This window comes from Tamandua tetradactyla, chromosome 7, assembly GCF_023851605.1.
Source record: "Tamandua tetradactyla isolate mTamTet1 chromosome 7, mTamTet1.pri, whole genome shotgun sequence".
Taxonomy (NCBI): Eukaryota; Metazoa; Chordata; class Mammalia; order Pilosa; family Myrmecophagidae; genus Tamandua; species Tamandua tetradactyla.
Window position 1 is genome coordinate 6,248,655 of NC_135333.1, and position 288,358 is coordinate 6,537,012.

At 40.9% G+C, this 288,358-nt stretch overlaps 2 protein-coding genes and 1 long non-coding RNA gene across 9 annotated transcripts in view; 1 reads left to right on the forward strand and 2 right to left on the reverse strand.

The window, feature by feature from the left end:
- LYST (lysosomal trafficking regulator) overlaps positions 1 to 41,087 on the reverse strand; it is a 248,660-nt gene extending 207,573 nt beyond the window's left edge. For 4 of the 7 annotated variants that reach the window (XM_077168415.1, XM_077168417.1, XM_077168414.1 and 1 more), the window contains exons 1-3: positions 27,454 to 27,606; positions 6,094 to 6,181; positions 3,732 to 3,930 (exon numbers count right to left, since the gene is read on the reverse strand). In XM_077168415.1, coding sequence (XP_077024530.1) covers positions 3,732 to 3,923 — 192 coding nt within the window. In that variant the 5' untranslated portion in view covers positions 3,924 to 3,930; positions 6,094 to 6,181; positions 27,454 to 27,606. Of the gene's footprint in view, positions 1 to 3,731; positions 3,931 to 6,093; positions 6,182 to 27,453; positions 27,629 to 40,672 lie in introns of those variants that run through there. The other 3 variants (XM_077168413.1, XM_077168412.1, XM_077168411.1) reach the window with 3 other exon arrangements.
- Positions 41,088 to 129,434: 88,347 nt separating this feature from the next.
- On the forward strand, positions 129,435 to 170,170 carry LOC143690788 (uncharacterized). Its single transcript, XR_013179181.1, has 4 exons — positions 129,435 to 129,471; positions 136,031 to 136,229; positions 158,846 to 158,987; positions 169,609 to 170,170. It is a non-coding gene; the product is annotated as an uncharacterized LOC143690788 (long non-coding RNA).
- NID1 (nidogen 1) lies at positions 159,716 to 242,556 on the reverse strand. Its single transcript, XM_077168418.1, has 20 exons — positions 242,072 to 242,556; positions 221,330 to 221,629; positions 218,972 to 219,198; positions 216,869 to 217,248; positions 214,479 to 214,628; positions 209,775 to 210,026; positions 208,636 to 208,836; positions 206,339 to 206,584; positions 205,142 to 205,285; positions 200,344 to 200,469; positions 184,753 to 184,902; positions 183,624 to 183,746; positions 174,355 to 174,582; positions 173,013 to 173,185; positions 169,828 to 169,954; positions 166,072 to 166,243; positions 165,061 to 165,218; positions 163,647 to 163,770; positions 162,848 to 162,960; positions 159,716 to 161,822 (listed from the first exon to the last, which is right to left on the reverse strand). The coding sequence occupies exons 1-20, from the start codon at positions 242,294 to 242,296 to the stop codon at positions 161,701 to 161,703; spliced, it is 3,741 nt and encodes a 1,246-aa protein (XP_077024533.1). The 5' UTR covers positions 242,297 to 242,556; the 3' UTR covers positions 159,716 to 161,700.
- Between the last annotated feature and the right edge of the window lie 45,802 nt (positions 242,557 to 288,358).

Genomic DNA, 288,358 nt, shown 5'->3' on the forward strand with positions numbered 1-288,358 from the left:
CATTAATGAAGAAACATTGAACACTTTCCCCCTAAGTGTACTAGGCAAGGATAGACACTCGCACCACTTTTCAACTTTGTACTAGAAATTCAAGCTAGTGCATCAGGCAAGGAAACTTAAAAAAGGGCATAAACATTAGTAAAGAAATTAAATTATCATTTGCAAATAACATGAACTGTTTACACAGAAAATCCTAAAGAATCTACAAAAAATTTTTAAGATCTAATAAATTAATTTAGTAAAGACACAGTATACAAGGTCAATGTACAAAAATCAACTGGTGTTTTCTTTTCTCAACAAACCAGAAAATAAAAATTTTAAATGCCATTTGCAAAAGCATCAGAAAAATAAAATATATAGAATTAAATTTAACTAAAAATGTTCAAGTCTTCTACACTGAAAATTACAAAATATTTCAAAGAAAGTAGAGAAAACCCAAATAAACAGAGAGATATGCCATATTCATGGACTGGAAACTCAATATTGTTGTCAGTTCTCTCCACATTGATTGATGGATTCAACACCAACCCAAATGAAATCCTACTTAAGCTGATCCAAAAATGTATATGGAAATGCACAGGACCTAGATTAGACAAAACATTTTTGAAAAAGAAGAACAAAATTGGAGAACTTACACCACTTGAATCCAGACTTACTACAGAAGCTACAGCAATCAAGACAGTGTGGAACAGACAAAAAACAGTACAACAGAATAGAGAGTTCAGAAAGAAACCTATAAATATATAATCAACTGATTTTCAACAAATATGCCAAGTTATTAAATGGGGAAAGAACAATCTTTTAAGAGGAAATGTTGCTGGAACAACTGGATAACTATACGGAAAAAGAAAGGAACAACACTCCTACTTCATACTAACCACAAATATTAATTCACAATAAATCAAAAACCTAAAGTTAAAATTTAAAAGACTTCTAGAAAAAAAAACATAGGAGATTATCTTTGCAATCTTGGGGATAGACAATGATTTCTTTAACAGAACACAAAAAGCACTAGTCACAAAAGAAAAATTTCTGGTCTTCTAAAGATACTCTTAAGAAAAATGAAAAGTTAAAGAAAATATTCACAATACATACATTCACCAAAAGACCGGAATCCAGAATATATAAGGAACTATTACAACTCGATAATAAAGAAACAATTAACCCAAGTTTAAAAATGGGCACAAAACTTAAACAGACCTTCACGAGAAGATATACAAATGGTCAATAAGTACATGAAAATGGCGCTCAACATCATTAGTTGTCAAAGCAATGCAAATTAAAATTGCAATGAGAAACTTCACATTCACTTAAAATGGCTAATTCTAAAAAGGCTAGCAAATATCAAATTTTGGAGAGGATGTAGAACACCTAGAATTCTCATACACTTTGAGTGAGAATGCAAAATGGTATAACTACTTTGGAAAAGACTCTGGCAGTTTTTTATAAAATTAAAAAAACATTCTACCCTTTGATCCAGCAATTGCACATTCATTTACTCTGGAGAAATGAAAACATACCCACACAACAACCTGTTTAGGAATGTTCACAGAAGTTTTATACATCATAGCCAAATGGAAACAATCCAAGTGGTTTAACACCAGATGAATTGCTAAATAAACTGGTATATCCATACTAATGAATAATAAAAACTAGTGAACTACTAATTCACAAAACCACAGGGATGAATCCAAGAGACACAAGAGTACACACTGCTTGATTCCATTTATATGAAGTTCTAGAATAAACTAAATAAATTGTAGTGCTAGAAATCAGCACCTGTGGTTGTCTTACAGCAGAGAAAGGGGGTTTTACTGGAAAGGGGGATGATAAAACTTTCTAGGGGGATGGAAAAGTTCTAAACATTGATCTGGGTGGTGGTTACAGAGGTATACATATTTGTTAAAATTCAGCTAACTATACACTTAAAATCTGTACACTTTTTTATATATAAATTATATCTCAAGAAAAAGTCAAATTATTTATATTAAATATCTACTAATAGAGCAAAAGGACTGACTCTAGAGGAAGGGCAATGGTTTAAATTGCCTTTTCCATTGAGTACCCAAGAAGTGCTCCTAATTCAGGAGAAGTACAGACATAAAAGCTAAAATTCCTTCTGAATGGATAGCTCTGTACCTAATGCTATAGTTCCATCTTAAATGATAAAATCCTGTTCAGTTAAATCCCCCCCTAAAAATGCAAATGAACTGTCTCCATTTTCCGGTTTAAACAATTAAATATATAGAGAGAAAGATGAACTTATTTTAAAAATAGCTACTTAGTTTTACTCCAAAGACAGCTTATACATTTCTACTATGCTACAGATATTACAAAAAGTAAAGAGTGTGGAGTGTGGGGGCACAGGGAATTAATAAATATTACCATAGAATAATAATTATTAAATGTATAACTTGAATTATCTCAGTCATTTAGTAATATAATAAAAGATATTTCAAGACTTAAAAGAAAAAGCACTGAATTTTTAAAGGTGGGGTAAGAAGGGGAGCAGAGCACGGTATGTATATTAGATAATCAAAATTTTCAAATAAAAAATCACCACAGGTAGTCTAACAAATAATTTCTTCTAATTTTAAAATTTATTTATAGAAAAGTCATACAAATACATAAAAATTAAATTACACGTAGTCACACATTTAACAAATCACATTGGTCAAAAGAATAAAGATACATGAAACTGAAACTTTTCTGGAAAATTCCACAATAGATGGACAGCACAGTAAACAAATGCTACCTGATTTATATTTGTTAGGTTCCTCAGCTGACAATGAAAATACCGTTTTATTGTAGTCTCTGTATTTACCTAATACATATATTTATAAGGAAAATGCTTTCATAGCAAAGAAAAATTATTAATGATGGTCATGCTTATATCTAAAGACAGTAACATTTAAAGCATCAATATCCATCATATTGGTACTACAAAATATTTACCTTTTCAATTCAAGTTAACTGAAATATTATCTAACCACATTCATTGGATCCCTGAAAGCTAATTGTAGAGTTCTTCTTTTATAAACTAAATATTTGTTTTCTTCTAAAATGATATAAAGAAATAAATCTTCAAGTTAACCTCATCTGAGTTACTTAGTGTTTATGGATATCAGTTTTCCCATCTACAAAGTGAGGTTGAATGAAAACAGCTTTCTAGTTTAGTCCCAACTAGTTCTAAAATTCTTATAATTCTATAATAAACAGCAAAATTCCATATGGTTATACTATACTTTAAGCAAATACAATTACATACAAAAAATTAGATGTATACAAGCTAAAGGACCAGTAATTATTACTTTATATGAAAGGATTCTCTGCTTTCCCTCCAGATTCAGCAAGTTCCTTGAATACACTTTATACTAATATACTATGTTTTCAAAAATATAACTAATGTTGATAGAAAGTATAAATTCATTATATTTCTGAATCATAATCTTGTATCTCTACTAATAATCATAGTTATCTCACACTGATATTAGGATAAAAATATACCATATATAAAGCCATTTTAGAAGGAAAACCATTTATAATTCTAAGATATTTCAGACACTTTGAAAAGTATCCAAATAAACAATATGTTCATAAATGGGGCTATTTTTCTTTGCTGGGGTAATAAGATAGAGAGAACATTATCTCAAAGAGGCTCTCAGAAATTGCATATCTATAATTAACTATAATATTCTGATGAGAAGAATTATTTGATAGGAAAATATTACCTGATCAATGATAGAATTTAGCTTGGTAAGTAATAGAAATCCTCGCCCATGAACAAGATACTGTCCAAGGGTCGCCATGTGTGTCTCCTCTTCCTCTTCTTCCCTGGCTTCTGACCTCTGGACCACTGCATTGCAAAGCCGGTTGACGTCAGTCAGAAACTCACGTGCCAATGAGTTACTGTCAGTGCTCATGACCGAGCTATAAAATAAATATTAAAAAAGAGAAGATTAAAAAAACTATTAAAATTTACATTCTAAAACTATATATTTTTGTTGTTGTTAAGATCATGGAAATTAACAAGAATTTTTAGGTAGGAAAATTAATGAGGAAATATTTCAGTCCCACTTACTAAAACCATAAGATACCATGTCAATAGAAAGTATTATAATAAATGCAGAAATACATGTTTTTCCTGGCTTAAAAATGTACATAAAATATATACATATTTACATGAAATATAAATGGTCTATTCCTATTTCATTTCTGCATGTTGGACATCTTTTCACAGGAGTTCTCTGTTATTCTTTTCAACAGCTGCATAGTATTTCCATTGCATGTACATATTACACACATTTCATCAAGTAGGTGTACTATATAACTATGAAGCCAATCTCTTTCTTTCTTTTTTTAACATGGGCAGGCACTAGGAATCGAACCCAGGTCTCCAACAGGGCAGGCGAGAACTCTGCCAATGAGCCACTGTTGTTCACCCCAATTGTTTATTGTTGAAGATTTAGGTTATTTCTAGTTTTTCATTACCATAAAGAAAGCTGCAATGAACACCCTAACACTGTTTGTACCTGTGTTAGTTAGATTCAGTTGTCAACTTGGCCAGGTGAGCATAGCTAGTCTTGTTGCTGTGACCATAAGTCAATGGTACGTGAACCTCATCTGTTGCCAATTACATCTGCATTCAGCTAGGAGGCGTGTCTGCTGCAATGAGTGACGTTTGACTTAATTGGCTGGTGCTTAAATGAGAGAGCGCAACGTAGCACAGCCTAAGCAGCTCGGCATTCCTCATCTCAGCACTCGCAGCTCAGCCCAGGTCTTTGGAGATGCAGAAAGAAGTCACCCCAGGGAAAGTTGTTGGAACCCAGGGGCCTGGAGAGAAGGCCAGCAGAGACCATCCTGTGCCTTCCACGTAAGAAGGAACCTCAGTGGAAAGTTAGCTGCCTTTCCTCTGAAGAACCAACAAAATAAATCCCCTTTTATTAAAAGCCAATCCGTCTCTGGTGTGTTGCATTCTGGCAGCTAGCAAACTAGAACAGTACCTTTATCCTACTGTTTCCTTATGATAAAATTCTTGAAGTAGGAATTATTACTTGGTTTTACACATTTCTTGTCAGATTTATTCCAAGCTGTTTTATAGTTTTTGTGGTTAAACTGAATGGGATTTGCTATCTATTATATATTCTAACTGGGATAGAAAATTGGTATATATCTATATTGGGATAGAAAGTAGATTTATTTTGATATAGTAATCATATATCCCAACTTCTTAGCTAAACTCTCTTATTGGTTTTCTTGCATTTTCTAGATAAAAAAATCCCATCATCCATAAACAATGGAAATTCTGAACGCTCCTATCCAATATTTACTTCCCCTTCTGTCAAGTTGTACTGGTTAGCACTACAAGAACATTGCTAGGAATGACAGGGGACAATTTTGCTTTGTACCTTAAGGAAATATTAATTTCTTCCTATTCATCTGATGGGACTGTTGTATTTCACTGGCTGTCTTTTAGACATTCTGAATGTCAACTGAAAAGATGACTCCATGGTATTTTTCTTTAAAATTTGTCTAAACATTTCAAATACTCCAGAGTAGGACAAAAAATATATATAACACAGGATTAAAGCCACCATCCAGGTCTAGCAAATATTGAAATTTTGCTACTTTTAGGTGAGTTCATACATAGGTGTATATATGCATATGTGTGTATTTTGTGAGTGCATGTGTAAAGATATGAACCCTTTCAGTAAGGAAAACCTATCCCCCTCCTTTGTTGTTGTTTATCATTTCTGTACATGGTTTTATGTTTTTTTACATGTTTATAGTCATTAAAATATCCAGTTTTGCTTTAAATAATTTTTTAAATTTATATAAATAGCATACTATACTTACCATTTAAATCTTTGCTTTTCACTTTCAATATTACGCTAATTCCTTTTAACCATCGTGTAATAAGCCACTGTATGAGGAAACCACAGTTTATACTTACATCTCTACTAATGGGAAGTTTAGATGTTTTTACTTTGGAGTTTAATTAATGTCACAAAACTATGCTGTTTCAAAAATTCAGAACAAGTATTGGTCTGCTATTATTCCTGTATCACAGAATATGTTACATTAAACACTTACCAGTATTTCAACACTTCTGTAACATTTAATCTATATAATCTGAGCTCGTATATTACGCAAAGCAAATCTTCTTAGAATAAAACATCACCTATAAAAAAAGGGCAAACACACATTAATAGTAATAGTAAACCACAAATTATTTCAACAAATAAAAATCAGCGGGAAAAAAATCAGTGGCTAGCCATCATATGTGATGTATGAATCAGGCAACAAATTTAAAATTTTCAAAAGCACACTAAAAGAAAATACTTAGCTTAAAGAATTGAGTCTTGAAAGAGAATTTTGGAGGACAGTGACTTATACAAGGACTCTGATTATAGTTCTCTACCCTTCCACTCCCAACTTCTGATTTACAATCTCCAGGTGAATGATAAATTAATTATGAAGGAAGAATAAGACCTGTATCAATCATCAAAATATTACTGAGGAAAAAAAGGTCTTTAATCCCCAAATCCTATGGACAGCCAAGTTATTATTCTTCTGTCAGAGTGGAAGAAAGATACTGAGGATATATGAGAACTCAGAAAATATTAACACCAAACAACGAATAAAACACCACCAAATTTCATATCCTTCTTGAATTTTTTTTTCCTTCCTGAATTTTTTAAATGAATTAATCTGTCAAGTACCATACAATTATGGCTATTTCTAGAATACCAGAGATTAAATTCCTACTTCTTGGGTAGCAACAAGTTACTCTTCAGTTATCTGTTCTCCCCTTCCCTGTATTTTTCACCTGAGAGAAACATGGAAAATGTTTCCTTGTTATAGTCACAAGGCCAACAAGAAAGTTTATTTTGAGTCACAAGATCTTAATCAAACTCTCTTGGGTTCCTTTCTGCTTGACAATTTTTGTACCATACTCTATTCTAGGTACTTGAGGATAAAGATGGCAGGAAATAAGATAGAGCTGCTGTCAGACTATACAAAGCTTTGTGAGAATTAGAGAGAGAAAAACAAACAAAACATCTATCTCTTCCTGGGCAGATGCAGTCCTATACCAGGGCACACAGCTATCAAAGCACAGGCTAGATTTTATTCCCACTCAGCCACTCAGTCTGCTATGTACCAGTATGCAGTGCATCAACTGCTCAACCAAATGCCAGCAGTCCTTGAATAGAGACCTCATACATCTTCCATACCTGCTCCTGCTGCCTCCTCAGCTAACCAAAATTATCTATCTATCTATCTATCTATCTATCTATCTATCTATCTATATCTATCTATCTATCTATATATATATATATATATATATATATATATATATATATATTTGGTATGGGCAGGCACTGGGAATTGAATCCAGGTCTCGGGCATGGCAGGAACTCTGCCTGCTGAGCCACCGTGGCCCGCCCTATCCATATATCTTTAACTCTAAAATTATAGAAGGGTTAATTACTAAAGTATGAGCCTAAAGACAGTATTGCGTTAATCATTCTATTAGCACCCCTTAGCTTTGACTATGTGGCGCCATCTGTCTTGCAATGCTAAAATCATGCCAGCCAAGTCACCAAGCCATTAAAAGTAAGACAATAGGATCTGTTTCCATCTCTTCAGTGAAATTTTCTAGGCCAAGCTGAGGGATATCTCTAATGCTTTTAAAGGAGCACAGCTTCATTATCTATTTTATAAAGTCCACCTGGATGTCCTTGAAGATTAATCCTATCTGAGACCATAATTCTGACTGCCAGCACAGTCAGCTTTACCCTTCTTTACTCAGCATCACTCTTTATACACAGCTGTATTATAATTTTCATTACTATATTACACTGGACGACAATAATAGACTTAAGATGTCCTAAGGGCATTATATATATATTTGCCCGTTTTCAAACATTATGAGGTATGCTGATTTGAAAGGGTTTACATACCCTAGAAAAGCCATGTTTTAATCTCAATCCAATCCTGTGGGAACAACATTTCTCTTAATCCCTAGTCAATAATGTAAATTGGAAATTTATTAGATTATATCCACAGAGATGTGACTCACCCAACTGTGTGTATGAACTTTAGAGTAGAGGGAGATGTGACTCCACCCATTCCAGGTGAGTCTTGATTAATTTACTGGAATCTTTTAAAAGAAGAAGCATTTTGGGAAAGGCTTGAGATTCTGAGAGACAGAGCCTGTGCAGACAGAGACCTTTGGAGATGAAGAAGGAAACGCCCCCAGGGGAGCTTCATGAAACTAGAAGCCTGGAGAGAAAGTCAGCAGACATCACCACGTTCGCATGTGCCTTTCCAGTACAGAGAGAAACCCTGAACTTCATCAGCCTTTCTTGAGTGAAGGTAACCTCCTGTTGGTGCCTTAAAATTTGGACATTTCTATAGACTTGCTTTCATTTGGACATTCTCAAGGCCTTAAAACTGTAAACTAGCAACTTAATAATTCCCCCTTTTAAAACCCACTCCGTTTCTGATATATCGCATTCTGGCAGCTAGCAAACTAGATCATGAGGGTCTGGTAGTTACTTACCTACAACCCTATCTTATTTCCTGGGTCACAAGTTCGTTAAGGCCAGAGATCCTGTCTGGATCTTTTTGCATCTTATAGCTATTGTACCAAAATTTAAATTTAACATAATTATAATTTTCAACATCTAATAAAATTATTATTTTAATACCATAATAAATAAAACTTACTCTGAACATATTACTATAGTTTTTATATTCTTATAATTACCATAAATGAAAAGCATAATAACAATGCTTATAATTATATAAATGACTTCTCAGAAAAGTAGTAGGTTCCACTTTCTCTGAGACAGTGACTGGTAAAATATAAAATACGAACAGCCAAAAAAATTGACTTACTGTATTAGTTACACCTCCTCATTTCATATCATTAGATAATCTCATCAATATGCCACTTGATTCAACAAATGTTTACTGAACATTTACTACATGCCAGTCAGTGTTTTAGGCACTAATATCCAGCAAAAACAAAATCCCTATCCCATGGATTCTAGTGGGAGAGAGATAGACAAAAAGAAAACATATATTATAATGTCAGATAATGTTACTAATAACACCTTGTCGAGATTGGTATCAGTGGCATGGGAAAAAGTGGTGAGGAAATGGAGAGAGGGATTTAAGACAGCTCTTTTGAGAAGTTTTGCTATAAAGGGTGAGAAGGAAATGGGTGGTAGCTTTAGGGGAACATGAGAAGGGATAGTTTAAAAAAAAACACAAGAGATACTATAGTATATTTATAAGTTGTGGAAAACAATCAAATAGAGAAAGGAAAACAAGAATGAGAGGAGACTTCCAAAAATAATGAGTGGGCAAAATGAAGGGGATCTGATGTACAAGTAGAGGCAAAAGTGGCAGCTCATTTAATGGAAAAAGAAGGATGCAGATTACACAACTATAAACGCAGGAAGATGAGCATATTTGGTGTTGGGAGAATGAACAAGCTCTCTTCAGAGGCTTCTATTTTCTCAGCTAAATAAATCAGCAAAGTTACCAGGTAAGAGTGAGATGTGAGGATGAGTTGTTTAAACTAATGAGTGAAACAGTCAAAAACAGCATCCCATAATGAACTTCATGAGGCTGCCAATGAGTAACCATATTAAAAGTGAGTTCTATTGTTCAATAACTGCACTTGTACTAAAATCCAATTCTCCACCATGTCCCCAAGGATAGAACGAGAGATTGTCAAAAACCTTAAAGGAATCTACAGATATAGTAGGGCAGCATTCCTCTTACATGGAAGTGCAGTATCCGTGGGTTACTTGGAATGAATTATTCTTACTGCTCATTTTTTACTTCTGTCAATATTTGCCTATCTTTTAAAGTGTATTGATAAAAGCCATAACCAATTTGGGTGGTCAGTGAAGCTTTATGAAGGAGGTAATCTTTGAGCTAAAGAATAAGTTGAAGTATAACAAGGAAAGGGAGAAAAGGAAGGTAGAAAAGAATCAAACACAGAGGAGGAACTCAAGCCAAGTCACTGAAGGAGTTTGGGACTGAGGGGTAAGGAATTTAAACAATCACTGGAAGAACAGTCATATGGGACAGAGTACTGACTAAGAGCAAATAAAAGTATTTATAAGTCAAGGGAAATTATCAAATGGAAAGGAAAACAAGAATGAGAGGAGACTTCCAAAAATAATGAGTAGGCAAAAAGAAGAGGATCTGATGTACAAGTAGAGGTAACAATGGCAGATCATCTAACGGACAAAGAAGGATGACAGAGTATACAGGTATAAACACAGAGAGATGAATATATGGGCTGAAAGCCCAGCTGAGGCTTGGAACCATGACTTTCTAATGGTATCAATTTCCTCAAATATTTGAGACTCTCTACAGGATCCAGCTGTTTAGGTCTAAGAGTAGAGAATACACATTGTATCACTGATCTAGAAATTGGAGTTTTGGTGGGTGGAGGCAGTAGAAGCTTGAGTAAAAGGGAATCAAGAGTATATGTGAGAAAACAGTTCATATGATCAAAAATAGGCTATGAACTTGGCATGTAAACTCACTGCCCTCCCCACTACATGGGACATGACTCCCAGGGTTGTAAATCCCCCTGGCAACATGGGACCTGACTCCCAGGGATCAGCCAGGACCCGGTATTAAGAGACTGAGAAAGTCTTCTTGACCAAAAGTGAGAAGAGAGAAATGAGACAAAATAAAGTTTCAGTGGCTAAGAGATTTCAAACAGAGTCAAGAGGTTATCCTGGAGGTTATTCTTATGCATTATATACATATCTGTTTTTAGTTTATGGTATATTGGAGTGGCTAGAGGGAAGTAGCTTAAACAGTTGAACTGTGTTCCAGTAGCCTTGATTCTTGAAGAAGACTGTATAACTATACAGCTTTTATAATGTGACTTTGTGATTTGCGAAAAACCTGTCGCTCCTTTTATCAAGGGATAAAAAACCAAGAAGGATAAATATATAATAGGAGGAGATAAAAGGTAAAAATTTGGGTTGATTGAAATACTGTAGGTCTATGAGACAGAGGGGTCTCATTGACCTACAGTATTTCTGTGGTCTCATTTTTTTTTTCTTTTTCTGGAGTGATTTAAATTTTCTAAAAATGATCATGGTAAAGAATACACAACTATGTGATGATATTATGAGCCACTGATTATATAATATGGTTGGACTGTATGTGTGTGGATATTTCTCAATAAAAATTTTTTTTTAATGAGCTATGGATTGGGTAGAGAAGGTGGCCAAATAAATGTTGATATACAAGGAGAAAATGTAGGAAGCACCAAGATCCCCAAGGAAGCACAAATCTCTATGAGACTGAAGAACAAACAATGTGTAAATGAAGGATATTGGAATTTTTTTTATTTCTAAAACAAGCAACTCCAAATCATGACAACATCCAGACTGTGGCCCTACAAGCTGTCTAAAGTGAAGTGAAAGTTAAGGTTACTGCAGTTAAGTAACCAGAGCTTAGTCTATTGGACAACAAATCACTGTAAGCTTTTAAAATGAAAGCTTCTTAAAGCAGGGATTTTGTCTGTTGTGTTTACTGCTAAATCCCCAGCATCTAGAACTACACCTGACACATGGTTGACATTCAATTCAACTCATTTACCGAATACATGGCATGGTCTTTTTCTTGGGGTTCCCATTAGATTCACCTTTCTAATTAAGCCCTGTCATAGTGGTTCAAAATTAGGCTCAAATTATCTCATTGCCAATGATGTTGCTGCTGCTGCTTATGGTGATTTTCATTGCCTCCTGGAAATGAAATGGTCAATAAAGAAAGTCAAGAGTGCCTCTACCTTTATTGAATGAGGCTTCCTGAAGACATTCGGATAGCAGACTCATATTTTGGCTCCACTTGGTTGGATCATTAATTTCCACAATTTATTATTTACCTAGATGATCACTGAATTGGTGATCACTCTCAGTCCTGCGGATTTTCATAAACTTATCTTGACATGGAGAATTATTCCACATGCTCCCTACACAAGTCATGACTATCTCTATTCTTCTTTTTCAGGGATGTCCTTCATACACTGGCATTTTTAAATAACTTGTCCTTTCTGTGTTCCAGTTGTTAATACCAAAGGCATTACATTTACCACCGAAAATAAAATCTCAAACTCAAACCCGTAGGGCAATAAGTGCTCCCTAAGCCACCAAGTTTCCAAGAACTATCAAATGGCCAGGTGTCATAGAGATAAGAAGGGGAAAGGGTCCTTTGTGTTACAGTTGCCTTTATCTTAATTCATTGATCTCACCAATATTTATTGCTTATCCAATAACTATTAATCTTCTTACTCATTCTTCTATTTTTTCTAGTATCTGAATGAATATGTTCTGAACGGTCAAATATACAGTTAGCATTGTGATCTTGGTAAAAACAAACGATCCAGAGGCAGCAGATTAGGAATCCAACAGTGATTAGCCAACTAGAGAGAACTGTGTGAAGTTTGGCATCACCTTCCATAAAATGTCAACCCCATAGAGTTGTTTTGTGGATCCTATGAAATTCTATAATACCAGTAAAATTTCTTGGTAAATTTTATAGTACTAGTTAAATGCTCAGCATTATGACCACATCATAACAGAATGCCATCTGGAGGAAGAACAAGATCATTGCAACCTTTCTTCACCGAACAGTTGGTGAGGAAAACTGTTGATGCTATTTGTAGTTCTACGTTATGGTGTAGAGTCCAAGGAAGCACTGAAAATATAAGCCAGAGTACCTTTGTTTTTCATTTTTTCCCAGAAAAAAAAAAGTAAAAGGAAAAGACAAGAAAAAAAAAGGTTATAATAAAGAACTTTATTCCTATAACCTGCTTAGAAAGCATAATTTCTCTTCATCAAACTAGCATAACACTAGTTATACTCAATTTCCAGTCTATCACCAAATGCCAAAAATCTCTGCAAACTTCATTTTAAAATGACACTGTAGGCGTGCTTAAATTTCTTATTTACAAATATCATTCGAAAAATTAGCATTGGAAAGAGTATTTTTCAGAAACATATGTGCCCAAAAGAAGGAGAATGCCATAAATCACAGGGTAATTATGAGGACCAAAAAAGTTGTGTATAGAATAGTAAGTGCTCGATATATTCTGCTGAGTCAGAATATGCCACTATGTTAAGTAGCCTTCTTGAAAATAAAGGTGATTGATATAGAGCCTTAAATACGCTAAATTCCATCTCCCCAGAATTATATATATATGTATATAAATCTGATTAGTGAATTTCCCAAAGATCTCATAGTTTTTACAACATATCGCTAAAAATCAAAAGACTTAGGCAAAAACAAATGTTGACACCATTTAAGCCATTTCATAAGTGATGTAAATAAAGGAATGAACATGAATAACTTAAGAGTCACACATTTTCACAATGGCAGAAACTTCAGACATCATATTCTCTAATTGCACATTACAGGTGACAAAAATGAAGCACACAGTACAATGTCACAGGACTGGTTAGGCCTCTTGACTCCTACTCCAATTGTTTTAGAGTTATATATTTTTGGAGCTAATTAAGTATAACAAAATAACCAAGTTTAGAAGACTTGGTCTTTCTTCTTCTATCAGGTCAATTAAAAATCAGACAATGAGGGGGTGCAAGGGTAGCCCAGTGATAGAATTCTCACCTACCATGCGGGAGACCTGGGTTCGATTGCCGGTCCATGCGCTTCCCAAAAACAAACAAAAAGCAAACAAACAAACAAACTCAACAAATGGTGCTGCAATAACGGGATACTCACATGGAAAAATAATGAACTGTAACCCCACCATACAGCGTAAAAAAAAAAAAAATTAGAGAATGATCAAAGAAGTTTCTTTAATACTAAATACTATCTATAAATGTTATCCAGAGCCTTTACTCAAGTCCATTAGACTGAAATTTGTATACTTAGAAACAAGATTAAAAGACCTCTCTCTATTAACTTATATAACTACAACAGAGAGCTGTATGTTTGAAATGCAAAAGGGGGGAGGGAAGTGAGAGTAGGGGTCTGGACTATGAATTGACTTTGTTCAGAGTTATAGAATTCTCTTTAAAGAATAAGCTATTTAAGGCATATGAGTTGAATTAAATACAATATTTAAACAAGCACAACCTGTTCATCTAAGCCTTATTGTATAAATTTTTGGTCAGTACTACATGTGTTAAGCAATAACCATCAGAATAATTCCCAGTTATAGACTTAAAACAAAAGTTTACTAGGAATATTAGGTACATATTATATTGCTTTTTTAGTAATACAAGCATCTGTACAATCTAAATTATAGTGGATAATAAATATTCTCTTGAGAAAACTGAAGTAAAATTTAGTAGTCACTGATAAAGATTAAAATGGACTTTAATGGACTTTGTTTTATAAAATTTTTCTTGGAATTTAAAAATACAGATTGGAAAAGGATATGAAACCTTGAAGTTTCAAATTAAATAATTGAATGAGAGAATTCATAAAAACCACTTAAGTAATAAGATAAATGATTCCACAAACTGAAATCCTTCTACAAGACAAATTATAATCCCTTAATTACTGGCAATTCATCATACCCCCATACTTGGGAGCATGTTCAACTTACATTGAACCAAATTTATTTCAAAAGAAATTATAGCAGCTCTTTAGAGTTCAGGCCCTTCTTGATAAACACGGGAATTTGTTTCTCTGAATTCTGCATTATAGACTGTTTAATGGAAGTCAGTATGTCCTAAATCCTTATGTAGTTTGGACTGCTGTCTCTAACTCCTTGGATGGAATAGCTTTAGGTAGGAAATGTTGCTAAGGCACTGAACTATAAATTCTACTCAATTTGAGTAACAAACTATGCCTTCCTGCAAAAAATGAACCAGAATTCCAACCAGAAATGCTAGCAACACATTCAGCCCCACCCTCCCGCTAGCATCTTCTCTATCAGGTGCTAAGCCACATGTAGTGTGGCTCCAATCATCTGGGAAAGGGCTCCAAAAGTAGAGCAGCAGTGTCTGCGGTAGGAGTAGGCCAGTTAAGCTTCATAATGAAATCTTAGCTTTTCCCCAAACTTTCTTCCCAGGGGTCTCACGCAATGACATAATCAGGTATATTATAGTTTAAATGGACTGAGAAGAGGTGCTCTATGGGTATAAACACCGCATGTAAAACTCATTGTATAAATGCAAATCCATTAAACAACCATCTTAGAAATGAACTTTTAGAACACAATTGCATGGTATAGCTGCCATCCTAAAAAAAAATTCTTTCCAACTGAGACCTGAGTAAGTAATAGCTTGCCTGCCAACAAAAGAAAACTGCCAGGGATTTTGCATTTAAAGAATTATTTTTGAATGAGAATCTATTTTAGAATCAAGACTTAGACAGTTAAATGACTTTAGGACCATTCCTCAAAATTTCACAGATAAAAACACTAAGTCAGGTGAAGGTTAAGAGATTTAACAAAAATCATAGGACTTAGTTAACGGCAGCTAGGTCTATAGATTCCTATCCAATGTTTCTTCCTCATGTTGCATGAAATTTTTGAGAGACTTCCCTCAGCCAAACTATGTTTTTCAGACATAACTGCATTTTAATGATTAGGTTTGGCACTCAATAAAGCTGTAATTAGGCAGAAATTCTGCCTCCCTGTCTTCTGCTGCCTTCACCTCTTGGACAATATATCCTGCCACTCTAAACTGCTGCTCCTCCTATTAATCTTTAAATAAGAAGTTACACCTTCAGCTCTAACTGGCATTTCAACATCAGATGGGTAAAGTTGCCTCTGACCTAAATACGCCACATTAAAAATGTGGGAATGAATGTGGAAATAAGCAATTATGCTGTTCCTACATTTATTCTATATTATGTATTTAGACTAAGTCAAAATAGAAAAACTTTAATGAAATCGTTTCAATTTATGTAGAATTGGGCGGGCCACGGTGGCACAGTGGCAGAGTTCTTGCCTGCCATGCTGGAGACCTGGGTTCGATACCCAGGCAATGGGTAGTGTGCTGGTTTGAATCTGTTATATAACCCCAGAAAAGACTAGGTTTTTTAATCCATTATTGCGGGTGCAGCCCTATTGTGGGTTGTTTTTTCGATTAGGTTGTTTCCATGGAGATGTGACCTACCCAATTCAAGGTGGTTCTTAATCCTTTTACTGGGGTCCTTTATGAAGAGAATAAAAGACAGAAAACAGAGAGAGAGACATACAGAGAGCAGAGATGAAACCAAGTGAAGAACGTAGAGAGATATACCCAAGAGATGCCAACAGAAGACCCTCAAGACACAGAGAGCTCAAAGAGGTGTCCCTGGAGAAGCAAGCAAGGACACCCAGAACTTAAAAGTAACAGAATCTGAGAGAAAAAGACCCAGCAGATATGCCTTCCCATGTGACAGAGGAACCTCAGATGCCATCGGCCTTTCTTCATTGAAGGTATCCTCTTGTTGATGCCTTTATTTGAACATTTCCATGGCCCGAGGATTGTTATTCGTAACTTAAATCACCATGTTAAAAGCCAACCCATTTCTGGTACACTGCATTTCGGCAGCTTTAGCAAACCAAAACAGGTAGTAGGGAAGAATTTTAAAGGAAATTCAGTAGTCACACCAAAATGTATAAACTTAGGTCCTTCAACAAGCAATTCATTTTGCCTAAAACAGACAAATTAGGCAACCAGATATCTCAGAAAGAAATTGTATACGACCCTGAGTACCATAAAAGAATGGAAATTCTGAGACATAGTGATTTACAGCATTGCTGCACTGAAAGGCACTATGACGGTCCATCCAGGTAAATCATCTCCCCAGTTTTACATCCCTGTTAGAAGGGATGTGCTAAAAGTTTTAAACTTACTAGGTCATTGCTCCTCAAAACAGACCTTTGCATTTTTACAGAATAATGATAATAATAGTTAACATCTATAATTATTACTACCCACTAGGCATTATTGTAAGCACTCTACACATAGTGATTGAGTACTCTTATTATTCCTGTTTGTTACATGTTGCAAATCAAAGTACAATGAAATTAGGTAATGGCTCAAGGTCATAGACGCACTAAGTGTCAGAGCCAGGATTCAGACCCAGGCAATCTCTGTGTATTCGGTATACAAATTTCTATTCTCCAAAACAAACACTGACTTCTCCTTCCAAAAAACCAGCTCTTCCTTCCTCATTTCTCTTTCAGTTAATGACCTCTACGCAGTCACTCATGTGAGAAACCAGAATAGTACTCATCCAATCAGTTGCGGGACCCAGCCAATTCTCCCCTTTGGTAAATTTGATGGCTACACCTCTGCATCTGCTCCTTACTAACTCCATGACCTGGCATACTTTACTTCCTCTTTTTAAGCCTCAGTTTCTTTTCCACACAACCAAGTTCATAAAAGCACCTACAGTTGTATTAAAATTAAATGAGATTGGGAGCCATTGCTGGTATATCTGGATGGATTATAAGGTATGTGAATATATCTCAAAAAAACTGCATTTAAAAATCAAATGAGATAATTCATGCAAAATGTACAATACAGTGGCAGATTGTAGAAAGAGCAATGATAATTATCTATTATCATCATCCCTTTGAATCTAGTCCTTCCCCTCTAACCTTACACCTCAAATTTCCAGGTCTCATCTCTCTCACTGAAATAAAACCACCTAACTGGTCACCTCTGGTCTATTTTCCATTCAATCTAAACCCTAAAACTGCTAAAAATGTCACTCAGATTCCTTAAAAGCATCTGTGGCATGCCAATTTCTAAGGAATAAGATCCAATTCCTACTTATCGTGGCATGCAATACTCTTCATCACCTAACTTCCAATCTTCCAGTACTTCTCATTAACACATCCTATACCAGCCACACTATACTACTCACAATTCCTCCAAAGGGTATATACAATTTAGCAACACTATTTCAACAATTTTTATTTATCATGCTGCTCCTTCTGCAGAAACTCCTCATTCCAGATAAAATTTATTACTTTTGTAAATGCCTCTATCTTAGCACTTGCCACCCTGTATTGTGGGATTGAATTGTGTCTTTCCCAGCAAGATTGTATTTTCCTTAAGAAGGTAAACTGGGTCTTATTTGCTCAAAAAAATAGACTAGTGCCTAGCACAGTGCCACAAATAGCAAGAGTTCAAAAAATAAATCTCCCCACAGATACAACTATGAGTAATAAATATGCATATTTATAAAAGTCTTTATATTCCACAGTAAGTATTTAAGATACTGAGGAAAGTGTTACAGAAAAACCTAAAAAAACTTACCAAATTTTTTTTTAGGTTAAAGACAAAAAACTTTAGTAATAAAATTTTGACTATTCACTCTACTATGTTCAAGATAATTTAAAGTTTGCAATTTAACTCTAAATTCAATTGCAGGTTGTCCATATTTCCTAAAGAAACACTAAAAACACAGCCCTAAATGAGAAATGAAAATCACAGGAGTAATTTATATAGCAACACCATAACAATTCAGTAGTTTTTTATATATATTTTACATAAGGTGAAAGATTCTGTAGAATAAGTTTTAGAAATATAGAACACTGATATTTATTTTTAGCTTTAAGGTAACTGGCAAGTACAAAGAGTGCTAGTTTCCCTTTTACTCTCTCATAATTCTTACATAAACAATGAAAACTAGACTTCTAAAGAAAGAAAAAATTTAGTTGAGGCAGTCAATTATAGAAAAATGTGTTTACTGTTAAGAAACATTTTACACTGGTAACTCTAACAATATCAAATTGATATCAGGTGCTGAATCGATTACTCTAGTTATCCATGAAGATGGATAGATAGTGGGAGAGGAGGACACAGAGGTTGGGAATGATGGAGAACAGAAATAAAGAAGAATACATACAAACACTTTATGAACAAATAAATGCATTTCAAATGCAACCTACACTTAATGGTTTTTTCCAACCACACTGCGTATCATCACAATGAGTTTCTACCATTATTGTCTAAATGTAGACATATACAAAGAAAAAGAATTAAAGTTATATGTCAATTACATATTGGAAATCAAATACTATATGCTTCTAAGGTACACAGGGCATCTTTTGGCTATGAGATTACTGTCTTAAACTGCATTAAAATGTTTGGGAAGTGGTACAGTAGAAAGAAAACTAGACTGCAATTCAAAAGACTTCTGGTTTCCTGTTTTTTTGCCTCAAACTCTCTTCAGGAATTTAAGCAAGGTGTTTAACCATTCTGACCCACAATCTCCCTACATATTAAAAAAACAAAACAAAACAATAAAACCTAAATGATCACTAGTTGTCTCTTTGGGTTCTGAACTTTTATGACAGCATGACATTAAGGAAAATGCAGTGAATATTAAGATTAAGTCAGGATTAAGATAACAAATTTTAAATGTTTCCTTAAAACATACATAAACGGTTTCTGTCAAAGCTACCTTCCTGGGATTTTATTTTTAGAAAATCAAGTGTAGACAAAATAAACATATTTCAGTTCAGTGAAATATATAACTTCATAAATATATGACTTTAGAACTACTCTCCAAAACACTTTTTAAAAACTTCAAGAACAATTAATAGTATTATTGTTTTCAAAAACATCATTAAGAGGAAATTCAGAAAATGGCAAAGGATTTAAATCTTTTAAAAACTCTTCAGGGACAAGTCATAATGCAGTAAAGATTCAATACAGTCTAGACAAGCAAATATGAAAAGTAAGATAAGAGTGAGCAGTTATAACAGTAAAACCTCCTTTTGCCATTGAATAAGATATCACTGAATTTTGCACTTCAATGACTGAATACCCAGAAGCAGTAACAATGAATGCCTTTTATAGACTGATAAATGTTTTGTTGCCCTTTCAAATAACCCACATTACTATGATAAAGAGGAAGTCATTCTTATATCATTGTTTTAATTTCATACTCCTTCAAACACAGTGTAGTAATTATGTTGCTGAAACATAAAAAACGAAATAGTCATAAGAATTCAACTATGACTAGTATTCTTCCATCTAAGGAACTAAGATAAGGGAACTAATAAGAATTCCATTATAACAAATAACATTTCAATAAGATCAGTTTTTTTTTTTAACATGGGCAGGTACCAGGCATTGAACCAGGGTCTCTGGCATGGCAGGCGAGAATTCTACCACTAAGTCACCATTGCACCACCCTCAATATGATCAGTTTTAAAGAGAAGAGAAAGGAAAAAATTGAAATGTTATTGTTGCTATTCAAAAGTTTCTAATATTAAACTGAGCGTATTAAATTTGATTTCACTTGTGATAAACAAAAATTACTAAAAACAGTGAACTCTACCAAGAATCAAATGATACCACAAGAGAAACCAGAAAATACTTCCAATGTAGAAAGACACAGTTAATTTTAAAACATAAGTAAGTACAAGAAAAAATCCCTAGAAAAATAGCAAACCCATCCTAACAACAATCTTGGGAGTTAGATCAAGATTAGAAGAGCTACCACCTTGGAAAGGGGTTGTGGATATTGAGAATGAATTAATTGAGCCCTAAATTAGTGGGGCATGACAAATATGTTTTGGTTACCCAAATGGTTATACCATTTGGAACAACAGTCTTAAACACAGGGAAGAAACAAAAGAAATCTAGAGCTGGCCTGCACCTCAGACATCACTTACCAATATTTAGAATTCTATCTTCAATAAAGACTTACTACCTATTCCAATTTTTGAAAAGTTTCAGTTATTAGGAAGTTTGTCTTGATTTAAAATGCATCATCCTCTTACTCTGACCCTTCCTATTACAACAAAATTACTGACTAACCATTATTAGGAGGCATTAGTTCTACTTCCAGCTCCTCCTAGTTTTGACCCTTCATCTCCACTGGTTTCTTCACAGACTAAATTTAGAAAAAAGGATCCTGTCAATACTCTCCTAAGATCACTCAGGAGGAGTATGTACTGGAAGAAGTCTTCTCACCTCACCTTATCTCACCTCTCTGTGCTCTGCAGTCTGGCTTCTGCCTATATGTCTCTCCCAAAACTACTCTGGCAAAGATCAACAATAACCTTCTTATCACCAAATCCAATCTAATGGACACTTTTCAGTCCTGATCTTATTTGATCTCTCTAAGGAACACGAAGCATGTATGCCTGCGAACCATTTCTCTCAACTAGTGATACACAATTCTCAGTTTTCCTCCTATCCCTCTGACCATTCTTTCTCAGTTTACTAAGCTGCATTCTTCTTTGCCAGCTTCTTAATGTTGATGAGCCTCCAGATTCTCTTCTCTTCACTTCCTGTTCTTTGTGCTCTCACTTAATGATTTCATATATTTGCAAGGTTTCAAGGAGCACCTATATGTTAAGAGCTTCCAAATCTTCATCTCTGGGCCAGAACTTTCCTCACATTTCCAGATCCTTATATAACAAGTTGTGCCCAAACCATTTCAGAGCTGTATCACCTTACTTAAGAGAATAATCGTAGGCTCATAAGCTCCATTCACACCCCACTAATTTGGGGCTCAATTCATTCATTCTCAATATCCACAACCCCTTTCCAAGGTGATAGCTCTTCTGGCTAATTATCACTGATGGGTACTAAACATCTAAACATCTTGATTTGCCCAAGACAGTACTGGTTTATGCCTGTTATTCCAGAAAAATTATTAATGACAATCTTTCACCCTCAAAATAGTGACTATTTGATTGATAAATACTATGATCACTCCATGTACCCACCCTGATTTTTCATTTCCAACAGATGAGTCCTCCTCCTTCTCTGGATTCTTTCCTCCCTAACTTTAGGTATTCTATAGTTCTATTGCTAAGAAACTTCCCTGTATACTTGACCTTTCCTCCTCTTAATATATCATTCTCTCATATACACACTTGAATCTAGGCCAGGAAGACAAGTCAGTAATTTCTTATTTCCCAAGGTGACTTGTGGACCAACATTATCCAATTTTATCCACTTTTTAAGTCTATTCTATAGCTTTATTTATAGTTGTCACCTACTGACCTTTGAGTCATTCACATGTACAGAGAACTCTGGTATATGACTCCTGTCTTCCTCTCCATACAAGATCTGTTATTCTGGGGGCTTCACTATCCATAAGGACAAGTAATCCCAACACGCTAAACATGGAGCTTTTTGACTTCCTCTTCTTCAAAGACCCCTAGCTTAGTAGAAGCCCAGCATGGTTTAGCAGTTGGGCCTAAAGGCTTTGGAGCTAGAAAGACTCAGGTACTTCCTAGCTGGATGGCTGGATAAATCACTTAACATCACTGAGCCCCTGTTTCCTCATTTGTAAAATGGAGATATGATATGTACCTTACAGGATAGTGTAAAAAATAAGTATGATAATCTAGGGAAAGTATTTAATATAGTGACTAGTATATAGCATTCAATAAATAAATGTTAGCTTTTATTAGTATTATCATTGTTGTAATCAGCACTGTTAATTTTGACCATCCATTATGGTATGTCATACTTTGTATGACATATGCCATCACTTCCAATTCCAGAACCTTAAATTTAGGACTCTCATATTACATGTACCTATTTTTCCATCTCTAGTACTCCTTTACTTCCATTAATCCTGTCCCTTATTCAATAAGCTTCTTCACCCTTGTCCACATTTCTCAGCCCCTCCTCCCCCATTTGGCTTCCTTCCTCAGTCAAGCAGGATCCCTAAGGTTCTGCCCTTTAGTTAGCAAGAGCACTGCCACCCTCAATTCCTTGACCTCCCCCACTCTCCAACCCCTTCTCCACCCCTACCAAGTCTTCTATCATATCTTCCCTTTCCATTCCCATCCAGGTTCAGTTTAACCATTTATTTCCTCCTCATTTATGGGGTGGGGGTGGGGGGATGGAAGTTAGGGTGGACACAACTGAAGAAAAATGCTCAATCATTCTCATTGGCCTCTTTATATATTTGTGATTTCCAGGCTCAGGAAGGTGTACATCAGTATTCAGCAATTAGGTCATTTGTCCCCATTCAAGTCCCTTTTCCAGTCACAAGTGTGATTATTCTCCTTCCCTGATCATACACCAACCTATGTTCATCTTTCTCATTCTCAACAGGGAATCTTGATTCACAGAGAAAAGAGATGTCATCCAGGATATTTATCTATATCTAATCCCTATTTTCCTTCCTTTTTTAAAAAGGAAGACGTATCACCACTCTTCTTCAAGGTAACCCCTTCACCTGTACTCTTGTTCTCATTCCTTTCACTTCCTCTGAGATTATGCTTGATTCTTTTCTTTCTCTTTTAACTTCTTTTTCCTTCCTCTTCAAATGGCTTATTTCCCTCAGTCCACTAAAGTGTCCTTGACTCCTTAATCCTTAAAGAAAAATAAACAAAACTTCCCACTGATCACATTTCCCCATTGAAGCATCTACCTACTGTTCTTCCTCATTAACAAAAGTATTTGAAAGAATAGTTTATATTTACTGCATGAAGAAGTTTTTTCTTTGGTTCAGATGTCTCCTGATCTCCAGACTTACATACATATTTTTAAAATTTAATTATATCCTATTCAGTTCCAACAGAAAAAATAAAACAGCTAATTCCATCAAACTGAAATTAACTGATGAATTTCATGCCTCCAATTCTACTCCTCTAGCCATTCTTTTAAAATTAAGATGTACTATCAGTATGACTATTCATTCAGATGATCTAAATTCTCAAGGCCCACTTTGATTCCTCCCTCTCCTGTACCCCATATCCAAGTAAGTTTTTTCTAAAATCTCTCATATTTGCCCCCTTCTTGCCTTCCCCAGGACTGCCTCATCTTACACTATTCCACAGAGCCGTTGTAAGGGTTAAATGAACACATAAATGGAAACACACTCTGTTAGTGGCGAAGTACTATACAAAGATTGTTTGATATTTTTCTACCTTTGGCAAAGTGTTAAGAAGTTAGTCTGATATGACGTGGTCTGAGAAGAACAACTGAAAGTCTCAGTAATCAGTGCTCTCTTAATATTCACGAATCATCTGTTTGGTAATCTGGTCTATAATATTTCTAGGAATTAGGCAATGTCAAGATTTTCAATGCATAGTTACTGGGCTTCACTCACTCCTGGTACCCCCACCCCACCCACATCCTTTTTAGCCAAATATGCAAATCATCAGATTTCTGACAAAATAATTTTTCTTCTATCCTCTTTACTTTTACTACAAGTGGTAGCAGTTCTATAAACATTTCTAAGTATGTGTATTACCCTCCCTATCATTAATCTATTTCTGAAATCTTCCACTCAAAGTGGTTAGCAGTATCTCCTCACCCATCTTGGGTTTTAATTTTTCAAAGAATCACATTTGAATGGAATAATGACTGGCCTTTTGGAAAATTATTTCTGATTCCTTTATTGATTGATTAAAATGATCACATTTTGAACATTACTCTTTCATGTTATTAGGAAAGATGTTTCCGTTTTATCCCCCCTCCCAATTGTTACACCTGGAAAGTATTCAAAATTTCCAAATGTATCAGACCTCTCTCAATTACCAGAAAACAAGGCCAGGGGAGTTAAGAGATATAAGGACAAACCCTGGTGAGGAGTAGCAATGAAAGAAAGTAACATCAAAGAGAATATAGAATCCCCATCAATATCAAGATCAGTATATAATGAGTTATTAACCGGACAAATTTTTATATAATTTCAGGATATATTTAGGTTGAAATTTCATCTTAAAATATTAGCTCATTACCTGGTTTCTTAATGTATAGGGTAGACTTTAAATTCCAGGACCCAGATATATATATATATATATATATTGGCACAGGCAGGCTCCAGGAATTGAACCTGGGTCTCTGGCATGGGAGGTGAGAATTCTGCCACTGAGCCACTGTTGTACCACCCCGAGATATACAGATAGATAGACAGATTTTTTTTTTTGGCATGGCAGGCACCAGGAATTGAACCTGGATCTCCAGCACACAGGCGAGAACTCTGCCTGCTGAGCCACCGTGGCCCTCCCCCCAGATGTATTTTTGATCCAAGTTTTAAGGGTCAAATTCTATTGTTCCAAATATTGTATAATTTGATTAAAAATATTTCCAACATGAGATGGTCCATTTATTTCAAGTCATCTTTAGTGAAACAAAAGAATTAGGATAATCCCTGTGTATTATTGACTTAAAAGCATTAAAAATGCAGGACATTTCCATTGCAATCTTGCAAATGGCACATATGATAACAACAAGATTTCTGAGGATTAAAAAAATTATTGAACTTAAGACAGGCATCTAAACATAACCCAGAAAAAGATTAATCATATGAAGGTGTTCAAATTAAATACAGCAACAGACTAAAAACATACTCTGATATTCTGGATAATTTGACTCTCTCCCCAACTGAAACTAACAAACAAGTTCTGAGAGCAAGCAAATAAAAAATTTAAAACTACATTGGGGAAAAGAATAACAGCTGGTTCAAAAGAGATAAAAAGAAAATGAACAGAGAAAGCAAAAGACAACAACAAAAAAAAACTTGGCAGTTTATGCATGAAAACATTAAGCCCATGGTGCAGTGAGGGTAATATAAAAAATTCTTCAATACATAGTCTACTATTAAAAATCTCCACTTGGATATCTAATTTCTTTAACTTCTAACTCCTTATCAAATGTGCGCCTTTCACAAACCTCACTTTAGCAAATCTCTACCCCATCTTTCTACTTGCTCAGGATAAAAATCTTGGTGTGCTTTCTATCTCCTGTTGACTCTATCCTCAACTTTTCCAGAAATAAAACATCTCTCACACCTCCATCAATATCACTCTGGATCCAAGTTACATCATCTCTGGCCTGGATTACTGCAAGAGACCCTTAACTGTTATCCCTTCTTCTGCTGTTGCCTAACCTCCACACCCCCAAAAACAAAATCTATTCTCCATCCAGCCACCAGTAACCTTCTTTTTTAAAAGTGTGATTATATCACTTCTCTATTAGAAACTTTCTAATTGCTCCCCTTCTCACTCTAGAAGCCCATGTCCTTACAAAGGCCTAAAAGGCCTTACACAATCTGATCCCCACCTACCCACTACTTTTTCCTTTACAGACCTTTAACCATCTGACAGAGTACATATGTTATTTTTTGTTTATTATCTGAAGTCATTCACTGGAATGCATGCTCCAAGGAGAAGAGGATATTTATCTTACTAGAAAAGTATCTGACACACAATGGGTGCTCAATAAATATGTATTAAATTAGTGAGCATACACATAATTCTATAGTTTTCAAAGTAATTTACTTTCTTATAAACTAAATTATAGTAATTCATTTTCTTCTTATGACCCCTCTTCTCCAAATGTCCAATCTTTACAGTAATACTATGGATGACAGCAATCAGTTAGAGAAAAAGTTGGTGGCTACAGACAAAGCTCTTTAAAATAGATAACTTCTATTAACTGACTACAACCATAAAAGGAAAGCTTAGAGTCAACATCTTTATTAGCTTAAGGTTTCAGGGTGTGGAAGTTTAAAGTAACCGAGCAGAATGGCCACAAATCATCAGGAAGAAAAGCCCATTTCAGTGTATCCTATCAACCTGTTCAACACACCCTGAGGAAAATGTGAAATGAATTCAATCAAGGAAACACTGGCCCAAATTCAACATGATCGTATTCAACGCAAAAGTCACCTTCCTTTAAATCTCCTATCTGCTTAAAGCAATTCCCACCAACTATCAAGCGTCACAGGGCGTTTTTGGTCTGCTGATCCCATAGGTTAACCTGGCATGAATCAGGGCTGGGAAGCGTTTCTAAAAGCAGATTTTATCAGGCTCCATTAGGAGCTTATCCCTTCAACCACTTAACAACTTCTTGGCATTCACTCTGGTACTGGGGTCTTTCTGGGTCATTTTCTATATAGTTTAATCCCACCAGAGGCCAAGGGGGCATTTCAGCCAATGCTCTAATGATGCCAGGACAGACAGCAGATGTCCCAGGGGATCCCTTGGAGACAGTCTTTCGCCCAGGCAAAGGGTGGCCCCAAGCAGGAGGAACATAAAGCGCGAAGGCGAAGGGAGGAGATGACAACTGGGCGAGCATTGCGGGGCAAGGGCGCCGGGAGCGACCCGCAGGGTGGTGGCGCGGAAACTGTCAACTCCGGTCTTCAACCTCCCAGTCTGGGCCCAGCCAGGGATGGAGGGAGTGCGCGGCTCCGGCTCAACCCCCACCCAAAGCACGGAATATATAATATAAAGATAGCTAATCGCCGCCAGCCTGCTCAACCTCCTCCCACCGCGCGCCAGGAAATAAAGTTAGTGCCCGGGTGGCGGCGCGTGGCCAAAGCAATCGTCCGGAGGGAACCGGGGCGGAGCTCCCGCAAGCTGCCCAGCTGCTGTCAAAGGCAGCTCCAAAGCCGCGGGAGAGGAAGCCCCAGGCCGGAGCGTCGGACTGGATCCTCCCGTCTCCCTCAGCCCAGCGGCCCCGACCCCCATCCCGGGCTGACAGCCACCACCTCCCAAACTACCTTCCCTCCAGGCCACACATAGGGTCCGGAACCTGAAGCCTCGTACAGGCATCGCCAGCGTCCAGATGCCGCCTCTACCTGCTCCGCAGCAGCCGTAGCCGCTGCCTCACGCTCCTTCACCGAGGGAATCAGTCGTCGCCGCTGTTGCCGCCGCCGCCGCCGCCGCCGCCGCCGCCGCGCGCTCCCCTCCCCCGCCCCCTCCGGTAACCCGGGAAACCGGGAACACCACCTACTCCCTCCCCTCGATCGGACCCAAACCCACTCGCCCGCGCGTGCGCGCCTGGCCCCGCCTCTCGCGTCCCTCGCCCCGCCCTCTCGCTGGGAGGGCTGGGCCGCCGTCGCAGGCGTGACGCATGGAGTCGCCGAGCCAATGGGGAAGGGAGGAGGGCCGGCAGAGACTTCTCAGCACCCGGAGACGCGTCGGGTGTTCTCCGCGCTCGAGAGAGGTGTGTCCCGCATCCTGACGAATTCTCGGTCCTCGACGTAGTGAGCTGCGTCAGTCCCGGGGAAGAGCGAGCCCCAGTTTGGAAGGCATTAAAAACATGCTCAAAACCAATGCAAATTGTTGTGCTGTTCTACTGATGTAGAACGAGAGAATGAGGGTAGAAGAAATATGGGAAGGGGTCGAGAGGAAGGGCATGGGTTACCCACAAAGAATACCAAGCCTACTTCTGGGGCCTGGAAAAAGTCATACTGAGAAGGCCATGGTAGACCTCTTTAAAGAAATGTAAAAGAGGTCTGCAAAGCTACTGTGGAATTAATTCCGTGCAGGTCTGTTTTCTGACTTAGCGCACTTCAAATATTTGTGTACAAAGTGCATTGTCAGTTTTACATGCCTCTTCAGAGGGTGACGCCGTAGCTTAAATACAGTATGTTTTAGCTGCATCACAAACAGCTGGGTCCTGCTGCTGCAGGCAGTTGGCATTTTAAGTAACACCCCTCCTCAACGCCGTCACTGTGACAGGCCTCGCGAAGAAAGGTCAGCAGGAGTGGGAAAGGAGCTTGACTTTGAGGTCTGAGGGTCGAGATTCAAGTCCCACTGAACAGCAAAAACTGTAAGCAAATAGTTTACAAATTGACAGGAATTGCTTTAGAATCAATAACTCCCTAATTCTGGTAAAGGGATCGAGAAATAGAAATAATTCAGAATATTATGTCCTTAAACTAATTAAATGCAACTCTAATCCCTCAGACTTCCAACTGATCAAGTGATAAGCAAAATAAACAGTTGTCCATTAATGTGGTTTGAAGGAGCTGGGGCTGGGGGGGCAGTTTTCGCACTTAAAAATAGCTCCCCATTGGCCTCTGAAGTTCAGCCATTAGTACTTCATAACTTCGGGCAGAGGTTGCTCACTTCTGCTGGCAATCTTTTAAATACTCCGAGGATGGGTATCATATTAAGTTCCTAACATTTTAAGTAAAGAGGAAACTCACTCATTTAACATATAATGAACACCTATTATGTGGGGAACGCTGTGCTAGAGGCTGGAAATACTTTGGTAAACTTCTTGAACTCAGAAAGGAAGAGGAAACCAAACTGGACTTGTTTCACAATTTTCCCTAAAGCTGAAACTACTCTTATTTATTTATCAACTTTCTCAAAATGACCTCCCTTTTTTTAAATGTAAAAAGGAAATCACACGGTGCAATAGGACTAGATACAAAAACTCAAAAATGGACAGTACAATAATACCTAATTGTAAAGTAATCATGTTAAAATACTGAACGAAGCTGCATCCGAGCTATAGGTTTTTGTTTTGTTTTGTTATGTTTGTTTTGTTCTTATTATTATTACTTTTATTTTTTTTCTCTATATTAACATTCTATATCTTTTTCTGTTATAATGCTAGTTCTTCTAAACCGATGCAAATGTACTAAGAAACGATGATCATGCATCTATGTGATGATGTTAAGAATTACTGATTGCATATGTAGAATGGTATGACGTCAAAAAAAAAAAAAATGGTCAGCACAATACTGCCTAATTGTAATGTAATTATCTTGGAACGCTGAATGAAGCTGCATCTGATCTATAGTTTTTTGTTTGTTTGTTTGTTTTGTTTTTTTTTCTCTTATATATTTTTGTACTTTTTATTTTTATTTGTGTTTTCTCTCTGTGTTATCACTTTATTTCTTTTTCTGTTGTAGTGCTATTTCTTTCTCTAAATCGATGCATATGTACTGAGAAATGATGACCATACACCTATGTGATGATATTAAGAATTACTGATTGCATATGTAGAATGGATTGATTTCTATTGTTGTGTTAGTTAATTTTTTTAATTAAAAAAAAAAAAGTAGAAAAAAAAAAAAAAAAAAAAGGAAATCACAGAAATGTTAATCAACAAGCCAGTTTCTGTTTACCTTGAATGGAAGATAATGGATGATCATGATTTCATTAAAACAAAAGAGAATGAGACTGACTTAATATAACAATGGTACATAATTAGCCCTCAAAATATGATTTATTTGTAAAAGGCACAAAGTGAAGTTATTTGTAAATATTCTTTTCTCTATATAACTGAGTCTTAAAGTATTTTAATAAGTATTTTAACCAAACTACTACAGTAATGACCTTGTTCAAGAGTTTCTTAGAACAGAAGTATTAAATATACATATTAGATAAAACTTTGTTTAAAAGATGTCAAATGAACACACACAAAAAGAATGTGTAAACGAGAACACATTAGAGGAAAGAATAAAGAGAAAGTGTAGGTACATAGAAGGAGGCCCTGCTTGTGTATATATCACTCACTGAAAACTTTGTAAATGGGAAATTCTCCAGATAATTTGACTATAAAATTAAACTCTGAAATGAGGTTTTTAAATATATATATAAAGACACACATAATGTAAATGTACACAATTTCTCATTTAATTTTCCTCAAAATACCTTAAAATAATCATCTCATGACTATATGCATATGTAAATCAGGTCATGTCACACCATTGCTCAAAATCCTGAAATGGCTCCACTTTTCACTCAGTAAAAGCCGAAGTCCTTATAATGGCCCACAAAGCTCTATACCATCTGCCTTTAATTAAGTCTTATGACTTGTATTGTACTTACTTTTAAGTACAAAAGCAGTACTCTTTGTTCAGGATGTATCCTGAGTGTTCAAAGTGTGCCTGGCACGTAGTAAGCACTCAGTTTAAATGTTTGTTGAATGAATGGTTAAATTAAGAAAATTTTGTTTAAAAGTCATATAAAAATCCAAATAGTAAGTTCATCGTAATTGTGAAAACTCTGTTGCCTACTGCAATGCAGAAAGAATTGGATTTGTGAAGAAGTGGTTGAAGGAATATAGACAGGACTATGATTTCAATAACAGTAATGTGATTAAACTTACATTCATGCTTCACATTTGACTACAGACCAAGTAATTGCTGTACTAAAAAATTATAGGTGTATACATTTAGTTTTGGAGGGATTTACTTTTTTTTATTAGAATATATATATGTATCTTTTAAAAATGTGCTTTTAAATAGGCACCTTGAAACTCTGAGGCAGTCAAATCATAATTAATTCTCCATTACATCCACTTTTTTACAAAATTCATCAGATTAGGTTTTAATAAGGTTCTATTATCTAATTTTCTTAATCACCGATGTCATTTTTTATCCAAAAAAAAAGTATAATTCACTCAAAAACTCTTGTCATTGCACTAAAAGACTTGTAAACATCAAAAATTATTATATGAGATGATCTTTCAACCAACTAAAAGTGTCAAAATGACTCAGATATCCCCTCTTTGGTGTGGAAACTCATGCTGAGTGTGTCTTAGTGACCTACTTTTACAAACAGGGAAGATTGTACTTGTGGGCAACTGTCATTAATTCTCATAGTTTCTTTTTTCTTTTTAAATTTTGAATAATGTTGCTGCTTAGTACAGAACATATATGCTGTAGTAATGAAAACATTAGACAAATAAACAGAGAATGAAAGTCATCTATTATCTCATCCCAGAGATAATAGTAACTATTATTATCTTGATGTTTGATGTTTTAGTGTATTTATGTATATAAAGTTACAGTTGTTTTTATCACCATCACCATAACTGAGCAAAGACAGATTTAGTTCATTGTCATGCATAGTTCTTAGCCAAGTGCCTTATTGCCATTTCTCCTTATTTTAGTAGTTAATATTTGTCTGTCTTAATTTCTGATATATTTCTATGGTCAACAAGTTTCTGATTAACTTTTGGCCGTAAAAAACACATTTGCTATTTATTTTGGAAGAGCAAGCTAAGTCTCTCTTACACAATAGACCCGCTAAGAAGTGAAAGGAAAGTAGGAAACGTTATGGTAAAAAAATGCAGGTTTGCTATCCATTCCTGTTTACAAAGCCAAAAGCCCAGGGGACCAGAACAGATTAAAAATTACAACCTTCTAAAGCTCACAGTAGCTTATTCAAGAGACAAGAAAAACCAAGTGGGTTCAAACTGACAGCAGGTTCATAGAACAGAATATCACTTAACAAGTTCAAAGCAAGAATTGGAAAGAGCTAGTTAGCTTCAAGCAGAGGAACAGCTTATTATGTGTTTTACTTTATATTCACAGATAAGTATTTCACTACCATTAAAAAAAACTTATATAAAAAGATTGAGATCTATAATTTCTCTTTAATTTCATATACACAACAATTTTTTGCCATTTCATAAAAAATGTCTCTACCTCTGCCTAATACCATACACAGAAGCCACTGGTAAGATTGATTGACTCATTATTTCAGGCCTTTCATATAATACTGAGTATTTTCTGTGTACCTGGTAATGGTCTAGAATTTGGGATCCAAAGGTAGGTGAAAGATATTCCAGGTCTACTGGGACTCCAGACGGGGCAATAGGCAATGACAGTAGAGGGTCACAATAGTTGCAGCAGCATTTTGCACAGCATTCTCCAGAGCACTGTGGTGACCTCCAACCCACAGGCTGGTATCAGAAAAGGCTTTTGGGAAATCTGACTCTGGACTTGAGACTTAAAGACTCAGAAGGCTTTGGATTTCTAATTCTTCCTAAATGTTTTTGGTGTCCACAGTCTTGGACAAATTTTAAGAAATAAGATCAAAGTTGTGAGTTTTTCACAAAGCTTAGTTTATTCAATGCAAAAGACTATCCTTTATTCTTAAACTATGTCCTCTGTCCATGTTTGGAATTTAAATAACCTTCTTTTTGTGATAGAGCAATAATAACCATGCATGTGTTCAGTGTCCTTCCTTGAGCGATTAATTGGCAATAAAGGGTTGGTCCCTGAAAGGGTTTGTTCTATTGTTGATGTTTGATGTGGTTTTTCGGTGTTTTATTTGTTTTGATTTTTACTTTTTTTAAAGAGGTTTATAAAATCCTGGATCCAGGAACTACTGACAGCTAGACCAGAATGGGCTGGGAAGGGTATCCTGAGCGCACGCTCCTCCAGGTGTGGGCCACTGCGACAGTATCAGAGTCACCCGGGAGCTTATGAGAACTGCAGAATCTCAGGGCACGCCCCAAATTTACTGAATCAGACTCGGCATTTTAACAAGATCCCTAGGTGATTTACATATACACTAAAGTTATCAGGCTCTGCTCAAGGAGGGGGAAGTAAAGAAGGGTGAGAGAATCATGGCGGCTTGAAGAGCCTTTCCAAAGTAGAGTAAAGGCAGTATGTCAGGGTGGGAGAGAGTAGCCTCTGAAAGGAAGGCAGGAGGGTGGATAAAGATAACATGTTCTTATTTCATAACTTTAATAACAGCTTTACTGACTCTCCAGAGTGACTGGTGGATAGTCTGTTTTAACAAGAACCAGAACACCAAAAGACAAAATCTACTCTGAACTAGAGTTGCTGCCACTTCTCATCCACTGAAGGAACCCTGTCCCACTCAACTGTTTTGATGTCTCAGGTATCTACCTGCTGCACCTTAATAAGAACTACACTTAATGTACAAAAGGCACAGTTTTGTCTGATGAAAACTTGGCTGATCTTTCCCTGGTCCCTTGGGGATAGCCTCTGAATCTTTGGAATTTCCTGTGATAGGAGTATCTTTTGTTATTTATAGTGGGCCCAAGAGCACAGTTGAATAATTTATACTAACAAGTTGACACAAGGTTGGGGTTTTAAGCCACATCATATCAGTCAAACCTCCCCAACATCTGGGGAAGGGTGGGAATGGAACTGGAGGGTGAGTTCAACCATAAGCACATTGATTCCATCAATTATGCCTAAATGATGAAACCCCATAAATAATAAGGTCATCCAAAGCAAGGAGAGATTCAATGATTGATAACATATAATTATTGAATATCAAAATGCATCCTGGAAGGGTGACATGTGGAAAGGAGATGAAAGCTTCCCATTTCAGATCTTCCCAGACCGCGCCCCACTATGTGTCTTGCTTTTGTCATCTTCTGATTTATATCCTTTTCTGCCATGGTAAAACTATAATAATAAGTATAATGCTTTCCTGAGTTCTGCGAATCTTTCTAGCAAATTATCAAACCTGAGGGGGTGGTGGGAGCCTCCTGAATTTATACTAGTTGGTCAGAAGTGAGGGTGACACTGGGAACCCTCAGACTTGCAGCTGGTGCCAGAAGGACAGTGTTGCAGTAGAGAGAGCTCTCAACCTGAGGAGTCTGGCGTAACTCCGGTGTAATGGATTGAATCACGTGTCACACAAAGACAGGATCAAGTCCTAAACCCTCAGTCCTGGGGCCATGAACCCAATTGCAAACAGGATCATTGAAGGTGTTACTAAGGTGGGGCCAACCTGTATCAGGGTGGTCCTTAATGTTCAATATGGCCGGAGTCTTTGTAAGTAGAGGAAATTTGGATACAGTAAGGGGAATAGAGAGAAGAAGACAGAAGGCCATATGACAGAAGTAGAGAGTTATGGATTGCCAGGAAGCCACCATCAGAATGCTACAGATTTCAGAAAAAGCATGATCCTGCCAACATCTCAATTTTGAACTTCTAGCCTCTAAATCGGTGAGACAATGAATTCCTGTTGTTTCAGTCAACCGGTCTGTGATATTTGTTACAGCAGCTCTGGCAGACAAAGACATTGAGGTAGAGTCAGAACCATATTATAGTTGAAGTTACTGAAGTCACAACAGGTATTTATGAATTAGGATTTAAGTAAAATAAGCTTTTTTTTTTCTTTTATCTACAATTATGGAGTAAATTGTATCCCCTCAAATAGACATGTTCAAATCTTAATCCCTGGTCCTGTGACTAGATCCTTTTAAATTGCATCTTTGACAATGTTATTAGTTAAAATGAGGCCAAACTGGATTAAACTATGGGTCCTAATCCAGTAAGACTGGTGGTTTTATAAGGAGAAGAATTTGAGCACAGACAGAGAGAGAGCAAAGGAGGGAGAGAAGGCTATGTGATTGAGTTATGCCACCATAAGCCAAAGAACACCACGGATTGCTGGCCGCCCACTAGAAGCCAAGAGAGAGGCGTGAATCATCAGGGCCATGATTCTTCCCTGTAAGAGGGAGCGTGGCCCTGATGACACCTTGATTTGGGGCTTTTAGCCTACAGAATCTCAAGACAATAAATTTCCATTGTTTAAGCCAGCTAGCTAGTCTGGGGTAATTTGTTATAGCTGCCCTGGCAAACTGAGACATTTGCTAAAAGAGAAAGAATATCCCAACTAAGTGGGGCAGACAAGCCAGAGCACAATCTAGGATAGTCTTTCCTAACTTTCCCGTATCCTATGGTATTATTATTCTTTTTTTATTTGTGCCCCCAAATACACTGCAAATTTATTCAATTTTGGGAACCGTATTTCCTCTTTTTGTGTTTCCAGGTACCTGAGGTAGTAGCTGCTCAGTAAATGTTTTGAAAACACTGAGGAAGAAGATACAGAAGAATACACGTAGCTGAATGACTTCACTAGGACCTAGTTACGTGGCCAACAGTTGTTAGAGGACATGTGCCTCCTTACACTTTTGGAGATTTTATTTAATTCCTGTTTTTTGTTGGATGGATCAGAATATTTCATTTCTGTGTGTATTATGAAGTGGCATCCTGTTTGTTAGTAAAGTGCAATTTCATGTAAAGACAATTTTTTATGTAAAAATTATATAATAAGGGGGTGCAAGGGTAGTTCAGCGGTAGAATTCTTGCCTGCCATGCGGAATACCTGGGTTTGATTCCCGGTCCATGCATTTCCCCCAAAACAAACATAAGCAAAACACACAAAGGGAAAAATAAACAAACAACAAAATTTAACAAACCGTGCTTCAATAACAGGATACTCACATGGAAAAAGAATGAAATGTGATCCCACCATATAGCATACAAAAAAAAGTTATATAATGGTTTTCCTGGCTCACTGTGTAAACTATTTTAAAAGGTATAGAACTGACATATATTTGCTTAAGCTATGCTTACCTCTGCAATTCAGATGGTCAGAGCTGCTAGGGTCCTGGCTGGGCAGCCACTCCAAGAATAGACTTACCCAAGTGACTGAAGAGCCATCTTAGGAAAGCTCTCATTCTAAGGTACCCTGACACTTGGGTTGTGGACAGGGAGGAGTGATTGTGAGTACTACATGGTGCCTGTCATTCAGACTACCTCCCTGCCACCTTCCTAGATACTTCTAAGTAATGGGCAAAGGAATCTAAGAGTAAAAACTGAAAGGTCTATTTTCACTAAAATTTCGGTGGGATCTCTGGTCCCAAGAGGCACTGCCTTGGTATGCATATAACCAAGTGGCCCCCCCAGACAAAACAGGGTGGTGTTCCTTCCTCTTGAGTGGGGAAGTGGCTGAGTTCTGCTATGCGGCCGGGGGTGGGGAGTGCAGGAAGTGGGGGTAGAAGGCAGGGGGAGGCACTGTAGCCCCCCAACCTTGCTGGAGAGAGAAGACACTCATTTCATCAGATGTTTGCCTCGACCTTAGAGTGAAGTAAAAACCCTTCTCCCTGCCCAGCTTCTTGCTGTCATTCTAGCAATCCAGAAAATATGAGAATCCATGCAAACATGGAATTCATCTGGTAAACTATTTATCTATGATCAACTTGTGGGGTTTTTTTCAAATACAGTTATTCCATGAGTAAAATTCTGAGCCAGTTTTATCATTTAGCAATATAGATTCAGCCAGACGTGTGTCTTACATAGAATAAAATGCACAGTCTGTTTGGAAGTAACAATATCAGACATGGAAGAGAGGTCCAAATATTGGACTAGTAATATTGGAACAAATGCAGATATTAACTAGGAAAACCTATCACTGAAATATAAAATATGGAAGATGGTGAGATACATGTAATGAAGTACAAGTATGGAAATCTAACTGAAGTAAACAGTTGTTCTAGGTAAGATATTTTAAAATAACTTTGTAAATTATAAAAAGCCTTAAGTAAGTAAGGTACGTAAAATATATGTACCTTTTAACAACTTAATCACCTGGAATTTTATCCATATATATATTTGTATAAATCACAAGTTACGGTAGTTTATTTAGGAAAACCCCAAGACAAACATCCTGGGAGCAGGTGAGCTCCTCCTTCAACTGGATGAGGACAACGGGCCAGGAGACTATTTTGGCAAAATGCCTTCCATCCCAAGGCAAAAAGGTAGTGGTGTTCTTTTCCAGAAATTAAAAACATCAGCCAAGAGTTTGAGGTCACCAAATCAAAGTAATAGAAGGCCAGGAAATGTATTAGAAAGCACAGTCATGGCACCTCTCACCCCTCAGGATAACCTTTCCTGACTTGTTTCCTGCCAAACCTATAGCTCCATTTCTGGAACTCAGCTGTTGATTCATAATCAGGTCTCATAAGAGAGCACGAGTTTCCTGATGGGATGCAGGCAACACTATTTATGGGCAGCTGTGCCTGTGTTAATTGTTGGAAACCCTGAGTCTCCACACAGGACTCTGTCTAGGTGGCAGCTTGCCACTTAGCTTTGCATCTCTACTGAATTGAGTGCTTCACATGGGGAAGGCTGCTAGCAGGTTGGGTCTTCCACCCACCATGGCTAGTTCGTACTAAAGAAAAATGGTATTAGAGCATTCCTCACTGGGTGATAATGCATTTAAGGTTATGTGCATGTTTCCCGAAATCCGATAAATTCAAATGAGGCATAATAAATGTTCTTTGAAAAGAAGACATCCTTTTTCAGTCACTGGGGACTGTTCAGCAATGGAGAAACATATGGTGGGAAACAGATGAGTGTCAACAATTATTTACCTCAAGTGCTGCTGAGTGGCACCCCAGGTGCCACCTCTGATTACTGGCTCCTTAGCCAGAAGCCTGAGAATAAGAAAGACGTCATTGAAAGGGAAAGAGAACAGAGGAAAAACGTTTTCCTCCAAATGGATAGCCCGTTGTTTTAACACAATTCATCTTATTCATCTTTTCCCCTCCAATTAGAAATGCCATGTTTCTTACATATGGAATACATTTCTATTTTCCAGGCTGTTTCTGAACTCTCTAGAATACAGAAACACAGATTCATAAATTACAACCCTGAAAATGTATCTTAATTTTCAAAAGAGGAAACCACTCTCTCAATATTTTAAGATGTCAACTGTTAAAGGTATAGAACTGTGCCTTCTCTATCTGGTATTTACAAGTGATTGGTCGTATCACCTAAATTCTATATGTCTTCCAAACATGATTTTTCCCCCAACCACGTCCTCAATTTTAGGGAGAAAAGAAGGAGGAATGAAGGAAGAAGAATACATACCACTCAATATTAATTTATCAGCTTATGTGGGAAAAAACACCCAGTAGGCTTGCCTTCCCTTCTGGGGAATCAATAGCACAGCTATTTTGAAAATGTAACATGTAAAGGTAATTTTACTGATTGGTCAGTTCTTCTACGTCAAGGAAGCCATGTTGATTTATTCCTCAATAAACATGTTATAATTCGGCACCAGCAGCTTTGAGTTCCCTCTTAATCAACAACTACTCTAAACACATCTTTGCCACACCCAAAACATTCTGCAGTCAGAACTAATCATGGCAAGTAGGTTTGAGTATTTATTGTTCCTACAGGTTTTCATTAAAACTCACGTCAAGATTTAACATCTCTTCTCACCAAGGATATCTTTTCTCTTCTTGGCTCAGGGTTTTCTTTCTCTGTGCCTATTCCTTATTTATGAAAAACTGTCTCTTCAACTGTCACCAATTTTTAAATCCCACCAGCAACCTTCAAATGTCCCTAGTATTCTGCCTCGTCCTCAAAGATTTTCTCACTCAAATGGGAATGATCAAGTATTGCTGCATTTAATCCTTTAAGGAGTCCCATTACCTTCTTCTGAAAGAATCCAATTTACTGACATTTAGGTCTACAAAAGGGCCCTGGCATGGCATGGGGCGCTGGTCATTATGATAATTCAGATGAGACCTTTATCTGAGGCTATAGAATGTCTTTATTTGGATTATTTTATTCTCCTGAATGTTGGGAGATTTGTGTTATTTTACTGATGATAAGACTAGGGCCTAGGCAATTAAGTTACTTACTGTAAATAATGAGCAGGGCAGGGCTGGAACTTGGATTTCTTAACTCCAAATTCCGAAGTAGATCAGAACAAGATGATAATTACAAAGCAAAACTGCCCAATTTGATTTCTTGAAAGGATTTTATTCTTTGAAGCATTTTACCAGAGTCTAATTTTAAAGTGTTATAGTGCTGTCACGTTTCAACTGGTTTGCAACTTCTTCTATATAGAAAACATGGTTTTATGCAAGGAGGAGTCAAATGTTCTTTGCAGAGTCTTTGCTATGCTTTAATTATCTAACATTACTCTAAGAGAATTTGTATATGGCTACTTTGCCTCATTACAGATGCATGTTTAACATGCACAATTGCCTTTGAGGCAAAAGAATTGGAGACAGAACAATTAACTTTGCTTTAGGAGTAGGGAAATCAGGAAGGCTTGGGGAAAGGGAATCAGGAAGGCTTCCCAGAGGAGAAAGCTTGGTTTTGGAAGATGAGGAGGGGTTTGATAGGCAGGACAAGAGAAAAGGGTATACTGAGCTGAGAGAATAGCATAAGAAGGCAAGAAGACAATTACAAGGTCTGTAATATTCAAGGAACAGCAAATAATTTGGGTGGCTATGGCACTGGGTGCTTACAGGTAAAATGACAGGAAATAAAGTACAATGGCAGAGGGGCAGAACTTGGAGGCTCCTCTGTGCCATACAAGAAGTTTGTGCTTTTTTCTGTAGGCACTAGGAAGACACTGAAGTCCTTTAAGCTGAGGACATAACCAGACCTGTAATTTAGAAAGAGAATTTTGGCAGTTGTGTGAAGAATGGATAGGAGGAGAAAGAGATGAGAGGGGAGGGACACTGGTATGGTGACTATTGTGATAGCCCAAGGGAGAGATGATGAGTTAAGAGAAAATGAGAATGGAGAGAGGTGTTTAGGATGATAGCCAACAAGAGGTGGGAAGAATGCTCTTTGGCTTGGGTCTGGAAGGATAGAGGTATCCTTTCATACTCTCCTGGGTCTCCCAGCCAGGCCAAACCACCCAAGCTTTCCAGTCTTACTGTCCACATGAAGATTGCTCAAGATCTTTCTCCATACCTTGACCTTTCTTGGGCTTGTTCTTATCTCCCTGACTTCCATACTGTTCTCAGCACCAGCACAACCCTCATTTGTCAGGCATTCTGACTCCTAGCTTTCTGGAACTTGAATCTAGTCCAGTTTTTCCCTTCTTCTTCTTCTCCTCCAGTCATTTTCATAGTCATCCCTTCAACTCCTGTCCCCAGGTTGGTGCTTCCTCCCTCTACCTCCTTGGCCAGTCTTTACCCTCCAAGATAGGGGAAAGCAGAGACTGCAGATGATCTTTACCAAAGATCAGGAATATAGCAGTGGCTGAAGTGTTAGGGAGGGCTAGCAGTGAGAGGTGAAAGAGAGAGAATGAATGAGCGCATTTTGGATAAGCTGAGTTGTGCCTTGTCTAATAACATCCCACATAAGCCCTAGGCAGACAATCTCATTTTACTGACATCCAAGAATCAAATAAGGGTCTTTGGCTCACCCTGTTCCAGAGGAGTATCACCATTGTCCTTTTGCAAATATCCTCACCTAAGGTTTCTCCATTGTACATGACCACTATCTGAAGAGGTGCTGCAGGAGCCAGCTCCTGAGTACCCCAGAGCCGCCAGCAATCCATCTTTCTCAGTGCTTCTCAGGCTCTCAGCCTCTAACAAGCCTGTGCACCGATGTTCCCCACACTCTCTACTGGCACTGGGAAGTAACAAAAAACTCTTTGACGTACCTACACTGTGATTCCCTCTCCCGGTGAGCAAGAAAGTCTTCCCTTTGGTAGCCACTCTGTGGGCATCTTCATGCAGGCTATTTAGCAATCATCTGCCCAGTTAGCTGCAATGAAACTGGTATCTTCCATGCTGTTAGGTAAGCTTGATCATTTGTTTGCTGTTAACTCCTGGCTTGTGTTCAGCAGACTTTGGGTCGGATTAGTCTTCTGGCAGTGCAGAAACATGCACAGGTGAGTCAAGCAGCCTGAAACCTCATTGAATAGCAAAGGCTAATTCTGCTGCACTTTCTGATGTCACCAGAGAATGAGACAGGAGCAGATGGTGAAAGCAATAGCTTCATGCACTGCAAGAACCTCAGAACAAATCTTTCCCATGTAAAAATGGATAACCTGCTGAGAGAAGCAAACACATCAATCTCTGGCATGCCAACTGCTCTTATCAAAACCAAATAGTCATTGGAAAACGGCTTCTTACAAGCCCTATGCTGCTTTTTCACTCAGTGATAGAGTTAGGCAATCTCTGTGTCACCAGAAAAAGTGAGTGACCATCTCTCCCTCTGGCTCTTTGGAAGGTTGCCATGCTTTGCTCACACGGGAAATTTGGCAAAACAAGTCCAATTCCTTTGCAGAATAAGCTGCAGCAAGGACTTTCAGTTAGTGATTTCCTGGTGGATCCTGAGTCATAGCTCCCTGACTGTTCCGCAGAGAGGGGAGGGCCTAAGTTTGTCCCTGTGAGGATCAGCATTACTCTTGATTTCAGAGTTCTGCAGTCCTTACAGGACAACTGAACTAGAAACCAGAATGTGAGTCCTGAGGCTCACCATTGCCACCAACCATCGGGCAGCAAATCTTCACCAAACTCAGAGGGCAGTTTTTTGCCCTTTCTTTGTGCTGAAGTCTGCCTCTCTCTCCTTTTTTCTGCTCTTGTTTCTTTTTTTAATATTTGGTTTTAAAATGCTGTCTTCTTTTTAATTCCATACCTATTATGGATTTCTGACTTAAAATTTTATTGACAAATTCATGTGTACGTATAAAAGTAATAAAAAGCTACTTTTGTGATGAAAATGTTTTGGCGATAGTGGTGATGGTTGTACAACATATAGTTAATGCAACTGAACTGAACCATTATAAATAGTCAAAATGTCAAATTTTATGTCGTATACATTTTACCACAGTAAAATTTAACACACACACACATACAGAGAAATTGGAAAGATTTTTTAAAGTTACTTTTTATTGAGCATTTATGCCATACCCTACACTAGCACTTTGCAAATATTACTGTATTTGACCCTAACGAATTCTGGCAGATAGATATTTTTATTCCCATTTTACAGATAATGAATCTGAGACTTGCCCACAGTCACACTGCAGATAATGGTGGACTCTGTGCTTCAACCCAGACCCATTTAAATCCCAATTTCAAGCTCTTAACTATTCAGGTTGATTGTGTGTGTGTACACATGTGTGCATAAAACATTTATGTATGTGTACAAATAGAGTACATAGAAGGTGACCAGTAAATATTTGTTTAATGACTATTATATATATATTGCTCAGAACATTCGGGGTTATTACAGGACTTAGAAATTGATGCTAATCATGTTATATTCTGGGCACAGATTATAGTTAAAAAGATTCAGGCTGTAACATTATGCTGGAGCCTAGAACAATGGCTATTTTAGTGAACACTAGTGAATGGCGATCGTAATGAGAATATACTACCTCACTGTAATGGGTCTCGGTTTCTATGTCTGGTTCAACTCTAAGGGACCTAGCACAGTCTTTATCAGTTAGTTCTTCAAAAAAAAATAAATACATTAGCATATATTATGTACATGGATATATTAGGCTCTCATAAATATGTTTTGAATAAGTGGTGATTGCAAGCCTTGCTTGTACTATCACTATTTGCCGTATCTCTAACTCTCCCAGCCACATCAGTGAAATGAGCGCATGTTTAACTGTATTTACTGCCTTCCTATCAGCCATAGTGTAACTTAGTGACACACACCCAAAGGTTGCAAGGGTCAAAAGTACCGAGAGAAAGTTCTTTATCATTCCAACATGAAAACTGGCAGAACGTTGTGGATAATAAAACCACTGTCAATGTATACCTCTAGGGAGGGGGAGAAAAGCTCTTTATTTTGAAATGTTAATTAGTTGTTTCACATTGTAACACATGAAAAAGTCCCTGATGTATTTTTAAAGCCTGTGAAGATGTAACATCACCAAGTGCTACTTGTACTTACCATGATGCTGTCTGCCTCACTTGGTTTTACCACAGTCAGATCACTTATGGTAGCTAGATGCACTGAATTTAATATTTTCCTTCTAAAAGCTTTTTAGGGGGAAACATACTGTGAACCTATTATGAACTTAGAGACCCTTGTTAGTCAATAAGATGCAAATGACTCGTTTGGAAGAGAATACCTTTTATGGGCTGTTATCTGTAGTAATTTGAAACTGTATACACTCCAGAAAATCAAGTTTTTAAAGCGAATCCACTCCTGCGGGTGTGGACCTATCGTAAGTAGGACCGTTTGATGAAGTTACTTCAGTTACGGTGTGGCCCAGAGTAGCGCTTAACCTCTCGCTAGAGTGCTTTCTAAGAGAATGAAATTTAGACAAAAAGAGAAAAAGCCACAGAAGCAAGAAGTTGAAAGCAAAGAAACAGGGAAGAGGAGGGAGAGACTAGCAGACGCTGCCACGTGCCTTTTCATGTGACTGCAGGCAGCCTGTCTTTCAGAAGTATCAGCCAATGATACCTTGATTTGGATATTTTTCTCAGCCTAAAAACTGTAAGCTTGTAAACTAACAAATTTCCATTGTTAAAGTCAACACATTTTATAGTTTCTGTTTTTAGCAGCTTAGTAAACTAAAACACTATCATTCAGTTAAACATTCTTCTAACAGAGTGGTACCAAGTGGCTTGAAAAAGTTGATCCAGGTTCCTAAATGCTTGATTTACATTCTCAAACTAGAAGAATCAATGTGACAGTGCACCTCTCTTAGAGGTCTTCATTTACCAGTCTGTTATGATAAATACCACACAGTAGATTAGCTTAAATAATGGGAATTTATTATCTTCCAGTTCTGAGGCTAGAGGAAATCCAAAATCAAGGTATCAGCAAGGCTTGCTTTCTCCTGGAGTTTAGCATTCTGGTGCTGGCTGCTGGTAATCCTTGGGGTTCCTTGGCTTGAATGCCTGCTTCTAGTCACATGGCTACATCCTTTCCTTTATCTTGTGGGTTCTTGCTGACTTCTGGATTCTCCTTCCAGCTTTCTCTGACTACGTCTGAATTTTTCCTGCTCATACAGGACCCCAGCAATCTGCATTAAGGACCAACCTCATTTAGTTGAAGCTCACCTTAACGAAAATTACATCTTCAGGAGATCTTATTTACAGTGGGTCCGTATCCACAGGAATGAAGATTAAGATTGTTCAAGAACATGTCTAAATTAGGGTTCATAGTTCAATCTACCATGAGGACTTTGGAAAATCAGTAGCCTTCCTGATTTTACCACATAAACAGACTATTTAGTACAACACACAATAAACTAAATTTTCCCTGAAATACTTCCAACTCAAAAACTCTGTGTAATTCAATTATTCTATAACCGTAATGTTCTAAATAGGGCTCAGGTTTTTGTGAAAGAGTTAATTAACTTCCTAAAGGTGTGGTACTCTTCTAGTTTAGAATCTATATCCTTCCTACTTCTGAAAGAGCATGAGATAGTCTTCAAAATTAAACATAATTTTAAAAAATAGGGTAATTTAAGATTTAAGCCATAATAGGGATTCTGTTAAATGGAGTCAATATAACTAATTACCTGAGGTGAGCTGATTATTATAGCTCATTTTCTAGCTCCAGAATTGGCCTAGATTCCTCACAACCAAGGCAAGAATAATGGGTAATATTGTTTGGAATAAAAGAAGTATGTTTTTATTTTTCATCTAATTAAAAACAATGATAAATTTGCCCAAATTTTATTTGGCATTAAATTCAAGGAGGAAAAAACCACTTGTACTCTAAAGAGTTATTGTATTTCTTTAAAAATGTCAATGTATAAACATAAAACAGATGAAATACGATGCTCTGTTTTTAGGTTATCTACTATTATTAAAGGTGAAAGGATGTAGATATCTTCCCAAGGCTTCAGTTTATTTCCATGCTGTTATGTGTTGAGAGATTAGTTGGATCTGAAAGACGTAATTGCTACCCTGCCAAGGTGGCCTGTATTGCACTGATTTTATTAGCCTCCCTCACACTAAGGAACGTTTACAAGCTGAGGTATGAGGTTGGGAGACACCCAAACTGAACACACTGAATGGCAGGGTAAGGACCCAGAAAAATCCTGAAGGGTCAAAGAGATAAGATGATTCTAACACAGCGAAATTTCATAGAGAGAAACAGAAGGCCCTGCAGTTGAGTCCAAAATATCAATAAGTTGAGTCAAGAATAGGAGAAAGATGTTTTTCAGCATCCATGGAAACATTGTTCAGGGTTTTGTGTGATCATTGGGGTTTTCATCCACCCTCCTTCCACCTGCCAAAAAAAGAGAAGAAACAGGGGACTTGCGTGTTTATCCTTGGGGTGAATCCTCTGCGGGGGGTTGTGGCTATTATTAATTGTGAGCACAGGCCACCTGGTTTCCATTTAGCCTCAGGCTTTATCACTTTTGACTGTCTCACTAGAGACCTGGTTTACTCATGTGCATTACCTGCCCTGCCCATGCAGCCTTTTGAATTGCTGTGATTTGTTATAATGGTGGTGCTAGACCCTCTGTAGGCCATGCGGTCTGGACATTAGGGAGGGTACTTCATTGATTCCAGGACACCACTCTTTTAAGTATTCACAGAAATAAACTCAATTCAGAGAAGGCCCCAGGTAAAGAGTCTCAATATCCCATTTAGAGGAACAGTTAAACGCAGTGGACCACCTTCTCTGAAAGATAAGAGGATAGATGGGGACAAGGAAATGCCCTTCAAAGGTCAGACGACTTTCACACAACAGAGGAATTCCAGTTACGTGTGTGGCCGCAAGAGGGAAAGTCCAACCGGGGAGACTTTCCTGGGAGTGTTTCAGTACTGGGGGGTAAAGCTACACACTGCTAATGCAGAGGGGAGCAGAAGGCATCAGAGGAGTGGCTATGGTAGGACTCACTTTCAGATTCCACCAACTTTGAGGTTCTAAAGAATGTCTTTCCAAGGAGTCCTGGTTTCAGATTTGTGAAACCACCATCCTTCCTCCCCAGCCCCTGGAATCCTTTCTTACTATAAAAAGTGGGACACGGTTACTCAGTGTCCAAACATGAACACTGAGCTGTGGCATTGTCCCAGTTGTGTTCCAGATAGTAAGTATGGTAGAATTTTTAGGTTAGCCCTGGGGATGGAAAGTTCTTCCAGGTCCTTCCATGCCTTTACAGTTATTTGTATCTATTTATTTATGTATTTTTGCATGTGCAGGCACCAGAAATGTAACCCGGGTGTCCGGCATGGCAAGCAAGAACTCTGCCTGCTGAGCCACCACGACCCTACCCGCTCCCCCCCACCCCACCCCCACACAAGCCTTTAGAAAGAACTGTACAGTGAGCTTTTTCTTTGCACATTGAACCATGTGTCTGTGCCCCTCTGCTCTGTGCTAGGAGCCCTTCCATCTTCCCATCACTGCTAGAACGTTGCCCTGGAAACCCCAATTCCAACAAATTCCACACCCCCATTCTGATGTCAAGCCACTCACTAAGTTGCTAAAGTTGCTGCTTCACCATTCAACTTGTTTTCCCTCCTCCTTGGTTACTTCCTTCCTTCATACTGAAAACACTTTAATCCTGCATGGGCTACTTGGTGGAGTCCATTGTTGGAAAGGTTCAGAAGTAAGTACAATGTGGTATGGTAAGTTTTGTAATGAATGTGCAGAGGAGAAAAAAAGATTATAATGTCCTGTTAAGAGGGGAGTCCAGAAAAGCTCAAAGCAGCCAGTATTTATTTATGGCTAATTAAAAAAAATTATTGTGAAATATTGTGTATGTAATTAGTGATAATAGCTAATGTATATTGAGCACTATCCCACTTGGTTTGCATGAATTAATGCATTTAAGCCTCAGGATGAGCCTAAGAGGCAGATACTATTAGCACCCCTATGTTTGTGATGAGAACATTTAGGCATGGAGAAGTTAAGTAACTGTCATTTCACACAGTTGTAGAAGGGTAGAGCCAGAATTTGAACCTGTCTCCAGGACCTCCTTCATAACCCTACACTATACTTTCTCTTGTAAATGGCCAGGAAGTTATTGCCAGGGAGTTAAATCAAATCTTAATATGTTGCCATAATTTCTTCAGACTTTAGGAAAATAAAACATCATGGATATGCTAAATGCAACATGGTATCAGATCCTGGGAAAGAAAAACGAGAAAAGACAATTGGGAAAGAATTGGTGAAATCTGAATAAAATCTATCATTGAGTTAGTTGTGTTGGAACAAGGTTAACTTCCTAGAGTTGATAATTGTGCAACGGCTACGTCGGCTGTTAACATTAGGGAAAGTGGGTGAAGAGTGTATAGCAATTCTCTGTACTATCCTTGCAATTTTTTCCTGCAAATCTCAAAGTATTCGAAATGAAAAGTTTATTTAAAAAACCAGCAACAACTTTATGGATATAAAATCACTTCAATATCTTTCTCTGGGCCCCTTCCCCGGAGGTAATCATCATCCTGAGTGTGATGGTTGCCATTCAAAGGGCCTGACACACCATCAGTATATTAAAGAGTTAGCCAACCATCTCACAAAGAACATCAACCAGTGGCATCCCCGTACCCCATAATGTCGACGCCCCTTCTCAACATGAAGAAGTTAGAATGGTCATTATCCAAATATTCCTAAAGATTGGGAAAAGGATCAAATGAGAGGGAAGAGTTGTAACAGCGGAGATAGGACTTAACAAATGATTGCGACTACTAAATCCCTATATTGATATTTTTTGTTACTCTTTAGTATATTAGAACAGCTAGAAGAAAATAACTGAAACTGGCGAACTGTAACCCATACCATATCTTGAAATTTGCTCTATAATTACTTTTTAACTATACTTTGATATCTGCACGTTATATTTCACAATAAAAAAATATTAGCCAAGAGTAACATCATTCAAAAGAGGACTTCTTAAGGCCTTTGGGGCTTCAGTGAGAGTCAGGTGTGGGGGCTTCCTGGAAACTCTGCCCCTTCTTTGGGTAGCTTGAAGCCCTCCCCTTGCTTGGCCCACTTTCACCTTCAGCCACAGGCTTGGTCCCACTGCCAACTTCATCAAAGAGGCCACCTGTAAGCCACTGCCAACCCCCCTCTGTAGCTCCCTTCATTCAACCCTCCCTCCTGTGAAGAACTGGCACCACATTCCTCTGAGCTCAAAGACAAAGACCTCTGACGGTTCCAGTCTCTCTTATAGTCTGAGGCTCAGCTATTTAGATATTTTCTATGGGAGAGATAACATGGCATGTCTTCAGTGGTAGAGCGCCCATGGAAAGCCCAGTAAGCTCTAAAGGTACTCAGCACTCAAGCTGTGTCTCTAGTATGAAACCCCACCTGCAGGACCCTGCACTGGACGAGCTGAGAGTTTCTTTTCTACTTCAGAGGACTGAGGTGTTTCTCAATGTCTAAATGTCACCAGAAGGGTGACAGCTCTGAGACCTTACTCACTGCTTATCTAAAGACCACCCCACCCCATCCTCCAGTGTTCACTTATAAAAAGGCAACTGTGAGGATAGAGGTTCTCAAAGAGGACGCACAGAAAGCCTAGCAGGGAGGCTGGGGGGGAAAGTCTGGGATGCCGAAGGCAGGCTCAGCAAGGCTGACCCAACCCACAGAAAGAGCAAGAAAGGGGCGGTGCCCTTGAGTATGTCCTGCCAGAGTTTCTGGGAAAATTAATAGGCTTATCTTTCATCCATTGACCTGCAGATGCATTTCTTTTCTAAGGAAAATCAGATCCTCCAGGTTTTGGATTCTTGAGGGGTAGGCGTGAGAAAGCAAACCCTGAATTTCCATTGTGCAGCACAGCAACTGCCAGATTTGGAGCGTGAGAGACACTAGATGTGAACATGTTTTTTTTCTAAAATTAACAACAACAAAAAAGGGGAATAAACACAGAAAGGGAAGTAGGAAGGAGGAGGGGAGGGATAGTTCAGACTGGGCCCTACTGTTACCTTCCCTCAGCTTTTAGAGTCACCCAACTCAAACCTGTAAGACAAGCATACTTGTGTTAGTGCTAAAGTAAACATTTGAAGTGATATGTTCTTGTTTTCTGTAATTCCCCTAATTTCTTTAGACATTACTATGAGGTGTACTGGGTTGTGAAATTTATTTCATAATACAGACACCTAGAATTACCATATTTTAAAGAAGGAAGGATTTTTATAGATCTTTTACTGAAACATCATGACTATATAATATATAAAGCTAAATTCTACTTTCCTGAAAGAAAACTCACAGTTTTGTTAACAATTCTGACCATCGTTGTTTATGTCTCCAGGTAAGAAGAAATTCCTTTCTCACTTAGGCAGCGATGTGTGGTCAAAAGAGTCATGGATTGGAAGGCAGAAGACCTCAGTTCTACCCCGTCCTGCTGCTAACCAGTTAGTTGACAGTAAACCTCAATTTCCTCATCCTTGAAATGAGAAGTGAAACTCCTGTGTATGATGGCTGAGAGGCTGTCATCAATGATAACCAAGCCAGGGAGAAAAGTGGAGATATGCAATTATAAAACCCACATTACAGTATTCACACACATATACTGCATATACAAGGTAACAGTGAAGGCCTCATAATCAATAGGGCTAAATGAGATGTCAATACCACAGATCATTAGCAGCAGAAATTCCCCATGGAGATGACAAATATTGAAACTCGTTGAATAATTTAATTATGGAACATTCATCTTCCCGGGTAGAAGGGTTTCCGTGCTGTGTTCTGAAAGATTTTCAGGAATTTAAACAACTTTCCTTGGCAATTTGTCTCAATGTTTAATGAGATTTATGGTGAGCAAATTATTCCCTTCATTTAATCCATAGCCACCTTTACCCTTAATCCCGTGAGGTGGGGCAAAAAAGCATGGATTTAAATATAAACAAGTCCTGGCTTTCCTGCCTACTGGTTTCACGTGTGAACTGGAGCAGGGTAAATGAATCTCTGATACCAAACTTCTATTAAGTTTGGATAATAATGATGCTTAGAGCTCATGTACAGGAAAAGTGCTTTGCAAGACCACAAAACGATAATATACATCCTCTATCGTCATACTTCTCAAAGATGCTCTAAGGTTTTTAAAAAATTAATTTACTACAATTAAATGCAACACCATGGAAGAATCACACAAACATAATGTTCAGTGAAAGAAGCCAGGGAAAACTAAAACAAAACCAAGTCGATTCTGTACGAGTTTACAAAGGGGACATCTAAGAGGCTGGAAATATTCTATTAATTGGTCAGTGTGATATATATATATATATATATAGCACATATATATTCACTATATATGTGTAAATGTGCAACTTGTCTATTCATCAACTTGGAAATAAGACATGTGTCCTTTTCTGTACGTATGCTATACTGCCATAAAAAGTTAAAGTTTTTTAATTTTGAAAAAATTAGACATGATACATTTAAAAAAAACATCAGCAGCAACAACAAAAATCACCAGATATCCCATCCTCCAAAGACAGCCACTGTTAATATTTTGGGTGATCATTCCAGAATTTTTTCTATACATATAAGTATACATTTTCTGAAAAAAATGGAATCATACTCTACATCTTTTGGTAGCACAATTGTCTCACTTGACAATATATTATGAAGTTATTTGTTCTAAGCCAATAAATTATAATCATTACTAATTGAGTATTAGGAGTTCTGAAGTCTGTTGTATTAATGTCTTATATTGTTATTCTGTTATGAATATTGATTAAAAAGACTTGTTCAAACATCTCTGCTAAGTAAATTACTTTTTTTTGTTGGCTTCCTAAAACTGAACTGGGGACTCTAGTGATATACACATCTTGAAGGTATTGGATTTCCCTCTAGAATGACTGCCAATTTACATTTCCATCGACACTGGGTAAGAATCCCCTTTAACTTGCTTCCTTGCCAAAAACTGATATTATCATTCTTTTTTTATCTTTACCAATCTGCGGGGTGTATGTAGCTGAGTATGAGTCATTGAAGAGGCAGTAGTGGTTTCAGTTCTGACTCTGAAATACAACAGACTTGGGTCCTCATTCCAGCTCAGGACCTCAGCTCTCTCAGCTATAAGATGGAGTAAACAATAATATTTCCTAACGAGAAGAATTTAATACCTTAAACCAGTCCCAACCACCTCCTGGCTATTCTCCCTTCTTCTGCTCAAATTCCATTCCCTGCTTGTCTCCACCCAGCAGTGTAGGGTTGCCTTATTAATGTAAATCAAAGCGCATCATTCCCTTTCCTAAACTCTCTCTTAGCCATTGTTCTTAGGACAAACTCAAAACCCCTTATTCTGGCTCACTTGTGCCCTCCTGGTTAGTTTTGCCTGCCTCCCTAGCTAATCTTGTCAAGCCTCGCTTTCCTTCACCCACTCTTCTGAGGCCGCACTGACCTCTTTCAGTTTCTTGGATAGGGCAGCCCTTAGGCCCGTTTCCTGGACTACTCCTCCTCTAGTTCCTTCCTGTCTGTTCCTGCTTCAGCTTCAAAACCACATCCTTCAGGGGTAGAATGCTCGCCTGCCATGCAGAAGATGAGGGTTCAATTCCGGTCCATGCCCCAACCCCCCACTGAAGAAAAAACCCCACCACATCTCTCTGAGAGATCTTCCTTCCCCTCCCCTGCTATTTTCCCTCACAGGATCTTGTTTAGCTCCTACACAGTTCTTTTCACTATATATAGTTATATATTTCTTTGCTTTTTATTTATGTATTTTCCATCTCCACACTACCCATTCGGCCTTAGTTGATCAGAGACGATGTCTTTTTGGTTTATTTCTCTTTAGTAGGTGCTCAATAAGTACGTGTTGGGAGAGGGAATAACCATTTTACTTTTCCTCTGATTTGGTAGCCTGTGATATAGTGGGGTGGCTGTCAATTCTTTGTGACCTGCCCCGAGCTGCTCATATCCTCATGTGAGCCGGTTGTATCACCTTCTGCAGCTCTTAAATATATGCCATCTTGCACTGTTCTTCCATTGTTTTAAATGCCTCCCTGCATCTTGAAGAGCTAGCTTCTCCAAATGGACCCCGCCTCAAGGGGATATTCAATAAGTATTCATTCATTCAATATCCATTTACTAAGTTCCTGACACTATATTAATTGCAAAATTATGAAGCAGGTGCAATGATTTGTGCATGAAGGGCAAAGTCAGCAAAGCGAGGGAAGTATATCTCACCCAGTTTGAGAGACAGGAGATCAGGGCATGCTTCCTGGAGGAAGTGTCATCTGATCTGAGTTAGCCAGATAAAGAGGGGGAAGATGTTACAACCCAGGTATGGACTGAAAATCAAAATTCTGTGGACAGAGCAATAGTCAGCAGTTTAGCATTACCAGAAAATAAAATGCAAGCCAGAAAGTGTTGAGAAATAAATGAGGGAGGTGTGCTGGCGCCTGATCAGGGATGGCTCTGGAAATCAAGTTTGGAAACTTGAACTTCTTATGTGAGAAGGGGTTACTGAAAGCTTTAATCAGAGGGGAGGTGGTGGATTTGAGGAGGCTGCAGGGGGATCAGGTAACATATGATGAGGATCTGAGCCCGGGCAGTGGTAGCAGAGAGGGAGAGTCCAGGACAGGTTCAAGAGGGCTTTTAAGAGGTAAAAATTGGTAGGAATGAATGTGGGGCAGGAGGGCAGGAAGGTTGCTGAGAGAGAGTGAAGAGTCAATAGATAGGATGATGCAGTTATGATGGAATACCATCAACAAAGACAAAACTAGGGAAGCAGATTTGGCGAGGTGGGGCAGGTGGATAATGGTATGTTGGGTATGCTGAGTCTGAAGTGCTTGTGGGAACGCAGGAGAAAGAGGCCCAGAGATCAGGGCTGGAACTCCAGGTTTGGGAGCCATCAGCATGGAAGTGGTACTTGAAACTAGATGAAAGAGTAAGTCCAGATATTACAATGAGCAGCTGGCCAAGGATGGAGTCCTGAAGAACCCCAACATTTGTACTTAGCTGGAGTGAGAAAAAGAGGGAGGTACTTAGTGTCCCCTCTAGTGTTCCATTTTTCCACACTTGTTAATCTTGTACCCAATTGTGTTCAGACCGTCCCTAGGCTTGGGTAACCAATCTCTAATAATTAATGATAGCTGTCATTTATTGAGCAGTTACTGTGTGTTAGATACAATCTAAATGCTTTGTCTCAACTGATTTCTTTAATCCCCTTCAAAAGTCTCACAAGAAAGATACTGTTGTTCTCTCCGTTTTTTCAGATGAAGAAGCTGAAGCATAGAAAAGTAACTTACTTGCTCAAGGTCAAGCTGTTAATAACTGGAGAGAGCCATGCCATGTGGGCAATTCCTTCTGTAGGAGTCAGGGCTGCCTCAGCTGTCTGGTCCTTCATGAATCAGTTGCAAAGTACTTCCTTAAATTCTCCCTGTCTTTCTCTTAGAAATAAAAAGGCACACCCCCAGAGAATCTCTTTTGTTGCTCAGATGTGGCCTCTCTCTCTAAGCCAATTTAGCATATGAACTCACTGCCTTCCCTCTTATGTAGGACATTACTCCCAGGGATGTAAATCTCCCTGGCAACACGGAACAGAAAGCCGGGATAAGTCAGGACCTGGCATCAAGAGATTGAGAAAGCCTTCTTGACCAACAGAGGAAAGAGAAAAATGAGATGAAATACAGTTTCAGTGGCTGAGAGATTTCAAACCGAGTCAAGAGGTTATCCTGATGGTTATTCTTACACATTATATAGATATCCCTTTTTAGTTTACAGTGCATTGGAGTGGCTAGTGGGAAGTACCTGAAACTGTTGGGCTGTGTTCCAGTAGCCTAGATTCATGAAGACAATTGTATAAAGATATAACGTTTATAATATGATTATGAGTACCTTGGTCTAGTGCTCTTTATATCCAGGGTATGGACAGATGGATAAAAATAAATATATAGATAATATGGGGATAAAGGGTAAAATAAATTGGGTAGATGGAAAACTAGTAGTCAATGAGAGAGAGGAGTAAAGTGTATGCTGTGTATGAGTTTTTTCTTTTCATTTCTTTTCCTGGAGTGATGCAAATGTTCTAAAAAATGATCATGGTAATGAACACACAACTATGTGATGATAATGTGAGCCACTGATTGTGCACCATGTATAGAAAGTGTGTGTGTGAAGATTTCTCAATAAAAAAATAAAAAAATAAAAGGCAGCTACAACATATCTTGTTGACTTTTCAGGAATCTGAGAAATTACTAAAAGGAGAAAACTTTTTAATGAGGTTTAGATTCTAATTATCTTTATCACAAATTAATGTTGGTTTCTCTCCCTATATATGAATGTTTATAATGGAACAAATGTTGCTGAATGGGGCAGGGTGTCATCATTCTGGTGAGTACACAATTTCTATAAATATCCAAGGTGTTAGAATGAGAATATTAGTGAGAAGACGAAACAAACCATGTTACTAAAGATGGTACTCTCACATATGTCATAGATACTCTGGTTGAACTCTGCGGGTGAACTGTGAGAGCATTTCCCACATCCTTTGTGATTCCCAAGATTGAACAGTATATTATAAAACACTGGCATATAAAAGAACTTATTATGCACCTTTATTATGTAGCTCTGGGGATACATCAAAGGCTCATACTGTAGGCTAGTCATTTTATTGAGAGCTTTTTCTGCAAATTTTAGAGAATGTTATATTTTCTGAAGGTGGATAATCACAGCCTGTTACACAGCATTCGGAGAAAAACATATACAATGCTACATTTTATTGACGTAAAGGAATGGAACTATTTTAGAGACAATTTTATACACTTGCGGGTAAAAGTGTGTTACCAAGAGTTCTGTCTTAAATGAGATATTAAAACTTTATTTACAAAACAGGTGGCTGATATTGAAGGTGAATATGATTGAAAGGAGTTGTACAGAGTTTTGTATCCCATCAATTAGCACTACAAATATAAATCAGTTCTTGCATAAACTACTTAAAAGGTATGGCTCTCACACAAAGAGTCAATATTAGAGGGGTTCATGAGGAGAACTACTATTTCATGCTATGGCCTACAGTTAAAAGGAAGACATCAATAGTAGGACAGCATACCAAGGGTAAATAACTGGGGGGAGGGACAAGCGTTAAGAGGAAATTTTCCCCATTTGGAGAATTTCTGACATTCTCACAAGTAGTGGGGACAACCAAATCAATAGACCAAGACTTCAATCTTGGGATTTGACCCTATAAAACTTATTCCTGAAAAGGATAAGCTAAGCCTACTTAAAATTATGCCTAAGAGCCACCCCCAGAGAACCTCTTTTGTTGTTCAAATGTGGCCTCTCTCTCTAAGCCAACTTGGCAGGTGAACTCACTCCCCTCCCCAGTACATGGGACATGACTCCCAGGGTGTAAAGCCCTGTGGCAACATGGGACAGAAATCCCAGGATAAGCTGGGACCCAGCATCATGGGATTGAGAAAGCCTTCTGGACCAAAAGGGGTGTATTAGTTAGGGTTCTCTAGAGAAACAGAATCAACAGGGAACATTTGAAAATATACTATTTATAAAAGTATCTCACGTGACCGCAGGAACGCAGAGTCCAAAATCCACAGGGCAGGCTGTGAAGCCGACGACTCTAATGGATGGTCTGGATGAACTCCACAGGAGAGGCTCACCAACCGAAGCAGGAATGGAACCTGTCTCCTCTGAGTCCTCCTTAAAAGGCTTCCAGTGATTAGATTAAGCATCACTCATTGTAGAAGACACTCCCCTTGGCTGATTACAAATGGAATCAGCTGTGGATGCAGCTGACATGATCATGATCTAATTCTATTAAATGTCCTCATTGCAACAGACAGGGCAGCACTTGCCCAACCAGATAAACAGATACCACAACTTGGTCAAGTTGACACCTGTCCCTGACTATGACAAGGGGGAAGAGAGAAATGAGACAAAATATAGTTCCAGTGGCTGAGAGATTTCAAACAGTTACCCTGGAGGTTATTCTTATGCATTATATAGATATCCCTTGTTAGTTTATGGTGCACTGGAGTGGCTAGAGGGAAGTACCTGAAACTGTTGAGCTGTGTTTCAGTAGCCTTGATTCTTGAAGAAAATTGCATCAAGTTGTAACTTTTACAAACAGTATGGTACTGGTGTAAGGACAAACAAATAAACCAGTGGTATATAATTGAGAATTCAAAAACAAACCCATACGACTATAGATAATTATTATGTTTTTAAAAAACAATTGTACTTTTTTTTGAAAAATCTTTACACATATACATTCTATACATGATGTACAATCAATTGCTCACAACATCATCACATTGTTGTGTGTTCATTATCATGATTATTTTTTAGAATCTTTGCATCACTCCAGAAAAAAATATATAAAGAAAAAAGAAAAAACTCATATATACCATACACCTTATACTTATCATTGATTGCTAGTGTTCCCATCTACCCAATTTATTTTACCCTTGGTCCCACCCTTTATTTATTTATTTATTTATTTATTTATTATCCATATTCTTTACTCATCTGTCCATACCCTAGATATAAGGAGCATCAGACACAGGTTTTCACAATCACACTGTCACATTATAAATGTTATATCTTTACATAATCGTCTTCAAGAATCTAGGTTATTGACCATGTTTCTTGAAGATGACTGAATAATGCTATAGCTTTCACAATGTGACTGTGTGATTGTGAAAACTTTGTGTCTGATGCTCCTTTTATCTACCGTATCAACAGATGAGTAAAACACATGGAATAAAAATAAATAATAGGGGGAACAAATGTTAAAATAAATTTAGATTGAAATGTTAATGATCAATGAAAGGGAGAGGTAAGGGGTATGGTATGTATGAATTTTTTCCTGTTGTCTTTTTATTTCTTTTTCTGAGTTGATGCAAATGTTCTAAGAAATGATCATAATGATGAATATGCAACTATGTGATGATATTGTGAATTACTGATTATATATGTAGAATGGAATGATCATAAGTTAAGAATGTTTGTGTTTGTTAGTTACATTTTTAAAAAAAAATTTTTAATTAATAAAAAAAGAAAGAAAAAGAATCTAGGCTACTGGAACACAGCTCAACATAAGGGGAGGCTTTGGCTTGCTATTTGATAAGGGTGTGTTTATCTGTTGTTTTTCTCTTTGAAGCAAAGAACATTGTCTAAAATTTAGAGTGTTGATAAGTGTACAACTAAGTGAGGATATTGAGAGACAAAGACTTTATTGTGGACATTATCCATGTGCCCAATGGATGGAGATAGCCTAAGAGTACATTGACTAGAAGCAGAAAGGTGAACTGTGGTGAATACATATGATGGAATATTGTGTGCCTGTAGAAAGGAATGAAGTCATAAGGCATGCAACGAGATAAATGAACCTTGGTGCCATTATGTTGTGAAAAGTAAGCCAGAAACAAAAGAGCAAATATTGTATGGTCTCTTTTAGAGAATACTTATAAGAAAATTGGGCCTAGATTGTAAGCTCTTTTGCAGTCACATTTAGTCTGGAGTTGTGTTTTTTCTAGAATCTGAGATGCTGTGTATAACCCAGTATTTCCCTGGAACTTTGGGTACCTGTATGACACCTGTGCTGGTTCGAAAGTATGTATGTACTCTAGAAAAGCCATGTTTTAATCCTAATCCAATTTTGTAAAGGCAGCCGATTCTTCTAATCCCTATTCAGTACTCTGTTTGAAACTGCAATTAGATCATCTCCATGTGACTGACTCAAGAGTGGTTGTTAAAATGGATTAGGTGACGACGTGTCTCCACCCATTTGGGTGGGTCTTGATTGGTTTACTGGAGTCCTATAAAAGAGAAAAGATTTTGCAGAATGAGAGATTTGGAGAGAGCAGAGAATCCTGCAGCACCACGAAGCAGAGAGTCCATGAGCCGGCAGAGAGTCTTCTTTCTTGGAGATGAAGAAAGAAAATGCCTTCTGGGGAGCTTCATGAAACCAGAAGCCAGGACAGAAAGCTAGCAGATGATGCCATGTTCACCATGTGCCTTCCCAGATGAGAGAGAAGCCCTGACTGTGTTCGCCATGTACCTTCTCACTTGAGAGAGAAACCCTGAACTTCATTGGCCTTCTTGAACCAAGGTATCTTTCCCTGGATGGGATGTCTTTAATAGGACATTTCTATAGACTTGTTTTAATTGGGACATTTTCTTGGCCTTAGAACTTTAAATAGCAACTTACTAAATTCCCCTTTTTTAAAGCCATTCTGTTTCTGGTACATTGCATTCTGGCAGCTAGCAAACTAGAACTATCTAAGACTCAGAGTTGGAGTTCTACAGCTCTGAAAGTTATCAGTGCTACCTACAACAACTACTAAAGAAACAAAAAAGAGATCAGACTTTAATTAGAGATAAAAACAAAGCCAATTTGGTTAGGACCAAGGTAAATCTGAATAAATGACCAAGAAGACATTGTCTGTATTTTTGAACTTCATCTGCTATATGAGATCAAAGGAAGAGATGTGTATTTTGTCCAAAACCTAAACTTTCTGTAGCACACAATTTAACTCAACCTGCCTGGATAATTCATTCAAAGATCCCAAACACATGGAGCCCAGAATGGGAACGAGGGCTTGTAATTCTATATAACTTAATGTAATACCCGGGTACATCCCTATGATGGCCAAGTTCACGTGCCCACTTGTCCAGGTGATGGTGCCTAGTTGTCTGGTCAAGTAAGCACTGGCCTATCTGTTGCTGTGAGGACACTTTGTAGACTTAAATCATGAGCACGTTGGCTGCATCCGTGCTGATTACATCTGCAGTCAGTTAATTAAAGCTAGTGTCTTCTGCAATGAGTGACACTTAATCTAATCCCAAAGGCATTTAAGGAGAAAAGAGAATCTCTTTCTGCTCCAACTAGCCAGTTTCTCTTAGGGGGTTCATTGAGGACGTTCATTGGAGCTGCCAGCTCGTGGTCTGCCCTACAGATTTTGGACTCTTGCATATCCATGGTTGTGTGAGACACTTTATAAATCTCATATTTACAGATACCTCCTGTGGGTTCTGTTTCTCTAGAAAACCCTGACTAATGTAATTCCAAAGTATGTTAGGTAGATTGCTAAAAAGTATTGGCATAGTCCTTTGAGGGAACTGGAGAAAAAATATGGACCTATTAACTTTACCACCAGAGAAACCCCTAATACTCTCTCAAACATTAGGGACTCCCAAGTTGATAAGCCAAGCACTTGATCTTGAGCCTTGCTCTTATGAAACTTATTTCTGTAGCAAAGAAGCTAAGCCTACCTATAATTATGCCTAAGAGTTACTTCCAAAAAAACTTCCTTTGTCGCTCAGATACAGCCTCACTATCTCTCTTTCTAAGCCCAATTCTGCAAGGAAAATCATGACCCCCCCCCCCCCCCATGTGGGACATGACATCCAGGGGTGAAAGTCTCCCTGGCAATATGTGGGGCATGACTCCCAGGGATGAGTCTGGCCCTGGCACTGTGGGATCGACAATACCTTCTCGACCAAACGAGGGAAAAGAAATGTAAGAAAATAAGGTATCAGTGGCTAAGAGAGTTCAAATAGAGTTGAGAGTTGAGAGACAATTCTGGAGGCTACTCTCATGCAGTTAGATATTACCAATTGCCATGGTTTGCCAAATCACAATCTAGATCAATCCTGCTAACCCTGAAGAACACCTAGGAGTCTATCTGAGATTCTACAAATGTTTCATGCACAAAGTTTACTTTCTAGAAATCTATAACTTCCAGATGGTTCCTAGGCCAGATAAGTATGGAAACTGAGAGAGGCCAGCCTCTCCAAGAACATCAACTAGTTCCATCCCCCTATCCCATAATGCTGAGATCTCTTTTCAACATGAAAAAGTTAGAATGGGCATAGCCCAAATATCTATGCCCAAAGATTGGAAAAAGGATCAAAGGAGAAGGAGGAGTTTTTACAGAGAAGATAGGATTTAGCAAATGACTGCTGAATCAGTATATTGATATTTCTTTAGGCTCCAGTGTCTTGGAGCAACTAAAAGGAAAAACCTGAAATTGTGGAACAGCAACCCATACCAAACTATGAAATCTGTTCTAAACCGTTTGTTAAAATGCTCTTTGAAATTTATTGCTTTTTTGTATTTATATTTCACAATAAAAAATGTTAAATCAAAAACAACAAAAAAAAACAGGTGGCTGGTACATGATGTATACTTTGCCAATTTGATTTTTTAAATATGGCATTAAAATATTATTTATCTCGATATCTCAGTTTTTTGAGAGCCCCCATATAGGTATATATATACATATATTTTTAGGTTGCATAGTCCAGGAATCAAATTCGGGTCTCCTGCATGGGAGGTAAGCATTCTACCACTGAACCACCTGTGCACCCTTCCCTTATATTTTAAACCTGAGGCTAGTAACAATTCACCCACCCTAGTCCCAGCCCTGGAAATTGAAGCCACCACGAAGCACTATTACGTATCCTATAATTTGAGGTATTAAATTCCTAAATTTCACCACTCTAGTTTATGACTTTATGATCATTATTGTTCCATCTCTCTTGCACACACACATATATCAACCCTCATGCAAACACACACTTTCTCTCTCTCTATATATATATATGGCCCTTTATTAAAATATAAACATTGGGCGGGCCAGGGTGGCTCAGCAGGTAAGAGTGCTTGCCTGCCATGCCCAAGGACCCGGGTTCGATTCCCGGTGCCTGCCCATGTAAAATATAAACATTGCCAGTCTTAGTAGCTCAAATTCGTCAATAATAGCTAACATTCGTTGAACATCTACTTAATACACTATACCTTGTAATCCATGGAGCAAGCCTGTATGGCAGGTATTTTTAGTCCTACTTTACAGTGAGGAAACTGAAGTCTGAAGAAGTTAAGAAGTAAAGTGCAGCCTCTGGAGACAGACGGGTCTCAAAGTGTTTTTGTCACACTTTCTGTGACCTTGGCTACTGCCCTGAGCTTCAGGTTCTTTATGAATAAAATGTGAATGCTAATTGTCTACACCTCATAGGGTTTATACAGGGATTATACAAGATAATATATTTAAAATATTTAACTCAGCATCTGGCACAAAGCAAGTGCTCAATAAATGTTCATCATCATCATCATCATCATCATTATTACTGGTATTAAGTAATTGGCCAAAGGCCAACAGCTACTATGGGGCTATGTTATGCTGCCACTAAACTCCTAGAATTCTTTCCTTCAGAAGCAGGGCCGAAATCTAGGTATATAGGGGGTTCAAGAGTAAAGGGCATATGGGCAGGCCATGGTGGCTAGGTAGGCAGAGTTCTTGCCTACCATGCCAGAGACCCGGGTTCAATTCCCGGTGCCTGCTGATACCAAACAAAAAAAAAAAAGAGTAAAGGGCATATGTACATCCTGCTTATTAAATAGGACAGATTTTGAAACACCAAAGGTATCATTCTCAAAACTTGTAATTGCCTTGACCTTTCCCATGGGCTGAGCTCATCATCAGGAACAGCTCCCTGAGTCATCTAGAGAAATGACCCCAGGGAGCCCTGGCTACTGAGGCCTACTTAGTACTTGGTAGAACATTCCAGTTCCATCTTCTGGCTGGGTCTGGCAAACAATGATATTTGCCTCGCTTCCCTTAAATGGCTATTTCACAACCACGAACCACATAAATTTCCCCTGACACTCTTCTACCCTGGCCCAGCATCCCAACACACCCATTTTTTTCCAATCTGGCATCCATCTGCATTAATTGTTAAGCAGTAAACTTTTTTTTCTTATATTGCCTTTGCTCAAATTCTGTTAAATTAATTGGGAGCACAAGAAATTAAACATCAGCTTTTCTCCCCACCTCACTCTCAACCTTTCCCCTTGTTACTCTGAATAAAGGAGACTTACTCCTTGTTTTAGTTTGCTAGCTGCAGGAATGCAATATACCAGAAACAGAATGGCTTCTAAAAAGGGGGATTTAATAGGTTGCTAGTTTACAGTTCTAAGGCTGAGAAAATGCCCAGTTAAAGCAAGTCTATAGAAATGTCCAATCTAAGGCATCCAGGAAAAGATACCTTGATTCAAGAAGGCCAATGAAGTTCAGGGTTTCCTTCTCAAGTGAGAGGTACATGGCAAAAACAATCAGAGTTTCTCTCTCTTTTGGAAAGGTACATGGTGAACACAGTCAGGGTTCCTTTCTCATCTGGAAGGGCACATAGTGAACAGGGCATCATCTCTCCTGGCTTTCAATTTTATGAAGCTCCCCGGGAGGCATTTTCTTTCTTCATCTCCAAAGGTCACTGGCTCATGACTCTCTGCTTCGTGATGCTGCAGCATTCTTTGCTCTCTCCAAATCTCCCATTCTCCAAAATATTTCCTCTTTTATAAGACTTCAGAAACTAATCAAGACCCACCCAAATGGGTGGAGACATGTCATCATCGAAACCAGCTTAATAACCACTCTTGATTAAATCACAACTCCAGGGAGATGATCTGATTACAGTTTCAAACATACGGTATTGAATAGGGATTATTCTGCCTTTATGAAATGGGATTTAGATTAAAATATGGCTTTTCTAGGGGACATACATTCTTTCAAACCAGCACACTCCTTGACTTTCCTCCCTCATTTATCCCCTCTCCAGTAGCATCCATTTCTCTCTCTATCAGTTTTATTGGCATACAAATTAGTTTGAGCGTTCTATCTTAAAAATAAAAATCTCCTTTGATCCCATATTTCCTTCCAGCTACTGCTCCATTTCTTAGCTCCCCTTCCCAGGAAAGGTTTTGTCTGTAATCTGAGTCCTTATCCATATCTTGCATTCTTTCTTCAATCTATTCCAATCTGACCCTGGCCCACCTTTCCATAAAAGTACCCACATCGAGGTCAGGGGTCATCAATGACAACCATGTTGCCATATACAAGAATTATCTCTCTTTCCTCATTTTCCTTGACTTCTCAACAGCATCTGACATGGCTAACCATGACCTTCTGAAGCAATTTCTTTCCTTGGTATCTGGGATATTACCTTCACCAATCCTCACTGGACATTTCACTGGCTCCCCCTCACCTGCTGCATCTCTGAGTTTTGCTGGGCCTCCGTCCTGGGTCTTGTTTCTGTCACTTTCTAGATGATCTTTAGCTCTTACATGTGGTCGGTGTGCCATGCCTTCCAATTCTATACCCAGCCCTGATTTCCGACTAGAACGCTAGACTAATTTTCAAAGTATGGTCCCAGGACCAGCAGCAGCAGCACAACCTAGGAATTTGCCAGAGATGCAAATTCTCAGCCTCACTCTAGACCTATTGTATTATACCTGGATGAGGGAGACCCAGCAATCTGTGCTTTAACAAGCCTTCCAGGTGATTCTGATGCAGGCTAGTTTTAAGACTCTTCAGGCTCATCCATTCGAAATATCGACTTCGGCAGTTCTATTTGGAAATACAAGACGTACCTTAAACATGAACTCCTGACTCCCTCATCCTATCCTGACCTGCTGCACTTCCTCAAACCATTTCACTCCTCCCCATCCTTACCTTAGCAAATGGCACCATCATATCAAAGATGGGGGAATATTTCAGTTAAAAAAAGAAAAGAAAACGGATTAAGGATGAGCTTGGTATGTGTTCACACCAACGTGTCTGGCTGCAGCATAGGACTCCGTGGTGCAATTTGGGGTTTTCAGAGCTTCTCGGAGGCATCAGCCTGATGCTAGGCTCCTGCTGAGACCATGTCCTTGTCTGGATTTTCCTCCTGCCCTGGCCTGCTCCCCTCACTCCCCTTCTCTTGAGAGCACTCTAGGGATGAATCATTTGCATAAGAATCTCCATGAATCTTGGATTATCACCTGAGACAGACGGGAAGGTTCAGGAGAATTGGAAAATTGAGAGTTGGTTATCTGCAGGTCTCAAACCCACAGAAGTAAAGAGAGTACTAAAGATGAGTTCTTCACCTCTGGACAGAGGCTGGTGGTGATATTGATGATAGTAGGGTCATGTAGGGCACTTGTGTTATAATTATTCAATTTGTTAAACCATGATCTTAAATCTCTGCATCCAAAGCATCTATTGAGCTGTCTAGTTGTTGACTATTAAGAGTCCTAAGATGTGGAAAAAATGCTTTTTCCAGAACACCATGTTGCCCCTCTCTTTTTTTCCCCCCTTCAAATTTGAAAATAATAGTACTGAAGGCAGATGCTCTTTTGTGATTGAGATTAACCTGAGTATCACTCCCAGATTGGATGGTGATCCTCCCATATACTCTTGTACCATCCTTTTCTTCTATGAAGTAGCACTTACCCTACAGTGTTGTCAGCAGAATTGCCCATTTATAACCTAGAAAACCAAAGAATACTCAAGATCTCCTAACATAATTCAGAGCTGATATGGCCTGTACCTTTTTTTTTTAAGTTTTTTTAAAATTTTATTTATTTATTTATTAAATTAAAAAAAATTAACAACAAATGAACAAAAACACTCTTAACATATGATCATTCCATTCTACATACATAATCAGTAATTCACAATATCATCACACAGCTGCATATTCATCATTATGATCATTTCTTAGAACATTTGCATCAATTCAGAAAAGAAATAAAAAGACAACAGAAAAAGAAATAAAACAAAAACAGAAGAAAAAAAAAAAAGAGATTATACATATCATACCCCTTACCCCTCCCTTTCATCGGTCACTAGCATTTCAAACTAAATTTACTTTAACATTTGTTCCCCCTATTATTTATTTTTATTCCATATGTTCTACTCGTCTGTTGACAAGGTAGGTAAAAGGAGCATCAGACACAAGGTTTTCACAATCACACATCACACTGTGAAAGCTATATCATTATTCAATCATCATCAAGAAACATGGCTACTGGAACACAGCTCTACATTTTCAGGCAGTTCCCTCCAGCCTCTCCATTACATCTTGAATAACAAGGTGATATCTACTTAATGCATAAGAATAACCTCCAGGATAACATCTCAACTCTGTTTGGAATCTCTCAGCCATTGACACTTAGTCTCATTTCACTCTTCCCCCTTTTGATGATCTGTTCCCTTTTGTCTAATAGAAGGAGCTAACAAAACATTTATTGAATGATAAAAAGGAAAGCTTAACTAAATGAATGGTTAATATTGCTTAATTGCTTGAGTTCCATGTAAATGTAAATTTGTTTTCACTTGGTATGTATGTTTGTGTTTTTTGTCAGTTCTCCCTGTTTCCTCCAAAGGATGGTAAGGACTCTGTCATCTATTTCCCTTTTACCCCTGCAAGTAATTGTATAGCTAGCATTTGATTGAATGATTAATGAATCCAGTCAGTCAGCATTTATTGAGTGTGAACTATTTTAAGGGTATTTTAAAGATGGGAATTTGATGTCTTCAAGGAGCTCTTGGTGAGCTGAATTGATATAATTTTGTTCCTTCAAAAAAGAGCAATTTGTTAAATGAATCCCTGAAGTGTGATTTAATATTTGTCCTTTGCAATACTTTTCACAGGAATAAATTCACAAATCATTACTATTATTATTATTATTTGCAGACCATGAGTCCTAATTTATCAGTAAATTGATTGAAATACCAATCAGGTGCTGGCTGTTGAGGTACAATTAATACATGCAGTTTGGTTAGAAAAATAAGGTTGCTTGTTCAAGTCCTACTGTGTCTAGATTCCCTGAGTGGGTCATATTTGACTCTGGATCCAAAATTGTAGGGCAGCCAGGCTTGCTTTAGACAGTAGTGCACTTTAAAGTTCTGCCACTAGATCCCCTGCTCCAGGCTTTGAAGTGAAATCAAAGCCTGCTTTGTCCCTGGCTTTAGCTTTAGCTTGAGCTTAATAATAGTCTAATATGTATGTCTACAGCAGCTTTCTAATTTAACTTTTCCCCTTTAATGATGGGAACAAGAAGTCTTTGAATTTCTTGGCATCCATGAGGTGAGTCATCCACTTTATAGATGTAGAAATTGAAGGAGGAATGACTTGCATAAGATGGGATAGCAGGTCCAAAAATCCAGTGGATCCACTGTCATGGAGTGTCACAGAGCTACTTAACCTGCCACCCCTCTCCTCCTCCCTCTACCACACCAGGTGTAAACATCAGTACAGAAAAAAAAATATGGCCCATCGAGAAGAAATCAGTTATAAATCAAGGGCCCACAACATTTGAAAAGGTGAAAGTAGATCCAGGTTGCATCCCTGGTCTGTCAAGCTGGGGTAAGGTAGTGGACTTCTCACCTTCTCCTGTTCTACTTACCTCTGAAATTCAGACAGCATGTCTGAATCTATTTATTCAGCAATGTATAATAGGTTCTAAGCAAAACAATATTATATCAAAAAATGAAAAGATGAGCCATGGCATTGAGTCTGACTACCCCCACAGAGTATTTCTTTGTCTCTAACCTAAAAGACATGCAATCTTGAACTTCCTACTAGAGATGGGTACATTTTACTTGGTCACTCATGCAAATTCTCTGACTTTCTTGGAACAGTGGGTATTAGCAAAAGTATCCACCATCTATTGAACCCCTATTATGAGCCAGGTATAATTGGGGATTTTATATGGTTTCGTTTAATCCTAATGACAATGAGTATTTATTGAGCAACTATCATGTGCCAAACACTGTTGGGCACAAGAGAAACAAAAATAAATTGTATATGTTTGTATACAAAAAAAAATTGTTCACGGTCTCTGTTCTCCAAAATTGTACAGTCTAGTGAGGAAGAAATAGTCATCATCAAGTCATTACACTGCAGAGTGATAAAGACTATAGTAAGGGGTGAGCTCAGATGGATTTGAGGGCATATTGGAGGAGACCATAACTCAGTTTGGGGTGCTAAGGAAGTCTTCTTGAAGGAAGTGATATCTAAGCACTGTCAGATAATCATTATCCTTAGAATTATTATCTCTGAGCCTTATAGAGTTTGTGGTAGACAGAATATTGGCTCCCCAAAGATACTTATATCCTAATCCCTAGAACCTGTGAACATGTTATCTTACATGGCAAAAGGGACTTTGCTGGTGTGATTAAGTTAAAGATATGGTTTCAGTTTGCTATAGCTGCTGGGATGCAATATACCAGATCAGATATGGATCGGCTTTTAGAAAGAGGATTTATTAAGTGAACAAGTATATAGTTCTAAGGCCTTTAAAATGTCAAATTAAGGCATCCAGAGAAAAATACCTTCTCTGAAGAAAGACCAATGTCTGTCACAGGAGAAGGCATGTGGATGGTGTCTCTTCATTCTTTACTCCCAGGTTGTGCTGAGTTCAGCTTCTGATTCTACCAGCCTTCTATGTTGGCTTTCCAAGCAACTCCAAAGCATCTGTGTCTGAGCTTTCTTTTTTTGTTTCCCTGTGTCAGCTCTTTTAAGGACTCCAGTACACTAATTGAGACTCACCTTGAATGGGAGGGGGCACATCCCTAGCTAATCAAAACATCTCCCTGCAATTGGATGGGTCACATCTCCATGGAAACAACCTGATCAAAAGATTCCATAGGGCAGCCCCCCACAAGATTGGATCAGGATTAAAGGGACGTGGCTTTTCTGGGGTACATAACAGTTTCAAATAAGCACCGATATCGAGATAGAAAGATTATCCTGGATTTTCTGAGTGGGTCCAATGTAATCACAAGAGCCCTTATCAGAGGGCGGCAAGAACATCAAATCAGTAGTGGGAGCTGTGACTCTGTCAGAGGGAGGCTGGGTTGATATGAGGAAGGGGCCATGAGCCAAGGAATGAGGACAGCCTCTGGAAGTTGGAAAAGCAAGGAAATGGATTCTTCCTTACAGTCTGCAGAAGGAACCAGCCCTGCCAACACCTTGATTTTAGTCCATAAGACTCATTTCAGACTTCCATGTCTGTGATTATTTGTTACAGCAGCAATAGAAAACTAATAAAGGGGTTTAAGTTGTAACTTGCCCAATGTCACAAATTAGGATGAAGCTAGGATTTAAGCAAAGAGTGAGTAATTCCCAAGCTCAGGTGGTCTTTTTCTGAAGCTTATGTTACTACTTAAGAAACATCTTGAGTACTTGAGCGATGTGCTTTGAAAAGCATGTCTACTAGTCTACCTCCCTCCTCTTTTGCCTAAGGCACAAATTTATGCTGCTTGAGATACTAAGTGGTATTAGACACATTAGAATGTTTATCGCACAAACATTCATGGGTCAATGAATTGTTTTTTGGTTTTGTTTTTAGAATAGTATAGTGGAAAGAGAATTGGATTAAATTAGGAGAGCTAGGTTCTAATCCCCTAGTATTAGCTCTGAGACTTGAGCAAAGCTTTTCACATTTCTGGGCCTCGTTTTGCTTATCTGTAAAAGGAAGGCTTGAGCTAGATGGGTTTCGATGTTTCTCTCATTTTGACACTCCTCAAGACTACCCACGTGTCCTGCCTCTCCTCCCCTCCCCTCCACACACACTTTGAGGCCTCATCATTTAAGACCTTAATGGGACTTCTCTTGGCAACTTGGATACCAGTTCTTTTATTTATTATTTAAACCAAGGAAGAAAGAAACGTCTCCACTTCCAAAGGGACCAGCATTAAACAGAGATCACCTTAAATTCTCTGAGTCTCAGAACCTCTGCGGGTCAATTGCAGAGGCTACTTTGCGGCTGGTAAAGTCAAAGAGAATGATCTCTGTTTGTAATTCTCTCATCATTTATAAAGAATTATTTGAATGGTTCTAGATTAAAAAGAGTTCTAACTAGTTCTGGAAATGGCCATACTCCATATCATCTGTTCCTGAGCCTGTAAGGAGAGCTTGAAATAAGAACTGAATCATTGGCAAATGATCTTAGGAGGTCATAGTGGCCTGTCTCGATGATGTGTTCAAGCTAATTTCAGTTTGTTAACCTAAAGAGATTCTGAGGTTTTAACTCTAGACAGAGTTATGCCCTGTGGGTTTCAAGCAGCCTTAGTGCATTTTCAAAGCATGGAAACCACAGCACAAATTTTCCTCTACTGTACAAGTGCTGATCCTCAGCATGATTCTACAAATGCTGCTATGTTACTCAAATTGCTTCCTTTGCATTTCTCTGCTGTCTACACTGCAGACACCTACCTGGTAACAGTGAAGAAAACATATTGATTACTAACCCAATCAACGAACAAATAAGAAACAATCCTATGGTCTTAAGTACTTTTCCTTCTTGGCTTCCCTAAATACCATTTCACACTATCATCATTCTCTTCTAGAACATGTTTCACCTTCTATACTGTCTTATCTACCTCCCGCCCCAACCCACCCTCCTTCTCTGCTCCTGCTTGGTCTCTACCTCTGACTTCTCTTCTTCCTTTTGCCTGCTAAATCTTAGTCTGCCGTTTCTATTCTTGGTTCTCAACTCTTTCCTTTCCACATTATCTCCCTTGATAACCTCATCCAATCCCAGTGCTTTAATTAACATTCTAATGTGAATAACTCTGAAACCTATAGTGAACCTGGAGGCTCTCTCAAGCATTAGTTCCTCATACTGGAGGCAAAGGGTCACAGATTCCTGGGTTGAATCCCATGTCTATCTCTGAGAAGAAGTGTATTATGGTGGATAAGTTCCTTAAGCCTCAGTTCCCTCACCTATAAATTGGGAAGAATAATAGAATCTCCCCCTATAGTCTTGTAGTGAGCATTAAAGAAGTTACTCACATAAAGTGCTTGGCACATAGTAATCATTTAGTAAATGTTTGCTATAATTCTTATTTGAAATATTAAGCTTTAGAACTTGGCTACTCTATCAGCATATCCAATACACACTCTCCCCTTTCCTCACTCCATCCTACCCCTCCACCCACACCCTGCAAGGCCAGCACAAAACCAGAACCTCATTGAACATCTCAAATGGTTTTTGTTAGCAACATCATCTCCTTTCCCATTATTCACACCCAAAATTTTGAAATCAGAGTTGAGCCTCTCTCTTGCCCTTAAATCTGGACACTGCAGCCTTAGTGAATCTTCAAAGCATGGAAACCACAGTACAAAATTTCCTCTACTGTACAAGTGCTGATCCTCAGCATGACTCTACAAAAGATCTACAAAACATCACTGCTATAGGGACTACTACAATGACTGCTGTAGCACTGAAAAGGTTTATTAGTGACAGAGTGGAGACATACAATTGATTATTTCCCACATTGAAGGCTGAAGATGTGGTCTGCCCAACCCTCAATCTGGACAGTTGCCAAGTCCTACCTCTCAGTTCAAATCTACCCCCCCCCCATTTCCTATCCCTAGTAGTCCAATTTACATTGATTATTGCCATGATTTCCTAACCAATCTTCTTAGGATTTTCTTGATGCCAATTTATCCTGTACCTCACACTGCAATGTTTATCTTAGCACATAGTTATTATCATGTACTCCTCTTGACCTAAACAAATTTCCACCGACTCTCCCTTCTTTTGAGGAAACGGCAAAATTTCTCAATGTAATGTTCAAGTTTACACGGTATGGTTGAGGCTTGGCTCAGAGTGTATGTGTGTGTTGGGTGGGGTGGGGTGGGGGAGTGCCCTCCAGATGGCATGGGTGAGCTTGGGATGGGAGAAACTAAAAGCCACTTGGTTATTCTGAGTAAGTGGCAGAGAGTATAATGGCAAAAAATACCAAAAATCATATGAATACGATTACTATGCAACCACAAATATTTATCAAGCATCAGCTATGTACCAGGCAGTGTATTGGGCTCCCTTACAGTCTGGTAAGGGATAGAGATAGACCCACAGGCCATTCTCACACAGCCTGATAACTGCTAAACACTTCTGTGGGAATATGCAGATGTGGCACGAACACCTGGGGGACACAGGAGTTGGGAGACCCATGAAATCTTTTGGTAGGAAATGACATCTTGGCTGAGATAGAAGCCTGACAGTTGGCCAGGCAAAGGCCGAGATGTAGGGTTAGGAGGGCGTGTTTCCGACCAAGGAGACCACATTGGCAGGAGACGGGAGAGAGCTTGGTCTGTGAGTACAATGTGGCCGAGGCTTGGCTGGGATGCAGAGGTGATGTGTGTTGACAGATAAGGCTAATGAGATTATGAGGGACTTTTCTTACCAGGTCAAAGGATTGGCTTTTAATTGAGGGTAAAAGGGAGCCTCTGACAAGCTGTAAGCAGGGGAATATTCTCAATAGATATTTTTATTCCCTGACGCCAAAACTTTAGTTGAGAAGAGGCTAGCTACACCGGTAATTAGAACTCACTCGATTTCACTTAGTGACAAGACACTTAATTGTATTTGATTCCTTACCCCCTGGTACTTGCAGTTTATAAACAGTAAGGGAAGTCAATGTATATATTGTTGTTAAATAAATATCTATTACAGTCATAATTATAGGATGTCAGAGTTGGGAAGGGTCTCAGACTGTGTCTGCTTTAATATAAATGCACTGGTGTATGGAATGGTGGGTGCTTGTTTTGTTCCAGTTGGTCCCCTTTAAGCACATGCATCATCTAGTGCCCCTGAGTGACCAAATGTAAGATGACTCAAGAGGGAGGCATCAGGGTGCATGGGTGGTTCAGTGAGTAGACTGCTCTCCTGTCGTGCAGGAGACCCAGGTTCAATTCCTGGTCCATGCATCATCCCACCACCCCATGAAAAGAGAGGGAGGCATCAAGTGTAGGAGGGCACTGAAGGGGACTTGATCCTGACCAACCCAACACTCTTCCCTTCTCCAGATGACCTGGTCATGATGTGCTCTCCACAAGTTGCTTGAAGCAAGTCTACGAGGGAAGAAATGAGCATGGGCTGGAGACATCAGGCATCCCAGAAGGAGGTGAAATAAGCCCAGTTTTGAAAGACAGTGATACAATCTCCTTTCCAGGTCCAGACTCAAAGGCTGGCTTAATAGCATTTGGCCTGCCAAAAATAAATTATTAGGAAAAAAAAAATCTATCTTGATAGCTGAATCATTACAGTGATTCTACTACTACTGTAGCACTGGAAAGGTTTATTAGCCACAGAGTGGAGACATAGATTTGATTATTTCCCACACTGAAGGCTGAAGAAATGGTCTGCCCAACCCTCAAGTATTTTTTTAGGTCATTGACAATTTCAATATATTACCATTATCCTACAAAAACTGGTGTCACTAATCTAGGGGCATCTCTGACCTTTAAGTTAACACTACAGAATGTGCTCATATTTCAGAAAGCAAATTTTTAAAAAATTTCATTTTTGCTGTAGTCAGATTTCATGGGAAAATAGTATCATATCATGCAGGCTCTTGGGAGAGACCAGCCTGGATTCATAATCTGGAACTGTTATTTATCAGCTATTTGATTTTGAGCAAATTACTCAACCTCTCTGTCCTCTGGCTCCTCATCTCTAAGATGGAGAATAATATCTACTTTATAGATACATTATGGGATTAAAGAGATAATTCACATAAAGTGCTTAGCACAGTCAATACGTTTCAGAAAGCAACTGTTTTCATTTATAGATTTCTGTTGCTCTATTGGGAGGAATCTGGGTTTGAAGTCACCACACCAGGCAAAAGGTGTTGCAAGGAATCAACAATGCCAATACATGTTAGCTATTATCATTATGCCACGCAGCCCACAATTGCAAACAATCTTGTTCATTTGTCCCATGACCAACAGGTCAGTTAGACACTGTCTCAGTGACTGATGTCAACTAAATATTTTACCTCTTCCAGGGAGTTTGTGTTTCTTCTGTGTTTACCTGGTCCTCTTGTCATTTTTCCACATCTCAATTTGAGGTGGTTCACCTTTTCCTATTAATCTCTATTGAAATCTACCTGCACACACATTTATATGGCAGCAAAGTCAAAGATCTTAGATGAAGCATCCCTGGCCATCTTCTGTACTGACACCAAGAAGGCTTTTTAGGCCCCCTTGCAGTTTGTTCATCCTAGTTTCACTTGCTTTTCCTTTACAGGAAAGTTCTTTCATAAGAACACTTGACTATTCTTTTCCTTCTTCTTAATTCTTTAGTCATTTCCTATTTTCCCTAAATATTTAGTCTTCCCTTCCTACTAAGGAGACATTGACCAGGAGATTTTGTACATAAACCATCATGGATCCCAGAGGAAAGACTGATAATGGCAGGAGAAATTACACTCCAATTACTTCAGCATGTTCTACTACTACTCAGTTGCAAATTGAATTTATTGTCAAACATCTCCCATCTATTCAGTGCTCATGGGTGCCAGGCAATGTGCCATCACCTGTCCAAAGATGTAAAGCCATGTAGGTAGCTTCAAGGAACTCAGACCAAACCAAGGATCCTAAGCTAAGACGGATTCTATATTTCATGAAATGGCTGCAGTGTATATATCTCATGTATAGATATATGAGATTTACCATAGGAATTGGCTCTTGTGACCATGGAGTCTGACTTCCCTAGGGCAGGCCACAAGTTGGAAACTTGGCGAAGATGTTGTTAAATTCCCCAGGAGAAGCTGGCTGGCTGAAGTACAGATGGAAATTCTTCTTTCTGACAGCTGAAATCTTCAATTCTACCTTTAACTGATTACATGAGGAAACTTCTCTCATTGCTGAAGCCAGTCTCCTTTGTTGATTGTACATGTAAAAGCCATAGATGAACCCAGCTGACCAATGCTTTAAATTAATCTATGAAATACCCTTATGGTGACAATCAGACCAGTGCTTGCTTGAGCAGACAACTGGCTACCATAGCCTAGGTAAGCTGACACATGAACTTAATTATCATATACTTTATATGAGTTATCTTTGAAAATGCTAATGATAGATCTATAAGGTGACTATTACCCCCATTTTGGAGATGAGGAGTTAGGCAACAGAGAGGTTGAGTAACTTGCTCAAGTCACACAGCTGATAAATGGTTACAAAGACAGTCAGGTGTCTCACAAGAGTCCGCACTAAATGATATTGCTTGCCCATGAAATAGCACTATTATAAAGATAAAATGAAAAAAAGAAATTATTTCGATTGGCAAAGATGAGAAAACTGAATGTTCTCCAGGGTGAGGAAGGCCTGGGAAAGGGGGTACTTGGCTCCCCTGTGTACACTATGTGACAGACATCCATTCTTACTCACTAATTGTGCTGATTTGAAAGGATTATATGCTCTAGAAAAGCCATGGTTTGAGATCCAAGATGGCGTCTTAGTAAGGTACATGCGTCTTAGTTCCTCCGACTCCAAATCAACTAATAGGTGAACAGAAACAGTACAGAACAGCTCCCGGGGCTACAGCAGGGAATGGACACACAGCGTAACCCAGTCTGGGCTGGTTAGTCTGACTGTGAAACTCGGCTGCGGTGAGTGAGATCCCTGAGCGGCGGGCGATTTCCCGAGCAGCCGCAGCTGCGGCGGTCCGAGCTAATCCCTCCCTCCTTCCCGGGCTGGCTGAGAGACGCGGAGAGACAAGCTTCCCAGCCAAGGCGGCCGGCGCCACACTTTTGCGGGCGGCTTCGAGTCTCGGCTTCGAGTCCGCGACTACGAGTCTCGGATCAGAGGGCTATCCAAAGTCTGGGCTGGCAAGTCTGACTGCGAGACTTGGCTGCGGCGAGACCCCCGAGCGGCCGCAGCTGCGGCGGTCCGAGCTAATCCCTCCCTCCTTCCCGGGCTGGCTGAGAGACTCGGAGAGACAAGCTTCCCAGCCAAGGCGGCCGGCGCCACACTTTTGCGGGCGGCTTCGAGTCTCGGCTTCGAGTCCGCAGCTACGAGTCTCAGATCAGAGGGCTATCCAAAGTCTGGGCTGGCAAGTCTGACTGCGACTCTTGGCTGCGGCGAGACCCCCGAGCAGCGCGCGATATGCCGAGCAGCCGCAGCTGCGGCGGTCCGAGCTAATCCCTCCCTCCTTCCCGGGCCGGCTGAGAGTATCGGAGAAGCAAGTTTCCCAAGCCGAGGCAGGCGGCGCCCTTCTTTTGCGGGCGGCTTCGAGTCTCGGCTTTGAGTCCGCGGCTACGAATCTCAGATCAGAGGGCTATCCAAAGTCTGGGCTGGCTAGACTGATTGCGAGACTCGGCTGCGGTGAGACCCCTGAGCGGCACGCGATTTCCCGATCAGCGGCAGCTGCGGCGATCTGAGCTACTCCCTCCCTCCTTTCCGGGCCGGCTGAGAGTATTGGAGAAGCAAGTTTCCCAAGCCGAGGCAGGCGGCACCCCTCTTTTGCGGGCGGCTTCGAGTCTCTGCTTCGAGTCCGTGGGTACGAGTCTCGGATAGGAGGGCTATCCAAGCCGCGGTAGCACCCCCCCCCCACGGGAGGCTTCCTGGTCCGGTGGGGAATCCCCCAGGCCCGCTGCGGCCCGCAACCAGCCACAGGGTCCCCTCAAGCCGCGGCAGCTGACGCCCCCACCACGCGCGGCCCCTGAACCAACGGAGAGAATTGGATCCGAAATCCCCAGGCCACGGAGATCGGTGACTGGGGGAGACCCATTCCAAACACTTGAGACAAACGTGTGCCACGTGCGCCACGTACTGGGCAAGATAAGAAAAACAGATCCCAGAGATTTCACAGAAAAATCTTACAACCTTGCTGGGTCCAACACCCAGAGAAATCTGAATAAATGCCCAGACGCCAGCAGCAGAAGATAACTGTCCATGCTCAAAAGATTGAGAATATAGCTCAGTCAAAGGAACAAACCAATAGCTCAAATGAGACACAAGAGCTGAGACAACTAATGCTGAATATACGAACAGAAATGGAAAACCTCTTCAAAAATGAAATCGATAAATTGAGGGAGGACATGAAGAAGACATGGGCTGAACATAAAGAAGAAATAGAAAATCTGAAAAAACAAATCACAGAACTTATGGGAGTGAAGGACAAAGAAGAAAAAATGGAAAAAACAATGGATACCTACAATGGTAGATCTAAAGAGACAGAAGCTACAATTAGTGAACTGGAGGATGGAAAATCTGAATTCCAAAAAGAAACAGAAACTATAGGGAAAAGAATGGAAAAACTTGAGCAGGGGATCAGGGAACTGAATGACAATATGAAGCGTACAAATATACGTGTTGTGGGTGTCCCAGAAGGAGAAGAGAAGGGAAAAGGAGGAGAAAAACTAATGGAAGAAATTATCACTGAAAATTTCCCAACTCTTATGAAAGACCTAAAATTACAGATCCAAGAAGTGCAGCACACCCCAAAGAGATTAGACCCAAATAGGCGTTCTCCAAGACACTTACTAGTTAGAATGTCAGAGGTCAAAGAGAAAGAGAGGATCTTGAAAGCAGCAAGAGAAAAACAATCCATTACATACAAGGGAAACCCAATAAGACTATGTGTAGATTTCTCAGCAGAAACCATGGAAGCTAGAAGACAGTGGGATGATATATTTAAAATACTAAAAGAGAAAAACTGCCAACCAAGACTCCTATATCCAGCAAAATTATCCTTCAAAAATGAGGGAGAAATTAAAACATTCTCAGACAAAAAATCACTGAAAGAATTTGTGACCAAGAGACCAGCTCTGCAAGAAATACTAAAGGGAGCACTAGAGTCAGATACAAAAAGACAGAAGAGAGAGATATGGAAAAGAGTGTAGAAAGAAGGAAAATCAGATATGATATATATAATACAAAAGGCAAAATGTTAGAGGAAAATATTATCCAAACAGTAATAACACTAAATGTCAATGGACTGAATTCCCCAATCAAAAGACATAGATTGGCAGAATGGATTAAAAAACAGGATCCTTCTATATGCTGTCTACAGGAAACACATCTTAGACCCAAAGATAAACATAGGTTGAAAGTGAAAGGTTGGGAAAAGATATTTCATGCAAATAACAACCAGAAAAGAGCAGGAGTGGCTATACTAATATCCAACAAATTAGACTTCAAATGTAAAACAGTTAAAAGAGACAAAGAAGGACACTACATACTAATAAAAGGAACAATTAAACAAGAAGACATAACAATCATAAATATTTATGCACCGAACCAGAATGCCCCAAAATATGTGAGGAATACACTGCAAACACTGAAAAGGGAAATAGACTCATATACCATAATAGTTGGAGACTTCAACTCACCACTCTCATCAATGGACAGAACATCTAGACAGAGGATCAACAAAGAAATAGAGAATCTGAATATTTCTATAATGAACTAGACTTAATAGACATTTATAGGACATTACATCCCACAACAGCAGGATACACCTTTTTCTCAAGTGCTCATGGATCATTCTCAAAGATAGACCATATGCTGGGTCACAAAGCAAGTCTTAACAAATTTAAAAAGATTGAAATCTTACACAACACTTTCTCGGACCATAAAGGAATGATGTTGGAAATCAATAATAGGCAGAGTGCCAGAAAATTCACAAATACGTGGAGGCTCAACAACACACTCCTAAACAACAAGTGGGTCAAAGAAGAAATTGCTAGAGAAATTAGCAAATACCTCGAGGTGAATGAAAATGAAAACACAACATATCAAAACTTATGGGACACAGCAAAGGCAGTGCTAAGAGGGAAATTTATTGCTCTAAATGCCTATATCAGAAAAGAAGAAAAGGCAAAAATGCAGGAATTAACTATCCATTTGGAAGAACTGGAGAAAGAACAGCAAGCTAACCCCAAAGTAAGCAAAAGGAAAGAAATAACAAAGATTAGAGCACAAATAAATGAAATTGAAAACATGAAAACAATAGAGAAAATCAATAAGGCCAGAAGTTGGTTCTATGAGAAAATCAATAAGATTGATGGGCCCTTAGCAAGATTGACAAAAAGAAGAAGAGAGAGGATGCAAATAAATAAGATCAGAAATGGAAGAGGAGACATAACTACTGACCTCACAGAAATAAAGGAGGTAATAACAGGTTACTATGAACAACTTTACGCTAATAAATACAACAATTTAGATGAAATGGACGGGTTCCTGGTAAGACATGAACAACCAACTTTGACTCAAGAAGAGATAGATGACCTCAACAAACCAATCACAAGTAAAGAAATTGAGGCAGTCATTCAAAAGCTTCCTAAAAAGAAAAGTCCAGGACCAGACGGCTTCACATGTGAATTCTATCAAACATTCCAGAAAGAATTAGTAGCAACTCTCCTCAAACTCTTTAAAAAAATCGAAGTGGAGGGAAAACTACCTAATTCATTCTATGACGCCAACATTACCCTCATACCAAAACCAGGCAAAGATATTACAAGAAAAGAAAACTACAGGCCGATCTCTCTAATGAATATAGATGCAAAAATCCTCAATAAAATTCTAGCAAATCGTATCCAACAACACATTAAAAGAATTATTCATCATGACCAAGTAGGATTCATCCCAGGTATGCAAGGATGGTTCAACATAAGAAAATCAATTAATGTAATACACCATATCAACAAATCAAAGCAGAAAAATCACATGATCATCTCAATTGATGCAGAGAAGGCATTTGACAAGATTCAACATCCTTTCCTGTTGAAAACACTTCAAAGGATAGGAATACAAGGGAACTTCCTTAAAATGATAGAGGGAATATATGAAAAACCCACAGCTAATATCATCCTTAATGGGGAAAAATTGAAAACGTTCCCCCTAAGATCAGGAACAAGACAAGGATGTCCACTATCACCACTATTATTCAACATTGTGTTGGAGGTTCTAGCCAGAGCAATTAGACAAGAAAAAGAAATACAAGGCATCAAAATTGGAAAGGAAGAAGTAAAACTATCACTGTTTGCAGACGATATGATAATATACATTGAAAACCCGGAAAAATCCACAACAAAACTACTAGAGCTAATAAATGAGTACAGCAAAGTAGCAGGTTACAAGATCAACATTCAAAAATCTGTAGCATTTCTATACACTAGCAATGAACAAGCGGAGGGGGAAATCAAGAAACGAATCCCATTTACAATTGCAACTAAAAGAATAAAATACCTAGGAATAAATTTAACTAAAGAGACAAAAAACCTATATAAAGAAAACTACAAAAAACTGCTAAAAGAAATCACAGAAGACCTAAACAGATGGAAGGGCATACCGTGTTCATGGATTGGAAGACTAAATATAGTTAAGATGTCAATCCTACCTAAATTGATTTACAGATTCAATGCAATACCAATCAAAATCCCAACAACTTATTTTTCAGAAATAGAAAAACCAATAAGCAAATTTATCTGGAAGGGCAGGGTGCCCCGAATTGCTAAAAACATCTTGAGGAAAAAAAACGAAGCTGGAGGTCTTGCACTGCCTGACTTTAAGGCATATTATGAAGCCACAGTGGTCAAAACAGCATGGTATTGGCATAAAGATAGATATATCAACCAATGGAATCGAATAGAGTGCTCAGATATAGACCCTCTCATCTATGGACATTTGATCTTTGATAAGGCAGTCAAGCCAACTCACCTGGGACAGAACAGTCTCTTCAATAAATGGTGTCTAGAGAACTGGATATCCATATGCAAAAGAATGAAAGAAGACCCATATCTCACACCCTACACAAAAGTTAACTCAAAATGGATCAAAGATCTAAACATTAGGTCTAAGACCATAGAACAGTTAGAGGAAAATGTAGGGAGATATCTTATGAATCTTACAATTGGAGGCGGTTTTATGGACCTTACACCTAAAGCAAGAGCACTGAAGAAGGAAATAAATAAACGGGAACTCCTCAAAATTAAACACTTTTGTGCATCAAAGAACTTCATCAAGAAAGTAGAAAGACAGCCTACACAATGGGTGACAATATTTGGAAACGACATATCAGATAAAGGTCTAGTATCCAGAATTTATAAGGAGACTGTTCAACTCAACAACAAAAAGATAGCCAACCCAATTACAAAATGGGAAAAAGACTTGAATAGACACCTCTCAGAGGAGGAAATACAAATGGCCAAAAGACACATGAAGAGATGCTCAATGTCCCTGGCCATTAGAGAAATGCAAATCAAAACCACAATGAGATATCATCTCACACCCACCAGAATGGCCATTATCAACAAAACAGAAAATGACAAGTGCTGGAGAGGATGCGGTGAAAGAGGCACACTTATCCACTGTTGGTGGGAATGTCAAATGGTGCAACCACTGTGGAAAGCAGTTTGGCGGTTCCTCAAAAAGCTGAATATAAAATTGCCATACGACCCAGCAATACCATTGCTGGGAATCTACTCAAAGGAATTAAAGGCAAAAACTCAAACAGACATTTGCACACCAATGTTTATAGCAGCGTTATTTACAATTGCAAAGAGATGGAAACAGCCAAAATGTCCATCAACAGACGAGTGGCTAAACAAACTGTGGTATATACATATGATGGAATATTATGCAGCTTTAAGGCAGGATAAACTTATGAAGCATGTAATAACATGGATGGACCTAGAGAACATTATGCTGAGTGAGTCTAGCCAAAAACTAAAAGACAAATACTGTATGGTCCCAATGATGTGAATCGACACTCGAGAATAAACTTGGAATATGTCATTGGTAACAGAGTTCAGCAGGAGTTAGAAACAGGGTAAGATAATGGGTAATTGGAGCTGATGGAATACAGACTGTGCAATAGGACTAGATACAAAAACTCAAAAATGGACAACACAATAATACCTAATTGTAAAGTAATCATGTTAAAATACTGAATGAAGCTGCATCCGAGCTATAGGTTCTTGTTTTGTTTTGTTTTGTTTGTTTTGTTCTTATTATTATTACTTTTATTTTTTTTCTCTATATTAACATTCTATATATTTTTTCTGTTATACTGCTAGTTCTTCTAAACCGATGCAAATGTACTAAGAAACGATGATCATGCATCTATGTGATGATGTTAAGAATTACTGATTGCATATGTAGAATGGTATGATGTCTAAAAAAAAAATGGTCAGCACAATACTGCCTAATTGTAATGTAATTATGTTGGAACGCTGAATGAAGCTGCATCTGATCTATAGTTTTTTTTGCTTTTTTTTCTTTTTCTTATATATTTTTGTACTTTTTATTTTTATTTGTGTTTTCTCTGTGTTATCACTTTATTTCTTTTTCTGTTGTCATGCTATTTCTTTCTCTAAATCGATGCATATGTACTGAGAAATGATGACCATACACCTATGTGATGATATTAAGAATTACTGATTGCATATGTAGAATGGATTGATTTCTAATGTTGTGTTAGTTAATTTTTTTTAATTAATAAAAAAAAAAAAAAAAAAAAGAAAAGCCATGGTTTAATCCTAATCCAATTTTGTGAGAGCAACCATTTCTCTTAATCCCTATTCAGAACTATAGGTTGGAAACTTGATTAGATGATCTCCACGGAGATGTGACATGCCCAGTTGTGGGTATTAACCTTTGATTAGAGGGAGGTGTGACTCCACCCATTCCAGGTGGGTCTTGATTAGTTCACTGGAATTCTTTGAAAGAGGAAACATTTTAGAAAAAAAAAAGAGGAAATATTTGCTTGACAGCAACAGAGCCATGAGAACCACGAGAGCCCACGCAGCCAGAAATCTTTGGAGATCAAGGAAAATGCACCCGGGGAAGCTTCATGAAACAAGAAGCCTGGAGAGGAAGCTAGCAGGTGTCCCCATGTTTGCCACAACGTGCCCTTCCAGCTGAGAGAGAAACCCTGAACTTCATCGGCCTTTCTTGAGTGAGGGTAACCTCTTATTGATGCTTTCATTTGGACATTTCTATATCCTTGCTTTAATTGGGACATTTTCATGGTCTTGGAACTGTAAACTTATCAACTTATTAAATTCCCCCTTTTAAAAGCCATTCCATTTCTAGTATATTGCATTCTGGCAGCTAGCAAACTAGAACACTCACCAAGGCAGAATTTTTTCAGAAAACCACCTATCCCCAGCTCCAGAGAGGAACCACGTTATTTTAAGCCAGTGTTTTTAAAACTAGGTCGTGATCCATTAGTGAGTCATGAAGTCAATCTGATGGGTCACAGCCAGTTTTTTCTTAACAAATGAAATAGAACAGAATAGAGTAATAATAGAATATAGAACCTTTCATTTGGAGTTCTGGTTTATGTGAGAAAATAAATGTCTTTATTATTTAAGCAAATTTGGGTTGGGATTGTTGTTCCTTTGTAGCTGGAAGCTTCCTGTCTGACTCACTAGAAGGGTGAACTGTGTAATGTTTCTGGAGGGCTCTCTGACTACATTTGTCAAAAAGCTAGTTAAACATACTCAGTAATACCACTTCTAGGAATATATCTCACAGAAGGAAATAATTATATGGGTAGTGTACAAGGTAAAAAGAAACAACCTAAATAATTGTCAATAAAGACTAAATAAGATGTGTTGCACTCTACATTCGATATGGTGGAACACTATGCAGCCATTAAAAGGATGAGTTATTGACATGGAAATCAGTCCACATGACATAAAAATTGCTTTTAAAATCACAGAACACTTTACATATTAAATCCTGCTTACATGTGCATGAAGCAGCCTGGTAAAGTCTGCTTCCAGCTTTGAACACTGGTTATCTCTAAGGATAGGCTTCATGGCAGAACTTTCACATTTTGCTTTCTACACTGATGTATTATTTGCCTTTTATGATGTTTATATATTAGCCCCAATTTTTTCTATTAAAAAGTGACCAGTAGGGTGGGCCACGGTGACTCAGCGGCAGAGTTCTCGCCTGCCTTGCCAGAGACCCGGGTTCAATTCCTGGTGCCTGCCCACTTAAAAAAAAAAAAAAAAAAAGCAACCAGCAGATATTTGTAAGAACTTTCTACTTAATATTTTGACAGCTGATCAAATGGTATCTAAGTTAGTGTTTAACACTTAGAATTTAAGAATTTTGCTATCTGAATATGTAGATTTTTGCCTCATTGCCTCAATTTTAAATCGGTTTATGAGGCTTACTGCAAAATATAAAATTTAAAAACTTACTGCAAAAAAGTATATGGATACTTTATTTAAATATGCCTATGGTTAAGCTAACAAAGATACCCATTTTTTGGTGGTTCTAAGTGTATTGCTTGTTTTCTTAAATAGAACTTATTAATTAAAATAATTAACAATTAATTAATTAATTAAAATAATTAAACTGACCCTGGACAGAGCAGTTGGTCAGAAGTGAAATTGGGGTTTAAATAGGGTTTAGCCATCCACAAGCATTACAGCGCTTGCTATGCATTTCTCTCCCTCCTTCCAGACCTTGAGCCAGAGGTGTTCCCTCTTCATCAAGGGTGTCCTGTCCAGGGCTCTTCCTCACCCTCTTCCTTCTCTTTCCTCCCCAATCCTCCTCCACCCTCCTGTCTCCTCGCTCACCCCTCAGCTCCCCAGTCTGTCAATCTTGTGAGCAGTAACGTCCACAGGACTCGTCTGCTTCTGGGAGACTCGCCTATTCAAAAAGTTTCCTCTGAATCCAGAGGAATGACTATTGACCAGATCATCCCTAAAGTCTCTCTCAGCTCTAGTGGTTGCAGGTTTTGTGAGTCTGATGGTAGGAGTTCAATCAGTGTGACAGCCAGGCCAGCAGAACTATTTTCAAATCCCACCACATAGGTTTGGGGGCTTGAACTGTATTGTATGTTTATAAAAGAAATAGACTTAGCATCGAGTCAAGTTGCAATGTCCAAAATCTGATTCCCATAAATTCACTATATAGTTTTACACTAGGTCGGGTAAGGGAAGAAAAGGCAGAAAGAAACAGGACTTTCTCCCCGGTCTGAGATAGATAGCCTCATTCATTCAGTCCACAGACATCTGTGGAGCCCCTGCTATATCAGAAACTCTTCTAAGATCTAGGAATACATCAATGAGCAAAAGAGTCAAAAGTCCCTGCTTTCACAGAGGTTGCTTTCCAGTGGGCGTGACAGACTGTAAGTAAAATATATATTAAATAGTACGCTGGAAGATGATAAATGGCTTGGCAGGCACTTGGGGAGTGGGAGGGTATTGTACTTTAAAAGTGGTTGGGTGGGGCAGCCTCGCTTGAAAGGTGAAGGGATGGGCCAGACAAACATGAAGGGGAAGGTAGGATAGGAGAGAGTAGGGTGTGTGAGGTGGCACCTGGCCTGTGCCAGGACCAGAGAGGAGACCAGTGAACCTGTAGGCCAGTGTAGAAAGGGGATGGAGGGGGTGCGGTCAGAGGGGTAACAGTGTGAGGATGCAAACCGAAGAGGGCCTTGTAGGGCATTTTGAAGACTTTGGCTTTTCCCTCTAGCCTCCTATATTCTGGAGCAGTTAGAAGAAAAAATCTGAGAGGATCGTATGGTAGCCCATGACAAACTCTGGGATCTGTCTTGTAACCACTTGTTGAAGAGTGCTTTGAAAACTATTGCTTTTTTATTTCTTTGCTTTGTATATATGTTGTACTATACAATGAAAAAAGTTAAAAAAAAAAAAAAAGACTTTGGCTTTTTAGTCTGAGGATTTTGTGCAGAACAGTGACATGGTCAATCATATTTCACAAAGTTCTCTCTGGATTTCTTGACTCAAGAAGTACGAGGACTGGGGGGACGAGCTTTCTTTCCCATGAGGGTGAGCTGTTTCATTGCTCTTGACATCACAGCTGACTGCCATCTTCTACTTGTAGCCGTAAACTTGGGGAAAACTTACTCAGGGGCCAGAAAAATCTAGAAACAATTATACTCAATATTTTCAAAGTTTTTTTTACAGTGTGCACCACTCTCGCTTTGATATCCTTTGTTTCGTCTTCTTGAACATAGCTGGTTGTTTTCAATATAACGTTTGAGACTTGCTGACTTTAAAACTTATTATAAAGCCACAGCGGTCAAAACAGTTTAGTACTGGCACAAAGAAGTATTGACCAATGGAATTGAATTGAGAGCACAGAAACAGACCACCAAATCTATGGTCAATTGATCTTCAACAAGACCCCCAAATCCAGTGAACTGGGACAAAATACTCTTTTCAATAAATGGGCATGGAAGAACTGGGTATCAATAGCCAAAAGAATGAAAGAGGGCCCTTACCTTACACCCTATGCAAAAATTAACTCAAAGTGGATCAAACACCTAAATATAAGAACAAGTACTGTAAAGCTCCTAGAAGAAAACACAGGGAAATATCTTCAAGACCTAGTAATAGGAGGTAGCTTCCTAAATTTTACATCCAAAGCACAAGCAACAAAAGAAAAATTGATAAATGGGAACTCCTCAAAATCCAATGCTCTTTGCCTCAAAAGACTTTGCCAAAAAGGTGCAGAGGAATTTTCTACCAATTCAATGGGAGAAAATATTTGGAAATCACACATTGGATAAAGGTTTGATATCCTGTATACATAAAGAAACATATAACTCAACAACAAAATATATATATAGCCAACTATAAAATGGGCCAAAGACATGAACAGGCATTTTTCTGAAGAGCAAATACCAATGGCTCAAAAGCACACAGAAAGATACTCATTTTCACTGGCTATAAGGGAAATGCAGATCATGACTACAATAAGATACCATCTCACACCCATAAGAACGGCTGCTATTAAACAAACAGGAAGACAGTTTGGGTGTTCCTTAGGAAAGTAAATATCAAGTTGTCCTATGACCCAGCAATACCACTACTCAGTGTATGCCCAGAAGAGCTTAAAGCAGTGATACAAGCAGACACTTGCACACCTATGTCCATAGCAGCACTATTCACAATCGCCAAAAGATGGAAGCAATCCAAGTGCCCATCAAAAGACAAGTGGATTAACAAAATGTGGTCTATACATACAATGGAATATTATGCAGCCAGTAAGACAAAATGATGTCCTGAAGCACATGACAGGATGGATGAGCCTTGAGGATATAATGCTGAGTGAAGTTAGCCAGACACAAAAGGATAGATACTGTAGGATTCCACCTTTATGACCAGCATAAAGGTATCATCAGAGACTTATAATACAGAATATAGGGGACTTAGAGATACATGGAGGTTAGAGATGAATCATCAGTTAACTGATGAGGTTGAACATAAATGAAAGGGAATAGACAGAACTGAAGGCGGTTCACTAGTGGGTCTGTAGTATTACCATATTGAAGGTGCACATGTTTGAAAGGGGTTGTATGGACCCGTGTATCCCACTGATTAACACTACAAATATAAATAAGTTCTTGCATGAACAAAGGTATGAATCTTGAACAGAGTATGCAAGTTCGGAGTATAGGGGGAAAATTGCTATTGCATGCTATGGACTATGTTTAACAGGAAACCATCAGCACTACCACAGCAACACCAGGAGAAAATAATGGGGGAAGAGGCAAGAGTTAAGGGGAGGTGTAGATTTCCTATTTGGTGAGGGTGTATTTATTGGAAACAATGAAATTATCTAAACTTGAGAGTGTTGATGGACTGTGGACTTTGGACATTATACATGATGCCTAATGAATGCAAGTGGCTGAAGGATGCACTGACTGAGAAGTAGGTTGACGAATGGTGGTATATACATAGGATCAAATATTGTGCTTCTACAAAAAAGAATGAAGTCGTGAGTCATGCCACATTGTGAACAAACCTGTGGGGCATTTGGTGAGGCAAAATAAACCAGAAGCAAAAGAGCAGATATTATACAGTCTCATTTAGAAAATATTTATAAGAAAACGGGGGACTAGATTGCAAGCTCTTATAGCAGCCACATTTAGTCCAGAGTGGTAATCGCTATTTCTGGATTTCGAGAGCCTATTTTATATAAGTATAACCTGGTATTTAGAACAAAGTTGATCAGGTCAGGATTAAGGTAATTCAGAATAAAGGGGTAAGGAAGACATTGTCTATATTTTAGAACCTCATCTACTCTTTGAGATCAAACAAAGAAAGGTTTATTTTGTCCAGAACCTAAATTTTCTGTAGCACATAATCTAACTCAACCTATCTGGAGAGCTCATTTAAACAATCAAAACACAGAGAGCCCAGAAAAAGAATGAGGGCCTTTAATCCCATAGAGCTTAATGCAATGCCTGCCTACATCCCAGAGTATATTAAGCAGATAATCAAAAATAGTGGCAAAGTCCCTTGAGGGATAGGAGAAGATATATGGAATTATTAAACTTACCACTGGGAAAACTCCTGGTGCTGTGTCAAACATTAGGGACACCCAAATCAACAGGCCAAGCCCTTGATCTTGAGGCTTGCTCTTGTGGAGCTTATGTATGTAGCAGAGAAGGAAGCTTAGCCTACCTATAGGCATGCCTAAGAGTTACTTCTGGAGGACCTCTGTTGTTGCTCAGATGTGGCCTCTCTCTCTCTGATCCCAATTCTGCGAGTGAAATCACTGCCCTTCCCACTCTGTGGGACATGACATCCAGGGGTGAAAGTCTCCATGGCAGCGTGGGAGCTGACTCCCAGGGATGAATCTGGCCCTGGCACCATGGGATCAACAAGGCCATCCTGACCAAAATGGGGGAAAGAAGTGTAGCTAATAAGGTATCAGCGGCTGATAAAGTTCAAATAGAATCGAGAGGCTACTCAGGAGGTCACTCTTATGCAAGTTTCAGTTAGACATTGCTACTACCATAACTTGCCAAACCCTAACCAAAACCATTCCTGCCAATCCTAAAGAACACCTAGGACAGGATATAAGAGTCTATAAAAGTTCCATGCACTAGGGTAACTTTCCAGAAACCTACAACATCCAGATGGGTCCCCAGACCAGGTAAGTCCTGAAATGCAGAGGGGCCAGCCTCTCCAGAACATCAACTAGTTCCATCCCCCTATCCCACATTACTGACATGAAAAAGTTAGAACGGGCATAGCCCAAATACCCCTAAAGAGTGGGAGAAAGATCAAAAATGATGGTGGAGTTATACAGAGAAGGTAGGGTTTAACAAATGAATGTGGTTGCTTAATCATTACATTTATATTTCTTTTAGTCTCTAGTATCTTAGAGCAGAAGTAAAAACCTAAAATGGTGGAATTGTAACCCATACCAAACTCTGAAATCTGGTCTACAGCTTATTGTTGTGATGTGCTTTGAAATTTATAGCTTTTTTGTATACATATTATTTTTCACAAAATGTCAATTGTGATGATAAATGCAGAGCTATATGATGGTATTGTGAACCACTGATTGTACACTTTGGATGATTACATGGCATGGGAATATATAATATATATCAATAAAAAACAAATAATTAAAAGAAAAATGAAATCCTGTTGAAGGACAGGAAGCCAGATCTCAGGGAAGTTAAGTGACTTGTCCCAGGGCCCACCACCGGGCAGGGTTTGCAGGTTCCTGCACCTGGTTTTTCTCCCTTCTCTACACTGAGAGAGAACCCAAAAGATTTAGGAAAAATCAAGCAGGTCTGGTGGAGCACACTAAATGTGAAAGAAAAAAAAGAGGTAAAATCATGGACAAAGGAGAAAAGGCTCAGGGTGCGATGCAGCAAGGCGAGGGGACATTTTCACGTTCCCCCTGTGTGCTGTAGCTTGCCCTTTTTTTGTCACCCTCTTTCTTCCTGCAGAATTTCCTGGCCCCAGTTGTGCCAGCCGCTTCGACTGTGAACTCACCTTTGGGCTCGTTGACCCTCTTCTTAGTGCTTGTGGATCCTGAGCTCCCTGTGCTTTTTGAATTGTTCTCTTGAGCCAAGAAGAGAAGGTTGGATTGGGAGTGATGGGCCAGAGAAGCCAAACCACAGGAATCATTTGCATCCTGCCTTTCTGGAGCGCATGAATGAGCCCCGGGCCGGCGCCTGCGGTTGGGCTCCGGCCCTCTCCGCCCTGCCTGGCTCAGGTCATGGCTAATTGCTGCCCCGTGGATCTGACTGCAGTCTCGAAAGCCGAACGAAAGAATGACACAAAACAGAGTGAAAGCTCTTTGCAACCAGGAGTTGGGGAACAGGCTTAGCAGTCCCCCTGGATTCTATTCGTTGTCTTTATGGAGTAGGCATCTCTGAATTAATGAGCCATCAAAGTAAATATATGAGAATGCAGGGCTGCTGATCTGATGGTCACCAGCTGTGTCCACTACTTTTCAGAGAAAACGTCAGACCTAAGGGATTTGGGGCACTTCCCCTCACGGACCTGGACTTTGGGGGGGGGGGTGTCTCAGGGCTCAGGGGGTACTCATTGTCCTGGTCAGTGACCCACACCTCCAGCAGGTGATGGCAGGAAAGGAATAAAGTGAGGAGAGAAACTTTGTTCTCTCTTCAATGCCTAAGAAGCAAACTAGTGGGGTGGTCGTGTGGACCCCAGAACTAGACTCTGTGGGGTGGAATTGTGGCTTCTCTTCTCGCTCGCTCTTTGACCTTAGATAACCTCTTTGTTCTTCAGTTTCCTTGTCTGTACAACAAGCTATCAACAGCACCTGCGTACAGTGTATTTTTGCAGGTATTGTTAATCTGATCCTTCAAAAAAGCTGTGGAGGTAGAGGCAGCATGTGTTTTATCCTGATTTTATAGTTAAAAACATTTATTCAGTGCCTAACCATATGCCAGGCATAGTACATGCATTATCTCTTTTAATTTCCACCAGAACTCCATAGGTAGATATAGTCGCTCCCAGATGCTAAATTCTGAGGCTTGGGGAGATTAGGGGACTCTGCCCAGATCCCAGAGCTAGCAAGCAGTAATGCTGAGATTTGAATCCTACTCTGTCCAGCTCTAAGGCCTGAGGTCTTTACTCAGTTTGCATACTGTGTGTTATTCCTATCTTACACATGTAGAAACAGAAACCCAGAGATGTTAACCAAGGGGTACAGTGTCACACAGCTACTAAGAGGCAAAGCCAGAATTAAAGCCCAGGACTTGCACCTCCTCTTCGAGGTGCTCTTTCTTCACAGCCCCCTGAGCCACAACTGGCCAGGTCACATGCTCCCAAAAAAGACCCTGGAATGCGGGGCCATCGACCGCTCCAGTGTGGTGGTTCATGTGCTAACAAGTCTCAGTGTCAGAGCCCTCAGGACAGGAAATTAGTCACATTGTTGGAGCAGAGCCAAGGAAAGGCCTAGCAGTTCAGAGGAGGTCTGTTTGGGGAGACGCTTTGTGAAAATAAAAGCACAATCGCATTGACTGAATCAGTTGATGCCCTGATTAAGAGGCATGAGTTACCACCCCATGTGACTGGCTGTAAGCTCCAGCCCTGGAGATGGGACCTGGCACAGATGTGATTGGACCAGGCAGAGAGGATTCATGCAGGATTACCGTTTCCGGGGGGAAAAGCAGGTCAGCAACCAGGCTGTGATGTTTTAAAAACTGAATACTCTTCTAGTTTTCATTTATTTAATTATTAGATTAAAAGACCATGTGCCTTGCTGAAAGCCTTAGGCTTGAGAACAATGAAGTCACTTATCAAAATACTCAAATAAGAAGGAAACAGCAATAATAACCGGGATCTGAGGGAACTGTGAGTTTTGCATGGGAGCCTAACAGTCTCAGTGCAGGAATCTTCTAAAGGGAGTTCTATGGTCTAGCTCCTTTCAGCGACGAGCACTTTCTCCTCTCATGTGCATCGAGAAGGGAACTCGAGCAAGGATCTACCTGGTGGTTATAAAGCTAAGAAAGTGGCCCATTGAGCATTAATTTTGAGACATGAAGCACTGCCTACTTGCCAGAAAGAGCTAAGTGGCTGTCAGTGTTGATATCAGAGTCCCATGGTAATCGGCTGCCATCTGGATCCGCCCTGGAACAGCATGGAAACTTCCATATGGCCTCTGAGGGAGCATCTGTGTATTGTGTAGCCTGAATTGCCACAAGACCCTGACTCTGGGGGTGGCAAGGCTTATACTAGGAGACACAATAGTCCCTTTTCAAATAACTTCTCATTTGAGATTCTGTAATGACTGTTGACCTAGACCCTGAATCCAGGATTCATCAGAGTTAGTTCTGAGGTTTAGTCAGAGATCTGGGAAGCAGCCATCAGTTAAAGGTGCTGTCAGTGGTGCTGGCTGGAGACCACCAGTAAACACTGAACACCTGGAGGTGGTCCCGGGAATGTAAGTCCAGGGAAACAGCCAAGATCAGTAATTTGGGTCTGACTTGTGAATTAATGAATTCTCCAGTACTCCATTCTCATCCCAAATGGATTCTGTTAGGCTGTCAATCCTGCCTGAGGCCTCCACCCAAACATGATACTAGAGCTGCAAACCTCAGCAGCAAAAGATTTATGCTGACAACCTTCCAAATACATTCTGTAGACTGGCCAACCAGCGCTTCTCTGATGCCCAGCTTGAATCTCTATCTATTCTCTTTTAATCCAAATCTTCAGCATAGGGAAAAATGATCTGCACAGTGAAAGTGAAAAGGGGTCCATACACATGGGCTGGTGCGCCTGCCACCCAGAATAGCTCAAATTGTCCCTTATACCCCACATACCCACTGAACCCTGAGGTGGTTATCCAGATCCCAGGGCTGAAAGAAATCTGTGTGGCTCAACCTCAGAGCAGACTCTTCTGAGCTGGAGGCACTTGATGGAGAGAATGTCAGAGGGGCCTCTGCCAATCAACCCGAACTTAATGCTGGCTCCACATCTTGTGCCTTGCGGTATCAAAGACTGCTGCTAGTCAAAAGCAAATGGCAGTGCTGTCAACCCTCCAAGGAGATGGGTGCGCAGTCTAATTGGAGTAACACTCTGTTCTATTTCACTGATGAAATGGTCAACACTATCCTTTAAGCATAAGAAAATTCACAGCAGACATCATATTATTGCCTCCTCTTCTCTTTCTTCTATTCTTCCTCCCTCCCTCCCCCATACCACCCCTTACCCTGTCTCTATTTTGCAGCCAACAAAACAAAACAATTTGTGCATCATAAAATGCTGAGTCTCCCAAGGACACTTAAAAGAATCATTGTTTCATAACAGTGATTCCCAAAACAGCCGTAGTAAAAGGCGAGACTAAAACAAACAGCCCCCCGCTGTTTCTACAACTTAACCTTGGAGTGCAGGAACAAGATTCTCTCTCCTGTGCCTTTTTTTTTTTAATTTTTAAATTTTTCTTAAATACCAAAAAACACCAAACAAATGCAAACATTCGTAACTTTTGATCATTCCATTCTATATATAATTAGCAATTCAAACTATCATCACATAGTTGCATATTCATCATCATGATCATTTCTTGGAACATTTGCATCTATTCAGAAAAAGAAATAAAAAGAAAACAGAAAAAAATTCATACATACCATAACCCCACCCTTCCCCCATCACCAGCATTTCACTCTAAATTCATTTTAACATTTGTTCCCCCTATTATTCATCTTTATCCCATATGTCTTACTCATCTGTTGATAAGGTAGATAAAAGGAGCATCAGACACAAGGTTTTCACAATCACACAGTCACATTGTGAAAGCTATAGCATTATACAATCATCTTCAAGAAACATGGCTACTGGAATACAGCTCCACATTTTCAGGCAGTTCCCTCCAGCCTCTCTACTACATCTTGACTAACAAGTGATATCTATTTAATGTGTTAAGAATAACCTCCAGGATAACCGTTCGACTCTGTTTGGAATCTCTCAGCCATTGACACTTTATTTTGTCTCATTTCACTCTTCCCCCTTTTGCTCGAGAAGGTTCTCTCAGTCTCTTGATTTTAATTCTCAGCTCATCCTAGGATTTTTCTCAGTCCTTTGACGCTGAGTCTCAGCTCATTCCAGGATTTCTGTCCCACATTGCCAGGAAGGTCCACACCCCTGGGAGTCATGTCCCACGCACACAGGGGGAGGGTGGTAAGTTTGCTTATTGTGTTGGCTGGAGAGAGAGGCCACAACTGAGCAACAAAAGAGGTTCTCTTGGGGGTGACTCTTAGGCCTAATTTTAAGTAGGCGTGACCTATCCTTTGTGGGGTTAAGTTTCATACGAACAAACCCCAAGATTGGGGGCTCAGCCTATAGCCCTGTGTCTTTTTAAAGAGAAAAGACTGCACTGAAGTTGTTCAGCCCCTGTGCTGTACCCCGGTCAGCAGCCCCTCTCCACAGTTTCATCTGGCCAGTGAGTAGTCCACACTGCCAGACACCCACTGAGCACAGAGCACCAGACTCTCCACCTGGGAGCGAGACATGTGGCAAAAGACATCAGAGGTAGCTCAACTTATTATAATGTAGACAATTGGCAACCAAAAGGCAAAGGAATGGAATTTTAGAGCTGGAAAGGTCTTTGAGATCCCAAGACTCAAAGTCGGGCATGAGGTTGAAGCTGAGGAGACAGGCCCCTGGCCCCAGTGACTTAAACCCAGCGAGTCAGCAGTGGGGGAGACAAAGATGAGATATCCTGTCCCTTGGAATTAGGCCAGTGCTCTTCCACCAGGCCGGTGTTCCCACATTTGTCCAACAAAGCTCACCTGAGGGGATTGTTACATTGCAGACCCTTCAACCTCAGCCCAGACCAACCCAACCTGAAACTCTGGGGAGAGAATCTGTGCTTTAAATGTGTCTGACCAGACAAATTTGGGAAACATGTAACAAACTGTTACAAACATGTAACAAACTTTGTTGCTAATTAAAAGCAACAAAGATATCTAGTTTTTTTTTTATTTTGGTGCATTTGAGTGAACATTTTAAGTCAGCATTTTGGGGGTGACCATGTTTATTTGATATCAAGTTTCTTTTAGAGATTGTCTTAGAATCTGGTGATTTGGACAGTCACAGTCCATGGTTGAGAGAGAGTGAGAGAGAGAGAGAGAGAGCCAGAGAAAGAAAGAGAGAGAGAGGTCAGAGAGTTGCCCCACCTTTTAAAACTCAGATCGTAGCAACTGAATTACAGTGAGGTTCTGTACCTTGCTTTGCTTTCTTTAAAAAAATTTTGTATACCTTATCTGATAGGATGATACTGATTTTTTTTTTTTTTGGTGCACGGTCCAGGAATCGAACCCGGGTCTCCTGCATGGAAGGCGACCATTCTATCACTGAACCACCCATGTACCCAATAATGATTTTTTTAAAAGCCTGTGCATGAGATGTTTTTAAAATTTCTACTTCACAGATGAGGAAACTGAGATTCTATGAGGTTAAGTAGATCACTCAAAGTCATGAAATCACTTAATAGTCAAACTGAGAATCAAACCTGGGTTTGTTCACCTCTGAGTTCAGAGCATATTTCACACCCACCTCGACCATCTTGAGGAGCCTAGAGTGTAGCCGGGGGGCAGACAGGTGGGCAGTCATGCAGATGACTGCATGACAGTATCATGACAGATCTGCACAAAAGACTGTGAGGCACGGGGGTCAGGGCGTGTGTGTGTGTGTGTGTGTGTGTGTGCATGCTGGGACTAGAGGACTTCAGAGGAGGCTTCAGGCAAGTGGTGCCCAGGTGTGCCCTGAGATCTCATGACCGTAACCAGGTTTATGATCTAAAATGTAATCCAGCAAGCATGCATCTAGAGCTCACTGATCTCGCCATGCACACATGTCTGAGCCGTATCCTGGACACTGCTGTCTTAGGAGGCAGTTGTGTTGAGTCCTGGCCCTGTTCTATCTCTTGGGCAAGTCACATAGTCTCCTGGAGTCCTGGTTCTTTTAGCTAGAAATCTGAGATAATAATTCCCACTTCCCTTACTGCAGGGTGTTGGACCAGATGCCCTCTTAAGATTGATTTATTAGGCTTATGTATGGTAAAGTGTGGTTTGCTGTTCCCACACTTGGTTCGGCCTTGGGGAGTTTCTGAAAAATCCAGCTTCCAGGGGCCATTTCCCAGAGATTATGATTCAGTAGATCTGAAGTGGCACCATAGGATCTACCCTGAAAACAAACAAACAAATGCTTCCTTGCTGTTCTGCCAGGTTTGGGAGCCATGTAGTTAAAACATAACTGCTGTGTAAACAGAGCCAACCAAGGGCTAGGGTTCAAATATAAGATGGAGTTTGGCGATGCTGAGCTTTGACCCTTAGAGTATGGAGCTAGAGTTGATATCAAAATACAAATGTCCATTAGTCATTGGGTAAATGAAAATCAAAACCACAGTGAGATAGCGCTTCATACCAACTCCAATGGCTATTATTTCAAAAAACGGAAAATAAATGTTGGCAAGGATGTGTAGAAATAGAAACCGTCATACATTATTGGTGGGGACATAAAATGGTGTAGGCTGCTGTGGAAAAGAGTTTGGTGGTTCTGTAGAATGTTGAACTTAGAATTACCATATGACCTGGAAATCCCACTTCTAGGTATATACCCAAAAGAATTGAAAGCAGGGACTCCAATGGATGCTCGCACACTGATGTTCATAGCAGCATTACAGTAGCCAAAAGGTAGAAGCAGCCCTAGTGTCCATTAGTAGATAAATGGATAAACAAAATATGGTATGTACATGTAATGGAATAGTGTTCAGATGAAGGAAAGGAACGAAGTTCTGATACCTGAAACAACATGGGTAAGTGTGATGCAGATATCATGTTAAGGGAAATAAGCCAGACACAAAAAGACAAATGCTGCATGATGTCACTTGTATGAAATACCTAGAATACGCTAATTTATAGACACATGAAGTAGAATACAGGGCTGGGGTGGGGGATGAGGAGGGACAGGGAGTTATTGCTTAAAGGGTGCAGAGTTTCTGCTTAGGGTGATGGGAAGTTTTTGTAATGGATGGTGCTGATGACAGCATAGCATGGTGAAGGCAATGAATATCACTGAACTGAACACTTGAAGGTGGTGAAAATGGGAAATTTTGAGTTATATATACATTATCACAATAAAAAAGTTAAGAAACAAAACATGTTAACCTCTGGTGAAGAGGTTAGATATCTGATGCTCATTTGAGGTCAAATAAGATCCAGTAGATTCTACCTGGCAATTCTTCTCCAAGAGATTTCTCTCATGGTTTATGAGAGATTGTGCACAGGGTGGCCACTGTGGTGTTGTTTACGAGGAGCTGGAGGCCAGGATGGGGGTAAACTGAGGGAGGAATTCGGACTTGTGCATCCCCATAGTGGCGTGAGACACTTTTATGAAATCTCACGCTTGCAGATGTCTCCAGGGAATCCTGCACGGCTGTCAGGGACCACAGAGCAGGTGTGCACAGAGTGGCATGTGGATCTTAAGGCATAAACAATGAGTGAGAAAAGAAACCAAGCCAGCACCAAGTGCGTGCGTAAATTTCAAAAGGCACAGAAAGAGATCCAGGTCGAGAGAAGTCAGGATAAGGGTCACCTTTGGGGAGGGGCAACTGGGCGGGACACGCAGGGGCTCCTGGGGCTGTAAATGTTGTTTCTGGTCCCAAGGGCAGGTTACATGGGTGTGTCCTTCTCATGAAAACCCAGTGAGCCAGGTGCATATGGCGTGTACTTTTCTGTGGCTAGGCCACATGAAACATCAAAAAATAGGAAAATGAAAACTCAAAGGAATACAAATCAGGTATGTAGAGAGGTGTGAGACTAGCTCTTCAAGATGAAATGACCATTCTTAAGCATGTGCTTATTGTGCACACACATGCACACCAATGTGTCCAGTCAAGAGTTTTGTACCAAGGGAGTCTGGGAATAACCATGAGTTATCCTTGACTGGGAGATGGTCAGCAAATGAGAGAATTTCTGGGAGTGGCTGAAGTTCTGCTTGAGGAAGGGGAGGGGACTGCTGTAATTGCATGTCACTCAGCCAGAGCACTGGAAAAATAAACCTCGCTGTACAAGAACTGGAAAGAACTCGAGGCACAGGGGATGCTGGTAGAATGAAGGGAAACCGGACAAGGAAGCTGGTCCAAAAGAAGAATCCAGAGAAAGTACACTTTCAGGAAGACTTTCCATCACCATGAAACGGCATGGCAGGCCCAGTGGGTTATAAAAGAGGAATCATGTGTGGTCAGAGAAGAGGGTCAGACAAAAGAGACATGGGCCAGCCCATCTGAAAGGAAGCCAGTGATGATGGGGTGAGCAGGGAAGTTGGGTGCTGAGGGACGGTCAGATGGAGGGTGCTGACCTGCGAGTCTGGGGCTCGGCTGGTTGTGATAGGGATGCATGAAGAACGACTTGAACAATCATTCCGATGTTTCCGTGGGGTGTTTATTATGGTCAATTGTAACCAACATACTGTAGTAGTCAAGGTTCTCCAGGGAAACAGAACCAACAGGAGGTATCTATAAATGCGAGTGTGCTGGTTTGAAAGGATATATGCCCCCTAAGAAAAGCCATGTTTTGATATAAATCCCATTTCTTAAAGGTAGAATAATCCTTATTCAATACTGTATATATGAAACTGTAATGAGATCATCTCCCTGGTTGATGTGATTTAGTCAAGAATAGTTGTTAAACTGGATTAGGGGATGACATGTCTCCACCCATTTGAGTGGGTCTTGATTAGTTTCTGAAATCCTATAAAAGAGGAAACATTTTGGAGAGGGAGACTCAGAGAGAGCAGAGAATGTTGCAGCACCACGAAGCAGAGAATCCACCAGTCAGTGACCTTTGGAGATGAAGGAAAATGCCTCTCGAGGAGCTTCATGAAATAGGAAGCCAAGAGAGAAAGCTAGCAGATGACACTGTATTCACCATGTGCCCTTCCAGCTGAGAGAGAAGCCCTGACTGTGTTCGCCATGTGCCTTCTCACTTGAGAGAGAAACCCTGAACTTCATCGGCCTTCTTGATCCAAGGTATCTTTCCCTAGATGCCTTTGATTGGACATTTCTTTAGACTTGTTTTAATTGGGACATTTTCTCGGCCTTAGAACTGTAAACTAGCAACTCATTAAATCCCCCTTTTTAAAAGCCATTCTGTTTCTGGTATATTGCATCCCAGCAGCTAGCAAACTAGAACAGCGAGATTTCATAAAAGTGTCTCGCGCAACTATGGGGAGGCAGAAGTCCAAATTCTGAAGGGCACGCTGCAAGCTGGCACTCCAATAAAGGTCTTAGATGAACTTTCCAGGAGAGGTTGGCTGGCTGATGTAGAGAAGAAAGTTCTGTCCTCTGACTGCTGAAGTCATTGCCTCTCCCTTAAAAGCCTTCAACTGATTGAATTAAACATCCCTCATTATGGAACACACTGCCCTTAGCTGATCATAGATGTAATCAGCCATGGAAGCAATCAACTGACTGATGATTTGAGTCCATGAAATGACCTCTCTGTAATGGTCAGGTCAGCGCTTGCTTTACCAGACAACTGGGCACCTTCGCTTGGCCAAGTTGACACTGCATCTGATCATCTCACACATGCCTTATTTCAGTAAATTAATTTTTGCATTAGCTTCTACTTTCTGCCTCAATAACTAGCAATCTATCACATTTACTGGGTAATGTGTATGAGTTATAGGAAGCAGATTTTTGGCTCAATATAAAGAACTTTTAACAAAAGTCCCAAATAATTCTCTATAAATAGAATCAGCTGACTAATCTCTTAGGGCTGGAGCTGGCAGTCCTAGAAACTGTCTGGGTTTGGAGATCTGGGGACCAGAGGCAGCATGGGCATGTGAATTTACCCCAATGAGTCACAAGTGGGTAAAACCAAGAGGCAAATAGAGCCTGGGGCCTTTGGAGCATTGGACCTTTAAGGGTCAAACTAGGGAAGCAGGGTTCATACTTGAAGTCCAAAGCGTCAAGGCAAGGCAAGTGTAAGCAGGGCTGGGGCCAGGTGGGAATGCTCAGACTGGGAAACTGGTTTGACTCTGAAGCAGAGCGGAAAGCAAGAACAGGGGCAGGAACCAAGGGAGAGGGTCGTAGAGGATGGCTGAACATTTGTGCAGAAGATGTTTTGGGTGGTTGATGGGTAAGAGTAGCTTAAATGTGCTGGAAGGACTGGCTACATAATTTGGGGGGCCCAGTGCAAAATGAAAATGTAGGACCCCATGTTCAAAATTTATTAAGAATGTCAAGATGACAGCAGCAGAGTATTACCTCAGGTGCGGGGCCCTTCTGTGCGTGGGTCTCTTCGTGGGGACCAGTCCTGTGTGCCTGTGTGCCCAGCTGGGGGGAAGGGAAGGCAGTGAACCCTTTGCTGTATGTTTTGGGGCAGAGGCTGCTGGGGGACACTGCAGTGGGAATGCCAGCACTGGCCAGAAAAGCCCAATGAATCCCCTCTAAAGTCCGTCCCGATGCCAACATTCATTCATTTTGCCAGCTAGAAATTGCCTTGGGATTTTGTAGATGCTGTAACGTGGCCCAGACCAAGCCAGCCAAAAATACAAGACAAAGGTCCCTGCTGGCTCATGTATAACAACCCAATTACAGTGACTTCACCTGTATCATATTCTGCAGGAGGCAAAGACTATTGTTCTGTTGTAATTTAAACAGGGAACAAGTACAGTCGCAACCACACAAAGGGTATGAGGTGGGTGAGGCTCAGCTCACTGTATTAATTAATTTTGAAGGTTTCCAGTACGTTCTTGGAGCCAGAGCTCACAGGCCCTTCCTCTATTTCAAAGGGTCTATTTCCTTTCTGTTGCATCCAACCAGGCTGACAGGTGAGGACAAGAAGAGTGGCAACTCGGTAATTGGATTCACGCTCCAATTATATAACGCTTCTGCCTGAGGACAGACTGCACTGGAAAAAATCCATTATTTAGTTAAACTCAAGAACCTAAGCAAACAGTTTTTTTTTACCCCTTCTTCTTCCAGAGGGAAAAGAAAATGTTCTGAAATGTTGAGGTTAGCAGCCTGTATGTATATGTTGAAAACACTGATAATAGTTACCATGGCTACGAAGTCAGTTTCAGTCAGTAAGTGTCTATTTGGGGGAAAAATAAAGTCATCCTATAAACCTAGGTCTGAAAAGCCTCTGTATGAGGAAACATTGCTCCCTGCATGTCTGACCCTGTGTCAGGAGATTTTAAATCATCTCTGTGCAGATCATGAGTTCATTTCTCTTCCCCAGATTTACCAAGTCATGTAGCTCATAAAGCTAGTTTCTCCCTCATGCAGAACCAGAGGGATGTTAGAACCAGTTGGGAAGTTAGAAGACTGACAGGTAGGTGTGCTGATAGGGAGACAGCACTTTTTCCCTGACAAGTTTAACTTAGCAGTTAAAAGCCTCTTTTGGTGAAAAAAAAACCTCCTAAAAGAACGATTGATTCCAAATTGTCTGCACCTGAATTGACAGAGTCATAATCAAATGTCATGTATACAACCTAGGGGGACGTGTCTCCAACATAAGGACCAGGGAGTCCTCAGATTCCATTTTCTGTATACCTGTGACAATGCCTAGGGCAGAAAAATGGGTTACTGAGAAAACAGTTGAAGAATGTGAAAGGTATCAGCTAGTTCTTAGTCTTGAATTAAACAGAATGTTTTAAAAAATATAGGAAACAACATATTAATGATTCATAGAGATATAACCTCAGAATTATTTGCACCAGTATTATTATACTTTAAAAAATATAGAAAAGAAAAGATGCTCAACATCATTATCCATTAGGGAAATGCAAATCAAACGCCAGAGTGAGATAGCATTTCATAACCACTAGCATGCAAGTACTTAAAAAGCAAAATGACAAGGGTTGGCAAGGAAGTGGAGAAATTGGAACTCTTGTAGGTACCTTGTTGGTGGAGATATAGAATATGGCGTAAATGCTGGGGAAAACAGTTTTGCAGTTCCTCCAAAAGATAAAGATAGAATTACCACATGTCCTTGCAATTCCACTCGTAGGCATATACATATATATATATATATATATATACACACACCAAAATTGGAAACAGGGACTCAGACAAATACTTGTGCACCAATGCTCATAGCAGCATTACTCATAATAGACCAGAGGTGGAAACAGCTCAAGTGCCCACTGACAGATCAATGGATAAACAAAATGTGGTCTATTCATACAATGGTATATCATGTGCCTTGAAAACATGATGCTAAGTGAAATGTCGGGCACAAAAGGGCAAATATGATGTGATTCCAATTCTATAAAATATCTAGAATAAGCAAGTTCACAGAGACAGAAAGTAGATTAGAAGTCACCAGGGGCTGGGCTAGGGAAAGGGTGGAATGGGGAGTTATTGCTCAGTGGATACAGAGTTTCTGTTTCGGGTAATGGATGGTGGTGATGGTAGCTCAACATTGTAGATGTAATGAATGCCATTGAATTGTACACTTGAAATGGTTAAAATGGGAAATTTTGTTATATATGTCACCACAATAAAAATGTAATATATATGTATATATGAAAGATATTTATGTGCATGAAAAAAGAATGAGAAAACTGTATGCACATTTGTTATAGTTATGCCATCTGGACGTCTTTTGATTTGGTTCATGTGGTCACAGTCTAAGGTTGTCATTTTCCACCAAAAAAGAAGTAATTCAGTTATAGCTACTTCAGAAGAAAATAATTAGGTTTTTTTATTAGTCTTAAAAAACAAAACCTAAAAGTCATACGTATACCTACATATTTAAAATGATGATGGAATACAAGAGAAACTCAAGCAAGAAAAAGTATTAGGATAAATTAAACATAGCTGTAGTTTTTTTCTAAAAAACAACTTAGTGTTTTTAATTGCTTTCTTTGACTCTGAACTCCATGAAGGCAGGGTTGTTTCCATGGTTATTAAGTGGTGACTTGCTTACAAGGGGGCGCTGCCTGCTAACAACTTGCATCTTAACATAGATAGCCATCAAAGGGATGAAAGTATAAATGAATGATGGTGTGACGCAAGGCTTTTGGAACTTGCAGTGGTGATGGTTGTACAACACTGTGAATGTATTGGATGCCACTGAACTCTACACTTTAAAGTGGTGACAATGGTAAATGTGGATTTGACCACAATAAAATAGTAAATCAGTGAATGTCCACCAGACCCTGATTCAGAAATGGCAATGAAAAGAGAATCAAACTCTCAAGGTTGCCAAAGCCCATTATCCCATGACTTAATACTACCGTTTGTAGTCATGCAAATGTTACAGTCAAAATCACATCTACTCAAGGGAAATAAGCAACTGGAAAAAATGACATACCCCCTGGTATGATGGTTGGGTTCTGGTGTCAACTTGGACAAGTGATGATGCCCAGTTGTCTGGTCAGGCAAGCACTGGTCATTGCTGCAAGGATATTTCGTGGCTGGTTACATCTGCGATCAACTAAGGAGTATCTCCCACAATGAGATAATCTAATCAGCTGAAGGCTTTTAAGGGAAAAGAGAGTCTCTTTCACTGCTTCATCAGTCAGCAGGCCTCTCCGAGACCCTTCATGGGAGCTGCCAGCTTCACAGCCTGCCCTGCAGATTTTGGACTCTTCCATTCCCATGGTTGTGTGAGACACTTTTATACATGTCATATTTACAGATCTCTCCTGTTGGTTCTGTTTCTCTAGAGAATGCTGACTAATACACGTGGTTATCCTATAAGGCTAGTGTTTAGTCTGATATCAAATTACAATAAGACTAAATAACACAGACTAGAGATCTTCAAAAGGAAATTCTCTAGACCAGAATAGGAGTCTGCAAACCATAGGCCACAGGCCAAATTCAGCCTGATGCCTGTTTCTATGTGGCCTGTGAGCTGAGAATGGTTTTTACATTTTTAAATGATTGGGAAAATAATTACGAGAATGACTTTTTGTGACATGTGAAAATTATACAAAATTCAAATATTAGGGCCCTTAAATAAGCTTTTATTGGAATGTAGCTCCACGCATTCATTGTGTGGATGGAGGCTGCTTTTGTGCTACAAAGGCTGAGTTGAATAATAGTGGCAGATGAAATGTATGGCCTGCAAAAGTGAATATTTACTATATGGCCTTTAAGAAGAAAATTACACCTCTGCTCTGGACAGTGCTTCAGGAGGAAGGTGACCACCTCAGAGCCTCAGAGTCTACTGGGGACCATCTTCTTGATACACTCACCCTAAAGAAAGGTTGATGATTGGGACTTCAAAAGTAGTCTCCTGCTCCGCCAGGCTGCAGAGGCGAGGAGGCATACTGCTGGTGGATGCCAGAAAGGAATCTGGAAGGGAGATCTACTTGGTGGGGCTCCTGTCGGTTACAAGTCCTGCCCCTGCCATGGGTTCTAGTGCACCCTCGCCCACATTACCTGCTTTTTATTGTGTGACATTTCTTTCCTTTCAAATCTTCTGTAGAGCCTCATGATAACAAATTGTTCTAGGTGTACAAAAGTTAGGAGGGGGAGAGAGAGACGCATTACTGAGAACCTAGTATGTGCCTGATATTGAAATGTTAACTTTTTTTTCAATTTTCCCAACAATTTTCCAAGAGGTAAGTATGATTAGCTCCTACTTTGCAAATAATTTGAGCTATCTATTTTTTTGAGTGCTTGCCACAGTTCCTGGCTTTACAGAGATTAACGCATTCAATCCTCATTGAATTATATCTATTCTACAGGTAGATACATGCAATAGCCTCATCTTACCATTGAGATCATTGAGGCCAACGTGTATTAAGGCACTTTCCCAAGGTTGCTGAGAAGAAACACCAAGCCAGGATTTGAACCTAGGTATGTTGGCAAAGCCAGGGCCTTCACTGCTTGGCCAGCCCTCCTGCTACTGCAGCCAGAGCAGAAGAATTCTAGAATGTGCTAAGATTTCAAACCAATGATATCTGACTTCAAATTCCATGTTCTCTGCACTCCCCCCTGCTGCCCCTTAGTTGATGCATCCTCCAAGGCATGGGATACCAATAAGTAGTCTTCATTTATCAAGGAACCGCTGAATTTTTTCATTCTTAATTTCATCTGTTGATACCTAGCAAGGAGGACAGCTATCTTTGTCCAGTTGTCTAAGCAGAACTTTGGTGAAAAAGTGAAACATTTGGGCTTCTTTGATTGTCACAATGGAAATGCTTCCTAGCAATCTGTGCTGGTTTGAAAGGAAGCATGCCCCCTAGAAAAGCCATGTTTTAATCTAAATCCTATTTCATAAAGGCAAAATAATCCCTATTCAATACTGTATGCTTGAAACTGTAATCAGATCATCTCCCTGGTGATGTGATTTAATCAAGAGTGGTTGTTAAACTGGATTAGGTGATGACATGTCTCCACCCATTTGGGTGGGTCTTGATAAGTTTCTGGAGTCCTATAAAAGAGGGAAGATTTGGAGAGAGCAGAAAATGCTGCAGCACCATGAAGCAGAGAGTCCATCAGCCAGCACTTTGGAGATGAAGAAGGAAAATGCCTCCTGGGGAGCTTCATGAAACAGGAAGCCAAGAGAAGAAGTTAGCAGATGACACCATGTTCACCATGCACCCTTCTAGATAAGAGAGGAACCCTGACCGTGTTCCCCGTGTGCCTTTTCAGATGTGAGAGAAACTCTGACTGTGTTTCCCTTGTGCCTTCTCACTTGAGAGAGAAACTGTGAACTTCATCAGCCTTCTTGAACCGAGGTATCTTTTCCTGGATGCCTTAGATAGGACATTTGTATAGACTTGTTGTAATTGGGACATTTTCTTGGCCTTAGAACTGTAAACTAGCAACTTATTACATTCCCCTTTTTAAAAGCCATTCTAAGGGTGGGCCACGGTGGCTCAGCAGGTAAGAGTGCTTGCCTGCCATGCCCGAGGACCCGGGTTTGATTCCCGGTGCCTGCCCACGTAAAAAAATAAAAAATAAAAGCCATTCTGTTTGTGGTATATTGCATTCCGGCAGCTAGCAAATTAGAACACAATCATAGAAACATATTCTTCTTTTTCTGTTGAGACTGATCTTCTGGATCTGAATTAGAATTATGACTGAAAAGAACTGAGATCAATTTCCTAAAAGGGAAAAAAAAGCAGCATTTAACTCAGTTGCAACTGTATATCAAGAAAAATGACTAAAAGAACTTTCTCTGAAAGATTCAGTTTATCCAAAGAGAAAAGGGTAGGGTTGGGCTGGGAGGTGGGGAGAGATGGCTCTAAACTGCATAAGAAAGTGGGGGAGAGGCAGTCTTTGAGGAAAATTATCCATGTGTAATAACATATTTGTAATAATATCTGGGTTGCAAAGACATGTTTATTCTAAAAAAGACATGTTCACTGTAAACAGCTTACAGTGCGTGCTTATGGGCGTCAGCATCTAACTCAGTTTGAAGAGCTTGGCAGGCAGGTAAGGCTCAGCACTTTGGGATCATGAGACATGGATCTGCCTGAAATAGATGGCAGCTCGTCAACAGCTTCTTGGAAGAACAAGATGCACTGAAATGAGTTGGAGGACCCGATGTGAATGCCTACCAGAGAAAGCAGAAGCAACTTCCATTTCTTCAGCTTTGGGGGGGTCTGACTCAGCAGGTTAAGGTGGGTCCAGAGAGACAGACCTAGACACTCTCAAGATGGAGAGGATCCAGTGACTTTGCTTTTGGGAGTGACAAGAGTTGTAAATCATCAGAGGCATTTTGTGACTGTTTAATTGCTACACTGATGTGAACAGGAACATAGTGCTAAGCTGATAAGAAAGTCTGTGTGAATAACATCCAGGAAGACCTTGCAGTCTGCATTCCTAAACAAACAAAAGAGATGTTAGAAGCCAATAAGGAGGCAGTAAAATATCATATGTGCATAAGATCCAGTATTTGTTTTAGTTGGCTGCCCTACAAAAAGATGTGATAGTTACTTGTATTTCTTTGACCCTTGATTCTATTTTACAAAAATTTATTGGACAGCTACTTTAGACCAGGCCCTGGGCCAGCTTCTGGAAGAACAAGATAAAATATGCACGGTTCCTGCCCTCAAGGAGATTATAATTTAGCACATTCTGCAGACCTCTGAAGGAGGTAAACTCCAGGTTTTACCCTTGCTTGCTTTTTCTTTTCGGGATAGAAATGCAGTGTGCTGGGCCTGACAGCTGCCTGTCCCCATTCTTCCCACTCCTTTCTCTCCTCCGTTCCCACCAGATGGAGGGTGGAGCAGTTTTGACTAGTCTCTGCAATCACAGTCCCGAAGAGCTGTTCCACCCTTTGTCCTGAGTGGGTGTCCTGCAATTATTGTCATGCTGAAACGTGGTGCCATCTGAGAAGTATAGCTTTCAAAACAGTGCCCATAATTCCTGCTGTTTTAGTTTGCTAATTCTGTCGTAAATGCAATATCCCAGAAATGGGTTGGCTTTTATAAAGGGAATTTATTAAACTACAAACTTACAGTTCTAGGGCCATAAAATGTCCAAACTAAGGCATCCAGAGAGATATCTTGACTAAGGAAAGGGACACTGACATTTGGGGTTTCTCTGTCAGCTGGGAAGGCACATGCTGATGCCTGCCAGCTTTCTCTCCCGGCTTCCTGTTTCAAACAGCACCCCCGGCGGCATTTTCTTTCTGCATCTCCAAACATCTGGGTCTCTTATCAGCTCTGCAGCTTTTTCCAAAATGGTTCCTTCTTAAAGAACTCCAGTAAGTGACCCACCTTGAACGGTTGGAGACACATCTCCATGGAAACCACTTAATCAAAAGGTTGTACCCACAATTGGGTGTGTCACATCTCCATGAAACACCTTAATTAAAAAGATCCCACCCAACAATATTGACTCAGGATCAAAGAACATGGCTTTTCTGGGGCGCACAACAGTTTCTAGCTGACACACCTGCTAAAGCGATCCTGCCAACTTCAGGCTCAGTCACCAATGGTTCTAACTCAGCCTCAGCTGAAGGTTGAGTGCAGGGGCCATAGAATGAAAACCGAAGACATGAACTCAGCAACCACTTAGAATAAGGTCTCACACACACTCCTATAAGCAAACACACACACATACACACACTCACACGCCTTCTTCGTGGTGCTTTGACTCAATTGCTTATGTGATTCCATCCCAAACTTCTGGAAAAAAGAAACCATCTTAAGTATAGTGCATTGAAAAATAAATGAGAGCAATTCAATAGCTTACCAGAGAGGAGACTGATAGGGCAGTGTTGGGTTTCCTCTTGTTCCTACATGGGAACGTGTGGAGATGAAGTTCATACAAAGCATTCTTCAGCCCCTGACCTTGGGAGAAGCTGACTGCAGTCGTGTCATTCTGACAGATGTCACGGGTACCCTGCCCCGAGGATAATTCCACCATGTTCTAAGATGCAGAGAGAGGTGCTGGCACTAAGTTTGTTCGGCAATCCTTTTAGGGCATCAGAAGACATGAATGCTAATGTCTAGGAATTGCCCAGGATGCACTAAGGTCCAGGCTCTGTGTGAGGGCTTTACGTGTATTAGCTCAGGAAATCCTCACAGACCCCTCTGAAGCATTCGCTGTCATCATTTCCATTTCAGTCAAAGAAACCGAGTATTAGAGAGGTGAAGCAATCGGCCCCCAAATCACCACTCTAGCAGCTATTGGAGATGGAAAGTGAGTAAAATCTCCACAACTGAGTGAAGATGGTCACAGGCTGGCAGGGGCTCCCTGCCTTTTCCTTTCCCATCTCCTCTTTTTTGTGGGGAAAGGATGGCAGGATAATTTCTACCTTTTGGCTACTGTGAATAATGCTGTTATAAATATTGGTGTACGAGTATCTATTTGAGTTCCTACTTTAAATTCTTTGGGGTATATACTTAGAAATGGAATTGCCAGGTCTTATGGTAATTCCATGTTTAACTTTTTGTGGTACTTTTTGTGTAACTACCAAAGCTTGCATCCCCAGCAGCAATGCGTGAGGGTTTATTCCTCATTTGTCCTTATGACTGTGCAAAGTATTCCATCCCTGCCCTTTTCACTCCAGCCCTTTTCCTCTCTCTCCCACTTGTTATACTTTTAGTATTTATAGTTCTTATGACCCTCCTGGTGTGTTTGCAGGTGTGTGTCGTTAGCACTCACTAAACCGTATTTTACATGAGAGCAGGGACTTTGTTTTCTGTATCTATAGTTCTTACTATAATGCCAACCCTTCTTTTTTCTTTTTTTTTATTGTGAAAAATAGCATATATGCAAAAAAGCAATACATTTCAAAGCACTCCACAACAATTCATTATATAAAAGATTTGAGAGTTTGGTATGAGTTATAGTACCACAATTTTCAGTTTTTCCTTTTAGCTGTTCCAAGATACTGGAGATTAAAAGAAATATCAATTTGTATAATGATTCAGGAGTCATACTCATTTGTTAAATCCTATCTTCTCTGCTATAACTACACCTCTTTGATTTTCTCCCAGTATTTAGGGGTATTTGGGCTATGCCTATTCTAACTTTTTCACGTTGAAAAGGGCTATCAATATGGGATAGGGGGATACAACTAGTTGATGTTCTGGAGGAGCTGGCCCCTTTGGGTTATAGTACTTATTTAGCCTAGGAACACATCTGGAGGTTGTGGGTCACTGGAAGGTAATTATAGTGCATATAACCTTTGTAGAATCTTAGACAGAGCCCTAGGTGTTCTTTAGGGCTGGCAAGAATGGTTTAGTTTGGAGTTTGGAAAACCATCATAAATAGTAACATTAGCTGAAGCTTCTATAAGAGAAGCCTCCAGAGTAGTCTCTTGAATCTGCTTGAATTCTCTCAGCCATTGATACCTCATTTCTTACAATCTTTTCCACCCTTTTCGTCAGGAAGGTGTCTTCAATCCTACATTACCAGGGCCAGGCTGTTCCCAGAAGTCATACCCAACGTTGCCAGGGAGACTCTCACCCCTGGAGTTCATGTCCCACATAGCAGGGAGGGCAATGACTTTACCTGTAGAATTGGGCTTAGAGAGAGAGAGAGGCCACATTTGAGCAACAAAAGAGGTCCTCTGGAAACTACTCTTAGGCATAACTGTAGGTAGGCTTAGCTTCTCAGCTTCATAAGTAAACTTAACCAGAGCAAGTCTCAAGATTTAGGGCATCCCTAATGTTTGAGACAGCAGCAGAGGTTTCCTTGGTGATAAAATTTAGTAGTTCCATATTTTTTCTCCAATCCCTCAAGGGACTTTGCCAATACTTTTTAATTATCTGCTCAACATACTCTGGAATGTATCCGGGCATTACATTAAGCTATGCAGAATTATAGGCCCTCATTCCCATTCTGGGCTCCCTGTGTTTGGGTTGTTTAAATGATCTGTCCAGACTGGTTGAGTTAGATTACGTGCTACAGAAAACTTAGTTTTGGACAAAATAAACCTTTCTTCCTTAGGTCTCATAGAGTAGGTAGAGTTCTAAAATACAGATAATGTCCTCCTTACCCCAGTATTCTGATTTACCTTAGTCCCAACCCAATCGACTTCATTCTTATCTCTAATTGAAGCCTGATCTCTTTTTCAATTTCTTTAGCGGTTGTTGTATGTGGTGATGCCGACCTTCAGAACTGCAGAACTCCTACTCTGAGCTTTAGGTGACATACAGGTACCCAAAGTTCCAGGAAAATAACCCAAAGTTCCAGGAAAATAACAGGTTTTATATATTTATAAATAAATATAAAAATTTATTTTTTAATAAATTTTATTTTATAAATATATATATTTATAAATAAATAAATAAATATGTATATATTTATAAAATAAATACATATATCATAGCCTCTCAAAATCTATAAATAACAATTACAGCTCTGGGCTAAATATGACTGCTCTAAAAGCTTGCAATCCATGCCCCAATTTTCTTATAAGTATTTTCTAAATGAGACCATGCAATATTGACTCTTTTGTTTCTGATTTATTTTACATCACATAATGTCCCCCAGATTCATTCACCTCGTTGCATGTCTCACAGCTTTGTTCCTTTCCGTAGCAGGACAATATTCGATCATATGTATACCCCACAGTTTGCCATCCTTCTTCTCAGCATATCCTTTGGCCACCTGCATCCACACAATGGGTTCTTACTAGACGTTTGTTGAATAAATGAGTGATTATGCATCCACCACATTTTACTTACCTATTTTCTACAATGAGGAACAACTAGGTGGCCTTTTACATCCTGCTACCATAAACACCCTTTATAGTGGAGTTGTTGGGTTGTAAGATATATTCATATTTAATTTCACTAAATACTGCCAGATTGCTCTTCAGAATGTCTGCACCAGGGAAACATGAGTGGTCCTTTATTTTCCACATCATCAGCAGCACTTGGTTTTATTCATCTGTTTTAGTTTGCTAATGCTGTTGGAATGCAACATACCAGAAATAGGTTGGCTTTTATAAAGGGGGTTTATTTACAGTTCTAAGGCTATTAAAACCAAGGCATCCAGAGAAAGATACCTTGACTTAAGAAAGGCCAATGGCATCTGGAACACCTCTGTCAGCTGGGAAGGTACTTGGTTGGCACCTGCTGGTCCTTTGACATCTGGTTTCTGGTTCCTTTTGCATCTCCAAATGTCTGGGTCTGTGTCAGCTTTCAAGCTGTTTCCAAAATGGTTCCCCTTAAAGCACTCCAGTAAGCCACCCACCTTGAATGGGTGAAGAAATATCTCCATGGAAACCACCTAATCAAAAGGTCCCACACACATCTGGGTGAATCACATTTCCATGGAAACAACGTAATAAAAAAGATCTCACCCAACCAATAAACCTGCCCCCACAAGATTGGACTAGGAGAGGAATGTGGCTTTTATGTGATATACAACAGCCTCAAACCAGCACATCCACCCTTCGGGCTTCTGAAAGACATGTCTTTTCCATATACAAAATATATTCATTTCATCATAATATCACAAAAGCCTTAAACCATTTCAGTAACAATATAAATACAATACAAAGTCAAAACCAGTACAAAATCTCATCAAGTCAGTTATAGGCATGGTCTGTCCTAAGGCAAAAATTCTCCTCTGGCTCTGGATCTATAAAAGTCAGAACAAGTTATCTGTTGCCCATATATAAAGGAGGGACAGTCATAGGACAAATGTTCCATTTCTATAGGGAGAAATTGGAAGGAACTCAGGGTCATAGGACCCAAACAGTTCCAGAAACCTGCAGGGCAAACCCCATTAGATTTCAAAGCCTGAGAGTCATTTATCCTGAGGGCAGTCCTATGCTCTCTAAGGGCTTAAGGGGCAGCCCTATTCTCTCCAAACACTGGAGTGAGGGTTGCAACCTTGGGGAACTTTGGGGAGACCACCTTTTTCTTGGCTCCACCATCTCTAAGCATGGGGCAGCACCCAAGCTCTCTGTCATCTCCAGGGCACACACTAAACATTTTCATTAGTGTCAAGCAGCAACAAGTCTCTCCCCAATCCCCAAGAAATGTGCTCCACCCTCTCTAAGGCCTGGGGCACCGAGACTTTTCCTGAACATTGAGTTGGAAGGTCCACCCTCTGCCTTCGGGGCAAGCTCACCTTCTCCAAGGGCATGGGTGGTTCTGCTCTCTTGGCTTGAGATTTCTTAGCTTCAGCCCTTGCCTTCCATGATTCTGTCTTTGACGTAATTTTTCCTTCAATTCATCTCTTCATTGTCCATTTTACCCAGACTGGGAGTCTGGGAGTCGCTTTTACACAGGTCTTGAAAGAAATTTGTCAGTTTTCACACCCACCAGACAATAGGACCTTCCATAAATCCTTTCTGGAAAACTCCACTTTCAATCCTGGCTTTTTCTGAGATGGCTGACTGGTGCCATGTTTTGTTAAATCCTCACGTGGGGCATTATTTTGGGGGATCTCCCTTTCTGGAAGCCCAGAATTTTCCAGACCATCAATTTCTGGTTTCTTTACACCTGAGAGTTCAATTCAAAGCCTATCTCTTTGTGTCACATTTACTACAAGCTGCAAGGAGCAGTCAGGCTGCATTTTCCACATTTAGTTTGGAAATCTAAACTGCTGAATATCCAAGTTTATCACTTTCAAATTCTGTCTTCCATCCAATACCAGGACTTAATTTTGCCAAATTCTCTGCCACTTTAAAACAAGCATCACCTTCTTCCCAGTTTGCAATGACACAAATGCATAATTTTCAGAAGTATCTTTAGAATCCATATCTCTATCAACAGTATATTCAAAGCAATCCCAGCCTTTCCTATTCACCGCCTCACAATTCTTCCAGAATCTTCCCTTCATCCATTAAAAAGCCATTCCAACAGTTTGGTATTTGCAAACTGCACACCCCACTGCTCTGGCACCAAATTCTGTTTTAGTTTGCTAATGCTGCCAGAACTCAATATACCAGAAATGGGTTGGCTTTTGTAAAGGATATTTGTTAAGCTACAAATTTATAGTTCTAAGGCCATAAAAATGTCCAAACTAAGGCATCCAGAAAAAGATACCTCAACTCAAGAAAGGCCGACAGCATCCAGAACATCTCTGTCAGCTGGGAAGACACTTGACTGGTTCTTTGGCTTCCGATTTCAAACTCCTTTCCTGGGGACATTTCATTATGCATCTCCAAATGTCTCTACCTGTGTCAGCTCTCATGCTTTTTCCAAGATGGTTCATTCTTAAAGGACTTCAGTGCGTGAGCCACCTTGAATGGATTAAGACACAGCTCTATGGAAACCACCTAATCAAAGGGTCCCACCTGCAATTGGATGGATCACATCTTCATGGAAACACCTCAATCAAAAAGATCCTGCCCAACCAATGAGTCTACCCTACAAGATTGGACTAGGAAAAAGAACATGACTTTTCTAGGGTATGTAGGGTATGTTGGTTTGAGAACCAACATACAACCTTTCTAAGCTCTGCCAATCTGATAGAAAAGAATACGTCAAAGCAAGAAACATTTTGGTCAAGGAGTATGTGATATGAAGAATAGAAATAGAAGGTACGCATATTATCATGTCATAGATAAAGCAAAGGAAGTCAGGAGGAAATACAAAACTGAAATGAGACTTGTGCAATGGATAAAAGAAGAAAGGGAAAAGAGTAAGTAAAAATACGGGCCAGTTACAATTGGAGCCACATCTTTTTATTATTATTAACACAGGCTTGACTTGGGTTTTTTTCTCTTTAACATTTTTTCCTTGTATGCTGTGTAGTGGGGGTCACTTTTCATTCTTTTCCATGGGAATATCACGTTATCACAGCACCATTTGTTGAATATTTTTGTTTTTGCTTTTGAGTGCATGGGCTGGGAATCTAACCCAAGTCTCCTGTACAGCAGGTGAGAATTCTACCACTGAATTACGTGTTCTTAACTTTTGGGGGGGTTGGGGGGTGGGGGTGGTGATGCACTGTCCAGGAATCAAACCTGGGTCTCCCACATGGAAGGAGAGCATTGTACCACTGAACCACCAGTGCACCCCCTGTCTTTAACTTTTCATTGTGGAAAATTTCAAATGTGCATTAAAACAAACGTTAATGTAACGAATCCCTATGTAACCATCACCCAACAGTTACTAGCTTATGCCAATCTTGTTTCATCCATATCTTTAACCACTGCTTGCTCCAGATATATAATTTCATCATTAAATAGTTAAATATCTCTAATACAATATCATTATCACATCTAAAACTCAACAATAATTTCTTAATATCAAATATCCAGTCAGTATCCAAATGTCCAATTGTGTCATAAATGTCATAGTTTTAAAAAACACTTTGTGGGGAAAAATTGAAAACTTTCCCCCTAAGATCAGGAACAAGACAAGGATGTCCACTATCACCACTATTATTCAACATTGTGTTGGAGGTTCTAGCCAGAGCAATTAGACAAGAAAAAGAAATACAAGGCATCAAAATTGGAAAGGAAGAAGTAAAACTATCACTGTTTGCAGACGATATGATACTATACATCGAAAACCCGGAAAAATCCACAACAAAACTACTAGAGCTAATAAATGAGTACAGCAAAGTAGCAGGTTACAAGATCAACATTCAAAAATCTGTAGCATTTCTATACACTAGTAATGAACAAGCTGAGGGGGAAATCAAGAAACGAATCCCATTTACAATTGCACCTAAAAGAATAAAATACCTAGGAATAAATTTAACTAAAGAGACAAAAAACCTATATAAAGAAAACTACAAAAAACTGCTAAAAGAAATCACAGAAGACCTAAATAGATGGAAGGGCATACCGTGTTCATGGATTGGAAGACTAAATATAGTTAAGATGTCAATCCTACCTAAATTGATTTACAGATTCAATGCAATACCAATCAAAATCCCAACAACTTATTTTTCAGAAATAGAAAAACCAATAAGCAAATTTATCTGGAAGGGCAGGGTGCCCCGAATTGCTAAAAACATCTTGAGGAAAAAAAACGAAGCTGGAGGTCTCGCGCTGCCTGACTTTAAGGCATATTATGAAGCCACAGTGGTCAAAACAGCATGGTATTGGCATAAAGATAGATATATCGACCAATGGAATCGAATAGAGTGCTCAGATATAGACCCTCTCATCTATGGACATTTGATCTTTGATAAGGCAGTCAAGCCAACTCACCTGGGACAGAGCAGTCTCTTCAATAAATGGTGCCTAGAGAACTGGATATCCATATGCAAAAGAATGAAAGAAGACCCATCTCTCACACCCTATACAAAAGTTAACTCAAAATGGATCAAAGATCTAAACATTAGGTCTAAGACCATAAAACAGTTAGAGGAAAATGTAGGGAGATATCTTATGGATCTTACAACTGGAGGCGGTTTTATGGACCTTAATCCTAAAGCAAGAACACTGAAGAAGGAAATAAATAAATGGGAACTCCTCAAAATTAAACACTTTTGTGCATCAAAGAACTTCATCAAGAAAGTAGAAAGACAGCCTTCACAATGGGAGACAATATTTGGAAATGATATATCAGATAAAGGTCTAGTATCCAGAATTTATAAAGAGATTGTTCATCTCAACAACAAAAAGACAGCCAACCCAATTACAAAATGGGAAAAAGACTTGAACAGACACCTCTCAGAAGAGGAAATACGGATGGCCAAGAGGCACATGAAGAGATGCTCAATGTCCCTGGCCATTAGAGAAATGCAAATCAAAACCACAATGAGATATCATCTCACACCCACCAGAATGGCCATTATCAACAAAACAGAAAATGACAAGTGCTGGAGAGGATGCGGAGAAAGAGGCACACTTATCCACTGTTGGTGGGAATGTCAAATGGTGCAACCACTGTGGAAAGCAGTTTGGCGGTTCCTCAAAAAGCTGAATATAGAATTGCCATATGACCCAGCAATACCATTGCTAGGTATCTACTCAAAGGACTTAAGGGCAAAGACACAAACGGACATTTGCACACCAATGTTTATAGCAGCGTTATTTACAATTGCAAAGAGTTGGAAACAGCCAAAATCTCCATCAACAGAAGAGTGGCTAAACAAACTGTGGTATATACATACGATGGAATATTATGCAGCTTTAAGACAAGATAAACTTATGAACCATGTAATAACATGGATGGACCTAGAGAATATTATGCTGAGTGAATCCAGCCAAAAACTAAAGGACAAATACTGTATGGTCCCACTGATGTGAACGGACATTCGAGAATAAACTTGAAATATGTCATTGGTAACAGAGTTCAGCAGGAGTTAGAAACAGGGTAAGACAATGGGTAATTGAAGCTGAAGGGATACAGACTGTGCAACAGGACTAGATACAAAAACTCAAAAATGGACAGCACAATAATACCTAATTGTAAAGTAATCATGTTAAAACACTGAATGAAGCTGCATCTGAGCTATAGGTTTTTGTTTTGTTATGTTTTGTTTTGTTTTGATTTTACTATTATTACTTTTATTTTTTTTCTCTATATTAACATTCTGTATCTTTTTCGGTTATGTTGCTAGTTCTTCTAAACCAATGCAAATGTACTAAGAAATGATGATCATGCATCTATGTGATGATGTTAAGAATTAATGCTTGCATGTGTAGAATGGTATGATCTCTAAATGTTGGGTTAATTTCTTTTTTTCCGTTAATTAAAAAAAAAAAAAAGAGAAAGGATAATTGGAGCTGAAGGGATACAGACTGTACAACGGGACTGGATATAAAAACTCAGAAATGGACAGCACAATACTACCCAATTGTAATGCAATTATGTTAAAACACTGAATGAAGCTGCATGTGAGGTATAGGTTTTTTGTTTTTGTTTTTTTTGTTTTTTTTCTTTCTATTATTGTTTTAATTCTTATTCTGTTGTCTTTTTATTTCTTTTTCTAAATCGATGCAAATGTACTAAGAAATGATGAATATGCAACTATGTGATGTTATTAAGAATTACTGATTGTACATGTAGATTGGAATGATTTCTAATTGTTTTGTTAATTCTTTTTTTAATTAATTAAAAAAAAAAAGTAAAAAAAAAAAAAACACTTTGATTCAGGATCCAAATAAGATTTCCTCCACCTTATTTTCTCCCTCCCTTATACTAGGTAAACATTACTAAAAATAACAACACACACACACACAAAAAAAAAAACTCCACAAACTTCCACTGGGTTTTTTTTTTTTAAATCTCTTTAAAAAACATATAATCAAGTGTATATGTATATTTGTATTCCCCTTTCGTATATCATTTGTAGCATATTTTTAAATACAACTTTTCCCACCTCGACTAGACTTTATAAATTTCTACTCCTCTCGTCTGACTTTCAGGAAAAAAATCAAGTAACAGAAAATTATGTATTCTCTAAATTAGAACTTCCTCATATAACGGGAGTGGGAGATTCTGGTGCCCCGTGCAGGCCTCCAGGCAGCCTGAGACCCCGGTCACCTTCTCCTTTGATGTCACTGCACTGCGAGAACATGCTGTGGTGTGGAGAAGGTCGGAAGTCTCTGCTCTGCTCTCCCTTTTGTCCTTTCCCTTGAATCTTCTTTTCTTTCCTCCAGACTCAGGGAACAGAATCAAAATAATTCCCTGGGCAGAGCAGACATTTTGAGATAATATTGAGTAGGAAGAATCTACAGGGTTTTTCATCAGAACCACATTTTCCAATGTGCTTCAGCAAAACGTGGTCCTCCCCAGGGCCTTTAAGAGAAAGAGATGTCCCAGGGAAGGCAATTGCATGGATGTGTTGTCCTCTCATCAGTCCCAATAGAAAGGGGCAACTTAAGAGCAAAACAAAACTTGTAAGAGGCTAGGATAAGCTTAGATAGCTGGATATCTAAAGAATATCTGTGCTCATTGGGGCCCTACCCCAATTAGCAAGAATGGAATCCTACCCAAAGGCTCTGATGTCGGGGCCGTATTTTCCTGAGAAGAAGCCCAGCGCCTCAGATCATATACTTTTCATGTATTTCTATTTGCCAAGTTTTATGAAGCCTGTGTGCTGTGTAAACCTCTGTGATAGGCAGAGGAAGCGACAAGGGAGGGTGATATACGAAGGCCTGAGAAGCAGACCCCGCCCTGCAGGTGGGGAGCAGAGGGGGAGATGTAGCAAGGAGAAGAAGCAGGCGTGAAGGTTGTGGTTGGCCAACCTCCAGGTGCACTCTGGGAGAGCTGCAACGTGGACTGCACTGCTTTCAGACCCGCTCTAGAAAGCACTGGGTACAGGTGTGAGAACAGGATTGGCGCTAACATCATTCTCCTCTGGGTGTGCTACCCTGAGAGACACCACCTAAGCAGCATTGGTGCCAAAAGTGCCTAACCTGATGAGGAACAGAGTCAAAAGCCAAATGAGGGGCATTCTACAAACAACTGCATACTCTCCAAAAAGGAACACAGCATGAAAGTCTAAGCAAGGTTGAGGCACCATCCCAGAAAGGAGATGAATGTGACACAACCACTAAAAGCATTGAATGATTCTGGATCATATCCTGGAACAGGAAAAAACAATTTCTCTAAAAGGCACGATTGTATTCATTGGTGAAATTTGAAAATGGACCTGTACATTAGACAATAGTATTGTATCGGTATTCAATTTCCTGAATATGATAGTTGTTTTGTGGTTATATAAGAGAATGTCCTTGTTTTTAGGAATAAAAGGTCAAGATGCCTGCAACTTATCTCTCCCTTTCCTCCTTCCTTCTCTTCCCTCCCTCCTTCTTTCTTTTTCCTTCTTTCCTTCCTTCCTTCCTTCTTCCCTCTCTCCCTCCCTTCCTTCAAGGGACTTTTAGTCTGAGACCTGAATCCCCCACAGGAATCATTGTATATAACCCTATTTAATACAATGGCACTCTGCCTGGCCATGCTAGCTACTTACCATTCTGAAAAGCTGTTTTTGGGGGAAGGTACAGTTTCCACAAGACCCTATAACAACCATGCCAGAAGAGAGAACAGGAATTCTGCTGTTAAAAGGACCACAATTTGTTGATTCTTTAGGAAGTTGGAATTTATTTGTGTGTGTGTGTGTGTGTGTGTGTGTGTGAGAGAGAGAGAGAGAGAGAGAGAGAGAGAGAGAAAGAGAATGAGAGTGTGACAGAAAGAAAATTGCAACCTGGAAATGAAAGCTTTTTGAGAAAATGATGACCAAGAAGTGCAAGAAATGGTTGGGAAATCTGAAAACAGCTCCTGCAGCCCAACAATCAAAACTAATCCAGACCTAGCAAGGGTCAGGTCAGAGGAAAATGAATGCAAAGAATTGGGCTTCTTTGATGCAATCAGTTTAGCTGACTAGGAATGTTTCTTGCTTCTCTTCAGAGACTGGGGGCGGGGGGGCGTGAGTCACCCAGTGTCCAGCTGCAGCTGCTGGGTGTGGCGTGAAGCCCTCTGGGTGACCAGGTTGGGGCGGGACAGGGGCTCAGAGAGCTCTCAGAGGAGACGAAACTTGAAAAGGGATGCTTCAGGTAATGAAAGCATCCAAACGCCTTCATGAGTGTTTAAATTATTTTTAGGTGACAACCAGTGAAATGGGAAATGTGTTCTGGGACTGAGGTCACAGCAGTTTAAATCTAACAATATATCCTTAGCTGCCCCCTGCCCCCACTGCCCGTGAACTGTGACCCATTCCAGATTCTTAAGAATATTAAAGTGGGCAAGCAAACCAGGTGAGCACACCCTCCAGAGCGAATAACCACAGATCCGGCTTCCTGCTCAAGGTGCATTTATATGTTTATGTTAAATGTGCAATCACAAGCCCTGTGTGTTATTGGACCTCCTGTGTTGAAAGAGAAGGCTTTGTTGAGGAAGCTGAGTACCCTAGAAGGAAGTTGCTCAATCTAAGTGGAAACCAAACCCTAGCTTTGGTTTTCTTGGGAAATTTTTCAGTAACTGCTTCTCTGTAATAGTCTAGACATGGACAGAGCCTTGTTCGGATGTAAACTGCGCCCAAGCCCAGGGTCAGCAAACTGGTCATCTCAGCCATCCTAGAACTGGGGAGGTGTTGGAGTCTTGGAAGTTTACTTTCAAAGGAACCACCCCGTCTGGGAGTTGTCAAACCTTTCCTGCATCTACTGTAAATGGAAAATGGGAGGAGGTTGTGGAGTGGGTTCTGGCAGCTTCACTTTTATCTGTTGCCTATGAACAGGTCCACATTTGAATGGTGGGTTCATTGATGATCAAAGGTGAAGAGAACTTAAAAACCACAGATTCATCTAACTTTGCCATTTTACCCATGAGGAAATGAAAATCCAGAGGTGTAAAGTGACTTGCCTGATGTCACAAGTTCCTGGCACATCCGTTAATAACACTGATGACAGTGGAGCCACAGGTGCTACAAAACCCCTAACTGATAGATTGACAATCAATCAATCATTTGTTGAGTCCTATTATGCAGGGAGCATTATGCTCGCCTTTGTGAGGGATAGAAAAAAGTTGAAACCATGCTTTCTCTCCCACAGAGAGCTCACTCCGTATTTCAAAAGATGTGACACAGGCTCAAAACATGAAAATAGTGCAAAACAGATGTCACAGAGTGTCAAAGTAAATGCCATGGGAATCAGAAGAGGGAGAGCTCTTCCTGAGGGATCTTGGTGAGGAGGAGCTTCAAGGAGGAGCTGAACCTGAAGCTGAGACTTGAAGGATGTAGTCTGTTCACACATCGGGAGAGAGGCCGGCCAGAGATGGACCCTGTGAAACCAAGGTGTCAACTGCAGAAATGGAAGGATCAATGAGGAGATAGAAGAGACGTATCCTGTGGGACGGGGTTATGGTCCTACCAGGACATTTTGAGAGAGATGCTTGAAAAAGAGGGTGGCCCTAGATTGCATTGGCAAGAAGAAGAGTTTCACTTCTAGTTGATAATTCCTGCAAGGCTATGGCGAGTTATTGAAGAAAGAACCGTGATTGGATGAGGGAGTGTCTGGGGAAGGTTACTGGGGTGGGAGGGTGTTGGATATGGCATTGAAAATGTAAGAATCAAGCTAAGTTTAGCTTTCAGCCAAGGTGACACAGGCAGGGAAAGGGGAGGGCCTCTGATGCAAGCCTAGGACTGTCACCAAACCCTCAATGGCCGTGGTCATTAAAATGTAAAGCATAATCAAAGAGGGGATCTTCGGTGGGAAGTTCAAATGAGTTAGTTATGCGGATTGGCTGTAACCTCTGGAGTATCTCATCAGCGGAGAAACAGGGAAGGAGGTTGCGGGCTAGGGGTAGGTATCATTGTTGTGGCGTTCTACTGTTTGTCATGCCAGCTACCATTTCGTGTTTGGCTAGGCGCCCACTCTTGCAAGATCATGAATAAATTCTTTTCTTCTCCACTATCGGATGAGTGTTTGCTCTCCTTCACTGTTCTAGTTTGCTAGCTGCTGGAATGCAACACACCAGAGATGGATTGGCTTTTAATAAAAGGGGATTTATTTTGTTGGTTCTTCAGAGGAAAGGCAGCTAACTTTCCACTGAGGTTCTTTCTTACGTGGAAGGCACAGGATGGTCTCTGCTGGCCTTCTCTCCAGGCCTCTGGGTTCCAACAACTTTCCCCGGGGTGACTTCTTTCTGCATCTCCAAAGGCCTGGGCTGAGCTGCGAGTGCTGAGATGAGAAATGCCGAGCTGCTTAGGCTTTGCTACTTGGCGTTCTCTCATTTAAGCACCAGCCAATTAAGTCAAACGTCACTCATTGCAGCAGACATGCCTCCTAGCTGACTGCAGATCTAATTAGCAACGGATGAGGTTCACATACCGTTGGCTTATGTCTGCAGCAACAGGACTATGTATGCTCACCTGGCCAAGTTGACAACTGAATCTAACTAACGCATTCACATAAGGCGTTCTTTCTAACAACTTAGAGCCAAAAGCCAGGGAATTGATCAACACCCAGAGCTTGGTGCTGGTGGAGGAAAGATGAGGGGAGATGGCTGGCTAGGGACTGATGGATCCTTGGCTGCTTGGCTTTCCCACCCCCACCCTCCCATCCAACTGATCTGCAAGTCATACAGACTCAATGGGTACAGTTCATACCGGAAATGTCTTTTCAATCTACTCCCCATCTCCATGCCCACTGCTGGGTCCTCTGATCACTCTCCTCACTGCTCTTCTGACCCCCTGGTCCTGCCACCCTACTCTACTCTCAGCCCCTAGACTCCTCTTGCTGGAAAACCCTTCTGAGCAGGCCTTGCTCTGCCTTAAGACTCTTAGATCCTGCAGGATAATCACATCCTCTTAGCACAGCAGACCAGGCCCTTCAAAGTCTGACCACAACCTTCTTCATTTGCCCCGCCCCTCTTGCACCTGTGGCTCCCCGCTGGCTGACATCCTCATAGCCCCTTCCTTTAAATAACATGCACTACCCTTCATGCCTTCTGAAACCTCCACACCTTTCTTGTTCTGTTCTTTTGCAAACATAGTTTCTTCTTTGCTGAAAGTCTTTGCCTACTTCTCTTCCTGACTTTTTTTGAGACTCACCTCATATACGTCATCTCCTCCGCGAAGCCTTCCTGCCTTGATGCTCAGCGTTTCCAGAGCTCCAATAGCCCATGGTTCCTGTTTAACTGTAAATCTGCTCTGCAAGCTACAGCCTAAAACCTAGGTCTTGGCACTCATTCTGGTGTATTCCCAGGGCCTTGCATGGCTCATTGTTCATACAAGGGGGCTTTAGAAATATTTGATGAATGAGTGAAAGACCTTAAGGAGGAGGGAAAAACAAAGCCCAGTTTTCAGGCTTCTTGGGGCAAATGAGCAGAACACACCGTGGACAAATGTGGTGCCACAGACAGGCCAGCTCTGCCCCAAGCCTGGCTCGGGTCTGCTTTGCAATTCATTCTTTGGGAATGAGACCCACTCACAATCCTCTGAGGTGGAAATGAGGGTTCTAGGAAAGGCATCTCTATCCCAGGCTGACTGCTGGGATCATACCAGCGGAGGATTAACTCTCTGAAGAGCTATTTTGCTATAAAAAGCAAAAAGGAACATTATAGATACTGAGGAAGAGAGAAAGCAAGTAGCCATAATCCCACAAGCCCAATACAATGACTTTTCTTTCAAGTTCCCTCCACATCTTTTTCCTTATTTTTAAGGTTGCAATTATGGTTCTTTCATGTAACATCAAAGCAGGATTTTATTTTCTCCTCGTGATCTGCATACAATGAGTGCTCATTTGAGGTGGGCCTATGTGTACTCACACTAAAAGCTTTAATTCAAGGCAATGTCTCTGCCACAGCGACCCCTGAGGAAAGAAGTGGGAAACAACACCTCTCCTATCATCTTCAGACCTCTCTTTCCTGCCTTGAAATCGTATTTTATCATTCATTCAATTGGTTTTTCATTTAACACACATATACTGAGTGCAAACTACGGAGAGGGCCCTGTACTCGCCTCCTGAGGTGTTCACAGCTGGCAGCCTGTCACTTCCACCCTCATGAGAACTGTTCTAGTTTGCTAGCTGCTGGAATGCAACACACCAGAGACGGATTGGCTCTCAATAAAAGGGAATCTATTTAGTTAGCATATAGTTCTTCAGAGGAAAGGAAGCTGTCAACTGAGGTTCTTTCTCACGTGGGAAGGCACAGGGTGATCTCTGCTGACCTTCTCTCCAGTTTTCTTTCTGCATCTCCAAAGGCCTAGGCTGAGCTGCGAGTGCTGAGATGAGGTATGCTGAGCTGCTTGGGCTGTACTATGTTGTCTCTCATTTAAGCACCAGCCAATTAAGTCAAACATCATTCATTGCAACAGGCACGCCTCCTAGCTGACTGCAGATACAATCAGCACCAGATGAGGTTCACATGCCATGGGCTCATGTCCACAGTAATATAACTAGGCACCTTCACCTGGCCAAGTTGACACCTGAATCTCACTACCATAAGAACTTGCAGCTCCTTAGCCACTGTCGCTCAGGGCTCATCAGCCCAAACTAAAACTCTGTGTGCACCTCGCCCCCTTCTATTGTGCTTGCTGCGCCTAGAAGCAAAATAAGTCTGTCTTATTTTGAGAACAGCCAGCAGTTGAGATTGTGTCAGTCTTTGTTCTGTTCCTGTAAAGGATAGCCTATTAAGTAATAAATCCATTCCAAATGGAAAACATGCCTTTTAGAGGCCCTGAAATAGCCTATTGCTACATCCCCCTACAAACCCACAAACAGTTCTTTCACTACAAAAGAACGGGCCTAACTAGAAAAAGTCTCGAAAATATCTTTCCTAGCTTTTAAAAATGGAGAATCATTTTTTAAGGGACACAGAAAGGATCATAATGTGAGAGGAGGGCTAAAAATGAATTCGGTCAAGCCGGAGGGGGCCAATGAGAACAAAACTGGCATCGCCCTTGGATGAGAGCCAGATTTCTTAAATTGTTTTTCTTCAGGTCAGGGAACCTCGGTGAGGGTGGCCTTGTAAAGGCAGCGTTGCCACATGATGGCACTCAGAGGGACCGACAGCCGGGGTGGAGGCTGGACACTGTGTGGACTCGGGAGAGGAATTTGTCTCAAATCCTGAGACCCACGAATCATCTCAACCTGCCAGATGATGCAGCTTTTCAGCCTCTTCATAAATCTTCACAAACCAGGAAGTAAGCAGGAAGGAAAGTTAGATTTCTTACAGGCTAGGCAGCCTATCAAGAGTTGTCTGGAATTGCTGGGTTTCCTGCAGGGCACCCCCTTTCTGCTCCATGGCCCATGCACATGCGCATACACACACATGTGCAAGCTATGCACACACACACACACACACACACACACACACACATGCATGCATGCTTCTGGTGGGCTCTTATGGCTCAAGTCCTCACTGAGGCCAGTTCTCTTCCTGTGCACAGACTCGGTTTGCTCTCTTTGAAGCTCGTTCCTATTGCTGGACCTTGTGGTCACCTCCTCTGGCTCTGGGCCAGGGGTCTCACCTCTCACATGCTGACGTTCTCGCTGGGTGCCTGGCTCTCGGACTCCCATCCCCCACTTTGGGTCTCCCGATCTTGGCCTGGAACAGGAACTGGGAAACTTAGACTCTATTAACCTTGGGCCAGTAGCCTGCCACTCTGAACCTCAGTATTCTCATCTGTAAGGTGAGTATTTTAAAGTAGCACAGGGATTCTCAAAGTGTGGTTCCCTGACCAGCAGCCATCAGCATCACCTGAGGATGTGTTAGAAATGCAAATTCCCTGGGGCCCATCCCAGAACAACTGAAGCAGTACCTCTGGGAAGGAGAGCCCAGAAATCCTTCTGGTGATTCTGAGGCAGGCTAAAGTTTGAGACACAGCAGGCAATCTTTGAAATTTCTACCAGGGGATCAACTTTCTAGGTTAGCTGAAAGGCTAAATGTTGTAATTAGGATAGATATTATTTATGAAATATCTTCATTGTGCCTGGCCCTTTCCATCCATTAAAGGCACTTTCCAGATGAGGAAAATGAGGCCCAGAGAGGTTAAATAGATTGCCTGGGGACACACAGCTAGAGAAGAACAGAAAGAGGGTTTGAACTGGGGCCATTCTTCTACCCAGGCCAGCATAGTAACAAGTGCCTGGTATTGTCAGCAGCACTGGATGAAGGACATTTTCTGGTGAGTCCATGACCTTTGGGTATCTCTTCCCACCTTAACCAATCTTCCCAGTCTCCCATCCTTGGCCCACCTCATTTGCAGGCCCTTCCAGCTCTTCCCCTGATGCACTTCTTCAGGAAGTACATCAGGGTTTTTTGTGTGTGGACTAGACTTTCACCCTAGGCGATACTAGGTTTAGGGTTCCATTTTCTCTCTGAAGAGAAGTCTCTTAATAGCTTTTTGTTTGGGGGAAGTTACACACATGTGCCTTGCACAAGAGTTCATTGCAACATGACCAGACCATGGGACTCCACACCTTCCATGACCTGGTTAAGAAAGAATCCTTTTGCCACAAACTTGGCCTTTTCATTTCGATGGATCATCTGGTAATTCCATGACCCAGGATACGGCAATTGACAGAATGGGCTCAACTCACCTTCTGTTTTTATACTGCTCACTGTATTCATTTGAAAGGGCTGCACCCTGTGTCTGGTAACTTTGGACTACTTCCAGTTTTGAATAGGTGTGTCTCTACTGCCTTCTAGAACCAGGTGATGGTTACTGGGAGAAATTCCTAAACAAAAGGGTATTGGAACTTACTTCAAGCAGGTAGTAGAAAAATACTATTTGTCGGCTACTTTCCAATGATAACCATCTGCATGAGCTTGATAAAGTGGACATTTATTAAGGGCATAACATATGCCCAACACCCTGTTAGCTGCTTTTCCATGGGAATGCCCATCAGTGTTTTGGTTCCCCATTTCCAGAATGGCTGAGTGATACAGCTGGTTAATAGGTAAAGTCAGGGCTCAAACCTATGTCTTCTGACCCCAGATCCTGTGTTGCTTTTACTGTTCTATACTAGTCAGTGTTCTCTAGAAAAATAGAGCCAGAGAAACACACATACACCTATATAGATGAAGTAATTCATTATAAGGAAATGGCTCACATGCTCCTTGGTGCTGATAAGTCCAAATGCCGACGAGTAGGCTGTGAACTGGAAATTCCCATATAGGTAATGTTGAAATCCTTAGTCCAGATTCCCCAGTGGAAGTTGGCTGGCTGGAAATCCTGACAAGAGTCAGTGTTGAAATTGAGGGAGAAATTCTTCTGACAGCTGAAACCCTGGTTTTTAAGACTCCGTCAATGGGATGAGGAAGTTACCCACATTGCTGAAGGCAATCTCCTTTGTTGATTGCAGATGCAATCCACTGACCGTAGATGCAAATCCCCTCTGAAATACTCTTACAGCAACAAACAGGCCAGTGCTTGACCAAACAAGTGGACACCATAAACTTGCCAAGTTGCCACATGAGATTAACCATCACATATTCCATGAAGCCTAGTTATAAGCAAAATTTATAGTTGCTGTACAAACTGCCTCATTGGAATTCACTTATCAAGAAGTGAAATTGTCCCAGCAATAGTTTTTACTCAGTATTAGCAGAAGCCAAGTGATCAGTAGAACCCATCTGTGCGATAAGCCTTCCTGTTTGTGTTATGTTTCCTGCTGAGCAGTGTGTTTGATGCCAGCTGAGGCTCCCCACTAATTGGCCTATATAAAACTATACAGAGAGCAAAATTGTAGATGTCAGGTTCCTCCTATTCAGCATAGCCAGAGCATGTGGGTGCTTTCTCATATTCTTGAACTGTTAGTAATGGATTTTAAGGGGATTTGATAACCATGAAAGCTTGTCCGTAATGCATAATCATTGGGTGGATCTTTAAGTAGTAAAGGAGTAAAATAAGATGGTAAAAAGAATCTAATCACTAATTAAGTCCATGCTAAAATTCCTAATTCCCTTATGTTGTTCTTCTGTGCTTTCAAAGGACGTGTTAACAATGAGCTGATGACACCCTGCTCCAGGAGAGGAGGTCAGTTTCTTCTTTGCTAACACTCCAGATTTGAAAAACAACATCTTGCTTTTAAAAATATAGGGAAGAGTAGTTCAGTGGTAGAATTCTCACCTACCATTCTGGAGACCCAGGTTCAATTCTGGGTTCATACACTTCCTAAAAAACATGCAAATAAGCAAAACAAACAAAAATTCAATAAATGGTGCTGCAATAACAGGCTACTCACACGGAAAAATAATGAACTGTGACCCCGCCATACAGTATACAAAATATATATATATATAGGGATAATTCCACAGTAGTGTCCCCAGGGGATATCCAATGGCAGAAGAGTTTAGGAAATCAAAATATTTAAGGATTAAGCTTGTAGCTGGCTGATCTGAAAACCTGACTACATACTTCGTAAAAATGGATTCCAAATAGGATGACCAGCCTCTGGCCTTTGAGGGGGGAATTCAGTGATCTGCTCTTCGCCCAAGAGCCACAGGGTCACTGGGGAGAGATGCCCGATGTGGTCCTTTCTCTCCCCACTCTTCAGACACCCCAAGTTCACTCTGGTGCAGTTTGCTTTGCTTCAGTGGTTTCATTTCATTTTTTACCACTTTCCCTTTCAGGCTAGGGTCAAGGGCACCTAATGTGAAAATGATCACAAAGCCTTTCGAAGAAAGTCCTATATTCCAGAACATAGGACTCCTCACCCTATGAATGTCAGTTTTCCCTAAGAGAGCAGCTATCTCAATTTCTTTTTGCGAAAGAGGAGAGGTATGAAATATTTATATTCATTGAACTGAATACTTTGTCTTGAAATAACAAAAATTGATTTACCTCTGGGCAAAATATTTCATTTGCAGATGAACAGAACCATCTGTTTCTGCCGAGGGCACAAGCATCTGCCCCAGAAACAAAAGAAACCCCAGCAAATAGGTAGGAGCCACATAGTAAGTTCCCAAATCCCAAGGGCCAACCAGGGCTTCCTCGTAGGTGTTCTGTTTCATCTATTGTATTTATCTCCCTTCCATGATAAGGTGTATGGGTGCAGCTGGACCTGTGGCCTCATTTGTTTTCCATTTATGGAGTCCCTGTAGAAAGTGGTAAGGAGAGCCTGGGAGGCAACCATGTCCTAGCAGAGGTCTTGCCTCCAGCCCCTGGGTCCCCACACCCTCCCTGAGCAGTCATGCATCTGGGGAAGGCCCAAGCTGCCAAGGGCTGTCTTCGTCTGCAATGCCCAAAATGCGTGGACGGGGGTCTTCTCAGCCACCCTCACCCATCACCAGTCCTTACAAGACCAAAGTGGCCTCTTCTAACCATGGTCCTTGATGGCACATGTTGATCCCGAAGGTCACACTTTAACCCATTCCACTTGTACAACCAAGGAAATCATTGCATTAGAATATTCCAACAACACCCATCAGTGAGCAATCCAATTAACCACGTCAAAACCACTTATTTACAATGATCAAACCCATTACCAGCCTCCCTAAAGCCATCACTGGGAGAAGCTTTCTGAGTGTTCTGCCAGGGACACTTGCATCACTGGAGGACTGTCCACTTGCCCCGAGCCACCCACCCCTGGCTCCAGCTGCCCAGAGTAGCCGTGACCCTCCCCGAGCTTCACTCCCACCCCCTCTCAGGCCCTGTTAATTAGATCAGTAAGACAGAGGATCCAAGGGAACGGGTGGAAGCTTGGTAGGGCAGAAACCACGGGTGAGCGGTTGAAAGAGAGGAGAATGGAGAACTGAGTGGCGAGAGGCAGAGGGTGCTCCACAGGAAGCCAGGAGCTGTCTGCGCCCATCAGTCCTGAGTGCTGCTGTCCGAATTTTCTTTGAGCCTCTGTATTGCTTCTTCTGAGGTCACTGGAGTCTCTCGGTGTGCCTTGCCTCTCCCAGAACAGTGGAGACTTGGCAGTTTCTTCTCTGTTAGAGCCTCTCCTGCTGGCTGGTGGATGCTTCCATGTGGGTCTTTGCCCCAGGGGCCCTTTGGATCAGCACAACCCTACATCCATCCCCAAAATGGAACCTTTGATTTTGTGTTTTATTTTACTCTGACTTAAACATTTAAGCCAAGCAATATACGTGCCTAGTTTTAAAAGCCCATTAATACAGAAAGGTTTATACTCAAAAGGTAACAGTTCCCTGCATCATACCTCCCCAGTCCCAGCCCCGCTATCCAAAGGCAAAGGATTGCCCAAGTTCACAGGTTTGGCCCTTCAGGTGCTGGCAAATTTTAGCACAGGCCAAGGTCTGGGCAGAGCAGAGTCTTGTTCTCTGTCCCAAGAGCCAGCCCACTAAAGAGTATCCCTTGAAAATCCCAGAGACAGTGAAAGCAGAAGTTTACATGGGGAAGCAGGAACAGCTGTAAATAGCTACCCTCATTTGCTAAAGAGATGCAAGTATTTTAGAACGCAGCTTGCTAGAGTTCACAGGCTTCCTGTGGCCTCCTAGTCACGGTACAATGACAGGACATAGAGCAGGTTGACTTGTTGCACTTCTATGCCCTGAGTCCCCAGTAGGAAGTCTGGCCCAGAGAAGACATTTGCCTGGCAAATATTTGATGGTAGCTATGATAGAGGAAGGTTATGCTTGCTGCTCTGTGCCTTCCATGTGCCAGATAGAGTTCGAGGGGCCCTGCTCTCCTCTCAGGACAGGTGTTTGGTGTCTCACATGTGTGCTTGTGTGTGTACGTGTTCCTAGAGGTGCGACTGGGATATGCCTTGTTCTTCTCACACCCACTGGGCAGCCGGCTGATGTGTGGAGCCATGCTTAGGCAATGGAGGAGAGTTTAAGCTAGAGGGACACTTCTTTTGGGTGGAAATATCTCAGCTTCCATTGCATGAGTTGAATCCATCCATCCACCCATCCACCCCCCGCCCCCCCATCCAACCCCCGCCCCCCATCCACCCATCCATCCACCCATCCACCCCCCGCCCCCCCATCCAACCCCCGCCCCCCATCCACCCATCCATCCACCCATCCACCCCCTGCCCCCCCATCCACCGATCCATCCACCCACCCACCCATCCATCCACCCACCCACCCATCCATCCATCCATCCACCCACCCACCCATCCATCCAATATTCATGGAGTTCCTACTATGCACCATACGTGATACTAGGCATTAGGAAAGCAAAGATGAATTTACTCCTTCAAAACACTCACAGGCCAGTTTGGGAAATGGACAAAGAAATAGAGCATTTCAATGGTGCATGAGAAATGGTCTGCTAAAGAATAGGGCAGGGTGCAGCAGGGTGTGGAGAAGGTGTAGGGTTACAGCAGATGGGAGAAGGAGGAGTCAGAGTGCTCACTTACTCCCTGGGCCCCAAGGACCCCTGAGGCACTGTTAGGGGTATTTCCTGTCCTGCTGAGGCATTTTCATGGGTGCATTCCGTCCCTAGATGGGGGGCAGATGGCCCTCCCCACACCCCACTCTTACTGTCACAACCACAGCTTCCTCTTTGTCACTTTCGCATTGTATCTTTGTCCCCAAACGGGAACTACTACTGCAAGGCCTTCAGCAAGCATGGGTGAAGTGGCCCGGAGATGAGGTAAGGTGCCTGTGACCCTAGAGGGACAATTACAGCCTAATCTTGGGAGGTGGCAGCTATGGCTACCGCACTCCATCAGCCTAGCAGATGGGACCCTGGGGCATGACAGGCAGAGGCTTGGTCCCTGAGCCGTGTGGGGTGTGCATCTGCCTCCCCACCCCCACCCCTGCAAGTGGAGCACACCACAGGGATTCTACCCGGAGGCTGCGATTACTCCACAGTCACCGCAATTGTGAAGGGGGACGGGGAACTTCCCGTATTCAAGGTTCTGCAATAGGGGGAAGGTCTTTCCCCATCTCTCTGTCCACTAGAAATTCTTTTAATTGTAAAAGTAGTGCATGCTTACAGTAAAACATTCCCATGACAGTAAAAAGCAGGTTCTCGCTAACCCCACCGCCATCACCATCATCACCCTCCCCAGATAGAACCACTGTTAAGCACTTCTTGTGTCTACACCTTCCTTCTGTGCCGATACACATCTTTGGTATACAAAATAGGTGGCAGAAGACATACAGTTATGCGACTTCTTCGTTTTTAGCAATTCTTCATGTCTTTCCTAAGACAACTGGTTATCCCCATGAAATGCCCTCTGCGTGGGGTACTGCCAGCTACCTTACCAGTGAAAAGGGGCAAAAGAGTGAAATGGAAACAGCATTTGACAGATCAAACCTGGAGTCCCAACATACTGGCTGTGTTGTCTTTTTTTTTTTTGTATGTTGTATGGCGGGATCATATTTCATTATTTTTTCCATGTGAGTATCCTGTTATTGCAGCACCATTTGTTGAATTTTGTTTGTGTGCTTTTTGGGGAAGTGCATGGACCGGGAATCTAACCTGGGTCTCCCACATGGCAGGTGAGAATTCTACCACTGAACTACCCCTGCACCCCTAGCTGTTTTGTCTTGATAGGTTGCTTAACGTTTCTGGACTCAGAGGCCACATAAGTCAAATGCGTATGATACCTGATTTAGGTTAAAGGCCAGACTGCAATAGCTGTTCAAGAATTGTAGCTTTTCTTCAATAGGTGGGGACACACTCCATGTCCCTGGAATGGCAGACTCACTGTTTTTAAGATGGAATTCTCTCCAAGTGATCTATAGAGGCAGTGTGGCCCCAAACCAAATCTCAGCAGGCTTTTAACTTTTTTTATTTTTAGCAGAAATTGACAAGCTGATCTAAAATGTATACGAAAAGGCAAAGGACCCCAAATAGCCAAAACAATCTTTAAAAAGAAGAAAAAAGTTGGAAGATTTACATTTCCCAATTTCAGATCTTACTGGAAAGCTACAGTAATCAAGACAGTGTGTTAGAAGCGCCAGGATAGGCATATAGATCAACGGAACAGAGCTGAGAGTCCAGGAATAAACCCACAATCTATGGTCAATTGATTTTTGACAAAGGTGCCAAGGGAAAAAGATATCTTTTTTATAATGGTGCTGAGACATTGGAAATCCGCATGCAAAAAAGATGAATCTGTACTTCTACCTCACACCACACACTAGAAGGAACTCAAAATGGATCATAGACCTAAATGTAAGAACTGAAACCAAAAAACTTTTAGAAGGAAGCACAGGGGAAGATCATTGTGATCTTGGGTTAGGCAAAGTCTTAGATACAGCACTCGAAGCACGATCCTTAAAAGAATAAAATTGACAAATTGGACTTCACAAAAATTTGAAAAAACGTTTGCACTTCAAAAGACATCACATGCCTCTGTATCTAACAGCATACACTGCAGAAATTAGGAGTCTGAATTTAGGAGTTGGATAGACCTGGATTCAAATAATGACTCTTGTGACCTGTGTTCAAACACATGTGCCTCAGTCTCCTCATCTTTAAAATGGGGATAATAGTACAGGGTTCCTATTTGGAATAATGGAAATGTTTTGGTATTGGATAGTGGTGATGCTAGCCCAACATCGTGAACGCAATTTACTGCACTGAAATATATTATCTGAATGTGATTAAAAGGGGAAATGTTAGATTGTATATATGAAAACAGACATCAGAAAAAAAATCCGTGGAAACTGCACTACACAAGCAGTGAACCCTAAGTTAAACCATGGACTATGGTTAATAGCACAATTATAAAAATGTGCTTTTATCAATTGTAACAAATGTCCCACACCAATACAAGGTATTAACAATGGGGTGGCATATGGGAATCATGTATTTTGTGCATGATTGTTCTGCAAACCTACAACTTCTCTAATAAAGACAAAAATGGGAGTAAGAATAATAAAAGCGACTTCCCTTGCACTTTAGATCTTGCAGAGCTTGTTGGCCTGTGCATGCTGAGCTACCCAAATGTGCATTTGAGGTCGCTGCTCTAAAACAGCGGTTCTCAACCTTGCTACACAATGGAAGCCACAAAAAGGACACGGATACCTGAAGCCAGCCTCAGAAGCTCTGATTTAAAGCAGGGCTAGCACTGCTGAGATCGCAGGGCAAAGATGCATTCTGGATGAGCTAGAGAACGTGGAGGTTGCCAGTCCAGAGCCCTGAACATTTGCAGCAAATGTTGGTTTCTTTTCTCTAAGCCCACATGCCCCTTTACTTTCAGAACCTCGAATATTAGTAAGAATTGAATGAAAACGCCTAAAGACATCTCTGTAGTGCACCAAATAGCAATTGTTCTTCTCCCATGTACGGCGCTGTGTGTGTGGAGAACCTCACCTCGTTTAGCTGACTGCCCCGGGAACTGTCCCTCTCAAGAGGAAAATGAAGCTCAGTAAGTTAGGGGGAGCTGCTCAGCATCTTGGGGCTGCCATACAGCATACAAAAATAAATATAGAGATGAATAAATAAATAAAATTATTTAAAAAAAGAAAGAAAGAAACCCTACTGCTTGAAAGTGGAAGCTGCTACTTTACCCTGAGGCTTCAAAACCTTTCTTGCTTAGCATTTCTGTATGTCCAGTGAAGGCTGAAAACCCAAGACAGAGGAAAGAAAAAAATCTTTAATTCATTAATTATCTCCAATTTGATGTTCAAACAAAAGCACTAATTATTTTGCCTAATAGGTATACTTTACTTTCGTGGACTCTGGTGGTCGAAAGTGTTAGAATTTCCAGGTATGGTGTTTCTTTATATGCAATTTCTTTAAAATTTATAGGCCAAGATTTAAACTCAGAAGAGTAATGCAAGCAAAATTATAATTCATTAGTTAGTCTATTGCTTTTCCTCATTGCAGAAATGAGGTATATGCTTTAAAGTCACACTGTGCTTTCATTTCACTCTGTCTTCACATTTTTGAGAAGCCTCTTTGCCTTTCCCTTCCTCTTCATAATAGTAACTGACATTTTTATATTCTTTGAGCATTTTTAAAGTGCTTTGATGTGGTCCCCTGAAGAGGGTGTCAATTAGGACAGAAGTGGGGACGTGGAGTGATCGTGACACATCTTTCTTAAGGGTCAATTATAATTGGATGATAAAGGAGTTAAAATGGTGTTTTGCATTTAAGAATGGATATATTACAGAGCTGAATGCAAGATTCACGTAGATCATCTGAAGCATCCTGGGACTATGTAGCTTCTGGGGAACCCTCTCCTTCCACATACACCCTCCTAGGCTTCCTCCCCCAAGCCCCTCCCCCGCGCCATGCAATTCAGCCCTTTTATCCTAAAGAGCATTTTGATGGGAAAGCCTGAGACCTCCTCACAGGTGGGGCTACCAGGCAAGGAAACCAAGGGTGGGAGAAGGGACCAGACAGTAGCTACCCCATACTGGGTCCTACTAGGGACCTGTTTTGCTTGGTCAAAGCAATAAACAGAATGCGGCTCTAGGTTTCTAAGAGTTTATTACATTTGGAATTATTAAAATCCCTGCCCCACCATGCCATACCTACCCACCCCATCAAATATTAATGCAAGTGACATCAAAGGCCCATGACCCATTTATCTGTTTGATGCTTAGCCCAGCTGCATTATTCAAAAAATGTGAACAGTCATTGTTACCAGATGCCATCAAATGAATCCTTGTGCCATGTCCCCAAAGTCTGTTCTGCAATTGTGTCCCTTTGTTTCAGTTTGCTAAAGTCGCCGAAATGCAATATACCAGAAACGGGCTGGCTTTAAACAATGAGGATGTATTAACTTACAAGTTTACAATTCTGAGGCTATGGCAAGATACAAATCAATGCATCAACAGAGATACCTTCTTCCTGAAGTCCTGGAGAAAGGCTGCTGAGATCTGGGGTTCCTCTCTCTCGGCAAGGCACACGGCAGCATCTGCTAGTCCTTCTCTCCCAGGTGTCATTGCTTTCAGCTTCTGGCTGCTCCATCTGTGGCTTTCTGTCTAAGCTTCTGTGTGTTTCTCTAAATTTCATCTCTTATAGAGGACTTCAGTAAGAGGATTAAGACTCACCTGTGGCATGTCTCAAGTGAAAGAACCTAATCAAAAGGTCCCATCCACCATAAGTCTACACCCACAGCAATGGACTAGCTTCAAGAACATGATCCTTTCTTGAGTCGGTACCAGCGTTAAACTATCACACCCTTGCACATCTCAGCAGATTTGTTCATTAGGAGAGAGAGTGCCAGCATGGCCTGGGCTGGTTGGCACTGCTTGTTTTGTTTATAATCACAGTGGATTATTTAGATGAAACTTTATTGCTAATGAGCAATTTCCCTCTAAAATTCTTGTTTGTCATCAATGCATGTGGTGTCTGCTTTGGGAAAATTCACTGAGTTGTACCCTTATCTTTTGTGCATTTTTCAGTATGTATTTTATTCTTCAAGAAATAACTTTACTTAAGAAACAACTTTATAAAAGATAGCTGTTATACTGCAATTATCACTGAAGATCAAGGATAGTCATTACTTTAGCCTGGTGGGGTTAGTGGTGAATGTTTTTCTTTTGTCTATTTTCCAAATATTCTGTAATATCCTGAGATAACTTTCATTAAAGCTTTGGAACCACTTAACCTAGATAGAAATACCTATTATTGTCTATAGCTTGTCACAGATGGGTGCATGCATTTGGATATCAGACAGAATGTTTTACTTTAGGAACCTATTTAATGATGAGTCAATTCTTCTACTTAAATTGGTTCATGACATGATTCTATGTTCCAAGATTTCCAATGGCTTAAGAAAAATGATGTGTTTTCTTTTATCTTCCATGAACCCTTGCTTCTCTAGCATGTAGCTTTCAGCTCATATCTATGAGAATCACTCTAGGAACTCTTGAGTCTCTATTTTTAGTCTTCAAAAAAAGGTTCTGGGTTCCTTGATGGTAATTGGGTGGTGATACATTTCAGAACTTGCCGGTTACTTCTGTTTTCTGGGATCACAAGGTAGCAAGCAGGCCACTTACCTGGGATGGGCATCAGAAAAGAAGTGGGGGTGGAGGGAGTGAGGGAGGGGTGACCCCAGATAGTCAGCAGAAGCTACTGGCTGCACACTGAGACTGGCTTAGAGCTGTGCCCTCTGAGGGTTAGAGAGGATGAGATTTAGAGCCGCAACTAGTTACCAGCCATTCTGGGAGGGAGTGACAGGCCAGTCCTTTGCCCTCTTGCCTTCCTGAAGCATAAGCAAGAATATAACACTTATTCAAGACCTCAGGAATGGAGTTCTAGGATTCCCCTCTCACCTACTCCCAAGTCCTCCCTTAAAGAAGGAGCTATCCGTACCTGAGATTCCTTACGCAGTATCTCTAGATATTTGCATATGTGATCCCCTGTTTGCAATGCCTGTTCTCCTTTGAACTGCCTGCCAAACTCCTATTTTCTCTTCAGGACTCAGCTTAGGCATGGCCTTCCCTATTTATTGCCACATTCTGTTTCTAGCCCAACATCTGGCACATAGTATGTGCTTAACTAATGTGTAGGACATGAATGTACTTTCAGCAGAGATGATATGGTTTATAGAAACAGCACGGGCTCTGGCACAAGTGAAATGTTGGTTTGAATCCCAAATCTGCAATTGCTTGTGAGACCTTGAGCAAGCTGCTTAACTCCCCTATGCCACGGTATATGCCATTCCTGAAATGAGAATAACAATATTTGCTTTTCCCGAAGACTTAATAAAGGTGAAAGCATTTTGTGACTTTCAAGTTCTATAAAATGGAAGAAATAACAAACATTGACTATATTGTCACTAAATGCCAGGCGCTTTCACTTGTTATTACCTCCTTATTTCCCCAATTCTGCTAGATGGCAATTAATAACCACTCCAGGTCTAATGCTCATTCGGCACAAAAGTATAACCCATGATGCAATGACTCCAAAAGCTTATCTCCAGTTGGCTGTAACTAAAGGGCTGGCAAGCAAAATCCTCACTTAGACTTATTCAGGACTTAGCTCCACTGAACCTCTAATTGCACCAAATGTCGCTTTTTATCTTAAACACCACAAATAAATTTTTCTTCCTCTCCTAAAAGATCTCACTTGTGTCTCAATGCTATAAATGTGTTTTCTGCTCAGATTAGGCTCTTTCTGATAGGACTGCGAGAACCAGGGCAGGAGGCAGTTTCTAATCTGATCTCTTGCTAGCTGTGTTCCGAGATTGAGTAGAGACCAATCCACTGTTTGTCTCCTTCTTCTTGTTTTTCCTGTTGAGTGGCTGGATCCAAAGTCATTTCTCAAGAGAGAGGAGGCCCTGAGCTGCTTGCAGGTTGTATGAAGACCCGCCCTCGCACTTGCCAGTCATACGCAGCAGGAGACAAAGATGACAAGTGCCAAGGCCATGACATGTTGCCTGGAGAAGGATCCTGTGTGCTTTGTCATTCTCGTTTTCCAAAGAAGAAAACTGAGCTAAGGTTAGCAAAGCGTTGGGTTTCTGGGTTTTTTATATCAGTTCTCCCCAGCAAAGGCCAGATACATGTTGCCAGATATAACAACCATCATTTTATTATTATCTCTCACGGTCCTGGGGGTTGATGAGAATCTCCAGGCCTGTTCTCACTTGGGTTGCTGTCAGACAGTGACTTGGGCTGGAGCATATCTGTGGTCAATGCTGGCGTAGGCTGGGACTCAGCCCTAACACCCAGAGGTGGCATCTCTGTGTGGCCTGAGCTCCCTTACATCCAGCAGGCAGGTTCTATGAGAGAGCGTCCCACCAGGACCAGGGGGAAGTCGTTTCACTTTTTATGGCCTCGCCTCAGAAGTTGCATAAATCACTTCTGCCATGGTCACAGACACATCCAAATTCAAGGTGAAGGAGCGTAGTTTCTACTTCTTGATGGGGGGAATGTCAACAGCACACTGTAAGAAAACGTGTAGAGTGGAAGATCGTGTTGAAGCCATCTTGGCAAATACCATCTCCCATAGTGGTAGAGCCTTGACAAACTTGGCCTCGTGATTTCGAGGCCAGTGGTTTTATTCTAGTTTGTGCTGCTTTGAGATGCATGTAGCAGAAATTGACTGCATGTACATTAAAACCTCTGTATGGCACCTCCCCACCCCCCATTTTTTTTATTTTTTAAGAAATATGAACTAAGTAAAAAGACAAGAACCCTCCCCACAAAATCTGTGAAATACTATTTGCAATACATATATATATATAGAGAGAGAGGCTACTTAGCTTTAAAATGTAAAGGGCTCATACAACTCAATCAGATTGTTCCAATTAAAATAAAGAATGAAGGATGTGAGGAGGTAATTAAGAAATGAAATTAAAATGGTTAATACACATTTTAAAAGTTTAACCCAACTAAAACAATGTCAGTTTTAACAACCAAACAAATCTCTTCCTTATGCTTACCTATCTGATGGCAAAGGTGAAAAACTATCCAAAGTTAAAAGTGTAGGGGAATGAGTGCCCTCAAACACTGCTGCTGGTGGAAGTATAAATTGATGCAAATTTTCTGAAGGGCCATTAGGAAGTATCTAAAAAGAGCCCTAAAATTTTGAATATTGAGTTGGAATTTATCCTAAAGAAAATACCCTAAATACAGGGTATGTAAGTGTTATTTACCATAACAAAAAACAAAGTGAAACAAACAAAAAACCCAAAATGATTCAAACAAACAAAAAAATCCCAGAAGCACCCTAAATCCTCATCAATAAAAAAGTGTTTCTCAAGCAAGAGGATGCCATATGTTGATGGCCTCCTTTCTGGTGGATATTTTATATTATATTTTATGATCCATTCATATAATAGAATAGAATACTATATAGTCATTAAAAGTGACACTTATATGCACATTCATTTATGTGAAAAACAAAAATACCAAAAGGTTTATTTAAGATCCCATTTTTTGTTACACATATTTTGTGAAATACATGTAACAAGATTGTACGTATATGAGTATCTGTGTAGTTACAACATTTCTAGGATAAGATTCTAATGTGTTAATAAGATTATTTCTGAATGATGAGATTACTAATGATTCTTTTTCTTGCAGCTATTTTCCAATCTCCTACAATGGAAATATGTTAAATACAAAGAAATAATACAGTAAGATAACATAAAATAAATTTTATTTAAAAATATTTTTGAAAGAGGGACATGAGGAAGGATGTTTTAAACATGGGCTTTAGAGAAAACCAGATCTGGACTGGCTCCTGCCTTGATATATGCTGTGTGACCTTTTTCCAAGGGACTTCAATTCTTGGAGCCTCAGTTTCCTGATAAGGAGTACAAAAAATCCTACTTGACAAGCTTACTGTGAGGAGAGTACCCCATTTCCCATTTATGTTCCGCAAATGAAAGCTTCACAGTCAGTGATCCCAGACCCCTACTGAGCGCTCCCCCTTCTCTGATCTCCAAGGGTCTTTATTATTTCAACCCAGCTCCCCGTGTTAATATGTACTTAGCAACTAGATGCGCAGGCTTTCTGGGCGAGGACCATGTCTTGTTTATAAAGGTCTGCACGGACTAAATTATCTTGAAAGTCTCTGTCATTCTCCACTTAGATGCACTCGGAATCTAGTCCCCAAGGAGATGTATACACTTCTAAGTGCACTTAAGAAGACTTCTGTGTATTTTTCTCAGCACCGAACACATTGCTGCAGACACAGTGTGATAGGTATCTGTAGATGTTCATTGCGCAGAGAGAGAGAGAGAGAGAGAGAGAGAGAGAGAGGAGAGCGAAAAGTGCTGGGCTATCTGGAGGAAATCTGCATTAAAACGAAGAGACTTGAACACATTTGGAAAACGGTAACATTTAGACATCCTTTGGTAAAAGGTTAGGCAATTGCCCCATATGAAGAAAGTTCTTGAACAGAACGACGGGAAAGCCTGAACGCAGCTTCTTCGGGGCAAGTTAGGAGGGCGCCGCACCCTCCACCCCCGCCTCTGTGGGCGTCCAGAGACTTATACTGCCCTCCAGTGGGGTCTTCAGGAACTGCCCGTGAGAGGAACCGCCCAGAGTGACACACTCCAGGCCGATCCCCACCGGTGCCTTCAGCAACCAGCAAGCCACTCTTAGAGCCTGTTTTCCAAGCCCCCGCAGGCCCTGTCATCTCCTAATTTCTGGTTAGGGGTCATTCTCGGTCACGACGGTAATCCTTAGGGCGGTGTCCCTGCAGGCTGGCCTGCGAGGGAAAGGGGAGCCGTCAGTGCTGGACTTGGCACCTGGGCAGCGAGGGTCCTGCGAGGGGAGCCCTGGATCTGTGTCCCACCCCACCCCCCGTGAGACCCGTGGTCTGCCAAAGTTTGCTTCTGTACCCCCTAAAGGAACTCTGCTCAGCTGGGTATCTCCTCACATTTTTACCATCTTTCAAGCATTTTTTTTATCAGAGAGATGTAACTTCCAGTGTCTTGTAAACATTGGCATTTAAAAACACATGTAACGGTTACATCACTTTTACAGATTAATCCAGCAGAATCCAAACATAATCGTTATTTGATCTCCGCCATTATCTGTTTAAAGGAAACTCAAATTATTAAAACTTTAAAGGTCCTTCCTCTCTTTGGGCGTGTGCTCCCACTCCACTTTCCCCACGAAATGCTATGGTAAAGTGATAAGCTTTTGTCCTGGAAAGTCTCTTTTTGATCACCCTGCACTGAAGGGGTAAGACTGGAGGGCAAGGAAGGGCAGGAGGTGCTGCCGAATCAGCAGGAGATACCCGTAGGTACAAAGTTTATAAAAGTGTCTCATGCACCGGTGGGAATGCAGAGTCCAAGGTCTGTAGGGCAGGCTGTGAGCTGGCAGCTCTGGTGAAGGTCCACAATGAACTCTCAGGAGAGGCTGGCTGGCTGAAGCAGGAAGAGCGACTGTCTCTGAGCCCTCCTTAAAAACCTTTAGGCAAATTAGATTAAGCATCACTCATTGCAGAAGACACTCCCCTCAGCTGATTGCAAATGTAGTCAGCTGTGAATGCAGCTGACGTGATCATGATCTAATTCTATGAAACGTCCTCATAGCAACAGACAGGCCAGCACTTGCCCAAGCAGATGACCGGGCACCACCACCTGGCCAAGTTGACACACGAACCTGACCATGACACTGTGCTCCTGTCCTCTCCTGGGAGGCCCCTGAGGACGGAGACAGCAGTGTGGAGCTGAGGGGTTATGCTGTGCTTGTCTGCATCAGGAGCAAGGATGCTGGTGGCCCCATGGAGAAGGCAGGGAGACGCGTGGAACAGGCAGGAAGGTGCGAGCACTGCACAGGACCAGCAGGCTGTGCCAGCTTATTACAGACGGGAGACAATTCTCCCCATACACACACGTGTTCACGAGGAGGCGGCAAAACCCACCCCTCGGGGCTGTATTCCTTTCACACTGTATAGCCCAGCAGCAGGGACAGTATTAGGCACCTGGTGTGGGCCCCACCTCCGCCCCAACAGGGCACCTGGTTCTAGAGGTGCTTGGCCACTGTCTGGTGAGTGAACAAGAATGAACTTCCTGAACAGAGTCTTCTCATCCGTAAAATGAAGATTCGCTCTTATCTCTAGCATCATCTGCTGTTCTTCCATCTTTTGGGTGGCATCTACTGCCTCCTGCTTACACATTCATTTTCTTTTACAGTCCCCAAATTATCCCGGCTTCACACCTACTCTCTCATTCTTAGAAGGGGTAAATATTAGAGGAGTCATTTCATGCCTCTTGTAGTGTCAAAATTCTGAACATAACGTTTCCCTCAGCACCATATGTTACATAGCAGATAGTCAATGCATTTAAAATAAATCAATCAGTGAGTGGATGAATGAAAGGATGGAAGCCCCAGTGGGCATAATCATCAGAGTCTAAAACCTTTACTCTTCAGGTAAGGAAGTTAAGTTCCTGTTAGTATTAATGAAAAGTGGCTTAAGTGATAGAGAATAAGATCCATTTGGCTTTAGGACTACTGATCCAAAGGCATTGTGTTTGCAAAGTGTCATGTCTCACTCATGGTGCTTTAAGACCCAATGTCTCATCCCCTCCAAACTTTTTTGTATCAGTCCTGCCTTCATTATGTCTTTGCTAGACAATTTGTGTGTGTGTGTGTGTGTGTGTGTGTGTGTGTGTGTGCTGGGTAAATTACTCATTTGAGGCATCTACCTATGGAGTGTCCTTTCTCTCTATACCCAAATCTGCCTTTGAAATCACAGGACTGAGGGCTCCATGTGCCCCCAGGAAGGTTGTTGTTCAGATATCGGTGTGAGACAGAAAAGGTTGTCAAAGCCATGCCTGCAGCAGGAAGAGGAGGCGTCCGCCCCTCCCTCACGGTCCCCAAAAGAGCTCAGAGGAGAGTAGGAGGATAGAAGAGAAAAAGGAGGAACGAAGTGAGAATGCAAGAGAAAGATATGGTATGTAAGAGAGTTTCTGTGGAGCCTGTGGGCGCAGTGGACCTCTGCAGGGGGCAGCCTTGAGGATAGGGTGGCAAGGGAGTTAAATGGTCCCAGTCTGCCCTGGTGGAGTAAGGACAGCTGAACCTTACTTACCCTGTCTGCAAAAGGGGTGGGTTCTTGGCCACCATGCAGGAGACCCAGATTCGATTCCCGGCCCAGGCACTCCAAAAAACAAAAACAAAACCTTCAAATGCAGCTGTGATAACAGAATAGTCACATGAAAAGAATGAAATGTGACCCCCGCTGCAGAGCACACACAAGAAAAGAGGGAGGCGTGGGGAAGGGTCCGAGTCTAAATAAGCCAGGCGGAGGCTAGAGGGAGACTTGGGAGGAGTCAGGAGATCTGGGTGGACACGGTGCCACCGGCGGGCCCGCCCCACCCCGGCAGGACGATTGGAGTGGAAGGTCAGCTGGGTCAAGCTGGGCTCAGAAGGGGTGTCCCGAGTAGTAAGCTCTGGGGCGTTTAGGTCTGAGACTAGGGGAGAGCGCTGAGAAGGGACAGGGTGACGACAATCTTGAATACACTGAGACTGCACCCGGGATGACTGTCCTGAACTGAGAAGTCCCCCGGGGTGATCGGACTAAGTGGTTTACCATCAGGGGCTCAGAGTCCGAATGAAAGTCAAAATGAGCCGTAGAAGGAAGGACTGCTACATTTTGGTACATTTTTGCAGAAGTGTATAATTCATGTCTGTCGGTTATACTGTAGCCACCATGTAGCACAATCAGGCGCAATTACTGAAGTATGACTAGAAGCTAGCATTTTGATTTTTTTAAAAATCTAAAGTACAGAACGTTTTCAAACATACACCAAAGTAGAGGTCATAGAGTTTTTCCCTCAACAAAAAGCAGGTGTAGTTCAATCAGGATAATTTGCGTGAGGCTACAAGTTACCATTGGACGTGGGAAGCTTAAGAAGAAGAGAGCAGCTGGGGAGCGTCCAGGATGCCGGCTTAGCGACGTGTGGGATTTAATTCATCCTCCAGAGCAGCTAATAAAAACTAGGAACACTACAGAACAGCTCCTGAGGCCCCGTCAGTGACCAGACACACAGCGTCCACCGGTCTGGACCAGCTGGACCAGCTGCGAGCACCCCCAGAACCGTGAGTTCCCCAAGCCGTGGTGGCCGGCACCCCTCCCCCACAGGCTGCTTCCCAGAGGGGAAAGGAAAGAGACTTAACCAGCAGCAAGGACTGAGTACAACAAGACTCCAAATGCGGAATTAATTCACAAATTCTGACTACTAAAAATAGGCCCCCAGCTCAGAAGAACCTTGAGTAAAAGCTGAGGTTGCTGGGTTTTGCCCAGGCACAGAGGGGGCAGGGCTGACAGAAAAAGGAAAAAAAAACAACACAGAGGTTTTTTTTGGGATCAGATAGCACAAAATACTTGAAAGGGTCTGGGCCCTGAAGGAACGGAGGGAGCACACAGGACCTGGAGATACACAGAGCAACGTACCAACTTGAGCTCCTGATTGGCAAACCTGTGAAACGGGGGTCATGCTGTGAAAAGGATTTTTTTTTTCTTTTTTGTGGCTGTGTTTCTACAACTATACTACTCTTTGGATACAGCGGCAACTCTCAGGCGCCAACTGCCCCAGGCATGGGCAGAATTAAGCTTGTTTGAGAATTTGTCTGAAGGCTGTGCCTTCCCCAGGAGAAGGTGGAACCCAGCTCAGGTGGAATCCCTCCCTCAAAGAATTCAGACACCAGGGCTTGGTAATTTGGAGCCATTAAAACCAGCCTACAACCTCTCCTCTGTCTCCACCATGCCCCCAGCAGGGAGAGTCTGCCAAAGTTAAAGGTACCACATCATCTTACGCTGGTGGGACCTGCAGGCAGACAAGCGCCACATACTGGGCAGGATAAGAAAAAGAGTCCAGAGACTTCACAGGAAAGTCTTTCAACCTATTGGGTCTCACCCTCAGGGAAAACTAACACAGGTGACTCTTTCCTCCTGACAGGAGGCCAGTTTGGTCTGGGAAAATCTGGTAATACCTAAGTAGATCCTCCTGTGGGGGAGGGGGGGGGCGGGCAGGGAGGCACCATATAGACAGAGCAAGAGACAAGAAAACAAAACCTAAGCTAGAAGTCTAGAATAAGCTGAACTGAATGTCAAAGAACAGATAGACAACAAAGTCATCCAGCAAGAAAATCCTAGGCAAAAAAGTGAAATCTCCAGAATTAACTAATTAAGAAAATTAAACTCCTAGATGCCAGCAAAAAATGATAAATCATACTAGGAAAATTGAAGATATGGTCCAGTCAAAGGAACAAATGAACAATTCAAATGAGTTACAGGTGTTGAAACAATTAATTTGTAATGTTCAAACAGACATGGAAAACCTCATTAAAAATAAAATCAATGAATTGAGGGAAGATCTAAAGAAGGCAAGGAATGAGCAAAAAGAAGAAATTGAAAGTCTGAAAAACAAATCACAGACCTTATGGGAATGAAAGGCATAGTAAAAGAGATGAAAAAAACAATGGAAACCTACAATGTTAGATTTTAAGAAGCAGACGATAGGATTAGTGAACTGGAAGATGGGACATCTGAAATCAAACAAGCAAAAGAAAATATAGGGAAAGAATGGAAAAATATGAGCAAGGAATTGAATGACAATATGAAGCACATGAATATACGTGTTGTGGGTGTCCCAGAAGGAGAAGATAAGGGAAAAGGAGGAGAAAAACTAATGGAGAAAATTATCACTGAAAATTTCCCAACTCTTATGAAGGACTTAAAATTACAGATCCAAGAAGTGCAGCGTACCCCAAACAGAATGGATCCAAATAGACATACTCCAAGACACTTATGAATCAGAATATCAGCTGTCAAAGAGAATGAGAGACTCTTGAAAGCAGCAAGAGAAAAGCAACCCATCACATACAAGGGAAGCCCAATAAGACTGTGTGTAGATTTCTCAGCAGAAACCATGGAGTGAGAAGACAGTGGTATGATATATTTAAGATACTGAAAGAGAAAAACTGCCAACCAAGAATTCTATATCCAGCAAAACAGTCCTTCAAAAATGAGGGGGAAATTAAAACGTTTTCAGGCCAAAAAATCACTGACAGAATGTGTGACAAAGACACTGGCTCTTCAAGAAATACTAAAGAGAGCACTTAGAGACAGATAGGAAAAGTCAGAAGAGAGAGGTGTGGAGAATAGTGTAGAAAGGAAAACTATCAGTAAAAGTAAAAAAGAAGAAAAATTAGATATGACATATAAAGTCCAATAGGCAAAATGGTAGAAGAAAGTACTGCCTGTACAGTAATAATGCAAAATGTTAATGGATTAAACTCCCCAATCAAAAGACATAGTCTTGGGTGGGCCATGGTGGCTCAACAGGCAGATTTCTCACCTGACATGCCAGAGACCCGGGTTTGATTCCCAGGCCCTGCCCATGCAAAAAAAAAAAGAAGACATAGATGGCAGAGTGAATTGAAAAACAGGACCCATCTGTACGCTGTCTACAGGAGACACATCTTAGAACCAAGGATAAACACAGGTCAAAAGTGAAAGGTTGGGAAAAGAAAATTCATGCAAATGGCAATCAGAAAAGAGCAGGAGTAGCTCTACTAATAACCAACAAATTAGACGTCAAATGTAAAACAATTAAAAGAGACAAAGAAGGATGCTACATGTTAATAAAAGGAACAATTCAGCAAGAAGACATAACAATCCTAAATATTTATGCACCTAGCCAGAGTGCTCCAAAATACGTAAGGCAAACACTGAAAACAGTGAAAAGAGAAATAGACACATCTACCATAATAGTTGGAGACTTCAATTCCCCACTCTCATCAATGGACAGAACATCTAGACAGAGGATCAATAAAGAAACAGAGAACTTGAATAATATGATAAATGAGCTAGACTTAACAGAACATTACACCCCACAACAGCAGGATCCACTTCTTTCTCGAGTGCTCATGGGTCGTTCTCAAGGATAGACCATATGCTGGGTCACAACGCAAGTCTCAATAAATTTAAAAAGATTGAAATCATACAAAACACTTTCTCAGATCATAAAGGAATGAAGTTGGAAATCAGTAACAGGCAGACAGCCAGAAAATTCGCAAATATGGAGGCTCAATAACACAGTCATTTTTTTAATTAAAAAATTTTTTTAAATATGAAAAAACACCAAACACAAACATTTGTAGCTTTTGATCATTCCATTCTAAGTATATAATCAGTAATTCACAATATCATCACATAGTTGCATATTCATCACCATGATCATTTCTTGGAACATTTGCATCTATTCAGAAAAAGAAATAAAAAGAAAACAGAAAAGAATCCATACATACCATAACCCCCACCTCTCCCCCTCACTGATCACCAGCATTTCACTCTAAATTTAGTTTAACATTTCAACAACGCACTCTGAAACAAGCAGTGGATCAAGGAAGAAATTACAAGAGAAATCACTAAATATCTCAAGGCAAGTGAAGATGAAAACACAGGATATCAAAATTTATGGGATACAGCAAAAACAGTGCCAAGAGGGAAATTTATTGCCCTAAATGCCTATATCAAAAAAGAAGAAAGAGCAAAAATTGAGGAATTAACTGTTCACTTTGAAGAACTAGAGAAAGAACAGTGAAGTAACCCAAAAGCAAGTAAAAGGGTAAAAGGAAAGAAATAATGTAGATTAGAGCAGAAATAAATGAAATTGAGAACATGAAAACAATCAAGAAAATGAACAAAATCAGAAGTTGGTTCTATGACAAAATCAATAAGATTGATGGGCCCTTAGCAAGGTTGACAATAATAAGAAGAGAGAGGAAGTAAATAAATAAAATCAGAAATGGAAGAGGAGACATAACCACTGACCCCACAGAAACAAAGGAGGCAATGAGAGGATACTATAAACAACTTTATGCTAATAAACTAGACAACATAGATGAAATGGAAAGCATCCAAGAAAGGCAGAAACAACCAACATTGACTCAAAAAGAAATAGATAACCTCAACAAACTAATAACAAGTAAAGAAATTGAATTAGTCATTAATAAGCTCCCCCCTCCCCCCAAAAAAAGTCCAGGACCAGATGGCTTCACATGTGAATTCTACCAAACATTCAAGAAAGAATTAGTACCACTCCTGCTCAAACTCTTCAAAAACATTGAAGAGGAGGGAAGGCTACCCAACCTCTATGAAGCCAACATCACCCTCATACCAAAGCCAGACAAAGAGACTACAAGAAAAGAAAATTATAGACCAATCTCTCTTATGAATATAGATGCAAAAATCCTCAAAAAAATTCTTGCAAATCGAATCCCAGCAGGACATTAAAAGAATATACACCATGACCAAGTAGGATTCATCCCAGGTATGCAAGGATGGTTCAACATAAGAAAATCAATTAATGTAATATACCATATCGACAAATCAAAGCAGAAAAATCACATGGTCATCTCGATTGATGCAGAAATGGTATTAGGCAAAATTCAACATCCTTTCTGGTCGAAAACACTTCAAAGGATAGGAATAGAAAGGAACTTCCTCAACATGATAAAGGGAATATATGAAAAACCCACACCTAACATCATCCTCAATGGGGAAAAACTGAAAACTTTCCTCCTAAAATCAGGAACAAGAAAAGGATGTCCACTATCACCATTGTTATTCGACATTGTGTTGGAAGTTCTAGCCAAAGCAATTAGACAAGAAAAAGAAATAACAAGGCATCAAAATTGGAAAGAAAGAAGAAAACTCTCACAGTTTGCAGATGATATGATACTATATGCTGAAGACTGCTGCTTTGAAATGATGTATGTACCCTAGAAAAGCCATGTTTTAATCCTAATCTGATTTTATAAAGGCAGCCATTTCTTCTAATCCCTATTCATTATTGAATGTTTGAAACTGTAATTAGATCATCTCCCTGGAGATGTGATTTAATCAAGAGTGGTTGTTAAACTGGATTAGCTGGAGGCATGTCTCTACTCACTTGGGTGGGTCTTGATTTGTTTCTGAATTCTTATAAAAGAGGAAACATTTTGGAGAAGGAAGGAGATTCAGAGAGAGCAGAGCAGAATGACATAGCCATGGGAAGCAGAGTCCACCAGCCAGTGACGTTTGGAGATGAAGAAGGAAAATGTCTCCCAGGGAGCTTCATGAAACAGGAAGCCAGGAGAAGAAGCTAGCAGATGACAGCAGGTTTGCCATGTGCCTTTCCAGATGAGAGAGAAACTCTGACTGTGTTCATCATGTGTCTTCTCACTCGAGAGAGAAACCCTGAACTTCATCGGCCTTCTTGAACCAAGGTATCTTTCCCTGGATGGATGCCTTTGATTGGACATCTCTATAGACTTGTTTTAATTGGGACATTTTCTCGGCCTTAGAACTGTAAACTAGCAACTTATTAAATTCTTCTTTCTAAAAGCCATTCTGTTTCTGATATATTGCATTCTGGCAGCTAGCAAAATAGAACAAAAACCCTGAAAAACCCACAGCAAAACTACTAGAGCTAATAAATGAGTACAGCAAAGTGGCAGTTTACAAGATCAACACTCAAAAATCTGTAGTGTTTCTATACACTAGTAATGAACAATCTGAGGGGGAAATCAAGAAAAAAAATTCCATTTACAATTGCAACCAAAAGAATAAAATATTTAGGAATAAATTTAACAAAGTATACAAAAGATCTATACAAGGAAAACTACAAGAAATTGCTAAAAGAAATCACAGGAGACCTAAATGAATGGAAAGGCATACCATATTCATGGATTGGAAGGCTAAATATAGTTAAGATGTCAATTCTACCTAAATTAATTTATAGGTTCAATGCAATACCAATTAAAATCCCAAGAACTTTGCAGAATTAGAAAAACCAATTACCAAATTTATCTGGAAGAGCAGTGTGCCCCAAATAGCTGAATACATCCTGAGAAAGAAATATGAAGTCGGAGGTCTCACACTACCTGACTTTAAGGCATATTATGAAGCTACAGTGGTCAAAACAGCATGGTACTGGCATAAAGATAGATATACTGACCAATGGAATCAAATAGAGTGTTTAGATATAGACCCTTTCATGTATGGACAATTGATCTTTGATAAGGCAGTCAAGCCAACTCACCCGGGACAGAACAGTCTCTTTAATAAATGGTGCCTAGAGAACTGGATATCTACATGCAAGAGAATGAAAGAGGATCCATATCTCATATCCTATACAAAAATTAACTCAAAATGGATCCAAGACCTAAACATTAGATCTAAGATCATAAAACTTTTAGAAGAAAATGTAGGGAAATATCTTATCAATCTTATAATAGGAGGCAGTTTCCTAGAACTTACACCCAAAGCATGAGCATTGAAGAAAGAAAGAAAGAAATGGGAATGTGTCAAAATTAAACACTTTTGTGCATCAAAGAACTTCGTCAAGAAAGTAAAAAGACAGCCCACACAATGGGAGACAATATTTGGGAATGATACATCAGATAAAGGTCTAGTATCCAGAATTTATAAAGAAATTGTTCAACTCAACAACAAAGAGACAAACAACCCAATTACAAAATGGGCAAAAGACATGAACAGATACTTCTCAGAAGAGGAAATACAAATGGCCAAAAGGCACATGAAAAGAAGCTCAACTTCCCTGGCTATTAGGGAAATGCAAATCAAAACCACAATGTGATATTATCTGACACCCACCAGAATGGCCATTATTAATAAAACAGAAAGTGACAAGTACTGGAGAGGATGTGGAGAAAGAGGCACACTTATCCAGTGTTGGTGGGAATGTCAAATGGTGCAACAGTTGTGGAAGACAGTTTGGCAGCTCCTCAGGAAGCTAAGTATAGAATTACCATATGATCCGGCAATACCATTGCTAGGTATCTACTCAGAGGACATAAGGGCAAGGACACAAACAGACTTTGCACACCCATGTTTATAGCAGCATTATTTACAATTGCCAAGAGATGGAAACAACCAAAATGTCCATCAACAGATGAGTGGCTAAACAAGCAGTGGTACATACATATGATGGAATATTATGCAGCTGTAAGACAGAATGAAGTTATGAAGTATGTAACAACATGGATGGACATTATGCTCTGTGAGATTAGCCAGAAACAAAAGGACAAATACTTTGTGGTCTCACTGATATGAACTAACATTAGTGAATGAACTTGGAGAATTTCAATTAAGAACAGAGACCATCAGGAAATAGATGTAAGGTAGATATTGAGTAACTGGAGCTGAAGGGATACAGATTGTGCAACAGGACTGATGGTAAAAATTCAGAAATGGATAATACAATACTACTTAACTGTAATACAATCATGTTAGTACACCAAATGAAGCTGAATGTGCGAATGATAGAGGAGTGTTGGGGCACAAATGCAATCAATAGGAAAGATAGACAATGAAGACTGAGATGGTATAATCTAGGAATGCCTAGAATGTACAATGATAGTGACTAAATGTACAAATTATAAAATGTTTTTGCATAAGGAAGAACAAAGGAATGTCAATATTGCAGGGTGTTGAAAATAGATGATAATTCATATTTTAAAATTTTGTGTGTGAGACCAAAGCAAAAAGTGTTTATTTGGTACAAATTTATATTTTGACTAGTGCATTTCCTACTACAACTTCTGTGGACAGTTTAATTGAACACCATAAGTACATGGAACCTAAAGTAGGGCATGAAATTTTGTAGGTTTGCCCAGAGTGATGCCCCAATAAATCCCAGAGTGATTTGAACAGTGAATAGAAAGGTATTTGCAGAGTCCCCTTAGGGTAATGCAAGAAAGGGAAAATTCAGCTTCCCGATATGGAGAATTCCTGATATTCTCACAGGCAGTGGCGACAAAGCAGTAGGCCAAGCCCTCAATCCTGGGGTGTGTTTATGTGAAACTTATCCCCACAAGAGACAGGCTAAGCCTACTTAGAATTAGGCCTAAGAGTCACCCCCAGAGAACCTCTTTTGTTTCTCAGCTGTGGCCTCTCTGTCTCAATCAACACGAAAAGCAAATTCACTGGCCCTCCCCTTCTCTATGTGGGACATGACTCCCAGGGGTGTAAACATTCCTGGCAATGTGGGACAGAAATCCTAGAATAAGCTGGGACTCAGCATCAAGGGATTGAGAAAACCTTCTTGACCAAAAGAGGGAAGAGAGAAATGAGACAAAATAGTGTCGATGAATGAGATATTTCAAACAGGGTCGAGAGATTATCCTGGAGGTTATTCTTACATGTTATATAGATACCACCTTTTTAGTTAAAATATATTGGAGAGACTGGAGAAAAGTGCCTGAAAATGTAGAGCTGTGTTCCAGTAGCCATGTTTCTTTCTCTTTTTTTTTATTAATTAAAGAAAAAAAAGAAATTAACACAACATTTAGAAATCATTCCATTCTACATATGCAATCAGTAATTCTTAACATCATCATATAGATGCATGATCATCATTTCTTAGTACATTTGCATTGATTTAGGAAAAGAACTAGCAAAACAACAGAAAAAGATATAGAATGTTAATATAGAGAAAAAATAAAAATAATAATAATAATTAAAAAAAAAGAAAAAAAACAAAAGACACAAACGAACAAACAAACAAACAGACAAACAAAAAAAAAACTATAGCTCAGATGCAGCTTCATTCAGTGTTTTAACATAATTACATTACAATTAGGTATTATTGTGCTGTCCATTTTTGAGTTTTTGTATCTAGTCCTGTTGCACAGTCTGTATCCCTTCAGCTCCAATTACCCATTATCTTACCCTGTTTCTAACTCCTGCTGGTCTCTGTTACCAATGACATATTCCAAGTTTATTCTCGAATGTCGGTTCACATCAGTAGGACCATACAGTATTTGTCCTTTAGTTTTTGGCTAGACTCACTCAGCATAATGTTCTCTAGGTCCATCCATGTTATTACATGCTTCATAAGTTTATTCTGTCTTAAAGCTGCATAATATTCCATCGTATGTATATACCACAGTTTGTTTAGCCACTCGTCTGTTGATGGACATTTTGGCTGTTTCCATCTCTTTGCAATTGTAAATAACGCTGCTATAAACATTGGTGTGCAAATGTCCATTTGTGTCTTTGCCCTTAAGTCCTTTGAGTAGATACCTAGCAATGGTATTGCTGGGTCGTATGGCAATTCTATATTCAGTTTTTTAAGGAACCGCCAAACTGCCTTCCACAGTGGTTGCACCATTTGACATTCCCACCAGCAGTGGATAAGTGTGCCTCTTTCTCCGCATCCTCTCCAGCACTTGTCATTTTCTGCTTTGTTGATAATGGCCATTCTGGTGGGTGTGAGAGGATATCTCATTGTGGTTTTGATTTGCATTTCTCTAATGGCCAGGGACATTGAGCATCTCTTCATGTGCCTTTTGGCCATTTGTATTTCCTCTTCTGAGAGGTGTCTGTTCAAGTCTTTTTCCCATTTTGTAATTGGGTTGGCTGTCTTTTTGTTGTTGAGTTGAACAATCTCTTTATAAATTCTGGATACTAGACCTGTATCTGATATGTCGTTTCCAAATATTGTCACCCATTGTGTAGGCTGTCTTTCTACTTTCTTGATGAAGTTCTTTGATGCACAAAAGTGTTTAATTTTGAGGAGCTCCCATTTCTTTCTTTCTTTCTTCAGTGCTCTTGCTTTAGGTTTAAGGTCCATAAAACCGCCTCCAATTGTAAGTTTCATAAGATATCTCCCTGCATTTTCCTCTAACTGTTTTATGGTCTTAGACCTAATGTTTAGATCTTTGATCCATTTTGAGTTAACTTTTGTATAGGGTGTGAGATACGGGTCCTCTTTCATTCTTTTGCATATGGATATCCAATTCTCTAGGCACCATTTATTGAAGAGACTGTTCTGTCCCAAGTGAGTTGGCTTGACTGCCTTATCAAAGATCAAATGTCCATAGATGAGAGGGTCTATATCTGAGCACTCTATTCGAGTCCATTGGCCGATATATCTATCTTTATGCCAATACCGTGCTGTTTTGACCACTGTGGCTTTATAATATGCCTTAAAGTCTGGCAGCGTGAGACCTCCAGCTTGGTTTTTGTGCCTCAAGATGTTTTGAGCAATTCGGGGCACCCTGCCCTTCCAGATAAATTTGCTTATTGGTTTTTCTATTTCTAAAAAATAAGTTGTTGGGATTTTGATTGGTATTGCATTGAATCTGTAAATCAATTTAGGTAGGATTGACATCTTAACTATATTTAGTCTTCCAATCCATGAACACGGTATGCCCTTCCATCTATTTAGGTCTTCTGTGATTTCTTTTAGCAGTTTTTTGTAGTTTTCTTTGTATAGGTTTTTTGTCTCTTTAGTTAAATTTATTCCTAGGTATTTTATTCTTTTAGTTGCAATTGTAAATGAGATTCATTTCTTGATTTCCCCCTCCGCTTGTTCATTACTAGTGTATAGAAATGATACAGATTTTTGAATGTTGATCTTGTAACCTGCTACTTTGCTGTACTCATTTATTAGCTCTAGTAGTTTTGTTGTGGAGTTTTCTGGGTTTTCGACGTATAGTATCATATCGTCTGCAAACAGTGATAGTTTTACTTCTTCCTTTCCAATTTTGATGCCTTGTATTTCTTTTTCTTGTCTAATTGCTCTGGCTAGAACCTCCAACACGATGTTGAATAATAGTGGTGATAGTGGACATCCTTGTCTTGTTCCTGATCTTAGGGGGAAAGTTTTCAATTTTTCCCCATTGAAGATGATATTAGCTGTGGGTTTTTCATATATTCCCTCTATCATTTTAAGGAAGTTCCCTTGTATTCCTATCTTTTGAAGTATTTTCAACAGGAAAGGATGTTGAATCTTGTCAAATGCCTTCTCTGCATCAATTGAGATGATCATGTGATTTTTCTGCTTTGATTTGTTGATATGGTGTATTACATTAATTGATTTTCTTATGTTGAACCATCCTTGCATACCTGGGATGAATCCTACTTGGTCATGATGTATAATTCTTTTAATGTGTTGTTGGATACGATTTGCTAGAATTTTATTGAGGATTTTTGCATCTATGTTCATTAGAGAGATTGGTCTGTAGTTTTCTTTTTTTGTAATATCTTTGCCTGGTTTTGGTATGAGGGTGATGTTGGCTTCATAGAATGAATTAGGTAGTTTTCCCTCCACTTCGATTTTTTTGAAGAGTTTGAGGAGAGTTGGTACTAATTCTTTCTGGAATGTTTGGTAGAATTCACATGTGAAGCCGTCTGGTCCTGGAGTTTTCTTCTTAGGAAGCTTTTGAATGACTGATTCAATTTCTTTACTTGTGATTGGTTTGTTGAGGTCGTCTATTTCTTCTTGAGTCAAAGTTGGTTGTTCATATCTTTCCAGGAACCCGTCCATTTCATCTAAATTGTATTTATTAGCGTAAAGTTGTTCATAGTATCCTGTTATTACCTCCTTTATTTCTGTGAGGTCAGTAGCTATGTCTCCTCTTCCATTTCTGATCTTATTTATTTGCATCCTCTCTCTTCTTCTTTTTATCAATCTTGCTAAGGGCCCATCAATCTTATTGATTTTCTCATAGAACCAACTTCTGGTCTTATTGATTTTCTCTATTGTTTTCATGTTTTCAGTTTCATTTATTTCTGCTCTAATCTTTGTTATTTCTTTCCTTTTGCTTGCTTTGGGATTAGTTTGCTGTTCTTTCTCCAGTTCTTCCAAGTGGACAGTTAATTCCTGCATTTTTGCCTTTTCTTCTTTTCTGATATAGGCATTTAGGGCAATAAATTTCCCTCTTAGCACTGCCTTTGCTGCGTCCCATAGGTTTTGATATGTTGTGTTTTCGTTTTCATTCGCCTCGAGGTTTTTACTAATTTCTATTGCAATTTCTTCTTTGACCCACTCGTTGTTTAAGAGTGTGTTGTTGAGCCTCCACGTATTTGTGAATTTTCTGGCACTCTGCCTATTATTGATTTCCAACTTCATTCCTTTATGATCTGAGAAAGTGTTGTGTATGATTTCAATCTTTTAAAATTTTTTAAGACTTGCTTTGTGACCCAGCATATGGTCTATCTTTGAGAATGATCCATGAGCACTTGAGAAAAAGGTGTATCCTGCTGTTGTGGGATGTAATGTCCTATAAATGTCTGTTAAGTCTAGCTCATTTATAGTAATATTCAGATTCTCTATTTCTTTATTGATCCTCTGTCTAGATGTTCTGTCCATTGATGAGAGTGGTGAATTGAAGTCTCCAACTATTATGGTATATGTGTCTATTTCCCTTTTTAGTGTTTGCAGTGTATTCCTCATGTATTTTGGGGCATTCTGGTTCGGTGCATAAATATTTATGATTGTTATGTCTTCTTGTTTAATTGTTCCTTTTATTAGTAGATAGTGTCCTTCTTTGTCTCTTTTAACTGTTTTACATTTGAATCTAATTTGTTGGATATTAGTATAGCTACTCCTGCTCTTTTCTGGTTGTTATTTGCATGAAATATCTTTTCCCAACCTTTCACTTTCAACCTATGTTTATCTTTGGGTCTAAGATGTGTTTCCTGTAGACAGCATATAGAAGGATCCTGTTTTTTAATCCATTCTGCCAGTCTATATCTTTTGATTGGGGAATTCAGTCCATTAACATTTAGTGTTATTACTGTTTGGATAATATTTTCCTCTACCATTTTGCCTTTTGTATTATATATATCATATCTGATTTTCCTTCTTTCTACACTCTTCTCCGTACCTCTCTCTTCTGTCTTTTCATATCTGACTCTAGTGCTCCCTTTAGTATTTCTTGCAGAGCTGGTCTCTTGGTCACAAATTCTCTCAGTGACTTTTTATCTGAAAATGTTTTAATTTCTCCCTCATTTTTGAAGGACAATTTTGCTGGATATAGAAGTCTTGGTTGGCAGTTTTTCTCTTTTGGTAATTTAAATATATCATCCCACTGTCTTGTAGCTTCCATGGTTTCTGCTGAGAAATCTACACATAGTCTTATTGGGTTTCCCTTGTATGTGATGGATTGTTTTTCTCTTGCTGCTTTCAAGATCCTCTCTTTCTCTTTGACCTCTGACATTCTAACTAGTAATTGTCTTGGAGAATGCCTATTTGGGTCTATTCTCTTTGGGGTGCGCTGTACTTCTTGGATCTGTAATTTTAGGTCTTTTAAAAGAGTTGGGAAATTTTCAGTGATAATTTCTTCCATTAGTTTTTCTCCTCCTTTTCCCTTCTCTTCTCCTTCTGGGACACCCACAACACGTATATTTGTGTGCTTCATATTGTCCTTCAGTTCCCTGATCCCCTGTTCAAATTTTTCCATTCTTTTCCATATAGTTTCTGTTTCTTTTTGGAATTCAGATGTTCCATCCTCCAATTCACTAATTCTAGCTTCTGTCTCTTTAAATCTACCATTGTAGGTATCCATTGTTTTTTCCATCTTTTCTACTTTGTCCTTCACTCCCATAAGTTCTGTGATTTGTTTTTTCAGTTTTTCTATTCTTCTTTTTGTTCAGCCCATGTCTTCTTCATGTCCTCCCTCAATTTATCGATTTCGTTTTTGAAGAGGTTTTCCATTTCTGTTCGTATATTCAGCATTAGTTGTCTCAGCTCCTGTATCTGATTTGAACTATTGGTTTGTTCCTTTGACTGGGCCATATCTTCAATTTTCCGAGTGTGATCCGTTATTTTCTGCTGGCGTCTGGGCATTTAATCAGATTCCCTGGGTGTGGGACCCAGCAGGTTGAAAGATTTTTCTGTGAAATCTCTGGGCTCTGTTTTTCTTATCCTGCCCAGTAGGTGGCGCTCGTGGCACTCATCTGTCTGCGGGTCCCACCAGTAAAAGATGCTGTGGCTCCTTTAACTTTGGAAAACTCTCGCTGTAGGGGAGGGTTGCCGGCCGAAGCGGCTTGGGGGAGTGCCAATCCGAATCTCCCAGCCGGCCCGGGAATCCGCGCGTGGGGAGGGTCGCCAGCCTCCGCGGCTTGGGGGGGGCGCCTGTCCAAATTTCCCAGCCGGCCCGGGAAGGAGGGAGGGAGGGACTCGGCTGCCTGCCGCCCCGGCCCAGGGAAGCACGCGCCCCTCGGCGATCTCACCGCAGCGGGTTCTCCCAGCCAGTCAGCCGTTCCAGAATGGGGTACGCTGTCTTCTTGGTCTCTGTCGTGGCTCCGGGAGCTGTTCTGTATCGTTTCTACTTCCCTAGTAGCTGTTCTGGAGGAGGAACTAAGACCCACGCGTCTTACTAAGCCGCCATCTTCTCCGGAAGCCTCAGTAGCCATGTTTCTTGAAGATGATTGTATGAGGATGTAGCTTTTCAGTGTGACCGTGTGATTGTGACAACCTTGTGTCTGATGTTCCTTTTGTCTACAGTATGGACAGATGAGTAAAACATATGGTTTAAAAATAAATAATAGGGGGAACAAATGTTAAAATAAATTTAGTAGATTGAAATGCTAGTGATCAATGAAAGGGAGTTGTAAGTGGTATAGAAAAAAAAATAAGGGAAGCAAAGGCTGAAATATACTGGGTAGATGGAAATACTAGCAATCAATGAGAGGGAGGGGTAGGGGTAGGGGTATGGTATGTATGAGTATTTTTCTTTTTATTCCTTTTTCTGAATTAATGTGAATGTTCTAAGAAATGATCATTGTGGTTATATACCAAGAATGGAATGATCATATGGTAGGAATGTTCGTGTTTGTATGTTGCTATGTTAAAAACAAAAGAAAAAGAATAGAGCAGTCCCTGGGATAGCTGTGAGGCCCAGAAAGTGTGGGGAGAGAGGGATGCCTTGAGAGGAGCTGGGGTCTTTGGTGAAGGAACGCAGCCGTCTTCTCAGCAGGGAAGGTGCAGGGAGAATAAATACTGTCCTCACTTTCTCTCTCGTTTCCTGACAGGATTCCTCTTTGGCCATTGCCAGCTTGAAACCAGGGGTAAGGAAGCCCCCAGATACAGCCCACATGGATTAGCATTTTAGGGGTGCAGATCAGGATGGGGAAGGGGGGAAGGGAAAATGAAGAAACCTGGCATCCACCCCCATATACCATTCACCCAACTCCACCCTTGTGTTAGTTTTCTATTGCTGCCATAAATCACCACAAATTTAGTGGCTTAAAACAAACCCACTTACTATCTCACAGTTTTATAGGTCAGGAGCCCAGGCAGAGTGTAGCTCAGCTGGTTTTCTGCTTTGGGTTTCCTAAGGCTGAAATCAAGGTGTCAGCATGGTTTCGTTACTTTCTGTAGGCTCTGGCGGATGGAAATGCTTCCAGTGCATTCGGGTTGTTGGCAAAATCCAGTGCCTTGTGGTTGTAGGACTGAGGTCCCAATTCCTTGCTGGTGGTGACCAGGAGTCATTCTCGACTTCGACAGGCTCCTCCTTGGCTTGTGACCGCCTTCCAATCTTCATGGCCAGCAACGGGGCCATGCTAATGCTTCACGTCTCTCTGATCTTTTCTTCTCCCTCATCTCTCTGACTCGCTGCTGTTTCTTATCTTTTTTAAGGGCCTCATTGCATAATCCAGGATAATCTCCTGTTTTAAAGTCAGCAGGTTAGTAAGCTTAATTACATTTGCAGGGCCCCATTCTTAGGAGTCCCTAGAATCAACGTTTGATTGAATAACTAGGGGATGGAAATCTTGCGGGGGTGGGGTGACATCTTTAGAATTCTGCCTACTACAACAATGATCAAACTGTTGCCAATCTTAGAAAAAAAAAGTTGCCCATCTTAGGTAACTAAGTTTTATGACTAGAATAAAGCACCAGAAGCTTTGGGCTCTAATATAGACCATCTCCTTCAAGAAATTCACCCTGGCAAGCTGTATGCATACAGTTGAGTACTTAAACTGCATGGATGATGGTATATCACAGATGGATTTATGTGCCATTTCCCTTCTCTTTAGCTGCTGGACTTATGTGACATTTCCCTTCTCTTAGTTCCACAAAACTCCATAAAGTTATCAAAAACACTCACCCAGAGCCCTGTCTTGTATAAGCCCTGTCTTGTATAATTAGCAGACTCTTATGGTAATTTTTTTTTCACATTCTAACCTTATGTTTAATGTTTCCACAGGTCAACTTGCACCATAGTTTCCCCTTATGACTGAGTTGCCTTTGATTTTGATTGCAATAGCAGTTAATAATATAATCATTCTGGAGTGTAGTCCAGACAGCTGCATTATTTCCTGTTAATGGTCAATTTAATCCATCAGAGGTGGGGAATGACCACAGAAAACTGTACTTAGTCAAATTAGGCTTGAGTCTAATGGTGATATTGAATATCTCTCTTGCCAACTCACCCCATAGACTGTCTGTGCCATCCTGATTATTGAAAACAGAGTCATTAGTGCCTCCAAGTCTAATGAGAGTAGAAAATCAATTGTAAAAACCCATTTGTAAGATTCTGTTTCTCATCCCACTCCTGGTACCAAGCTGGGTTCTCTAGAGAAACAGAACCAACATATATATATATAAATGTGAGATTTATATAGGTGTCTTGGGCAACTGTGGGAAGAGCCCAAAATCCACAGGGCAGGCTGTGAAACTGGCAGCTCCGATGAAGGGTCTGGATGAACTCCACAGGAGAGGCTGAAGAAGCAGTGAAAGTCTTCTTCCTTAAAAACCTTCAGTTGACTGAATTGGTGGGAGACACAACTTCAGTTGATTGCATATGTAATCAGCCACAGATGCAGTCATCTGACTAATGATTTAACTCCTCAGCCTTCCAGTGTATCAACCAGTCATGAAACATCCTTGCAGCAACAGTCAGGTCAGTGCATGCCTGACCAGACAACTGGGCATCATCACTTGGTCAAGTCGACACCAGAACCTACCCATCACAGCATCTTTGCTCACTGTGGAGGTGAGTAGGGGGAATAAAAGAACACGATTCATCATTGGAACTGAATCAGGAAACTGTTTGTATTGTCTGCTGCTGGAACACCTTTTTAAAAATGAAAACTGTCAAAAAGAGTGTGTTCAGGCCCAGAACAAGCTCATATAAAACCCAGGAGGGTGCAGCTGCAAGATCGAATAACACATCAGACTCAGAAGTGGACATGGGTTTATGGGGACTTAAGAATAGGAGAAGTTTTCTGGTGATGGACAGCCAAATATTAGCACTTTGTAAAGGCAACAGAAATGCACAAGGCAATATGTGATTTCAGAACAAAGGCATTCCATACAGTATACAGACATCAGGTCTCTAGTTTAATCATTAAACGGGCCTAAGACCTGATGCAAAATCAATGCCTTTTTTCACATCTGTAATTATGTTCTTCCCTCTCTGGGCAGATTATTTTCTTGACCTCTGTCCTTGGCTAAACAGGTTTTTATGGGCTTTTAGGAGGGGGCCTGGGCATCAGGCTGCCACAGAGTGGTTTGGAATCTGTAATATAATTACATTTTAATATCAGTTAACAAGTCCATAAGCCTTTTGTAGACTGACCTGGGAAACTAACTGCCCCTTGTCAAATTGGGGGAAATAGTCTCTGGGTTCTGTAAGTTTACAAGTTATTAAATGGCTGTGTTTTCATTGTGAATCATCCTCTTTGGCATTACATCTCTTCATTCATAAAAGATAGAGAAAGATTTCTTTCTAGCAAAAATTTCTTTTATTTTCTTTACTAACAACTTGTACAACTGTAAACTCAAGGAGACACTTGCATAAATCCAAGGGAACAGTTAATAAGCACCTTCAATGGTTTCCACAGTTTAAGAATTTACCGTTTTAAAATTTTTAGAGTGAATCTATTAAAGTGAAGAAAACAGTTAAAAGTGATACAAAGTCATGACAAACATTTTATATAAAGGGCTTGATATGGAATGATAAATACACAAAGAAACTGAAACCAATTTATGGGGTTGGGCTATGTAAAAGAATTACGTTCCCAATATTCTGTGATTCTTGGGGATTTATTTGCCTCTGAAAACAAACTCCAATATTTCAGGGAAAGACTCTTTACTGATTCAGGTTTTACTGTGCTGCCCGTGTAAGAAGAAGGTAAGGACAATAGCAGGAGGGGGTTGGGGTTAGTGGAACTGAGTATACTGGGGTTTGAAGAGAAGGGGAGGGATCCTTTCCCCAGGTAGAAAATTAGGCAAATTCTTCCATATGCTTGATTTGAATGTTCTTTGGAAAAATGTACCATTTTCCCTTTGGAGTAATTTAAAGGTGTTTTTTTTTAATTTTATCACTGTTGTTCAATTCTCTCTCCCATCCCTTCCTATTCTTGCTCTTGAACAACCCCTTTGTGATACTTTTCACTGAGTCTTCTCTACACCCATAACCCATATTGTACTGATTCAAACACCTTATTCTCATCTTTGGATCCAAAACTTCTATTATTTTAGGACTCTGAGAAGCAACTGGTAAAAAGGTAACGCTAGTCGCTCATATGGTCTGGAGATACTTTCTAACCAAGTTGGGGAAAATAAACTGCGAATGAGGCAATGATTCCGCTAATCATACCAAGGAACAAGACAACTGCTGAGCCATCCATCAGTTTGCTCCTACAGGACTGAGAACATAACATCCCCCAGCTTTGTGCCCTTAGATGACAATAAAGCTAGCAACAGTCACGGAGAGAAGAAACAAAGAAGCAAGTTCATTGATTGTAAACGGGCTCTCAGGAGTATGAGGCCAGAGGAAAGGGACTGGAGTGGATCATCACCTGGTACCAGCCCCAGCTGGGTCTCCACAAAGTGGCTGGACATTGGTGCTAGTAGTGGAGCTGTGCTACTCAGGAGACCAGGTGCTGCAATCCAGGTGCTCTGGGTGGAGAGGAGTAATTTTGCAGTCTTTGGTGTAATTTAAGGCACATAAAAGGACTCCCCTGCTTTCACTCATCTGACTCAGTGTCTTGAAATTCCGACCACTGGACATGTCTCTGACTTATGGCTTGGACTACTAAAAGACACTGAAGAAATACCAATATATTTTGAGAGGGGTTGCCCAAATACTCACATATCCGTAGGATGGGGGGATTTGATTGAAAGGCTCACTATAATGGGGGCCTTGGGCAGGACTAAGGTAATGAAGAGCTAGGGAGTAAGAAGCTGGGAGTATAAAAAGGGAAATCAGAGCTCCAAGAGAATAAGTGCAGGAGGTCTAACTCCCTCCTTCACTTACAACTTTACCTAAGGGGCCTGGCTGGTGGATTGAGGGGATAACAGGATGTTGGGTAGCTCAGAGTGAGGCTGAGCTCATAAGGCCACAGGGGAAGGGGCAACTCAAGCCTGGTGAGGTTCTGTTCACCACTGTGGTGATAAAGATGGGAAAAGGTCCCAGGATAATGTGAGAGAGCACACAATCCTCACTCAGAGGGGTATAAGCTTGTCTGAGGATTCTGGCCCAGGGGAGTTTTCAATCTTCATGTATGGGAAGAGGCTGTCCCATTACAGAAGCAGCTCAGGGTGTGCATTATGGGGGATGGTGAGGGGAAAGTTGTTCAGGCCCAGTCTGGGCTGGCCACAAGCCTGGTGGCCACTCAGCCAGAGAACAGTTTTCAGTCCGGACCTTTTCAAGTAGGGTATTGTTGTGAAATACTTGGAGAGGGAATGAGGTGCTCTTGTCTTCATTTCCGCTCGATACAGTCAACTCCTAGGGTGTTGTCAGGGCATCGGCAGGTCCTGCCCCCTGGGGTGGCCAAGCAGAGGTGGGTGCAGCCACCATTGTTCACTGAGCAGTAGTTGTGGCCTGAAAAAGGTAGAAATCAGTTCAACAGCCTGTTCTCTGACCTGACACAACAGCCATCTAAGTGTGGCCCTCTCATTAATGCCCTTTTTTAGTTTCCATGAGGCTAAGCTTGTGAGCGCTCCAAGGGAACAGCAAATGCTGTGGTAGGCACTAAGCTAAGCTATCTAATGTCCATTTCCTCATCATTAAACAAAAGAGACAAAATCACTGAATCCTGATTTGGGGGCTATGCAAATTTACCATCAAAGATATTAAACAGACCTCAGGGATGTTCTCCAGTTCGGTTTATAACCCAGAGTGGGAACTTTAAAGTTGAAACCACAAAGTACAAAAAATAAAGCACTCTCTGTTCTGGCTTTACACCTAACTGGGGGAGAGGAGAGAAGTCAAGAAAGAAAGTGGGTTAGGGGAGAAGGCTTGAGAGGCAGCAAACCCCAGACCTTTAAGCCAGGCTACTTAGATTCAGCCCCCACTCTGCCATTGTGAGCTGTGTAACTTTAGGCAAGTTGTTTACCCAATCAGTGTTTCAGTTTCCCTATTGATATAGTAGACATAACAATAGTAATAATACTATTGCCTCATAAATTTGCTCTGTGGATTAAATGGATTTATGAATTCAAAGCACTTAGGACTCTGAGTTAATACATGTGATGTACCTTAACTCAGTCAATGCTATATACATGTTTTTTATTATTACAGGTTGTTGTTATTAGGCTATAGGGGTGGCATTTTAAAATAGCAGAGACCCTAATGTTGATGTTCTTATTTGGTACCTGAAGACCCTATACTTCTAGAACCAGCCCAACAGTCAATGCTTTTCTTTACTTTGTGACTTCATTTCTTAATGTTTTCTATTTATTTATCAGGCTCCCCCACCAAATAGCAACTGTCCTTGATGGAAGGGACTCAGTTTCCCCTACCAGGTGCTCCATTCTCCTGGAGGCCATACAGGTAGCAGTCAGAGTGCAGGCGCTACACCTAAAGGTACTACCAGCCACTGAGCAGGGAAAGTACTAGTGAGTTACCTTGGGGACACTGAGAAAGGGCAGTGGTGATGCCATACAACCGGGTATGTTTGTGGGGTTGGAAGTTATCCGTCTCTTTGGAAATAGCAAGGTCTACAGCAACCACAGAATTCCTAGGAAACATCAATGGGCAGAAGTTAAAAACATCTCCAATGGCTTGAATGTTTCTCTATGGGGCAGTCTCTTTGGTAGCTTCAGGGATAAACTGAAGGACACAAATGGACATGGTGGCCTTGACTCCCAGACAGCCCTCCCTCCTCCAGGGAGTGGGTCAAACCTGCATCTCATTAGCTTTTGAAAAAAGGACAAAGAACAGATAGCTTTCCCCTCCCACTCAAATTCCAGGCTAGGAAATCAGTTTTCTATACAACATCCCAGGCCAGCTGCCTCCTTGGTTTAATGCCTCCTTCCAAAAGAATGGGCCATTAAGAAAAGGTTGTGGAAATGTTGCTGTTTACGATCATAAATGAAGTGGGTATGGAGGGAGGGTAGAGCACCAAGGCAGAGTACCTATCAGCCAAGTGACCCTGGGCCAGCTCCTGGAGGAAAGAATAGACAGGCTCGAGAAGTCCAAGTTTACAGACTTGAAACTGCCCAGCCTGGAATGTCCCTTTCCTGGTCCTCCTCTAGGAACCTCGCCCTCCCTTCTTCCTCTTTTCCCCTGTCTACTGAGGGGGACATATATTTGGAGGGTGAAAAGCCAAGCCAAGAGGCTAGATGGGGAAGGCTGCAGTCCGTCCGAGCCAGAGGGTGAGAAGGCTAGGCCCGCCCCGACCCCACACTGCTGCAGCTGACGTACGTCTTCCAATCTGTGTAATACAGATTCTTCCCATAGCTTGTAACATCGAAAGGATACTGGAGCCCTTCAAGAACCTTGCGTCTGCTGGGTTGCCCAGGGTTCAGGCATTCTGCCCGATTGGTGCCTGCATAGAGGAGAAACAAGCCGATCATTGTTCATACAAGCAATGGCTCTTTGTGTCAAAAACAAGAGTAAGGGGGCCAGGGGGAAGAGAAATAGAATGTTACAACGACAAATCCTAGAGAACACAGGGGACTTGCTATTAAAAATAAGAAAGCATCTCTTGATGCTCTCCTGCTCCTTTCATTGATCAACACCCACCTCCTTTCTGTCACCCACACCTGGATCTGATGGGCAGAGGTGAGCCAGAGCAGAGGAACCAACCACATTTCACCCATACCCAGAGCCACTGGTGGCTGGTCTCACTCCACTCTCCATGTCACCTTTCTCTTAGTAGGAAGTATGCTACCTTCCAGCTCTTGTTTACTCCCTCCTCAATGAAGGCTCTCTAGTCCCTCCCTCCCTGAATACAGAGATAATAGCTAAACTGCATAACTTGTTTGGCAACTGTACCCAGTCGCATATCAATGCCTGCTTTAGGACTGTAACTTAATGCTCATGTTTTCATTTAAACATTCATGCCTTACTCCTTGTCTTCTCCAACTAAACAAGGACCACAGTTAATGGTCTTGGTATCTCCCACTTTAACACAGTGTCTGAAGCAGAGAAGGTATTCAATCAAGACTTGACAGCTGATTGATGTTTCTTCTCTTAATTGAGTCAGCCTGCTCAGACTTCAAACCTCAAATCTGCCAAGGCAGTGGTACAAATCAGGGACTCCAAGTCCTGCCTAAGCTCTTGGGGACAAGAGGGAGCTATAGGAATGTAAGTTGTGAAATGCTTAATAGATCTCAAAATGTGCAGTGCCACTTAGAACAGAGGTTGGCAAATATTGTCTTAAAGAGCCAGATAGTAAATGTTTTACGTCCTGCAAGCCAAAAGCAAAATAGAGAATATTATGTTGGTACTTATATATATAATTATTTAAAATAGAACCACTTGAAACTACAAAAAACATTCATGGCGCCTGGGTTGTACAAAAACAGGTGGTAAGTTGGTCCTGGCCCATGGGGCATAGTTTGCCAACCTCTAACTTAGAAGATTGCAAAACTTACCCTGGGCAGCATAAAGCTTGGCGCCTAGGAAAAACAATACTTTTCAGTGCACAGATGTTAAAGCTTTCTATGAAGGGAAGGAAAAAAATGTGTCTTATACCCTTCTCTCAGTGATAGATATTCTTGATGTACAGCTTGATTAGCTCACAGTGGGTAGCAACAACCAGTTTGGGAAAACAACAACAACAACAAAGAGCCCTGCTCAAACTCCAGGAGTTAGGCCTTGGGTTTTCCATCACCTGCATCCACCCAACAGAGCTGAGATGAGTAGGCATCAAAGGTCAGCCCGTTGGGCAAGACCAGGTCATCCTTCACAAGAATCCTTCGATTCGCGCCATCCATGTAGGAAGTTTCAATTTTGGGGCTATCTCTGTTCCAGTCTGTCCAATAAAGGTTTCTGGAGGAGGAAAAGGAGGGTGGAGAGTAAGAGAAACAATAAAGGTGCATGAGAAAAAGTTGACAAAAAGCATTTTAAGAGAACCTGTGGTGAAGAGACTAGCAGATATGAAAACACAGAATGGCTGAAAAGTCGATGGAGGTGGTAAGACCTGTTTTCCTTTGCAAAAATAAGTAGATTTGGTTCCTCACTTTAATTTGGCTATTCTATTACTAACCCGTTCAGTGTCCTTAAACATCATTGACATAAACAAATACAGGGAGATTCTTTACGTGCTGCCATCACACAAGTGGGCACAAACAACTCGAGGGGTTGGGCCAAGGCCGGGAAGCATATGCAGGGTCTGTGGTCTCAAAGGGCACTGACATCAAGCAGCAGAGGGAGCGGTGTGTCAGGTGCGGAGCTGGCAGGAAGAGGGAGGTAGGAAGTGCTGCTGTGCTGATGAAATCCACAGGAGTCGGTCTCAGGGTGTTTCAAGCAGGACCTGGTCCCAGGACGGAGCCCCGGTCTATGTTCCCTGATACTCTTCTAGGGCTGACTCAGCTTGGATGTTGATCCATATTCAAGCTATATGAAAATTAACCAACTTCTGAGCCGTCAACTTACAAAGTCTCTTGGCAAAAGATTTGAAAGTGGAACACAGTTTCAAACCCACATCACCTTAGAGCACCGATAACAAGGGGCTGTAAAAGGTGTTCTGGTATTTCACAGTGAATATCTGCAAGTCACCAAATATACCCTGCATTCATTCCCTGCAGGAGAACACTGTTGGAATTAGCACCTGACATTTGAGAATAACCAAAAGGGCAGCTGGAAAAAGAATCACTGCACACACATATTTACACAAAGATACCCTCTCAAGGAATCTGTCGTGATGCCTCTGGGATTCACCAAATCAGACTCAAATAGCACCCGGCGCTGGCTGCCATCCAGCTTTGCAACTTCTATTCGGTCTAGATGAGAATCTGTCCAGAAGATGTGGCGGCCAAGATGATCGAGGGCAATGCCTTCCGGGCTTCCAAGATCTAGGACCAAACACAGAACTCCGAATTGTTGAAGCGAGGTTAGATTTTTCTGATCACCCAGTGCTATTTCACATGATTTCCAGTCCTTCCACTTGAGAAGCCAAATGGGAATGTGAGATGCTTGTTGCTTATAAGGAACACTCAAAATAACTATTCGCTCGCCAGAAATTCACTGGGCACCATGTTGGTACCAAGACTAGCACGATGGCTGGAAGCCATGGACCCTGCCTTCAAGTAGCCCCCCAGGGAGACACAATGCAGATGGAGGGTAGGTTCTACGGGAGCATGGAGGAGGGGCACTGGACCCGGTCAGGGTGACCAGGGAAGGATTCCTGGGGAGGTGACACCCTGTGAAGCTGGTTCTTTAAGGACCAACAGGGGTTTGCTGGGCAAAGACCCTGGATAAGCATGTAGTTACAAAGAGGGATTAGACATGGCTCAAAGTGAACTGCAGGTGATTTTCTTTCTATGGCTGGAGACCACGACAGTGGGGGAGTGGCTGGAGATGAAGCTATGATGTCATGTTAATAAATAAAAGCTCATCTCATGGACAAGGGAAGAGGAATTGAAACATTTTAAGATGAGGAATGGCACACATAGATTTACTTTATACATTAATGATTGAAAAGAGAATTAAGGCCATTTCAGGGAAATCTAAATCCAACAAATCATAACTTAGCTGTTATTACTTTTACAAGGAGTAGAAAGAAGGGGAGTCAGTAATTGCAAACAACATGTCCCAGCTATCTCTTCTGGGTTATAAGGAGCTTATTTTCAAGCCAGTGATTGTCACCAGGTAAGCTGACAACAGTTTAAACCTTCAGTACCCATCTAACATGATTGGAAGTTCAAGACTGCTGTGGTTTCCTGAATAGAAATAAAAACGAATTAAAATGACAATCTGGGTTTTACTAGTGTCCCTTATGGTTCTTTTCCCTCTACTGCTTGGAGAATTGAAGGTCATTAGAGTGTCTAGAGTGTAAGCAGAGACAGGAGAAGAGGCCAAGCTACGGGACCCGAGGGATCTGGGGCGTGAGGAAATCATTGTAACACTGTGTTCTTTTGTCAATATATAAGCAATTCAGACCCTTGGCTCCCTATGGGCCAGCCTTCACTGGACCCTAATGGGATCCTGGCTATGGATACTGGAAATGTCAAAGCTCCCCTAAAGTACCCCTGCCAGAGGAAGTTTATTAAGAATTAGAAACAGCTGTGGAACAAGGTCTTTATTATTCAAGTCAAAAGTAGAGATTTATAAAGTATTAAAATATTTCCCATGTCTCTAGAGGCAAGAGGGGTGGAGAGACTGGACTCCAAAGGCTCCTTCCAGCTTTCAGAATCTCTGTAGTCAAACCAGAATAAATTATCCTAGGGTCCATTTGGAATGAGTGCATCCTGTGTGAAGGATGTGGGTACCTCCCAACACACACCCATCCACCCCTATCCTCCCAACACACACCCATCCACCCCTTTCCTCCCGCAGCCCCCACAGACCTACTCCTCACACACGGAGGCACGTACAACCACAACTCCCACACCATACTCACATGCACACTTACACACACACACAAACACACAGAAAAGAGATGGAAAGGTGGTTCCGATGAGAATATCTTAAAGACACCAAAAGGAACCCTGGAGGGGACTCCATGTCACGTTTGGTTAAAACCAAAGCTGGTCCTGATTTCAAGCCCAAGGGCAACCAAGTTCCCTGCTCTCCAACCAGAAAAAGACTTCTCCATGGGGCAGAGTTTCAAAGGAGAGGCATGGCAAATCTCATCCTTTCTGTGCAGTCAGAGGAAGCGATGTAGAATGGCACAGCAATATATTCTATACTGCTTAAGCCCAAACAAAACAAATTATTGGACTTACTAAAAATATTTTCTTGGGAGCTTTGACTCAAGGAAAGAAAAAGAAACCCACGATTCAGACTAAGAAATGAGGAAGAAAAGAAAAAGAAAAGATACTACTCCCCCTTTTCCTCACTACTGAAGCACTTGTATCATGGTGAGAATTTAAGTGGAAGTTTCTTTCTTTCTCTCTTTTAATTTTCCAGGTGATCTTTCTTCTATAAAAATCACACTTAGGCTTAATTCTTTGTTTTTGCAGCAAGTAGGCTTTTGCTGGGAATGTTTCTTACTGTGCTTAAAGCTTTCTTGGATGATTATCAGTTCCAAAAGCAACAGGAAATAGCAAACGGTGACCTTCTCCCCTCTTCTGCTTGGTTTTGAAATTAAAATGTAGATAACAGCAACAGCACTTTTAACGGATAGATAAAATGCAAAATTGCACTTTTAAACTTCTGCTAATTAAACCAAAGCATCAAAACTAATACAAGTTATTTAAATAGCACACTGGTTTTCAGAAAAGGATTCAGAGTTTATATGCAAAATCAGACATAATTAATTCAACCTCAGCTGAAGGCTTCCTGGATCATCTTTTGTAAAGCCAGGAAGGAAAAAAAAAATGCCTCAAGTGCTGTTTCAAAGGCACAAAGACCCTTCCTGAATATTTACTTTTAAGGAAACATTGAACTGGACACTGGAAAAGCCACACTCAGCTCCAAGTATAAGGAAATACAAAATGAGGCTCATATGTTTTAAGGATGTATCTTTGATTTGAATATTTGCAAAGAATGCAATTTGTTTTTATACAATAAATATCATCAGTATAAAAATGTCTTTTGAGCAAAAATATTCCCAAGTCAGCTGATGTGTCACTTATTTAAGCAATACATAATGCTTGACCTTTTCAGTAAAAGATTTTTGTGGGTCTTTGGGTTTTTGTTGTAATGGTCTTTAATCTAGATAAAACATACTCATGATTGCTGAATCTAGGCATTAAAAAAATGCACATAGTCCTTGGCTTAAATTGGTATCCTTAAGTTAAGGAATTGAGGTTTAAACACTGGAGGGTGAGTGGTACCAAAGTGTCATGCATTTGATTATCAGTAACGCAACAAAATTTGAGAATGCTTGCATAGTCTGATTTACAGTACTCATCTGGCAGAGACCACTAGTGGGGGTGAAGCAGAGAAGAGGAGAAAAACTGCCAACGATGTTATAGGTCAAAATGGCAACCCCTGAATTTGAAAATTGTCTTGAGGATAGATTCGACTAATTATTTGCCACTAGGCTTGTGACCCTTCCAACCTTGTGACCCATCAGCATGTTGCCTTCGGGAAAATCCTAAGAAAGCACACTGTGCAGCCTACACTGAGAATCAATTTCAGGGTCACCAGCCAGAGGGAAATGCAAATCAAAGCTGGATGATGAGCCCGGCCTTTATTTTTCATTAAAACTGACTATGTAAGTGTTTGGGCAAACATATGGACTCTCACCCTGTTTTAATTTTATTCTTCTTAGGCTAGCAACAAATCTCAGCTAAGGTCCCAATGATGAATCTTTTGAAGGACTCTTCAGAGGAGACAGGAAAGTATGGCATCTTGAGGCAGAAGACCAGGTCCTTCTCAAACCACCATGTCCAATAAACAACTGTATGCTCCACCCCTCCACATTATTCCAGCAGCCATTTTGGCTGCCAGAAGCAAAATCAAAAAGGAAGATCGATGTCAGCTTTCCCACCTTGTCGAATGATGGTGGTTGGTTCCCCACCATGCAGACTGGCTCTCCCAATGGAAGGTTCAACAATGTCAGTCCAGTAAACCATCTTGTCCACACAGTCGAAAGCAAGTCCAATGATCACTTTATCCTGTAAGTAAACAGCAGTGGTGAAAATGGTTTACCCACAAGCATCTGAGTAACTAAGGATGTCGAGAATCTTTTCACATGCTTATGGGCATTTGAATGTCTTTTTTTAAATGCAGCGTCTTCAAGTCTTTTGCCCATTTTAATATTTTTATCATTGAGTTGTGGGAGCTCTTTATATATTTCACAAAAAATCTTATGTGTGTGTATCGAGTTTGTCGCTTGCCTTCTTAATTTTCTTAATGGTGTTTTTGAAAAACAAAAGTCTTAATTTTAATGAAATCCAATTTTTTTTTCTTTTATGGCAAATGCTTTTGCATATTGTCTAAGAAATCTTTGCCTACATGAAGATTATTAAGAAATATAAATAAAAGGCATAAAGACTAGAGAGGAAGAAATAAAACCATTTTGTTCCAAAATAGTATGATCGCTTAGGAGGAAAATCCTAAGAAATCAATTAAACTATTATAACTAATCATTGAACTTAGCAAGGTTGCAGGATACTAGGTCAATATAAAATTGTATTTCTAAATACTAACAAAAACAAAAAACAAAAAACAAAACCAACGTTTACAATAGCATAAGAAACATACAATTTTTAGAAATATTCTTTAAATGAATGTGCAAGATCTCTACACTGAATATTACAAAACACGGCGAACAGAAATGAAAGAATTCCAGTACGATTTTTTGTTTTTGTAGAAATTGGCAAGCTTATTCTAAAATATACATGGAAATGAAAAGAATCTAAAATAATCAAAATGATCTTGAAAAAGAACAAAATTAGAGGAACTGCACTCCCTGATTTCAAGACTTACTAAAAGCTACAATAATCCAGGCAATATGGCATGACCAAAGGATAGATGAACAGATCAGCAGAACACAACACAGAGCACAGAAACAGACCCTCACATATTCTGTGCTTTGCAGAAAGACTCTGAGGTAATTCAATGGGGAAATTTGTTTTTTTTCAACAAATGATGTTAGAATATCTGTAATAACATGGGGGTGGGGGAAGAACTTTAAGCCAACATTACATCATACACAAAATTTAAAAGCTGAAACTATAAAGCTTCTAAAAGATTTCAAAAGAAAAATCTCTTCACAGCCTTCTGAGCAAACTCTCCTGCCAGGCCAAGGTAGCATACAGGCATTAGAACTCTGCAAAGAACTCCAGGTGATAAAACTGGTGCTCTAATATTTATTTTCTATATTGTTATTGTTATTAAGTATCTAGGCGGCTTCTGAAAATAACAAGGAAGTTCTCTGCACCTGTAAGGCAGGCAAAATAGTTCCTGTCAGTGTAAGAAAAGTTCTAAGGTCCCATGTATAGTTAATTATTTCACTTGAGGTCATGTTCATCAGCTTCTCTGGCTTCCATCTTACTAAGGAGAGACAACCTTTCCTTCAGTAAACACACTCAGAGCCCTTTTCCACACACTGGACTTTTACAAAGGGGAAACAAAAAAAGGACCAGAAGAAGAAAAGTTGAGTAATTATTTTGTATTTAATTTCAGTGTTAACAAAAACCTATGGACTAGCATACCCCTCCAAAAAAAAAAAAATTATTAAAAAAAAATCTAGGGCCTGTTTTCATTTGTGAAGAGCCATTGGGAGTTTATGTGAAGAAACCAACCTCTCTTCCGCAGAGGCAAATGAATTATTTGCCACTAATTCATTTAACCAGAATTTATTAGGCACTCATCATGGATGACAAACTACGGAGCTATTCAAACAAGGCTCATACCCTCATAAGAACACCAGGTAACCCAAATGACCTGAAGGGATTAGTCTTTATTACTCTCACTTCAAAATGTAATATACCAGGTAGTGCTGAGTGCTATGATGAAAATAAGGCAGGAGAAGGAGAAGGAGAGGTTGCTATTTGGATTGGGTGTCTGGGAAAGGCCTCTAAGAGGTGATGTTTCAGCAGAAGTTTGAATGAAGTAAGGCACCGAATCATGCAAGTATCTAGGGTGAGAGAACTCTGCCCTGCGGGGGAATAGCAGGTGCAAAGGCCCTGAGCTGGGACCAGCCAGGCGGGCAGTGAGCTGGAGCCAGGGAGTGAGGGGGAGAGGGGTAGGAAGTGGAGTGGGAGAGGGAGCCAGAGGCCAAGTTCTGAAGGTTTCCAGAACCATGAAAAGGGCCGGATTTTATTATGAATGAAAAAGCAACCCATTGGAAGATCACCGGGTAGGGGGGTGGGGAGAGGGGAGCAGGAATCTTATCAAGGCTGCTTTACAAGAGGCTTTTGAAAACACTTTTTGCTGGTTTTGGTTTGTTTTCTGCTTTTTTTTTTTTTTGCTTATGTTTCCTCCATGGTCAAAAAGAAGAAGGGGGTATGGCAGTGTGTGGCATTTGTGATCTGGAGATCAATATGGGAAGGCAACATAGGGAAAGCAGGAAATGCAGTGAAGGAGAGAAGGGAAGAAGAATAGAAGAAAATCTGGCTGCTGGGCATGTTGGAGATAAGATGGAACAAGCAATATTTTTACCTGGAAATTTCAAGGAGGCTCTGCTGCCCCCAGTGAAGAATGATAAGGATTTCTGCTGAACTCTCAGTTTTAAGAGCTGGACCACCCCTGCTCCTTCTCCTTCTTCACTCTTTAGGGATGCCCCTGGCCCAGGGCTCTGGCAATGTGACCCAATCCTGGCATCTGGGAGCAGGACTGATGTTTTGTTTCTTTGCATGGGGTTAGGATAGCAGATAAAATGAAATGGCTTTCAGATGTGTCCAACCTCTAGGCAAGAGATAAAATTCCCATCTTATGAAATGCTCCCTGGAAGTGTCACTGCCTCTGGGCAGATGTGAGGATCCTGGGCTTGGGAGCTGCTGAAAGATGAGCCACTTCACTTTAGCCACAGCAGTCCCTATCGAGAGCTGGAAAGCCAGGGTGGGGTCCCAGGGAATCCTGGTTCCAGGGATGGGGCGCCTGGTTCCAGGGATAGGGTGCTGGGTTCCAGGGATGGGGCGCCGGGTTCCTGATCTGACTACACTCTGCTCATTTCTCCTACTCATCTAAGGCGGGAGCTGTCATGAGCTACCATCAGCCAGAACTCACTGGGACATGAAGTAAGGTCTTGGCTTCCGTCTTCTTCATAGCACTTCCCTCCAGGGGGAGGTGCTCGATTTTCCCAGTCTGGGCAAAGAGTAAGTGGGTCCCGGGCGGCAAGGGGATCACAGCGGTGGGAACTGAAGGTCCAGGGTGAATCGGGGGAGCCACGGTACTCAGACCTGGGCGACAGAAAATGCCAGTGAGTGAGGCCAGCAGGAATGCACAGATGCATGAATATGGGTGTGGGCACGGCTGCTTGCACACCCACCCACATGCATGTGCATACACCCCATGCCCACAGGTACGTGGACACGCACACCCCCACACCCACACTTGCACACACACACACAACCCAAGCATGTGCACACACACACAACCACCCACATACATGCATGCATGCACACACATGTACACACACACGCTCACACTCCTTGGGTCACACCATCTTTATGGCACCACAAACTTCACAGCCACAGTTTGCCCACTGAATACCTGAAAGCATCAGGTAGAAAGTTCTCAGTCTATCCAAGGGCATTTGTGAAGATAACGCAGAGTATAAGTTTAACATTAAAGGTAAAGTTAAAAAAAAAAAAAGGCTTAGCTTTCTCTACATAGAAATAGCTTCGCTATTCATGCAGGGCTCTGACTACTGGGGCCAGAGCTGCGAACCCAAACAACTGCAACAGCGATGATGACAAGAGCTCGCATCCTAGCAGAAAGTTGATGAGCTTTTTAATGCTAGAAGAGAATATCAGAATGAATTTGCTGTACAGACACTGTCCCATGGGGTTAGAAGAATCTCAAACCCAACAAGCAGGAACGTGCCCCCTTCAGGGCTTTCAAAGACAAACTGATGGTCAGGGGCTAATTCTCCTTCAGCTTTGGCGTCACCATCCTGGATCCTTGGCTCACTTGACAAGAGGAAAAAGTCCTAGGAGGGGACAGGCATGCAGGGCAAAGAGCACTGGACGGGTGTCAGGAAACCTGGGTTCTCAACCTGGCCCTGCCACTCGCTTGCAGCTGCCTCTGCCATCCCTGAGAGGTCCCAACAGTGAACATTCCCAAGCCGGGGCTTCCGCTGCAGAGCACTCACCTGGGGCCCCACAGCACAGCCAGCCTTTCTGCTCCCCGTTACAGTCTCAGTGTAGCGGGCCCACTGGGTATTCAGGCAAAACACATTTTTTTTGCACGGAAAAGGAAGGGAGGAAATTCAAGATTTGGGGCCAGGCAGAAAGTACCCACTGCGTCTTCAACAAGGAACTCGCAATGCCTCTGGCAGGCCCCAGGAGTTCCGGTCCCTGAGCCGTGCTCAGTGCCAGCCCCAAGCGCAGTGCTGCCCTCGACTTACAGGGGGGTCTCATCCCGAGCCTGGTCCTGGTGCCCTCGATCTCGCGGCCGGACCGGTCCACGCACCAGCAGTAGCCAGTGCTGCCGTGGCACTGGGTGGGCACGTAGTGTCCGTGCTCGTCACACTCGGGGACAAACAGCCCCAGGGGCTGGGGCCGTTGCGGGTCTGCCACCCCCGCTGCCCTGAGGATGTGCTCGCGCTCGTGCTGGCATCTGGTTTTCTCCACCTCTGCAAAGAGACAAGCAAGAGAAGAGACCGTCAGCTGTGCTGTCCCTCAGTGCGCACTGGTCACGGGCTACATCTCACTTTGGACCAACCACAGCTGCTGCTTCAGTGCTGGCTTTCTGTTAATTTTAATTTTTAAGATGCAAGACATCAATCTTATTGAATGGATTTAATTGTCAAGAGGATTATATTTACATTTTCTTTTCTCCCCTATACAATTTTTGTTCTTTTCTCACCCTTTTAAAAATTGAGGTGAGGTTCATGTAACAGAATTAACCATTTTGAAGTGAACAATTCAGTGGCATCTAGTGCGTTCACAATGCTGGGCAACCAACCCCTCTGTGTAGTTCAAAACATTTTCAGCACCCCAAAAGGAAACCCCATATCCATTTCTCAGTTGCTCCCCAGCACCTCTTCCCTCCAGCTCCTGGCAACCATCCACCTGCACTATGTCTCTGTGGACTCACCTTTTGGATATTTCATATAAATGAGGCACTCAATATGTGACCATTTTGTATCTGGCTTCTTTCACTTAGCATAATATGACAATTTCATTCCTTTTTACAATAATATCCCACTGTATGTATACACCACCATTCATTTATCCATTCACCTTTTGATGGGCATCACTGACATCACAAAGAACTTTCCCAACATTTACCCGCCAATCATTATAGCACTTGAGAGGAAGGAGAATATGCACATTCAAGAAATTCAACAAACTCTAAACAGAAGAAACCCCAATAGGCCCACACCGTGACATACTATAATCAAACTGACATGAGCCAAAGATGAAGAGAGAATCTGAAAGCCGCGCATGAGAGAAGCCATGTTTCATATGCGGGAGCCTCGATAAGACTAAGCGCTGATTTCTCATCAGAAACTATGGAGGCAAGAAGGCAGTGGGAAAACATATTTAAAGTGCTGAAAGCAAAAAATTGCCAACTAAGAATTCTGCACCTGGAAAAACTGTCTTTCAAAAATGAGGGAGAGATTAAGACATTCTCAGATAAACAGGGAATTTGTCACCACCTGACTGGCCCTACAAGACATGCTAAAGAAAGTTCTGCAGGTTGAAAAGGAAAGGACACTAGACAACAGATTGAAGCAATATGAAGAAATAAAGATCTAAGGTAATAACATGGGTAGATAGAAATGCCAACACTACACAGTATTTTTAGTTTCTAACTCCATTTTTTTTTTTACTTCTTACAGGATCTAAAAGGCAAATGCATAAAATATAAAGATAAATCTGTGGTTTTGGAATCACAGTGTATAAATATGCCATTTCTGATGAGAACTACACAAAAATGAGGCCATGCATAGAAACAGGAGCACGGTTTGTGTGCACTATTGAAGATGGCACCTGAATAAACGAGATCGTTATAGACTTAGGATATTAAATTTCAGCCCCATGGCAACTACAAAGAATATATTGGAATATATTTCATACCTTTTGTCATAAAAACAGAAATTAGGGTACAGTTTTTGGGATAAGGTAAATAGGGGATTAATGTATCATGGGTATAGGTTTTCTGTTTGGGGAGAAGGGAAAGTTTTTTAATTTAATTTTAAATACCAAAAAATACATAACAAACACAAACATTCCTATTTTGATCATTCCGTTCTACGTATACAATCAGTAATTCACAATATCGTCACATAGTTGCATATTCATCACCACAATCATTTCTTGGAACATCTGCATCTACTCAGAAAAAGAAACAAAATGAAAACAGAAAAAAAAAAATTCATGCATACCATACCCCTTACCCCTCCCTTTCATTGATCACTAGCATTTCAAACTATATGTATTTTAACATTCATTAGAAGGGAAAGCTTTAGTAAGGGAAGGTGGTGCAGGTACCACAACACTGCAATTGCGATTAATCCCACTGAACGGTATGCTTGGGAGAGGCTGAGATGGGAAACTTGTGCATGTGTTCCCACAGTTAAAAAAAAAAAAAAAGAGCAACTAAAGAGACAGTGATAATTAAATGTAATATGTAGTATACTGGACAGGATCTAACTAGGGAGGAGCAAAGGCTCAAAAGGATGTTAAAAAATTGGAATATAGACTGTAAGTTTTAATAACAAAGTTAAATTTCTTGAACTTTGATGAACTGCACTTATGGTGGTTACATGAGTGAGTATCTTTGTTCGTAAGAAATGTACATAGAAGTTTTAAGTGTTCATTGTATACAACCTACACTCGTGTTCAGAAAAGAGACTGATGGATAGACAGATGGATTGATAGACAGATGGAATGGCACTGAATGTGGCAGAATGTTAAAATTGAGGGACCTCAGCATCTGGAGGAACAGGATATTGTTAAATTGGCTGTATGGGGTTTGTATTATATTTGTTACTGTACTATAAGTTTGAAAGTATTTCAAAATAAAAAGTTTCTTGTTTTCAAGTAAAACAAAGACAAAAACCTAAGCAAGATGAAATAACAGAGACAAGGAAAGAAAAGGTCTTGATAAATGTAGGAGGATGGGAGAAGAGAGCCAGGAAATTTTAAAAGCAAGTTGAACTATTTTTAAATCCTTTACCAAAAGAACAGCGAGGAAGCTCTGTGAAAAAAAAGCTGTCTGAGCCAGGCTTCTTCTAAAAGTTCAGAAAAACCAAATTTGCATTAAAAATGAGAAATAGAAAAGAATGGAGGTCAAGTCTCATACAAAGTTACTATAAGAAAAAGGAGACTAGGGAGTAGAATACAGACAGTGAAAGCTGGCCAGATAGATGTGCCAAAAAAACCCAAGCCAGATGGGAACAGGTCAAGAACACATCAAAACTGTAACCTTATATTCCGAAATAAGCAAAAAGACATGAAGAAAATCATATAAGAGATAAGGGGAAAGCTAAATTTGAAAAACTCAGAAATGAGGTGACAGAATTCAGGAAAGAAATAGAAATAAAAGGAAAAAAAATCATCCCAGAAAGAAAGACTGAACTAGAAGGAACACAAAGATGAACAAAAACAAAAGATTATGTTTTTAAGAAAAACAGAACATGGAAATGAGGAAAATGTTCAAAACTAAAAACAAATGAGATGAAATGGGTTTGAGACACAGGGACAAATATGAGAGCTAAGCAAGGAAGATTCAACACGTAAGATAGGGAGTCCTTAAAGAAATATGCCAAAGCAAGTAAAGAAAAATACTAAAAATTGTAATTAGGAAAACCATCCTGCTATTAAAAAAAATGTGAAACCACAAATTGCAAAAGCATGCTAGTAGAATTATTCTAATAATAATTTCTAGTGAAAATATTGGATTTTAAAGAGAAAGAAAAAAATCCTTTGAGCATGTAGGTCAAAAGGAGAAAAGTAGCGTCAGATACCTTTTTTCCATTGGAGTTTTGATAGTCATGCTTTATGTCAGCAGAATATTTAAGAAAAGAGATATGGATGCAATTTAGAAGAGGTTCAGGAAAAATCCTGCAGTCGTGAATTTGAATCGGAAGTATCAATATGAACTCACGGAGCATTCCCAGCTCTGTACTTAGACTGTGGGCGTGCAATACCATTGCCCACTAAAAGAACCAAGGGCTCCTTGGGGAAATGGCTTGCTCCATTCTGAGGGCAGAAGCACAGAACCTGAGCCTGGAACGTCTTGTCATACCTGGGAGCAAGGAAACGATCAAAGATCATAAGGTCACGTCAGAAGGGTCAGGAGTCGCCTGGACGTGGGTCAAAGATAGACTCTGAGCTACAGTAAGAATAATCATCATCACTGATGATATCCGTGAGTTTGTAATGACATTAAGAAACTAAATAGTCACCACAGTGGTTGATGAGCAATCAATGTGTTATCTTGACAAACTTGTAAATAAAGGCAAAGATCCAAGTATTTATCCAACCTTTCCTATGTGAAATGTACTACCAGGCAACAAAAGAACAGATGAGGGAGAGCATTTTTTATAAAAGTATTTCCACCAACAAATGAAAAAAAAAAGCAACAAGATAATAGAATGGGATCATTATTTTGTAATCCCATAGAAATGAATGAACCTAGGCAACGAATTATGAGGGAGAAATGATAGACTATCACCATTTGCCATTCCCTAGAAATAAAAAATGTCGGTAGTAATCATAAATAGCTTCACGAAAAAATGAGGCAAGCAGACATTATGCGCTCTTGATGAAAGATCATAATACCACCTATAACTTGCAGAAAGGTTTGAATCTGAGTCTGTTAAGCCTCTGGACTCAGTTGCCAGTTAATGGGCAAAAAGGGGACAATGGTGTATGCTGCACTGCACCGTGTGTGCAATCAGTAAATGCCAGAATGTGAGAAACTCTACAGCTCAAAAATTTGGGGTTATTCAATAGATACACTGCAAGGAAAAGAAAGGGATGGGAGAGGGGACTGAGGATGGAAAAACGAGCAAGATTAAACCTACAGTGCCTAGGAAAGCCCACATGTGATAAAACCATAAGGAAATGCAAGGGAGTGATTATAAAAGTCAGGTTAATCGTTCCTTTCGGGGAGAGACAGGGGGCTATGACACGGACAGAGCAGCTTCTGGGGCTGCTATTAAGTTCTATTTCCTTATCCCACGTTGTGGTTACAAGGGTATTTGCCTTAGGACACGGGCTACACTCTTGTTTTATGTTTTTTGTATCTATGTTTTATTTTACAATAAAAAGATAGCAAAAAAGAAGATGGGAGAAGAGAAAGTGGAAGTAACATCTCTAGACAACTCTTAGCAAAACCACAAAGGGGAGCAGAGAAATAGAACGGTGGGGAGAGAGGGATGTAGGGTCAAGGGAAGGTTGCATTTTTGTTTGTCTCTTAATTGAGAACTATCACAGCTGCTTTTGGAGTTATTCAGAAAGGGTGAGCACGCAAGTTAGGAGCAGTAACTGAAGGAATGGCAATTTTAACTCAGAAACACAACAATCTGGCAACATTAAATTAATGTTGCTTGAAATTTTATGATTTAATAATTTTGTTTGTATTTCATTGGTAAATTTGACTTGATTTCATAGTAATAAAAGAAGTTAACTACTTTTATCTAAAATAAAAATAATCTAAGACAACACAGGAGGCCTTAAGCATGTTTTTGTTTTTAAAAGGCCTACATATTACCCAATTTTGAGAAAAACTGCTACGGAAAATTCTTTCTTTTAAATAAAGAACTCAAGAAAAAATTTTTTTAACTAAGTAATTATTCAGGCCTCACATTCTTTATTTATAAAGCAGTGGAGATGAACGAGAGCATTTCTAGAACCTTTTCCATCTTTAATCAGGAAATTCAATTTTTTCCACACTAGGTTTGCTTGAAACAAAGTATAAACTATAACACAAAAAACAGAAGAAGCATAACCAACATAAGCCTAATACACTCAATCACTCCTTGGTTTTCTTTCTCCGTAAGTTGTATTATCCTGAGTATTTTCATCTCCCTTTGTAGCCCTACTTTCTGAACTCTTTAATTATCTTTCTCTCTAAGACACCCCACGCAAAACTAGATCAAGTGCGATGGTGTGTGTAACCAGTGCCAAGTGTAAGGAAACGTTATCAGACACCTGGAGCTTGGTATTTGCCCTTAAGAACTAGATTTTACATCTCTAGCCCAGCACTTTTTATACCCCTCTTTGATCCTCTAATACGCTCCCCTAAGGCACAAAATCTAGCCAGTGAAACTCCCTCAGAAGCTTCCAGTAAAGATCAGTCCCTAGGAGAGCTGGCCAAGATGGCCCCCCGTGACCGCCGCCTCCGGGTATTCACACACGTGTGCAGTTCCCTCTCACACCATCAAAGGAGTGGTGTGTGAGTAACAGCACACGGCTGAAGTATACGCCAGTGTGTCGCTTCCGAGGTTAGGCTTCTGTCTTCAGCTTGCTCTGGAGGAAGCCAGCTGCCACATCTTGAAGACACGTAGGCAGTCGTGTGGAGACACCCAGCTTGGCCCTCAGTCCGACAGCCTGCCAGCCACGGGTGGGTCCTTCAGCCCCAGGGGCCCCTCAAGGAAGACGAGAGCACCCCCGATGTCTTGACAGGGAACCTCATGAAAGACCCTGAACCAGCACCACTCGGCTAAGCCACTCCTGAATTTCTCACCCACAGAACAGTGAGAAAATAAATGCTTATTGTTTTCGGCTGCTAAGTTGGGGATAATTTGTCATGCTACAACAGATATCAAATATAGTGGCTTTCAGATGTTCTATGACCCACTGAAAGAAGTACATTTTCTTCAGCAACTCAGTACACACGTGTGCACTTGCACGCAAACACACACCCATGCACGTGTTCAAGGACTGTTTCACGAAACAACACTACATATGAAGCACTCTGCTATTTTCTTGATTATTGTTTCCTATTTCATTCTGTTTCACTTAAAAGAAAATGATAACAGTGATCCATTAAACTCGTTTTACAATTCATACATGGGCTATGAGAGGAGGGCAGGAGAGAAGGAGAACAAATCATGATCTCTTCTGCTTTGCCTGTCATTGCTTGATATTGTGGAAGCCATGACTTTGACTTCAAAATCAGTTTAATTTTGTGTTTCAAACTATTCCCTTCTGTATAGAAGAGGTGCCAAATAAGTGCTGACTGCCTGATCCTGCAGTTCATTATGACTGGCAATAAGGATTCCAGATGATGCCCTGCTTTATTTTTCTCTCTGTAATGTTTAATAAAATATTTTAGTCAAATAAAATTAGGAAAATATAATAAAAAAATCTTTGTCTTCCCATTCCAGCTGAAAAAATAAAACATTAGTAATATACATGCAGCCCCTGTGCATTCTCTCCCCAATCCCAATCTTCTCTGCACAGATGTCATCTCTATTCTTGAGTTTTTGTTTCTCATTCCCATATGTGCATTTAAACCTTTCTTACATAGGCATACACATATGTAGGCTTATTTTCACACAGGTTTAAATTTCATATAAATGGCATCATACTGTATATACCATTTTGTAACTTTTATTTTGCTTGACACTATCTTTGAGATTTATCCATTAATTCGAGTTCATTCATTTTAATTGCTTATATTATTTCCTTCTGTGTATGTATCAAAAGCCAATTGTCCATTCCTCCCGTGCAAAATCATTTCTATTTTTTTCTATTACTAGCAATACTCAGCAAACATTCTTACACATTTCTAGTTTGCATTCTTTTGCGGATATGTAAGTAGATTTGGAATTTGAGGGAACAGAATTAAATACATAAACAATCCTTACAAACAGCTCTTATTGGTTTTATCTTTGTCCCATCTTTATATCTCAGCTTACAGGTCTGGATTTGTTTCTGTTTAGCAAACAGAGCCTTAAAGAGGGGGCAAGGAGTCAGGTTAAGAACATGAAAAACAAAAAATGAAACATCTGCTTCTTTTTGAACTAGAGATCTGAAACAAGCCTAAGGAAACAATGAATTTTAGTCATTTTTAAATAGCTGTTGGAATGTCTTGACTCAAATGAACATTAACTCTTCTCTTTGTAACCTGCCTATCAGAATCTATGGCAGCATTACAGTTTTTATCCATAATTTCAGGAGCAAAAGGTTGGCCCTGCCTGGGTTCATCTAAGCTAGGTCTGGCAAATGTTTTCTGAAAAGGGCCGAATAGTAAATATTTTTAGGCTCGGTAGGCCTTATAGCCTCTGTTGTAATTACTCAACTCTGCACAGACAGTATGTGCATGGATGAACATGACAGTGTTCCAATAAAACTTCATTTACAAAAATAGGCAGTGGGCTGGATTTGGCCTGCAAGCTATAGTCTACTGGTCCTCATCAAAGAAGAAGAAAATTTATGCCAGTAATATGTAATGCTATACCTCAAACTTCAAACTTTAATCGATATGTTTCTCTCTTTAGGTCAGCAACAATTCTAAAAACTGTTAACAGCAAGTCCTGGTGAGAATACGGATAAGAAAATACTTCATGTACTGCTGATAGGTAGGTGTGGAAACTGGTGCCCTTATGTACTCCTTCAACAGCTATAAACATCTGTAAACCCCATCCTGTACCACAAAAACTTCTGAGTACTGGGGATAGAACAATAAAACGCATATACACCCTGTCCTCAAGGTACTCATAGGGTAATGAAGGGGACAGTATTGTAAAAAGTTATTAACTTTTTAAAAAGTGGTGAAATGAAACTTTCTATCAATCTCTTATTGAAAACATTTATAGTGGCATGAGTATATCTAGCCAACAAGAGCTTCAGTAATTAAAAATAACACTATTGACAAACTCCAGTGTCAAACATATTCTTAACCTCACGTCAGAATAGTGTGTGGTTTGGAAGCCTGAATACTGATTTGGCAGCCATCTAACAGTCCTCAAAGTGAATCTTAGCTCTTATTCTTAGTTCTGCACTTACCATCTGCAGAACCTTGATCATGCTTCTATCTTTTTAAGTTTTACCACCCTCCTGTATAAATGGAGATAGTAATACTTACCTTAGAAAGACTGTTAAGAGAATTACAGGAAATAGTGTGTATAAAGCATCTAGCACATAACAGGTTCTACATAAATAGCAGCCATTTATGCTCATTTATTCAACAGCATTTATGGAGTGCCTCCCTTGTCCCTGGACTCATCCTAAGTGCTGTCCTATAGCTATCACTATTCTTATGATCTACTGTGATACCATTTAAGTCTCTAGTCAGCAGACAACTTCACAAGTTGCAGAGCCCAGGTCAGGTCTGGGTAATATAGAGAATTCTGTAGAATCCTCAATCTGGTGGCCCTTCACCTCTGCCCCCACCCCAATTCTACCCTCCATGACTCTAGGGAACCAGTTCTTACCCAGCACTATTTGCTCAAATTACAATCCCTTTAAGGATGATTAGACTTCAGGATGCCAGCACAGTTAAGATCCACATGAACCCCCTGGAACTGGGTGGTGCACAAACTGCGTGACTCTACATTGCAGACTTATGTTCTTGTCTCCTGTCTTGACCACCCTTAGAACTCTTCCAGGAGCCTCCAACTTCCCCCACCTTACCTTCTCTCCAAGGGCCACATATGCAGGACACATGGATTTGGCAATGGACTACCAACTTCAGACCTTCCCTACACCTCACCTCCAGGCACACACCGGAAGCCATCTCCCTGGTAACCAGACTTGCACTGGCACATGAAAGAGCCTGGAGTGTTGTAGCAGAAGGCGTTAGGGTGACATCGGCTTGGCTGGCACTCATCCACATCTGCAAAACAGCAACCAGGCCCAGGGACAATGAAGCTTCTTCTGGTATTCATAGTTTACAAACAATTTAAGTCATGTGCTCAACTCCATTGGAATATGATCTGGGAACAGTGAGTTTAAACTCACTAAGCGGTAATTATCAAAACAGTAGCTCCCTGATTTCTAGTTACTGCATGTGATGGTAATTTTTTTCCTGAAAACACAAGTTTGCAAAAGAAAAAAAGAGAGGATTCTTTTGAATTACAAAGTGGTCCCTTCCTTCATAAAGGAAAGCTTCAAAATGTTTCTTTGCAAAGGTGTATCTGAGTATTTGGAGATTATTAACTGCATGATTGGAAAACCTCAACGATGAGAGAAAATTCACATGTTCAATAAGGAAGTAAAAGGATCTCAGAAATTATCATCTATCTTAGAAAAAGTTTAGACTTTTCAGAAATATTCCATTGCATGCTGCTAAGTAGTTTTGCAAATGAGGACACCTGGGGGGAATATGTTCACAGGTTATCTTACCTAAAATTAACTTTAGGAGCACCAGGCTGCCTATATTGAGCTGATCTGAGATCTGAAAGTTTCTCTGCAATCATTGAATCAATAATGGAACTTTGCTGTTTTGGAGGAGAAGGTTAGAGTGGGCCAACTGAATGACTCTGGTTTTGGCATGACTATACATGTCTTAATAAGCAAGAGGCTGGAATTTAAATTCCATGCATCCAAGGATTATTTCTCTTTTCATGAGCAATAAGCAATATCCTCAGTTCCTAATAGAGAGCAGGTGTCAGATTGATCCCTAAATAAGTCACAATGGGAGCAACCTCCAAAACGAAGTGCATAGTTCAAACGACTAGACAGATGTGAAAGGCAGCCCATTCTCCCAGTGGAGTTAAAACAGTAATTCTTTCTTACAGTTGGGTGTGATCCAATAAGCAACAGATGATAGGTGCCACATGGGGAGCTTTTTCAGGTTAGTTCCTCGGTAAAGAGAGCAGAAAATCTGAATGGCCACACACCTCGGCAAGCTCGGCCGTCCCCGGAGAAGCCCGGCAAACAGGAGCAGGTGTAGGAGGAGCCACCCGTGTAGACACACTGGGCCCGCTGGGGTATGTCGCAGTCATGGAGGCCTGTTGTGCAGTAGTCGATGGGCTGCTGGTCCACAACGGCTTCAGAACAAAAGAGGGATGTACAATGTGTGAAAGAAAGTCACCCAGACCCTTCTAAGCTCCCTCCACACCAACAGCTTACTCCACCAGGGCTCGATAGAGAGGGGTAGTGCCTGAACATTAGACCTCAGGCTTCAACCCTTGCTCGCTGATGGTCTTTGGTTTTCACCCTGTTTCCTTCCACCTGGGTTCTGCCTCTGACCAGTCTTTGTAGACTAGCACAGCAGGTGGTCATCCAGCCTGGCTTTCAACTCGGTTTCACTGAAGGGCTCAGTCTCAGGTCACTCTTCATTACAGGTCCCCCAAACAGGTCCTGGGGACCCAACTCTTCCTTATTCTGGATGGGAATTAGAACATCTGTGGATGCTCACACATCTGTGCGCATACTTCCTACAGCAACTCTGCTCGTAGAGAGTTGGGAGCTAAGGTTTTGAGGCTCCAGCATGGTACCTTCTAGCCGTTGCCTACTCTGAGCAGGTGGGAGACTCACTGCAAGTGCTAAAGTCAAAATCGTCCACTTCCCACCAAGGAAGAAGAAAGATACTTTTCCACAGCAGTGAGAATGGCTGGTGGAAAGGATGTGGGCCTTTGGGGCAGGCAGCCCTGGATTTATGCTACATACTCATGTCAATCATACAGCCTTGGATGAATCATATAACTTCCTGGAGCCTCACATTCCTCACCTGAAGACAGGAATTACTTTTAGTATGCTAGGTCTGGGGAGGACGGGAGGTACCCAGTGGATGGGGGCTATTGTTTTTTAAAGGGCCCTGATGATAGAATTCATAAAATGAGGACTGAGGAAGCAGGCCAATGACTCAAGAGGCCAGCCAGTAGTACCCCATCTTGTCCCCTTGCCTCAAGATGGAAGTCAAGGATTAAATCTGGAGGGTGATTCCCAGTGTGACAGGTTCAGGCATCCTGGGGTTGCTAAGGCACCACGGAGCTTCAAGTTTCTAGTAAAGCACTAAGAACCAGGACTGAGCACGACTCCTTGCAACATCAAAACAGAATCTTTTCCTTCCAGGAGGTCTTAAGTATTTGGGTTATCACAGATGCATGAGGGCTCCTTGTCTTCCTCTTTAATGAGTCTTCTGAAGATTAATTCAATCTTATCTTGCCTCAAGTGCTTTGAGAAAAAAGAGTGCGATCTCTTGAGACTCTTGGGGGATTGGTAAAGATGAGGATACTCTTCAAAGGTCTGTGCCAAATGAAGAGGTCAGCAAAGTGCTGGAGGGCAGAGGCTTGGCCTGTGAACTTAGCAGCTGAGGTTCCTGAAGTCAACAATGTTAACTAACATCTATAGGGAAGATACCATCAAACCAAGTTTTCTGGGCCAAAAGGTGGTCAGATTTTAAATTGCTACGAGTGATCCAAATGTGTGTAAAAAAAACTCCAGCTGGAAAATAGTAACCCAGAATGTACCTAAACAAGCCAAGAATACACACTTCTCTCCTTGGACCCCCTCTCTACTATCTACTCCCTCACTTGAAATCATTTCTAGTGTTCTTACTTTCTCTAGGGTCCCCCTTTCTCCCAATAGTTCAGCTAGCAAACTGTGAACAGGAACATTCTCAAAGAATTGGGACAAAAGGAAGAGTGAAAATATTCCATTCCTTATTGTGGACATAATAAGGAAATGAGTAACACTCTATGTCCCTTTCTGTGTCTCTAACGTCAAACATTTAATTCCTGGCTCATATATTACCTTTATAAATGGTGTTTGCACAGAGCCTCTAATTACAGAGTGGGCTCTTACTGTAAGTGAGTTTTGGTCTTAACTTCCCCAGGCTTTACCTTCCTACTGAATCATCATTTTCACATATGTGTTTCTGTAATTCTCAAATCATTTACAGAAAAAAAGCAGTTTATAATTTCATTTTAAAATCATGTTTTCCTTTATGCCAGACTGTTAATGCTAAAGCTATTTTATTCTTATAGAGGCTGAAAACGTCAGCTCTGCAATTGGTTTAGTTTTGCCTCTGTAATTTTAAAAATAAAACAAAGCCTTTTAAAACTAATGTCTTCACATTAAAAAAAGGAAAATAATCCCTAAAGGCTCTTTATGGTCACTGCATCCTCCATAGCCCTGATAGGTTTACTCCAATCCTTACACAAGTGGAGTTTCTAAATCTAGTTGATGATGTTCATCTAAAAAATTAACTCCTGTAGGGAAGGTATCTGTACTGGTTTGAAAGTATTGTGTACCCCAGAAAAGCCAAGGCCTTTAATCCTGATTCAATATTGTATGTTGGAAACCTTTGATTAGCTTGTTTTCCTGGAGACTGACCCACTCAATCATGGATGTGACCTTTTGATTAGATTACTCCACAGAGATGTGACTGCCCATTCAAGGTGGATCTTGATTAGTTTACTGGAGTCGTTTAAAAGGGGAAACATTTTGGAGAAAACACAGTTGCTTGAAAGTCAACAGAAATGCAGACATCTGGAGATGCTTAGAGTGCCGATAAAAGAGAGCAGATGCCTAGACAGAGATGTTTGGAGATGCAGAACCCCTCAGGCACGAGATGCTCAACAAGCCAGGATCCAGACTTGTGTCCCAGAGGAGTTAAGTGAAGGCCCACAGAAGCTTAGAGAGGAAAATCTTGTATCGAACGCTGGAAGCAACAGAACCAGTAACAAAGACTAACAGACACCAGCCATGTGCCTCCCCAGCTGACAGAGGTGTTTCACACCATCGGCTTTTCTTGAGTCAAGGTATCTTTCTCTGAATGCATAAGTGTGGACATTTTTATGGCCTTAGAATTGTCAACTTGTAACTTAATAAATTCCATTTTAATAAGCTCTTCCATTTCTGGTATATTGCATTTCCACAGCACTGACAAACTAAAACAGATTTTTGTACCAGAGAGGTGGGTTGCTATGGTTTGCAAATAGCAGACATGTTGGAATGGCTTTTTAAGTGGATAAGGGGAAGATTCTGGAAAAATTGTGAGAAGCTTGATAGAGGAAATCTAGAATGCTTTGAAGAGATTATTGGTAGAAATGTGGACTCTAAAGAAACCTCTGGTGAGGCTTTAGACAGAAATGATGTGTCACTGCAAACTGGAAGGAAGGAGATCCTTGTTCTAAAGTGGCAGAGAACTTGGAAAAATTGGGTACTGCTGTTGGATGGAAGTTAGAATTTAAAGGTGATGACCCTGTATACTTAGCTGAGGAAATTCCCAAACTAAATGTGGAAAATGCAGCCTGGCTACTCCTGGTAGATTACAGTAAAATGTGAGAGGAAAGGGATAAGTTGACAACTGAACTCTTGAGTACAAAGAAACCAGAAATGGATGGTCTAGAAAATTCTGAGCTTACAGAAAGGGAGAACCCAGAGAATAGTGCCCCACGTGAGGATTTAACCAAACACGGAAGCGGTCGGCCATTTCAGAAAAAGGCAAGATTGGAGATGGACGTATCCAGAAAAGATATATGGAAAGTCCTATTGTCTGATGGCTTTGATCCCTGTATATTACATGGAAAAGCAACAAATTTTTTGTGAGATCGTATAAATGGAACTACTGCCAGTCTGGACTAAAAGAGCTGGAAAGGGACAGATAAATGAAAAAACGTCTTCAAAGGCAGAACCATGGAAGCTAAGATCTGAAGCCAAGAAGTCTTAGACCAGGATCTACCTATGCATGTGGAAAGGTGAGTCTGCCTTGGAGGCCTTCTGCCTCGATGTTCACAAAGAGTTTTGGTGCCCGAGGCTTTGAAGAGGGTAGAACATGTAAACTGGGGATTCGGGGCAGCGTGGCAATCACCCCATTGTTCTGGAGAGGTCCCCATGCTACCCCAATGCTTGGAGAGGGTGGAGCTGAGAAAGGTGGTCCTCCTATGTTCTCCGATGTTGCAATCCTCACCCCAGTGTTTGGAGAGAACAGGGCAGCTGTGGAGGTTCTTGGAAAGGATAGGACTGACACTCTGTTAAGGCCCAAGGATAAATGACTCTCGGACTTTGAAATCTGATGGAATTTTCCCTGAAGGTTTTTGGAACTGTTTGGGTCCATGAGCCCTGTTTACCTTTCAATTTTTCCCTATGAAAATGGGAACATGTATCCTATGACTGTTTCTCCTTTGTATATTAGAAACAGATAACTTGTTCCGAGTTTTACAGGTCAACAGCCAGCAGAGAATTTTTTTTTGCCTTAGAACAGACCACGCCTGAAACTGACTTGGATGAGATTTTGCACTGTTTCTGACTTTGTATTGCATTTGTGTTATTACTGAAAGAGTTGAAGGCCTTTGTGATATTGTGATAGAATGAATGTATTTTGTGTATGGAAAGGATATGTCTTTTTTGTGGTCCAGAGCGTGGAATGTGCTGGTTTGAAAGTGTTGTGTACCCCAGAAAAGCTATGTCCTTTAATCCTGATTCAATATTATAGAGTGGAAACCTTTGATTAGATTGTTTTCCTAGAGACCAACCCACTCAATTATGGATGTGACCTTTTGATTAGATTACTCCATAAAGATGTGACTCCACCCATTCAAGGTGGATCTTGATTAGTTTACTGGAGTCCTTTCAAAGGGGAAACATTTTGGAGAAAATAAAGTTGCTTGAAAGCTGGCAGAGATGCAAACATTTGGAGATGTTTAGAGTGCCGACAAAGAGAGCAGGTGCCTAGAAAGGATGCCCGGAGATGCAGAGCCCCTCAGGCATCACCATGTGCCTCCCCATGAGATGCTAAGCAAGCCAGAACCCAGAGTTGTGTCCCAGAGAAGCTAAGTGAAGGCCCACAGATGCTTAGAGAGGAAACCACTGGCATCAGAAGCTGGAAGCAACGGAGCTGGGAACAAGGACCAGCAGATGCCAGCCATGTGCCTTCCTAGCTGAAAGAGGTATTCCATGCCATTGGCCTTTCTTGAGTCACAGTATCTTTCTCTGGATGCTAAATTTGGGCATTTTAATGGCTTTAGCACTTAGCCTTAGTTACTGTAAACCTATAACTTAATAAATTCCATTTTCAAAAACCATTCCAGGGTGGACAGTGGTGGCTCAGTGGCAGAGTTATCACCTGCCATGCTGGAGACCCAGGTTTGATTCCCAGCACTGACAAACTAAAACAGTAACTTCAAACCATGTCTTCTGGGTCAAAGGGTGGTCAGATTTTCAACTGTTACAAGTGGTCCAAATGTGGATAAAAAATTCTGGCTAGAAAACAGTAACCCAGAATATTTTTTAAAACCAGGATGCAGTCAGTGACCCCATCAATATGGAACAGAAGTAGCTGCTCCAACAACCTAATGGAGACCTAACAGATCAGAGGGGACATGATATTTGCAGCAGTGTTTTTCTCAAAGGCCCCTAACCTTGCCAGTTGGTAACTGACCTACAACACAACTCCTGGCCCTGCCCATCCAATCTTAGGGAAGCTACAGGTTTGGAACAGAGGAGAAAAGGTTTGGAAAGGAAAGAACACTGGGCTCAAAATAACAACTAAAATCCGTAAGTTGGGATTTAACTTTTCCAGTCCCTTCATTTCTAGAGAGAACCCTGGAAAAGCAGTGTGCAGCCTTGAGATGGGGTCCACCTGGCAGCAGCCCTTGCTAGACTCACAGGCAGTCAGGTCAGGGCTGGGAAATGAGGAAAGGGGGAGGGAAGGAGGACATTTTGAGAAGAAGAAACACAAACTAAAGGAAAGAAGTCACTTATAAGAGGAGGAAAGGTGGAGTATAAAGAGTTCTAAAGAAGTAGTTTTATACAACCTCTAGTTACATTTAATTTTGAAAATAAGATAGATGCATTAAAATAAATCTTCTGAACAATATGACTGGCGAGGAGAACATGAATCTTGGGTAGGCCAAGGCTAGCGGGCTTTACTTCAGTATTTTGCCTAACACTGGCCGTATTCCTGCCTCCATGAGGGATAAGTAGGGCCTATGGTTTTGCCACGTGATGATCAGAGGCTTTCTGGGCCCCAGAAGAGATCATGTTCTTAAAGCTAATCCATTCCTGTGGGTGTAGACCTACTGTGGGTGGGGTTTTTGATTAAGGTGTTAAGACCCCCAGGTGGGTCTTAATCCTCTTATTGGAGTCCTAAGAGAAGGAAATTCAGAGAAAGACACAGAGAGAAAAACAGAGAAGCTGAAAGAGAAAGCCACAGAAACAGAGAGGAAGCCACTGAAGCCAGAAAGCAGAAGCAATGAAACCTGGAAGAGAAGGGAGGGACCAGCAGATGCTGCCATATGTCTTGCCACGTGACAGAGGAGTCCTGGATTACCTGCGTCCTGTCTTCAGGGAGAAGGTATCATCTTGAGGATGCCTAGATTTGGACATTTTTCAAGGCCTCAGAACTGTAAGCTTGTAAACTAATAAGCCCCCATTGTGGTATCTGCATTTCAGCAGCTTTAGCAAAACGAAAACACCCCATATTCTATATATCAAGCCATGTAGCATAAGTCTGTGTCCACTCAGAGGGGGCATCTGTGTCTTCACACAATGGTGACTTACTGGCAAGCTGAGGCCTGTCTTTCCTTTACACAAATATAATTTGCATGTTCAGATTAACTGTGAAAGTTTGCCTCCCATCGAAAAGAGAAAGCCACAGGTTTTTGGAAAACACCAAATAAGGAAAGTCACAAAACAGCCCTGCCATCAGAAATAACAATCCCCATGACAAGGTAATGACATCTGGCAAGCCCCCAGGCCTTGGACGAGTCCTCAGCAACCAGGGCTGGTGGGACACACAGCCAGCCTCAAGCGTCAGGATTCTTTCCTCACCCCTCCCTGCTTCAACCTGTCTCTGTGGTCTGCAAGAGACAAACCTTCCCAATCCAGGTTTCCAACCTAGGATAATGTTTTCACAAGGAATCCCAGGAGAGGGGATACTGACCACTAAACTGTGGTCAGAGTTATTTGCTTGAATGTATTAAGGCAAGCTTGGTTTTACCATTAACCATCTCTCCACACAGCAAATCTGAAAGGAGGCTATTAACAGGGGTGAAGAGCCAAATGGGATGGAATTGCATGGGGTCGACATGCCATCGACAAAGTAGGAAACCTCATGATATCAGATCTCAGTAGAACTTAAGGATCATTCAGTGCTTTTCATACTTGCTCTTGAGCAATGGGACCCGTATTTTCAAACACACACTCTTACTGGCTTCCCTAAGCCCTTCTCGACAGCCCCTCTGAGCACCGCTCCAAGGGCTCCAGGTACACAGTTTGAAAACCAGTGCTCCAATCCAGTTACCTCCGTTTACAGGCAAGGAATGGGGGTTCAGAAAGTTTAAGTGTCTTTCTCAATACACATATCCAGACGGAAAGTGGGTTAGAGGTTACCAAGGGGCAGTGTTAATGGATGGTGGTGATTACACTTACAATATTAATGTAATACACACATCGAACTTCACATTTAAAAATGGCTAACATGGCAAATTCCATATTCTATATCAGTTAAAATCGTGAAATATTTTTTTAAAAAAATCAAACATCGGGGGTGATGTAAGGGTAATTCGGTGGTAAAATTTTCACTTGCCATGCAGGAGACCCAGGTTCAATTCCTGGCCCATACACTAAGCCCCCATCCCCGCCAAAAAAATTCAATAAATGATGCTGCAATAACGGGATAGTCACATGGAAAAAGAATGAAACGTGCCCCCCACCATACAGTATACACAAAAACCTCAAATATGTAGGAGGGGACATTTGCAACACCACCTGCCTGCACTGTGCCCTGCCATTCATCAGGAAAAGCACTGAACCCAGAAATCCAGAGCGGACAACCCACTTCACACACACCCACCCAGGACGGAGCCAAGTTACTGTAACATCAGCACCGCAGGGGTAAAGTAGCCACCATCCAAATTTGCAATGAAATGTAAGGCAAAGAGCTGCCATCCAAAGTCTACTTTCATGTCTCTTTCCCCTCGAAAAGCAGAGAAGGAAGTCAGGCCAAATATACAGAAACTGATGTTCACTATTGGGGAAAAAAAAAAAAAAGGTTACTTTTGAAGAGCTGAAATCTCAACTCTGTGAAAAAACGAGCGGCCTCTGTAAGTGTACAGATGTTTGGGACACACTCCAAGTATGAGAACTGCCTGTTCCCTTCCACCCCTGTCAAACCACCTCACCCTGGGACCTCGGCAGCCTCATTCCAGCTTCAAGACAGAGCAAACAGAGAGCATGCTAGCATTTAATAAACAAGAAGAGAGGGACAAAGAGATGGTTCACTGATACAGTACAAGAGGAATCTTTTCTGAAGAAATGTTGAGTTCAGATGTCTCATTCAGTATGCTGGCCTCCAGACCTGGAAATCTCCTAGAATCTTCAAATTTAAAATTCTTGGAACCAATAAGCCAAAGTGCAGCAGTAGGAAAAAGAGGGAAAATTCAGCCAATCTCGTTTGTTATGGTTGGCCCATCCTCTTCATCAAAATCATCACTGACCAAAAGCATAATTAACCTAATCACTAATCAATGGCATCAACTAACTTACTTCAATAATGCTAAGATATTATTCTGCTACTTATGACTTATAAAAATAAGATCCATAAATAGAATATCCCTAATTGGATTTTTAGATTCAACCTAATGTAAGGAACTCAAGTAGCATTCAATCTGAGGCTGCTATTATGACACAAGTACCTGTAAGGGGGTCCTCTAAAGCAATTCCCAGGGCCACTCATTATAAGGAGAAACAAGTCTAAACGATTCAAGACCTATTAAAAAGTATAATAAAAAGAATTCAAAGGAGTTTTATGAGAAGTAAACATACTACAAAGTTTGCAAGCCTGTTAAGATTAAACAGGTGAAGTGAAACCAATATGGATTGTTCCTTGTATATCTGCGTCTCCACGTAGCTGGAGGACAGAGCCTAAGTCTCCTTTATATTTGTAAACTGCCTTCTCCAAACCCAGAACCCAGCATGTTCTATCTTAGCCCGGCTACTTGCCTGGGACAGTAACTTGCACAAAGAAGGTAGCATGCACCATAGAAACGATGTTTTGAATTAGCAGGGAAAAGTTACCTGGATGACTTACTGTATTAGTTAGGGTTCTCTAGAGAAACAGAATCAACAGGGAACACTTGCAAATATAAAATTTATGAAAGTGTCTCACGTGACCGTAGGAATGCAGAGTCCAAAATCCACAGGGCAGGCTGCGAAGCCGATGACTCCAATGGATGGCCTGGATGAACTCCACGGGAGATGCTCACCAGCCAAAGCAGGAATGGAACCTGTCTCCTCTGAGTCCTCCTTAAAAGGCTTCCCATGATTGGATTTAGCATCACTAATTGCAGAAGATACTCCCCTTTGACTGATTACAAATGGAATCAGCTGTGGATGTAGCTGACGTGATCATGACCTAATCCTATGAAATGTCCTAATTGCAACAGACAGGCCAGCGCTTGCCCAATCAGATGAACAGGTACCACAACTTGGCCAAGTTGACACCTGTCCCTAACCATGACAGTCCACCCCTTGTCAACTTGGCACATATATATATATATATATATATATATATATCACCTTAGACCATACTTAATTTCCAAATGAAAACAAATAAGCACACATTTTTTCTTTTACCTGACAATACTCAACTGTCCTGCATATAACTGGAAACACATTAAATCTCTCCACAATAGGGTGCAAATCCTTGGGCAACATTCATTCTTAAACTTGATATCTTACAACTTAAATAGTATAACACAAACAAAACAGCATTACAGTCCTCGTTTCTGTAACTGATCACGTGGTCGAAGTTCATATATATCACTACCTTCTTCCACTACCCATTCCATGTTCCCTTTCCCATCAGCAAGCACCTCAGCTGGCCGTGGTTCTTTGCCTGGTGGGGTGACCCAAACCTTCATTCCTGAAGTCTCAGAGCCATTAGTGGTCCTGCCTGGATTGTGTTGTTGCAGTTTTCCATTGATTTTAATCACAGGGCATGGTAGTACTAATAGACGCCCCAGGGGATCTCCTATATTCCAAGAAAACTCTTCTTTATCTCCATTATGTAGTTGCAGTCCTACTTCCTTCTGATACTCAGGGTCAATTACCCCAGACAATAATGTAATCCCCTTCTTGGTGTGTTGATCCAGAGGCATAAGTAGCCCAAAGTGGCCAGGTGGCAATCTTAACTTCCAGTTCAGTGGTATCACTGTTGTTTCTCCTGGAGAAAGCACACCCCGTTTTGGAACTAAAACCTGTAGACCAGCAGAACTCAGGGTAGCAGGGACAGGAAGCAAAAATTTTCCTAGTGGATCACTAGGAGTAATAGTGAGTGGCACCACACCCATTTCCACCCCTTGGTTCCTGGACCCATGGATCCTGACTATGGGAGAAACAGCACCATACAGCGGACGCTGATTCAGAGCATACACAGCTTCCTGGAGAACATTACCCCAGCCTTTCAAGTTTTTGCCACCTAGCTGGCACCGTAATTGAGTTTTCAAAAGGCCATTCCACCGTTCTATCAATCCAGCTGCTTCTGGATGATGGGGAACATGGTAAGACCAGAGAATTCCATGAGCATGTGCCCATTCCCGCACTTCATTTGCTGTGAAGTGTGTTCCTTGATCCGAAGCAATGCTATGTGGAATACCATGACGATGGATAAGGCATTCTGTAAGCCCACGGATAGTAGTTTTGGCAGAAGCATTGCATGCAGGGAAAGCAAACCCATATCCAGAGTATGTGTCTATTCCAGTTAGAACAAATCACTGCCCCTTCCATGAAGGGAGTGGTCCAATGTAATCAACCTGCCACCATGTAGCTGGCTGGTCACCTCGGGGAATGGTGCCATATCGGGGGCTGAGTGTGGGTCTCTGCTGCTGGCAGATTGGGCACTCAGCAGTGGGGGTAGCCAGGTCAGCCTTGGTGAGTGGAAGTCCATGTTGCTGAGCCCATGCATAACCTCCATCCCTACCACCATGACCACTTTGTTCATGAGCCCATTGGGCAATAACAGGAGTTGCTGAGGAAAGAGGCTGACTGGTATCCATAGAACGGGTCATCTTATCCACTTGATTATTAAAATCTTCCTCTGCTGAAGTCACCCTCTGGTGTGCATTCACATGGGACACAAATATCTTCAGGTTTTTAGCCCACTCAGAAAGGTCTATCCACATACTTCTTCCCCAGACCTCTTTGTCACCAATTTTCCAATTATGGTCTTTCCAAGTTCCTGACCATCCAGCCAAACCATTAGCAACAGCCCATGAGTCAGTATACAAATGCAACTCTGGCCAGTTTTCCTTCCAAGCAAAATGAACAACCAGGTGCACTGCTCGAAGTTCTGCCCACTGGGAGGATTTCCCCTCACCACTGTCCTCAAGGACACCCCAGAAAGGGGTTGTAATGCTGCAGCTGTCCACTTTCGGGTGGTACCTGCATATCGTGCTGAACCATCTGTAAACCAGGCCCGAGTTTTCTCTCCCTCAGTCAATTCACTGTAAGGAACACCCCAAGAGGCCATAGCTCTGGTCTGGGAAAGAGAAGGTAATGTGGCAGCAGGAGTGGAAACCATGGGCATTTGTGCCACTTCTTCATGTAACTTACTTGTGCCTTCAGGACCTGCTCTGGCTCTATCTCGTATATACCATTTCCACTTTACAGTAGAGTGCTGCTGTGCATGCCCAACTTTATGGCTTGGTGGGTCAGACAACACCCAACTCATGATAGGCAACTCAGGTCTCATGGTAACTTGGTGGCCCATGGTTAAGCATTCAGTCTCTACTAAGGCCCAATAGCAGGCCAAAAGCTGTTTCTCAAAAGGAGAGTAGTTATCTGCAGCAGATGATAAGGCTTTGCTCCAAAATCCTAAGGGTCTGCGTTGTGATTCTCCTATAGGGGCCTGCCAGAGGCTCCAGACAGCATCTCTATTTGCCACTGACACTTCCAGCACCATTGGATCTGCTGGATCATATGGCCCAAGTGGCAGAGGAGCTTGCACAGCAGCCTGGACCTGTCGCAGAGCCTCCTCTTGTTCAGGTCCCCACTCAAAATTAGCAGCTTTTCTGGTCACTCGATAAATGGGCCGGAGTAGCACACCCAAATGAGGAATATGTTGTCGCCAAAATCAAAAAAGACCCACTAGGCGTTGTGCCTCTTTTTTGGTTGTGGGAGGGGCCAGATGCAGCAATTTATCCTTCACCTTAGAAGGGATATCTCGACATGCCCCACACCACTGGACACCTAGAAATTTTACTGAGGTGGAAGGCCCCTGTATTTTTGTTGGATTTATCTCCCATCCTCTGACACGCAAATGCCTTACCAGTAAATCTAGAGTAGTTGCTACTTCTTGCTCACTAGGTCCAATCAACATGATATCATCAATATAATGGACCAGTGTGATGTCTTGTGGGAGGGAGAAATGATCAAGGTCTCTGCGAACAAGATTATGACATAGGGCTGGAGAGTTAATATACCCCTGAGGTAGGACAGTGAAAGTATATTGCTGTCCTTGCCAGCTGAAAGCAACTGTTTCTGGTGGTCCTTACTAATAGCTATTGAGAAAAAAGCATTTGCCAGATCAATAGCTGCATACCAGGTACCAGGGGATGTACTGATTTGCTCAAGCAATGATACTACATCTGGAACAGCAGCTGCAATTGGAGTTACCACCTGGTTGAGTTTACGATAATCCACTGTCATTCTCCAAGACCCATCTGTTTTCTGCACAGGCCAAATAGGAGAGTTGAATGGGGATGTGGTGGGAATCACCACCCCTGCATCTTTCAAGTCCTTAAGAGTGGCAGTAATCTCTGCAATCCCTCTAGGAATACGGTATTGCTTTTGATTTACTATTTTGCTTGGTAGGGGCAGTTCTAGTGGCTTCCACTTGGCCTTTCCCACCATAATAGCCCTCACTGCATGAGTTAGAGAACCAACGTGGGGATTCTGCCAGTTGCTCAGTATGTCTATGCCAATTATACATTCCGGAACTGGGGAAATAACTACAGGATGGGTCCGGGGGCCCACTGGACCCACTGTGAGACGGACCTGAGCTAAAACTCCATTGATCACCTGGCCTCCATAAGCCCCCACTCTGACTGGTGGTCCAGAGTGACGTTTTGGGTCCCCTGGAATTAATGTCACTTCTGAACCAGTGTCTAATAATCCCCGAAATATCTGATCATTTCCTTTTCCCCAATGCACAGTTACCCTGGTAAAAGGCCGTCGGTCTCCTTGGGGAAGACTTAGAGGAAGGTTAACAGTATAAATTTGTGGCAGTGTAACAGGTTTCTCCCCCATAGGGACCTGGCCTCCCCTTCATTCAAGGGGCTCAGGGTCTGTAAACTGTTTCAAGTCTGGAAATTGGTTAAGGGGCCGTGACTCTGTGTTTTTGTAATTCAGGTTAGACTTCTGTTCCCTTGACCTAGAACTCTTTTGTTTATACAGCTCCAACAAGAATTTAGTAGACTACCCTTCTATTGTATTTCTAGGCACCCCATGATTTACTAGCCAATGCCACAAATCTCTTCGTGTCATATAATTTTGATGCCTCCTTTGAGTTTGTTGTCTATTATAATACCCACGTCTACCCTGTCTTTGGTGATTAAGTGCTGCCACCTGGCTTCTGCCAACTCAGGATCCTGTCATCCCCATTGTGTTTAAGGATTCCAGCTCAGTGACAGCAGTTCCTACAGTAATATCTGACCTACAGAGAAGTGCAACCACAGAGCTCTTGAGGGATGATGGTGCTAGTCTCACAAATTTATTTCTCACTGTTCTGGTAAAAGGTGCATCCTCTGGACATTCCTGGGGTGTAAGAGCAGGCTTGCATGATAAATCCACTCTAACATCCCAATCTCTCTAAGCCTCTGGATCCCCTCATCTACATTATACCAGGGCAGTTCTGGCATTTCAACCTCAGGTAATGTTGGCCACCTTTTGATCCATGTTTCAACCAACCACCCAAACAAGCTGTTAACACCTTTTCTAACTGCTCTAGCTATAACATTGAATGCAGAATCTCTGCTTAGTGGGCCCATATCAATAAATTCAGCCTGATCCAGCCTTATATTCCTCCCACCATTATCCCACACTCTTAAAATCCATTGCCACACATATTCCCCTGATTTCTGTCTATATAAATTGGAAAACTCACACAGCTCTTTGGAGTATAACGTACCTCCTCATGTGTGATACTTTGTACCTCACCTTTAGGGGCCTGTTGGGACTTTAGTCTAGTTATAGGTCTAGAAGAAATGAGGGGTGGTGGGGGTGGGTCATGAAAAGAATTAGAAATATCTTCCAAACCATTTGCTTCAGGGCTTTCATTTGCAGTTCCATCTGGTGAAACAGGATTAATCACTCTAGGGCTAATCCCTTCAGGAGGAGGTTGGGTGGCCAATTCCTCAAGGCAGGCTGGAGGTGGGGTGGCTATGTCCTGAGGGCAGACTATTACAGGGTTATCTAAAGAAGGCTCAGCATGGTCTAGGGTTTCAACCTCACCCCCAACATCATTATCAATCCATATGTCACCATCCCATTTTTCAGGGTCCCACTCCTTTCCAATCAATGCCCTCACTTTAACGGCAGACACCATGCAAGACTGAGATTTCAGTTTACGTTGTAAAGTTGCTACTCTAACAATAAGATTCTGAGTCTGATTTTCAGAGATCTCAAGTCTACGGCTACAGGAAATAAAATTTTCCTTCAGGATACTCATAGAAACCTCTACATCTTTCAGACGGCACTTAAGCTTCTTGTTTGAAGCCTTAAGCCCATCCCTTTCACCCTTTAATGTAGACAGTGTATCTAACAACAACCAACCAACATCTCTATAACTCTTATTTCTACAAAACTCTGTAAAGGTGTCAAAAACATTATCCCCCAGAGTCTGGCTTCGTACAAGCGAAGCATTAGGAGAATCGAATGATGATATTTTGACTATCTCCTTTGCCAACTCAGTCCATGGATTGGGAGTGTCATTCTGATTACGGGAATCAGAGTCCTTAGTGTCTCTGAGCCCAGTCAGAGTAGAAAACCATTCATAAAAACCCATTTTTAAGATTCTGTTCCTTAAGAACCACTCCTGGTACCAAGATGTATTAGTTAGGGTTCTCTAGAGAAACAGAATCAACACGGAACACTTGCAAATATAAAATTTATGAAAGTGTCTCACGTGACCGTAGGAATGCAGAGTCCAAAATCCACAGGGCAGGCTGCGAAGCCGATGACTCCAATGGATGGCCTGGATGAACTCCACGGGAGAGGCTCACCAGCCAAAGCAGGAATGGAACCTGTCTCCTCTGAGTCCTCCTTAAAAGGCTTCCCATGATTGGATTTAGCATCACTAATTGCAGAAGACACTCCCCTTTGACTGATTACAAATGGAATCAGCTGTGGATGTAGCTGACGTGATCATGACCTAATCCTATGAAATGTCCTAATTGCAACAGACAGGCCAGCGCTTGCCCAATCAGATGAACAGGTACCACAACTTGGCCAAGTTGACACCTGTCCCTAACCATGACACTTACCCACACACGTTCCCTCGTCTGAAAACTGGTAGCCTTCCATGCACTCACAGCGGAAGGTTCCTGGGTGGTTATTGCAGATTGTGTGGCTCCCGCACACTGAGGGCTGTTCTGAGCATTCGTCAATATCTGCAACGAATTGAAAAAAAAAAATTGCAGACTGTTACTTTAACCTCTACAACTTCACTGACTATAATAAAACAGAAAACATTTCTGCTCCGAGAATAGATCAATTTTAAAACAAATTTTCTTATATTCCGATATAGCGCTAAATATGATTTTTTTTTTCTGCATATAAATTTAATTAGAAAGAGATTCCCAAGGACTTTTTCTTAAGTAGACATGTGCTTGGGTCCCCCATCCCAACTCCAGACTCAGTTGCTAGGCTGGGTCACTAACATGTCAGAAGGATGGAGAGACAAATATCTGGGCTCCAATAAGGCTATATGCTACTGTTCAAAAATATTACCTTTCACCAATTACAGTTACAAAAAGAAGTTGAACAATGTCAAACCTAATCATGAATTTTTAAACATTATCTAGAGCTTAATGAACTAAAAGGAAAGCTATTATCTCCTAAGACTGTCAATTAACTAGTCGGGTTATGTCCTTTCATATGATGTACCATTGCCATCACCAGGGGTACAGCATGTACAGCAATAAATGAATGCACTGGAGTTGGACCTTCCTAGATTAAAATCCTGCCTCCTTCAATTACCAGCTGTGTGATCGTAGGCAAGTTACTTCATGAAGCCACAGTTTCCCCGCTGGTAAATAAGCATATTATCACTCATGTGAGGGGTTCTGAGGATGACAGAAGATGGGTTTTGACCAAAAGGCCATCTACCATGCCCAAGAAATTCTTCTATTACAATTATTAGAGATTCATCCTCTAACATAATCCATGTTAATGGATTTGGCTGATTCTGGAAACACGGACGTCAAATGGTCACTAGGCGCTGGGGGCCAGTCTGTGGCTAAAACTACAGTGAAAGGGTGGTTGGCTGAGACTAGAAACTGAGCTAACTTGTCACTACCCTGGGGCCACCTGTCCACTGATGGGTTACAATGAACACAGTCACAGAAGGGCTTTCCCATGAAAACCTCACACTGTATGCAGTGCCTTCTGGAATTTCTAGAATTCTGAGGTACATGCGAGGGAAATTTTCTAATGGCTGAGATTACATAGCGCCCAATCCCACCTTTATGTGAGACAAAGCTGCCGATGACCAGTCTGGCTAGTCCCTTTACTGGTGAGACAAATGTCCTATGGGCTCACTGGACTACCTTGCACAAGACAAGCCTTTCTCTGCTGGGCGGTGTTCCAGTAGCCTTGACTCTTGAAGAAGACTGTATAATGGTATGGCTTTTACAATGTGACTGTGTGATTGTGAAAACCTCGTGTCTGATGCTCCTCATATCCAGGGTACGGACAGATGAGTGTAAAATATGGTTGGAGAATGAACAAATAAGAGGGGGAACAAAGGTTAAAACAAATTGGATAGACAGAAATACTAATGGTCAATGAGAGGGAGGGGTATGGGGTATGGTATGGATGAGTTTTTTCTTTTTTTTTAATTTCTTTTTCTAGAGTGATGCAAGTGTTCTGAAAAATGATCATGGTGACAAATGCACAACTATGTGATGATATTGTGAGTCACTGATTGTAAACCATGTATGGAATGTTTGGATGTTAAGATTTAGCAATTAAATCAATTAAAAAAAAAAAAGACAAGCATTTCTGTCATATCAGCCCCGTAATTTGTTCTGTACCAAGGCAAAAACCCAAAACCACATGCTATTTAGCTTTTGGAAAGTATACCGAAATGTGCATTTCTGTGAAATGTTTAAGATGCAAGGTCTCAAAGAAGAAGACTGTGTCGGGCACAGCCCGAGGGTTATGAAACAAAGGCCCTCCAGAAGTGGCTCCTTCCACAGGCTGGAACTGGAGGGAGACATTCAGCAAGTGCAGACTGCAGAACTCCATCTACGAGCGCTGCTCCAATGACATGGAGAAGAAAGACCATTTCGGCTTCCCTATCTCTCATGCCACAAATCTCAGAGGAAAATTCCCAGCCCAGATGTCTTGGACACATTGCACAGACTGCAGGATTCAATAACTTTGACCTAACTGCCAAAGCACAATAGTGTAGAACACCGGTTTTCCATCAAGGAGACAGAGCAAAATCACCAGGCGGACTGTTTCGAGTTCTGTTCCTTTCAGAAAGGATTTAAAGGGAAGCTGTGTTTTGCAAGAAGCTTTTTAGGTGATTTTAGGAGATTGCTTTTTCCCTCCAGCCCTGCCTGCAGAACCACCCAAACAGACTCTCAGGGGCCATGGGATGGAGTACCCTACTGCAACTGCCACCTCTAAGCAGGTCTACACATGAAAACCAGGCTGGAAGACACCTTTTCTTTAGAGACCAGCCCCTAGCAATTACTCCATTAATATTTTGTGGCCCTTGCAGTTCAGAAATTCTTTCTAAGATCTAATTTAAATCCTCCCTTCTGTAAATTAAGGCCAGGAATTTAATCCTTTCTATAGTAAAAATGGTGAATTGTTGATAACTGACTCTCAAAAAATAGCACAATGCCTGTTTGAAGATTATTACTATTATTATTCAATATCTGGTCAGCCTCTCCCCTGGGAAGAGGTTTCCTTGACCCATAAATTGCTCTCTACCCCAATAGGAAAACCACAAATGATTCTTAGAATTACTGTTTCCTTTTTTACTTTCTTCAGAGTGGCTGCTTTTCACATATTCAACCATGATGAATTTCTCCAATTTGTCCCTTCATAAAGGACCAGCTCTTTGAGGAGCAGAGTCTCATTGCTGATTTGTTAAATACCTTACGTGGGTACTCAAAACAATACTCAATTAGATATTAACCAAATTATCTCTATAGTCCCCATTTGGAGAAATATACAGATTCTATTTTGCCAAGTACCAGCGCTCAGGGAGTCAACAGAAAATCTCCAAAATACCTGGGAGGTTCACTTTCTGTTGTTTAACTGAGGCCAGTCTTTTTTGGAGATCATATTTCATTAAACCAGTGCTTCACCTACTAAATTACATAGCTGAATCCTCGTGGAAAGGATGAGCTCTCTCCCTCTTCTGTGGCATTTCCCACATGAAAATAACGCACAAAGTGATCTGCTTAATGCAATTTCTTATTGTCTCGGTGCATTAAATTTTGAGGCACGTTCTGGTGACCCAGAACAATAAATAGCCTGTCTGGGAAAATATCCACATTCCACAGGGCTAATATGCCAGAGCAACGCCTTAGTTTTGCCCATATGCAACCATCTCTGTCTTCCTGCATAAGGCCTTTCGGGGATTTTCTATGATAGCAACAGATTACATACGGTCTGATGGATTGAAGGATTGTGATGCCCTCTTGCTATGACAACCTCAGGTACCAAGAGGAGATATGAGGCAGAAGGTCACAATTCAGCAGCAGCAGGTTGGGATATCTTCCGCTTTCTTAGTATTCAGCTGGATTATGAAGTTGAAATAAGGTGGCATACAGTCCTAGGGTGTGTGCGCCCCACCCCTGCGAGGCTGTCCCCATCTTTGTGGCCCTCAGAGGTTCTGCTCACATCAGGCAATGTCATGTTGCCTCCAACTGGGCTATGCCAATTCAGCCATTCCAAACTGCAGGGCTCTTCTGGGAAACATGAGGAAATGCTGACGACTAGGGGTGAGTAGGAACTGTGTCTCCTTCCCGGTGACAGGTTATAAGGAAAGCAAGTTTCATACCGAATTCATCATATGCACCAAGTCACGAGCAGGCAGCCCAAACAATCAGACAACCTGCTCCTCTTATTTCAGGTGTTCCAGTGGGTACCTTGCGTTAACAGTTCACTCTGAAGCAAATACAGCAATCTTCCAACAGCAGGATCTGCTAACCTTCACATAAAATCAGTGGACCAAATCCTCCATTAACTGGTGGTGGGAGGAGGAGGTTGGTTTCTCCATCTGAGGCACTGTTGGCACTCACCAGATTCTTACACCCATTTCATGCAAGAGCAGAAGGGGCTGTTTATCTTTCTAACCAAGCAATGTATCTGTGCACCATTCATTCCACCTGGGAAACGTATTCCTAATATTCCTTATGTTATGTAGAGAGCCCTCTGATGCAGATTTAGGTAGCACCCCTGGAAGCATTTAATAGCCTTGCAGTAGCTACTTCTGGTGTATATCAGATTGAGTTGGGAAGCAAATATCCGCCCCTTGGGAATGTTTAAAAATTAAGTGACACTTATATAAGCATGTAAAACTCTCAAGCTTTCTACATGAAAGTATTTGAAATTAAATTATAATTAATAAAACAAGCATAACAAGAAGTCAGGGTCATGCAGATGCTCAAGTCAGAGATGTGAGTTCAAATGCGGTTTTGTCATTTGCTCACTTTAATGAGCTTCAATGTCCTCATCTACAAAAAAGAAGAATAAAATAATTTATCTCTTGAGGCTTAGAGAATGAAATGAGGCGGTGCCTATGAAGTACCTCACGCATACGGTGCCTGGACAAATCATAGCTAGAGATCCTTAGCATCCTTTTACACTCTTTTTGTGAATTCTACTCTGCTACAAGTCAGCAGGTTTGCTCAGATGAAAAACAACCGGAAGGAACCCTAATATGCCCACAGAGTGTGTAGCTTAAACAACTTGGGCATATCCATCGGTATTTATCTCGCCCCGCTTCCCAGCTCACAGGCCAATCACCCTGCTGAGCTCCCTGGTTTACTGAGTCCAGACACTCCCCCCAAGCCTCCAAGGTAGAACGGAGCGCTGTACCATAGCACGTCCGACCGTCTCCTCGAAAGCCAATGGAGCACTCGCAGGAGAACTGTGTCCCAGGGCCAGGGCGACACGCGGCGTTGGCATCGCACCCATGGGTGCTGATGTAGCAGGGATTCTGAAGAGCATCGGGGGAGCCCTCTGTGAAGAGACAGAGACATTTAGACAAAGTGAGTGCTCAAGAATTCTTGCAGGCTTCCTCCTTCCACAGAAAGTAAGCCACAATTGTTGACCAAGAAGGTGATCATATAAGACGAAATCAGACTACTCTCTGTACAACCCTAGGGCAGGGGTTAGCTAACTACATCCTGTGGCCCTTGTCTGTTTTTGTAAATAAAGTTTTATTGGAAACCAGCCATATCCATCTGCTTACACATGGCCCATGGCTGCTTTTGTGCCACAGCAGAACTGAGAGGTTGCAAGAGAGACCATATGGCTGGCAAAGACTTACATATTTACTATCTGGACCTTTAAGAAAAAGTTGCTGACCCGTGATACTTAGAGCCACAGCTGCAAAAGGAAGGAGTATGACATCTGCTTCTATCTGCTTTGTGGAGCCCAAGTATGAATAAACTGGATAAGCTGGAGAAGTAACTTGGGTATGGAGTCAACTGAAAAAGAGAAAGATCTTAGTCCCTAGACTCCAAATACACATGATCCTGAGGCTTAAGGATTTGGATGATATGAAGTTTGACACTAAGAAGCTGTGATCCCTCACAAAACCCCAGCTCCTTCCATGCAGCCAGAAGGAACGCAGAGAAGATAGCAAGACCAGTGATGCGTGCTAACTAGGCAGAGCTCATTTTAGCCTTGAGCCTAACTTTTATCAGGGGTATGTAGATTTTGTCAGGTCTTGAGCACATGATTCTTTTCAAAGATGAGTATTAGAGCATTTGCAAAGCACTGCCAAAGCTGGCTCTAGCCATGTCCACCATGTAAGGTAACTCAACAGGTGGGCACTCTTCACTCCTCCTTAAGGAGCATCAGGAATAGATCTTAGTTTAGAAGAATAAACATAGGTTACTAAGAATCACAGATGGCAAGACTAAATTTTAGCATCTCCTTCTCCTTCTATAGACTAAGAGACCCCAAACAACCCACCCAAGAGCAAGGATTTATTTTTAAAGTGTGAGCACACAGAGAGACATATATCGGCCCATGCACAATACCAATCTCAACACCCATTTCACTTACCCCTCACAGGACCTATAGAGTTGCTTAGAGCATATCGCAAGATCCTCTCGTCCTGGTTGTACAGGACAAACACACTGTCTACTGAGAGCTGCTGGGTGCTGGGCAGGGCCGGCCGAGTATCATCGTGGATGCACTCCTGGAATGTGATGGTCTGCCGCCACTGGTAAGTGTAGGTGTGCGTGGGGGCAGCCCCGTCCCGCTCAGGCTCTGTCACTGTGTACTCCCGGGTGGAGGAGGACGTGATCACTGGAGGTGAGGGAGAGAGAGGGACAAGGCAGGAAGTCAGAGGAGAAGCCTTGAAAGACGCAAGAGCTTTAAGACAAGCAGCAGCCTTCTCTGGCCATCATGAAACCAGATGAGAGGCCAGATGGGAACAGGCTAAATAAGAAAATTTATTTCTAGGTTGGGACTCATTTGGTTACCTAGATATCCCTAACTATTATTAGTATTTGCATTATTATTTGCTTTTTCTAATGAAGTGGTTCTCTAAACTTTCTAAAATGATTCTCAGGACTCACTCAGGGACTAATGAGCACAGACTTATAGGGGATTAAGCTGAACTTACACCCTTGCACCACCACATGCATATTGTGTAACCGTAGGCTAGGTCCTCTAGTCTCAGTTTCCTTTACAAAATGGGTTTGGGTGAGAATTTGATGAGATGCAGTACGTAAAATCCCTGAAATTGAGCAGGCTAAATACCATTACAAATTGAAACCACCGTTTATTGAGCATTTACTGCATGACGAGCAGCGGGCTAATTGCTTTATGTTGATTTTCTCATGTAGAATTCAATAAATTGTGATTGCTTCTACAGGACTAGATTAAGCAGTTAAATGATATTAATAAATGAGAAATTAGTGATCAATTTCTGAAAAAATTACTAATGAGCTCTGAGCAAACCTCGAGAAAAGAGAAGACAATCTTCCCCAATTAGAAGAGAGCCTGCTATTCAGTCATGACTTCACTGAAATCTACAACTTCCTACTTTAAAAAAAAAAAGTATGAAAGACTCTTTATATTTTTGTGTTCTGCTGCAGCTTACACCATAATAAGAAGCACAAAAGCCAGAGGATAAATGAAAGATCAGTGTAAGCTGCCTTCCTTCCAGCTCCCACGTGCTGAGAGTCTGGCCATGGACAGCTGTAGGGGATGGTTCTGTTGCTCTCCCCATCTCCAATTCACCCTCCTCACCCACCCTCCACCCCCAGAAAGAGACGCCTCATCAAGCCCCAAAGCCTTGGGTCACTGCTTTGTCTGGAAAGCAGTTTAACAAGAATCTTTAGAATTCGCGTTGCTTGACCCAGAACTGTTATTATTTCTAATCTTTGAGGGTTAGAAAGGAGTTAGCAATATGGCCAAGACGTGTGATGGAGATGGTCATTTCAACTGATGGAGGAAAGGAAAAAGACAGGAAATAACCTGAGCTTTAGAAAACAGGAGAAAGGTTTGAACGACCAGGTATACTATAGAAGAGTACACATTCATTAAGAAGTGTTTTCGAAACCTCTTTAATCAAACTATAAAATATAAAAGAGAAAATTAACAAGGGTTATGACTGCAATTTTGCTTAAATAAAAACTATAGACCTGATTGTACATCATATAATTGTATCAGGGTTACATTTCTGAATCTGCTCATTATAGTGTGACATGTAGAGAATATTCTTGTTCTTAAGAAAAGCACATGACCTATTTAAGGGATGGAGGCTCATGATCTCAACAAACTTACTCTCAAATGGTTTAGAAAAAAATCTCTATATATACATTTATACATACACACACACACATATACATACATATAAAGAGAAGAGTAAAGGAAATGTGGTAAAATGTCAATTAGGGAAGATGGGTAAATGGTATGCAGAAATTCTTTGTTATTTTCAACTTTTTCATAAGTTGAAAATTATTTCAAAATAAAAAGTGAAAAAGCTACATATATATACATTGCGATAAAACTATACTATTTTGAAATAATATATATTTGTGTACATGTATGTATTAGGAAAAAAGTTAGAAGAAATACACTTAAAATTTAATGATTCTCCCCAAGATTACAATAACAACTTACGCTTATTTTCTTCTCTGCACGACATTATCTACAATGAGTGTGTACTGTATTTATAGTTATGAATAAATGGTGCTTTGCAAAGATGTCGGCCCACATCCTGCATATTTCTCACGTCAAACCCAAGGACAATTGAACAAGGCACAGAGCTGCTGCAGCGGGCAGGAAGGTAGGTGCTGGCATCCAGGCTTGCCCTGGAAGGCAGGGAGCAGGGTGCACGGCCAGCTCACCTGAGCGGGAGTAGTGGTAGAGCTCTGTGTAGGGCTCGATGTGGACGGAGGAGCCAAAGGGGATCAGCGGGACACGGCCCTCCAGCTCCGTGTCGATGGTCAGGTGTCCGTGCTCATCGATGCCACTGAACTGCTGCTTAATGACCAGTTTGCCCGGATGCCCCACGAACGTCACCTCAGCCTGGCGGGTGAACTCTCCTCCTGGAAAACAAGATTGGTTTTATGCAAATAGTCAGCCTGTTCCCAGGTCCACTTACTGTCCACAACCCTGGCTCTCTGTGGGGCCCCTCCGCCATGGGCTGACAAAATGGCGGCAAATTCACACTTCTGCTGTAGACGGCTGGTAGGACACAGGGCTGGCGGCGCTGAGGCTCTAAGGTGAACATCCATGTGGCCCAAGAGGAGAGGAGCTGCTACCCAGGCACGAACCAACCTCTAAGGTACATTGGCTCAGGGATTGTGCTGGAAAAAGCCAGGGCCTGGGTTTGACTACCAGCTGTGCTAGCTACTGGCTGGGTAAACTTGAACAACTGACTTAACCCTTTGAGCCTCCCTCCATTGCCTAACTTAGGGATACTATCTATCTTGTGAAAATTAAATGTGATAAAGAATGTTCTAAGTGTTCTGCAAATTGTTAAATGCTATATGAATGTGAGTTATAGTGATAGTTATTATAACATATAAAAATCTTGGCCAGATGTGTGAGTTGTTCAGTGAAAACCATCACCAGTTCCAGAAAACCATGCTAAGCATGAATGCTATATGCTACATGTCTGGGCAGGGTAGCAACACCAGACATGCAAATGCTTCCTCCTTCTTTCTCTTTCTTCCCTTTTCCACATTTGGATACTCCCATTGTAAAAAGGATTGGCAAACTAGAGCTGCCTGTTTTTGTATGGCTGAGTAGTTGTAACAGTGACCATATGGCTTAAAATATTCAAGCAAAGCTTGAAATGTTTACTATCTGGCTTTCTGCAGAAAAAGGTGGACAACTCCGAGGTACTCTGTCTGAGGACCGAAGAAGCCATGCAATGCTTATCGGCAAGTTGTTCACAGCACAGGGCTCCTTTTCCTTCCGACCCTAGGACCCCCAGCCCCCACTGCATGGCCCAGTAATTTTAATGTAGGACATAAATCACCAGTGATGCTGAACCCATTCTTGAATCCGTCCTGCTCCACTGCAAACATCCATCCAATGATGCCCCCCACAGGGGCTAGTGGAAGCAGCGAGTACCCCAGGGTCTCGGGGATGGTGCTGATGGCTGTGTAGGAGCGCCCGTGGTTCATCACCACGTAGGAGTGGAGGTCGGTGTTCTCAAAGACGACAGGGCTCTGGCTGCTGCCCACAAAGATTCTCCCTTTCACTTTGCCGTTAACTCGCTGAGGGGAACCTGAGTGGGAAACAGAGAAAGAAGGTAGGCGCTATTGTCACACCAGCCTTTCAAAAAAGGATAATGTGTCTGCTGTGGCCCATACTTACTCAAGAAGATGGCAGAGAGGCAAAAGAGCACCAGGGTAAGGCTCTGGGATAAGCTAAAGCAGTTTTGTTTCCCAAGAGAAAGCCCGTATGACCGCGTGCCATGACCCTTACAAACTCCAAGGCTCCTTCCTCTCCTCCAGGTGAACTGATGGTGGGCAGGTGATTGGCAGCTCTGATGTGACCTGCCACGTGAGCAAGGACTTCAGGGACAAAGCAACTAATTCCCAGAGAAGAGCAATATCACGGGAGATCTGGAGCTAGGGAGACCATATAGTTTCTCACTGTGGTAGTTAGATTGAGTTGTCAACTTGGCCAGGTGAAGGCACCTAGTTCTGTTGCTGTGGACATGAACCAATGGCATGTGAAACTCATCTGTTGCTGGTTACATCTGCAGTTGGCTGGGAGGCGTGCCTGCTGCAATGAATGACATTTGACTTAATTGGCTGGTGCTGAAGTGAGAGAGTGCAACATAGCACAGCCTAAGCTGCTCAGCATACCTCATCTCAGCACTCACAGCTCAGCCCAGGCCTTTGGACATGCAGAAAGGAATCACCCCGGGGAACATTGTTGGAACCCAGAGGCCTGGAGAGAAGGCCAGCAGAGATTATCCTGAGCCTTCCCACGTAAGAAAGAATCTCAGATGGAAGTTAGCTGCCTTTCCTCTGAAGAACTAATGAAATAAATCCCCTTTTATTAAAAGCCAATCCTTCTCTGGTGTGTTGCATTCTGGCAGCTAGCAAACTAGAACACTCACTTCTGAAAGAAAAAGGGGCAGTACATACCATTTCATTGGGGTGACAGGGCTCAACTGGAATGGTCCTAGGATGCTGGGACACTTGGTTGCCTAATACACCTTAATAAGCATTTATGACTCAAAAGCAGTCTTACCATTCAGGGGTTAGGACTGACAGTCTGAGACTTGGAAATCTATCCAGCTCAAGCCAGCACAGATTTGGGCATGGATGGACACGCCAGACCACACAAAACCCACCGTTAGAACCAGACCAGCTTGGTGGAATGGAGTTGTGTTTATTCTTGATTGTCCCATTTAAATGCTTGGGAAAGATGTCAGTGAGACCTACTTTGGGAAATTTTAAAAAAGTTCTTAATCCCAAGCAGAGTCGAGTGGTTATCCCGGAGGTTATTCTTACGCATTAAATAGATATCACCTGGTTAGTCAAGATGTAGTGGAGAGGCTGGAGGGAACTGCCTGAAAATGTGGAGCTGTGTTCCAGTAGCCACGTTTCTTGAAGACGGTTATATAATGATATAGCTTTCACAACGTGACTGTGTGATTGTGAAAACCTTGTGTCTGATGCTCCTTTTATCTACCTTATCAACAGATGAGTAAGACATATGGAATAAAGATGAATAATAGGGAGAACAAATGTTAAAATAAATTTAGATTGAAATACTGGTAATCGGTGAGGGGGAGGGGTGGGGGGTATGGTACGTATAAATTTTTTTCTGTTTTTATTTCTTTTTCTGAATAGATGCAAATGTTCCAAGAAATGATCATGATGATGAATATGCAACTATGTGATGTTATTGTGAATTGCTGATTATATATGTAGAACGGAATGATCAAGTTACGAATGTTTGCATTTGTTTGGTGTTTTTTGGTATTTAAAAAAAATTTTTTAAATTAATCAAAAAAAAAGCTCTTAATAAGTTGCCAGATATTATATGTAGGTGACACCATTTTTGTTAAAAAATATTACATGAATAACAAGTGTTAACACATACCTGGGGAAAATATCTAGAGAGATTACATATAACTGCCAGGAGGAGTTACTCAGGGCAATTCAGTTCCTTCATTTTCTCTACTGTTTCAATCATGTGTGAAGGTTTATAACTTGTATGTGCTTTTATTATTTAATGAGAAAAAAACTAGATCTAAAGAATTTAAGTTGCTCTTGTATTCAGAAAAGAAAACTGAGTTATATATGACCCAACGATTACAACTCTTAGATAATATGTTTCCAAGAGAAGAGAAAACATATGTACACACAATAACTTGTATGTGAATGCTCTCGACAGCATTATTCCCAACAGCCAAAAAGGGAAACAACCCAACTGGGATTGGATAAAAAAAAAAAGTGGTTTTTATTCAGCTGCACAAAGGAATGAAGTTCTGATACATGGTATAACATGGTTGAACCTTGAAAACATCATGCTAAGTGAAAGCAGCAGCCATGGAAGACTACATACTGCATCATCCCATTTACATGAAATATCTAGACTAAGGCATCCCCATGGAGACAGAAAATAGATTAAGGGTTGCCAGAAGCTGGAAAACTAGAAAATTGAGATTGACTGTTAATGGGTACAGGGTTTCTTTTTGGGGTGATGAAAATGTTATGGAGCTAGATAGAGGTAGTGTTTGCACAACTTTGTAAATATACTAAGCCCCATCAGATTAAACACTTTAAACAGGATATGTGAATTATATTTCAACTAAAAAAATAAACTGAAGAATGAGAGCTGAAACAAAGGTCACCTTGGACTATTCAGGTTTGACATACAGTTAAATTATGTCAGTTACTGGTTGTACATACCTCATTTCTCTTTCTAGATTAGAAATTACTAGGGACAAGTCTTTCATGCTCCAAACCCTGACAGAGCCTCGGCAGAGTTCTCTGCACATTGCAAGTTCTCAGCAACACTTGGTGAATAAACTTAAGACAGACAGATCTGCAGGGGGGCATTGTCACCCACATTGTGATGACATTTTGCTCTGTCTTATATGCCTAAGCAGGTAACCAGAATCACGGACAGCCTACAGCTATTAACACACCAAGTAAGTCTGCACACAAATTGTGTCTTTGCACTGGGGAATACTATGAAGTGAGCAGACTAATAGCGAAAGAATGTATCCTAAGAACAATTGCAGAAACATGCAGGAAGCCAAGTGAAGGAAACCAAACAAATATTTTTCCACTGAACTTTGAGCTAGGAAAAAATTTTTAAAGTAGCAAGAATCCAACAAATATTTAGACCACAAAGCTCTTTTGGGGTGTGTATATAATGTCAAAATATGTAGCAGAGCAGTTTGTCCTATCTGAGCTCACTGTGAAACAAACTGCTCAGCATTTTGACCTCTGCTATTTGGCATGGCAAGAGCAAATGAGGTTGCTCTTTAAGAATACACTTTCATTGTGGATTTTGGAAGTTTCTCCCAGGTTAGCAGAAATATAAAAGCCAAGCATGAAACAAGGACTCAAAGGCACACTATTCCCGAGGTGGTAGAATTTGGAAGAAAATACATTCAAAGACCTTAAAAACATCCTTAATAGATAATATGAAAATTATCCTATTTTCATCTTTGTTGGAGGTGGTATTTAAATACTCACCTAATCTAATTGTGACCCAGAAGAAACCTACTTTTTTAGCAAATTAAAATTATAACTGATTTAATGATAGCTATGGCATATGAAAAATAGAAAATATTCTTTCAGGTGGATTTTATTTAGTCAAATTTTGCAAAGTAATTGAGGTTTTTCCATTAAGCACAAAAAGAAAATTACCTGTGACACAGTGAGACAGCTTTTTGGCATCTGAAGGGATAAATGTTCAGTATGGTGTTTTTGTTTGTTTGCTTGCATACACTCTGGCATATGGCCCCTGGTTCTCCTAGTCTCTAAAACCTTGAGCAAACCTGTGTTGGAACCCCTAGATTGGCACAGAGAGGGGTTGTGCAAATGTTGATCCATCTGGGGGCAGAGTTCAGAACTGCTGTAAACCCAGAGCTGAATCCACTTTGGAGTTCACCACAGATTTGATCTAGGGCTCCAGAATTACCCGTGGCACCCCTTAAATACCGCGTACCATGCTACGATTTCAGGGACATGAGGAAAGTGAAACAGAAGGGAAGGATGACAGAACCAAACTTTTCCACTACAAACTTTGCTCTAAGCCAGCCCTCTGTGGCCATGCTGGGGTTTAGCAACTGTTAGAATCTTTAGGTCCATGATCACTGCTAAATAAAATTGGGGAGAGTCTGAAGACCAAGTTATGGAAGAGGTTTGAAAGAAACCCAGGAAAATGAGGGGTATTAACAATTCCTCCCCCAGGCTGCATAATTTCCACACTCGGACCTTCTTCCCACGTTAGGGCTTCAAATAGCGACACCTCAGAGATGGAGAAATAGCACAGGAAGGAAAGAGACCTCGCCATGCAAGAAAAAAATGGACATCCCATGAAGAAGAATGAGGAGTGAGAGACTGTGTATCATTGCCATACCAAAAACACTACACACTTCCAGAGGTTTGGGTAAAGGCAATGTATAGAAATAAATACCGAAACAGAAACCCCACCCTCCTACCATCTCCCCCAACAAATTCAACCTGGAAAAGCAAATTACCTTCTGCAACACATTGCCTGCCGTTTCCTGTATAACCAGCAACACAGCTGCAACAGAAGCCAGTGGCGAAGTCTTTGCACTCGGCATGCACAGAGCACTGGTGTCTATTGTTGGCACATGTCTGGCGGGCATCAGTGTTGTAGCTGAAAACTGTTCCGAGGAAACAATAGCACACCTGTAAGCACTTCACATAATCACAGATCAGATGCTTTATCACACAGATGTGTCTTCAAGCCCTGGAGGATTTCCCATCTGTTGCAGGCAATTCAAGGGATGAGGGCCTCACCACAGAAGGTTAGAAATCACTACATGTGACCACTTAACTAGGAATGCTCAACTCACCAAGGCAGATCCAAAAGGAGTTTGGGAAACCACAAGAGTGAATTAAAAATTGCTATGATCCAGCACACTCAATATCACTGAGTCAGTTATGTCACTGCCATTCAATTTCAATCTTAGGATGTTGTTCATCTGACGGAGTCAGGACGATCAGCTTCAGGTTTGGGGGGGCGGTGTGGTATCTTATAATATTTTTTATTTTTGTGCTCCCACTTCTCCCCAGGGGATAACTCAGAAGCTGTTCAGACATAAGCCCACAGTTAGACCCAGTGTAAAAGCCTTTTAACCCCAAGAGCAAAAAAAGAATTTCTCCCTGCATTAAAGGTCTATTTCCCAGGCTCATTTTATTAGAATTATGAACTCTTTAAATTTAATAAGTCAAAGCAAATTAATTTGGGATGTAGTTCAAAAGGACAAGAGAAGATGAACTTTAAAAGGGGATAATAATCCAATTTATAAATGACTGCTATGAGTGAAGATAAAAGTAAAATTTAACCCCAGATAGATTCTCTTAATCCTATATTCAGAAGGGAATTTCCAGTGTTTATAAAAGGGATATTTGGAGGCCAGAACACCTGGGCCCCAAACTGAACACACATGTGATGCTACTGGCTGTTTAAGCTCCAGCTGTGTGCCCAGCCTTTAAGTGGGTCATTGGGACTGCGTGTCTGTAGGTAACTATTCCAATAATACCAGAAATATTCTGCTGGCTACAGAAGACTGACCTTTCTGATAAAAACAGTGAAATGATTGGGACAAAGGGACAGAAAAACATGTATTTCAGACAAATTCTGGGTTTACATTGGGGCTTTTACCAATATTAAGTAATATGCAACTATTAACTGTTGGGGCTAGATATGGTCTTGTTTTAAATGTGATGGTTTCACAAAAGAGAATTTCAGAGAGAACTTGGATAAGGTGGAAATGGGTGAAACTTGAAACTCAACATCATCAAGTAAACACACCCGTCACATCTAGGGGAGATCACTTTGAAATTCAGCTCTCAGAGGCAGATGGCTACAGGTTAAGAGGAGCCAGCATCTCCGAGGAAATCCAAGGAAAAGTATCTACAAGAGGAGCCCTGAGACATGAATCCATTCCCTCACCCTGTCACCCAAAGGCAACTTCTTTTCTGTGCCTTGTTTTATCCCTCCCTGAAGTTAATAAGCATACTACCCCTTGCCACCAGAATCTGTCCATGCTTTGAAACACTCAATAAGAAAAAAAATGTATGATTATTGCTAGCAGATAAACTAGAAAAAGGAAGAAGAAATAAAAAAAGAGTACACAATGTGGGAGTGACTATACTTTTTTGAGGGTCTTATGGGAACTTCCTGGTAGAAGCCAGACAGTCTTAGTAAACATCATTTGAAGGCTTAGACTATCCCATTTATATGAACTTTAAAGATTATATGTCAACCTGAAGAGAAAAAAAAAAAGAATGATGTGGTTTATTTTGAGCATTTCTTATAAGGCAAATTAAACCGTGCTGGGGTTCAAACTGTTTTCCTTGAAATATAGCAAAATTGGATATAATATGGTTGACTAGCAAAGACCGTACTGTAAAACTAGCCTTAAATGGGGCATTCACGTATTTTTTATGCTTTACCTTCGTAAACCAATTCTGATCTGATAGGACACGGGAGGGAAAAATAACCAGCCATTCTAATTCCAACGCCAGAGATAAGATGCTTAAATAGCCAAAGAAATTTCTAAAATGCATTTTTTTCCCCCAGGTGGTTGAAGATAATTCTGATCTTGGGAGTCACAAATAAGAAAATCTGGCTTTCAAAATAGGTCTAAAGTGCTTTTTTCTCTATAAAACAGACAGACTGGAACGAATGCTGGGAGCCTTGAAAGAAGACACACTCACCAGTCTCCAAAGCCATAGCTCTAATCCTGAAAGATCCTTTGCAGTGTTTGAAGTCATCCAGCCTACACGGCAATGCTCTACGACTGGAAACTCGGCCCCCACTCCCCCAGCTTCTCATTCTTACCCACTGAAAACCGCATATCCATGTTTGTACCAACTGCAACTTAAATGGCCTTACCAACTTCTGTTTCTGCAACTTCGTCCACATCTATGACCTGCGCGTGCTGCTGGGGAAACCTCTCCACCGGCAACTGGAAAGACCTGGTCCTCCCCACGGAAGGTCCGTGGGGTCTCTCGGTAGCCACGTGGCGTGGGGTGAGTACACTGGGAACGTGGTACGTGTTAGCATCTCCCCTTTCTGGAGCCTCGTAGGGTAAGGGTGTGGAGGCCACGCTCTCCAGGTTCAGACGTGTCACCTGGTCATAATCTTCCTCCTCATCTTCATAGTCTGCTCCATTGTCAAGGCTGAGGTTCGTGTCAGCAGGCACCACACCAGTGGCCGTGTCCGGACTCCCCATCTCAAATACCCAGACGCCCCGCTGCCCAGCGTTGCTGCTCCTAGGGAGGGAGGACAGGCCCCTTGGAAACAAGCTGGCACCCCACAAACAGCCTCCGCCCCTCCCCAACCAAGCAGGAGAAGCCCACAGGATCTGTATCCATGTGAAACCCCTTGCTTGCTTCCCCCTGTAACAGAAGCCGGGGAGTGGACAGAACAGGGATGCAGGTATGTCTGATCCCCAGAGCTGGACCATTCCAGGGCTTCTCTGGGAGACTGTAGCCAAATGGGCACCACAGGTGCAAGGGCTTACCCTCGGCCATCAGCATGGTTCATTCTAGAGACCGTCAGGCCTCAAAATGTTCTTATACATACCAAGTAGTAGGTTATACACCCTAATATAAGCAACCTGTTGCTTGAAGACATTTCTTTTATTCACTATTCTCTTTCCATAGCAAAAGAATTGAAATATCGACTCTATTAGCTGGGGGATCTTGAACAAGTCTCAGTTTACTTTTTGGGCTCAAAGAACGTAGTGGGATGAAAATGAGATACAGAATCCAAAAGTATTTTTTAACTATTAAAGGCAAAATACAGTCATTCTAATTTCTACCTCTTGCTCCACCAGTTTTATTGCTCTTATAAGTCTACAATTGGGAAGTATTCCATCAGAAATGTATAAAATGGCCAGGTGATAAAATGTAAGAGAAGACATAGCATTACTCAGAATGGGTCTTTGGAGAACACTGTGCAAAAAACTGGGGTGGGATGCGGGCTGAGGAATCAAGGAAGTCATGTTGAAATAGGATATCCAATCAACTTGCCTGACTTGGACTCATGTAAAGATAGTGGTTGTGCCAGAGCTTGCTTGTACCAGCTCATGAGAGCAGATTGTTAAATTTTTAGGAATTCTATCTGCAGGTTATTAAACACAGCAATTGTGAAAACTTAAATTATATAAACTTATGGTTAAATAATTATACTAAAAACAAAGGTAATAAATACTCAAAACTCATCACATCCTAATTATTTTACTGTTACCTATGGTCTTGAAGTTATTTAAATCTAGTATATTTTATGGTGGAAATACTATATAATACATAATACAATGTAATTGGGCATCTTCTCTCAATTTCACATTGAGTGATGTTACAATAGAGTTTGAAGTTGGCTATGGTAAGAGTATTTATGCAACAGAAATAGACAAACACTATAAATCAGGGCTTTTTGCCCCCTCAGAAACCCAGTTGTTAAGCATTTATTGGCATGCCACTAAGTAAAGGACAGAGGAATTTTAGGCTAGATTTGACCTATAAAGTTAGGAAGGAGGAGAGTTCTTTATTCTTTAAAGAATAATGGGAGAGGGTAGACTTTAATTTTAGAAAAAACAATCAGGACTTTTTCTCTCTTTGCCAAATTCTACAAAGCAACCTGAGTGTTGTAAGAATTATCAATGTAGGGGGAAGGAAGGGAGGTTTGCTCAGCTGTGGACTCACAGCAGGAGATGAGTTTGGATAACCCTTATTTCTAATTTTATATATATAAGAGAAATGGTCAAAATTGCTTATAATGAGGATATCTAAAAAATATGACATCTGTTCTTCCTAAGAGTATATTCCCTTGAGTTTATCAGAAAAAAAGTGTTACATAATATAAGTACTATACACAAAATTGAAGTCTGTGGGAACATTCTTAGGTAATGTTCTATAATGCCCATAACCTTATCCTGAATAAAATGGGAATCTTTTTAAGAAGAGAATCTACTGAAGAACAAAGAAAGCATACTTGGCCAAATTTTCAATTGATTCTCTATCATTTGCGAATATATTATAAGCGCCATCACTCTTCCATATGAATCCCATTAAACCTTGACTGAATGCAACCACCGCAGGAACTTGGCTCTCGTCCTTCTTTGAGTATGTCGTATAGAACTGGAGCCCATCCTCTGGATAAAGGAAAATGGCATAGGAGCTGGAATCAGATGAGGCCAGAACTGCCTGGAATGTGTTTCTCTGTAAAGAAAAGTTAAAATTCAGTTACTTGGGTAAATACGTACAGATCTTAAAACATATTAACCATACTACTTATAAAAATACTGCAAAGACATGGCAGTATTCTCACCTTATTCTAAGAGAATTTTAGTCCTTTTTCAGCAAAGAACAAGCACTCCAGGAGAGCTCTCCTGAAAAATCTCTATGACTATGTGCCTCTAAAGCCATGGGACCTTCAGACGATAGCATAAATCTCATCCAACTTAGGAAATTTTTATCCCTTAGAAATTGTTTCCATGGACAGAGGACATACTCAACCACATCCATCATTCAGCTAGTATTTATTGAACCCAAGCATCATGCAATAGACTGAAACAAACTAACAAAAAAGAGCTTTGGAAGAAAATAGACCTGAATCCAAATTCTTGCTCTACTCCACTGACTGTGTGACATTGCACATGTTCCTTAAACTTTCTAAGCCTGGATATAAAACCACCTACCTCTAGAAATGTGAAGACTATGTGAGATAGCAGATGGGGGGGCAGACACAGAGAGAGTACTCCTGAAATGTTAGCACATATCCTAGGTGCCAGGTATTGCTCTGAGCAATAAAAAATAAAAACACATGGTCCCTGTACTCAAGAATTTACCATCTAGATGTGAAAACCAACATGTGAAATGACACATTACAAAACCTGGGGGTAGATTCTCTATAGAGATATGTGCAAAGACCTAGAGTTGCCATCGGAAGAAGGACCAGATACTGAAGGAGGAAAGGGGGTGGAGGAGGCCATGACTGGCCATCCTAATTCGAAGGATCGAGTTAGATGAACAAGGAAGAGTTCACCACCTTTAGGAAGTGACAGGGAAAGGACATCACAAGTGGAGAGGGCGGTACGTGCAAGATACTGGGGGTAAAAACAAAACAAAACAAAAAAGCATGATCAGGAAATTGTAAATCATTTGTCTGGAGGAGTAATCGGAGATGATTAGGCCCTAGAAGCAGCTAATGACTCAGTACCAAGGACTTGGGAGAATATTATGCAGAAGATGAAAGGGAGTATTGGAAAATTTTAAGATTTTTAAGCAGTCTTTCACGTACAGGACTCAGTTAACAGCTGGCAAAGCAAAACTACCTCACGCAGGTCCATGACAAACTTTATCAAAGTGTGTTTTGTGGAGTGTGATGTGCCTTATTTGGAGAAGCAAAACAAGTACAAAGAAATTAAAAATTTGGGAAATGCTAATTTAAACAACATTAAGCAGGTTTCTTTACCACAGAACTTCTCAGAGTGAGCCTCCAAGAGAAAGACACAGTATTTAGCATTTCCCAAACTAATTTGTCCAGGAAAATCTTTTCCCCAAGGACTCTCTTATAGAACGAGTGTTCTGTAGTAGGTATTTGGGAACTAGTAGTCTACCTGGAACATTCCTCATGTGAATGAAGGGCTTTCGGACCTTTCAATTTTCTCACTACCCCATAATCTTTAGAAGAATTAAATAATGGTGGAGGGAAGTTATTTTTCCAAGGAAAAATTGAGGAACGTCCTAAAAAGTTACTTGACCTATCCAAATATTCCCTTTCCTTCAAGGGCAAGTCCAAGATCGACAGACCTGTAAAGCCTTTCCTGACACTGAGTCCAGAGATGCCCTCCCTCAATTATAACACTTGTTTTCTGAACCACTTATATGGTGCAAATGGTTCTCTTCTCCCTAACTGGAGTGTGGGGCCTTTTCTATATTTCTTCACTTCTCTCAGGACCACTTTGTTATTTTAAACCCATCACTTTAAATTAATAACTTCTCTTATTAGAAACTATCCCCCCTGGTATCTGCCACCCAAACTAAGGTCATACTTTCTGAAGCATAACTAGGGGATGTTATTTATTAACACTATTTTTCTCATGTAGCTGTCTTTTCAGGAATTGGCTTTCTTTATATCTAATCATCATCGAAGCATAGATATATACAGTCTTGCAGATAAGGTTTTGGAACTTAGATGTGCAATAACCAATTTACTACATTTGGCCTTGGATCTCCCGACCTTGACAATAAAACAGGCATGATGTTTATCAGAGTTGCAAGAGCCAGAAGACTAAAGAGTCCCCAAAGTCTGTTAGACTGCTCCCTTTTGTATCTGGTGAGTGCTTACCTTGCCTTCCTGGGCAGGGTCCCTGCTGGGCCCTTGATAAGGGGCCACCGACTCCCAGGTGACAACCACCACACCACTGGGCTGGAAAGAGACACCTGGAAACCCTCTCTGGACATATTCCGCAGCCAGCTGAGTGACAGAAGGGGATAAGTCTTCTCGATAATAAACCTTCCCAAAGCCATCGGTTGTATCCAAGTCAGCCAGGAAAGGCGCGACTGCTCCAAAGGTTGGTGGGAAGAGTCCAGGGTGGAATTCCTCAGCTGGAGGTTCACTCATGGCAATGATGCCGTTCGTGGTGACCTGTACAAAATCATGTATGATTAAAAGGAATGCAGAAGTGGTTTATTTCTTAATGGTGCCTAAAGACTCCACCCACAAAACGTTGTCACCAGGATGTTAAATACAACAGAATTTGAGAAAGTTATGATCCCGAATTCAAAAACTCAGCATTCTTTTTCTAGTCGCTATGGCCTGGTGGAAGGAGCTCTGGACAAGAATCTTAAGACCTGACTGTTCCATAAAGCAGTCATGAGACCCTGAGCAGGTGTCAAACTTCAAGTCTCAGGTTTCCTCATATGTGCCCTCCTTACTGCTTTATGGGAATAAAATAAGAAGGTGGGAATAAAAGTGCTTTGTATATTGCAAAACACTATTAAAATATAAATCATCATTAAATCCTTAATTAATTTATTCAACAAACTGAGTAATCATTACATCCCAGCACTGTGCTACGTGCTATGGGGTACAAAAATGGGTAGGACTTGGGCGGGCCAAGGTGGCTCAGCAGGCAGAGTTCTCACCTGCCATGCCCGAGACCCAGGTTTGATTTCCAGTGCCTGCCCATGCAAAGAAAAGAAAAATGGGTAGGACACAGTCCTTGCCTTCAAGGAACCCAATCAAGACGGGTAAAGGTAAGGACTGCCACAAACAGATGATTATACAATAAGTAAACAAGAAACAAGAAGTGTCAAGAAGTCAATACGAATGGAGCACTATGGCATCAAGAATTATTCTGAATAGCTGAATGCGTTAGCATAAGAGCTAATGTCTATGGAATGTCTACCATGTTCCAGCCCCCACAAGACTAGGTGCTGCTATTATCCATATTTTTCTGGAGAGGAAACTGAGGCAAGTTAATTAGTCTGTTCAAATTCACCCAGTAATAAGTGGTAGTCGTGAAATGGGAACCCAAGGAGCCTGGCTCCAAAGCTGGTCCTCTTCACCATGATGGGTACAGCCTTCATGAAATCAGTTATTCCTCACTTATCACTGTTATGACTCAACTAAAATCTACACTCCTTGGGAAAATGAGAACAGGGCCACTGAGATATGGTGGGGCACTTGTACCTCCAAAGCCAGGCCGATGAAGGAGGTTTTGACCCTGCTCTCATGACCCACCGGTGGTACAGAATACCACGCAGATGGGCTTTTTACTTAGAAAATCTGTGAATACTTTTAAAAAAAATTTCTTAATCAAATGAGAATTCACAAGCGGCACCTTGTTTTACTGTTTCAGAAGCTGCATTATAAATAGACTGGAAAAATACCTCATTACTAGAGCAGAGGCTGGGGCAGGCAGGCAGATAAAAGAGAGGAACCTAAAATCAAACCCTTGCGACATGCCAAGAACTTGGTCAAGAGGTTCCACGTGGTACAGCCAATGTGGGCCCAGAGAGGGAAAGAATGAGAGCTTTGAGAGTGAAGTGTGTTTTGAAAAACACCCCCACTTTCCCCCAAACTCCATGGGCTGTTAAATTAAGTGACATATTTTCCATCATCACCTGGCATGAGCACAAATTTTCAGGAATACACTGACAGGCTGCAGAAAAAGGGAGTCAGGGAAGAAATTGTACCAGCTGGTTTCTTGTTCTCTTCTCTCTCTCCCAGCAGTACAGAACTGCACAAACATCCCAATTGGATTTATGTGTGAGAGCGTGGGAAATGTCTCACTTTCTCAAGCCACCAAAAATTGGCAGTTACCAGCTACTGCTGGGAAGCCATTCACACAGAGGCGACATATAACCAACTTAGTTTTTAAAAGCTGCTTTCAAATGAAACTTAAGTTGATCCAACAGTTTTGAAAATATTCCCAATGCCATTTACTATCTAGAATGTGGGCACAGGGATGTATCTATTTTACAAAGAATGCTTTAAAAATTGAATTTTTAGACACATTCTAAATCGCTGCAAATGCTTTAAACAAAGACTATTTGGTTATAATTAGTTTTATTATTGTGATATTATTATGCAGTCTATTTTTTTTATTGTATTAAATGCATGGTTCCCATATACCACCCTATTGTTAACACCTTGCGTTGGTGTGGTGTATTTGTTACAACTGATGAAAGCACATTTTTATAATTGTACTATTACCTATAGCCCATGGTTTAACTTAGGGTTCACTGTTCATGTTGTGCAGTTTCATGGATTTTTTAAAACATGTATTCCAGTGACATACACGCACCCTAAATTCCCCCCTTTTAATCTCATTCAAATATATAATTCAGTACCGTTAGTTATATTCACAGTGTTGTGCAATTTTACTGCACATTCAACTCAACATTTTGTAATAATGAAGAAGGAGGACACAAAAGATACATAAAATCCAAACGTTTCATTTGATTCATAGCTTTAAACTTCTCCCCAGTAAATTTCTCTTTTTCAGATATGCCATCCGTGGAAGACTTGATTGACAATATTGCCTTATTTTCTCATTGTACCAAGCACGTGATGCTACCAAAGACTTGGTCCTTTTCTTCAACATTTAAAAGTGCCATTGGGCAATCCAACGGTCAAAGGGCAGGGAGCGCAAAGAAGGCCTAAAAGGCACTTAGGAGACAAGGAGCACAGCTGCAGGGCATGACCCCTAAGGGCTCTATATTGGGCCCCCTGGCCAAGATGCCCAGGACCGGCCATAACCATCATTCAGCAGATGCTTAAGTCAGTTTTCTTCCTCACCTCCCATGTCCTAGAAGTCCTACCTTCAAAGTCAATGGCACTTTCTTTCGTCCCTACCACCACCACTCTAGCTCCAGCCACCATCACCCAGTTGGCCGTCTGGAAGTGGCCTCCTAACTGGCATTCAGGTTCTGGGCATGAACTGCAGGTTCTCACTGCCTGGAGCACCCCCTCCCCATCACCTACCCCCACTCCCAACCCAGTATTTATATCTTGGCTGCCCCTATGTTTCCTTCACAGATTACAACTTGGAATTATTTCATTTATGGGTTTGTCTGCAGGCCCTGGGGGCTCTTCTTTGCTATACTGTAAGCTCTGGAGGGCAGGGACCATGTCTTGGGTGCAGCACCAGAGCCTACACACTGCATGGCACACGTTAGCCCAGCCCCCTCCTGGCATCCTTCAAGAAGTGGGTGGGGAGGATCAATGCAGATAAGGCCTGCAGGCTGTTTTAGAATAAATGTCTGAGAGCAAGCTCAGGGGATCAGTGACGCAAAGGGTCACAGCATTCAGTGTTACTGCAGTTCTTGCCTCTGGAGCACCACAACAGGGTACTGAAGTAAAGAGCTTACACTAAATATGAACTGATAACAAATCTGATCAGGTGTCTACCACCAGTTTACAGGAAATACAGGGGACAAAAGAACATGTTAAATGATACCAGGGGGATGCAGTCAGCAAATTCCAGAATGGGGGACATCCTAAAGGACAAACCACCAGTTTCTTCAATAAATAAACTGCAAGGGGAAAAAAGGGTCAGGGGGAACCTACAGATTTAAAAAGTCCAAAGAGACCTATCAACCAAATGCAAAGTGCAGGCTTGTCAACATCCTGATTTGAACAAAACAACTGAAAAGCAAAGCAGAACAATTTATAAAAGTATTTGGATATTGGGCGGGTCATGGTGTCTCAGCAGAGTTCTCGCCTGCCACGCTGGAGACCTGGGTTCGATTCCCGGTGCCTGCCCTTATTAAAAAAAAAAAAAAAAAAAAGAAGTATTTGGATATCTGCTGATGGGATTATTATTAATTTTTAGACATGTTCATGATTTTGCAGTTTTGTTCTTAAAAAGAATAATTTTGTGAGATACAATCAAAATATTTACAATGAAATAAAATGTTTGGAATTTGCTTAAAAATAATCTTTCTTTTTTTTTTCCCCAAGAGAGGGGAGGAACAGGTAGGGCTATGGAAGAAACAAGATGAGCCATAAAGTGATACTTGTTGAGGTTGGGTGATGGGTGCATGGGAGTTAATTATGTTATTCTCTCTACTTTTGTATATGTTTGAAATGTTATATAATAAAAAGTATCTCAAAAGATAGATCATAAATATAATTGAGCTAAAATTTAGCAAAGAAGAGCAAACTGGCTTTGATAAATATATAAATCGGTGCTGACACTCTCTGACAGAAGTTGGGCCTGTAATTCATTGTCTTCAAATTCCTTCTTTCCCCAGTTTTTCCAACCCCTTCACTCCCAGCTCCCAGCCAGTAGGAATTCAGGAAGTATTTGTTGGCACTGGAAAGGCTAGACAGCGGTGATGAACAGAAAGTGCTGGGGAAAGCAGATTTAGTGATTAAAGTTAAGCAAAAGTTACAGTACCTCAACACACCCTATACAGTGCTTCTGAGTCTAGAAAGAAGCAATTCTTAAACATAAATATTATACAATAGTAATCAGGATTATTTTTTGTTCCCAAATTGGTGCAAGTTAAAAAAAAAATTCATATGGATCATGGGACCATTTTAAATGGTTTATAATTCTCCAGACTCACCATGCTTTTGCATCCCTGGTCCTCTCTGCCTTGAATACCCTTTCCCAGCTCACACCCCATTTCTCCTTGTGAAGTCTTGCCTGACCTTCCCAGGCAGGGTTGACTGTTCTGTCCTTTCCATCTGCACCTCTCTACTTGTGCTTAGTAGCTCAGACCCAGCACTGATTCCTAACTGGTTTCAGATTGATCATGCTGCAAAGCCTGAGCAGAGCCTGTGTGAGTTACTGAGAGCACTACCAAAGCAATACTGTTATATTATTGTCTTAAAGTAACTCAAACTAACCAAATAATGCCTAGGTGAGATTCTTGGTGGAATTGTCTTAAAGAATAAAGAATGCAACTCCTTTGTTGAAAAACAGCTGCTTCCCTTATATTGGACTAATGTAATTTTTCCCTGTAATCTTGCTTCTGATCTCAGTTCACCCTAAGAGAAAGAAGTCCTTTTAACAAGGGTAAACTTCAGCTCTTTATGGCATTAGCACGACTTAACACTCCTTTAGTGTATGTCTATCCATGCACCTCAAGGAATATACCAGCAACACGTCAATTATATCACCAAAAATCCAGGGGTGAAAATGCCAAGTGCCCCACGGTTAACAGCTGGAGTCACTTATGTATAGTTGTTTCGACCCAAATGGCATTAAGAAGAGGATGGCCAGGGAAACTCACTCATAATGGGAGTGTTTCCCATTTAAAAAGCACTTCGGTATCATTTTCATCTTTAAAGCAAACTTACGGAGATCATGAATCACTAGCAAAACTCTAAAAGTGGATATTCAACAAGCTAAAATTGCATGTTAGATTTCTCATATTCAAATACATACTGAAGATGGCGAAACAATAGCCATCTTTATAAAGACTTAAATTGGCCTAGCAGCAGCCTCCAGGGTCAAAAGCTGCCAGCGGGAAGTGGGGGAAGCCCTCTCCAAAACTTATGCTTGAAGTAGGCACAAATAAGAAACAAATGGGATAGTTTTAGAAGTGCTAATGACAATGTACTGGGAAGACAATGAAACTTGCAAAAAGCGATCTCCATGGGTGGGAGGCAGTGGGAAATCGAGGCAAAATAATTTAAAGAATGGGAAATAAACTTCTACTATCTGCTAAATTTGAGACTTTTTACTAAAGCTGTTCACATTTTTAAAATTTAAAAAAGCCATCCTTTTTATCACATGTGTCAGACAGACAAGGAAAAGATAAGAAACTTAAATTTCGCCCAGCCAGCAGCAAGTGAGGGAACCAAAACTGAAATACACATCCCCTACGGTCCATAACCCATGATCTCTCTGCACATTTGGCTGCCTGTTTTAAAGAAGTTGAGTGCAAAAGTCAAGGAAGTTGCAAAGCTTTATGGGATAGAAAAAGCTGGAAAACAAGCTTTCCAGATGGACGAACAAAAGAAAAACTGGATAAAGAAGTTCAGGGAATAGTCAAGTTCAGAACACGATCAAGGTGGGGTTGCTTAATTTAACACCTAGAACCCAGAGATGGCCCTGGGCCCTAATCAACTTGCAAGCTACTTTATATTTTTCAAAACATTTTTATATCAGTTACTTCATTAAACCTAATAAAGTAGGCATGAGTATCATCCTCATTCTTCATTTGAGAAAAATGAGTTGCTGTTTATATTGCTAGGATCATACGCTAGAAGTGCCAGCACAAAATTCCGAGTCCAAATTGCAATTTTTTCCCCGTTATCCCCGCAGAGCCTGAGAAAAGGCTCTGGCTGGAACTATAAATAGAAACAAAAGGATTAGCAAATGAAGACTAGAGGCAACGGTTAGAGAGGACTCAGTGCTCACAACATAATCTAGTTAATACCCAACAAGAGATTCTGGAGGAAATTTCTGCCCGAGATTACTTCCCAACATTTAAAAATGGTCATGGTTTTTAAATTTTAGCTACTGATATACGTCTATGAAAGAAAAGGCAGTAGAGCTGGTGAACACTCCACACCAGGAAAAGAAGTGCAAGGAAGGGAAGCAAAGAGCCTTGCCCAAACCCTCAATCTCTTGGGAGAAGGGTGCTGCTCTGTTCCCACTCGGATGTTGCACTGTACTAATTCCTTAATTTGAACATAAGAAAGCAAAGGGAAAGAATTACGCATTTATCTGCCTTTCCAGAAAGAACTGCTTTTCAATGTAACCTAACAGCCCCAGTAGTTGAGGAAAACCACTTCTTTACAGAAGAAAGCCAGCTAATAAATGCAGCAAGAATGAGAGAAACAACCAAGCAAACAACAAAACAAAACATTATATTGCAAGCCTTAGTTTAGTAATTGATTCAGGCAAAGATCATCAGTGGATTAAAAAAACATCAGGTGAAAGGTTGGTGGGCGAATGTATGGCTGCACAAAACCAAAGTGTCGCCCGATAGCTTACGTACTGCTCACAGGGAAAAACACAACTTGCCAATGACACAATCCAGATGTCTTTCCCTAATACTAGTTATCAAACTTAGCGTGGCTAGGAGAGTGATAACCAGACATCACTTATCTCCTGATGTTACATAATACGAAATATACAGCTTCATTGATGAAATTTTTTGTTATAAACATCAACCTACTTGACAATCGAGACAATCAAATATAAAAATGAGTAAATAATTTAAATAGACATTTCACCAAAGAAGACATGTAGATGACCAATAAGCACATGAAAAGATGCTAAGCATCATTAGCCCTCAGAGAAACGCAAATCAAAAACCACCCATTCTGATGGCTATAATAAAAAAGCCAAGTAATAACAAGGGCCAGCAAGGATATGGAGAAATTGGAGCCCTCATACACTGCTGGTAGAAATGTAAAATGGTACAGCCACTTTGGAAAACAGTTCTTCAAAATGTGAAACACAGAATTACTGTATAAGCCAGCAATCCCACTCCTAGGTATACCTAGGAGAAGAGAACTGAAAACCCATGTTCAAATAAAAACTTGTACACAACTGTTCACAGCAACATTATTCATATAGCTCCAAAATTGAAGCAACCCAAATGTCTATCTGCTGATGCATGGATAAGTGAAATGTGGTATAGCCACACAAAGGAATATTATTCAGCCCTAAAAAGGAATGAAGGACTGAAATATGCGATGACATGGATGAACAGCGAAAACACTATGCTAAATAAAAGAAGCTAGTCATAAAAGGCCACATATTGTATGATTCCATTTAAGGCTGTTCCAACCCAGGTCTTGAAAGGCTTGGGTGAGTGCAACCCAAAGACCAAAGAATACACCAGGCACGGAGTTGGACATGAATTATAATTAGCAATTTTAATTACGAACAGGAGATCTTCCACAGTGGAAGATCAGCACTCCATAAAGGGGGCAGGGGAATGCAAGAGCTTAAGCCATTCAGGGTTCAGGACAAGGAAGTTTCATAGGGTGTGATAAAAGAGTTTCAGCAGGGACTGTTGACACAGGGGGTTGGAGGTTTGTTGCCAGCAGTGATCAGGGGAGGGGAATTGTTTATGTTACCATTGGTACATTCTCCCTGCCACCCCCAGGAGGTTTGGTGACCGTCAATGTCTGTCAGGTCACGCAGGCAGCGACTATTCTCAATATGGAGAGGAATCCCAGGCCGTGGGTCCCCATGCAGGCATACCTTGTTTTATTGCACTTGGCTTTAGTGTGCTTTGCAGATATTGAATTTTTTTTTCAAATTGAAAGTTATGTCAACCTTGTGTCAAGAAAGTCTATAAGTCAATCACTGTCATTTTTCCAATAGCATGTACTTACTTCATGATTCTGTATCATATTTTTATTAAGATAAGTACATTTTTTTTAGACCTAATGCTACTGCACACTTAATAGACTACAGTATAGTGTGAACTTAGCTTTTACATGCATTGGGACCTCAACAAATCCATGTGACTCACTCCTTTTTTTGCTTTCTTGCAATGATCTAGAACCAAACCCACAATATCTTTGAGTTATGTCTGCATGTGAAATGTCCAGAGTAGGCAAATCCAGAGAAAATAGAAAGTAGATTCCCCTTGCCAGGGTCTTGGGAAGGGTGGGCGGGGGGGAGCTTGAGGAGTGAGAGCTAATGGGTAAATAAATGGGTTCTTTTTGGGGGTGACTAAAATATTCTGGAATGAGATAGTGGTGATGGTTGCACAATTCTGTGAATATTTTTAAAAAAAAACATTAAATTTTACACTTTAAAAGAGTGATTATATGTATGTGGATTATATCTCAAAAAAAGCTGTTATTAAAAAAAAGCAGGGCGGCCCATGATGGCTCAGCAGTCAGAGTTCTTGCCTGCCATGATGGAGACCCAGGTTCAATTTCCGATGCCTGCCCATGCCAAAAAAAAAAAAAAGCAGAGATCCCGGTGCCTGCCCATGCAAAAAGAAAAAGCAAAGAGCAAAATCAGCTGCATAAAACAAGCGGTGGGAGGATATATACATACACATTAGAGAATCTCTCTGCAAGGAGGTAAAAGAAATCATTAACAGTGATTGTCTCTGGGGCTGGGGTTACCAAGGCGGGAAGAAACATTTTCTCTGTTTATACAAGTTGCGTGTGTGTTTTTCATTTAAACAGTTGCATGTATTACCCCAAAATTAATCAAATCAATCAATTAATTAAAAATTAAATTCTACATGCTTTATGAAGAAACAATATGTTCAACATGAGTATTTTCAAAACTTTTGATTCCATTACCAGTTTACAGGAAATACAGGGATGGAATAACAAGTTAAACTATACTACAAAGAAACACTCAGCAAATGCAGAAGGGGGGACATTCAACTGGACAGCTAGCAGCGGTCCCTAAATAAATTGATATCATGAATAAAAAGAGGGAGGGCACTGTTTAAAATTAAAAGAGGCTTAAGAAACATAGTCAAATGGAATGCATGGTCCTTGATTGGATCCTGACCCGAATAAATCTTCAGCTATAAAAGACAGCTTTGGGAATATTAGAGAAATTCAATAAGAGTATGAATTGGAAATAGAGAACTGTTATTAATTTTACATGTGAAAATAGTATAATAGCTATTTAGGGAAATGCTCTTACTTTTTGGAAATGCATTCTAAAATATTTAGCCATGAAATGTTATGAAGACTGTAATTTGAAAATGTCAACAAAGAGAAATCGATGAAACAAATATGGAAAATGCTAACAACTGTCAGTTACATCTAGATAGATAACGGGTGTTCATTATACTATTTTCTCCCCTTTTTCATGTGCTTGAAATACTCATAATAAAAGAAAATGTATCTGATGGCAAAGCAGTTAAGAAACTTGTTCCTTAGAGTCTGAGAACCAAATTTTCCCCAAGCAATGCATTAGTGAGTCCAGGAGGGCAGGGACCACATCCAAGGCTGTGTGTAAATATAGTCCTAACACACCTTGTACGGAAGCCCACCGAACAGGGGCTTTCCAATGAACAAATGGTTGAATGAAGGGATTAAGTGGTACTCAACATGGTACCGAACAAAGAGCACGGGACTTGGAGTCAGAACTTTAGTTCAAGTTCCAACTTTGATATTTACAAGCTATGTGAATTTTGACAAGTCCCTTGGCTCCATGTGCCGGTTGCCAGCTCTGTAACAAGGAGCTCATCAAACCACCCACCTGCCCTACCTCACAGGGCTGTTGTCTGTCTCCGGTAAGATGTCATATAAGGAAGTCTCCTAATTTCACCTCTTAAATAGTTCTGGAATCCACAACCCTTTGTCCATACCACCATCTCTGCCTCTCATCTAGATCAGGGCAACTGCTTTCTAGCCCTGGATTTCCCTCTTCACCCTCCTCCTCCACCCTGCCCCCCCAAAAACGTTCTCTTCTCAGGAGAGAGCAACATTTTTAAAAACTTTTTACAATGAAACTATTTATTAGGGAAAATGTAAAACATAAAAGAATCATGCAATGAAACCCCACGTACCCGTTAATCAGCTTCAATCTATTCTCCCCACTCATGTGTATATATTCTTTGGAGCATTTTGAATGAAATTCCACACGCCAAATTATTTCATTTGTGAACATTTCCATACGTCGCTCTGCTAGAAAAGCATGAAATGTCTCCAAAATGTTTCTTTATGGCCAGTTTGTTTTAATCAGGACCCAAGAAGGTCCTCATCTTCATTTAGTTAATATGGCTCTGAAATCTCTTGGAATCCATAACAGTTCTCCCTCCTTTTTTTTTTCCCCATGTCATTTATTTGTTGAAGAAATGGCAATCTTTACAAATTAAATCTTGTCACTCACCTACTTAAAGATCTTTAGTGGCTTCCCATTGCTTCACAGAATAAAGTAAAAAAAAAAAAAACAACTCCTATTAATCTTCCCTTCAGTGGAAAAATCCTCATAGAGACCCCACGGAGGTTATCAGTAAAAAGGAGATGGCAGAGAACTCGCTGACAAGCCCCACCCTCCCAGAGCTCAGACCCTAAAGGGGAGATAGAAAATAAATAATAAGCAAATAAATGGCAAATTAGTTTCAGGTAGCTACATATGTTGTGATGACAATTAAGACAGGGTGCTATGATAGAGTGTCACAAATGGAGCCGCAGCAATTAGGCTGGGCGGGCAGGAAGGACTCCATGATGAATCTGCATTTGTGTGGAGGCCCAGATTGCAGGAAGGGGCAGCCAGGGGAAGATCTAGGGGCCGTGAATCCCAGACAGAGCAAAGACCTAAGACAAGCTTGTAGCCGTCAAGGAAGAGAAAGAAGAAGACAAGGTAAGAGAAGAGGGGAGAGAGATAAACTAGGGCTGGGTCATGTGAGGCTGTGGCGACATGCCATGAGGCATTTGGATTTCATTAAGCACAAAGGAAAACCCTTGGAGGGCTTCAAGCTGGGGAGTGACAAGGTCTGATTTATGAGGGACCGCAGGATTTACCACTGCTTAGCTCTCCAAATTCTTCTTGCATCACTGCCCCCTGCTTACATTGGCTTTCTTTCCGTTCTTATGGCATGCCACGTTCCTTCTTGCCACACTCTGCAGGGTTTCACACGCAGTAATGTTTCTTCTGTCTCAGCCGCTCTTCTCCCTCCTTCTCTTTTCACATGGCCAACTTCTACTCATCCTTTCGTGCACAGCTGATGCCTTCCTTGGGGAATCTTGTGATCCCTCCAAGTAGCTCAGATTCCACCACAATATATCCCCACCCTAAACTTTGCATTCAGAACACAGCAATGGCAATTGGACAATTATCTGTGTAATTATTAGTTTAATGTCTGTGTTCCTAACTAGACCGTAAACTTCCCAAAGGCAGAAACAACACTGGTCTTGTTTTCAGTCTGTATCTCCAAAGCCTGTGGCTGGCATATGAGGCAACAAATATAAAAATAATTGGGTCAAAATCATGTACCTTAACATTGTACTGTAGTTTATAAAAAAGTCACCCTGAGTCTGAAATGTAAATGAACTCACTCAGTATCAGGGCACTAAATTCTTTTCTTCTTTTTTTTAATTTGTATGCTATATGGCAGGGGTGACATTTCATTCTTTTTCCCCTTATTGAGTATCCCCTTATTGCAACACCATTTGTTGAGTTTTTTGTTTTTGTTTGTTTGTTTGTTTGTTTCCTTGTGTGTTTTTCAGAAAGTGCATGGGCTGGGAACTGAACTTGGGTCTCTCACATGGCAGGCAGGAATTCTACCACTGAACTATCCTCATACCCCCTGAGCACTAAATTCAAAGAACGTAAAGACAGACTATGAAATGGACTCAGGAGATAATCTCATCAAATCTCTTAATTTTATAAGTAAGAGACCCAGAGTAACAAGAAGCTGAGAAATAAAATGATTTGCTCTCATATCATTGGTCAATTTGATGGATCAGTTACATTTTAGCCCCCATAAATTTTAGACTGTAGGGTGCCTTTGGGCCAATTAGGAACAGGTGTCGCTTCCTGAGAGGCAGAAGCTCCAGACCAGGGACCAAGGTGTGGTGAGGGACATGTGGGCTGGACGGCAGCCCCTGTCTGTGCCGTGGCCAGAACCTTCATAAGAGGTGGCTTTGAACTTGATGGGCAAATTTGTAACCTTCCCGTGTGTGACTGCTCTGTGAGTGATGTTAAGAGGAATAAGGAACAACCTCTGTTCTCAATGAAGAGGAAAATCAACTATTATCGAGGATATGCCACGTGGTCAGCTATTTAAATATATTAATTAAATGAATGCGCTCAGCTTCATGAGAAAGGAAATGACTCCATCTACCAGATGGACAGATGGAGGCTTACAGAGGTTGGATAACTTGCCCCAGATGGTACAGCTGGTAAGTGGCAGAACAGGAATTCAAATCCACTTCTGTTGGATTCCAGAGACCACATTACCTACCTATAATCTACTTGAACAGATATACTTATCAAGCACAGATACACTTGAACATGTGTCAATATATTAAGTTCCAAATGAGATGGTATTGGGGTTACAGAGGTTCTGAGGACTAAGAGATCAGTGCAATCTGATGGTTCCAGGCACTGCTTCATGCAGGAAAAGGATCTGTGTTAGCCCTGGGAGAACAGGTAGAATCTGAGGTAAAAAATAAATAAATTGGTAAAGTAAAAGAATGAGCAAAGGCCCACAGTAAGATCTGTTTTACTTTTCTGGGAAATCTTGTGGCACCTAACCTAGGAAAGCATGGTGAGTTCCTGAAGGCCAAGCCAAAGAGTTCACCTTCCTCTTAAGTTAGGGTTGGGGAAGGGCGTTAAAGATTTCCAAACACAGGGTGGTTCGGTGGTAGAATGTCTGCCTTCCATGAGGGAGACCAGTGTTTGATTCCCGGACCATGCACCCCCCAAAAAAGATTTCCAAACATAGTGTAACAATGCTGGGTACGATAAGAAAGACACAGAATCAAGGCTCACTGTGAAGGTTCAATGCACGGGAACTGGTCATTTGCCAAAGTGACCATATTGCCCAGTTCAATGGTCAACTCTCGTCCTCTCCTCTCTTAGCCCTTCACAGCATTTAACACGGTAGTTCACTCCTTCCTCCCTGGCTTCCAGGACCCCACCCTCTCTCGATTTTCCTCTTACCTCATTGCCACTCCCTGTCAGTCTCTTTTGCTGGCTCCTCTTTTCCCTGATCTGTTGGAAGGTCCTTGTCCTCTTCTCTATTTACATGTACTCCCTAGGTGGAGCTCCTTTAGTTCTCTTGTTTTATACCATCTATATAGGCCAGTGACTCCCACATTTACATCTGAAGCTCAGACTCCTCTTCCAGACTCCAAACTCAAGACATCCAACTGCCTACTTCATCCCAGAACTCTGATCTTCATCTCCCCCTCCCCGCCACCCACACACACGCAAATATGCTCTACTGCAGCTTTCCCCTTCTCATCTGAAAGTTATTCCATCCTTCCAGTGGCTCAGGGCAAAAACGCTGAAGACAACTTCTCTTTCTCCCACACTCCCCATTCAATCTGTCAAGAAATCTTTCTGGCTGCACCTTTAAAACGGAGGCAGATTCTGACCACACCTGTCCACCTGTTTTACTACCAGCGGGTCCCACCAGCATCACCTCTCACGTGGAGTGTATACAATTGTTATACAGTTGTATAATAACCTCATAATAGATCTCCCTGCATCTACCCTGCCCTCTTACCATTTTCCCTCAATGTAGCAGCCAGAAAGATCCTTTTTAAAACAGCAAAGCACGTCACTTCCCTGCCCAGAGCCCTGGAAAGCTCCCCATTTCACTCAGAGTAAAAGGCCAAGTGCTCACAATGGCCATATCCCCTCAGGATCTGGGCTCCCAGCTGCCTCTCTCACCTCCTTTCCTCATTCCTTCACGCATTCTGCTCTTCAGCACAGCCTGGAACAGCCTTAGGGAGAACATTCCTTTGGCCTGGAATTCTCTTCCCTGGAGATCTGCTAGGCTCAATTCCCCACCTCCTTCAAAGCTTTGCTCAACTCTCACTTTCCTGTTCCTCATTACTCTGTTTTATTTTTTTCAAAAGCACTTTACCACCATCTAATACACTATATAATTTGCTAATTACGTTTGGGGCTTATTTTCTTACTTTCACTCCCCTCCTGGGATGTAAGCGCCTTGAGGCCGGGGCCTTTGTTTTATGACCTTGGGTCCCGTGTTCCATGAGATAGTGCCTGGCACACAGGAGACCCTTGGTAAGTATTTGTAAAATAAGTGAATTAAGGGAAAGGGCAAAGCAGCCTTGAGCCAGCATGAGAACCTTCACAAGGAACCATTAACAAGGGGAAGTAAGTGACAGTGAAAGCAGGGGAGGGGAGGACGGAGGTGAGTGGAACCTGAAGTTGACAGGTAGGCATTCAGGTGGAAACATCTGGGACGATTTTGAAAATCTGGGACTCGTGGTCAGGAGTGACACCACAGCCAGAGGCATGGCCACGGAGCAGACAGGCAAAGCAGCACAAATCAGCAAAGCGTACTCTGTGATGCTACGGTTTCCATCGTCCATTTGTGGGCAGGCAGAATACATAACGAAAGAAGAAAAGGAAAGATTTACAATGAACACATTACAGTATAGATGTAGTTTATCTGCTGAGGGGGCAGGGAATACAGAAGGTGGCGTGAGTCACTCAGGGAGACTCTGAGCGACCCCCACCCCCATTCTGGGTGCCACCCCTCTGCCGGTGCCTGCGGCAAGAGCACTGACATCACCTCTTCACCCGCGGCTCCCTTGCAGCGCTGAGAGACCCTTGCAGGCAGGGGACGGACCTGGTCGCGATGGGTTGCTGTGTTTCACACAGTTCATAGCTCTAGCACCTAGCACAGCCCTACACATGCACACACCACTTGATAAACACTGGCAGACTGAATCCAATTTTGAAGATGTGAGTGGATTTTATGGGTAGAAGAGGTAGAGTAAAAGTAGGAAGAAAGTTGGTAGATCTTGAAGGATGTGTTTAATTTGTCATACTTAAGGAAAGATGCCTGTGTGGGAAACGGTATAATGAAAGCCTGTTTGTGGGAGACGTTTGTGCTTGTCTGGTGGGTATGTGTTTAAAGACAGAGAGAGAGAGAAGGAGATTAAGGCAAGGAAATGAGTCAGAATAGAGGTATACAATCTTTTTGCTGCCTGGGATATACTTTTATTATTTTTCCATGATAGGAAGAATTTTATCTCCAAAACAAACCGAATTTATTAAAAATTAACTAAATCATTTCTCCATTTTTATGTATCAAAGACATAAATAATTGGATATGCCATAAAAAACATATTCCAGAAATTTTTCTACTGGTCTCTACAGCCAATAAGAGCTTCTGCTCAGCACAAGTAACCAGCATTAGTAAACCGAGTAGATAAAATTCCAGCCAAAGAAAGAAAACATTTTTATTGTTCTGGACACTCTCCTTGCATTTTTGACAAATTTTTGCATAGTGAGTTCACATCATGGGCCATGGTAGCAGCACTCACATGAAATGTCCAATGGCTCAGCTGATCTGGCCGATTAGATTTACAGATAGGACCTTTCCCCCTCGTCACCCAGGCTGGGGTTCAAAGAATAGCTGGTTTCATTTTGGGACTGACCGACCATCTAATTTCAAGAGTAAGAGGCTATTCCAAAGGGAGAATCTTATCATGTAGGGAGTTTGCCATGGTCCACAGGGAAGTCTGGCAACCAGGATGACTGCTTGCCCTACCATGGGGCACTTCCCCAGCAACACCCTTCTCCTGCCTTTGACCAAGCCTCAAGTTAAGGTGGAGGCATGTCATCTATGGATACCATTAGATCAGCAGTTCTCCTACCTTTTGATCTCAAGACTCTTTTATACTCTTAAAAAATGACTGAAGACCCCCAAAAGCTTGGGTTTATATAGGTTATATCTATTAACATTCATCATAATGGAAATTAAGGTTAAGAAGTTTAAGTATTTATAATAGTAAATGATAAGGATGAACCCCATTACCTACTGGCATCAATCACCTCATTTATTTATTTATTTTTTGCATGGACAGGAACCGGGAATCGAACCTGGGTCTCTGGCATAGCAGGTGAGAACTCTGCCTGCTAAGCCATGGTGGCCCACCCATCAATCACCTCATTTTTAATAAAAATAACTCTATTTCCAAAACCAAAAATAATGAGGGAGAGAAGAGTCGTTGTTTCACATTTTTGCAAATTACTTTACTCTCTGGCTTGATGGAATGCAGCTGCATTGTCATAACTGCTTCTCCATTCCATCTGTTGTGACAGATAGGACATGTCATGCAGCATCTGGTGAACTTCAGTCCTGTGGGAGAGCGTGGAGTACAAAAAACAAGTAACCTCTTAGCATTATAATGAAAATAGTCTTGACCTTGTGAATTCCCTGAGTCTCTAGGACACCAGGCGTTCCGAAACCACACTTGGAATACTTAGGTCATCACTCACAGCATCCTTTACAAGGGCTCCAAAACTGGCTCTCAGCATTTGTCTTACTATTCTATTTCCTTTTGTAAATCAATGTCTCAGCACATCCACTTCTCAGCTTGACTGCTTGTTTAAGGGTCTACTAACTACAAGGTGTTTCCATTTTCTGGTCTTTATTGCGGCCAAAACCACAGTCAAACCTGACTGGCGTGCGCTGTGATCAGCTACAGATAGTTTAACCCACCAACTGCCAAACTTCTAGCCACCCTCCATGACTCCCCATACAGTATAAGTGCATCACATGGCCCCACTTTGTCATCACCCCTGGTACCCATGCCTTTTGCCCCAGTGGGGAGGGTGGCCTGCCTCTCCCCTTGATTCTGGGCTCACACATGTGACTTGCCTTAGCCCATGAGATGTTAGCAGACACAATTCAAGCAGAGATTTGAGAAAGTGCTTATGTATTCCTGCTTCTTCTCTTATGCCTCTAACATCCCCCATGAGAAGGACATATCCACGTTGGCTCTCTGAAGCAATGTTATTTGAAGGAAGTTTTCGCAATGATGGAAATGTTCTCTACTGCAATATCTAATACAGTAACCACTAGCCACGTGATGCTATTGACCACTGGAAATGTGGTTAGTGTGACTGGAAGTCTGATTTAAATTTTATTTAATTGTAATTAATTTATATTTAACTGTACATGGCTAGTGGCTACCATTTTAGACAAAACAGCTCTAGACAATGAGGGACATGTGAAACAGAACCAAATTATCCCAGTTGCTCAGACAAGGCCACCTTACATGAGCCCACTGCCAGCTGATTGCAGACAGATGAGCAAGAAATGCTTACTATTATACACCACTGAGGTTTCATGGCTGTTCATTATGCAGCAAAAGCTAACGGATATATTCTATCTCCTGACCCCACCTGCCTATCCAGACAGAAACCTCCTATTCCAACATAAATACCATGTTCCAGTGGATCACATTTTTCATTTTCTCAACACATGCTAGGCTTGTTCCCATCCTCATGCATTCTTCCCTGCAATGCCTCCCACCTGGAACGGCCTCTCCATTTCCCTACCAAACTGAAACTGGACCTGTCTTTCAATGAAATGTAACCTCCTCTGTGAACTCTTTCCTCACTACTCTGGCCCACGATAACCTCTCATGTCCATTTTCACATGTTTTAGGCTTGATACATGAAAACTCTCTAAGTCAGACACAGAACTGGGCTGGAATCCTGGCTTCAGCATTTAACTAGTGGTATGGCCTTGGGTATATCACTAATTACTAGTATTATTATGACCTCTTTGTCTGAAAATAAAAAAGGGGGGGTTGTATTGAGCATTAAATAATGTAAAACTAGCAAGTCCTCTGGCATGCAGGTATACCTAATCAATAACTGTCTTCTTTCTTGGGGGTGTTCCTTTCATTTTTCTGGTCTGGAGCCCCGACAGCGCAGAACACACACTATACGCTCAAACTCCCTGTCAATTCGCTTTCTCACTCAGAGCCACATGAGGGTTTCCATCAGCTCAGAAGAGCATCTACACAGTTACAGATTGTGGTGGATGTTGTCATGTGTCCCTCAGACCCCCTTTCAGCTCCTGGAAATGCAGCTCTCAGTTGTCACCCCTCTTTGAGGATTGCCTCTGGTGAAAAATCAATCAATCAATCAAACTGCCTCATCCAGGGTCGTATCTCCTTCCTTTTCCACTTATTTCTCAGCACAACAGTACAGAGGTCCAGCCCTCACTTCCCAACCTGAGAACTCTGAGAGGCCATCCCAGCGTCAGACCTCCCCATGGGGTTGGCTCAAAGTTTTGCTGGTGACCACTGGGCAGCTCAGCTTCTCCTTCAGCTCCATCTTGCTTCGTTTCCCTTCCTTCCACAGGTATGTATCTGAAGAGCTCACCCCAATTAAATAATCTAGCTGCGAGTATCCATCCAGAATCTGCTTCCTGGGCCCCTCCGCCTGCAGCAAAGAGTTCTAAAAACCCAGAGAGCTTTGGGATTCTTTCTTATTCAAACGCTGATTAAACCCAAATAAGATGGAATGATTTGAAAGGAATCTTTTTTTAGGGCTAGATTTTCTAAGTCTTTAGAAAGTAATGGGGTTAGTCTGATGCCACAAGGAAAGGAGGGAAGAAGGTCCGGAATTTAACACAGAGTCGTTCTTAACCAGGCTCCAGTGACCTCCACCAGGGTTCATAAAGAGAAGTCAATGGGTCTGTAAACTTAGATGGGAACAAAAATTACATTTTTATTTTCACTAACTCCTAACTGATATCAGCATTTCCTTCCATTACTAATGTAGATAACAAACCATAATAATAGTAGACTCAGTGACTTTGCCACTAATAGAAGTCACAAGATATTTTCATATCACACTACTGCAGGTGGTCTCCAAATATTGTTACCGTCCTCATTACCTTGAAATGTCAGTAGTTATTAGACTAACATATTAGATCCACTGCGGCTTCTTATTTAATAGGGTTAAAAATAAACACATATATGACCCCACAAACATTTTTTGCTTTCTAGAACTTTGATGTGTATTGGTTTCCTTGATAATCTTAAGGATCTGATTTTATGCATTTTTAAAACAGTATTCGGAGAATGGGTCAATAGGCCAGGAAGTACCAGCAGTCAACCAAGGAGGGTCAAGCTCTTTGTGGACAGTGTGACGTTAAGGACTCCTTCTTTTCAGGCAAAGGCGACAAGCTCCACGTGAGTGGCGTCCAAGGGTAGTCTGCCCAGGCCAGACGGCTCGCACAGTCATTTCACGGCTCCCGCCGCATGTTTATTTTGTTCCCCCCACTTCTGGAATGTACACAGGCTTTATATGAAATCCACATGGCGCGCGACAGGGGAAGGCGGCGGCACGAAAGGACTTTAGCAAGTTGACAGCGCCCCCAAATCTGGCCAGTTCTGGAGAGGCTCGGGAGAGTTAAAGGTCACCTGGCCCCGCTCTTCGCTTGGGGCCCCCGTGGTGACAACGCTAAGCCACAGGCAACTGGTTCACCAGGGCGCCCTAGTTCCCAATCCTGAAACAAGCTCAACCAGGGAGCTGAATCCTCGCCAAGACCATCTGGAGTCCACATACACAAATGCCGGGGGCTGCTGGCTGAAGTTCCCGGGGCGGAGAGCCCCGCCGGCCACGGCCGCGGGAGCTGCTACCCTTCCGGCCTCCGCACCCACCGGTGCAGCACCCCCCGACGCGCGCGCTGCCACCCCGCTCTGGACATCCCGCTGCCGAGGCCCCGCGCCCGCACCTGGCCCCACCAACAACCGCGAGACTCGAACTGACTTCCCCGTGGCGATTTCTCCCCCAGCAGACCCGGAGGAAACTCCGCCCCGGGTCCCCGCGTCGGGAAGGGCGCACGACGGGAGGCGCAGTCCCGGCGCGCTGCCGGCTCCCTAGACTCGCGTGTCCCTCGGCGACAGTGACAAGGCAGTGGGGAGACCTCGGCACGCGGCCGCGAGCCGCGCAGAGGCGGGAACCCTTCCTCGGCGGGGACACCCACCGCCGCGCCCCGGCGGCCAACGGGTCCGCGTCTCCGCCCGCGACGCCCACGTCCGTCCCGCGCCCCGGGCGCCCCCAGCCCGCCAGGACCCTCCTTCCGTTGCCTTCTCCAAACCCCGCGCGCCCTCTCCGCCTGCTGCAGCCGTCGCGGCCGCTCCCACCCGCCCACCGCGGCTCGCACTCACGTAGACCGAGTAGATGTCGGATTTGTCGTAGAAGCGGAGCCCCCGGTTCAGCTTCAGGGCTGGGGAGACGCGGTCGTCCCCCGCCTCCAGGTCCCGGTCCCCGTGGCCGTGGCCGTAGGGGAAGAGCTCCTGGCGACTCAAGCAGCCCCCGAGCCCCGCCAGGAACAGCTGCAACAGCAGCCCCCGCTTCCACGGAGCCGGGGTCTGGCCGTCCGCAGCCAACATGTTCTCCAACTGCAGTCCCGCAAACCCAAGAGCTCGGCGGCCTGGAGGCTGAGGGAGGGCGGAGATGTAACCGGACGCCCCTTCACAGACCCTCCGCTCCTCCCGCCTCCGAATGTTCCCACCCAGGGAAATAGGGGAGGGGAGCCGAGGGGAGATTGGGGGAGGGCCCCGCTCGGAGGCCGCCCAATGGCCGCGCGGGGGAGGGCAAAGGGCGACACCGAATCTCCCCCAGCCTTCCCTGCCGCCTCGCCCTAGGCCCCGAGGGGTACTGGGTTCTGGTGGCCGCTGTTCCCCAAACCAGCCCGATTGACAACGAACGGCCCCTCCCGCGCCCAGCTCTGCAGCACTGGACTCGGGTCAGGGCTAAATCTTGGAAAGCTGGAGAAGTGGAAACATTCAGGATTCAGAAACAGACCCCACCCCGAGGCCGCTCGGCGACGTCCGGAGTTCAGACTCGCTGGCCTCTGGTAGGAAATGGGGTGGGGGTTGAGAATTAACAAGAAAGCACAGGACCAGGAGCATGTTCCTTTACTCATCCATCCACCCATTCATTCAACGTTTATTAAGTGTCCCATCTGCGCTAGGTAATGTGGAAGTTTTGCAAGAAATAGGATCCCACCCTCCCAGACGTTTTGAAGGCCAGGCAAATTCTTGCACAACAATTGCACAATTTAATGTTAGCTTGAATGAGGTTCCTAAGGACCTTAGGGCTGGAATAATAGGCCACGGAGAACTTCGTGTGGAATAGGATTTTGGGAATCAAACAAGGTCTTGGGGAAACGATAGCGGTTGAATGGGTAGCAGGAGATAGTTCCTTCTGGTAGATGGAGGGCATGAGTGGGGAGGATTCAAGGTATTATCCCCCAGTTCAGAATTTTTGAAGGACTGTTAAAGTATAGCTTTGAATGCCAGGCTTACAATTTTGGACAGCGCTAACAGTAAGAGAAGAACTATTGAAAGGTACTGATAAAGGGACATAGGTGGCATCATAAATAATCAGTTGATCATTAACTTGGCACTGCATTAAAAGTAGAGACAAGAAGATCATTTAGCCACTATGGAAAGAAAAAAATAAGAGGGTTAGAAAGGAAGAAATGGAAATCCGGAAGAAATGCATGAGACATTGCAATAAACGAAGGAATAAGAGCTGATTATAAATTTGATATTGAGAAAGAAAAGTAAAGAAGTTAAATTCGGGTGCAGAGTTTCAAGTCTTGAAGATTGGAAAACTAGCCCATTGCTTTGAAGTCAGGGGAGCTGGGGAGAGAACCTGAGACAAAGGGGTTGAATTATGGGTTTGGTGTCAACCTGTTCATTCTGAGGGGTCAACAGGGCATCCCCATCTCCTGTTGGCAGCTGAAAGTAAGGGCCTGGATCCTAGTTTGTATTCTTCGGGTAAACAGATAATTCTACATAATATTTAGGATATGAGTCCTGAATACACAGAAATCACAAGGAGAAAAAAAAAGCAAATGAAACATATCTTCTGAAAATAATTTTTGGTCTATTCAAGACATTTTTTTCTTTTCTTTGAAATTCATTTAAAAGTGAGAAGGCTTACTAGGTACCAAGTATTCTATAGGTATAATTCATTTCATGCTCACAACCCTAGGAGACAAAGACTACTACTATGGCTGTTTACCAAGGAGGGGCACAAAGACCCAAAGAGGTTAAACCTCTTTTCTAAGATCACATGGCTGGGAGCCCACGTGTGACTCAAAGTGGCTCCAGGGACCCTACTCCTAACCACTACATTAAGTGACCTCCTTATTGCTGCATTAATTACCAAGGAGAGACAAATGCTGCCTATAGTCTGTTGCCAAATCCAATGACTTTTTCTACAGCTCCTTTCTGAAAGTGCAGAGCTCAGAGCTCTAAGCCCACACATCCTAAGTAGTGCTTCCTGTCACTGCTCCTTACTTTCCCTAGTCTCAACTGCTGCACCAAATATTTCAGGGTTTCTGGATCCCAGACCTGCCTATTCCAACTGTAGGGAATTCCATATGGAGCCTCTTATTTATCTTCTGCTCACGTGCAGAAGACGCTGGGCCCCATAACTCCCTAGGGACATGTCAGCTCAGCAGGACTTTTCCTGTCTGTGCCTCAGCCCTGCTCATTCAAAATCCACCATCTCTTCCTCCCTCCCTTATCAGAGCTGTCTCTGAAACTGTTGCCCGTGCCTGGAATGCTTTAGCTCCTCTCCTAAACTCTCCCCCTTTTTGGCTTCTGAAATTCCCATTGGGCTGTGGAAATTTTCTTGGTTAATAGAAAAGAAAGAGCCAGTGAGAGCAGGTCTCCATTTTGTTGGTCAAGTGCAGACCCTGTAGCCTGGCCGAGACCCGGACCCCACCTTTTACTAGCCCTATAAACTTGGGCAGGTTTCTAAGCCTCAATATCCTCATCATTCGTATGAGATGTTCATACCTACAATCAAAAGATTGTTGAGGATTAAATAAGGTGACCTATCAAATGCTCGTAGCACAGAGCCGGGCACAAAGTAAGTTCTCAGTTAATAGTAAACCATCATTATGATCTAAACGCACAGTTTTCATGATTCATACAATTTCAACATTTATTGAGAATCTACCATGAGTCATACACTGTACTAGGCATTTGAAATACTAAAAGTCCATTAAAACACAATCCCAGTTGCGAGGAGCTCACAGTTTTTTGGAGGAGATTGACACAAAAGAAACAAGAATACAGGGTGATGCTTCGATACACACAGGGCAACAATGAATGCCTCTTGTTGAAGGCCTACTTCTGCTAGATATTTTATATAACATCAAATTTATTTTATTTTATTTTATTTTTTATTTTTTATTTTTTACATGGGGAGGCACCGGGAATCGAACCCGGGTCCTCTGGCATGGCAGGCAAGCATTCTTGCCTGCTGAGCCACTGTGGTCCGCCCTAACATCAAATTGAATACTAATAACAATTGCACAAGCTAATAACCCCAAAGTAGAGAGTGGGCAATTGAGGTTTGCAGTAATATTAAATAACTTGCTCAGTTTCACTCAGTTAGTAGAAGAGCTGGTGTTCGAATCCCAGTTTGTCTAAAGCCATAGCTTATATTCTTTTCACCACACCGTCTTGCCTTTCTTTGGAAGAAGAGATTTCTCCCTCAAGTTCTACCCTGCCAGATATATTTGCTCTGTTGTTTATATTTGGTGCTCATGTTCTATTTTTGTATGCTTATGTTCCCTTATTTCATCAGTATCATCTTGCTTCAGTGAGGTCTAATATATACTATAAACTATCTGTCATTTATTATTTATAGTCCTGTACTTACTAACTCACTACACATTGCTTGGTGTTGGTGGGATGAGATCTGATGCTACGTTTCCTACCAGGGCAATGTGGGTTGTGATTCTGCTATTTCCTTAGAATTTATAGTTTAAAATACTTCAGTGTGTGTTTTCGTTTCCTAGCTGCGAAAACAAATACCACACAGTGGGTTGGCTTAAGAACAGGAATGTATGGGCTTATGGTTTCAGAGGCTACAGGACTTGCATTAGAAGCTAGAAGGCTTGTTTCCTTCACAATTTGACATCTTCAGACAGTCTTTGGGGTTCCTTGGCTTTTCTGTCATATGACAATGCACATGGCGGCCCCCGCCTTCTCTTCCTGGTTCTGTTGACATCTGTCTTCTGGCTGCTCCCTGTGGCCACTCTCTTATCTGACTTTCACTTTACTTATAAAGTAGTCCTGTAATCTGAATTCAAACCCAACCTGGTTCAGTGGACCACACCTTAACTGAAGTAAAGAAGAGATCTTATTTATAACGGGTTCCCACCACCAGAATGTGAACTAAGACCAAACTAGGGGACAGTTCAAACCATCGCATTGTGTAACTGTTGTCATAGAATTCTTAATTTCCTACTATTCTCAGGTCATTTTCTAAATTTATATAATAATTAGGCTTTTTTTTTCGTAGTTGTTTTGTGTGTTTTCCCAGGATATAAAGTCTTTGGGGCAAGGACCAAGTTTTCCATCCTTTCCCAAAGTCTAGCCCAGTGCTGTAGGCACATTAATAAAATTTAACAAACTCAATAATATTTTTAAGAACCATTTGATATCTGCCATAGCAAACACACCCATAATTACATAATACACCGGGGTTTTACAAAGCCAAAACTCAAACTCTGCACTTCGGAGACTTGTACTCTTTTATAGCCTTTTCTCATCTTGGTGTGTCAGGAGACAAAACTTATGAAGCACATCTCGGGTTACATCTATAAGAAACCAATATAACTTGTCTTTTTAGTTTATTCAGACAAAAGTCCAGGCAACTGAGTGAGGAAAAAAATTAGCTCAATTGGCTCCTTCCCCCAAAGAAAGCATCAGTTCTAATCTCATACTTCTGTGAGGTTTGGCCACTGACCACATTTGGCCGTGTAAGATTTCTTTATTTATCAGATGTTACATAGAGTTAAATGTGTTAGCGTTTCAATTCCGGGGGAGATCACCTAATTCACGAATGGAGCAATCACTATTTTAAGCAACCTAAGCTCATTTCTGATCTCAGATGAGGATGATCATAAACTACAACCAATCCCTACAAAGTATGAGAATCAAGCAGGATTTGATGCTCAGTTTATTGCATTTTCAAAGCAGATTTGGATAAAAGGCATTTTGGAGAAGCACAATTGTGTCTATCTATGTGTTTGGTTTGGAAGATGCCAAAGTTTACAGGATAAAGTTTAATCCTCCTATTTCTACATCCTGTGTTCCTCTGAATTTCGTTAGTTCATTCTCATCAGACCTCCAGCATAAACTTCCCGGTTTCCACTTGCTTTTTGTTTGTTGTTGTTTTAAACTTTTATCTTGAAAAAATTTCAGACTTACATAAAAGTGGGAAGAATAATACAAAAAATTCCCATGTGATGCCCTTCACCTAGATTTACCCAAATGTAACATTTCACCACATTGCCTTTTTTTCTCTCTCCATATGTATATGTGTGTAGGTGTGTGTATACACACATTTTTATCTAAATCATATTACAAACATGATGCCTCTTTACCTCTAAATACTTAACACTGGATTTCCTAAAAACAGGAACATTCTCTCACATAACCATAATACAATTACCAAATCAGGAAATGAATATTTATATAATTCTACTATCTAATTTATAGATCTTTTTCAGAATACACCATTTGTCGATAATGTCCTTTAATAGCAAAAGAAAATCCCAGATTACAAGCTGCATTCAGTTGTCTCTTTAGTCTTCTTTCATTTTAATGAGTTCCATGGTCATTCTCTATCTTTTGTGACTTTGATATTTTTGAAGAATACAGACCAGTTACTTTTTAGAAACTTTTAAAATTGTATGATATAACATATATGCAAAGCAAAGAAAGTAAAAAGAAGCAATAGTTTTCAAAGCACTTTTCAACAAGTAGTTACAGGACAAATTCCAGAGTTTGTCGTGAGACTGTACCATCATCTCAGGTTTTCCCTTCTAGCTGCTCCAGAACACTGGAGGCTAGAGGGAATATGTATATTTTTTATCATCACAATCGACTTTTTTTTCATTTTTTTTGTGAAAAATAATGTATGTACAAAAAAGCAATAAATCTCAAAGCACAGCACAACAATTAGTTGTAGAACAGATTTCAGAGTTTGGTATGGGCTACAATTCCACAATTTTAAGTTTTTACTTCTAGCTGTTCTAAGATACTGGAGACTAAAATAAATATCAGTGATTCAGCAATCATACTTACTTGTTAAACCCTACCTTCTCTGTATAACTCCACGATCACCTTTGCTCTTTTTCCCATTCTTTAGGGGTATTTGGGCTATGCCTAATCTAACTTTTTCATTTTGGAAGGGGCTGTCAATAATAAGGAGTAGGGAGGTGGAACTAATGTTCTGGAAAGGTGGCCCCTCTAGGTTTCAGGACCTACTTGGTCCAGGGACCCATCTGGTCCAGGGACCCATCTGGAGGTTGTAAGTTTCTGGAAAATTACCCTAGTGCGTGGAACCTTTGCAGAATCCCATATATTGCTCTCCGTGTTCTTTAGGATTAGTTAGAATGGTTTTGGTTGGGTTTGGCAAGTTATGATAGGTAGCAATGTCTAACCAAAGTTTGCATAAGAGCAACCTCCAGAGCAGTTTCTCAACTCTACCTGAACTCTCTCAGCCAATGACCCCTTATCTGTTACACCTCTTTTCCCCCTTTTTGTCAGGATGGCATTGTTGATCCTACGATGCAAGAGCCAGACTCATCCCTGGGAGTTATCTCCCATGCGGCCAAGGGAGACTTTCACCCCTGGATCAGACCAGTTATTTATAGACTTGTTCCTCAATTTGGGCTTCTCTCCTGCTTGCTTTATAATTGGATCACAGTTTTACATAATGTTGGCAGTTGTACCTCCCACATGATGTTGTGTCCTTCTCAGCGTATCACATCAAGAGACAGAGGATCTCAGTGTATCCTATTATTAATGATGTGAGCTTTAATCAATTGATTAAAGTGACTTCACCCAGATTTTTTCACCTGACTTTTTTTTTGTTAATTTTTATTAATAAAACCAAACAACATACAAACATGGACATCCTTAACATATGAACATTCCATATTTGGTGTGCAATCAATGGCTCACAATACCATCACATAGTTGTATATTCATCACTGTGATAACTTCTTAGAACCCTTGCATCACTCCAGAAAAAGAAATAAAAAGAAAAAAGAAGAATTTCATACATACCATACCCCTTAACCCTCTCTCTCATTGACCACTAGTTTTTCCCTTTACCCTACTTATTTTAACATTTGTTCCCCCATTACTTATTTTTAATCCATATTTTTTACTCATCTGTTGATATCATAGATAAAAGGAGCATCAGACACAAGTTTTTCACAATCACACAGTCACGTTGCGAAAGCTATATCATTGTACAATCATCTTAAAGGAATACGGCTACTGGAACACAGCTCTACAGTTTCAGGCAGTTCCCTCTCGCCTCTCTAATACACCTTAAACTAGAAAGGGGATATCTATAAAATGCGTAAGAATAACCTCCAGGATAACCTCTCGACTCTGTTTGAAATCTCTCAGCTATTGACACTTTATTTTGTCTCATTTCTTTCTTCCCCATTTCTGTCGAGAAGGTTTTCTCAATCACTTGATGCTGAGTCCCAACTTATTCTAGGATTTCTGTCCCACGTTGCCAGAGAGGTTTACACACCTAAGAGTCATGTCCCACGTAGAGGGGGAGGGCAACAAGTTTGCTTGCCATGTTAGCTGAGAGGCCAAATCTGAACAACAAAAGAGTTTCTCAGTGGATGACTCTTAGGCCTAATTTGAAGTAGGCTTAGCCTATCCTTTGCAGGGATAAGTTTCATATGAACAAACCCCAAGATTGGGGGCTCAGCCTATTGCTTTGGTTGCCCCCACTGCTTGCGAGAATATCAGGGATTCTCCAAATGGGGAGTTGAATTTCCCCCCTTTCTCACCATTCCCCCAAGGAGATTTGCAAATACTTTTTTATTCACTGTTCAAATCACTCTGGGATTTATCGGGGCATCACTCTGGATAAATCTACAAAATCTCATGCCCTACTCAAGGTTCCATGTACTTGTGGTATTCAATTAAACTGTCCATATAAGTTATATTAGGAAATGTACTAGGCAAAATATAAATTTTGTACCAAATAAACATTTTTTGCTTTAGTCTCACACATAAGTTAAAATTTTAAAATATGAATGACCATCTATTTTCAATACCCTGCAATATTGACATTCTTTTATTCTTCCTCATACAAAAACATTTTTTAAATTGTACACTTTTTAGTCACTATCATTGTACACTCTAGGCATTCCTAGATTATACCATATCAGTTTTCATCATCTATCTGGTTTCATTTGTGCCCCCAGCCCTCCTCCCTCTATCATTCTCACATTCAGCTTCATTGAGTGTACTAACATTATTGTGCTACAATTAGGTACTGTTGTGCGATCCACTTCTGAATTTTTACAATCAGCCCTGTTGCACAATCTGTATCCCTTCTGCCCCAATTACCCAAATTCTACCTTATTTCTATCTCCTGATGGCCTCTGTTCTTAACTGAAATTCTCCAAGTTCATTCATTAATGTTAGTTCTTTTCAGTGAGACGATACAGTATTTGTCCTTTTGTTTCTGGCTAATCTCACTCAGCATAATGTCCTCAAGGTCCATCCATGGTTGTTACATGCTTCATGACTTTATTCTGTCGTATGTGTATACCACTGCTTGTTTAGCCACTTGTCTGTTGATGGACATTTGGGCTGTTTCCATCTCTTGGTAATTGTAAATAATGCTGCTATAAACATTGGTGTGCAGATGTCCATTTGTGTCCTTACCCTCATGTCCTCTGAATAGATACCTAGCAGTGGTATTGCCGGATCATATGGCAATTCTATATTTAGCTTCCTGAGGAACCACCAAACTGCCATCCACGGTAGTTGTACCATTTTACATTCCCAGCTACAGTGGAAAACTGTGCTTCTTTCTCCATATCCTCTCCAGCACTTGTCATTTTCTGTTTTATTTATAATGGCCATTCTGATGGGTGTGAGATGATATATGATTGTGGTTTTGTTTTGCATTCCCCTAATAGCCAGGGAAGTTGAGCATCTTTTCATGTGCCTTTTAGCCATTTGTATTTCCTCTTCTGAGAAGTGTCCGTTCATGTCCTTTGCCCATTTTGTGATTGGGTTGTTTGTCTTTTTGTTGTTGAGTCGAACGATCTCTTTATATATTCTGGATACTAGACCCTTCTCTGATATATCGTTTCCAAATATTGTCTCCCATTGTATAAGCTGTCTTTTTACCTTCTTGACAAAGTTCTTTGATGCACAAGGTGTTTAATTTTGAGGAGTTCCCATTTATCTATTTCTTTCTTCAAATGCTCGTGCTTTGGGTGTAAGTTCTAGGAAACTGCCTCCTGTTATAAGATTTATAAGATATTTCCCTACACTTTCTTTTAAAAGTTTTATGGTCTTAGATCCACTGTTTAGGCCTTTGATCCATTTTGAGTTAATTTTTGTATAGGATATGAGATATGGATCCTCTTTCATTCTTTTGCATGTGGATATCCAGTTCTCCAAGCACCATTTAATGGAGAGGCTGTTCTACCTCAGGTGAGTTGGCTTGACTGCCTTATCAAAGATCAATTGTCCATACATGAAAGGATCTATATCTGAACACTCTATTTGATTCCGTTGGTCAGTATATCTATCTTTATGCCAGTACCATGCTGTTTGACCTCTGTAACTTCGTAATATGCCTTAAAGTCAGGCAGCATGAGACCTCTGATTTCATTTTTCTTCCTCAGGATATTTTTAGCTATTCAGGGCACCCTGCCCTTCCAGATAAATTTGGTTATTGGTTTTTCTATTTCTGAAGAGTAAGTTTTTGGGATTTTAATTGGTATTGCATTGAATCTGTAAATCAATTTAGGTAGGATTGACATCTTAACTATATTTAGTCTTCCAATCCATGAACACGGTATGCCCTTCCATTTACTTAGGTCTTCCATGATTTCTTTTAGCAATTTCTTGTAGATTTCTTTGTATAGGTCTTTTGTATCCTTTGTTAAATTTATTCCTAAATATTTTATTCTTTTGTTCGCAATTGTAAAGGGAATTTTTTTCTTGATTTCCCCCTTAGATTGCTCATTACTAGTGTATAGAAACACTGCAGATTTTTGAGTGTTGATCTTGTAATCTGCCACTTTGCTGTACTTATTAGCTCTAGTAGTTTTGCTGTGGATTTTTCAGGGTTTTCAACATATAGTGTCATATCATCTGCAAACAGTGAGAATTTTACTTCTTCCTTTCCAATTTTGATGCCTTGTATTTCTTTTTCTTGTCTAATTGCTCTGGCTGAAACTTCCAACACGATGTTGAATAACAGTGGGGATAGTGGACATCCTTGTCTTGTTCCTGATCTTAGGGGGAAATTTTTCAGTTTTTCCCCATTGAGGATGATGTTAGCTGTGAGTTTTTCATATATTCCTTTTATCATGTTGAGGGAGGTCCCTTCTATTCCTATCCTTTGAAGTGTTTTCAACAAGAAAGGATGTTGAATTTTGTCAAATGCTTTTTCTGCATCAATCGAGGTGATCATGTGGTTTTTCTGCTTTGATTTGTTGATATGGTGTATTACATTAATTGATTTTCTTATGTGGAACCATCCATGCATACCTGGGATGAATCCTACTTGGTCATGGTGCAGAACTCTTTTAATGTGCTGCTGGATTCAATTTGCAAGAATTTTGTTGAGGATTTTTGCATCTATATTCATTAGAGACATTGGTCTGTAATTTTCTTTTCTTGTAGTCTCATCGTCTGGTTTTAGTATGAAGGTGATGGTGGCTTCATAGAATGTGTTAGGTAGCCTTCCCTCCTTTTCAATTTATTTTTAAGAGTTTGCACAGGATTAGTTCTAATTCTTCCTTGAATGCTTGGTAGGATTCACATGTGAAGTCATCTGGTCTTGGACTTTTCTTTTTTGGGAGCTTCTTAATACGAATTCAATTTCTTTATTTGTGATTGGTTTGTTGAGGTTGTCTATTTCTTCTCAAGTCAATGTTGGTTGTTCATGTCTTTCTAGGAATTTGCCCGTTTCATCTACATTGTCCAGTTTCTTAGCATAAAGTTGTTCATAGTATCCTCTCATTACCTCCTTTATTTCTGCAAAGTCAGTGGTTATGTCTCCTCTTCCATTTCTGATTTTATTTATTTTCATGTTCTCTCTTCTTGTTGTCAGCCTTGCTAAGTCTATCAATCTTATTGATTTTCTCATAGAGCCAGCTTCTGCTTTTGTTGATTTTCTCATTTGTTTCCATGTTCTCAATTTCATTTATTTCTGGTCTAATCTTCATTATTTCTTTCTTTTTGCTTGCTTTTGTGTTAGTTTGCTGTTCTTTCTCTAGTTCTTCCAGGTGAACATTTAATTCCTCGATTTTTGCTGTTTCTTCTTTTTTGATGAAGACATTTAGGGCAATATATTTCCTTCTAGCACTGCCTTTGCTGCACCCCTTAAATTTTGATATGTTGTGCTTTAGTTTTAATTTGCCTCAAGATATTTACTGATTTCTCTTATAATTTCTTCCTTGACCCACTGGTTGTTTAAGAGTGTGTTGTTGAGCCTCCATATATTTGTGAATTTTCTGGCCCTCTGCCTAATATTGATTTCCAACTTCATTCTTTTATGATCTGAAAAAGTGCTTTGTATGATTTCAATCTTTTTAGATTTATTGAGACTTGTTTTGTAACCCAGCATATGGTCTATCCTTGAGAATGATCTATGAGTACTTGAGAAAAAGCTGTATCCTGCTGTTGTGGGGTGTAATGTTCTATAAATGTCAGTTAACTCTAGTTTGTTTATTGTATTATCCAAGTTCTCTGTTTCTTTATGATCCTCTGTCTAGATGTTCTGCCCATTAATGAAAGCAGGGAATTGAAGTCTCCAACTATTGTGGTAAATGTGTCTATTTCTCTTTTCAGTGTTTTCCGTGTTAGCCTCAAGTATTTTGGAACACTCTGGCTCAGTGCATAAATATTTATTATTATTATGTCTTTTTGCTGAATTGTTCCTTTTATTAATATTTCTTGCCCTTCTTTGTCTCTTTTAATTGTTTTACATTCGAAGTCTAATTTGTTGGATATTAGTATAGCTACTCCTGATTTTTTCTGATTGTTGTTTGCATGAAATGTCTTTTCCCAACCTTTCATTTTCAAACTATTTTATCCTTGGGTCTAAAATGCATCTCCTATAGACAGCATATAGAAGGGTCCTGTTTTTTAATCCATTCTGCCAGTCTGTGTCTTTTGATTGGGGAGTGTGGTAGTTAGGTTCATTTGTCAACTTAGCCAGGTAAAGATGCCTAGTTATATTGCTGTGGACATGAGCCAATGGTATGTGAACCTCATCTGTTGCTCATTACATCTGCAGTTGGCTAGGAGGCATGCCTGCTGCAATGAATGATGTTTGATTTAACTTGCTGGTGTTTAAATTAGAGAGCTCAATGTAGCACAGCCAAAATCAGCTCAGCATACCTCATTTCAGCACCCACAGCTCAGCCCAGGCCTTTGGAGATGCAGAAAGGAATCACCCCGGGGAAAGTTGTTGCAACCCAGAGGCCTGGAGAGAAGGCCAGCAGAGATCACACTGTGTGTAAGAAAGAACCTCAGTTGAAAGTTAGCTGCCTTTCCTCTGAAGAACAAAATAAATCCCCTTTTATTAAAAACCAGTCCGTCTCTGGTGTGTTGCATTCTGGCAGCTAACAAACTATAACAAGGAGTTTAATCCATTAACATTTAGTGTTATTACTGTTAGGGCAGTACATTCTTCTACCATTTTGCCTTTTGGATTTTATATGTCATATCTAATTTTCCTTCTTTTTATGTTTACTGATGGTCTTCATTTCTGCATGCTTCTTCAGACCTCTCTCTCCTCTCTTTTCCTATCTGCTGCTAGTGCCCCACTTAGTATTTCTTGCAGAGCTGGTCTCTTGGTCACAAATTCTCTCAGTGACTTTTTGTCTGAAAATGTTATAATTTCCCCCCCATTTCTGAAGGACAATTTTGCTGGATATAGAATTCTTGGCTGTCAGTTTTTCTTTTTTAGTAATTTAAATATATCATCCCACTGTCTTCTCGTCTCAATGGTTTCTGCTGGAAATCTACATATAGTCTTATTGGGTTTCCCTTGTATGTGATGGATTGCTTTTCTCTTGCTGCTTTCAAAATTCTCTCTTTCTCTTTGACACTGACATTCTGATTAGTAAGTGTCTTGGAGTACATCTATTTGGATCTATTGTCTTTGGGGTACACTGCACTTCTTGGATCTGTCATTTTAAGTCTTTCATAAGAGTTGGGAAATTTTCAGTGAGAATTTCATCCATTAGTTTTTCTCCTCCTTTTCCCTTCTCTTCTTCTTGTGGGATGCCCACAACATGTATATTTGTACATTTCATGTTGTCATTCAGTTCCCTGAGTCCCTGCTCATATTTTTCCATTCTTTTCCCTATATTTTCTTTTGCTTGTTGGATTTCAGATGTCCTGTCCTTCAGTTCACTAATCCTATCTCCTGCCTCTTGAAATCTAACATTATAGGTTTCCATCATTTTTTTTCTCTCTTCTACTGTGCCTTTCATTCCCATAAGTTCTGTGATTAGTTTTTTCAGACTTTCATTTTGTTCATTCCTTGCCTTCTTTATATCCTCCCTCAAGTCATTGATTTGATTTTTGATGAGGTTTTCCATGTCTGTTTAAACATCCTGAATTAATTGTTTCAACCCTTGTATCTCATTTGAATTGTTGGTTTGTTCCTTTGACTGGGCCATATCATCAGTTTTCCTAGTATGATTCGTTATTTTTTGCTGGTGTCTAGACATTTAGTTTCCTTAATTAGTTTATTCTGGAAGTTGTTTTCACTTTTTTACCTAGGATTTTCTTGCTAGATGACTTTGTTGTCTATCTGTTCTTTGACATTCAGTTCAGCCTATTGTAGACCACTAGCTTAGGTTTTGTTTAACAGATCAGAATTTTTCAGTTCTTGTTTTCTTATTTCTTGCTCTGCCTGTATGGTGCCTTTTTTTTCCCTTATGAGGGTCTACTTAGGTATTATAGATCCCAGTCAGATTATCTCAGACCAGATTGGCGAGGAGGAAAGAGTCACCTGCATCAGTTTTCCCTGAGGGTGAGACCCAGCTTGTTGAAAGACTTTCCTATGAGGCCTCTGGACTCTGTGTTTTCCCTCTCCTCCCTAGTGTATGGTGCTTGTCTGCCTGCAGGTCCCACCAGCATAAAGTGATGCAGTACCTTTAATTTCAGCAGACTCTCCCTGCTGAGGGCATGGTTGAGACAGAGAAGAGGTTGTAGGCTGGTTTAATTGCTCAGTTTTCCAATCCTTGGGGTCTGAATTCCTTGAGGGAGGGATTCCACCTGACCTGGGCCCCACCTGGCTCCTGGGGAAGGCACAGCCTTCAGGGAATTACCTCCTTTCACCTGACCAGCCTCATTGTCTCTCAGACAAGTTTAATTCCACCCTTGCCTGGGGCAGTTGGAGCCTGAGGAGGTGTGTAGTTGTATCCAAAGAGCAGTCAGGCCATAGAAACACGGCCATAAAAAAAAAAAGAAAAGAAAAAAAACCCTTTTCACAGCAGGACCCCTGTTCCTCAGGTTTACCAATCAGGAGCTCAAGTTGGTATGTTGCTCTGTGTGTCTCCAGGTCCTGTGTGCCCCCTCCTTTCCTTCGGGGTCCAGACCCTTTCAAGTATTTTGTGCTGTCCGATCCAAAACTTACCTGTTTGATTTTTTTTTTTCTTTTTCCGTCAGCCCTGCCCTCTCTGCAACAGGGCAAAACCCAGCAACCGCAGCTTTAACTCGAGGTTCATCTGAGGTGGGAGGTCTTTCTTTAGTAGACAGAATTTGTTGATTAATTCCACAATTGGAGCTTGGTTGAGCTCAGCCCCTTGCTGTTAGGAAAGTCTCTTTCCTTTCCCCTCTGGGAAGCAGCCTGTGGGGGGAGGGTCACCAGCACTGTGGCTTGGGGCACTCACGCTTCTGGGGAGGCTCGCAGCCAGTCCAGCTTGTCCGGACTGGTGGGCGCTGGGTGTCTGGTCACTGATGTGGCCCCAGCAGTTGTTCTGTACTGTTCCTGGCTATTTACTAGCTGCTCTGGAGGATGAACTAAATTCCACACCTCAGTAAGCCTCCATCTTGGACACTCTTCGTCACCTGACTTTTTTAACAGGTAAATTTACTTGGTAAAATTTCCTTAAACACCACAATTATTATCAATAGTAGTGAAAGCAATGATTTGTTCCCTTTTACATTTTAAAGGCATTTTCATATTGGTTAATTATATTTCCAGTCACTTTTCCCCAACATATTATTTTCCTATTAAAGCACCTCCATATTTTAAAATTATATTTTCGATCATTTTTTTTCAAATATATAACATTACAATTTTTCTTCAATATTTTTATTTATTTATTTATTTTGCGTGGGCAGGCACCGGAAATCAAACCCGGGTCTCCAGCATAGCAGGCAAGAATTCTGCCACTGAGCCACCGTCACACTGCCCTCAATTTTTCTTCAACATTTTATTTCTTTCTCCAAGAATCATTGTGAAATGGACTTTTTATACCTATGTCACATTCCAAGTCAGTGTTCATCCCAAGACAATATCACGGGAAACTATTAGGAGGTGGTTTTAAAAAGCTTATATTTATGGCTTCTCAGATCCTGTCCTTAATTTTCTTATGCCAACAGTGGATCTCTGTTTGTTGATTTGATCCATTGGAACAAGCTGCATGGCTCATTCATTTGTGATTGAGTTTTTATTGAGTCCCTCCTATGTACCTGGCATTGTTCCTGACACTGGGGACACATGTGAACATGTTCCCTGTTCTGTCAGAGTTTTTGTTCTGGTGGGGAAAGGCAGACCATAAATAAATGAATGAGCGATTATGTAAAATGCTGCGTAATGATGAACAAAAGTTCTATGAATAAAAACAAATTAGGATAGGAGCCTACGGAGTGGCGTGGGTACAAGAAGGAGGTGCAGTTTTATTTAGGAAGATCGGGATGTCCTGGAGGAGATGCCTTTGGAGTGGAGACCTGAGGAAATGAGGCAGCAAGCCGTGTGCGTGGAGGGCAAAGGAGCGCCCCAGGCCAAGGTCCGGATTCGGCTGCAACTCAGGCCCTGGGAACCACCGGGGAAAGCCCTGAGCGGGAGCAGACACTGTGCCAAGGACAGGGGAGCTGGTCAGGACGGCTGGAGCTGCGGAAATGAGAGCCAGTGGGGTGAAATAAGGTCAGGGAGACAACCTTATCCTTCGAGGCCACAGGAGGGACTTCGCCAGTTGAGAAGCACGGGCTTAAGCTGAAAATAGGTGATGTCCAAACCAGGAAGAATCAACCAAGTGACCAGAATAAGGTTTTCCTGACTGCAATCCATTGCTATCTCTGGCTGTGGAAAGCAGCGAGGATGATGCAAATCTTGTAAAACAGAGTAGGAAAGAATGGAAACAGTTCCAACATGAGACATTATCATCGGAAAGGTAGAAATGAAAAGAAAAATAAAAAAGAAAGAATAAAATTCCGTTGCTTCTCATTGAATTTAAGTACATTCAGTTCTGCCTTAAGGGTTTTTTTTTTCTTTTTGGACTATTTTTATTGAGAAATGTTCATACACGTACACTCCACACATGGTCTACGATCAATGGCTTACAACATCACCACATAATTTTGTATTCCTCACCGTGATCATTTTTAGAATATTCGCATTACTCCAGAGAAAAGAAATAAAAAGAAAAAACTCATACATCTCATACTCCTTACCCCTCCCTCTCCTTGACCACTACTATTTCAATCTATCCGATTTATTTTACCCCTTATCCCCCTTTTTATTTATTCATTATTTATCCATATTTTTGTACTCGTCTGTCCATACTCTGGATAAAAGGGGCATCAGACACAAGGTTTTTGCAATCACACAGGCACATTCTAAAAGCTGTATCACACAATGCTTGTTTTGAAAGAATACATTTGTTCCAACGAGCATGATCTATCAGGGAACAGTGTGGGCATAATGCGAATTTTGCATTTGCTTAGGTGAGCTTTCGTCTTTGAGAAACACGAGCGAATGTGGAAAACGGCATCCCTTTGAATTGCAGTGAACAGGAAGACACAAAACACACACGGCACACACCTCACTGGGACGGGAGCCACACCCGTCTGCCCCTGGCGTCACAGCCCTGGCCCACCAGGTCACACTTCACAAGCTGCAACCTTTCAAAGGCCACCCCTGGCCACGTGGCCCCCGAGCCCTCCTGTTCTCCTGTTCTCTCTCATTTTACCCTCTTTCCTCTCAATCTACTTTGTATCTTTTTCCTCTCTGTCTGGACTTTTTCTCTTTTTTCTCCTTTCTCACGCTCTTTTCCTATTTTTCTTTTGTTCTTTTTCCCTCAAACACAGGGTGGTGGGCATAAGGAAGCCAAGTGGACAAGCAAGCAGGAGCATGAGTGAACACTTCTGCAAGCGAACTTCCAGTCTTTTTCAAGGTAAAGTGTCATATTCGTTGTGGTACGTGTGCATTTCTCAGCCACTCAACATGGGTTGGTATTACCTTTTTTTTTTTTTTAATACCACTGACAAGTTTGAGTATTGTGCCTCTGACCTCATGCTTCTGGAAAACCCTGTGTTTTTCATTTCTGTGGTGACTTTTAGCAATCATATGCTGCGTTCTAGCAGAACGGGCTGTATTTTGGCACCAAATATCAGCACAGCAAAGATAATACTCAGCTTTCATAAGCTATATCTGGTGTCATCCAAGTTAGTGACAAAAGTGATCTGTCAACACCAGCCTGAGTCAGAGGACAGCGATGTCATTTAGGCTGTCATGGAAAAGGTCCTGGCCGATTCCCAGTTTGGGATAACTTTGCTTTCCTAGGAAGCGAGGCATGTCCCCTCCAAGCCCCTTCCCAAAGCATCATGCCTTTCCCACATCACCTCCTGGAGGTGCTTTGTCCCTTAGCCCTTGGCATCTGGCATACTAGAAACCATGCACGGCCATCCATTTAGATGGCAAAAATCACCCTCTGGCTGCAACTAGTGATACCTAAAAAGGAGCGGCAACTAGAAGTCAGCAAATGGGAGTAAAATTGGGGAGCTACACTGGGCCAGACTGTGGAGAGTACTGAGAGTCCAGAGGCACTCGGCGCCTGGCTTGTCTAAAGTGAAAGTTTGGATACAAAAGTTAGAGATGATCGCAATAAAGAGCAAGGAGAGGTTTTTAGAAAATAATCGTCAAGGAACATTCTTTGAGTATGACTTCCAGAAACTCCCAGCTACCTGGGGGAAAGCCTGCTTCGACTGGTGACAGTAGAGCTCTGCCGTCCAGGGTGATTACTGCTGGGCGGCAGAAAACCATGAATGGGTCTCACCAAAGCTCTAATACCCGCAATCACATACCCTGAGACTCTATAGGGTTGCAAAAGCAAGTCATACCTCCTGAACACATAATATGGGTTCCAGGTACAGTTTCATGCCACTTGCTTGAACCAACTTTCTGTGCTTTCCAGAGGTTGAATAATAATCACAGGAGCTGTCAGATTGCAACTATGTAACAGCGACCAGTCCTAGTCAGGGTAAGGTATGGAGGGGGCTGGAAAGAGTAGGGCTGGCCACAGCCAGTCACACCAGGCGGACGGGATAGAATGTATCCTGCAGGCACTCTGGTGCCACTGAACGCGTCTGAGTGATGATGCAGAGTTGTGCTCTGTCAGTGTGATTTAGGTGGAATTAGAGGAGAAATAGCATGTGAGTGAGCGTGACAAGGAGAATGGAGAAGAAAACAGTCCATTATGGGGAGGGAGGAGGGTGAAACCAATATGGTTAGAGAACTGATCAGGTGTGAGAAAAAGGAAGAGGGAAATAATAGTAGCCATGAAAATGCACTGCTCGGATCTGAGGCAGGAGCATAACTGACTGACAACCCCAGCTGCTATATTCTGGATCTACCATCTCCTCCCACTGGGGCCCCACTACTCTCAGCTGCTCCAGATAGGAGCTGAGCCCAGCAGGGTATAATGCAAGTTACTCCTTCCTTCTGAAGGAGACTGGCTAAGGAATCCCCATCAGCCTGGCCATATCTTTCTTAGAACTATGCTGCAGTCTGAGACTTCCTACCCACCCTTCCTTCTTTTCCTGCTTCCTTCACAAGGCTCAGGCCAGCAGTGAGGCTTAAGACTCTCCCTGTCTACCCTGCTCCCTCCCCTTTATCCTTCACAGGTTCAAGAAAACAGGTGGTAAGACGAGGCTTGGGGGCTGGCACACACCACCGGTGGGCAAAGAGGATGCACACATGTGTGCCCCTTATAAGGTATGTGACCGCGTATGTGATCTCGTCTGGTCACTTGACAGGTGAGGAAACTGAAGCTGGCAATATTTAAACAATTGCCCAAGGTCTCACAGCTAATAAACTGCACAGCTAAGGTTGAAGTGCAGTCTTCTGACTTTAAATACCATACTCTTTCCACCAGTGTAACAATATTCAAGTGGTTTGCTTTAAAACTTTTTTAAAGCAACATGAGACTATTATCCGAATAGAAATGTTTTTCCATTTTTGTATTCTAATCAATGTTAATATGCGAATGTTCTTTAGAGGATTGTTACTACAGTATATCTTCATTTTCGTGTGCACTTTTTTCAATTAGAATAGTAATATAATAATTTTCCATGTTGCAACATAGCTTTCACAATTATTGCTTTATCAAATCTATTTATTAGAGCATAATTCATCTAACCCTTTCCCTACTGTTAGCATTTAGCCTGGTCAAAAAGTCTGCAGTTAATATTTGTCTTTCTCTCTGGGGATTATTTCTTCAAATCTTCTTCCCCAAAGTGGGACTACTGGGTCAAAGGAACATTTCTGATAGCCCTTGGCATGTATAGAGTTGAAAGAGAGGCAGGACATGGGCACAAATATCACCAACACAAGCAAAATGCATGCCTTTTAACCTTAAGCCCAGTTCATACCTATTTTCTGTAAGAATTCTCCCCAGATCCCCGCAGACAGAATGTATCTCTCTCCCTTTCCTATACCCCATTGTAGCAAAGATTATGACACCACATCTTGGCTGAGAACTGTTCAGTTCACAGAGGACATCTACAAGCTCATAATCTGAAGTATTTTTTTTTAATTTTTTAAAATTTATTTTTTATTCTCAAACCAAAACAACATACAAACCTGACATTCTTAACATACAAACATTCCGTGTATGGTGTACAATCAATGGCTCAAAATATCACCACATAGTATATTCATCACCATGATCATTTCTTAGAACATTTGCATCACTCCAGAAAAAGAAATAAAAAGAAAAAAACTCACATATACCATACCCCATACCTCTTCCTCTCATTGACCACTAGTATTTCCATCTACTCAATAGATTTTAACTTTTGTTCCCCCTATTTTTTTTCTATACCTCTTACCACTCCCTTTCATTGTTCACTAAGATGTCAATCTACTCAATTTATTTTAACATTTGTTCCCCATATCATATATTTATTTTTAATCCATATTTTTGACTCATCTGTCAATATCGTAGATGAAAGGAGCATCAGACACAAGGTTTTCACAATCACACTGTCACATTGTGAAAGCTATATCATTATACATTCATCTTCAAGAAACATGGCTACTGGAACACAGCTCTACAGTTTCAGGCACTTCCCTCTAGCCTCTCTAATACACCTTGAACTAAAAAGGGGATATCTATAAAATGCATGAGAATAACCTCCAGGATAACCTCTCGACTCTGTTTGAAATCTCTCAGTCACTGGCACTTTATCTTGTCTCATTTCTCTCTTCCCCCTTGTAATCGAGAAGGTTTTCTCAGTCACTTGATGCTGAGTCCCAGATCATGCTAGGATTTCTGTCCCACGTTGCCAAGGAGGTTTACACCCTTGGGAGTCATGTCTCACGTAGAGAGGGGAAGGGCAGTGAGTTTGCTTGCTGAGTTGGCTGAGAGAGAGATCGGCTACATCTGAGCAACAAAAGAGGTTCTCTGGGGGTGACTCTTGGGGTTTCTTTGTTTGTTTTTTTTCCCCATGGGCAGGCCCCAGGAATCAAACCCAGGTCTCCAGCATAGCAGATGAGAACTCTGCCTAATGAGCCACGTGGCCCGCCTTAGGCCTAATTTTAAGTAGGCTGAGTCTATCCTTTGTGGGGATAAGTTTCATATGAACAAACCCCAACATTAAAGGCTCGGCCTATTGATTTGGTTGTCTCCACTGCTTGTGAGAATATCAGGAATTCTCCAAATGGGGAAGTTCAATTTTCCCCCTTTCTCGCCATTTCCCTAAGAGAACTTTGAAAATACTTTTTTATTCACTGTTCAGATCACTCTAGGACTTGTTGGGGTATCACTCTGGACAAACCCTCAAAATCTCATGGCCTATTCAAGGTTCCGTGTACTTATGGTATTCAATTAAACTGTCCATATAAGTTATATTAGGAAATGCACTAGTCAAAATATAAATTTTGTACCAACTAAACATTATTTGCTTTAGTCTCACTCATACATTAAAGTTTTAAAATATGAATGACCATCTATTTTTAGCACCCTGCAATATTGACATTCCTTTGTTCTTCCTCATACAAAACATTTTAAAATTTGTACATTTAATCACTATCATTGCACACTCTAGGCATTCCTAGGTTATACCATCTCAGTCTTAATTGTCTATCTTTCCTTTTGGTTTCATTTGTGCCCCCAGCCCTCCTCCCTCTATCATTCTCCCACTCAGCTTCATTGAGTGTACGAACATTATTGTGCTACCCATTTTTGAATTTTTACAACCAATCCTATAAATCTGCAGGTGTATTTTCATACTGACACTCACAGTAAATGCCTTGCCCAGGGACATCCCAGTCAGCAAGAGGCAATGCCATGTTATTCCCTGGGTGGGTTTTTTTTTTTCCTCTACAGAGCTACAAAGAGGAAACTTCTATCACCTGTGAACTTTGTGTCTTGAAATTAGCCTACTGTCACAAGGAATAAAGATGTTTGCATTTAAAATGATCCTGACTTCTCCACCAGGCTAGCAGCCTCTTTAACTTTCCTCTGAAATGATCAGAAACTCCACCAGGGATGAGAAAGCTCATCTGCTGCCTTCTAGAACAGTTCTTCTCATCTGGGTGGACTGAAAGATGGGGAGGGGGCAAGGGAAAGGAGGAAGAAGAATCAGAGTCACCTTCCATGGATTCTGATAAGCCTGGGGTTGCAACAGATCTCGGAAGGAGGGAGGGAGGCAATTGCAGGGTGAAACTCTATAGACAATCTGATAATGCGCCCTAAAAGGAGAATCATCCATCAAAGCTGAAGATCTCCTGGCTGTCAAGATTGGGCTTTCTCCCCTGGCTCTCTGTGGAATAATTCCTATCACAATAGGATTTCTTACATACAACTTATATAATTCTGATTACAAACTACCCGTTCCTTATGCGTTAGCAAAGGCATGAGAATAAAGAAAATTTAAACCTGAACAGTGGAAATGGATCAGATATATGACTTGCAAATATTTTCCCTCATTTTGTTTGTTGTCTTTTCACTTTCTTGATAAAGTCCTTTGATGCACCAAAGTTTTTAATTTTGATGAAGTCTGACTTAACAATTTTTACTTTTGTGGCTTTTTTTTTTTGGCATGGGCAGGCACCAGGAATCAAACCCGGGTCTCTGGCATGGCAGGCGAGAAATCTGCCACTGCGCCACCACCACACCACCCTGGCTTTTGCTTTTGGTGTCATATCTAAGAACCCTCTGCCAAGTCCACGATGATAAAGAGTCATCCCTGATTTCTTTCTAAGAATTTTGTAGTTTTGGCTCTTACAATTTCATTGTTTTAGCTCTTACATTTTGTGTATGGAATGAAATAAGGATTCCATTTCATTCTTTTGCCTGTGTATATCCAGCTGGTCCAGCACCATTTGCTGAAGAGACTATTCTTTCCCCATTGAATGGTGTTGGCGCCCTTGTCAAAAATCAGTTGACCATAGGTTTATTTTTGGACTCTCAGTTCTAGTCTCCTGATCTATAGGCCTATTGTTATGCTGTTACCACCCTGTTTTGATTATTGTATCTTTGTAGTAAGCTTTGAAATCAGGAAGTGTAAATCCTCCAACTCTGTTCTTTTTTTTCCGGATTGCTTTGGCTATTTGTTTTTCCGCATTTATTTTTATTTTTTATTTACCTTTCTATTTATTTATTTTTGCAAGGCATTGGCATTTTTCCACATTTGAAGACTTTCTATTTTGAAATAGTTTAAGATTCACAATAAGAGGCAGATCATTGTAAAGAAGGAATACAGTAGAACTTGAGGTTCTAGAAACAGATTCCCTGGAAATTATTTGTGATGATTTGGAGGTTTAATGGGCCCCAGAAAAAAAATCATGTTCTTTTTATTTTATTTTATTTTTTTACATGGACGGGCACCGGGGATCAAACCCAGGTCTTCTGGCATGGCAGGCAACCATTCTTGCCTGCTGAGCCACCGTGGCCTGCCCAAAAACCATGTTCTTAAAGCTAAACCATTCCTGTGGGTGTGAACCTACTGTGGCTGAGATGTTTTGATTAGTTTATTTCAGTGAGGCATGAGCCAGGTGAGCCTTAATCTTTTCCTAGAATCCATTATAAGGGGATGAAAAACAGAAAGACAGAAAAGCTGTGAGAAGACACACAGAAGCTGAGGGAGAAAACCACAAATATATATATTGAGAACCAACTATGTATCAGGCACCGTTCTGAGTTCCAGAGAAACAGCAGGGAACAAAACTAATTCCCTCCTCACATGACACTTCATAAAGAGAGAGGCAGATAATAAGCAAACACATAGCATGTCTGATGGTGAGTAGTGCTGTAAAGAAGAATGGAGCAGGATAAGGGGATAAGAAGTGAGAGGAGCTGGGGGGCAAGAAAAGGGGGACAGTGTGATCAAGGAAGGCCTCCTTGATGAGAAGACACCATCCCAGTGGTTCTCAGAATGTGGCCTCAGGACCAGAAGCAGCAGCAGCATCTGGGATCTTATTAAAATTAAAATCACCAGACCTACTAAAATCAGAAACTCTGGGTTGGGGCTCAGTAATCTATTTTAACAAGCTCTCCTGTAATAGATGATTCTCTTGCATTCTAGAGTTTGAGAGCCACTGCACAAGTACGTGAGATCCTGGTTGGCAGAGAATTATATTATCATTTCTGAATTCCAACAGAGCCTGCCTTAGTGACTTGCACACATCAGTTAGTCAGTAGATGTGTGTAGACTGAATTGAAAAGACGCTAGTCTTAGCTCAGGTTGCTCATAGTATACTTTTCTGTAAGACATATCTGCAAGAAACAGTGAAGTATATGTATTGTACACCCATAATCTTTTGGTTTCATACTCTCTTAGGACTTTTTCATCCCTTCCTCTTTCATATATTTCCATTTGACCATTCCTTTTACTTCTTCCTACATGTACCTTCTCTTTCCTATTACCACCTCTAAAAGATACCAGAATTTCCCCCTTGGGTTCATCCTCATAATGCTAACAGCCCAACCAAATGCCTCCTCAACACAGCCACACTTTTCTTATTTGAGTTCTTTCAGTTGAAGGCAAAATGGTTGGAAATGTAGTGGTGGGAGGGGAGTGTGAGATTTTAAAAAGATGGTCAGCAGACTCCTCCCTGAAAAGGTGGCAAATGAGCAAAAACTAAAAGGAAGTGAAGAAGTGAGCCATGAGGCTATTCAGGGAAGATTACTCCAGGCAGAGGGAACAGTCAGTGCAAAGTTGCTGAGGCAGGAGCATGCCTGATATGTGAGGGGGCCAGAGTGGCCAGAGCAGAGTGAGAGAGGAAATAGCGAGTAGGGTCAGTATGTGTGCATGTGTATATGCACGCATCTGTGTGTGTGTGTGTGTGTATGCATGTGTTTGGGCAGTGGGGAGAGCAGGGGTCATTGAAAGGGGGTGTTCATGGACATAATGTGGTTCCAGAACTTTCTCTCCCATTTTCTGAGCATGATTCCATCCTGCTCCACCCCATTAAGCCAGAAAGGATCTGTTATCAGTCACAGCCCAGGGTTATATTGTCCTATTATCTCAGGTTTGTGCCTTTAGCTTACCCAGGCACACGACTGCTCCCGGCCAAAGGGAAAAACAGAGGTGGGAATATGAGCCAATTACAGGGGTGTCAGTTTCGAGGGAGAGTTTAAAGCTCTATCAGAACAGCCAAACCCCAACCAAAACCATTCCAGCCAATCCTAAAGAACAACAAGGCTGTTATATAAGATTCTACAAAAGTTTCATGTACTAGGGTAACTTTCCAGAAACCTACAACCTCCAGATGGGTCCCTGGACCTGTAAGTCCTGAAACCTTGAGGGCCCAGCCTCTCCAGAACATCAGCTAGTTCCATCCCCCCTACCCTATATTATCAACAGCTCCTTCTGAAAAAGTTAGAATGGGCATAGTCCAAATACCCCTAAAGAGTGGGAGAAAGATCAAAGGTGATGGTGGAGTTATACAGAGAAGGCAAGAGTTTAACAAATGAGCATGAGTGCTGAATATTATACTAATATTTCTTTTAGTCTCCAGTATCTTAGAGCAGCTAGAAGTAAAAACCTAAAATGGTGGAATTGTAACCCATACCAAACTCTGAAATCTGTTCTACATCTAATTGTTGTAATGCACTTTGAAATGTATTGTTTTTTAGTATATATGTTATTTTTCACAAAAAAGAAAAAAATATTTCTTTCAGCCTCCAGTGTTTTGGAGCAGCTAGAAGGAAAAATCTGAAATAGTAGAATGTTAACCCATAACAAACTCTGAGATCTGTGTCTACTTATTGAAGTGTACTTTGAAAATCATTGTTTTTTTTCTTTTCTTTGTATATATTTAATAATCAAAAAAATGTTTTTTAAAAAAAGCTGTATCACAGCCCTTCCAACATGAAAAAGTTAGAATGGGCATAGCCCAGATACCCCTAAAAAAGTGGGAGAAAGATCAAAGGTGATGGTAGAGTTATACAGAGAAGGTAGGGCCTAATAAATATGTATGATTACTGAATCATTATATTGATATTTCTTTTGGTCTCCAGTATCTTAGAGCAGCTAGGAGAAAAAAACCTAAAATGGTGAAATTATAACACATCCCAAACTCTGAAATCTGTTCTATAACTAATTGTTGTGCTGTGCTTTGATATTTATTGTTTTTTTGTTATATATGTTATTTTTCACACACACACACACAAAAGTGGTGATAAAAATACATATATTCCTTCTAAACTCCAATGCTCTGTAGCAGCTAGAAGGAAAAATCTAAGATGATGGTATGGTAGCCCATGACAAACTCTGGGATCTGTCCTCTAACTACTAGTTGAAGAGTGCTTTGAAAACTACTGTTTTTTTTTTCTTCCTTTGCTTTGTATATATGTTATATTATACAAAAAAAAAAAAAGCTCTATCAGAACAATCAGATAACCTCTCAACTTTGAAATAAGGGGGTAAATAAGGACTTTTTTATTAGCAATGAAAGGTTTTGGCTTTGAAAGAACCAAGTGGGAAAGAGATGGAAGTTTTTTTGGTGGTTGTTTTTCAGGATCTTTAATGGAGGAAGGAAACTTAACAACTTCCTGGGAAAGGAAAGACCTCACCCCCCACCTCCCTGCCCCCATCAATGTATATGTATCAAGAAGAAGAGGATGCAGGCGTTTCCTCTCAGTTCTGGGGCATCCCCAGCTGCTGTATCCAGCTGAGACTTGGGTTGCCTGAAGTCAGGCTTAAAAGAAGCCTTTATATGCTGCAAATATAAACAGAAACAGAAGTTGGGAGTTTGGGTCCTCATTATCTCTTGTCTTGATTATTCCAAAAGCATCCTAAATTGTATCCTGTCTGCCTGCACCCCACTTCCATCCTCCATACCACTGCCAGAGGGAGCTTTCAAAATAAAAATCTGGTTATGTCAATTTCCACTTCCTAAAAACCTTTAATATTGTCTATTTTAGAGATTCCCAGAATTCTGGAATTTTTTTAAGCAAAAATTGAGGAGCCCAACAAAGAATTGTCAACTTTTTAATTGTCACCCTCATTTGATAAAGAGAGAACATTGAAACAACAAAATATAAGAAAGACATAGAGTCAGAATTTAATTGAATATGGCTAGCTCTCTGAATAATTTATACACAAATTATGTATGTGTGTATATATATGTATATACAAAATGTAATCAAATATATATGTGTGTGTGTGTGTATATTCAGTTTTCACCGCAGACCAATGAAAGCCTTGTAACAGACCAAAACTGGTCCAAGAGCTGTGCTTGAGAACCACTGGCCCATGGATGAAAACCAAGCCCCCTGATGGAGTACACCAGGGACCCCCAGTGGGCCCTGCCTCCTCTCCAAACCCCTCCCACATCATTCCCCTTATCATCCATTTTGCTTGAGCTATTCTGCATCACTTGCAGTTTCCTAAGCCCACTGTGTTGTCCCATGCCTGTCTTTGCCTGTCCCTTCTGCCTGAATGCTCTTCTCTTCTGCTTACCCTTTGTGTCATCTTCTATTCATACCCCAAAAACCTGTTCTGTTGTTACCTCCTTATCCTTCCCCTGCCCCTAAGAAGACAGATTTGATCACTCCCTTCTTAGAATAATTTTACTTTTTTTTTCACAGTATAGCTGTGCATTTATCATTGCAGTTGACTTTTTTCTTCTTTTTTGTGAAAAATAACATATATAGAGAAAAGCAATAAATTTCCAAGCACACTGCAACAATTAGTTGGAGAATAGATTTCAGAGTTTGGTATGGGTTACAATTTTAGGTTTTTCCTTCTGGCTCTCTAAAATGCTGGAGGCTAAAAGAAATATCCGTAGAATGATTCAGCACTCATGCTCATTTGTTAATCCCTACCTTCTCTGTATAACTCCACCGTCACCTACCACCTTTCTCTCACTCTTTAGGGGTATTTGGGCTATACCCAGAATAGTTTTACTTTTATATTTTTGTCATTGTGTGAATATGTTCTCTTCTTCACTAGATTCTGAGTGCCTTATTTACCTTTAGGTCCTCCCACACAGAAATATGAACATAGTAGGTGCTCATGAAAAATTCACCGAACTGAACTGATTTTGAGCAGAAAGTATCCTGTTCAAAGCCAAGTTTACTTAAGGAGAATGGCTCAGACACAAACCATTCAGATAACTAAACAACCTCCCTGCTGTGTCAACACAGAACTCTACATGGGGGACCAAGTAATTTCTCTCAATTTTCAAAAGATCCTTAGAGAGAAATGTTATCTATAGATAGATAATTGCAACGACCATAATTTAAAATGACTCCCCACAGATGGAGTTTTCATTTGTCCAGATAACATCATTCCACCAGTGATCTTAAGGAAAAAACACAGCTGATTATTGTGTTGTTCTAAAAAAAAACAAATGGTTAAAACTGCAGTTATAATGTTTTTCCAACTCTATTGTCTGAAAAAAGCAAAGGAATACATTGTGTTGTGGGTGGTTTTTTTTTTTTAAACAAAACTTGTTCAAATATTATCTTCTCTAAGTAGTCTGAGATGTAAAATGTACTTTTACTTAAAACAGCTGTCTTGCAACAGACGTGCGGTTGGTTCTGTGTAACGCATACGCATTTATTCTTGCCAGAAAGCTCTGCAGATACATAAAAGGACCTAAATCTCCGAGTCTGTTTATTTTTGCCGACCCACTAACTATATACACCTAACGTCCTTCCTTCCAGTTAGAAGATCCAAAATGAAAACAAGCAGCAACCCACTCATTCCAGTCCAAATTTGGTGCTACGTTTCGACTCAGAAGGCATACCCAACGGGGTCCTCGCGCGCAGCCCCAGAGGCTTTCACTCTGTAGACGCATCAGCAAGATAAGTACTTATCTTCTTTCAGGAAATAGAGGGCTAAATATTTACAAATGTAAAGGGTGACAGCGCTCCAGAGACCTGCTCCAGGGAGGGATGGTTGATGGAGAGGTTTTTTTTTTTTTTCTTTTCCCTTTCTTTCTAGGTTTACATTGAAGATCTATTATGGCAAAACAAATAATGAAAAATGAGAATGTGCTTGACTGGTTGTTTGATCAACTTAGCATCAACTAGCTAGTTTGGCTGTCTGTAAAGCATTTTTAGTCCCATTCTGCTTTTCTTGGCATCAAATCCATGCAGTGCTTTTCTACTGTCTTATTAGAATATTGGGGAGGAAATATTCTAGGGGAGGAAACCTCATGGGAGGTGTCTGAGCTCTTTCTGAGGCTGAGTGAAGAAGTGGATTCTTTTTTCTTTTTAAGTTGTATCATAAGCTAAGTTTATCCCTCTCCATTACTTTTTTCACTAAAAGATCTACACTTGTTTTAAAACTTCCTTTTTATAAAAAATGATAAAAATAATATATGATGGTTGTAAATAATTCAAATATTCAGAAGTGTATAATGTAAAAAGACAATTTCTCCTTTCCCCTCCATCCCATCCCACCCTTCAGAGATAATTTGGGATATATCCCTCCAGAAATGTTTCCTGGGTAGGTAGCTAGTGAGGACACAGATTCTGGAGTCAGATTGCCTGGGAGCTTATCCCAGGGCTGTCTCTCGCCTAGCTGGGTGATCTTGGGCAAAGTTGGTTGACCTCCTTATACTTCAGCATCCTCATCTGTAAATTGGGCATAATTATGATTCTCACCTCATGGAATTGTAGTGAGGATTAAAAGAGCTCCTACATGTGAAGTGCTTAGAGTCATGCCTGGCACCCAGTAAGCACTATGTAAGTGTGGTTATTCTCGTTATCAGTGGTTAATCCTATAAACATGCACTGGTTTGTTTAGGCTACAGCTTTAGCTGCTGTAACAGGGACCCCAAACTACAGGAGCTCAAACACGGAAGACATTTGTTTTTCTTCTAGTAGTGGTTTGAAGAGTGGTACAGGGCACGTAGCTCCCCCTCTCCCATGAGGTTTCCTCCCCTAGAATTTTGTCCTTGATTGCATCAAAGCATTCTCTCTGGGTTCCAGCCTGCAGGAAGGGGACAGAGGACGCATGACAGCTATCTTCCTTTTCAAGGAGGTGACCCTTTAGCTGCATATATCACTTCTACTTACATTCCATAGCTTAGAATTTAGATTTTTTGTCAAATTTAGCTAAAATGGAGGTTTTGGGGCCCACTTAAAGATGAGATCTCTGAGATCTTCACTCCCACCCAACCTAATTTAGTTGTGCACTGCCCACCAAACAGCAGGGGGTGAGGAGCTGGATTCCAACTGAAAGATGACAGTAAGAAAGGATACTGAGTGACAATTAGCAGTCCTACCACACACAATGTTTAAAGATGGGATCATTTTGTTCATATTGCTTCACAAATTGATTTTTTCATTTATTTGTATATTAGGTGCATCTCTCTATGTCTTTATACACGGTTCTACCTTCTGCTATCAACTCCATCGCATTCCATGGAGTAGATGCCCCTTAACTCACATACCCAGTCCTTATCAAGGGACACTGAGGTTGTTTTCAAGTTTTACTATTGCAAGCAACGCTGCCGTGTACATCCTTCCACAGATATTGTTTTTGCAAAATTTTACTCGCATTTCTTTAACATAGGTTTAAAGAAATGGGTTGCTAAGGAGAAGGGTATATGCAGTTAGAATTTTGATGCATACTGTGAAATCCCACTCTGACAATATTATATCAATTTGTGCTTTCCCAACATTGTGTGAGAGGCTTCTTGCCTTCTTGTCTTCCGAGGAGAGGCCCCTCCCCTTTAGAAGGATGACCTTTCCCATTGAAGACCTTGGGAGAGTGGCAGTGGCAACAGTTCCAATTCCCACCCGTGACCGATGATGGCCTTGATTTATAGCTGGTCCAGACTGATGGTGAGAGGAAGGAAAAAGAAAGGAAAGGAGGCAGAAACCTGATACTTACTGACAGCTGGGTGTTATTATCCTTACCGTACATGTGTGGAAATGGGGGCACGGAGAAGTTATATATTTGCCCAGTCCACATAGCTGAGAAGTGGGCAAATGGCTCCTTACCTGTTTGACTTCAAAGATGCATTATGTAGGGCTCCTTGGTAAGAGGAAACAGAAATCATCTCAGACTGGCTCGAGCCCAAGATAGAGGGTGTGTCGTGGACAGCAAGGGCGAAAACGTGGCTGGTCATCTGGAAAGGCCTAAAACTAGGAAGCCCTTAGGCCTTGCTCCTTCTCTCTTTTCTGCTTCTTTCTGGAAGCTTTCCTTATGCTTTCTTTTCTTAATCAGCTTTATTGAGGTAGAATTTGCATACAATAAAATTCACCAACTTTAAACATGCAATTAGGTAAATTTTAACAGATGTACACAGTGTGCAACAACCATCACCATCATAATATAGAACATTGTCATCAGAATGTTCCTCCACCCCCAGCCTGGGCACCACTGATGCGCTTTCCATCATGACAATCATATTTCCGAAATTTCATATAAATGGAATCATATAGTATGTAGTTTTCCATGGCTGGCTTCTTTCACTTGGCATGCTACTTTTTGAGATTTATCCATTTTATTGTATATATCTGTAGTATCTAAAATTTACTATGGTTTTTTTTTATTGCTGAGTAGTATTTTATTGTGTGGATAAACCGACATTCCCGTTCACCAATTGATGGCACCTGGGTTACTTCAAGTATTTAGCTAAGCAAATAAAGCTGTTATGAATGTTTGAGTACAAGTTTTTGTATGAACATGTGTTTTAATTTCTTCTGGAAAAATACCTAGGGGTACTTACTGTATGATAAGAGTTATGTTTAATTTTATAAGTGACTGCCAAGCTGTTTTTCAAAACGGATGTACCATTTTGCAGTCCCACCAGAATGTATGAGCACTCCAGTTGCTCCACATCCTTACCAACCCTTGATATCATCAAACTTTTTAAATTTAGCCCTTCCAGTGGGTGTGTTTTAGTATTTCATTGTGACTTTAATGTGGATTTCTTTAATGATGTTGAGCACCATTTCATGTCTTCATTATCTATTTGTATACTTTCTTTAACAGTTTATTCAAATATTTTGCTTCCTTGCATTTTTTATTTTTATTTTTTATTTTTTTTTTGGGTGCATGGCCAGGAATCAAACCTGGGTCTCCCACATGAAAGGCATGCATTCTACCACTGAGACACCTGTGCACTCTTTAAATTTTTTCAATGCAATTTTTTTTTTTTTTTTTTTTTTTTTTTTTTTTTTTTTAGAAGGAGGAAGGGAAGGAAAGACAGAGAAGGAAGGAAGGATGGAAGGAAGGGAAACATTTTTAAACATTTTCTTGTTTTATTATATTTTGTTTGTTTGTTTGTTTTTTACATGGGCTGGGGCCGGGAATCGAACCGGGGTCCTCCGGCACGGCAGGCAAGCACTCTTGCCCGCTGAGCCACCGCGGCCCGCCATCAATGCAATTTTATTGATATATATTTTATATTCACATACCATGTAATGATCCAAAGTATAAAATCAATGGTTCACAGTATCGTCATATAGCTGTGCATTCATCATCACAATAGATTTTTTTTCTTTTGTGAAAAATAACATATATAGAAAAAAACAATAAATTTCAAAGCACATTATAACAATTAGTTATAGAACAGATTTCAGAGTTTGATATTCATTATAAGTCTACAAATTTAGGTTTTTACTTCTAGCTGCTCTAAGATACTGAGACTAAAAGAAATATCAATATAATGATTCAGCAATCATGCTTGTTTGTTAAACCCTACCTTCTCTGTATAACTACACCATCACCTTTGATCTTCCTTCCACTCTTTAGGGGTATTTGGGCTATGCCCATTCTAACCTTTTCATGTCAATAATATGGAATAGGGGGATGGAACTAGTGATGTTCTGGAGAGGCTGGCCCTTCTGGGTTTCAGGACTTATCTGGTCCAGGGACCCATCTGGAGGTTGTAGGTTTCTGGAAATTTGCCCTAGTGCATGGAACCTTTGTAGAATCTTATATGATGCTCTAGGTATGCTTTAGGATTGGCTGGAATGCTTTTGGTTGGGGGTTGTTATGATAGGTAGCAATGTCTAACTGAAGCATGCATAAGAGTGATCTCCAGAGTAGCTTCTTGACTCTATTTAAACTCTCTCAGCCACTGATACCTTATTTGTTACACTTCTTTCCCCCACGTTTGGTCAAGAAGGCATTATTAATCCCACAGTGCCAGGGCCAGGCTCATCCCTGGGAGTCATATCCCAGGATGCCAAAGAGACTTTCACCCCTGCATGTCATGTCCCGTAAGGGGGAAGGTATTGACTTCAGAGATGGGCTTAGAGAGAGAGAGGTTACATTGATCAACAAAAGAGGTCCTCTGGAAGTAACTTGTAGGCAAATCTATAGGTAGGCCAAGCTTCTCCACTACATAAATAAGCTTCATAAGAGTAAGCCTCAAGGTCAAGGGCTTGGCCTATTGACTCGGCAGTCCCTAATATTTGAGATAGTATCAGGAGTTTCTCCAGTGGTAAAGTTTAATATTTCCATATTTTTTTCTCCCATCCCTCAAGGGACTTTGCTAATGTTGTTTGATTATCTGCTTAACATTCTGGGATGTATCCAGACATTACATTAAGCTTTATAGAATTATAGGATCACATCCTTGTTCTGGGCTCCCTGTGTTTCTGTTGTTCAAATGATCTGTCCAGACAGGTGGAGTTAGATTATGTGCTACAGAAAACTTGGGTTCTGGACAAAATAGACCTTACTTTGTTTGATCTCATAGAGTAGGTGAAGTTCTAAAATACAGACAATGTCTTCCTTGCTCTGTATTTTGAAGTACCTTAATCCCGACCTGGTTGACTTTGTTCTTATCTCTAAATACCAGTTTATACATATACATGTATATATCTCTAAGTACCAGCTTATACATATATAGGACAGCCTCTCAAAATCTGGAAATGACAATTACTGTTCCAGACTAAATATGACAGCTATGATTGCTTACAATCTAGGCCCCCATTTTCTTACAAATATTTTTCTAAATAAGACCATACAGTAATTGCTCTTTTGTTTCTGGCTTATTTTGCTTCAAAAAATGTCCAACAGGTTCATTCACAATGTTCCATGCCTTACAACTTTGTTTCTTTCTGTAACAGCACAATATTCGATCATTCGTATATACCACCATTCACGGTTCTACTTCTCAAGTCAGTGAATCCTTTAGCCTCCTCCATCCATTGGGCATCATGTCTAATGTCCAAAGTCAACAGTCCATCAACACTCTCAATTTTAGACAGTTTCATTGTTCCCAAGAGAAAGATAGCCAATAAACACATCCTCACCAAACAGAAAATCCAAGCTTCCTCTTAATTCTTGTCCTTCCCCTCATTACATATCCCTGGTATTACTGTGGTACTATTTAGGTCTTCCTGTTAAACATAGCCCATAGCATGCCACAGCAGTTTCCCCCATACCCTGAAATGATACACTCTTTGTACAAGATTCATACCATTGAAGCAGTTCATGCAAGAACTAATTTATATTTGTAGTGTTAATCGGTGGGATACGTAAGAGATACAACCCATTTTAATCATGTTCACTTTCAATATGGCAATTTTATTTATAGACCCACCAGTGACCTGCCTTCACTTCTATCTATTCCCTTACAGTTAAATCCAACCTCATTAGCTAACCATCTACCCATCTCTAGCTTCCATGCGTCTCTATCCCATATATCCTGTATTATAAGCCTCTGACTTTACCTTTACCATAATCATAAAAATGAAATCATACAGTATCTATCCTTTTGTGTCTGACTTATTTCACTCCGCACTTTGTCCTCAAGTTTCTTCCATCTTGTCATGTGCTTCAGGACGTCATTTTATCTTACTGCTGCATAGTATTCCATCATATGTATATACCACATTTTGTTAATCCGCTCATCTATTGATGTGTTCTTGGACTGTTTCCATCTTTTGGCGATTGTGACTAATGCTACTGTGAATATTGACGTGCAAGTGTCTGTTTGTTTTACTGCTTTCATCTCTTCTGGGTGGATACCAAGTAGTGGAATGGCCAGGTCATAGGGCAACTCGATATTTAGTTTTCTGAGAAACAGACAGTATTCCATAGTAGCTATATCATTATATGTTCCCATCAGCAGTGCATAAGTATTCCAATTTCTCCACATCCTCTAAACATTTGCAGTTTCTTGTTTGTTTAATAGTATTTGTTTAATAGCCATTCTTATAAGTGTGAGGTGGTATCTCATTGTAGTCTTGATCTGCATTTCCTTTACAGCTAATGAAATGAACATCTCTTCATGTGCGTTTTAGCCATCGGTATTTGATCTTCAGAAAAATGTCTATTCATATCTTTAGCCCATTTTATGGTTGGATTGTTTGTTCCTTTGTTGTTGAGTTGTATGATTTCTTTATGTATGTAAGATATAAAACCTTTATCCGATTTGTGAGTTCCACATATTTTCTCCAATTGAGTTGGCTGCCTCTTCACCTTTTTTAATTTTTAAATTTATTTTTTAGACATAACAACATACAAACATGAACATTCTTACCATATGATCATTCCATTCTTGGTATATAATCAACAACTCACAATATCATCACATAGTTGTATATTCATCACGATGATCATTTCTTTGATTTACCTCAATTGATTTACATCAATTCAGAAAAAGAAATTAAAAGAAAAGAGAAAAAAATTCATACATACCACACCCCTTACCCCTCCCTTTCATGGACTGCTAGTATTTCCATCTACCCAATATATTTTAGCTTTTGTTTCCCCTATTTTTTTCTATACCTCTTACCACTCCCTTTCATTGATCACTAGCATTTCAATCTACTAAATTTATTTTAACATTTGTTCCACCTATTACTTATTTATTTTTAATCCATATGTTTTACTCATCTGTCCATACCGTAGCTAAAAGGAGCATCAGACACAAAGTTTTCACAATCACACAGTCACATTGTGAAAGCTATATCATTATACAATCATCTTTAAGAAATATGGCTTCTGGAACACAGCTCTACATTTTCAGGCACTTCCCTCAAGCTTATCCAATATACCTTAACTAAAAAGGTGATATCTATATAATGCATAAGAATAATGTCCAGGATAATCTCTCAATTCTTTTTTGAAATCCCTCATTCATTGACACTTCATTTTGTCTCATTTCTGTCTTCCCCCTTTTGGTCGAGAAGGTTTTCTCAATCCCTTGATGCTGAGTCTCAGCTCATTCTAGGATTTCTGTCCCATGTTACCAGGAAGGTTCACACCCCTGGAAGTCATGTCCCATGTAGAAAGGGAGAGGACAGTGAGTTTGCTTGTCGTGTTGGTTGAGAGAGAGAGAGAGAGGCCACATCTGAGCAACAAAAGAGGTTCTTTGGGGGTGACTCTTAGGCCTAATTTTAAGTAGGCTTAGCCTATCCTTTGTGGGGTTAAGTTTCATATGAACAAACCCCAAGACTGGGGGCTCAGCCTATAGCTTTGGTTGTCCCCACTGCTTGTGAGAATATCAGGAATTCTCCACATGGGGTGGTTGAATTTTCCCTTTTCTCGCCATTCCCCTAAGAGGACTTTGCAAATACTTTTTTATTCATTGTTCAAATCACTGTGGGATTTATCAGGGCGTCACTCTGGACTAACCTACAAAATCTCATGCCCTACACAAGGTTCCATGTACTTATGGTGTTCAATTAAACTGTCCACATAAGTTATATTTGCCTCTTCACCTTTTTGTCAAGTCTTGAGACACAAAAGCATTTGATTATGAGAAATTCCCATATATCTATTTCTTCCTTTGTTGCTTGTGCTTTGGGTGTAAAGTTTAGGAAGCTACCTCCTATTACTACATCTTAAAGATGTTTCCGTACATTTTCTTCCAGGAGTTTTATGGAACGTATTCTTAAATTTAGGTTTTGATCCACTTTGAGTTAATTTTTGTGTTGGGTATGAAGTAAGAGTCTTTCTTTCTTTTGGGTATTGATATCCAGTTCTCCCATGCCCATTTATTGAAAAGGCTAGTTTGTCCCAGTTCAGTGCTTGGGGGCCTTATTGAAGAGCAGTTGACCATAGATTTGGTGGTCTATTTCTGCACTTTTAATTTGACTCCATTGGTCAGTACTTCTATCTTTGCACCAGTACCATGTTATTTTGACCACGGAGGCTTTAAAATAGGCTTTGAAATCAGGAAGTGTTCATTCATCCACTTTGTTCTTCTTTTTTTAGGATTTTTTTTTTATAGTTATTTTGTGTTTCTTACCCTTCCAAATGAATTTGGTAACTAGCTTTTCAAAGTAGGTTGTTGGAATTTTTATGATACTGCATTGAAGCTTAGATCAGTTTGGGTGGAACTGACATCATAACTACAGTTACCCTTCCTATCCATGAGCAAGGAATGTCTTTCCACCTGTTTAGATCCTCTTTGATTTCTTTTAGCAATGCTATGTAGTTTTCTGTGTCCAGGTTCTTTATATCCCTGGTTAAGTTTATCCCTAGAAACTTAATTCTTTTAGTTGCTATTTTGAATGGAAATTTTTTCCTTAACTGACTCCTCAGTTAGGTTATTGCTTGTGTATGGAAACATTGCTGATTTATGCACATTAATTTTATATCCCACCACCTTGCTGAATTTGATTATTAGCTCAAGTAAGTTTGTTGTAGATTCCTCAGGATTTTCCAAATATAGTTTCATGTCTTCTGCAAATACTGAAAGTTTTACTTCTTCCTTTCCAAGTTGGATGCCTTTTATTTCTTTTTCCTGCCTGATTGCTCTAGCTAGAACTTCTAGTACAATTTTGAAAACAATGGTGATAGAAGGCATCCTTGTCTTGTTCCTGATCTTAGGGGTAAAGCTTTCAGTTTCTCACCATTGAATACAATGCTGGCTATGGGTTTTTCATATATATCCTTTATCATATTGAGTAAGTTACCTTTGATTCTTACATTTTGAAGTGTTTTTATTAGAAAAGGATATTGAATTTTGTTGATTACTTTTTCAGCATTAATCAAGATGATCATGTGATTTTTCCTTTTTGATATGTTAATATGCTGTATTACATTAATTGATTTTCTTGTGTTGAACTCCCCTTGCATTCCTGGTATAAACCCCACTTGGTTGTGGTGTATAATTCTTTTAATGTGTCATTGGATTGGATTTGCTAGGATTTTATTGAGAATTTTTTTCATCTATGTTCGTTAAGGAGATTGGTCTATAGTTTTCTTTCTTGTAGTGTCTTTACCTGGTTTGGGTATTACAGTAAAATTAGCTTCATAAAATGAGTTAGGTAGTATTCCTTTTTCCTCAATTTTTTGGGGATGTTTGAGCAGCATTGGTGTTAGTTCTTTTTGGAATGTTTGAGAAAATTACCCCGTGAAGCCATCTGGCTCTTGGCTTTTCTTTATGGTAAGATTTTTGATGACTGATTGAATCTCTTTACTTGGATTAGTTTGTTGAGATCTTCTGTTTCTTCTCAAGTCAGTGTAGCTTGTTCGTGTATTTCTAGGAATTTGTTTATTTCATCTAAATTGTCTAGTTTATTAGTGTATAGTTGTTCATAATATCCTCTTATGATTTTTTTCAGGGTCTGTGGTAATGACCCCCCCTTTCATTTCTGATTTTATTTATTTGCATCCTCTCTCTTTTTATCTTTGTCAGCCTTGCTAGGGGTCCATCAATTTTATTGATTTTCTCAAAGAACCAACTTTTGGTTTTATTGATTCTTTCTATTGCTCTTTTGTTCTCCCATTCATTTAATTCTGCTTTAATCCTTGTTATTTCTCTTATTCTATTTGCTTTGAGGTCAATCTTTGTTATTTCTCTTGTTCTATTTACTTTCTCTAGTTCCTCCAGGTGAACAGTTAAGTCCACAATTTTGCCTTTCTTCTTCCTTTCTTTTTTTTTTTTTTTTTTTGTTGCATAGGCAGGCACTGGGAATCGAACCTGGGTCTCCAGCATGACAGGCAAGAATTCTGCAAGTGAGTACCATCACACTGCCCTTTCATCTTTTTTTTAATATAGGCATTTAGGGCAATAATTTTCTCTCTCCACACTACCTTTGGCATGTCCCATAAACTCTGATATGTCGTATTCTCATTTTCATTCATCTCTAGATGGTTATTGATTTCTCTAGCAAATTCTTCTTTGACCCATTTGTTGTTTAAGAGTGCATTATTTAATCTCCGTATATCTGTGAAAGTTCTGGTCCTTTGTTGGTTATTGATTTCCAGTTTTATCCCATTGTGATTAGAGAAAGTGCTTTGAATAATTTCAATCTTTTAAAATTTATGAAGACCTGTTTTGTGCCCCAGCATATGTTCTCTCTTGGAGAATGTTCTATGGTCACTAGAGAAGAATGTATATCCTGATGTTTTGAGGTGTAATGACCTATATATGTCTGTTAGGTCTAATTCAATTATCAAATTGTTTAAGGTCTCTATTTCTTTGCTGATCCTTGGTATGATTGTTCTATCTATAGAGGACAGGAGTGTATTGAATTTTCCTAATATTATTGTTGAAACAGCTATCACTCCCTTCAGTTTGCCAATGTTTGCTTCATGTACTCTGTAGATCCTTGATTGGGAGCATAAAAATTTATGATTGATGATGTGAACTGACATTAGTGAATAAACTTGGAATATTTCGTTGATAACAGAGACCATCAGGAGATACAAATAGGGTAAGATATTGGGTAATTGGAGCTGAAGGGATACAGACTGTGCAACAGGACTGAATACAAAAAACTCAGAAATGGACAGCACAATTCTACCTAACTGTAATATAATTATGTTAAAACACTGAAAGAGGCTGCATGTGAGAATGATAGAGGGAGGAGGGCTGGGGACATAAATGAAATCAGAAAGAAAGATAGATGTTAAAGATTGAGATGGTATAATCTAGGAATGCCTAGAGTGTATAATAGTAGTGCCTAAATGTATAAATTTTAAAAATGTTTTTGCATAAGGAAGAACAAAGGAATGTCATTATTGCAGGGTACTGATGGTAATTAATATTTTAAAATGTCACCTTATGTGTGAGACTAAAGCAAAAAATGTTTGCTACAAAATTTATATTTTGACTAATGCATTTCCTAATATAACTTATGTAGATAGTTTGATTGAACACCAGAAGTACTTGGAATCTCAGGTAGGACATGAGATTTTGTTGATTTGTCCAGAGTGATGCCCCGATGAATCCCAGAGTGATTCGATAAGTGAGTGGAAAAGTATTTGCAAAGCCCCCTTCCGGGAATGGTGAGAACGGGGAGAAATGCAACTTCCCCAAGTTGAATTCTTGATATTCTCACAAGCAGTGTGGACAACCAAAGCTATAGGCTGAGCCCCCAATCTTGGGGTTTGTTCATATGAAACTTAACCCCACAAAGGGTAGGTCAAGTCTACTTAAAATTTAGGCCTAAGAGTCACCCCCAAGAGAACCTCTCTTGTTGCTCAGATGTGGCCTCTCTCTCCAGCCAACACAACAAGCAATCTCACCACCCTCCCCCTGTCTACGTGGGACATGACTCCCAGGGGTGTGGACCTTCCTGGAAATGTGGGACAGAAATCCTAGAGTGAGCTGAGACTCAGCATCAAGGGATTGAGAAAAAACCTAGAATGAGCTGAGCTTAGCATCAAGGGATTGAGAGAACCTTCTCCACCAAAGGGGGGAAGAGTGAAATGAGACAAAGTGTCAATGGATGAGAGATTCCAAACAGAGTCGAGAGGTTGTCCTGGAGGTTATTCTTATGCATTAAGTAGATATCATCTTGTTATTCAAGATGTAATGGAGAGGCTGGAGGGAACTGCCTGAAAATGTAGAGCTGTGTTCCAGTAGCCATGTTTATCGAGGATGATTGACTAATGATATAGCTGTCACAATGTGACTGTATGATTGTGAAAACCTTGTGTCTGATGCTCCTTTTATCTACCTTGTCCAGAAACAAGTAGAACATATGGAATAAAAATAAATAATAGGAACAAATATTAAAATAAATTTAGTTTGAAATGCTAGTGATAAATGAAAGTGAGGGGTAAGGGGTATGGTATGTATAATCTTTTTTTCTGTTATTGTTTCATCTTTTTCTGTTGTCTTTTTATTTCTTTTTCTGAATTGATGCAAATGTTCTAAGAAATGATGAATATGAAACTATGTGATAATATTGAGAATTACTGAATATATATGTAGAACAGAATTATATGTTAATGTTTTTGTTTGTTTGTTCTTAATTTTTTTAATTAATAAATAAATTTTTAAAAAATTTATGATTGATATTTCTTCCTGGTGAATTATTCTTTTATTAATATGTAGTGTTCTTCTTTGTCTCATGATATTTTTACATTTAAAGTCTATCTTGTCTGATTATTAGTGTAGCTAATCCTGCTTTCTTTTTGGTTACAACTTGCATGGAACATCTTTTTCCATCCTTTCGTTTTCAATCTACTTGTATCATTGTGTCTAAGATGAGTCTCTTGTAAGTAGCACATAGCTGAATCATATCTCTTAATCCATTCTTCCCCCCCCCCTTTTTTTTTATTAATTAACGGAAAAAAAGAAATTAACCCAACATTTAGAAATCATACCATTCTACATATGCAATCAGTAATTCTTAACATCATCACATAGATGCATGATCATCGTTTCTTACCACATTTGCATCGGTTTAGAAGAACTAGCAACACAACAGAAAAAGATATAGAACATTAATATAGAGAAAAGAAATAAAAGTAATAATAATAGTAAAAAAACAAACAAACAAAAAAAACCTATACCTCAGATGCAGCTTCATTCAGTGTTTTAACATGATTACTTCACAATTAGGTATTATTGTGCTGTCCATTTTTGAGTTTTTGTATCTAGTCCTGTTGCACAGTCTGTATCCCTTCAGCTCCAATTACCCATTATCTTACCCTGTTTCTAACTCCTGCTGGACTCTGTTACCAATGACATATTCCAAGTTTATTCTCGAATGTCCGTTCACATCAGTGGGACCATACAGTATTTGTCCTTTAGTTTTTGGCTGGACTCACTCAGCATAATGTTATCTAGGTCCATCCACGTTATTACATGCTTCATAAGTTTATCCTGTCTTAAAGCTGCATAATATTCCATTGTATGTATATACCACAGTTTATTTAGCCATTCTTCTGTTGATGAATGTATTAGTTAGGGTTCTCTAAAGAAACAGAACCAACAGGGAACACTTGCAAATATAAAATTTATGAAAGTGTCTCACGTGACCGTAGGAACGCAGAGTCCAAAATCCACAGGGCAGGCTGCGAAGCCGATGACTCCAATGGATGGCCTGGACGAACTCCACAGGAGAGGCTCACCAGCCAAAGCAGGAATGAAACCTGTCTCCTCTGAGTCCTCCTTAAAAGGCTTCCCATGATTGGATTTAGCATCACTAATTGCAGAAGACACTCCCCTTTGGCTGATTACAAATGGAATCAGCTGTGGATGTAGCTGACGTGATCATGACCTAATCCTATGAAATGTCCTCATTGCAACAGACAGGCCAGCGCTTGCCCAATCAGATGAACAGGTACCACAACTTGGCCAAGTTGACACCTGTCCCTAACCATGACAGTCCGCCCCTGTCAACTTGGTACATATATATATATATATATATATATATATATATATATATATATATATATATATATCACCTTAGACCATACTTAATTTCCAAATGAAAACAAATAAGCACACATTTTTTTCTTTTACCTGACAATACTCAACTGTCCTGCATATAACTGGAAACACATTAAATCTCTCCAGAATAGCGTGCAAATCCTTGGGCAACATTCATTCTTAAACTTGATATCTTACAACTTAAATAGTATAACACAAACAAAACAGCATTACAATCCTCGTTTCTGTAACTGATCACGTGGTCGAAGTTCATATTTATCACTACCTTCTTCCACTACCCATTCCATGTTCCCTTTCCCCTCAGCAAGCACTTCAGCTGGCCGTGGTTCTTTGCCTGGTGGGGTGACCCAAATCTTCATTCCTGAAGTCTCAGAGCCATTAGTGGTCCTGCCTGGATTGTGTTGTTGCAGTTTTCCATTGATTTTAATCACAGGGCATGGTAGTACTAATAGACGCCCCAGGGGATCTCCTATATTCCAAGAAAACTCTTCTTTACCTCCATTATGTAGTTGCAGTCCTACTTCCTTCTGATAGTCAGGGTCAATTACCCCAGACAATAATGTAATCCCCGTCTTGGTGTGTTGATCCAGAGGCATAAGTAGCCCAAAGTGGCCAGGTGGCAATCTTAACTTCCAGTTCAATGGTATCACTGTTGCTTCTCCTGGAGAAAGCACACCCCATTTTGGAACTAAAACCTGTAGACCAGCAGAACTCAGGGTAGCAGGGACAGGAAGCAAAAATTTTCCTAGTGGATCACTAGGAGTAATAGTGAGTGGCACCACACCCATTTCCACCCCTTGGTTCCTGGACCCATGGATCCTGGCTATGGGAGAAACAGCACCATACAGTGGACGCTGATTCAGAGCATACACAGCTTCCTGGAGAACATTACCCCAGCCTTTCAAGTTTTTGCCACCTAGTTGGCACCGTAATTGAGTTTTCAAAAGGCCATTCCACCGTTCTATCAATCCAGCAGCTTCTGGATGATGGGGAACATGGTAAGACCAGAGAATTCCATGAGCATGTGCCCATTCCCGCACTTCATTTGCTGTGAAGTGTGTTCCTTGATCCGAAGCAATGCTATGTGGAATACCATGACGATGGATAAGGCATTCTGTAAGCCCACGGATAGTAGTTTTGGCAGAAGCATTGCGTGCAGGGAAAGCAAACCCATATCCAGAGTATGTGTCTATTCCAGTTAGAACAAATCGCTGCCCCTTCCATGAAGGGAGTGGTCCAATGTAATCAACCTGCCACCATGTAGCTGGCTGGTCACCTCGGGGAATGGTGCCATATCGGGGGCTGAGTGTGGGTCTCTGCTGCTGGCAGATTGGGCACTCAGCAGTGGCTGTAGCCAGGTCAGCCTTGGTGAGTGGAAGTCCATGTTGCTGAGCCCATGCATAACCTCCATCCCTACCACCATGACCACTTTGTTCATGAGCCCATTGGGCAATAACAGGAGTTGCTGGGGAAACAGGCTGACTGGTATCCATAGAACGGGTCATCTTATCCACTTGATTATTAAAATCTTCCTCTGCTGAAGTCACCCTCTGGTGTGCATTCACATGGGACACAAATATCTTCATGTTTTTAGCCCACTCAGAAAGGTCTATCCACATACTTCTTCCCCAGACCTCTTTGTCACCAATTTTCCAATTATGGTCTTTCCAAGTCCCTGACCATCCAGCCAAACCATTAGCAACAGCCCATGAGTCAGTATACAAACGCACCTCTGGCCAGTTTTCTTTCCAAGCAAAATGAACAACCAGGTGCACTGCTCGAAGTTCTGCCCACTGGGAGGATTTGCCCTCACCACTGTCCTTTAAAGACACCCCAGAAAGGGGTTGTAATGCTGCAGCTGTCCACTTTCGGGTGGTACCTGCATATCGTGCTGAATCATCTGTAAACCAGGCCCGAGTTTTCTCTTCCTCAGTCAATTCACTGTAAGGAACTCCCCAAGAGGCCATAGCTCTGGTCTGGGAAAGAGAAGGTAATGTGGCAGCAGGAGTGGAAACCATGGGCATTTGTGCCACTTCTTCATGTAACTTACTTGTGCCTTCAGGACCTGCTCTGGCTCTATCTCGTATGTACCATTTCCACTTTACAATAGAGTGCTGCTGTGCATGCCCAACTTTATGGCTTGGTGGGTCAGACAACACCCAACTCATGATAGGCAACTCAGGTCTCATGGTAACTTGGTGGCCCATGGTTAAGTGTTCAGTCTCTAATAAGGCCCAGTAGCAGGCCAAAAGCTGTTTCTCAAAAGGAGAGTAGTTATCTGCAGCAGATGGTAAGGCTTTGCTCCAAAATCCTAAGGGTCTGCGTTGTGATTCTCCTATAGGGGCCTGCCAAAGGCTACAGACAGCATCTCTATTTGCCACTGACACTTCCAGCACCATTGGATCTGCTGGATCATGTGGCCCAAGTGGCAGAGCAGCTTGCACAGCAGCCTGGACCTGTCGCAGAGCCTCCTCTTGTTCAGGTCCCCACTCAAAATTAGCAGCTTTTCTGGTCACTCAATAAATGGGCTGGAGTAGCACACCCAAATGGGGAATATGTTGTCACCAAAATCCAAAAAGACCCACTAGGCGTTGTGCCTCTTTTTTGGTTGTGGGAGGGGCCAGATGCAGCAATTTATCCTTCACCTTAGAAGGGATATCTCGACATGCCCCACACCACTGGACACCTAGAAATTTTACTGAGGTAGAAGGCCCCTGTATTTTTGTTGGATTTATCTCCCATCCTCTGACACGCAAATGCCTTACCAGTAAATCTAGAGTAGTTGCTACTTCTTGCTCACTAGGTCCAATCAACATGATATCATCAATATAATGGACCAGTGTGATGTCTTGTGGGAGGGAGAAACGATCAAGGTCTCTGCGAACAAGATTATGACATAGGGCTGGAGAGTTGATATACCCCTGAGGTAGGACAGTGAAAGTATATTGCTGACCTTGCCAGCTGAAAGCAAACTGTTTCTGGTGGTCCTTACTAATAGCTATTGAGAAAAAAGCATTTGCCAGATCAATAGCTGCATACCAGGTACCAGGGGATGTATTGATTTGCTCAAGCAATGATACTACATCTGGAACAGCAGCTGCAATTGGAGTTACCACCTGGTTGAGTTTACGATAATCCACTGTCATTCTCCAAGACCCATCTGTTTTCTGCACAGGCCAAATAGGAGAGTTGAATGGGGATGTGGTGGGAATCACCACCCCTGCATCTTTCAAGTCCTTAAGAGTGGCAGTAATCTCTGCAATCCCTCCAGGAATACGGTATTGCTTTTGATTTACTATTTTGCTTGGTAGGGGTAGTTCTAGTGGCTTCCACTTGGCCTTTCCCACCATAATAGCCCTCACTGCACGAGTTAGAGAACCAACGTGGGGATTCTGCCAGTTGCTCGGTATGTCTATGCCAATTATACATTCCGGAACTGGGGAAATAACTACAGGATGGGTCTGGGGGCCCACTGGACCCACTGTGAGACGGACCTGAGCTAAAACTCCATTGATCACCTGGCCTCCATAAGCCCCCACTCTGACTGGTGGTCCAGAGTGACGTTTTGGGTCCCCTGGAATTAATGTCACTTCTGAACCAGTGTCTAATAATCCCCGAAATATCTGATCATTTCCTTTTCCCCAATGCACAGTTACCCTGGTAAAAGGCCGTCGGTCTCCTTGGGGAAGACTTAGAGGAAGGTTAACAGTATAAATTTGTGGCAGTGTAACAGGTTTCTTCCTCATAGGGACCTGGCCTCCCCTTCATTCAAGGGGCTCAGGGTCTGTAAACTGTTTCAAGTCTGGAAATTGGTTAAGGGGCCGTGACTCTGTGTTTTTGTAATTCAGGTTAGACTTCTGTTCCCTTGACCTAGAACT

Bases quoted from the DNA above. Each gene is read 5' to 3' on its own strand.
- NID1 (XM_077168418.1), bottom strand. From the start codon at position 242,296: ATGTTGGCTGCGGACGGCCAGACCCCGGCTCCGTGGAAGCGGGGGCTG. The intron at 184,903-200,343 runs GTAAGTGTCATG...TTTGTTCTGAAG, and splicing joins AGACGAGGGAACGTGTGTGG to CCGTTGTGGACCAGCAGCCC. The intron at 183,747-184,752 runs GTGTGTGGCCAT...GCTGTTTTGCAG, and splicing joins GGACGGCCGAGCTTGCCGAG to ATGTGGATGAGTGCCAGCCA.